The sequence below is a fragment of the Cynocephalus volans genome, chromosome 9 (genome assembly GCF_027409185.1).
Source record: "Cynocephalus volans isolate mCynVol1 chromosome 9, mCynVol1.pri, whole genome shotgun sequence".
In the NCBI taxonomy this organism is placed as follows: domain Eukaryota; kingdom Metazoa; phylum Chordata; class Mammalia; order Dermoptera; family Cynocephalidae; genus Cynocephalus; species Cynocephalus volans.
In genome coordinates, this window is record NC_084468.1 from 134,981,632 (window position 1) to 135,269,989 (window position 288,358).

Sequence of the window (288,358 nt, forward strand, 5' to 3'; positions counted from 1 at the left end):
TGTACACTTCTAAAATACAAAAGCTCTGAAAACTTTTTTGTAACTCATTTAGTGATATAGCTGACTAACACGAACTTATTTGGCAACAAAACCTATGAAGCTATTAAGCTATTTCTAACCTTTACATATCTGACTCTATGTGAATATTTATTTATATGTTTCACTGCAAACTTATTAATGTTTAGTTGTAGAATTCTGTCCTAGTACCCCCTGAGGATATAATATAATATAGAGTATATGCAAATGTTATTTTTTTCAAATATGAGAAATTCTGAATTCTGAAACACATATGCTCCCAGGGTTTTAAATATGGGACTATGGAACTGTATATACTGCAACAGATATCTTTCAACATTTTGCTGTTAGGATAAATTTATATCATGTATACATAGTAAGTCAGATTTTCTGGGTTTAAACTCCAGTTCTGTAATTTATTAGCTATAGCTCTACTTAAATTTTCTCATCAGTAAAATGGGGATGATAAGAGTTGGAGTTATTCTGAGGATTAAATGAGGTAATATATGCAGAACACTTAGAACAATGTCTGGCAATCAGTAAGCATTTAATACCTGTCAATTATATTTATAATAACAGAAGAGTTTGCCAATTTATAACCAATTTTTCTAACAACAGTGCACTCATTTCCCTATGCTCTTGTCTACATCTGGTATTATCATTCTTGTCTAATGTGACAGGCCAAAAAAAGAAAAAGAAAGAAAAGAAAAAGGAAAGGAAAAGAAATCCCTTTGTTTTGCTTGTATTTCTTTCATATCTAGTGATGTTGAAAATATTTTCATACTTTCATTAACCATTAGTATTTCCATACTTAACTCTTTTTCTTGAGTGTAATGCTTTTTAAAAGATATTCCCTATTATAAGATTATTAAAATATTTACATTTACTTATATTTTTTCCTAATATTTGCAAGTTTGTTTGTTCAGTTCTTTCCTTCCTTCCTTTCTTCCTTTTAAGTTTAGTCCTAGGACTTCTGGTCAAGATGGCAGAATAGACAGTCCCCAGTGTCACTCTCTCCCACAAATCAACAAATTTACAACTATAAAAAAGCAATAACAGCCAAGCTGGGCCACTAGAGCTCAGGGGATGAGGAGGAGAGACCTACAGAATGTGTGAAGGTGGGAGAAGCCACAGTGAGAGAAAGAAAAAACCACTCTGACCATTTTGAATCCCAGCCATTTCCAGGCTGGAGCTGCTGAGCACTCAGAGCAGGAGCTGGAAAAAAGGTGCATGCAGCTGAACTTTCAGATGGAGTTGCTTGGAGGCAGCAGGAGAGAAGAGGGCCTTGGTAGCCCCCAGGCTAGCAAGACCATTAATAGGGTTCTCATGGACCCACATAGGAGTGAGGAGCCAGAACAATTGAAAAAAAGGAGCCACTCAGAGGCCGGTGAGTCATCACAAAGGACCAGAGCACAGCCTGTCCCATGGGAAGTGTTTGGAGCACTGGCAGTGGGGAAGATGGGTCCATTGTGAGAACACTGGGACACAGCAAGGACAGCTGATCTGCCCCTGAATCAGCACAGGACTACTCAGAGGAGACTGGTCAGAAATATAGAATTGCATGGGGTGCGGTATGATGTAAAGACCCAGGCCCAGACCAGAGTTTCTATGCAACCCAGGTGCACTGGGTCTCATGAGAGCCAGAAGTACATATAAAGTCAACCATTAAAACCTGAGCTGCACAAAAAGCCTTCCCCAGGGAATCAGCAGCAAAGTAGCAATTTAGCTCAACCACAGAGCCCTATTTTAGAAGTAAGCAAAGGACAACAAATTAGTTCCAGTGCAGAGTTTAAGTGGTGGGAACAGCAAATAATCCAACACAGAACTGAAAGAATAAACAAAGTACCCATAACCAGAGACAAAGTTTGATATTAACTAGTAAAGATCTCATTTCACTGAAGAACACCTATAACACCTAGAAGGACTGGAAGTCCCCTGGGCTACCAAGACAGAAAGGGGGGATGGCCAGGGGCCTCAGCCATGCCCCCCGACACCTGCAACCAGTCCTGAGGGTGGGGGCCTTGGGCCTTGGACACACCACCCTGACACATGCAACCACCCTAGCGATGACCACCCGGCCACTGCAGGAAGTGCCCCAGGCTCTCCCTAGCTGGAGTGGGGGGGCCAAAGGCCTCAGTCATGCCCCTGGACACGTGCAACCAGCCCTGCAATGACCAGGAGCTGCCATAGGAAGTACCCCGGGCTCTCACAAGCTGGTGTGGTGGGGGACCTAGGGCTCAGCCACACCCTTCTAACATGTGCAACCAGCCCAGGAACAATCACCAAGCCGTAGCAAGAAGGGCCCTGGGTTCCCGGGCTGGGGTTGTGGGGGGGGCGAGGGCTTTTGCCACAACCCCCTGACATCTGCACCCACCCCAGCAATGACCAAGACACTGCTGGAAGCCTCCCAGTCTCCCCTGTGGGAATGAGGGGGGTGCCACAGGCCTCAGTCCTGCCCCTCCTCCTTCCTCCTTCTTCCATCCCATTTCCTTCTCCTTTCCCCTCTCCCCCTCCCTCCCAACTGCTCTGCCACAACATCATAGAATGTAAAAAATTAATATATATTTTTTAAAAAAGAGTTTAGTCCTTTCATGATTCATTTTGGCATATGACTTAAAAAAAAAAAATCCTCCATAATTAGCCCGTTGCCCCAATACCAGTTACTGAATAATCCATCTTTTCATCACTGAGAAAAACCCTATTTTTATCATAAATTCTTGGTCTTTTTCTAGATATGTTATTCTTTTGATTGATCTATTAGTTCTTTTGCCCATACCACATTGTTTTGACTTCTGGTAGATCAAATACTCTCTCATTATTTTTCTTTTTAAATTTTTCCTTAGATATTGATACACATTTAGTCTTCCAGATGAAATTCAGAGTTATTTTGCAGTTTTTAACAAAACTGCATTGAGATTTTGGTTGGGATTAACTTGGGGGAAACTGATATATTTTAATATTGAGACTTCCTATTCATTCAAGGACATAAAATATGTCCCCATTTCTTCAAGGTATGTTTCATAAACTTTAAAGTCCTTTCTAACAGCTACAGCTGATTAACAAGTTCTGAAATATGCATGCCCTTTTAGCTTTTAACAAATGGGAAACTAAATTGATGAATATATGAATACCTTTGTTCATATTAGGTAGTTGTTATGGATTGAATGTTTTGTTCCCCCCAAATTCTTATGTTGAAGCCCTAGCCCCCAATCTGATGGTATTTGGAGATGGAGAGGAAATTCAGGTTAGTTGGGGTCCTCATGATGGGATTAGTGCTTTTATAAAAAGCAATGCCAGAGAGCTTGCTCTCTTTCTCTATGCCCACACAAAGAAGTCATGTAAGCACACAGTAAGAGGTGGCAGTCTGTAACCCAAGGGGAGAAACCTGATCTCAAACTTCCAGCCTCCAGAACTGTGAAAAAATTAATTTCTGTAGTTTAAGCCACACAGTCTATGGTATTTTGTTATGGCAGCCTGAGTAGACTAATACAGTAGTATATTCATTATGTAGTATGCCCCCCAACTCTGGGTCACCCTAGATTTCACGTTAATTACAGCTCAAGAAAATAGGACAACTGAATCAGCTAATGTGGCAACAGAAAGGGCTACATTGTGATCAGCAATTATTTTATAGTGTTGGGCCGGCCTGTGGCTCACTCGGGAGAGTGCGGTGTTGATAACACCAAGGTCACGGGTTCGGATCCTATATAGGGATGGCCGGTTTGCTCAGCTGCTGAGCATGGTGCTGACAACACCAAGCCAAGGGCTAAAATCCCCTTGCTGGTCATCTTTTTAAAAAAAAGAAAAAAAGAAAAAAAAGCAATTATTTTATAGTGTTGCTTTGCATAAGGATCAATTCAGGAAAAATAAAGGTTTCTCAGTCACCTTTTTCCCTCATCCAAAATATAGTTTTTAAGCTCTATAGATAAATTGCACATTTCTAGAAATGTTGGCTTCCCTATTGTACTGCACAGAAGAATGCCAATGAGAAAATGGTCACTGATGTTTAGAGACCACAATGTTAATATTTGGACATATTTGGAAGTAGTAACATGGAAGCACCTTTCTAGTCACTATAGTTTGGAACACTTTAGAGTTTGCTAAAAAGCATTCAAATCCAAAATTTTCTTTCATCCTCAAAGTAAATTCAAATGAAGTATAATCAGTCTCATTTTATGAATGGAGGAAACAGATTCAGAGAAAATAATATACTTCACAAGGTAGCATAGAACTAGGACTAGATTTAATTTATTCCACCAAATGTAACTTATTGTATGCACACTATGGCCCCCAATGTAGGCATTTGTGTCTGTGGTGGTAGGATCTTCTTTCAGCAACTCGTATAGCTTCCTGGCTGACTTATGCCATCCTGTACTTAGCTCAGGTAGCTCTTGGTATGTCAAATATCTGGCGCATCACTGAACTCTGAACCTGCAGGCAGATGTGTGGTGCTGCATCTCCTAAAATACAAACCTCTCTCTGCCAGTCCCTACTGAGGCAGAGCCCCTGTCAGATCTGCAAGTGAAAGGAGCTTTTCAACATCTGAGATATTTGCTTGGAAAACTCTCCTTCAACTCTCCCTCCCCACCTCTCCTCCTCCTTCCTATTCACCTGCTTTGCATACAGTAAAAGGAAGGTTTGAGATTTGATCTCAGGTCCAAATGAGAAGCCAGGCAGGCAACATGAAATTCACAGCCTTGATTTACTCATTGACCTACTTCATCCTGAACCAAACCTTTCACTAGCAGTTTACTAGCCATTGGTAGTAAAACAATGTCCCAAATTCAATATTTGTTCTCCATGAAGTAGAAAGAAACAAAAACATTGTTGAAACAATAGGAATTTGTAAGACAAAAACAATGAAAATAATGTCACATTTAATTGAAAAACAGGCAAATTATAATAAATCAAGTTGTTTTTTGAAAAGACAAGTGACATTTAGTTTTGTTCTGAAAATTATTTAAATTTATACATCTTATAAACCACACAGAAGAGTATATAAAATTAACAACTAACTTAAAGTTTATCTTTAAATTTAAATCTGTAGGCATTTTTTTCTTATTCTTATTTTACAGTAGCATTGTCTTAAATTTATCATCTTTAGATTTATTATACCTCAGAAGTATTTAGAGTAAGAAATGGATCCCTTCTTATGAGGGGGGAGAAAAGCGGTGCCTTCAGCATTCTGAAAATATAAAAATTATTTTAAGTATTTTCAAAAGAAGTGTACAGGAACTTCTAAGATAAAGTGGTACAGAACTGCCAAAACTGTTGGTACCTCAGTATTTCATTAGTAACAGTGTTCTGAGGAGAGATTTTATGAATAGTGCTATCAGGATGAATCCTGTATATTCTTGAAATATTTTGCTCTCAGTCCCCTAAACTCAAGGAAAAGAAATAACAGAATTTTCTTTTATAGAGTATAGATAAGAAGCATTGTGGTATATAGTTAGAGAAATGCAGGACTAGGAGACAGGGAACTACTGCATTTCAGTTTTGGCTCTGAAATTTTAACCAAATCATTTAATCTTTCCAGGTTTTAATTTCCTCATCTGTAAAAATGGAGATAATAATTCTTATATCATAGAATATCTCAAATGATTAAGTAAAATAGATAGCAAAATGGCATCAAGTGGAAAAAGAAAAAAAAAATTATTGCGGTTTCAGTATATGTCAGGTACAATAGTTAAGGGTGCGGCTTTTAAGAGTTCCTTTAGGTCAATGATTCTACCAAATTAGAATTTTAAATCAAACCATCAATAAAATGCTTTCAATTTAAATAATCTACATTTAACTCTAAAAGAAACTTTCTTAATTTTAATACAATTTTTAGGCTTACTATTATAAATCAGAATAAATTCTATTCTAAAGCAAAGTAAATCAACAGCAGAAAATAAAAATGTTTTCTATAAAAATTCTCCTAAATGTGTCATCTGTTGACAAATAATAATTCATAATAAAAATAATCTGTATTTTAAATTTTTACAAAATACTTTTCAAATGGAACCTTAAATTAGGTATATGTTAAATAAACATGAATTTTAAATTTAACAATGGAAAAGTCTGACACATTGTTATAATTTTCTGTTTAAATATTATTTTATAGATGGAGATTAAATAATTTCATACAATATTTTAAAACACTCTGTAGATAAAACTTCCTCAAAGAGAATTTTAATCTAAAATGTTACCCATTAAATTTGGGGGAAAAAAGGATTAAATATATCAAATATGCTGAAAGGACATTTAGATTTCCTGAAAATAAAATGCAATAAAATCAAGAAAATAATTAAATATTATGAGGGAACCTCAAAAAGTTCATGGAAAAATAGAATTAAAAGATAATGTGAATCTTTCCATGAACTTTTTCAAGTACCCTAGTATAGATTAAAAACTTGAGCTGTTAAAATTAGAAAAATATCTAAGCACCACGTTTTCTTTTTTAGTAACTGTGTATGTGTCTTCACATTTATTTTTTAAGAGTAATCTTATTAAAATATAAGAGTTTAATAAATGTCTCAGTAATGTATTTTTCTATTAAATACACACATATACATATAAACATTTAGAAAGAATTCACATCATCTGGTTATAGATGACCCCAAAACACCTGACAGTGTCATAGCCTTTCATTTGACATTATATATAAATAATTTGAAAATAGTAAGAAATATATTTTTAATCATTTTGGTGTATAGTTAGGTCAGATTTTATTTTCAGTAGTTTTTCATAATTTCTTATTAGGAAGGTTAGCTAGTTATGAGAAAAATTAAGTAATTTTAAATTATTTTAATATTTGATACTTAAAAGTTTGGTTAGAATACATATGGCATATATATGTCCTTATAAAAATAAATATCTAAGCTATTGGTAGATATTTTGTTTCTTAGACTAAGTAGATCAATTAAAGTAATCTAGAACATGACCTAAACTTAAAAAAGAAAATAGCAATCATCAATCCAGTGTATACAAATCAGACAGCTGGAGAGTTCTTTTCATGTTTGACATGTATACCATATGTGTCAAGTACAACGCCCCTGAAATATATTTTCTACTCCCCAAAACCTTTCTAAATAGAAACTTGTAATTTTCCTTTACTTAATTATTATTTACCAGGGAGATTTGCTATTCAGGAAAAAGACGTTTGCAATTAAACCAAAGATTACTAGTACTTCATATTTTATGTTTAAGTGGTATTTCTCCTTTACATACCTTATATATTAAAACACATCAGGAAAAACTATTACTCTTCAGATGTTGCACAATAAATAATTATTTAGGTGATAAATGGTTAATAAAATTTTCAAGGTCTGCTAAAGCATTATGAAGTCCATCATTCATATCTTGACTTCTAAGAAAATTTTTAAGAGTAACTAAAGCAGTTATTGCTTCATTTTTTGATGGCAACGGGAGTTCAGTTCCTAGAGATCCCCCATCATCCTCTTCATCAGAAGTATAAAATATGGTTTCATCTGATTTATTTTCTTTGGTCAATATTGAATCATCAGTTGGTGCTGCTTCACATGTCTCCAAATCATCATCCAGGGCAGCATACTCCTCTATAGATAAACCTTCAGGAAATTCCACTCCTGCTCCCACAGCATGGGCAAGAAAATCAAGAACAGTTTCACTCTCTGCATGTGTTGTGTCACTTTCTTCCTTTTGAGATGTGAATCCTGCTTCTTCATAGCTTTTAACAATAGTCTCTTGTGTTACAGCCCTCCAACAGAGATGCAACGTATCAACTGCATCTAGTAGCGAAAACGTAAATTCTTTGCTGTCTTCAACAGAGCTTAAAAATTTATTGATAAGACTAAATCGATATTTGACTTTAAGGCTTTTAATAACACCTTGTTTCATAGCTATACATTTGGAAGAAAAACATGATGGAAAGAATGCTAACTCAATGGACTTTAGATTCTTTACCTCTGGATGTGCAGGAAGAGATTCAACAAAAATTACCACTCTTCGTTGTTGGGCTTGAAATTTCTCATCAAGTTTCTGCATCCATTGTTCAAATACATCTGAGGTCATCCATGCCATTCTGTTAGCTTCATAATACACAGGCAATGATTTTATACCTTTGAAACAATGTGGATTTCTGTTTTTTCCAATGATAAGCAAAGGAAGTTTCTCTGAGCCATCCATGTTTGTGCCAACCACCAGAGTTATTCTGTCTTTGCATAACTTTCCAATTGAGCATGTTTCTCCTTTAAATGCAAATGTATTTGTAGGTAACATTCGGTAAAGCAGCCCAGTTTCTTTTATATTAAAAACATTTTTAGCATGATAATCATTTAAATAATAAGGTAATACATTTTGGTACCAGACAATTGAAGGGTCTACTGCTTCACCTGTAGCTTCTACAGGTTGAGCTCTAAATGCCAAACCATACCTGGATTTAAAACGATCCAGCCAACCATTACTGCACTTAAAATCATTATGTCCCAGTTTCTGGGCAAAATCATTAGCTTTTAGACGCAGCATTGGACCATTAACTGGAACATTTAGACACTGAGCAATTCGATACCACCTCATTAATGCCTCTTCCAGATCTGTGTAAAAAGCAGTTCTCAGTCTTTTTCTCTTTGGATCAAATCTCAGAGATTCAAAGGCTTCTAGAACTTTGTCTTTATTCTTCATAATAGAAGACAATGAATTTTTCTTTATTCCATATTCAGCTGCAATTTCTGCTTTTTTCTTGCCACTTTCCACTGCATTTATGATGTCGATCTTTTCCTCAATGGATAGGCTTTTCTTTTTCTTCACTGTTATGGGTTGAGTCGAGGCATCTACAGAAGCTTCTGCCATCTCAATCAGTGCTTATGTAGAGATTTTTCCTCTTCTTTGTCTATTTCTTTAATTCAGTTTGTTTTCCAGTATGGTATTGATTGCTGCTTTCTATCCCACTTCATATATTAAAAGTTGGTAAGTGTCTAATAGTCATATACCTTAGAAAACTGATGACTAAATATACTTTTTCAAAGGATCTGAAGAACAAAAATGTTATATGTGACTAGAATAGTTTAGAAGAGAAACTTCCTTCTTAGGACCTTGTGTAGCTCAGTTTATAGTTTATTCAGAGTTCTAGAAGTCAAGCTAAAATAGAAATCTCATTATGTCAAACCTGTCCAGTCCTGCTGATATATTTTTGGAACTTCAATCCTTTAAGATGATCTATTTTATCCATGCGTGCATTCAACCTATTAATTCTCCACAAAAGGCCTCAAAGATATGAAGAAAAAACATTTAGAAATTTTCATGAAATGTGTTACCCATTAATTTCCAAGTGTCTTCAGGGTAAACAAGAAAATGGTAGAATCCTTCTAGAACTTGCGAGTCTATCTGTATCTTCTTCTGTCTCTTGAAAATGTGAAAAAAAAAAGGTGGTAATTTTAGTGATATGTCAATTGACTATCAAAATAAATATTTATACCAATTATTATGCTCTTAATAATAATGAAAAGAATGGGAATATATTTCTGAAAATACAATAAGCAAAGGTTCCAAGAGAAATGCTTACCTCCTGAAGGACCTCTTGGTAAAGTTCTCTAGTTCTGCTCTGTGCATTTGAATTCTCACTCGTCTTTGAATGCTTTGTAATATATACTTCTGAAATAAATCAGACAAATTTAATCTGTTTTGAAAATGTGGGCTTACCAAAATTAAAGAACTAAAAATGATGCTGGACAGATCCTTGGTGGCTATTTTATACATGAGGTCACAGACTGTACCCTCTTGACTTCTCTAAAAGAAAAACATAGTCAGACAGTAGTCACAAGGTTCAACTTTTAATAGCACATGGAGACAGTGCCTCCTTTATAGGAGTCTGACAGAAAATGCTTCACTAAAAACTCAAATCGGGTGATTGATAATTCCATTTTTAAAAATCTAAATCTCATTCTACCTAAAAGCTTAAAAACTGAGTAACTTTTGTATCAATTTGACACATTAGCTGAATGTACAGAGTCCAGAAATATTTGATAAAATACATAGTAATAAACAAATTATTAAGAGGATATCATGCAGAAAAAGACCTAGACTAAGTATACGAAGGAGAGTGACCATGGGTCTTAACCTCTCAGGTCCTCTACTTCCTGTCTGTAAAAAAAAAAAAAAAAAAAAAAAATGGCTTATAGTGTAAGGATATGGGCTTTGGTAGCAGACAGATCTGAACTGAGAAGCAACTCTGCCATTTAGCATTTATGTGATCCTGGGTCATTTACCTAACTATATGCCACCTCAACTTCCTTATCTGTAAAATGGGGGTAATTACAGTACCTACCTCATAGGATTATTGTGCATTCAGTGAGATTCAATGAGAGAGTGTAAAGCACTCAGCACAGTATTTAGCACCCTAACAATGTGCTCAACAAATGTATGGTTATGATCTCGTCATTACATTCTCACTTCTGTCTTTTGGCTGTGTGAATCTACAATTCAGGGATTTTATGAAATCTCACTTGCAAATGGAAGCAAGAATCCCACCTTAAGTATATACTGAAATTAGAGCTCTTAAGCCAAACAGTACTGTCAGAACAGTCAAAGGGTCCCAGATGGGCTCACCTCTGTCTTCCCAGTCAGCATCTCTGTTGCCAAGCTTTGGGCTTACTGAAGCCAAGATGACAACCAATTAATCTGATGAGAGGGTGTTGCTGTGTGAGAGTATGGGCACTACCTTCTTTTCAGTTTCCCAGATGACATGTGCATCTTTTTGGACAACTTTTCTGACAAAATTTTTAGTCTACTTGTATTTTCAAAAGTGTATTTAAAAATCTCATTAAAATACTACTATCAAGCATGGTGAGGTGAAGGAAAGAGAAGTGGTTGGGAGTAATGTTAAGTGAGCTAAATCCTCAATTTTTACAGCAGGGAGTCAACAGATAAGGTCCAAAATGGATAAATCAAGAAATAAGAGTAGAGGCATATTATTTAGAGATACACAAGAAACCAGCAGATGAACTGGAAACAGAATCTGTTAAAAATCATTGCCTCTGAGGAGTGGGACTGGGGGTGGGGGGTAGGGCAGAGAACTGTTGTTTTTTATTGCAAGTTCTTCTGTATTATTTGATATTTTTAAACTATGCTCATGTATTACTTTGATTTAAAAATAAATGTAGTAGAAAATGCGAAAAAATTCTTCTGCCTTTGTTGTTCAAAGGAATAATTTTTATCACAGGAATTATAACCAGTAAAGGAGATGTTTTTTATTGTTGTTACAAAAAAGTTCTTAAAAATAATAATATTGATAGCACAGGGCTTTAGTTTCCATATTGCTTTCTATCTGCATTCCAAATAACTAAGGAGGAAGGTAAAACTGGATTTCAATGGTCACATATTTATAATGTGGTTGAGTGCAGTCTGAAATCTAGGCTTTCAAACATGAAGTCTACATTCTTTTCACTATATTACAGTAGCCTCAAATCACACTGGTGGGGCCTCCTCTAGCCACAGTTACACATTCTATGCTCCCAGTACCAAGCAAAGTCAGCATTTCCAATGCCTATCTAAACCTTAAAAAAACAAACAAAAAAGCAAAATCAGGCCACCATGGAAGAACAGGCCATTATAAATTCAGTGAACACAAATAGCAACCTTATCAAACTGTTAGGGAGGGCTAATCTTTCTTTTTTGTTTTTTTTTTTTTAAAGATGACTGGTAAGGGGATCTTAACCCTTGACTTGGTGTTGTCAGCACCACGCTCTCCCAAGTGAGCTAACCGGCCATCCCTATATGGGATCTGAACCCATGGCCTCGGTCACCGCACTCTCCCAAGTGAGCCACAGGCCGGCCCGAGGGCTAATCTTTCTAAGTAAATAATATTTGACCATCCAACTAAAAAAAAAATCTTGCTAGTATATGGGATCTCCCTGTAAATTTTCCTGCAATCTCCCAAAAATCTGCAATTATTTCAAAATAAAAATTAAAAAATATCTTGCTTTTATTAGGAAGATACCAGCCTTCAGAAATTGAGGTAACATGTTAAGACTGGTAACTGTGAAGGTACCCTGACAGTAGCGCTGATGCCCTAAGTTTTGGTCATACTTTCACCTAGGTGAGAACGTGACCAAAAGGGGGGAATTATAAAACAAAATTACAGGAGGCCATTGTTTTGGACTGAGTTCCTGCACTAGTCTACAACAGATCAGATAAAAGCAAAATGGAGTCACTCATCCTGAGTACCATATAATCAAACTAAAACTTTAAAAAAGCAGATAGATCCCAAAACAGATAAGGGTTTTTTTCCCCCCTGGAGATTCCAGCATAATAAAGTCCCCTCTCCTCCAAACCCTTATGAAAAAGTAAACTAATGTTTATCAGTTTTTTTTTCTATTGTTCTTTTTCCTTGATCTCACCTTATAAAAGCTAGTGTTCTACTATTTCTCAGTGGAATTTGAGAACACACAAGACCATTTACCTGGTGACAGAGAGTGATGTCAGTGCCTAAGTTTTGTTAGATCTACCAAAATTGAGAGATTGACCAAAGGGGGGGGGGGGATTTTTACTTTAAGTTTTGCCTAAAGGTTTCTTCAGACATAGTGATCTATTACCTAACTTAATGTATAAACAGACTGTAACCTACTCTTGTAACAAGTAGCCTTGTCTTAGCCAATTACAGGCAGCCAACTGTTCAAAGCATGGTTAAATAAGGCAAATGTCCAGCTGTAACCAATGCAGCTGTTTTTGTACCTCACTTTCCTTTTCCTATCTCTAAATCGTAGCCAACCTCGCAGTAGCCCCAGAGTCGCTCTGAACCTATTCTGATTCTGGCGGCTGCCCAATTTATGAATCATTCTTTGCTCAATTAAAATCAGTTAAATTAAAAAGAAAGAAAGAAATTGAAGTAGTAAGAACCAAATTTTCAAGAAAAGACAAAACCAACCAAAACTACTTCTAAGAGAAAAAGGGAATCTCCCAACTTCTCCCTCCCTTCTTCCCTTCCTTCCTTCTGCCTTTTTTCATTTGTTGGAAGTAAACCCAATCATCTCAAATAATAAGGATTACAGAAAAACTTGAATTTCCTCTCTTAACCCATCCTAGTTAAAGCAGTATAATACACATAATCAGAGACTACAGATTACCTTGATCAAATTGAAAATAGTGATATCTTTATTAAGAAAGATATTAGTTTTTTTTTTCTGAGTTAATAGTACAAACACAACAGTTACAATTTCCCATGGTAAGATACAATATATCTCTATTCTTAAAACAATAATAACATTTCTAATGCCAAACCAGAGAAGCTAGACCTTTTCCCTAGAAAAGAATAAGGCACCAATACTGCTTTTGGGGTGAGCAAGACTGAAGCCATGTTGGGACCTAAAACAGCCAGGGCTGCGGTGGGGGGGTTGGGAAGGGATTTCAAAAAGGACAGTTTTTTTCTCTCCATTCTTTCTTCCCATCCCCTGATTTTCTTATGTTGCTTGCTAAATAGGAAAACAATGCCAAGAAGCTAATTAGTTCTTTGCAAAGCTAAGAGTTCTTTCTTTGAGACTTGTAGAGTTTTGAGAAATGATCAATGCCAAATGACTGAAGCTGACCTTGGGCACCAGCCGAGTACACTGAAGCAAATCAAAAGCTTGCAGAGTCCTGAGATAACAGCGAAGATGAGTACAGAAACCAGACAAGGCCTTGGCGAGATCTTGTACCTTACCCATAGACATGGACCCCTCGCAGCTCATGTCTCCTTCTCTCCTGCTTTTCACCTCCCACATCCATTCCTTCAACCCCTCCTTTAAAAACCCCTCAGTAAATCTAAATCATTGAGATGGGATAGCCTACCGTCTACTTCAGCTGAATACATCTGCTTTTCTAACACTAACCATTGACTTCTGAGTCCTTTTTTTCTGTCCTTCGCAAGGAGGCAGGAAGCCGGACCTGAGTTCAGTAACACTGCCTAATGAATGAAAGTAACTGCCTAATCTCCCACAGTATAACATCTGGGATATTTTTTTTGCAGAGAGTAATGGCAGCAGCTAATAGTTCTCAGAAATACTCATCCTCTCAATTAAGCTCATGAATCATTCTCCCCTTGAAAGTATCACAGCAGAGAAATGCTGTATTACCTGTTAGAGAGTATTTTCTCTATGTCAACAGTAAAGCTAACCAAAGAATAAGAATAGGCAATTCACCAAAAAAGACTTACCAGCTGAACTTCAAATAAAGAAAACAATGGTCTATCCTTCTAGTAATAAGAGAAATATAAATCTTTTTTAAAAGGAAATACCTTTTGGTTTTTTTGTTTGTTTTTGCCTATCAGAATAGCAGTATCTAGTGTTTGCCAGGGTGCAGTAACATAGGTTGTTATGCACATAAATTTACACAAATAAATTGGTATAAAGTTTGTGAAGGGCAAATTAGCAATATGATACACAAATGTTAAAAATATGCATAACTTTTTTATTCAGGAAGTCTATACTTTATCCTAAAAGAATAATTACAGATAAAAAATAGTTTTTTATAAATGTATTAATTTTCTATTGCTACGTAACAAACTAGCATACACTTAGTGGCTTAAAACAACACCCTTTTATTATCTCACAGTTCTGTAGTTCAGAAGTCTAGGTGGACTTAACTGAATTCTCTGCTTACTTAGGGTCTCAAAAGGCAGAAATCTAAGATGTCAGTCAGAGGCTGGGCTCTTATCTGCAGGCTCTAGGAAGAATTTGCTTTCAAGCTCTTTCAGATTTTTTTGCAGATTTCAGTTGCTGGTGTAGGATTGGGGTCCCTGGTTATTTTGCTGGCTGTCGGCAGGGACCACTCTCAGCTCCTAGAGGCCTCCCTCTGGTCCTTGACTGGAGACCTCTTCATTTCAGCTACAGAGAACATTTCTCCTGTCTAATTTCTCTCATATTTGAAATCTCTCTGACTTCTACTGCCACCAAAAGAAGAAAACTTTCTGCTCTAAAAGGGCTCATGTGATTAGGTTAGGTCCACCCAGATTCTCTCCCTTTTGATTAACTCAAATTCAACTGATTAGTAAAAAAGAGAGGCAAGAAAGTATTAGGGATCCACTGTCAGCGAGCGAGCAGAGCAGAAAGTGATCAAGACAGCAAGTAACAAGAGCTCAGGGATGCCGGGCGGGCGGGTCTCTAGTCTCTCGGAAGGGAGTGGGCACAAGACGTGGCCGGAGGGGTCACTGGGGAAGCGAGGGTGAGGCACCCCCGTCCCATCAGCTCCCTTATTTCCGCACTCTTCACCACCCCCCTCCCCACCCCGCGGGGCTGGAATAACCTTCGTGCTCTCCGCTGGCTGAGAAACAAGCTTTGGCTCTTCTGCAGTGGAGTGGCGGTGAGCTACGTCGACCTTCATCCTCCCGGCACCGCCTCATCGTCTGTTGTGGGGGACGCCTAACGCGTGAGGCTGGAGTGTGTGAGTGAGAAAGAAGGAAAGCTGTGGGCTCCTGGAGACCTCCAACCACTCAAGACCAGGGGAGCGACCTCTCCGCAATCTCCCAACGCTGGCTGGAGCCTCGGGTCCCGAGCGCACACTCCTCTCTAATGCGGCCTCAGCCAGAAAATTACCCGGGCAACGGCGCCGGCGGAGTCCCGGATGTGGTTGCTAGGGCCGCGGCTGGAGGGGCGGGGCCGGCCTGCGGGAGAGGGGTTGAGGGAGCCTAGTGGGAGGCGCGCTGGCACCATCGAGACGTGGCTGGGCCGGACCAGTTGAGGGAGAGAGAGGCCGTCCAGGGCCAAGGATAACAGTACTTCCGGCCTCCTCACTTCCGTCTTCGGTGCTCCTGCGGTTGGTTCTGAAGGCAGGCTTGAGAGGTCGCCGGGCTGAGTGTCCTCGGCGGTTGGTCAGTGTGAGCTTGTGACAGCTGCAGTTGCTCCCCGCCCCTGAGGATTCGAGGTGAGTGGGGGGAGGGGAAGAAGGAGAAGGTCCGGGTCACATTTCCGTTCACTTCTTGCCGGGGTTGAGGCGATTCGAGAGAGCAGAGGCAGTGATAATCCTCGACTTGAGAGCTGCCGGGTTCCCAGCAGACAGGTGAGGGCGGAGCGGGCCCGCCGGGGAAGAGGCGGGGGAAAGACTGTTTGAGGTGGTTGGCGGGGCGGACACGTTGCCTCTGGGTTCGCTGTTCCGGACTTTTACAGGTCACTTCTATCCTTAGTCTGTGCCCTATCTGCCCAAGTACTGTGCCTTTGGTTTCTGCCCCTTCGTTCCTCCTGTCCCTCTGAGTGCGCCCCCGAAACAGTCGAGTGAAGGGGAAGTACTGGCCCTTCCAGGGCGGGACCCTCTCGACTTTGCTTGCATTGGGTGGGAAAAGGGGTTGCAGGATCCAGATCTTTCTTGACTAAGTGTTGGAGTGGGCCACCTTCAGGTTTGGTGTCCAGCTTTTATTTCTCTCCTCCTCTCCCTGCATCTCCCACTTCCTCTCTTCTGCAGTGAGAGGAAGGGAGATAGTGATAGTCCGTCCGAGAGTTTCATCTGGCAGCGGGGCAGGGAGGAGCCTTCCCTGTGAAATGTCCCAAATCTGACTGTGCTTGTGAGGACGTCCAAGAAATGCTGGAGTTTTGGAAGAGAGTTGTGCTGTTGTCTTCTGGTCCATTTTTCTTTGCAAGGTTACTGCTGTTTACGTGTCTAGGAAAAAGAAAGAGGTTTTTTGTTTCGTTTTGTTTTGTTTTGTTTAACAGTGTTTCCCTTTTACTTTATTATTACTTCCTTTGTTTTGTTCTTATCTTCTTCTTGAGCCCTTTGATCTCAAAAAGTTTGTACTTTATACTTCCTGCAGATCCTTTAGCTGCCCTTTTAGGATTTCTGTCCCCCGCCTCCGTTCGTTTTCTCCTAAATTTCTCTAACTCGGTTCTTATTTGGTAAGGAAAAAATGGAAGATTTGCAGGATTTTTCAAAAACTTGTGCTTTCACCGACAGGGGTGTGTTCACGTTTGCCACTTAATTAACTTCATTGGCTTTGAAATGGGGACCAAAATTGGTTACAGTAAGTCAGCCCTCTGTTTAGTTTGCAGGAATTGCCGTTTCAAAGCTGCTCTCTCTGAGCGACTGCAGCCAATTTATATTTTAGTACTGTTTTGGTTCTACTTTTCTTCCGTTTTTCCTGTGTTTTTTTGTTTTTCTTGCTCAACGTGATCAACAACCTCTCCCAACCACCAAATCTAATACAGATTATTAAAATAGAAAATGTTTCGGGGCCGGCCCGTGGCTCACTCGGGAGAGTGTGGTGCTGATAGCACCAAGGCCATAGGTTCGGATCCCATATAGGGATGGCCGGTTAGCTCACTAGGTGAGCGTGGTGCTAACAACACCAAGGCAAGGGTTAAGATCCCCTTACCGGTCATCTTTTAAAAAAGGAAAAAAGAAAAAAAAGAAAAAAAATGTTTCTAATACTTTATTGTCTGGATTAAAATCCCTGCCTCAGTTACTTTGGTTCCTTTTCAAGTTGATAAATTAGTTTTCCTTGGATTTTCATCTGCCTTAATCCTGGGTCATGACTTGGTGTCCATGGTTTAGGGGTCAGTGAGTTTCAGAGGTCTTCCTCATCCCTACCCTTGAAATTATATGCCAAGCTTTGTTTGAGTGCTTTTTACCAAATTCTGAAAGGAGAGATACAAACTGCTGATGGATTAAAAACTACTGCTTTGACAGTGTCAAACTAACTTGTTGAAGTTAGTGAAAATAGTTTATTTGCGGAGCTGTTATTTTTCCAACTTGTAAATGACTTATTTGGGGGCCAAGGAGAGTAGAATGCAGGGATTCTAGTTTGATATTGAAATCTCTAACTATTTAAAAACTTAAGGATTTCTAAATTCCTTTCCTTGACTTAGAGAGGGAAGTGAGACTGCCTACTTATTTAGTTCCTGATTTGTGGTTTTGAGGTTTCTCTTTAGGGATGGCTGTCTGTGGCTAATGCTCTGAAGATCCAATGCTCAAATGTTACTTAGCCTTGTTAGCAGTTGATTTATAAACTGATGCTACTATTATTTAATATGTATTAAATACGTACTCTGAACTGTACGGTTCAGAGTAAGAAATTTAAATTTTGGTCATACTTTGTTTTTCATTTTCTTGTTTTTCACTGGAGGCATCTGTCTTGGGCTGAGGCTTTGCTAGGAAGAGCAAATGAGATGTTTCAGTGATGTGGTCCATAAGCTTATCTCCATTCTGTATTAGATATTTTAATGATTGTTTCTTGTGAATTAGTATCCTTCCAAGCTGAATATAAATATTAGAGTGCATATTTGAGCTTACTGATTTGGTTGTGAAGTGTTTGTTGATTGATGGCTGAATTTCTAAAGATTTGATGTTCGTTTCATAGAATCTTAGAACTTGAAGAGTCCTGTGCAGCTAACTCTTCATAGCGTATTTGGAATAACCAGTGTCTTCTCACAAAATAAAATAATTTTCCCTCTGTCTAGCATCCTCACTTGGAGTAGTCAGAATAACCCTTTAGTTTCCTCCTAAGGTAATGACAGATTCAGAAGACAGATTATATCAAACACCGTAACAACAATTACATTTGTTTGCTTACTGTGTGCCAGGCATTATGCTAAATGCTTTTACATGATTATCTCATCTAATCTTTCCAGCAAATTTATTAAGTGGCTAAAATTCCCATTTTTATGGATGGTGAAACTGAAACTAAATGGCTAACTGAAGCTAAAGTAATCTGCCCAGAATTACACTGGTGGAGCCCACATTTGAACCTAGGTTGTCTAACTGTAGATTACTACTCTAGACAGATGAGTACCTGGTTGAATATCATACTGAAAAATAGACAGAAAGAAGTGAATTTGGAGGAGGCATATGGAATGATAATCGTTAGGTTTTCCCCTGGGGATGGATGTCTGTGAGGGAGGGGTGTGTGTGTGTGTGTTATGACATGAGAAGTGGAAAATGTGAGAATAAAGGTTATAAGTAATAAACTTGGCATTGTAAGAGTCTGAAAGTAATGGTAAATTTGGAATGGAGGAAGGAGTAAATTCAACAGGGAAATTAAGATAATAAGGCTGTGAATGAAAAACTAACAATATTCATATAGACTGGAAAATAAGTCGTTTCACATAATAGGAAGATGATGACTTAGGGATCGTGAAAGTCCGAAAGTCAGATACATACCAGCGTTACTTCTAGGATGCATGAAAAAGAGTATAAAACAAAATGATCTGAAAATAATCTTGTTATCCTTGGTCATTACTAGCTTTAGGCAATCATGGAAGCCACTGAACAGCACTTATAGATTCTCAGCTATTCTCTACAAAAGTATATATTTTCTTTTTCTATTCCTTTTCTCCCCCCACCCCCCACAATTTCTCATTCTTTCATTCCCCTCTCCATTTCTTCTAAACCTTTGTTGTAGAATGGGCATAGGCAGATGTTACTTAGCCTTGTTAGCATTTGACTCCTGGGAAAAGAATATAAGGTCTCGTTTCTTTGGGGGGGGTAGCTAGCGGATACAGGGATCTGAACACTTGACCTTGGTGTCACATGTCTCCTTATGAAATGCCTCCCCCCCCCTTAACAAATGTACTTATTTAAGTGAACAATGTTCTTCAGAGTAGGCAATCTGCTTTGAAATCCATTTCTGGTACTACAGTCAATTCAGATTGAGACTTCAGAAGTAAAAAATTTATGGCTGGCTTTGTCACTAGAATCAGAATAACTTTGGGTATGTGGAAAAAAATCAAGTCTTCTTTCAAAAGACAAAGATTTGCCACCAAAAGGAATTTTTAGGATATTTGGGCTCTAAAGTAGTTGTATAACTGGTAATTGCTCAAATTTTTTGTGGCAGTATCTTTGTCATATTCTTACCTAAGGTAAGAGTTTTTATTTTATTTTATTTTGTATGTCTATGATAGCATTGAATTAGCAGCTCCCGTGTTCATGCTAGATCCTCTTTGATCCTTTGGGGAATGGTGACACACTGCTTTTGGAGCAGAATCTTAAGAGCAGCAGAGTTGTTGGTGAGTTCTAAGTCATCCAGAAGAGGGAGTCTGTAAGCCAATTCCAGTTTCTGCTAGCATGAGATAGTAGTGTTCTAGAGCAAGGTTTCCAAACTTTTCGGCATTACGGCACAGATAAAAAATGATTATATTTGTATGGAAGACTATAGTCAGGACCTCCCTGACTCCCTAAAAGCGGAGGGCAGGGGGAGGTAGAGGTGGGTTAATATTTCAGTACATCTGTAATCCATTCTTGGCACATGGGTTTGGAAAGCTTTGCCTTAGAGAACAGAAATATGTACTCTTTGTTTAATACTTTATGTTTATTTACTAGGGAATAATTTATAAAGCATTTTCACATATATTCTTATTTTATTTATACTCTAGCCATGTCAAATAGGTAGAGCAGGTAACATTACCATGTTAGAAATGAACAAGTTGAGATTTAGGTGAAGTGCTTTGTAGAAGGTCACAAAACCCAAAAAGGGATGGATCAGAGGAATTCAAACCCCAGGTGGAAAGAGTCCCTGGGTGTTAAACCAGTGGCCTGTAATCTCTAGGATGGCCAGGACCCTATCTGTTTTGTTCTAGTGTCTGGGACAATGCCAGGCACATAGAACCCCATAATAGTTATCATTTATTGAGTGCTACTCTGGCTATGCATTATGCTTTATAGATATTATCTGTGTTTTAAGTAGTTTTATTTTTTATTAACAAAAAGAGAAACAGGTATGGAAACAGCAGAAATTAGTCCAAGGTCATCAAGTAGTAAAAGGAGAACCACAGGACTCCTAACCAAAGTTGCTTGACTTTAAAGCTTATGCTTTCTTCACTATAGTGATCAAATAATTCCATGACATTGTGGGTAGAGATTGGGTTCCAGTTAAAGTGTACAACATTGGTGGCAGTGGGTGGTGGTAGTGGTAAGGGAGATAAGCAAGTAGACCATTCAGTGTTTATCTTTGGCAGTTTGAAGTAGATTTGAGAGATGATAGGGTTTCCACGGTGCTTGAGGTGGGGGTGGGGTAGAAGAGAAATGTGATAAAACTCAAAGCAAGTAACTTGGGTCACTAATGTTACAGGTATTTCTAACAAAAGGTTAAAAAATATAGATCCTTTTTATATGTGGCTAAATGTTAATTATTTCTTAAAGATAGGATTATGGATGATTTTTATTTTCCTCTTTCTGCATTTCCTAATTTTTCTATACTGCATATTAATTACTTTTAAAATTAAAAATATTTTAATTATTAACATAGCATATATTCTTGAAATAAAATTCAAATAATATTAAGCAGATGGAACAAAAGTTTCTACTATTCCCCTAATCCCCTACTCCCCCCCAACTCCCTCCCAGTTGATTCAAAAAATAGTTGTTGGGGATCAGATGAAATATATGAGGAAGCTCTAAACCTGTTCTGACTGATACCACAGCCAGTAGCCACGTGTGGCTATTTAAGGTAGTTAAAATTAAATAAAATAAAAATTTAGTTCCTCATTTGCACCAGCCACATTTCAGTGCTCAGTAACGACATGTGCCAGTGGCTACTTTATTGAAGAGTGCAGATTTAGAGCATTTCCAAAATACTGGCCAGCGCTGTTAAAAATTTAACATGCTGTATGATTGGTAATATAATTACCATTTTATTGAACCAAGGTTTTTAAAATCATAGTGCCTCGCAATTTTTGTTTTAGCTGATGAAATATTATTGCCATGTTCTCTCTGAGTGTTTTATTTTAACTAAATCCAGATGGTCAATGTCTAAGTCTAATGTTTTTCTTGGATATTTGAGGATTATAGTTAGCTGCTTTTCTAGGATAAAGTGGTCACCTTTTCTAAGGGCATGAGTATTTTCTTTCTCCTTTGAGCTCTAGATCTGTAGTTGACATCCTCTCTTGAATATCCTAAACACATTTCAAATCCAGTATATCTAAAACCAGACTGATTTCTCCCTCTCTCCCCACAATACCTCCAAAACATTGGTCCTTTCTCTCTTTGTTCCTTTTTTCAGTGAATGATGCCATTATCTATCTTTTCATTTTCAGTGAATGATGCCGTTATCTATCTTTTCACTGTAATGTCCAGAAAACTGTTAGTGATCCTTAACTCCCTCTCCCTTACACGTCCAATGTGTCAACAGGTTTTATTAATCTTACCTTCTAAATGTCTTTTGAATCTTTGTTTTTCTTTCTATTTCCTTTACCACCACTTTAGTTTGTTACCATCGTCTTGCCTGAAACTTCTATAATAGCCTCCATTCTTGTCTACCCTCTTGTGTTTTGGTCCCTCTCTAATCCACTACCCATCCTGAAGGCACAATGATTTATTTTGAAACACGTAACTGATTGTCACTCTCCTCTCTTCTCCCCCAGTCCTTTTATGGCTTCCCATTGCTTCTAGGATAAAAGTAAAACTCCTTAACTAACAATGCTTAGGTCTCCAGCCTCAGCTTGTACCATGTTCTGCATAACTCTCCACTTCAACCCTGCTGGTCTTCTTTAGTTCTTTGTACCTGCCTTGCACCCTGCCATTTTTGTAGGGCTTTTGCAGATGCTTTTCCCTCTGTCTGGACCATTCTTTCTTTCTTTCTTTCTTTTTATTTTTTTCCCCTAGGTTATCCTGTCATGAAATGGACCATCTGTTCTTTCGCTTGTTAGCTATAGTCATTCTTCACACCTCAGCTGAAGTTTTGCTTCCTTAGGGAATAGTCTATCCTCGTGACTAAGGTAATAACATCATACATTTCCCACAGTTGCAATTTATATTTCTTTGTGTGATTATAAGATTGTCTTTCTCATCAGTGGCCTATAAACTCCAGGAAGGTAGGGTCCACATCTTGTTTTCTTTTTGGCTAATTATTGAATCTCTAGGACCTAGCTCAGTGCCTGACACCTAAATATTGATTTATTGAATTTCTAAGTTGATGGTATAAAAGATTTCAGTTCATGGAGTCTTGTAATCTAAGATTTTGAATATGAATTTTTAAAAAAATAGTAGTAGTTAAATTGCCATTTAGATTTTTTTTCAAGTGCATGTAAATAAGTTATTAATAGTTACGTAAAATATAGTACAATATTCTTAGATTATCTTATAATAAGCTCTTATTTTGGGATGATTTTAGATTTAGAGAATTATTGGAAAGATAATATAGAGCTTCCTTTCTACCCCATACCCAGCTTCCTCTATTATTAACATATTACATTAGTATGGTACATTTGTCACAACTAATGAACAAATGTTGGCACATAACTAAAGTCCTTTTTTTTTTTTCAGATTGTCCCAGTTTTCCCCTAGTGTACTTTTTCTGTTCCAGAATCCCACCCAGCATACCATATTGTATTTAGTAATCATTTGTCCTCTTGGTTTTGACAGTTTTTTGGATTTCCTTGTTTTTGATGACAAGTTGATAATTTTGAGGATTACTGGTCAGGTATTTTGTAGGCTGTCCCTCAGTTGGGATTTGTCTGGTGTTTTTCTCCTGATTAGACTGGGTAATATGTTTTTGGGAGGAAGACCGCAGAGGTAAATTGTCATTTCCATCATATCATGTCAAGAGTACATAATGTCAATATGACTTAGCACTGTTGATGTTAACCTTGATTACTTGACTTGATGTAGTGTTTGTCAGGTTTGTCCACTGTAAAGTTATTCTCCCCCGTCAACCCCCACCCCTGACTTTACATATTTTTAGAAGAATGTCTCTATGTGAAATCTACAATTAGGAAGTGGGTAATTATGCTCCACCTCCTTAAGGGGGAACCAGCTGTATAAATTTTTTGGAAATCTTCTGTAAGGGAGATTTGTCTCTTCTCTCCCATTTATTAATTTACTTAGTCATATATATCAGTCTTGTCTCATAGATATTTATTTTATACTTTGGGTTATGATCCAGTAGCATTTTATTTATTTTTTTGCTCAAATTGTTCCAGCTTTGGCTATTGGGAGCTCTTTTAGTTGGTTCCTATATACCTTTGACATACCCCCATCATTGTGAGATTTTGTTGTTGTTGTTTTGTTTGAGCACTTTTTAAACTTTCTGACACTACAAGATGCTCCAGGCTTAACTTGGCTATTACCTGTCCCACTCCTGTTGGATAATGGTATTAGAAACCAACATCTGGGCACTGTGTGCTCTTTTCTACTGGAGTGTCATTGCTTCTAGGCCCTGTCAGCAGACAGCAAGGAAATAAATGTGTGTACACTAAGTCATGTATATACACGTGTCTATAAATATTTCTACATATAACCATCTGTATCTATATATTAAGCTATATTCTTAGATTGTTTATGAGCTTTTTTCCATTGAAAAAAATTACCTGTGAATATTGAGGGGGTTTATTTTATATAGTTTTGGAAATTTAGTAGCAAATTTAAAGTAACTCTCCAATTATCTCTTGCTAAGGGAGAAAAGCAGTTCAGATAGTAACACCAAATAACAGGTAACCTGTTTGATCTTGGAATGAAATCAGTTACAGCCAGCTCTAAAAACAGATGACTATCCCTCTTGGTTCTTGGTTGGCCTCACTGCTAATGTTCTGGAACTCAGCTAGCCATCTATGAAGAATGAGGCCACAGTACACTGAATAATTTAGAGTTTATTTACAGCTAGTTCTCTTTTCAGAGAGTAATTTAATTTTGAGAATCTTATCATTTTACTTCTCATTAGTTTCTCTGTAACCCAGTCTGAACAGGGAAATTAAAAAGGCTTCTCCAAACAGTTAACTTTCTTAGTTGGTTAAAAATTGATTGTGGTATACGGATGGGCATAGTTGATTATCTGTTAGGTTGACTTTTAAATTCTTTCTTATTTCTACATATAACTGAGAATTAACTATATTTTGTGAAAGCTTTCTACTTTTGAATTCTCTAGACTGATGTGTTTATCTTAATGAGCAACCTAAACTTAATTTATCAGTATTTAAAAGGACATGCATGTGCCCAGCAAAATAGCTTTTACAGATACCAGATAGTTGTTGATATAAAGACAGAAGTGTAATGTAAATGATTCTTTATTATCTTATTTCTTTTTATTTGGTTTTTCTACTTAAGAGAGGAAATATTCTTTGAACATATTGCATGGTAAGCCATTTTCAGTTCAATATCATTTGCATTGGACAGTAGGGAAAAGGATTTTTTTTTTCTGTGTTAGGAAAACTGTCATTATCGAAAACAAAATTATTTTAAGTTGTTTTGACTAAAATTGAAAGCTTCTATATTTTGGATATTACTTTTAACTAAACATGATATTTAATGGAGTTGCTCTACATTTTAACTCTAAATTTTTTATTGTAAACAAGTTAGTCAACTTGGAAATGAATATTGAATTATGAAATCAAAACAAGTCTTAGCATTCTTTTCCTATTTATCCGTGAACAAAAAAAGATAGACATATTCCAGTAGACTCCACCTAGAATGAAAAAAAATAGAGCCACTTTCTTTAGTCTTTAGCATCTTTAATCTTTCATAGTCTATGGATTGTCAAAGATACAACAGTCTAAAGAAACCAAGCAAGATCAGATCAAAGCAAGCCCAAGTTTGACTACTTTTTGCTCTTAGTGTTCTGTATTTACCTCCTTAGAATTGTCCTTGACTCACTAGTCAGAAATCCTTGATCCCATATATTATTATTTATAGTACTTCTCAAACTTCTTTTTTTTTTTACTGAAGTACCCCTAGAAAGAATAACTCTGTAGACATTTCTTTGAAGACCCCATATTTTATCATAAAACTTTAGTAAATTTCTTTGAAAACTTACATGTATTTTATTCAAGTGAATTTTGCTTTAGATTCCATAATACACTTTAATAAAAAAGAATGTAAATTCATATTCCAGTATGATGTGTCATGTTTATCCTATTTATGTCTGCACTGTTTATATCTGCTTTCCTGTGTCTTGGGCATACCATTTCATACACCCTATGGTATATAAGTGCCTTAATTTGAAAAATTCAAATTATTATTTCTGCTAAACAACACTCATCTCATAGATTCTTTAGTATTAGACTTGTGAGTCTTTAAAATCAGTGGCATCATGGAGACTATTAATGTGTTTTTCTCCCCTGGTATTCATGAAGTCTTTTGTTTCTTCTTATCTTTGGGGATCCTGGCAAATCTAGTACATCCCGCCCTCTCTTCCCTGGGTCCTAAGACCTTAAATGCATTTCACAGTTGTAGGGTATAAAATTCTCCCTCATTGAAATCTGATAAAAGTTATGATATACTTTTCCTCTGTGTAGATCCAGTCTATTCAGTTTATAGAAATCAAAATGTGATTTTTTAACAATGAAATCAAAACAACTGCAAACAGTTGGATGAATTATAAACTTCAGGTGATATTATTTATGCATTTTTACAGATGTTAATTACTAATTCACTTTGTAGGTCTTTGGTCCTTACACTCATAAGTTAATGAATACCTCTGAATCATTTATAGACGTAGAACCCCAGAGATGACTTAAGATATTTCTGGCCTCCAATATAACTGGCTTGTGAGGCCTGAACATTAGTGGTCATTTTGTAGCAGTAATTTATCATTTTGTTTTAAAGACAACTGAATTCATGTAAAGATTAGAAAATGTATATCTTAAACAGCACAAATTACATTCAAGTCATTAACTTTTTAAATGTTACCACTTGCATGTATGTTAGTTATCAAGTTATGAACAAGCAAACCTTTAAAAAATAAATGTGAAGTAGATCAGAGCACTTAAAGATTATGAATAACATAGATTTAGTACCTATCTCTAATTTTCAGAAATTTGATTTTGTGTTTCCCTATCTGCTCGTGTTATTTGGTCTTTTCTAGAGCTAAATGGTAATGATATGTTTTCCTAATTGGTGCTGCTGTTTAATACAGGGGAGCAGACGGTAACTCCTATTTCACAAGAAACTAAAAGACAGCAAAAATTAACTGCCTTAACTTTCTTCCATTTTCTGTTCTACTCTTCACTATGTCTACAGATTCGTTCCTGCTTTCATTCTTGCCTCAGTTGAAGAGATTTCCTCTTTTTAAGGATAATTCTTCTATCTTTGTTCAGAATTTTTGTTTTTAAAAAACTTTATTTTGATTTCATTTTAGACTTGTAGAACAGTTGCAAAAAGAGTACAGAGAGTTCCCTTATATTCCTCATCCTACTTTCCCTAATACTAAATCTTACATAACTAATATAATTATCAAGGGTAGGATATTAACATTGGTATAATAGTATTAATTAACTACATACCTTATTAGAAATAAACCAAATTTTCGGCTACTGTTCTTTTTCTGTTCCAGGATCCTATCCAGGAACCCACATTGAATTTAGTTATTTCTCCGTAAGTTTCTCACACTTTCCTTGTTTCATGGCCATGACACTTTTGAAGAGTACTGATCAGTTAATTTTTAGAATGTCTCTTAGTTTGGGTTTGTCGATTGTTTTCTCATGACTGGATTGAGCTTATGCATTTTTGCAAGAGTACCACAAAAACAATGTTGTTTCCTTCTCAGTGCTTTGTATTAAGGGGTTTATGTTGTTATGTCTTACTACTTGTGATTACTTGATCCTTTGGTTAAGTTGACTGTGTTGAGTTTTTCCACTGTGAAGTTACTATCTTTCCCTTTTTAGTTGATAAGTATCTTGTGAGAGCTACCTGGAAACTATGTATTCTGTTTATCCTCAGACTTGCCCTCTAATTTAGGATCTGTGAAGTGGATCTTGTCTGTAACATTTGTGATGTTTGCCTGATGGTTGTTCTGTTTCCCTCTTTCCTTTCTACATTTATTAAATGAATTAATAAGTCAATTAATTCTTTTGCTCTATGTCTCTTTCTCCCTTTTATTTATTTATTTGATTGTTTATATCAGCATGGACTTGTTAATATTTGTTTTACTTTATGCATTTAAATCCAGTCCTATCATTTATTTTGTTGCTCAGTCTGTTCCACCATTGGCCATTAAGGACTCCTTCAGGTTGGTTCCTGTGTTCTTTTAACAAAGCCCCCCCCCCTTTTTTTTTTCTTTTTTCAAATTTTCCTTATTTTCTGACACCAGAAGACGTTCCAGGCTCATCTTGTAGTTTTCCTGCCCCAGCCTTAGAATCAACTACTTCTTCTAAGTGCCTTGATTCCTTTTCTTGGAGAATGGTGTTTAGAGACCAAGATCTGGGCACCAGGTGTACTTACTGTTGCTGTGGTATCACTGCTCTAGGCCCTCTCAGTAGACAGGGCTAGGAAAGTAAATGAATTCACACAGACGTATATATGTTAAAAACCATGAGTTTATAATGATACCTCTGATTCCAGTCCAACACCACAGGGTTCATTTTAGCATTTCTCCTTTATTTAATAACTCCTTTCTTTAACAGTGAGAAACCTGATTCTCAATGTCTCCATTCTATTTTCTTTCCTTTCTTTGGTTATTCATTTATAACACAGTTAGATTCATTTGTTGGTATTTCTATACCTTTTTTTTTTTTTTTGTCTTTTTCGTGACCGGCACTCAGCCAGTGAGTGCACTGGCCATTCCTATATAGGATCCGAACCCACGGTGGTAGCGTCGCCGCGCTCCCAGCGCCGCACTCTCCTGAGTGCACCAGGGGCTCGGCCCTTTCTATACCATTTTGAATTCCCATTACATCCTGGTTGGTTTTAATTACTTGATTTTTAAAAAAATTTTATTTTTATGAAGGGCATGTGAAAATTACTAAGACTCTAAGAGTCTGAATTATTTTAAAAAATATATGTCCAGGGCTGAGCCTGTGGCGCACTCGGGAGAGTGCGGCGCTGGGAGCACCGCGATGCTCCCGCTGCCGGTTCAGATCCTATATAGGAATGGCCGGTGCACTCACTGGCTGAGTGCAGGTCACGAAAAAGTCAAAAAAAAAAAAAAAATATATATATATATATATGTATATATATATATATATATATATGTATGTCCAGAGAAGTGTCATTCCCTCTTATCTCTGCTACCCTGTTTCTATTTCATCTATCTCCCACTTCCTCCCACCCCTTTCTAAACTGCCTCCGGAGGTAAACCAGCTCCTTAGTTTCTGGCTTATCCTTCCTGTATTTGTCTTTTTCCAATGACCAGAAATGTGTATTTTCGTATATCCCTCTTCATTCTTACTTGAAGGTATCGTACCCATACATGTTTTTTGTGGGGTTTTTTTTTTTTTTTTTGGACTTTGCTTTTTTCAATTAAAATGTGTCCTGGAAATCACTAAATCACTGCATATCGTAGAGATCTTTCTTTCTTTCTTTCTTTCTTTCTTTCTTTCTTTCTTTCTTTCTTTCTTTTTTTTTTTGTTTTACTTTCACAGTTGCATAGTTTGGATGTACCATAGTTTATTCAGTTACTGTCTTATGTAGAGACATTTAGGTTGTTTCCAATATGTTACAATTATAAAGAATGCTGCAGTGTGTATGTATATTTGTGTCATTGGAAGTATGTTCCCAGGGTAGATTCTTAGAAGTGGAATTGCTGGGTCCAAAGGTAAGTGTATATGTGGTTTTGTTAGGCATTAACAAAGTTTTCTCCAGATGAGTTGCACCAATTTGTATTCCTATCAACAATGTATGAGAGTGCCCGTTTCCTGACATCCTCACCCACAGAATGTTTTGTCATCTATTTAAATTTTTGCCAGGCTACTAGGTGAGAAATAGTATCTCACTGTTATTTTAATTTGCATTTCTCTAATTTTGGGTGAGTTTGAGCAGCTTTTGTATGTTTGAGGGCCCTTTTAATACCTTTCTTCATGAATTGACTGTTCATGTCTTTTTCCTTCTTTCTGATTTTTGGTCCTTTTTCCCTTTGCTTTTAAGAGTTCTTTATATCTTAGGGATATTAGCCTGTAGTGGTATATGTTGCAAATATTTCATTCTAGTTTTTAGTTGTCTTTTGCATTTTTTTATAGTGTTTTTGCCGTGCAATTAAAAAAAAGTTATGTAGTCAAGTTTATCAGTATTTTCTTTGATTGCCTCTGGATTCTGAGTCAGAATTAGAAAGCTTTTCCCTATACCAACTTTAAAGCAGAATTCACCCTTTCTTTTTTTTTTTTTTTAGTACTTTCTATGGTTTTATTTATTTGTTTGTTTGTTTGTTTATTTATTTATTTTTAATTTTTCTGACCAGTAAGGGGATCGCAACCCTCAGCACGGTGTGGTCCGCAGCACGCTCAGCCAGTGAGCGCACCGGCCCATCCCTATAGGATCCGAACTCGCGGTCTCGGCGCCGCACTCTCCCGAGTGAGCCATGGGTTCGGCCCCTATGGTTTTATTTTTTACATATAGATTCCTAATCCATTGTGAGTTTATTCTTCTTATGTATAGTGAGATATGAATCTAATCTTATATTTTTCCAAATGGTTACTTAGTTTTCCTAACACCATTTATTGAAAAGTTCATCTGCACTTCAGGAATTTGAGATGCCATCTTTGTTATATACTACATTCTATGCATATTTGGGTCTAACTCTAGAATTTTTATTCTTACTCCATTGGTCTCTGTCTATTCATGTGCTAGTACCACATAGCTTTACTTATAGCTGCTTTGTGTATGTTTTAATGTCTGATAAAAGAAGTCCCCCTTGTGATTTTCCTTTTTCAGTTTTTGCCTAGCTGTTCTTGCATTTTTGATTCTCCATCTCAACTTTAGTATCAACTCGCCAAACTTTATAAAACAGCTTTAGTATTTTTATTGCATTGCATTGTATTTATAAATTAACTGTGGGAGAAATGGTATCTTTGTAAAGTTGTCATCCTATCCAAGAATAGGGAATATCTTTCCATTTGCTAAGTTTTCTTTAGTGTCTTTCAGCCATGCTTAGAATTGTTTCTCATATAGGTTTAATACATTGTTTAGTTTATTGCCAAGTATTAATCTTCTTTGTTGCCATTGTAAATGGGATTTTCTTTGCCAATAGGTCCCCTGATTATTGATTTTGTATATGAAGGCTATTGATTTTTGTGTGTTAATTTTGTATCTTGCTACTTCACTGAATTTTTTTATTTTTTGAGTTAGTTTTATCATTGATTCTTTTGGGTTTTTAGGCATACTCTTATATCGTATGCAAATAGAGATAGTTTTACTTCTTTTTTTACTGATTATTCCTCTAACTGATTTCTCTTACCTAGTTGAATTGGCTAATACTTCTAGTACAATGTTGAATAGTAGTGGAAATGGTGGGCATCTTTGCCTTTTTCCTAATTTTAGTGGAAATGCCTCTATTTTTTCTTTATTAAATAAAATAATTATCGGACTAAAATGTATATATTTTATTATGTTGAGAAAGTATCTTTTAATTCCTGTTTCTTTTAGTATTGAATTTTGAATGGTTGTTGAATTTTATCAGGTACCTTCTATCTCAGTGTGTATGGAGAAAATCATATATTTTCCCCCTTAGGTTTATGAATATGGTATAATATTAATAGATTTCCTAATTGAACCAATCCTGTACTCCTGGGATAAATCTCACTTTGTTGTATTATTTTCTTAATGTGGTATTGCATTCTGTTAGCAATCAGTAAAATTGTTTTCTTCAGTGTATTTCAACAGTAAAAAATTGTTTCTTTGCATCATAGTACTTGAGATGGTGTCTTGTGCTTGTTTGTGTATTTGTCTCCTTGATTAGATTCAAAGTGCTCTTAGAACCTGAGCTAGATTTTACTCTTCTTCCTAGTGCCTAGCTCAGTTCTTCATATATACTTGGCATTCCCTAAATGTTATTGAATAAATTAGAAGGAGAAATAGCTCATTAAACTTTTATTGAATGATATCTGAGCATCATGTTTCACTTAGACAATGAGTAGTCAACATCTGTTATCAATATAAAAGAACACTGGCCATGAAGGTGGGAGAGGTCTGAGTTCTGGTCTGGAACTTTGTTTTATGTAGGCCACAAGTAACTAATATTTTGGCTTCAAAGGTCTTTGTATCACATTTTTTTCATCTGTCAAATCAAGTTGACACACTCTGATCTCTTAAAATCTGTTTCATGTGCAAATTATTTTATGAAATTATTTTTTAATCGTTGAGATATGCATTTTCGCATTCTGTGAGAATTCTTCTGGATTTTTGTTTGATTTTAGAATTGTTTACCTGTTGTAATCAATAGAAACTCATATGATTGTAGATAGTTTTGAAAAGCAAATTCTGACTACAAATAAACTATTATGTTTTGGAATGTAAGAATATCAATGAGATGATTCAGCTCTTTTAACTAAATTATTTAATTTGTGCCTAACACATTTTACTTTTAGGTATGTCTGACTGCAACAATGATACTACAACTCTTGGTGCATCTAAACCAGCCACAGAAGAAGCCAAGTCTAATTCTGAGGTGATTGGGTGGTATTTTTATTGTTTTTTTTTTATAGTCAGCCCAACTCAAGATTTTAGAGTGTCCAGATTGACTTAATTGGTCTAAACATCTGCCATTCTAAATAAACTGTTTTACATATATGGTCACAGGAAAGGGGTGGGAGGAGGAATTTCTTTGTTATATGTCAGGTGTTGCCACTTGCCTTTGGGCATCTGAAATTCTAGAGTATAGCTTACTCAGCACATAAAAATGAACATAAAAACTACAGGTTAAACTATAGTTTTTAGTTTAAATATGACATATGACAATGGCTGGAAATGTTTGTTGAAGTAAAAGTAGTAGGATGCTTGTATTTGAGCTCATCCACTCCCATTAGTTCTCTCTAGTTTGTTATGCATCAGGTTCCAGGTACACAGCTTTTAAAAAAACTAGTGAGTTCTGGACTTCACTTCAGACTCATTGAATCTGAATCTGCAGTGATAGACACTGGGTCATGTGCATGTTTTTCTTTTTGAAAATTTTACAGGTAATTCTGATATATATCACCTAAGAAACACTGTTTTAATTCATTAGAATAAAGAGAAAGAAATTAAGCAGCTAATTTTATATTGAATTCAAATCAATAGATGTTTTTCGAACGTCTAATACGAGTAATACCTCTTTTTTATAGTACTTAAATACTTAAAGAGTAGCACTTTCATATGGTCTCATCTTGATCTTTATAATAGTTCCATATAATTCAATTAGGTAAGTAGGACAATTATTTCTGTTTTTTAGTTGAACAAATTTAACTTTTAGAGAGGTGGTAACTGATTTAGAGGAACTAGTAAGGCTGGAACACAACATGGGGTCTTCTGACTCCAGTTGCAGTGTTTGCCACTGTATATGTGGCACAGTATTTCTTTTTTGTGTTTTTTTTGTTGTTGTTGGCTGGCCAGTGTGGACATCCGAACCCTTGACTTGGTATTATTAGCACCTTGCCCTCCCAAGTGAGCCACTGGTCAGCCTAGGCACAGTATTTCTTTAATTCAATTGAGATACTATGAATCTGTGAGACAAGCTTTAATGTAGGATTTAGAGCTAGATAATTTATTTTTAGTCCAAAAGTCAAAGATGAGTTCTGGTTGGCAAAATATGTAGTATTTGTAGATACAGGATTCTTTGTGATTTAAAATAGTTTGGTAAAACAGTGTTGTAGTTATTTGTAGTTCTGAGAAACTATAGAATTCGTGTACTGTATTCATCTTAGTTCATGGATTTGATTTTTTATGATCAGATCTCTGAATCTATAGTGTTGGGAGATGATCAGGAGATGTTTGATGTATGTGAGCTAGAGGAAAGACTGGCAGCCTGGCCAATGATGGGATTCATAATAATAAATCAAAGTATTCTGTTTATAGTTTACCACTGTGAGTTTTTTCTATGTGAATGTCACTCTGATAGATGCTAAACTAGAAATTTCTTGTTCAATAGAGAGTTAAGCCTGGATGACAGTAATCTGAAGGAAGGGCTGGCCAGTCAGCTCAGTTGGTTAGGGCACAGTGTTGTAACACCAAGGTTAAAGGTTCAGATCCCTTTACCAGCCAGCCACCAAGAGAAAAAAAAAGTTATAAAAGATCTGAAGGAAACTGCTGCCAAGTAATTGGTTGTTTAAATTTGTCTTTAAATTAACATTAAAATCCATGTTAGGCACTTCCTCTGTTTTTAGCCATACCCAAATGTGCAGTATCCACAGGGAATATTGTAATTAAAAAAAAAAAAAAAAGACCAGGTATGTGAGTATAGCTGAACATATGCCCCAATTTAAAAGCATTATATGAGTTTACAGTTAACCTGAGTAGGATTTAGGGATATTTTGATTTTAAAATTCCCCATTTATTAGCATTCTAATAATTTAAACCTGCTCTGTTCAAAATTTATGGGTCAGATTTGCTTACAGGACGAAACAGGAACCCAATAGGCACCATTCACTGAGAGCCTATTAGGTGCCAAACATTGTACTAGGTTTTGCATATAAAATTTTATTTAATGCTACACTAACCCTGTTGGTAGTTTGGGTTTTCTCCCTGAGAATTGGAAGGGTTAACATAGCTATTAAGGAGCAGAGCTATAGTTTGGACCCAAGTGAAAGTAGAAAAGATGAGTAGATTTAAGAAACTAAATAGAAAAAGAATATATTTAAAGGTAGAAGCAAGAAATTAGGAAAACAAGCAAATAAAGTATCCTTCTAGTAACTGTGATAACAAAAGAAAGAAAGCAGAGAAGTTGTGTTAGGTATTTATTAGATTATCCTGGGATTATAGTCTGAGTTCTTCTTTTCTGTCTGCCCCTTGTTGTAGTTAACAGTAGTACATATACCAATTTCAGATATTCAAGAAAAATGTACAATTGTTTGCATTCTTCTTTTGTGTAAGTAACTCAGAGGTCTAAAATGTGTTTGGGTATAGATTCTGTATTCAAGGTGCATGTTGATTAATAGAGGAAATTTAAAAATAAATAAAATGTAGAATACTGATGCCTTCAGAGTGGTACAGATTAAGCATTGTGGCAGTTCATAGGAGTATCAGCCAGGAATATCAGTGAAAATGCATTTATACTGAGTCTTAGAGCATAGGTAGAATTTGGACATATGAGTGATGATGGTTACTGCTTGAGCAAAGGCATAGAGAAAGGAAATTGAGAAACATGTATGGGGAAGAGTGAGTAATTAAGTTAGATTTAATAGTGTATCTGAAGAAGTGTAATTGGTGTAAAGAAGATAGTTCATGTCATGGAAGGATTTTGAGTGTCAAACTGAGGAGTTGGTTTTATGTTGTAGACATATTGGGGAAGGAGACAGACATGTTGAAGATATATATGTTATTTCATTAAATATAATGTAAAGTAGGTTTACTGCCATCAAGCATCAGAAGGGGCTGAAAAGTGATGAAGAGTGCTATTTATGTAGGTTTGTCAAGGAAGGCCCTTCTGAGGAGATGATGTTTGAGCAGAAACCTGAATGAGGTGATGGAGAGAGTCATGTGAAAATCTGGGAGTAAGAACCTTCCAGACATACACAAAAAAGACAATAATAAGTGAATAGCCTATATATTCGTCATCTGGATTCAGTAGTTATCTGTATTTTAGCATGTTTGCATTACCCACCCCATTTATAGTAGTAGGTTTGAGAGTCACCTTCCTATTAAAGACATGAAATTGCCAGGATAGGTAGAACAGTGAAAAAACAAGGCTACAGACAATAACATTTATAACCATATTTTAACTCTGTCCTGATCATGGTCTGTTTTAGAAAAGTGTAGTTAGGATACCTATAGTGACGAAGTTACAAAGAGTATCTGTCTGTGCTGGTAAGTGCTCGTGTTGTTGGTAGTACTTTAGTATTTGTTCTATTGGTCTTCAGTTGAAATCAATATGGTATAATTATAACATCTTTGTATGGTGTTTTCATATTTATAGGGTAGTTTCACATTTGATTCTCATGATAGCTATATGATATATAGGTGAGGTTAATAATCTCATTTTATAAATGAGAAAATGGGAAGTTACAGAAATGAAGTGACTTCTACAAAGTGTGAAAAGGGGCAGAGCTGGACCTTAAATCCATGTCTCTTAACACCTTGGTTAGTTCTCCTGCAACTTCATGCGGTAGGCTTATTCACCAATACTTTTGAGCCATGTTGAATGAATATTTTGTAATAAATATATTAACCATTTTTAAAAGAAGGTCCTATTTTACTAATACAGAAGGAAATTTCAGACTATTTGAATTATGAGTTTAATGGAATTGTGCTCTCTTTTTGTAGGCAAACAAAAATCTGAATAATTTTATCTGACACAGAAGGCATTTGTGCTTTTTGGTATTAGAACAAAATATGGTCTCTGTTGAGATGCATAATTAGTCCACTAAACACTGCAACCTGCATTGTCTGAAACCATAACTAGAACAGTTAGAGTTGAATATTTATGGCTTCTCTTCTTTCTTTTCTTCTTTCACTCTATTTACTTTCTTCACTGCTTTTTGTCTAGAATTGACTGAAATTACGAATTTAGTCCTTTAAATTAGAAGATATAACTACTTGATAGAACAAAATACCTACTGAATTTATGCAGTCAATAACCTGAGCATCAGAAATATTTCACAGTGCTTTTTATTGCATTTTCAAGTATTTTTTTTTTTTTTTTGTCTTTTTTCGTGACTGACACAAGTATGTTTTTTTAATGGTAAATTTAAGAAACAACTGGAAAAACTAAGATTATTATTATTATACCACCATATTTTTGCTTGCTTAGTGGTAAGCTGGAGTAAAGAACAATGTTAAATGTGTGTATTTTAGAATATATAATGCCTTATATAGTTCCACAAGTCTAATTAAAGCTAAGACAAGCTCTTTTAGGTCCTTTCTAGAAAGTTTCTATATTGTTTCTAAGAATTTTACAAATTAAGTTTTACCATGGATAAAGTAATGTATTGATAATAACAAGAAATGTCTTTCTAATGTTCCTTTCTTTTGCATTAAGAGATTTTTAGACTTTGGATGAGCCTTTGTTAATGATGCTTTTTCATATCCATATGGTATTTATAAATGCTGGACTGTGAAATGTAAAGCATTTTTTATGTTAATATCAAGGTATATTTTCAGGATTTGAAAAACATAAATAGTGCTAGTAAAATTACATCAACTTTTTTCTTTTTAACCCTAGGTCTTGGGGCAGCTATAGGAAGAGGGTATATAGACTAAGAGTTGAATTGTCAGAAAAGAGAGTTACTGAGTATCCTGAGGATGCAGATGAAGTTAGTGGACATTTTGTTGCCAAATTGGCCTGTATGAAGAGAGTAGGGGAAGAATATGATATGAGAAGCAGCTAGAGAAGTAGGTAGGGTTCAGACTGTAAGCAGTTTTATGAGCTTTGTTATCACTATTGTAGTGCTGAAAAAGTTTGCTGGAAGGCTATTTGATCCACCAAAAGAAGGCATGGGGTAGCTATTCTCCTCCAGTGCAGTTGAAATGGCATTAAAGTGAGTAAATATTAAGATCCATGGGGTCTGGTAGTCTAAGAAGCAACTTATAGCATCAGGCTATTTACAGAGTTTCTCAACCTTGACACTAATGACATATTTAGGCAGACAAATTTTTATTGTGGGGGAGTGTCCTGTGAAGCTTTGTAGAATATTTTGCAGCATCCCTGGCCTCTGTCTTTGAAATACCAGTAGCACACCATCTGCCTTGGATTGAGTGGCTCCCCAAATCTTGACCACCAAAGTGACAGTGTCAAGAGGGTGGGAAATCCTTTTCTGGTAATTGGAAGGTGGGGCCTCGAAGAAGTCATTAGATTGTGTGACAATGCTGTAATGAATGGATTAATAATGGTGGTCAGGGGCATGGTTCTGATGGCTTTAAAAGGAGAGCATATGAGAGTATCTCACTCTCTCTCTCTCTGCTCCACCATTTTCTGCCATGTGAGACCCCTGCATTGCTGTAAAGCCACCACCAAAGAAGACCCTCGCCAGATGTGTTCTCTTTTGGACTTTCCAGCCTCTGAAATTGTAAGCAACAAATTTTGTTTTCTTTTCTTTTTTTTTTTTTTTTTAAAGCTTTTATTTATTTATTTATTTATTTATTTTTGTCGTTTTTTTGTGACCGGCACTCAGCCAGTGAGTGCACTGGTCAGTCCTATATAGGATCCGAACCTGCGGCGGGAGCGTCGCCGCGCTCCCAGCGCAGCACTCTTACCAAGTGCGCCACAGGCTCGGCCCAAATTTTGTTTTCTTATAAATTACCCAGTTCCAGGTATTTTGTTATAAGCAACGGATATGGACTAATACACCATCCCCAGCTGTAACAACCAGACATTGCAAAATGATCCCTGGTGAGGGTACAAAATTACCCCCCTCCTCTGTTTGAGAACCACTGAGCTATCAGGATCATTGATAGCACACGCATATTTTCTGGCAATTCATGCCATTTTCAGCAACAAGCTTCTTGTCCTGGAACTCCTTATTTCCAGGTATCCTAGTTTAATTTTGCAACTGCCAACCTCTAGGAGTAGGAGGTTCCTGGATGCAGGAACTCTCTATGAGCGAGTGAGAAGGAAAAAATAGGGTGAGAGGTTTGTAGAAAGAAGAGATTTAAAATCATTATTGTGAATAAAGGATGCAAATTAACTAAAGAGGTACAAGGACCTGTGGGCACTGTGTTATTTCTAGGTCTCTAGGGCTCTGGTATTAGCAGAAGACAGCGCTAATGATATAATTGAAGGCTGATACTTCAGTTTTGAATTGTTGGAAGTGAAGGGTCAGAGTAAGTTAAGACAGGAGCTAATCTTTAACTATTCATGCTCATGTGGAAATCAAAGAAACAAGAGTACAAGTTGTCAGCATCAAGAAAGCAGTGGGTTTGATTCATATTAATGTGTGAATGTATATATATATATATTGGTTGGCAGGACCCACTGATGTATTTCATTCACTTTTGGAGAAGTAGTGAAATGTAGAAGTTAAAAACTCTAAGCTGCCAGATTTGAATCCCAGTTCGTCACTCACTAGCTAAAAGTCATTAAGCAAATTTCCTGATCTTTCGGGTTTTTTGACATGAGAAACAGGAATAATAATGGTACCTACCTCAGAGAGTTGTGAGGTTAAATGAGATAATGCGCATAAAGCAAGTAGAGTTAAATCAGTTAATATGAAAAACACATAGAAACAGTGCCTGACACATCGTTAAGTACACATTAAGTGTTATCTCTTATTATTCTTGTAGGGTTTCACTTACAAGAGGATGCATTATTTAAATTTTTAAAATTCCTTATCCTTTCTAGGCCTCAGTCTCCTCATCTGTAAAATTGGGAAAATCATAGAACAGTTGTGAGTATTAAATGAGTTAATTCATGTAACATGTTTTAGCACAGTGCCTGGCATGTAGTAAACACTGAATAAAGGTCAGCTTTTCAGTGATTACTCTTGGTATTAGTGTAGGGAACCATGATGCTATCTGTAAAGTAAGGTAAATAATAACTGTAGCCAAAATGTTTCATTATTTTAGTTATAATAAGTTTCCATTTGTATTGTCAGAGCTAGGGCTCAGACCCTCCAAACCCATTGTACAGACTGGGTCCCCAGACCCCTCACACGCAGGTCCGTGCTAGGTGATTGGGAGAGATTCCAGGAGCTGTTGGCAGATAACATGAGTTCAGTCCTCAGCTTCCTCAGTGGCAGCAGCTTACAGGTCCGGTAGCTTACAGGTCCAGCAGTGGCAGTGGCCTTGCAGAGGGTCCTGGGGCACTAGCAGCAGCAGCCTCCAGCAGCAGTAGTGGCCCCCCCCATGACCCCCCCCCCCCGGGAGGGGGGAGAATCCCAGGGATGGGAGGGACCATGGATCAGAGTCACTCATCCTAATACTTAAGTCCATAACGCAGGACACCTGGGTGCACATGCACAATTACACTAGATGATAACCAAGGAACACCTGAGCGTGTATGCCTATTTACATCAAATGCTTGGCAAGATTCTGAACATCTGCGGGGCCCTGATCATTTTTCCTATATTTTCCCAACACTATCAAACAAGTTTCATACCATTCTGGCATCCTGAAAAGTTGCTAGACTATTTCAGAGTTACCACCTGATACTCAAAAAGCATTCATAATGTTTATTAGAAGACCTTTTTCCATTTATCCATTTCTCAATTGTAAGTCTGATGTCAGAGTCTTATGTTGCAGGTAAATGAAACCAGTTCCAGCTCATTTACTCAGAAAAGGAATTTACTAAGAGGATATGAAGTAGTGTAGAGAATTGTCAGGAGGGCTAGAAAGCCAGAATCCAGACTGTACATCTAGGAATATTGATCCAAACTAGTGAGGGCCACACTCCTGCCATTGCTTAGAATCACATGCAGCAGCTTGCACTGCCAGTACCCCTAGCTGTGGTGACTGGATGCTGCCACTGCCGACCTAGGAATTTGATCTTGCTACTGTTATTGCTATACCCCAACCCCCACCCCCCAGTGATTTCCTTGGCATTTCTCTTTTTTCGTAACACTAATTTCTAAGTGTGGGGCAAGTGCCTTTGACTTGGCAGATCCTAGGTCATATGGCAGTGCCCTAGAGCTTGGGAAACAAATAATAATATTAGCATAACTTATATAGCACTTAATTGTATGCCAGGCACTATTATAAGTACTTTATATATTATTTTATGCTACAATAATGCTATGAGATAGGTACTATTATCATTTTACAGATGAGGAAAGAGAGATTTAGGAACTTGCCTAAGGTTCACAGCTAGTAAGTGGAAGAGCCATGAATTGAACCCTAGCAATCTGGATTAAGATATTTGCTTGATTACCTGATATTTTGATCTTTTATGAATTATGAGGCAGGCTCTGCCTTTCCCCAACATTGGGAGGGGGCTGGGGCTGGGCAGCCAAAAAGAATGAGATACAAAATACTTGGCTAAAGTCTGACTTGGCAAACCAGTTATGCCTCTATTGCTGTTTTAAAAGATCTAAGATGAGGAACAGAGGGATTTTTTCTTGTGATTGCATTTCATGCTCTGCCATTCCTTAGGTATTCTTCTAGACCCAATACTTGTGATTTTCAAAATCCGATCCAACAGGGAATATATATTTGTAAATGACACTCATGACTATGTAGTCATTTTTGTAATGAGAGAGTATTAGAGTAATTTATTTTTTGTGGGCAAGTTGTATTTTGGAAAGTGACAAACTTCTTTTGCTGCTGGGTGGCAGAGCTTCAAGTCAGTACCTCCTCATTGGTGGGCACTGTGATCAGAGTCACACACCTCCTTCCACCTGACTGGTATGGTTGCTCTGTGGTTGGTGGATTTGGGGCTTGCAGGAAAACAGAGATGATAAAATGGAATTTTACTTTTCTTCAAAATAAATCAACAGTTTATTGAGATAAAATTTACATACAGTAAAAATGCACCCATTTTAAATGTACAGTCCAACAAATATAAAAACTTGGGAAATTGTATCACAATCAAGATAAAGAATGTTTCCATCACCCTTAAATTTCTTGTGCCCCTTTGCAGTCAGTCATCCCCAAACCAGCCCTCCTACAGGCAACCACTGATCTGTAATAACAAATTAGTTCTGTATGTTCTAGAATTCTATATAAATGGAATCATATAGTATTTTTGTGTGTGTGTGCCTTTTTTGGCTCAACATAATGTCTGGAGATTAATCAATAGTTGTTGCATGCATCAGTAGTTCGTTCCTTTTTATTGCTTTTATTGCTGAGGAATATCGGTTATGTGTATATAAGACAATTTGCTTACTCATTAACCTGTTGATGGACTTTTTTTTTCTAGTTTTGGGCTGTTATGAGTAGAGCTGCTATAAATATATATGAGTCAGGACATTTGGTTTAATTTCTCTTTGGTGAATGCTTAGGTATAGAATGGCTAAGTCATGTGGTCAAGTGTATATTCACTCTCATAAGAAATAAACAATTCTCCAGTGTGAAGTACTTTTTTACGTTCCCCCCAGCAATGTATGCAAGTTCCAGTTACTCTTCATTAACATTTGGTATTATCAGTCTTTTTAACTTGAGCCATTGTAGTGGATATGTAGTGGTGTCTTACTGTGGTTTTTATTTACATTTCCTTGATGACTGGTGATGTTGAGCATCTTTTGATGTACTTATTTGTCATTAATATGTTTTCTTTTGTGAAGTGTCTGTTAAAATTTTGGCCATTTAAAAAAATTTGTGTTGTTTTCTTATTAGTGAATTGCAAGAGTTATTTATATATTTTGAATATCAGTCATTTGTTAGATATATATATATATATATATATATATATATATATTGCAACTGTTTTCTCCCAGTCTGTCACTTGCCTTTTCATTTTTTAAATGGTGTCTTTTGAAAAGAAGTTTTTAATTTTGATGAAGTCTAGTCCATCAGTTTTTTAAAATTGTTTTTGCATTTTGTGTCTATCTGAGAAACGTTTGCCTACCCCAAGGTCATGATTCAGTACTCCCCCCACCCCCAGACAACTATCATTCTGCCTATTATCATCATCACTAATTGTTTTTCTTTTCAATTGAATCCTACAGTATGTATTCTTTGGTTCTGGCTTCGTTTGCTGAACACTATATCTGAGATTTTTTTCTTCCTTGTTTCTTGTACCAATAGTTTGTTCTATTTTACTGCTGTGTGGTATTCCTTTGTATGACTATCCCACAGTTTATTTGATGAACATTTGGATTGTTTCCAGTTTTTGGCTATTATGAATAAAGCTGTTATGAATATTCTTATACATATCTTTTGATGGACCTATGCACTTATTTTTCTAGGGTATATCTCCTAGGATTCGAATTGCTGGGTTATAGGCTAGGCATATGATTAATAGTATTCCCAAATAGTTTTCCAAAATGATTTTACCAATTTTTACTTGCATCAGCAATATATAAGAAGAATCTAGTTGTTTCACATGCTTGCTAACAATTGGTTTTGTCAGTCCTAATTTTGGCCATTCTAATGGGTATATAGTGGTATCTTATATGTGGTTTTAATCTGCATGACAAGTTGAACCAAATAACTTTGTAGATCCTTCCCAGTACTAAGGTTTTCTGTTTGTTTTAGAGTGGAAAAGGTTGTGATTGAAGGTGTAGCACATAACCACCTTAAATAATATTATGGTGTTTTTGGTTTTTATATAACCACAATAGATGTTTAAGTAGCTAATTTTGCTTGTTAACCTTCCTCTCTTGTCTAGGGCTTACTTATAGTAATGGTTCCCATCTGGATGCACATTAGAATTGTTACTGGACGCCATATCCAGGTTATTGGTTCATGAAAGAAGAATCTTTCGTGGACCTGTAAAAGGAAAGGAAGAGAGAGAGAGAGAAACAGAACCTGATAGGGCTTTACTACCAAGCAGAGGTACGCACCAAAGTGCACAGAGATCTCTGCCAAAGAGAGAAGCACGCACCCCAGACCTTCTCCATCCTCTCTGTCCCACGTGCGAACTCCTAATGGCTCAGCTCTGCCCCTCCTGTCCCTCCTAGTGCATAGGCTCTGGTTGATCCAGTCTGAATATTTATGAGCAGTCTCCCTGGGGTGTGCCCCTATTTTATCCCTGCCTTAGAATCACCTGGTAAGCTTTTCAAACTATTTTAAAAGCTTCCTGGCTGTTCATATGGGGCCTTACTGGACCCCATCATTAAATCATGATCTCTGTGGAATGGTAGAAAGCTCCTCAGGTACTTCTAAGATGCAGAGGGTTGAGAATCATTGGCATATATGAATGAAACATTTTATTGCCTCTCAAGAGGTCTTGCGTGTACCCTTTAGGAATGAAATGCCAACTATAAAATCTTTAATAGGTATATGCAATGTTAACCCCAACTTTGATGCTACTGAAAGGATTCAAGAAGCTAGTTCCCAACTTTCTCTCTTTTGGTTGTGCAATATATTGACTCTCCAGGTTAGTTCCAGACTCATCTTTCTGGTTTTGCATTTCTCTTTATGTTACAAGTCTAATTCTGCTTTTAAAGTGCACTCTACCACATATGAATCAAGAAAATCACCTACTATAAAATACACTTTTTCTGTTAGCACATAAAGCAGTATTGCAGTCACATAGAGTATTTGCTCAGCTTTGATCTCCTTAAACTCGATTGTGGATTTAGAGTGTACTTGGAATTAACAGAACAAAAAAAGGGGAGAAAGGGCATGGTTTGGTTGTTGCTTTATCAAATAAAAGGTGAATAAAATGTGTTCAGCTTTTTGTTCATGAATATAATATGAATCTATATATATTATCTATCTATAATATGATATATATACACCAATCTTCTGTTGGCATGTGTAGATTTGCCACATGAGGATGCTTTTACATCATCATCAAACAAGTAACATCATAATCTGGAATGTGATATTCATAGATTGAATTTTTAAAGATTGTTTCTAAAGATTCAGCTATATAGAATGTGTGCCTTGTACTTATTTTCTAATTTGAAAGTAATTCAGTGGTGGCTGCAGCTGGATTGTACTAACCTGGAAAAGCTGATTGTTAAATTTTCAAGAATTTTGTGATCCAGCTGTTAAACACAGCCATTATTTTAAAAAGTAAATTATATAAACTTACGATTAAATACATATATTAAAAACAAAGGTAATACAAACTCAAAAACTTACTAGTTCCTAAGTATTTTACTGTTATCTGTGCTCTTGAGGTTGTGCCTATGGTGTTTCTGTGGTAGAAATATTATATATTGATGCACTTCTGCAAATCTCTTTCTGCCACTGGATTCATTGAGGTCATGTTGGAGCTTGAAATTGGCCACAGTAGGAGTACTGACACCATGGAAATGGGCAAACACTAAGATCAGGGCTCCTTTTTTTTTTTTAATTTGGAGAACGAGTTGTTAAACATTTAGTAGTACGTCACTGTAAGCATTATTCTTTACTCAATGAATTCCTACTGTGTACTAGCTATTCTTTATAAGTGCTTTGAATACATCTTTGTTTAATTTCCTCAAGTATTATCAGTGATGTGCGTTTTTTAAAAAATTTTATAGATGAGAAAATAAGATTAAGTAACAAAGATCACAAAGCAGCTGCTATATTGTGCAGCTAGAATTTTGACCCAAGTCTCTGATATTCCCAAATCTTTACCCTTCTCATTGTGGTATGCAGTCTCTCTGAGGCTTTGGAATAAGTTTTACAGAAGAGAGAATATTTGAGCTGAGTCTTAAGTTCTTGGCAGGATTTTATTAGATATTGAAGGTGGAAGAATAATTCAAACATCAGGAATAGTTTGAGCAAATGTTCACGAATATCAAAGTGCATTTCATGTTCCAGAAATAGCAAGTAATAGATTTAGTAGTAGAGGATCTATAGAAGAGTAAAGGTAAGAGAAGTAAATCCTGAAAAGTTGATTGGAACCCTGTTGTGAAGGACCTTAAATAACATGAACCTTGGAACAAAAGAGATTCTGTTTTTGTTTCTAAAGGACAGAATTATTCCACAAAGTGCTTTGTATAATTATTTTGGGTGTCTAATGTAATTTTTTTTTTTTTTTTTTGGTGGCTGGCCAGTATGGGGATAATTTTAATTTAAAACATGACTGTGGTAGATTGAATTATGCCCCCCCAAAACTCCCTGAAGCTTGAATTGTGTCCCCCAACTCTTATGTATTAGAAATTTAGCCCCCACTGTGACTGTTAAGAGGGTGGTAAATCCTATTACAGTAGTTGAAAGGTGAAGCCTTATAGAGGTGATTGGATTGTAGGATTGTGCAGTAGGGCCGAGCCCGTGGCGCACTCGATGGAGTGCTGCGCTGGGAGCGCGGTGACGCTCCCGCCACGGGTTTGGATCCTATATAGGAATGACCGGTGCACTCACTGGCTGAGTGCCGGTCACGAAAAAACGACAAAAAAAAAAAAAAAAAAAAAAAAAGGTAGTGAATGGATTAAAAATTGTGGTCAGGGGCATGACTCTGAGGGCTTTAAAAGAAGAGGAGAGTCTTTCTCTGCTGTCTCTGCTTCCACCATCTTGCAACATGAGACCCCTGGTCACTGTCGCCTCCACCAGATGGACTTTGGACTTCTCAGCCTCAGAAACAGTAAGCAATAAATTTCATTTTCTTTATATATCACCCAGTTCCATGTATTCTGTTATAAGCAACTCAAACAGACTAATACAGTGAGGTAACATGGATGTTTTTGTCCAGGGAGATGATGTGGAGCTTTTTGGTTTTGAGTTCCGTTCTGCCAGTCTGTTAATTTTCGGTACTATAATTAATGGTTAGTAAATGATGTTCCCTAAATTGGGTCATTCTTTGTGGGAACGAAAAAAGAATAGATAATAATAAGAATTTTTGTACGTCTTTTGGCAAATGAGTATTCGTATTACCTGCTTCATGGCATAAAATGGTATTGGTTTATCATTATATTTTTCATTTTCAGATCATCTGTTTTCTGTTTAAATTCACAAACTAGAACAATACATAGTTCCACTGCTGTAATTCTCTCTGCTGTGTCAGTTTCGTAAACCTATTCACTCTTTCTGCCCCTGAATCTTTTTTGCTGTGTCCTCTGTCTTTTAATGTTCCATAGGACATATCTCTTGAGTTCTCCTCTTGTCACTCTTATCAGTTCATGCCATCCACATGCCTACAGTGGAAACTCGCAGATTTATGTTTTTAGCCTGGAGCTTTAGACTTGCATTTTGAAATTCCTAATGTGCTGGTGGATTTCTATACTTCACAAATGTTCTCAAATTCAGACTGTCTGCAATTGAACTCATCACCTTTCGAAGCTAAATAAGCTCTTTTTTCCCACTTTGGTGAGTGATATGTTCCTCTTTCCAGTTTCCCAAGCCACAAATTGGGGGACAGTGGGGTGGGGGGAGGTAGGTCATCCTAGATTCCTCCTCCTTTTTTATTTCCCACAGTCCAGTCACTCCATAAGTCTCTTCTACCTCCTCAATATTTCTTGAATCTACTTTTTTCTATTTCTACAACCTTAATTAAGATCTTTCTTATTTCTTATTTGGACTGTAAGATAGCCTCCTAAATGGATTTTCTACCTCCAGACTTTCCTTCTTTCTCTTCAGTCTAACCTCCCACTAGACTTCTCTAAAATAAATTAATTAGACTCTTATAATTGCTTTCTCCCCATCCTTTTCAGTTTTTTGTTTCTTTGTTTTTGGGCTTCTCTCTTTTTCCCCCTCTCTTCCTCTTTTTCTGCCTTTTAATTTATTCTTTGATTATTTGAATATTTTTAAGAATTCTATTTTCATTTTCCACTTAGAATTAATAATGTACTGCTTCACTTAATATAGAAATCTTGCAGCCTTTTAGATCCATATTTTCTTTACTTCCGTCCCTTTCTTTGATATAGTTAATATAGTTGTTGTAAATATTACATCTAGATACATATAATCCCCAGAAGATTATAACATTTGTTTCAAATAATTATATGGTTTATAAAGAAATGGAGAGGAAAAGGCAAAAAGAAAAAAAATACTGTTTTTTTTTACCCAGGTATTTACCATTTTGGTTCCTTCTCATTCTTTTCTGAAGATCCATGTTTCTGTCTGGTTTTATTTTTCTTTAGCCTGAAGAACTTCCTTTATCATTTCTTGTAATGCAAGTTTGCTGGTGAGGAATTCTCTTAATTTTATCTGAAAATACCTTTATTTCCCCTTTATTCTTGAAGGATATTTTCACTAGATAGATATAAAGTTCTGGTTGGACAATTTTCTTCTTTCATCACTTAAAAAATATTCCATTCTCTTCTGGCTTTTGTAAATTCTAATAAGTCAGCCGTTAATTGGATTGTTGTTTCCTGATAGTAGTATTTGTTTTTCCCTTGCTGCTTTCCAGGTTAGCTCTTTATCTTTGGCTTTAAATAGTTTGACTACGATGTGCCTTGGCTTGGATTTTTTTGTATTTTTTCTGCATCATGTTCATTGAGCATCTGTGTATCTGCAGATTTTTGTCTTTCATCAAATTTGGGAAATTTTTGGCCATTAATTCTTCAAAATACTTTTTCTATATCATTTTCTCTGTCCTCTCCCTTTTCTTCAATCTTCTTGTCTCTCTGTTCTTAACCTTGGATTATTTATTTTGATTTAGTTTAGGTTCACGTACTCTTTCCAGTGTAATCTCTATTTGGCTTTTAAGTTCAAACATTTTTTTTTTTTCCAAAAAATTGTAGTTTAGTTCTAGATTTTTCCTTTTGTTGATTTTTTTTATTTATATTTCTGTACTATTTCCTGTTTTTTTCCTTAACTGAGATTTTTGTTCATTGAAAATATTTTACTTGAGACTAGTTATAGTAGCTTTTTAAAAAAATCATTGTTAGTTCCAGCATCTGGTTCATCTCAGAGTCACTATAGATTGATTTTCTTTTCTTTGGGAATATGTTTCATTTTCTTGGTTCATTATATTTTCAGTAATTTTGGCTTGTATTCTGAACATTGTAAATATGGATGTGTTATAGATTTTGTTATTTTTCTCCGATGCTATTTTTCTGTTATTTTCTCCAATATTTTCTTTATTTTAGCAGATAATTTTCTTGGTTGGGCTTGCATTTCAAACTCTGTTTCTTGTTGGTAGCTGTGGTCTCAATTCAGATCTTTTTTCTTTAGCTGAGCTTCTTTGAGTCTCTTCTGCCCAAGTGCATTCAAGGGCTAGTCAGAGAGGTGGTAGACAGAGTTTGGGATCCTCTTTCTGGATCTTTCCTTTTCAGTCTTCCCTATTCCCTTCACTTTTTCTCAGCTTTTCCACAGCTTAGAAATACTGCAGCTTTCTCTCTAGGTGCTCTGGCCACTGTTGGATGCACAGCATGGATAGCACTTAACTCTAAGCTAAAAGCCAAGGAGATGGAAACTTACTTGCATAGCTCCCTATCTTCCCTCCTGCAAGTGAGCATACACTCCCCACCAGAGTTTATGCTTTTCTTTACTTTCTAGTATCTTCGAGTGATTGCTTTTTAAATTGTGTTCAGGTTTTAATGTTCTTTCCTTTATAGGTATGAGGAGGTTTGATAGGGTCTTAGTTCATCAGCCTTGGAAGCAGAAACCTGTCTTCCCTGTCCTCAGAAGTCTCCTGTGATGGTTCTCCTCCTACCTTGTGTGCTATTCCTTTGCCAGTTCATCATTTCCCCATGTCTCAGATGTTAGGGTATCCCAGAGCTCAGTCTTCAGATACCCCTTTTTCATTTATACTGACTTTCTAGGGCAGGAGTCAGGCCAAATCCATGCTCATTCATTTATATTATTGTCTGTGGCTGCTTTGGGGCTACAACAGCAAAGTTAAGTAGTTACAATGAAACTTTATGGCCCACAGAGCCTAAGATATTTACTATTTGGCCCTTCACAGAAAATGTTTATCAACTCCTATGCTAGGTGATTTCATCTGGTCAAAGAGATTTAAATGCCATCTATACACTGATGTTTTCCAAATTTCTTATTCTCAGCTTCAGATTTTTCTCTGGAGTTCAGGCTCATGTATCCAATAGCCTACTTATCTTCTCTACTTGGATGTATGATAGGCTTGTAAACCTTAATATGTCCTAACCTACGCTCTTGATATTTCCCTTACATTGTGCTTCTCCTCCCCCAGTCTTTCCCAGGTCTATTAATGGCAATTCCATCTTTCCAGCTGCTCAGGTCAAAACCCTTAGGAGTTATCCTTGATTTCCCTTTCTTCACATCTCATCTGTCTGTAAGGAATTTTTGTTGGCTCTTCCTTCAGAATATACCTGGAAGTTGACCACTTCTCACATCCTCAGCCACTGTAATCCTGCTCCAAGTCACCATCATCTCTTGCCTAGATTATTCTAGTAAGCTCCTAATTGTTCTACTTGCTTCTGCCATTTCTCAATTATTGTTTATTCAACACAACAGCAAAAGAATGATCCTTAAGAACAATCCTTTTAAAACATAAATTACATTGTTTCACTGTACTGTTTGAAAATCCATAAAATCCAAAGTTCTTATGATGGTCTCTAAAGCCACACGTTTTCTTGCCACTGGCTGCCTCTCTGACATTTCCTACTATTCTCCTCCTTGCTCTCTCCCTTCAAGCCACATGGCCTTCTTGTTATTCCTTGAAAAGCTGAGCATGATCCCATCTGCTGGTATTTGTACTTACTATTCCCTCTGATAGGAATGCTGTATCCCCAGATATCTTTATGACTTACTCCCCCACTTTATTCAGGCCTCACAAAAATATGATACCTATTCTGGGGTTTTTCCTGGCCACCCTATCTAAAATAGCACAAGTATGAACATGTATAGTCATACACGCCTATTAACATTTATGACTGTATGACATGTATATTTGTTTGTTTGTTTTTGCCAACTAGAATGTAAGCTCTATGATGGTAGGGAGTTTTATCTGTTTTGTTTATCACTCTATCCTGCATGTCTGAAATTGTGCCTAGCACATTACAGAGCTCAAGAAATTAGTTGAACTGAGGAATGTATGAATGAACAGTCACGATTCTAGCCACGTTGCTTTACTTACAGTCTCCAGAATATACTAGACCCTTTTCCACTCTGCTGCTGTTGTTTCTTCTATTGAAGATCTCTCCTTTACTGTGTTCCTATTTGTCCTTCTACAAGATTCAGCTTAAACGTCATCTCTGATAAGTTTCGCCTCTTAGTGCTCACCACGCTGTATTATAATTATTTTTTATCTGCAAATACGCTAAGTATGTGGAAGGCTAAGAACTGATTTATATTTCTGTTTTATCCTATGCATATTGCCTAGAAGTTAGTAGGCACATAGTAAATACCTGTTGAATTGCCAGCTGTTTTTAGGAGGAAGAAAGTAAGAACATAATCTTGCAATTTGAAAGGGGATGTGTATTAGTCCATTTTTGTTGCTTATAACAGAAATGCCTGAAACTGGGTAATTTGTAAAGACAGTATTTATTGCTTACAGTTTCAGAGGCTGGGAAGTCCAAAGTCCAGGGAAAACATCCAGCAAAGGCCTTCTTTGGTGGCTTTATAGCAACAGCAGGTGTCACATGGCGAGAATGGTGAAACAGAGGGAGAGCTGGCTCCTTTCTCCTTCTCCTCTTAAAGCCCTCACAGCCATGCCCATGACCACCATTAAACCATCAATTGGATTTATCCGTTTACTTGGGCATGGTCCTCACAATCTAATCACCTCTTCAAGGCCCCACCTTTCAATTATCATAATAGGATTTCCCACCCTCAAGAGTTACAGTGGGGATTATGCTTCAGTGAGTTTGGGGGAACATTCAGTCCACTGCAGGGTGATTATTTAGATAGCTAGATTTTGGTTTTCCTAATTGGATTAGAGACCAAATGCTAGTGTTTGTGTATCTCTTTTATTTGTAAGAAACAGAAACTTAACTGCAGTAACCCTGGGTGTACTGTAAGGATGCAGTGGCAGTAAGGAAAATAGGAATCTCAAAAGAATCATTCAGTGGAGAAAGGACATTCTCTTCAACAAATGGTGCTGGAAAAACTGGATATCCACATGCAAAAGAATGAAGTGGACCTTTACCTTATACCGTATACAAAAATTAGCTCAAAATGGATCAATGACCTAAATATAGACTTAAAATTATAAAACTCTGAGAAGAAAACATAGGGGGAAAACTTTATGACATTAGATTTGGCAAGGATTTCCTGGATATGATACCAAGTGCACAGGCAACAAAAGTAAAAGTTGACAAATTGGAGTACATCAAAATTTAAAACTTATGTGAATTAAAGGACACGACAGAGTGGAAAGGCGAATCATAGAAAGGGAGAAAATATTTGCAAGTTATATATATCTGTTAAGAAGTTAATGTCCAGAATATATGAAGAACTCCTATAACTCAACAACACCCCCCTTCCCAAATAACCTGATGAAAAAATGTGCAAAGGACTTGAATAGATCTCCAAAGATGATATCACATGGCCAACAAGCATATGAGAAGAGCCCAATATCGCTAACCATTAGGGTAATAGAAATCAAAACCATAGTGAGATTATCACCTCACACCCATTAGGATGGCTACAATAAAAATAAATAAATAAATAAATAACAAGTGTTGGTGAGAATGCAAAGTAATTGGAACCCTTATGCACTGCTGGTGGGAATGTAAAATGGTGCAGCCACTATGGAAAACTATATAGTGGTTCATCAAAAAATTAAAAATAGAATTACGATATATTCTAGTAATTCCACTCCTGGGTATATATCCAAAGAATTGAAAGCAGGGTCTTAAAGAAATATCTGCACATCCATGTGTGTAGCATCACTGTTCCCAATATCCAAGAAGTTGAAGCAATCCAGATATCCATCAACAGATGAATGGATACACAAAATGTGATCTATACATACAATGAAAAATTATTTAGCCTTAAAAAGGAAGAAAATTCTGACACATGCTACAACATGTATTGAACCTTGAAGATATTATAAGTGAAATAAGCCAGTCACAAAAAGACAAACACTGTATAATTCCACTTATATATGAGGTATCTAGATGAGTTAAATTCATAGAAACTGAAAGTAGAGTGGTGGTTGCCAGGGGCTGGGGGGTGGGGAAAATGGGGAGAAGTTGTTTCATGGATATAGCATTTCAGTTTTGCAAGATGAAAAATTTCTGGAGATTGCACAACAATGTGAACATACTTAACACCACTGAATTGTAGACATAGAAGTGGTTAAGATGGTAAATTTTATGTTATATGTTTTTTTAAATAATAAAGAATCCAGGAACAGAGAGCTTTGGCAAAGCCATTATTTAGAAGCAGTGGCAGATCTAGATACATAAGTATTACTGTTAATTTTTAATTAATTAGCTTTATTTTCTAGAGCACTCTTAGTTTCACATCAAACTTGAGGGGGAAGTGGAGAGTTCCCATATACCCCCTGTTACACATGCACAACCTCCCCCACTATGGACATCATTCACTACAGTGGTGCATTTGTTACAACCTACGATGACACATCATTATCACCCGAAGTCTGTACTTTACATTAGGGTTTACTCTTGGTGTTGTACATCTATGGATTTTGACAAATGTATAATGACATTTATCCACCATTGTAGTATCATACGGAATAGTTTCTCTGTGCTAAAAATCATCCGAGGCAACCACTGATCTTTTTACTGTCTCCATAGTTTTGCCTTTTCTAGAATGTCATACAGTTGGAATCATACAATGTGTAGCCTTTTCTGATTGGCTTATTTTATTTAGTTATATGCATTTAAACTTCCTCCATGTTTTTTCATGGCTTGATAGCTCATTTATTTTTAGCACTGAATAATATTTCATTTATGGATTATCACAGTTGGTTTATCCATTCACTAACTGAAGGATATCTTGGTTGCCTCTAAATTTTGGCAATTATAAATAAAACTGCTATAAACATTTGTGTGAAGATTTTTGTGTGGATAAATGTTCAGTTCATTTGGGTAAATGTCAAAGAGCATGAATGCTGGATCATATGGTACAAGTATGTTTATTTTGTAAAAAATTGGTTGGTCTGAGTACAGTGGTGCTTATAACTGATCACAACTAGTTACAGATCTCTTTGTTCCTTCTCCACTCCCATTGCTTCACTTGACTAGCCTTACAGAAAAAAAGAGAAAGAAACTGCCAAACTGCCTTCCTGAGTGGCTGTACCATTTTCCATTCCCTCCAGCGATGAATGAGAGTTCTTCTTGCTCCACATCCTCACCAGCATTTGGTGTTGCCAGTGTTTTGGATTTGGGCATTCTAATAGGTGTGTTGTGGTATCTCATTGTTTTAATTGGCAGTTCCTTAATGATATATGATGTTGAATATCTTTTCGTAAGCTTACTTGCCACCTGTATATCATCTTTGATGAAATGTTTGTTCAGGTCTTTTGCCCATTTTTAATTGGGTTACTTGCTTTTTTATTGTTGAGTATTAAGAGTTCTTTGTATATTTTGGATAATGGTCCTTTATCAGATGTGCCCTTTCAAATATTTTCTCCCAGTCTGTGACTTGTTTTCTCATTCTCTTGACATTTTCTTTCTCAGAGCAGAAAATTTTAATTTTAATGAAGTCCAGCTTATTACTTCTTTATGGATCATGCCTTTGGTATTGTATTTAAAAAGTCGTCACCATACCCAAGGTCATCTCAGTTTTCTCTATGTTATTTTCTAGGAGTTTTATAGTTTTGCATTTTACTTTTCGGTCTACAGTCCATTTTGCATTAATTTTTGTGAAGGGTGTAAAGTCTGTGTCTATGTTCATTTTTCTGTGTCCAGTTGTGGACACCATTTGTGGAAAAGATTATCTTTGCTGCATTGTATTGTCTTTGCCTTTTGTCAAAGATCAGTTGACTACATTTATGTGGATCTATTTCTGGGCTTCCTGTTCTCTTCCATTGATCTATTTGTTCTTTCACCAATATCATCTTGTCTTGATTACTTTGGCTTTACAGTGAGTCCCGAAGTCTGTTTGTAGACACAAAATTATTTTGGTAACACTCATCAACTAAAGTTTCTGGATATTAAGCTAGTGATCTGTTATCAACATAACTCCGCTTTTTGCTCTTGCGCTTTTGTTTGCCTTCACAATACCCCTGTTGACTGATTAGCTCAGCATCTCCAATTCACACTTCAAAGAGAGCCTGATTAGTTTAGGGAATTCATCTACTGGGCAGTGCTTTTCTAATTTGGCCTTCTCTTAACTTGTAACCTGTGGGTCTTTCAGCTTTGTGTCAGGGCTTTTTCTTTAGTTCAGTTTGTGACCACCCCTTAATTGGGGACTGTGAAAAAGGCAGTTTCTCTTGGTAGAGATCAGTAAACTTTTGTAAAGTTATGCATAAAATAGCCAGATGTCCTTTAAACAAGCCATTTCAGATCCTTTTTAAGTAGGTACTGCTTTAGAGTAGTAATGAGGAGGGTATAGTGGATGCTGCTGTGAGTGGCTCAGTTACCCCCTCAGCTGCCAGGAGTGTTACCTGCTGAAGACTCATACTGAGTCTCCCTAGGAATTGCCTCTGCCAGAGAGAGCTACCTTGTCCATGGTTATATACCCCTATCCAGGGGATATCCTGCATCTAATGATCAGGAGTACAAATGTGGGGGAACAAGAGTCTGTCCCCCTTGCCTTAACTTGTAAAAACTCTCAAAAATCATCTCAGCTTCAGTGTTCCATGTAGGATTGACCAAGGGCTAACATGCAACAGCAGTTGCAGCTTTGTGCAGTCCTACTTCCCTTGTTCACTTTACTGGAGAACTCTCCAATAAATTTCCTGCATGCAAGCTTTTGTTTCAGAGACTCTTTCCCACGGAATCCTTCTAAAGCAGAGGAGTTTTTATTTTCCCTTTTTGAACTTTTGGAATCTTTTCCCTGAAACTTTTTTTTTTTTTTAACTTTCAAGGTTTACATGAGATATTAACTTCCCTAATTCTTTCACTAGTTTGAAGTCTGTGATAACAGGAACACTGAAAACAGCATTTTTCTAAACGAGTATTTTATATAAGAAATTTAGGAATGCAAGGAAATAAGTAAGATGTGCAGGAAATATTTTAAGTGATTAGAAGGATTTTGCATTATTATGAAAGTTCCTTTCTCATTGGCCTATAACCAAGTAGTTAGGGTTTCAATTTGACGTTTTAGTCTTTTATTATAACTGTCTCAAAATAATTTAAGCATACTGATTTTGAGATTTTCAATAATTCACAATTTTTGATTATTTTAGACATTTCCCCTGGTTTATTTTACTGCAGTAATACCCCTAAGAAGTAACAAATGTGTCATTACATATTCCATGGGTTGGACAAGGGAGAGTGGGTGCAGAGCACAAATGTATAGTAATCATTTCAACAGCTTTCTAATTACAGATGAGAATTTTGGTGTAGCTTTATATCCTTCCCATTTAGTAAACTCTTGCTTGCTAAAAGCTCTAGGCTAATCTCTGAGGATACAGACATGGCTAAGACTATCTCTGTCCTCAAGAACTTTACTCTAGCAAGAGAGAGATTATTCTTTTATTCACTCAGATCTTCATTCTTAACAAGTATGGTATGCTGAGCACCTACTATTGCCCTGGGAATACAAAGATGGAGTGTTAGTCTGTTCATTGTTGTGTCAGACAGAACATGTATTATGTGTAAAATTCATTGTAATAAAGAAAAAGAGGTTTGTATAAGGAGTAAAAGTGTAATATAAATGAGGAGCTATAGGAAGCAGAACATTTCTGGAGCTGCCAAGAAATAGAAATCTGGCCTAGGAAGACCCTAGGATTTATGCATCTGTGACTATTTCAGTAGGTTTGGTTTTAGAGGGTCTTAAAGAAAGTAGGACATATACTTGCGCATCTAGGTATTTGCTGAAGAGTCCAGTCGTTCTCCCAAACTAAATCAGTGGTACTTCCCCCAGAGCACTGACTACCTTGTTTTTGTATTCTTTAGAATCTAAGTGCCTTGCAGTTAATGTGCTTTCACTAAATGTTGACTGAATTTGTCTACACTGGTGTTTCTCAGAATGTTGGCCTCTACATTCCTGGGAGTTCCTGAGAATCTTTCTGGGAATCTGCAGGGTCAAAACTGTTTTCAGTAATACTAAAACATTATTTGCATTTTTTATTATTGTGTCACTTGCACTGATGGAACACCAGAATTAGTGGATAAAACTGCAGGTGTCTTAACGGAATCAAGGCATATGTACCAAGCTGTACTGGTGGTCATATTCTTTCACGATTATGAACTTGCAGTAAAGAAAAATACTGGTTAAACTTAAAAATGTCTTTGATAAAGCAGTGTATTAGTCTGTTTCTGTTGCTTATAACCAAATACTCAGAACTGGGTACTTTGTAAGAAAACAAAATTTATTGCTTACAGTTTCAGAGGCTAGGAAGTCCAAAGTCCAGGGAACACATCTGGGTTTTTTTTGTATGTGTGTGTGGTGAGAATCTTTATTGGTGGTAGCTTTACAGCAATGCAGGGGCAACACGTGGCTGAAAATGGCAGAGCACAGAGAGACTCTCATGTGCTTTCCTTTTAAAGCCCTCAGAACCACGCCCCTGACCACCATTATTAATCCATTCACTATGGCATGGTCCTTACAATCTAATCACCTCTTCAAGGCCCCACCTTTCAATTACCGTGATAGGATTTCATACCCTTAACAGTTACAGTGGGAATTAAGCTTCCAACATATGAACTTTGGAAGACACAATTCGATCAATCCACAGCAAGCAGTAGAAATTTAATTTTATTGAGTCTTTTTATTATTCTGTGTGTCAAAATGGGAAGTATGCGTAAAGCAGTCCTGCTGCATGCTAGACATTCAGTGATTGCCTTGAGGAAAAGCATGTGTATGAATGAATTGTGAGCTGAACTAGCTGGGTGTTTTTGTTTTTTAATGGAATATTATTTTTTACTTGGAAAATGATGGCCAGGCAAACTGTGGTTATATTTAGACCTGGATATTTGGGAGACGTATTTTGGAAAACCTGTTACTTCAGGTAAAATAACTGACAGTATATTTTGTTGTCAGTGATCAAATTCAAGATATCTAGCAGAAGTTAGAATTTTGGGAAAATTTGTATGGTTTCCCAGTACTTCCTGATGAGATAAGATATAACAAATAGGAAGTTTTGATATTGTATAAGGAAATGTATCAATATTTGGAAGATCTGTGTAACTCATTGAACCAGTATTTTCTAGATGACTGATGCATGATGTTACCAAATCATGCATATGTAAAAGATTCATTCAGAGTACAAAGTATACCAATGAATTTTAATATAATAGAATGTGAAAAGTTTCTTGATATGGTTTTATATTCCACATTGTAGTTAACTTTTAAGAAACTACTACTTATCAAGTTTTGGTATAGTATCAGAGAAGAATATCCACAATTATTTGAAAAGTCAATAGCCATATAAGCTGGATTTTCTTCATATACTTTTACCAAACAGTATATTACAACAGACTGAATGCAGAAATAGATATGAGAATCTAGCTGTCATCTATAATAGCAGACATTAAAGAAATTTGGAAAAATGTAAAACAGTGCTGCTGCTCTCACTAAGGTTTTGTTGTTTTGGAATATAATTATTTTTCGTAAAAAGATTTTATGTTAGCATGTGGTAGGTTTATAATTGTTACTTTTAAGTGGATCAATAATTTTTTTAAGGTTTTCAGCGTTAATTGCAAATACAGTAAATACTGATAGGTATAACCCAGACAAACAAAAGCCGTTTGGGGTTTTTAATGATTTTTAAGAATGTAAAGGGGTCCTGAGGCCATAAAGTTTGAGAATTGCTGGTCTATGTAGTGGTGAGTAATATTTTCTGTCTCATATACTTAATGTGCTGCATGTTACATGAAAAATGTTGTTGGATGTCATTTAGTACATGCATATTACATTTAAATAAGCCTTTTTAATGTTTTATAGAAGTAGAGACTAGACCACAAACTTATTTGCATTAATACTTGCTTTCAGTAATATGATGTAGCCTGTAATAATCCCCTGAATTATGAAAGTGTAGTGCAAATTTTTTTGGAAAAAAATTTCCTGACCTTGCACCCTTTTCTTAACCCCTTAAAAATAAATAAAAAGAGTAATGCTTGAGCTAGATATGACAACTGTATAATTATTTTAATCTCTTTTTAATAAATTCTTACAGGGCTAGACAGTTAGCTCAGTTGGTTAGAGAGCAGCCTTATAACACCAAGGTCACAGGTTTGGATCCCTGGACCCACCAGCCATCCAAAATAAAAGAAAAAATTCTTCCAGAGAAAAATTAGAACCTCTAAATAATGTTCTTGGCAGTAGACTCATGTCTGTAGGTTAAATATACATATACACACACACACACATTTTAGTTGTTGTCTTGATTTGGTAATTCTGTGCAGTTCAGTATCAGGGGCAGCAGCTAGATTCACCTGAGCATTAAAATAAACATACGTTGATAGTTATTGATTCTGTTCCTAACACATATTTCTATCCAGGCCTTTATTCTGGTGGGCACCATTGTTAAAATTTGGTGTGTGTGTATATAATGCTTTTAAAACCATTACTGATTAAAAACAAGGGTGGTAGAGAAAAGCAGCACTGTTTCTCTGTGAGAAATGGAGTAAATTGTTTAGCATATTTATTCTGAAGTTTTTAAAGTAAGAGAAGTAGATTTGTATTAGGGTTCTCCAGAGAGATAGAATTGATAGGTTATGTTATAAATATATCAGAGGGGATTTATTAGAGGAATTAGCTCATGTGATTGTGAAGAGAAGTCTCACAATAGGCCGTCTGCAAACTGGATGCCAGTAGCTTGGCTCAATCCAACTCCAAAGGCCTCAAAACCAGGGAAGCCGATGGTGTCTTTGGTGTAAGTCCTGGAACCCAAAAGCTGAAGAGTTTTGAGCTCTGATGTCCACAGACAGGAGAGAATAGTGTATCTCAGCTCCAGCAGATATATTCTACTTTTTTCTTCATTTTTTGTTCTCTCTGGGTTCCCAGCGGATTAGATGGTTCCCACCCACGTTGAGGGGGCAGATCTTTTCCCCCCAGCCCACTCAGACTCTCATGCTAATCTTTTCTGGAAACACCTTCATAGACACACCTAAAAAGATAACTTTACCAGGTTTCTCGGCATTCCTTAATCTAGTCAAGTTCACACATAGAATTAACCTTCACAGGATTATTTTTAAGATCCCTTAAATATATGAAATTCTCATTTTAACTTGTAGCCACACGTTTTTAAAAAAATTACACAGTTGCAGCAAAAAATTTTTTACCAGCAATAGTTCATTAACCATATTAAGTATCTGAAAGAAATTCACATTTCCTGTGGTTATAAAATTAAGAAATGTGTTTTTAAACATTTTACTTTTAGAACTGTAAAGCCAGAATATAAAACTTAATTCTTCTAGTACAGAGATTTAAAAAAAAATTTTGTTGTATCAGGGAAACTCTTTAGACAAAAGCTGACTTAGAAACCCATTATGCAAAACAGGAAAAGTAGAGTTGTAGTTGACTTAACAATGAAGCTTGGCTTTCTGTAATAGTTTTCCAGTTGCTGAAGTGGTGGTCTATCATAACACTGTTTAAGAGGCAAGGATAGCACCCACTGATATCTATAACAAGTAACCAAGAAATTTAGGTTGAGTGCAGTTAAAAAAGCCAGATGCTTTTCAAAATTATCTTAGTATCATGTTTGTTATGTAAGTATTACATGGATTACAATAAAAAAAAATATTAAAATGGTGGCTAGTAAGTGCTATAGACATGAATATAGTCTTTAGAATATTTGCCTTTTATGATTTATTATTAGTAATGGCTTTTTTTTCCTCCTTCCTTTCTTTTAGGAGTCTACCATGGCTCAAGAATCTCCCAAAAATTCAGCAGCAGAAATTCCAGTGACTAGTAATGGAGAAGTGGATGACTCTCATGAACATGGCTTTAATCGGGTACGAACACTTTTCTTTGTTTTAATGCAAAGAATAAGCCTTAAAATGTTGAGATGAAGTAATAGACAAAATTTAATATAGGAATATTTTCTTACATTGGCTTAGCCAAGAATTTAATGTTATTACGTAGGGATGACTAGGTAGGCCATGTTAGTGATTTGTCAAGCTTAAGTTCCAGGCCAGTAAGCTATTAGGCTTTGATGTTATTTTAAGTAATTGTTCAGAATGAGAGTGTGTCTGATGATTTTGGCATATTACTTTAAAAAACTGCTTAATTGTATTTGTGATAAGAAAAAATTTTAACTATGTCATTTAAAAAATCGACACCGTCTAATCTCTTTTCTACATGTCAATCAGTACATAATTCCTAAGTAGCTGCTCCTGATTTTACTGTTAACTTTCTGAAGTAGCATACTTGACTCAGTGGGAAATGAAACTTGGGTTGCTTTTAATTGTCATCTGCTTCTCAGTTGAAATTTAAATTTGATGCATTTTCATGAGAACACCATGGGTTTGGAGATAATCTAGGTTCAGATTTCAGCTATGCTAGTTTAGCAGTGTAACCTTGAGCAAGAATGTATTTAATCTCTTCTAGTTTTTATTTTCTGATCTTTATAATGAAAATCTTATTTACTTTCATGAGGATATTAATATTAAATAAGTGATAATGCCTATTGTTGTCCTAGAAATGATAGAGATGGTTATTATTTCTGGAGATATTTACATTAATCATTCCTTTATATGACATTTGATACAAGTGTACAACTTTAAATAACTTTAAAAATACCATTTTCATATTCTTGAAAAAGTAATTGTTGAAAGTTATTTGAATTATTTTATGGTTTAAGTAGAACTGTTTAGTTCATGTGTAGAATAAAATCCTTAAGTTTAATAGAGGGTGATACTTTTAGATCAGGATTTCTCAATCTCAGCACTACTGACATTTTGAGCCAGATAATTCTTTGTTGTGAGGGGTTGACCTGTGCATTGTAGAATGGTTAGCACTTTCCTGGCCTCTTCCTACTAGATGCCAGTAGTACCCTCAAGTTGTGACAAGCAAAAATGTCTCCGAATAATGCTATATGGCCCCGGGGGTGGGGAGAAACTAGCCCCTGGTTGAGAACCACTGTTGTAGATAGATCCATTTAATTGATATTAGGAAATTTCATTCAAGGCTGGCCAGTTAGCTCAGATTGTTAGAGCCTGGTGCTGATAACACCAACATCTAGTTCAGTCCCTCTACCAGCCAGCAAAACAAAAAAAGGAAAGAAAAAAAGAAAATATTGTTGAATTTCATTTATTTTTGCCTCAGCAGTCTTTTGAAAGAAACTAATATGTATTCAAGCATGAGGTTTATTTTAACTGCAAGTGCTTTAACTTGGTTTCTTAGTACCTTTGGCCCAACATAGAGTGACTCATAGAAATAAAGACTCTTAAATTCTTAGCACACAAAGGAACTTTTTACTTCAAGTTTTAATCTTTCTAAGACATAATTGCATCAAAAGGAAACTCTTATCAAGACTCTACTAATTACGTTATAAACTTCTAGTAGTTCAAGTACTCATAATATCAGGATTTTAGTTAATTTCTTCATCTCTTTTTGGGGAACATCTCCTTTTACAAATTTATTCTGCAAATATTATTGAGTATCCTCTATGTACCAAGTGCTGGAAAGATACCAGTGAACAGAAATATCTGCCATCAGGGAGCTGACATTCTAGAAGACAATCTGATGACAGTTGCATTGAGTATTGGGGAAGTTACCTACCACATTAAGCCTATTCTTTTTCTTCTTCTTTGTTTTTATTGAGGTATAGCTTATGCACAATAAAAAGCACAAATGTTAAGTGTACAGCTCAATGGAATTACCACCCAGGTCAAGATGTAGAACATTTCCAGGACCTCAGAAGGCTCACTCATGCCTTTTTCTAGGCGATACCCTCCTTACCCCCTCCCCAGGTTAACCATCTCTAACTCTATCATCATAGATTGCTTTTGACTGTTCCCGATGGGTATATCAATGTAATCATACAGTATGTACTCTTTTTTGACTGGCTTTCACTCAACATTGTGTCTGTGAGATTCATTCATATTGTTGCTTATGGCAATATTTCATTCTTTTTATTTGTAGTAGTTTTCCATTGTGTTAATATATAACAATTTGTATATCCATTCTTCACTTGATGGATATCGAGGTTGTTTCCAGTCCACAGAATAAAGCTGCCATGACCATTCTTGTACAGGCATTTTGGTGTACATAATCACCTGTGTGTGCCAAGTATATACCCAAGAGTGAAATTGCCAGATCATGAGTATATAAATATTTGGCAAGTGGTGGAACCAGTTAACAATTCTACCATTAATGAATGAGAGTTCTGGTTGTTTCATATCCATAAAGCTGTTGGTATTTCACTTTCTACTGGGAGATTGAGGAAAAAAGATGTTGTCTTCTTCAGTGATCTCCCCTTATTGGATGTGAACTTTTATCAGTGGGCAAGCTTCTATAACCCACTACAGCCAGAACACTCCATTTCATCTCCCTGAAGAAGTTCAGCATCATAAAGCTTAATTGTTTCTGTTGTATCTGCTTATATTTGTCCATTTCTTTCTTTTTTTTTTTTTTGAGTTTGCAACTCGTTTTTATTTTTATTTTGGGGGGATAGTATTTTAATTATTTCATATACTTAATTTTTTAAATTTTTAAATAATTTTTTTTTTTTTTTTGTCAATATACATTGTGGCTGATTATAGTTCCCCATCACCAAAACCCCCTCCCTCCCCCTTACCCCCTCCCCCCCAACAATGTCCTTTCTGTTTGCTTGTCGTATCAACTTCAAGTAATTGTGGTTGTTATATCTTCTTCCCCCCCCCTTTTTTTTTTTTTTTTTTTTGTGTGTGTGTGTGTGTGTGTGTGTGTGTGTGAGAATTATATATTAATTTTTAGCTCCCACCAATAAGTGAGAACGTGTGGTATTTCTCTTTCTGTGCCTGACTTGTTTCACTTAGTATAATTCTCTCAAGGTCCATTCATGTTGTTGCAAATGGCAGTATTTCATTCGTTTTTATAGCTAAGTAGTATTCCATTGTGTAGATGTACCACATTTTCCGTATCCACTCATCTGATGATGGACATTTGGGCTGGTTCCAACTCTTGGCTATTGTAAAGAGTGCTGCGATGAACATTGGGGAACAGGTATCCCTTCGACTTGATGATTTCCATTCCTCTGGGTATATTCCCAACAGTGGGATAGCTGGGTCGTATGGTAGATCTATCTGCAGTTGTTTGAGGAACTTCCATACCATTTTCCATAGAGGCTGCACCATTTTGCAGTACCACCAACAATGTATGAGAGTTCCTTTTTCTCCACAACCTCGCCAGCATTTATTGTTCAGAGTCTTTTGGATTTTAGCCATCCTAACTGGGGTTAGATGGTATCTCAGTGTGGTTTTGATTTGCATTTCCCATATTTGTCCATTTCTATTGCTTATAACAAAATACCTGGAACTGGGTAATTTAAAAGAAAACAAAATTTATTGCTTGCAGTTTCAGAGGCTGAGAAGTCCAAAGTCCAGAAAACACATCTGGTGAAGGTCTCCTTTGGTGGTGGCTTTACAGGGACTCAGGGGTCTCACATGGAAGAAAATGGCAGAGCAGAAAGAGAGAGACTCTCACGTGCTCTCCTTTTAAAGCCATCAGAACCTTGCCCCTGACCACCATTTTTAATCCAATTAAAAAGAATGAAATATTGCCATAAGCAACAATATGAATGAATCTCACAGGCACAATGTTGAGTGAAAGCCAGTCAAAAAAGAGTACATACTGTATGATTCCTTTGCTATACCCATCAGGAACAGTCAAAAGTGATCTATGATGGTAGAGTTAGGTTAGAGATGGTTAACTTGGGGAGGGGGTAAGGAGGGTATCGCCTAGAAGAAGGCACGAGGGAGCCTTCTGAGGTCGTGGAAATGTTCAAGAGAATCTCTGAGATATTTAATATCCCTTAACTAAGATAAAATTTAGCTATGTGCTCCCTTTCCCCATGTGTAAAAATAATATTCCAAAAACTTTTTGACTGTTTGAATAAATCATACTCAAGATCTCTTAGGCATATGTTTACCTAAGTTTTGGCTCACTTTTCGTTCTTTATTTTCCTGAGCAATATATGGTTTGCATTTAATTTCAAATCTGTTTTTCTATTTTAGTAGAGATAAAATTTCATAGAGAAAAGTTAAATGTATAGCTTAGCAGTAGACTGTATTTTATAGACTAATAAAGAGATCTCGTGTAAGAATGGATCATAACCAGTTTTCTGAGGTATTTTACTTATATACATCTTACTTTTATACTTATTTGTTGTTTAAAATATTGTAATGGCTTTTATTTAATGCATACTACATAATACACTTTAAAAAATATGAAGTCAACATAAAATCAAGGTGATACCGTATTAAGTTGTTGTAACTTGGCTTGCCAGCTGGTGTCGCTATCGCACAGGCAATGATGTTATAATGAAGTTGTAATAAAGTTTTTTTTTTTTTCTTTCTCTTTGCTGTTTGATTTTTCATTTGACTTCCTTTCTCAGTCTGTCCTGAGAGAGATCCTGGTTAGATTCATACTCAGCATTCATATATAGAGAGAGATTATAATGGAAACACCCTACCTAGAAATCCCCTTGTCAACAGTTTAGTCATTGTCTCATACGTTAATATTTCTTGGTTTGTTACGTTTTTTATTAAGATAGGGGGTAACACCTAGATGAGGAGAGGATAGGATAATCTTACTATTATCTCAGTTTTTATACAGCAAAAATATTTCTGCTTCTAAATAAAAAATAGTTCTTGTTTTTTAAGGATTAGTAGAGTTTAATTTCTAAAGAATTCGAATTACTCTGACTTGTAAACTGCATATTATTTATAATGGATGCAATTATAGTGCTGGTGAAAATATTAGATTAGAAATTTACAACTTGCATCATGAGTTAAAGAGAGGAAACAAATATTAGCTTAACATGGTTGAATCTTCTTTTAAATTAAGTTATAGTTGGCAGATTTAGAAAAATTACGTCATTGGACATAGCTGAAATGGAACTTTTCCTGTGGAAGGCCTAAAACAAAAATCCATAATTTAGAGTTTTTCTACCTGTGAACCCTTTCTCTAGAAAAATGTATATATACACAAAACTACCAAATTTTCTTTTCAAATTTAGGGAGCTTAGATTCCCTGAGTCATACCTATGGGTTCTTAGGTTCCCTGGGTCTTAAGAACCCCTGATCTGTAAGTTTTGTTAAGTCACAGGATTTTATTTAGTAGGAATACCTTAGAGATCTCTGAGTCTATTTTATTTTACAATGGAGGAAAATAGCCCTTGAGATTGTGATGGAATTACCCAGTATTAAATAACTGTACCAAAAGTTCATGTGATTTGTCTATAAGTGCAGTCAGGGCAAGAACTCTCTTTCATTACCTTATACCCGGGGACTGGCAATAGTGCTTGGCACATAAGAAATAGTAGAGGCTTTCAATAAATGGTAAATCAGTGTTCACTCCTGCTAGAGCCAGGACTGGAAACGATGTTTCTGTACTTCTGTGGAAAAACAGGGAAGAGTTATTGTAATCTTAAATTTGATGTCTTGTGTCCTTAATTTGCATGCCATGTGTTATTTGAGTTTGCACGTGTGTAGTCTTTGTTGTTGTTTTAATTTGTAATGCTTTTATTGAACTAAGTAATTTCTCCATTCCCCTGTTCTTAGTAGTCTGGGATAATATACTCCACCAGTCTGGAGAAAACTTGGGAAGGAATAGAATATAAAAAATAGAACACTGTTTTGGACATACTTCCACCTCTTTATCCCCCACCAATCTAGTGTCGTAACTTATTAATTTATCTGCTTGTTATTTATCATTCATTCATTCATTTATCATGTATTTATCTGCTTTTCCCAGGAGATTGGAATCACTGTTAGAGCAGAGACAGTGTGCATGCAGCATGGTTTATGGTTCACAGTCATTGCTCAATAAAAGAGTGAATTCCATTATAAGAACGTAAAGTTTGGCATCTTTTCTACTTCAGCCATCTTACCCTAGAATTTTAATAGCATGCAATGACAATTTGTCGTCATACTGTATAGTAAAACAATATAATGATTCCACATTACTCACATCTAAAATATTTAGTAGCTCAGACAGTGGCAACATTGAATTTGATGGAGCTTTTTCAGAAAGCCACTTTTTATGATATGTGTATCTTAAACCCTTTTAGAGGTATGGTGAATGTTTTTCAAGGATTGTTTAACCCCTGCAAATGTGATTCATTTTAATATTTACTTTAAAGCTATAGAATATATTCTTAGTATTGTTATCACAAGTCAAAATTTTGCATATATGTGTTTACTATATACACATACATTAAGTGAATTCTGGATTGACTTTCCTGTTGAAAATTATGAATAAATATAATTCATAATGAAAAGCTGAAGCCTTGTCTATGTTAATTATAACCTGTAGATTGTGTCCGTATTTATAAAAGCTATCATGAATAAATGTTTTCATCTCTAGGAGGAATTATTTTGAATGTAGATACATACAAATGTCTCTCCACAGTGACAGTCTTAGAATGAATTCAGCATTTCATGGTACATGATTTCCTCTTATCAAACTTCTGTACTACTTAGAATCTAGACTAGGAGTGAGAGCTGAGGCCAACAGGGTAAGCAGTTAACCTATAAAAGGTGGTGGTACTATAAGTTCTTGCTAAATGTTTGTTGAATGAATGAATGAGATAGGGAAAGAGAGAGATTGAAATTGTGTTATCTATGTGTTGTATATGGTAGTAAAATGTAGAAAATAGAGAAGTCAGGTGATTTACTGTCTTGATCAGGTGGAATAACATATAGGAGGAGACTGTGGTCATAAAGTGAATTATTAGACTTACATAAAGTGAGATTCTGGAAGTGTTGCTTCCCAAGTGATGACAAGATCTAAAGAGGACATTCAAGTTTGGTTGCTTAAGTGGAATGGTGTATGAGAGGTGAAGGGCATTAGAAATGAAGAGGTTAATCAAATCTGAGACTAAGGTATAGGTTGGATTGCACTATACTTAGTCTACTATATATTTTATCTGCCCTCACACTTTTATGGTACTTTGCCAACAGCAAATTCCCAAGCCTGATTCAAATTATCAATTTTAGGCATTCCTACAAGTATACTGGGGGAAAAAATTATACACCTTTATATATTATTTCTATATTCCATCTTTCTGCATCAACATAGATAGGCATGTTCATACAATAGATTTTATTTCATTTTAAGTTATTTACAATTTGTATTAAAAAATATAGCAACATACTACATACCATGCCATTAATGGACTATAGTTTTGATGATCTATGAAAACTCTCAGCTTAGAAAGCTTATATATCAGCTTGGAAGGATTTGCTAATGAACATATAATCATTCCCTGAAAGTGTGCCCAATGGCATACAGAAGGTTCGGAATACCAGGATAATGGTAAGAGTACAGCAGAAGACCTAGATATGCCAAAGTTCTCAATAAATATTTGGGATTGACTGAAAGATGTATGACAGTGTTGAGGTGGGAAAGAGGACAATGAGGTAGTGTGGCACACAGGAAACGGGGGTGAGGGTGGGAGTCAGTGTTGCACAAGGATGGAAAACCAGTTCTCTACAACAGAGTTCCTCAAAGTAGACCAAAGAGCACCTGCATCAGAATTACCTGACTGACTTGTTTGAAATTCTGACTCCTGGGCTCTGCACTCCAGTTTACTGAGAATCACAGCTGGTAGCTAAGAGGAATCTCCATTTTTAATAGGATCCTCAGGTGATTCTTACTGAAACTAAAGTTTGAGAACTGGTAGTTTAAAAGTACCTAAGGAGAGCTGAGAAAATACTGACCCTGCCTTCTAGCAGTAGAATGTTGATAAGTAGAATGTTGGAGGATAATCAGCTTTGGCTAATTATTGTAGAGAGGCAGAGGGGCCACTATGAGGAAATTAATGATATTGCAATGTATTTACAGTAGAACTTGGATAATGAGCCTTGTAAGAATAATAGCTTTGCTTCTGGCAGATATTCCTTATAGACAGTTAAATGTTAAAACAACAAAAGGAGATTTTAAATTGCCATGACTCATAGGACATTTAACATTAATTTTTCAGTCTGTTTCTTTAAATTATATTATGTACATCCTTTGGACGTTTTTGTCTTTTTTTTTAAAGGATATGCACATTTGTTCAAATAACAAATATATAAACTGAATAACAGATGAATAATAAAATACTCTATAGAACATAGGGCTTCAATTTTTCACAAAAACTGGAGATGTAAAACATTAAAATTTTAATACCATGTGAAAAATAATTTTCGAGGGCAAGTATAGCATAGTCTGAGAACTGGTAGGAAGAACATGGAATGATTTCCTGAGGAATTGCTATCTAAGCTGAGACCTGAAGGATGAGCTAGCCACGTGAAGAAGGTGAGGAATATTTCCATGAGAGGCAACTGTAAAGATGTGAAGGAGGTGTGAGACCAGAGAATTGAAAATTCATATTGTTGGAGTGGAGAATGTGGGAGCAGGTGTGTGAGAAATAAGGCTAGAGAGAGCTGTAGGGACTAGATTCTGCAAAACCTTAAACCCGTGTTGAAGATATCAGACTTTACCTAAAGGACAGTGGAGAACCATTAACTGGTATAAAAATGGAAATATCTCAACCAGGTTTACATTTTAGAAAGTTGTCTCTGGCTACAGTTTAAAGAATGAATTGCAGGTTGACAGGACTAGAGACAGGGGAAACACATTAGATCACCAAGGGAAAAAGAGAAAACTTAGGACTTTCTCTGATAGAGAAATTAGAACCAGTAAAGAACATGAAGCTGTTTTTAAAGGTGTAGATAGGAGAAAAACTGGGAGCATATAGTGTAAGGAAGAAGAGTTTGTGTAATTTATAGTATCCTTGGAGAATCCTTATAAACTGTTGGTTGTTACAGTACATACATGCTTTAAGAATCACTCCTTTATTCAAGATTTCTCCTCCTAGTCCTATTAGTAAAAGGGGAGGATTAATTAATTGTGTTAGTCAGTTTTTGTTGCTTATAACAGAAACTGGGTAATGTAGAAAGAAATGAAATTTATTTCTTAAAGTTTAGGGGTATGGGAAGTCCAAGGTCCAGAGGGCACATCTGGTGAGGGTCTCCTTCTGGGTGGGAACTCTCTACATAGTCCCATGGCAACACATGGTATTACATGGCAAAAATGGCAGGAGTAAGAGTAACATTCTCACTTGCTCTCCTTATAAAGCTGTCAGAACCATGCCCATGACAACCCCTTAAACCCTCAGCCAATTACTCTGTGAATGGATTAATCCATTCATGATTGTGCAGTCTTCACAATTCAGTCACTTCTCAAAGGGGCCCCACCTTTCAAATACCATAATTGAATTTCCTACCATCCTAACACTGTTACAAGGAGGATCAAGTTTCCAGTACATGAACTTCGGGGGTACACATTTGACTCGTAGTGTTAATAAATCTCTAATTCTGCTTATATAGTCCAGTTTTGTGCATCTAATTAAGGATGTATACTTTAAAGCAAAATTGCTGGACATTTTGTGTTCTTTATGTATTGGTTTCACCCTAACTTTAGTTCAGAAGTAAATTAACATGCTAAATTTTAGGTTATAAATTTATATTTTTAACCTTATTCTTGTTCTAACCTCTATTAAATTATGCAAAATGGAGGCAAGTTATTTTGGTTCAAAATGAGCAACCCTTCACAGCTTTATGAAAGTTTTTTTTTGTTTGTTTGTTTGTTTGTTTTAATTTTTAGTGAATCAAAATTGATTATACATATTTTGGGGGTTCAACATTGCGATATGTTGATCAGATCAATATTACTAGCATATATATTGTTACAAATTGTAATCATTCTTTATGCCCCTTGTATAATCCTGCTCCATCCCCCTTCCTCTCCCCCTCCCCCCTCTAATCACCCTAGAATTTCTTCTCTCCCTCTGAAAGAATAATGGTTACTCTGTTGATTTGCAGCCCAAATGATCTGTCCAATGCTGAGAGGCGTGATCAGGTCCCCCGATATAATCATAGAGCAGATGTCTCTTCCATCACTGTGAAATGGGCTCTGTGGAGACAGACGTCCTCCTCCTTTCTTTATCTCTGCTGGTGACTCTCCTTGTGTCAACTCACTCCAGTGGCTGGTGGACCATCTGCGTGGTGGTTGTGGCATCTAGCCATCCATGGTTATCGTGGTGGCTGTGGTGGGCCACCCACATGGAGGAGTTGTTTTGGGCCTGTTCCATGGTGCTGGCAGTGTGCTTGGTTATGGAGAGTGTCTGATCCCCAGTTCTATGCCCTGGGTCCCCGAGTGGGTCCTGAGGTGCTGGTGCAGTGTGCCTGGTTGTGAGAGGGGGTTCTGGTCTCCTTCTCCATACCCTAGGTCCCAGTGTGGGCCCCGAGGTGCTGGCACGGTGTGCCTGGTTGTGGGAGGGGGGTCTGGTCCCCTTCTCCATGCCCCAGGTCCCTGGGCGGGCCCTGAGGTGCTAGCATGGTGTGCCTGATTGTGGGAGGGCAGTCTGGTCCCATTCTCCATGCCTTGGGTCCCTGGGCAGTCCCCAAGGCACTGACACATGGTGCCTGGTTGTGGGAGGGGGATCCAGTCCCATTCTCCATGCCTTGGGTCCCTGGGTGGGCCTCAAGGCACTGGTGCTGTGTGCCTGGTTGTGAGAGGGGGTTCTGGTCCTCTTCTCCATGCCTTGGGTCCCCAGGTGAGCCCCGAGGTGCTGGCATGGTGTGCCTGGTTGTGGGAAGGGGGTCCGGTCCCTGGCTGCTATGAAAGTTATTACTACAAATATTTCTTTGTATCCTTTGAAAAGGACTTAAAATACATATGAAATTTATTTGGAACTTTTGCCAAAAGCATTATATTTTGTTTTAGCTTAGTTTTTTGAAAAAAACATTTTTAAAAACTGCTGAATACTCTAGCATCACCCTAGTAACTTGAATAGAAGGTTAACTTCAGGTTTTTTATTCTATTTTATTGTACAGTTGTTGAGATTGGCCTGGAAAAGTCTTAAACTTTGAGTTGAATGTCAGCAAATTAGGGATTTTACGTTGTTAGTCCTAAATAAGCTCGTTGTCTCTGACATATATTCTGGAAACTATACGAGTAAATGCAGTAGCAAATATTTTTTTAGTTACTAGGCTAATTACAGCCTTAAAATTGAGACACTTTTTAAAAATTTAAGGGTTATGTAAAGAAGGCACATTTAAAATTTTTGTGAACTAAGAGGCTATATTGTATTTCTTAGAGACTGAGTATTTTACAAAAAATAGTCAACAATCTCATTAAAATCCTAGGTGTTTTGTCACAAGCCATTCATTCCTCTCACATAGACTTTACTATTTTGTGTCGCTCTGTGCTGCCAGACCACTATCAAAATGACAGTTCTCTTCAGAATCGGAATGGACCCATTTGCACCTCTTTTGGTTATGCTCTTTCTGTTAGTACAGCTTAGGCATAGAAAGGCCTTAGGTTTTTTCTGGAAGAACTTTTGTTTGTTGGGTCAAGGAACCCCTGCAGACCACTGAGAGTGTTTTGAGTGAAGTGTAAAATCCTCAACACTAAAGCAGTAAAGTTGTCTCTTCCAGAGGCCATGCATGACAAGATGGAAGGTGGATAATCAGAGATATCTGTCTATCATATCTACTGTTTAATTCATTATTGGCTACTCTCCTCCCAAATACTATTTCTGTAATACCTCTTTCCAGGAATTTATACAACATTCTGTGACAGGAGAATGATTCAAATGAGTAATATTCTCTTAGATAATTTCCAAGAATACAGCAAATACAACTATCCTGGGCCTGTGTGCCTTTTGTATGTTGTCTGAGTGTGTTCAGATGACAGGTTGTTTTTTTAGCCCTCATATTTTGAGGGATATCTTTGATACCTTTTTTCTTAAGGAGAGCTGTTGTCTTTACTGAAGTATAAGCTCAAAACTTAAGGCATCATCCAAAGAAACTGTTCTCAAAAGAGTTGACCTTAATGATTAAACTTGCAAAGTTAAAAACATATTTTAGTGGCTTGAAGTATTTTATGTCATAAATGATATGTTTGTCTTTCAGAGAGAGAAGATTGTCTGGTTTTAATGTAAATGTGAATAAAAGGAATATTAATATTTAAAACTAGAAACTATTGCTTTAGGAATTAAAAATAAACTGAGAAAGTTAAAGGTTACTTATTTAGTGAAATGAACAGACTCAGTGACTTAGTTTAAAAATAGGAAGTAAATATAAAAACTAAATGTAAAGAATGTTTTCTTTTGGATTCTAAGTCCTCTTCAGAACAATATATAGTTGAAAAGGATGTTGTCCTGTGACAAGAGGTTTTAAGTAACATTAGGAAATGAGTGAAGTGGAACAAGGCTGTTCATCTGTTTTGTACCAGTAGGAAATTATGAGTTTCCATTAGTGTGTTTAAACTTAAGCAGATTCTGAAGTAATGATTTTTTAAAGGTATTTCTTTAAACAAATCTTTTAGAAAACAGACTAGCTAAAATGAATTCTAAGTCTCTAATAAATTGTTAATGGTGTATTTACATTCACTTTACATTACAGTTAATATTGTTTCTTCAAGCTTTGTCCTAACCATATTGCTAGTTAGTATCAAAATGACATACTTGTGTCCCAGTTTTCTTATCTGTGAAATGGGAGTGATAGTAACACTTACAGTATTATTGTCAAGATTAAATGAGATAATATACACACGGTTCTTGCTTTGTATAGTGCTAACATACATTAACTTCAGTTACCATAGTTTAAGTAACACCAGTCACCCAACCGCACAGTTCACTCCCTTACTTTGTTCTGGACTCTGCTCACATTTTACTTCCTCAGAGAGGCCTTCCCTGAATTATAACCTCTAAAGTAGCAACCTTTACCTGTTACTCTCTATCCCTCTTATCCTGCCTTAAAAAAAAAAAAAAAAAGAAAACTTATTTGCTTGTTTATTACTTATTTACAGCACTTATTACCACCTGACATATGTTTGTTTACTATCAGTCTCCTCCTTTCCTACCTCCTACCCCCTAGAATGTGAATCTGTATGGGCAAGGACTTTATCTGTGCCTTTCACTGCTGTATATGTAGTATCTAGAGCAGTGGCTTTCATGAAGTTTGTGCTCATTAGATATTGACTCAGTAGATAAGAACGGAAAGAAAGAATGAATTTGTGCTCCAGAGCTCAGGCAGTGCTTTCTCCTTTCCTATTTGGTTTTTATTGACTTAGTTCATTCTGAATTCCTCTGATACTTAGTCACTACTTTGGCAACAAGTTCAACTTTTATGTTAATGTATATCTTGTTTCTCTAACAAGATGGCAAAGAATGTACCTTATCTTTTTCTTTGCCCAGGAAGTCTAACATATGGTAAGAGTAAGCAAATACTCATTAAATTAAACTTAAAAATAAACCAGTTTCTATTGCAACTTCTTAATCTATATGGTATTGAGTTATAAGTCCTTTAGTTTATTCAGCAAATTCATTTATTCATTTATTCAACAAATATTTATTGAATACCTACTATATTTCAGGTACTATTTTAGGTGCTGGGCATATAGCAGTAAACAAAATGGGCAACAACCCTGCTCTCATGAAGCTTACAGTATATGGAGGGGAGACAAAAATAAACGAATACACACATAGTATATCATTCATTGGTAATTGCTATGAGAAAAATAAAACAGGATAGGGGGAATAGGGAGTTCCAGTGTGGGGGTTAGCGGGGACTGCTATGATATGTATGGTTAGGAGAAAGCCTCTATTGATGAAGGACCAAGCCCTGTGAATTTGTGGTGAAAGAGCATTGCAGGTAGAAGAAACAGCAAGTGCGAAGGCCCTGAAACAGAGGTAGGTTTAGTGTTTTCAAAGAAGCAGTATGGCTGAAGCAGAGTCAGCAAGGCTGGGGATAGTAGGAGATGAAGTCAAATCATGTAATCCCTTGAGAACATTTAATAGTTCAGGTTTTATTCCAAGTGAGATTGGGGGCTATTAGAGAGATTTGAATAGAGGATGACATGATCTGATGTTTGTATAGGGGATAACTTTAATTGATGTGTGGAGTTAGGAGTTTGTTTCATGTACAGGATAAGGGAGACTAGTTAGTTAGAGGCTCTTGGAATTATTCAAGTGAAATATGACGCTAGTTTAGACTAGGATGGTAGCAGTGGAAATGGTGAGAATTGGTTTGATCCTGGATATATTTTGAGGGTAGTAGGATTTGCTGATGGCTTAGATGTGAGTATTTGGGAAAAAGAAGAGTCAAAGATAATTCCCAAGATTTTTGGCTTGAGTAATTAATTGGTATTAACTGAAAGGGGTAAGAATAATGGGTATTATTATTTTGGTTTGTTAAGGGGAGGGCGTTTCTGTGGAATTAATCAGTTTGGGGCATGTTCAGTTTGGGATGCCTATTTGATCTCCATGTGGAGATGACAAATGTGTGGTTAGATATACTGGAGTTAAAATGGGAAGCCGGGGTAAGATACATAAATTTGGGAGCTGTCAATATGTAGATCACTTTTAAAGTTGGAAGACTTGAGGATAAGATCACCCAAGAAGTGAATATAGGAGAAAGAGTCCTCTGACTGAATCCTGGGGTACCTCAGGATTTGGAGGTTGAGAGATGAAGAGGAATCAGCATAGAACACATCAGATGACATAAGAGGACAATCAAGACAGTGTTCTTCACGAAGCCAGGATTGAAAGAGTAACAATGAGGACTAACAATCGCCTGTGTCAAATGCTGTTTGATAATTCAAATAAGATGAGAATTGACTACTGGATATGGCACTGATGAGGTCCTTGGTGGTGTTAAATAAGACCTCATTAGTTATTAATATTAATTCAGGATCCATCATACATATTGAGTAATTGCCTGGGCAAAATTAGTGAGCTCAAAAAAAAAAAAAGTTTGTATTTTAATTACTCTTAATTATTCCTAAATTTCATTCTTTCTCTCCATTCTTTTTGACTCTTCTCTGGTCCTAGGCTGTCATTATTGAATACCTGACATACAAGTATAGGAGTATCTTATGATTAATCTTGCCCCCATTTTTAACTCTTCCAAGCGGTTCTTACATGTCTGCCAAATTAATATTCTTAAAGCAGTCCTGGGCCGAGCCCGTGGCGCACTCGGCAGAGTGCTCCTGCCGCGGGTTCGGATCCTATATAGGAATGGCCGGTGCACTCACTGGCTGAGTGCCGGTCACGAAAAAGACAAAAAAAAAAAAAAGCAGTCCTTTAACCAAATCAAGCAAGTCTGCTATTCAAAACTTATAGCTTTTTACTTCAGTCAAGGCCAAATTTCCTACCTTAGTATTTTGTTATCTGGCTTCCTCCTAATTCATTTTCCTCTATCTCTCAACATAGATCTTTAGCTACATTGGCCATGGGAGCCTAGTTGCTGGCCTCCATGCTATGCCAGTAAAATGATACTGACCACTCCAGGCTTTCTACCTCTTCCCTTGCAATTTTTGCTGTTGATGAGAATGCATCCTTCCTCATCCCCCACCTCCACCCCCGTTCCATCTCTCCAAAGTTGCATGTCCTCCATGCTGGTAATTGATGCAGCTAAGGATCCATCTCTTCCTTTAAGACTTTTCTTCTGTCTAATGATCATTCCCTCTTTTGAATTCTTAACTACATTATAAATTGTTACATACATGTACTTTTCTGTTTTACATATTGCCTTCACCTACTGATTAAGAAGTGCATGTCTTGTCCTACTTAAAAAAGTATAATTCCCCATTTAGCGAAATATCCTGGACCCCTGCTATAAACTCCTACCATTACATTAAAAGATGTGTGATGGATTAGTAAAAAATATATAACACTAGTTATATATCTTTATAATCTGAGATCTGATATCTTAAACTATGACCAGTTTTAAGCTTAACTATTAGCTGTATTTACTTATAACTTGTCATAGCCCTGAAATTCCCATGCAAATTTAATAAAGGTAAATAGAAAAGTGATTTTATTTTAGATTTAATCTGTACTTTATTTTAGTTTGATTTCTTTGAAACTCCAGTCATGTGGATAGGCCACTTTTAAGTCTGAATTGTTAATTTAGTGGCATCCCATAGAGCCAGCAAACTGTAGCATCAGCTTTGGTTCTTGGTGATTTTAGATAGTTTTACTTGGCCTGTTTGCTTAATCATTACTAAGCCCTGAGACTTAATTTACAAGGTTCTGGACAAAACTTTTTAGAATATACTTAACTGTGTTTGCGTCTTTAAGAACACTGTGCTTCTTGGCTTTCTATTCTTTTTAAACTATAAGACTTAATGTTGAATATTATTTTTATTACACTTAAGTTCAACTGTAAGCTTACTTGCAGTTAGGTCAGATAATATCAGTGTTTAATATAAATCTAAATAGAAGGAAATTTCTTTACCCAACCCAGATGAAGTCAGAGAAGCCCAATTTACCTAGCTAACCTTGAAATCAAAGGGAAATTAGCATCACAAGTATTCAGTTTGTTTATACTGACCATTAATCAGGCTCATTATGATTATATTAGACATTAGTCAATTTTACATATTAGATATGGCATTTCAGTGGCCTTAGTTTCATTTCTTAAAACAATTTTCCTGATGTATTAGTAGCTTAAAATTTTTTTTTTTTTTTTTTTTTTTTTTTTGTCTTTTTCGTGACCAGCACTCAGCCAGTGAGCGCACTGGTCATTCCTATATGGGATCCGAACCCGCGGCGGGAGAGTCGCCGCGCTCCCAGCGCAGCACTCTACCAAGTGCGCCACGGGCTCGGCCCAAGCTTAAAATTTTTAAATTGAATTTTAATATCTGCCTGTTGCTTAGTTCCAGAATAATGAAAGTGTATTGTATGAGGTTACTTCAAAAAGTTAATGGAAAAAGTGAATTACAAGATAATATAAATCTTTCCATAAGCTTTTTGAAAACCCCTCTTATTTGATATACACTGTACCAGTCAATAACAAATCTTGCTGTATTTGCTGCTGATTATACATCATTATAGAATGCCATGACAGTATAATGTAATACTACATAGTAGAGAGGAAAAATAGTTTAAGATGTGATTGAAAGGACACAATTATTCTGAACTGTTATGGGATTTTTTTTTACAAAGATTTTTTTCTTTTATTTAAATGTTGTTAAGGATTTGAAGCGTTCATTACCGTCTGGACTTGGTCTCTCAGAAACCCAAATTACATCTCATGGCTTTGACAGTACCAAAGAGGGGGTTATTGAAGCAGGCGCATTTCAAGGTAAGAGCCTATATATTTGTAAAGATGGCTGGGATGGAGGATGGGAGTTCACCAACTAGTACTTTTATTAATAAAACACAAGGGTCGAGCCCTATAATTTCGTGATAAAACATTGATTATAAACATAATCCTTTTCTCTTCGATTTAAGTAATTTAGGAATTATTTTAATAGTCTTCTTTATATAAATAGATCAATGTGCATAATATCACTGATTATTATTTAAGAATTGGCTTTAAAATACTGAAATAAAAATTCAGATATTATATCAAAATGTAAATTTAGAGTGTTTTAGCTTGTAATCACAAAATTTATAACTATAAATCAATATTGATTTGTATAAATACATATTTCCTATTTCAAAACAAATAGGAAAATAACTTTTATTTTTCCTACTATACATGCTGCATAGGAGGACTCCAAGACCATCATCACGTTCAGTAATTTGCTAGGAGGACTCACAGGATTCAATGTGTAGTCACACTTGTGGCTATGATTTATTACAGTGAAAGAATACCAAGCACAATCAGTAAAGGCAAAAGATGCATGAGGTAAAGTCTGGGGAGAACTAGGCACAAGCTTCCAAGGGTCTTCTCCCAGTGCAGTCACACATGAATTGCTTAATTCCCCCAGTGATGAGTTCTGACAACATATGTGAAATGTTGCCAATGAAGGGGAGGCTCATTTAGAGATTCAGTACCCAGAGTTTTTATCGGGGCTGCTCACAGAAGCATCCTCTGCCTAGCACATACCAAGATTCTTATAAGCAGGCATTTTTAAGGGTAGGCTAAGGTTAGGCCTGCTATGTTAACTCTTTCCTGCACACATCCTATAGATATATATATAGATATACATATATATACACATATATATGTATATATATGTTTTTAATAGAAAGGAAAAAACTGCTTCCTTTTTCTAATGCTCTTACCTGTAATAACTTTTTTCAGGTGGTTTTTTATTTTTACATGAGTGAAAGGAAGTAAACTCATGTGCACATCTGGATGTAGAAAATAGATTGTTTTCTTGACAGAGCTGTAGTTAAAGTGGGTTGATGTTCAGTGGAGTATATTAATTTTAATACTTCATTATGATTTCACAATATGAAAAAAAGATCTTCATGCCTTTGCAGTCCTTAGCTCTCTTGCAGATAATAGTATTCTATATATATATATATATATATATATATATATATATATATATATATATATATATATATATATATATTTTTTTTTTTTGTCTTTTTGTGACCGGCCGCACCGCGCTCAGCCGGTGAGCGCACCGGCCATCCTTATATAAGATCCGAATCCGCGGCAGGAGCACTGCTGCGCTCCCAGCGCCGCACTCTCCCGAGTGTGCCACGGGGTCGGCCCTGTATTCTATATTTTTATTGTACTATTGGTCAGTATATTATTCAAGAATGATTTAGATTTTGAACTCTGTTTTTTTGCTCCATGGATTCTGGAAATAGGCATTTAAAGTAATCCAGTATAATAGCCTCTACTTTTGCTGTGAAATGAATGGGCTATGTAGTGACATCATTTTTCTCCCTTTTCATTTTTATGCCCAGAAAAATAAAGCTTTAAAAGGGCTCGGGCATGTCAATGTCTTGGTAGTCATTCTGAAGCATTGTGGCATTCTTATGTTGGGGATAACTTTGAAAGGGTTGACTGATAACCTAAAATTATGAGTGCTTATCAATATGTCTTACTTTGTGTAATTCGATGCCAGTTTTGGACCAGTCACCAATTTCGAAATTTAAATATCAACACGGAATTAAGAACTAATTTACTAGAAAATATTTTAAGTATTTTTAATGACATCATTTAGCTGACATTTGTTTTACTCTTTTTCCCCTTAAAGTGAAACAGTATTATACAATAATTGAAATCAACTGGCATTTATAAACTGCTATAACATGATTATTAAAATGCCAGTTAGTTTCACTTGCTTATAGATACATCCCAATTCTTCAAATTGGAATAAAAAATGTTTCATAATAACGGCAGTAGTTTATGTCTCTTTGAACTGAGTTTATAAAACATTTTTTAACCCAAATTGCATTGTTATTAATGTATTAAAAAGATCATTAATCTGCCATACTCGGATTAGTTAAGCATTTATTGGAAAATGTAGTTGTTTTAAGTGCCCTTTTTAAAAGATATATGTAGATATATTGGAGTGAACGTGAGAAACAGCAACATGATTAAAATTTAGGAAATAGGTTTTTTGAAAAAATATTAAAGGAATTAGGACTATATTAACTCTCTGGAAAAATGACTGAATGATAACTTAATAATGGCCTTTTATCACTTGAACAGTTACTGCAAGAAGAATATTAACCATCTACTTTTCTGTCTAGATCAAATTTAGAAGAAATTATCTTTAAATTCAGCCTAAAAACAATAACAAATATTGAAATCTGCCTAACAACAAATATGCTGCAGAGTCAGTAATAGTGGGAGTCATGAATAAATCAAAGCTCATACGTAGGTTTTATTTTAATGGGGGGCTTCAATCATTGCATACATTTATTCATATTCCTAGATTTCTGTTGTTGAGATGAAACAGAGCTTGTTCCCCTAATTCCATCAATATGCAAGATCCTGGATTTTTAAGAACTTTTAAAAATTGGGTATTAGTGAATAATTCTGGTAATTAAATTAGTAGCTTAAAGGGTTAGAATATTGAAGATACAAAGAAGTGATAATTACCTTTGAAGGTAAAACAAAAAAGCTGAAGTCCCAGTTACCGCAGCACCATATCATTTGCAACTTTAGTTTGTAAAAAAGTTATGTATCATTTGTTATATATATTATACGCAGCTCATGTTGTGCCATGGTATTATTTCTCATGCAAGATTAATGAACTGTAATACCTAGAAGAAACAGAGCTCTGTTCCTGGGGTCAAGACATGGAACTACAGTATTCTTCTTTTATTTAACACTTTCTAATAATAAAAGTCCTTGTTCCTTGGATAGTAGAAATATATTCTTTGTTTAAAATGATGATTGGACTAGATTACCTATAAAAATGTTTTCCAACTCAGCAAATAACTTACAGATTATTGTTTTCTGTATTGAATTTAATAATGGAGAAATTATGGTATAGATTTAGAAAATCTGAATCTCTAATAAGAAACTTTCATCCTCTCTGGGCCTCATTTTTTTTATAGTTTAATGTGAAAGTTCAGACTAGTTGATTTCTGTCATTTCTTCCAGTTTTAAATTTTATAATTCAATAGATTTAAAGAGACAAGTATCTCTTACTTTGAAAAGGTAGTGTCAGTCTATGTAGGTCTATGGCGTGTTTGAATTTTAATGTGAGATCCAGTCCAAATTAAGGTTTTCACACTGTTAGAACTGGTGACTGTTTCCACATCAGAACTTAGTATATCTACAGTATGACAAATTATTACTAATTGTAAGTTAAAAAAAAAAAAAAAGTGGATGTTGATTCTTTCCTATTAGAAAATTTATGAATTTGGTACATTATATGTTTTCCAGAGAAATGGGGAAGAGTGTAATTGAAATAAAAGTACATTACAGACATTAAAATATTCTCAGCTAAATGTGGAAGGATTTCCATATTTTTTTCAACTTCTTTTTAATTATTCTCCCTTTTCTTTGGTTTGATGCTGGGCATTAACAACAATACAGGGTAGTCCATATTTCTTACTATGTAGATAACTCATAGTAACATGGTGAACTAAAGCTCAGAGATGTTAGGTAATTTGCCAGGCTGTTTCTGATACTATGTGATAGATAGAGCCAGAATTTCAAACCCAGAGTTAGAATTTAAAATTCATTTGTGTTTCATTTAAAAATTGTGTTCTTTATGCTGGTTCTCTAACTTGGCTGTGCTTGAGAATCATGAGTGGCTTTTAAAAAACTATAGATTACTGTTGCACTGAAAATCAGTAGATCTTGTGGAGTGTCCCAAGTATAAAAGCTCCAGGAGTGATACTTATGATCAGTCAGAAAACACTCAACATCAGCACTTCTCAAACTTGAAAGTACATATAGATCACCTGGAGATCTTGTGAAAATGCACGTTCTGGATCAGTGGGTCTGGGGCAGGACCTGAGATTTTGCATGTATAACAAGTTTCGAAGTGACTTAATTGATATAGGTCTCCTGCATTTACACTATGATTAGCAATGATCTACGGTACTTAAGATTTGAAATTTGTAATTCCTGTGAAGGCTATAATTCATTAACATTTCCTTAATGCCTTTGGATTTTTACTTGAAGAGCTTTTCCTTTGTACAGAAGAATAGCAAGTTATGAAATCTTTAATCACATTCTATTAATTGATTTTGGAAATAGCAGAGTCCAGGTAAAGTCCTCTTTAGATGTGATCTTGCCAAATTTCTTCATATACATTTATGTTTTATTTGGTTTTGTCAGTTTCGTGAAAAATTCATATAAGAACTCAGCCTGGTAGTGTTCATTTATTATTAGTCCTTTCCTGCAAGAAAGGAAATGTATGAATTCCAGTTTTTAATCCTAGTCTAGTGTTTGAATATTTTAAAGGAACTGTCAGTAAACCTATATTCAAAATGTATAGTGTGTGGAGGAGGAAAAGGATTTTCACAGTTAAATGTCTACCCTTTTCAGGTTCCCCAGCACCACCATTGCCATCTGTTATGTCTCCTAGCAGGGTTGCAGCTAGTCGACTGGCTCAACAAGGAAGTGATTTAATAGTTCCTGCAGGTATTCACTGCGCTGATTGGATAAAGCCCTTCTTGCTACTGCTGAAGCTAAACTAATTCACTCAGTTTCATAATCACTTGCTTTATATTCTTAGGTGTGTGTTATTCTGGCTATTTTGGTGGCTGCTCCTCTTTTTTTTTTTTAACAATAGGGGAAATGATCTTTTTAGCCATTGCCTGTCTTTCTGGCTTTTCAAAGTAGTTAGGTCGTATCACAAATCTGAAATTTAATCCATTTTTAAGATTAAAGACATGGTAAAATTTGATTTGTTTTAAATCATTCTTTCTTTGGTCTGGAAAATATATGTTCACTTATCTGATCCTCAACTCCCAGCTTTGCAGCTCTGCCCTTTGTTTTCAATTAAACAAAAAAGGAACTTTCAACAACTGGGCTGTTTGTTATTGGGAATAGATCAAGTGGAAAAGGTTGAGTCTTCTTATTTTCAGCTAACTTACAAATAGTATGCAGATTGTAACAAAAGACTGTAACTTATGAGTTATACCCAGTGAAAAATATTTTGGAAAAATCAATATCTTTGCATTGAATTTGCTCTGCACTTTAATGTTACTGGTCTGTAAAAATGGGGAGAAAATGAGCTCCACATTTCTTTTTATATGAAATGTTAACATTTCTATTTTGTGCCTATGAAAATTTTGTAAATTCTTATATGTAGTTCACAATCTTAGACTGTGGTAAATCTGTCGTAAAAGCTGGTCCAGCTCTAGGAATAACTGAGAGAAATTGTTTTTGCTGACCTTAAATTTTTAAAACCATTTTTACAACTTTTTCTCTTTTCCTTATTTCATTGTTCTTTTTGAATTATATAAAGTTTTTATTCCAAGTCATTAGTATAATAAACGTTTAGGAAACATTTTCTGCTATGAAAAATATTTTACTATTAGGAACTTTATGGTTATAGAGTTGCTTTTATGTCATGAATTTTTAATTTGGAACAATACATTGTCAGGACTTTACACTGCCTTTATTAATTATGGCTGGGTTTTTTTAGCCTTTTTTTTCTTGGTCTCTTGAGAAAAAAGAGGTACAATGTAGCTCTTGTTTCAACCCAGCCAGTCATACTGGTGTTAAGATAATTTTAATGAATACGTGAAATTTCAGCTACTTTTTCAAATCCTCCAAAATGATAGCAATGTTTTGTTGTTCTGGTCTACGTAGTACAGTGAAAGGAGGTCGCTATGGGGATTATGTGGACTTTTAGATTTTTATTGATGAAGGTAGTTCTTTTTTAGGGTCATTAGATTATAAGATTAGTTGTGGAAATTTTATTTTCTTGGAGTAAACTGTAGCTTATATAGAAAAGAAGGCTGATTGCGGCAGAATTTTTTTTTTTTAAAGGAAGACAGACATACCACATGGCATTTGTGTTTAATGAACAGAAACGTTTTTTAAGTAATTAGGAAATTATCTTCAGTGATTCTAGAAAAGCCCTTCACTTTGTGGAAACCTTTTTATTTTTTAAATGCATAAGTGGTTTAATTTCAACAGCATCAACGTTTTGTTTTCTTTCCCTACTTGGCTTTATCTGGATTGTGTTTTTATCTTTTGCTATGATCATGCAGGTGGCCAGAGAACACAGACAAAAAGTGGACCAGTTATTCTAGCAGATGAAATTAAAAATCCTGCAATGGAAAAGTTAGAACTTGTTAGAAAGTGGAGTCTAAACACCTATAAGGTTTGTAATTTTTTAATATTTCTACCCTACATGGTCCTAAGAATTTTCATTTGTATGTTATTCATAATATACTGTAATTATATGAATATATGAGAAAATAATGCCATCTAAACATGGAAATATAATTAGAAAATGAAGTATTTGTTTTATTATTGATCTCTGCATGTTATTTAAAAAGTCAATACAAAAGAGTAAAAAAGTTATTAAAATGCTTATTAACTGACATAATTTACATGATTGAAGAAATGTACTACCTTGGAATACATTTAACTGTAGAGCTGCTACAGATATACTTGCCCTCCCCCCACTTTGATACTTTATAGCAATCGAAGGTCAAGAGAGGTATATTAGTTCTCCAAAGTTTGAAATTCTCTTATCTTATTCTAGTAACTAAGCATTAACTGTACAGGCAGCACCAGATTGCAAATGAATTGGGTCTCAAAAGTTTGTTAACATTGTTAGTTGCATTGCTTCAGAGTAATTGGTGGTTATTTTTCTTATGCTCTTTGTAAAACAAATAAGCAAATTATTTAGTCTGTACTGTATTTGATGTATTACAAATAGCGTAAGCTTCAAATCGACTTAGTACCCTTGAATCTTAATGGGAACAAGACAGTAGACTTGTTAAGTGTTAATAATTAAATGGATGAAAGTCCTAGCAGCTCATGTTAGAGCATTAGCCACAGCTCTCTCTATGTTCACCAATCATTTGTGGGTCTGGTGGTTGGTAAATCAGGAATTTTCTGTATTTTTGTACAGAGCAGTTCTCTCTTATGTGTCTTCTCAAGAGTAATACAGAAGTGAATTTATTTTTTCTGTTAATACTTTAAAATATGATCTGAAATCCTTTGCAGAAGTACACGTTTTCTTAAGATGGTAAAAGTGCCCTGAAACGTGCTACATGAATCTGTCCAAAAATTATTTAGCTCATGTCAGTGTAGAATCTGAGAAATGCCAACGGTAGTCTTCAAAAAGTGATGACTGCTTAATCCTTTTTTCTCATTCAGGACATTCTATTAAGTCATTGTCCTTTCTATTCTCAACGATGTAGATTCTCTCATACCATGTATTGTTTTGCCTTTGTATTCCCTTGTACTATAGTGGTTCACCCAAATATTCACAAATTTCTACTCCATCTTTTTGCTGATCTCACGTGTCCAGTCAGTCATTAAATCCTATGGACTCCTTAATATTCTCTCTCACATTACTGTAATAGCTTCTTAACAAATTCTCTTAGATTATATACTCTACTCCACCTAATGTGGTTCACTCTTGCTTAAAATCCTCCAGTTGATCCCCATGTCTTTAGAATGGTGTGAATCTGACCCCTATCTGCTTTTCTATCTTTGTCTTCTACTACTTCTCTCTTCTATCTGAAGATTCAGTGATACATACAAAATTATTCAGAGATTTCCTAAATGTATGCTTTCTCACACTTCTATAACTTTGAAACATGAGGCTATGTTTGCCTACTACTTGGAATTTGTCTTCATTTCACTTCTCTATTCATTTATTTATTAAACTTATTTATTCAGCCATTCCTTTATTTATTTGTGAAATTTGCTTCTATTACTATTCTATGTCCACACATTTTGAACCTAAAGAATACAGGCCTTGTTTCTAAATCAAACCCTAGTAATCACAAATTACGTATTTCTTAAAGTTTAAGCTTTTGTTTATTTGAGCCTTCCTCTCATGTCATTTAGTTGGTGTTTTCCTTGTTACTTATTTATTTTTTCCCATATATGTATGTGTCATTATCTGTTCCTTTTCTTCCATCTCTTACTTCTACAATAATCTGAGTTGAATCACTATTAAGGTTTCCGCATTCAGCCTTTCTTAAAATTTGTGTTAATGAAAATGACCATTCTTTAAAATGTTGTACACATGGTGTAAATTATGCGAAGGAGGCATCATTTTCCTCAAAGTGATCACATAATTTTTAAATGAAAAATTTTTTTATCAGAACTTAATTTGAATATTTTTATCTAGGTCAAAAGAGAAAAAGTTTTGACTTATGAGATTTTATGGAGCTTGTAGCCCAGTGTGTCTAGGCTGACATACACCTCTCAACCAAAAAAAGCTGAGTGTAGTGACCTTATTGGGTCTACATGACTCTTTGTTCTCATGGTTTTTGACCTTTTCAGTCCTAATTGTAGCTAATGTTGGGCATTCATTGTCATTGTTTCAAGTACTTACTCTGATTTGGCTGTTTTAGGACTATGCTTGTTATCCAGATTATTCTTGAGTAATTTGATTTTGGCTATGACTTTGATCCTCTACCCTTTGTGATTTCTACCTTTAATTTCTTCTGTTTCTATTCTATAGCAAACATTTTAAGGTTTTTTTCCTCAAAGAGCATATTTAGCACTGCATTATTAGTTTTTAGTTTTGGCCCCAAGACCAGTCTGGTGATTAAAACCAAGTATATAATTGGAGTAATTTTAAGCTTAGGCCTTGAATCCATCTTCATAAATATTATTTTAATCTACCTGATTTTATTCACAAAATTTGAATCCAAAATTTATCTATTTCCTTATTTATTCTCATCTGCAGAAATAGTTGTGAATAATTAATTCTGGTTTTATCTTTTCATTTGTTTTTGTTTTTTCCTAGTCTAGAATAGAGTGTTTTTGAGGTCTTTTTGTTGTTTAAGAGTAATCTTGGTTTTAGCATTCAGAGCTGTTTGCCATCTTTCTCAAAAATTAAACACTTTTTAAAAAATGTTTAAGAATGTGCCATTAGCATTTACACCCTTATCAAATTAAGTTTTCTTGTCTTTAAACCATTGTATTTTAAACTCTCATCCCTGTTTTTCTTGTCATATTGCCTCATTCATTTATTGGTCGACCTATTTCCCCTGTTTGTTTTCCTTTTATGCTCCCTTCTCTATATTTCATCTTAATAACCCTTTTATATCTGTCAGTTGTTGCCATGAATTTACTCTTTTGCTTGTTCTTAAATGTCTTTATTCATTTTTTTGCATTACAGAAAGGCTCTTGCTGTTATTTAAATACTCAGAGTACACAGTGATTATCTTGTAAATTCATTAGCGAGTATGCTGGTGATTCATGGTATTTTGTACACTATCTGTCACTTTATTTCATCCACCCTCCCCTAAGTAGGAGATCAATAATTTACTTCAGCTTCCTTTTGCCACTTTAACTTAGCTTCTTTTGTCTTCTTATCTTCAAAATGAATTCTTAATTTACATGGAAAATTAAATAGAACCACCAGCTCATTATAAGTGGTCTCCATTTTCAAGGACTTTGAGGAAGGTTAGAGATCTTAGATTCTTAATTTTCTTCTGTTTTAAACTTGCTCTATAATATGTACTGATCTTTAATTTTGTATTTTAATTTCAGTATACACTAGACATCAATTTAAATAAAAATTTGCTCTTCCAAGGTCATGTGGGAAACTTACTCTGGAACCCTGATGAGTGGAGAAATGGATAGCAACTTTATATCTTCACTACAGCTTTCTTTACAAAGCTCCATGTAGGCAATCTGTAGTATTCTTATTTCCAGATTATTTAGATTTCCTTTAAGAATGTATAATTACCTGTGTTGAAATACAAGCTCTGTAAATTCAGTTTCAAAACTTGTTTTAGGTGTCCAGATTTATCTTAATTTGCTATATAATCAGTATCACCTTACTCTTCCCACTACCTTAACTTCCTGGAAACAAAAAGTACTTCCTCATTTAAACTTCACCCCTACTGCATGCTTGTAACCATTATTTCTGTGAAAGAATGGCAGCTCAAACAACAGTAGACATTTCTTTCATTTTGCCTAGTCTGCAAAGCTCCTTCAGTGAATTCTGGCTTTTTGACTTTTAGCAGATTATTATATGTTGGTTGCTAAAAGGTACCACATACTTTGGTTTCTAGATAGAGTAAATGTGTCTGATAATATTGCATAGGGAAAATCCTGGTGTGGAAGAAAAGTGTGGGAATGACTGACATATTGCCTTTATCTTGTTACCATTTCAAACATTATTTATTGCTGAGGTTTTTCCTCATTAAAATCACAGTGCCTTCAGTTAAACTTTTTTCTTGATGTGAATTTCATCTCCCAGGACTGTTTGTATGTTTTCCATAGTAATAGTTTTATCCCCCTTCTGTGGTTTTGGCCTCTCACATGTCTTGTCATTTTCTATGTAGTTAAGAATTTCTCTACTTTTTAACAAAGAACTCTTGTAAAAAAAAAAAAAAAAATTGTTCATAAACGTCCTTAGTTGATGAGAATAAAGAAGGTGTCAGGAAGTTTGTCTTGATTAACTTCTAAGGGAGCTAACAATTTTGTTTGTTAGGCTAACTCTCTTGAAGCCAAAAAATAGTATATGCCATAAGCTCTAGAATTTGTATTTTGGATTGCTATATTATTTTTTCTTTTGTTCTTTTTTTTCCTTCCTAAACAAATGATATCTTTCCACTTTTAGTGTACTCGACAAATTATCTCTGAGAAGCTAGGCCGTGGCTCAAGAACTGTGGACCTTGAACTTGAAGCTCAGATTGATATATTAAGAGATAACAAGAAAAAATATGAAAATATTCTAAGACTGGCTCAGACATTGTCAACCCAGCTTTTCCAGATGGTGCATACCCAAAGGCAACTTGGAGATGCATTTGCTGACCTGAGTTTAAAGTCACTAGAACTCCATGTAAGATTATTTTGAATAACAATTAGGGACAGGGGGTAATTGGTAATAGAAGTATTCTAAGAGGTAATTTGTTACATTTATGACTTGCTGAACTATTAATCAAATTGGAATTTTGAGGTGTACTTTTAAGATATTTCGTATAATCTTTTAGAAGGTCCAGCTGACTTCTGTCAACATAGTAATTCAGTTGTATCCTAGAAAAGATAGCTGGAGGTTTCAGCAGAAGGGAACCAGGTTAGAGAGAAGCAAAAAGAAGAGTATTCAGCTTGTCTGAGCCTAGAATTATAGCTATGTATGATTCTTTGGTGTGGGTAAAAAGTAAATTAGGCACTTATTGAAAATCTCCAAGTGTGTTGAACAAACAGTAACTAACTTGATTGGATTCATGATAGACTTTTACTGAAATCATTATAAATTATGAATTTTAGAATGAAATTCTTTTCTGCATATATCTGTATAAGTATTCAGCAAAGTATTCTTAAGAATTTCTTTTAATAACTTAAATGACTACTTTTATGTCCATTTTGGGGAGTATTTTTGTTCGGTTTGGTTTTTTGTTTTTGTTTTTTTTTTCTTTTCTTTTCCTTGCCTGGAGCAAAAAAGTACAGGTATCCCTTGCCTACAGATTTACAACTTGAAGAATTAGATAATTTAGAGCATTAAATCACTTTGTCCTAGACCCTTGGTGAAAACTATTGAAATTCAATTCTAACTGAGCCATTAGACAGACAAAAAGAAAAACTAATCTAATATTTGGGAAGCTGAATCATAATAGCTACAGTTATTGAGTGCTCACAAATTTAAATGCACTGGGCTGGGTGCTTTACATTTATTATGTAATATAATTTAGCTACACAATATTGCAGGAAATATCATCCTCATTTTATAAAGAAACTGAGGCTAAGAGAGGTTAGGTAATTTTTGTAAGATCACAAAACAAATAAATGGTAGAACTTGAATTTATATCCAGGCCTGTCTGTTTTTTCATGATCTCTTTTTTGCCTCTTTAAGTGTATTCTTTAGAGTCTGTGGCCCAGAGAAAAATCCCCAAGATGTGGAAAGAGAAGTAGCCAGGGTATGGAAGTGTTACAGCAATGTTATCAGAGATACTACACCAGTAGGCTCTATTAATTATAACAGTTAACATAGATTGGGGGCTTACTCTGTGCCAGATATGTTCTAAGTGGTTTTTATGTGTATTGGCTCGTTTAATGCTCAAACAATCTTAGCTAGTAGGTACTTTTATTGTCTTTCTTTTTAAGATGTGCAAATCCTTCTTTTACAGAACTGAAAGATTAATCCTCAGTATTCAAGCCCATTGGAACCAGTTTTAATTTTCAAGTTTCTTGTTTGAGCATTTCTAATTCTTTATAAGGATTGATATTGTTGTGACTCTTATTCTTTTTTAGAGGTCTTCCAATGAGAAAATTTATAATTTTTTTTTAGTAGAATAAAACTCTTATCTTGCAAATACCATATGGTTCCATTGGACCTTTTTATAAATCAAAAATTGTATGAGATTTTAATGATCTTATTTTCCTGTATCTTAAAATATGTTGCTATTTCATTATTTTAGGAATTATTTTATCATTATTCATCAGTTATTTCCAACCATGTTAAAAATTACTACAGTAGTAAGAAAACAAAAGAATGATGGAATTGCCTAGAGTAATGAGGCAGTAGTGAAATTGTTTGTTTGTTTGTTTGCATTGCCAAAAAGAAGCCTGTGGGTTTTTTTAATGTTCATGCAATACAGTTGCAAATTTAGAATTTTTATTTTCTGCCTATAATGGCAAAGAGAAGACAATACCAGAGGAAGACATGAGACAAATGAGATGACTGCAGAGACACAGCACTAATAACTCTAATGATGATGGCAATATTGATAACATAAGTGAACTCTCAAGGTGCAAGTCTTCAGATGGTTGTATGCTAAATAATTTTTCTCAAATTCAAGAATCAGTAAGTTAAACGATATATTTTTAAGGACAAAAAGGAAATAAGATTGTATTAGTTAGGATTCTCCAGAGAAACAAGACCAACAGGATGTAAGATATAGAGAGAGATTTATTTGAAGAAATTGGCCCATGTGATTGTGGAGGATTGGTAAGTCCAAGATCTGCAGGGTAAGCAAGCAGACTGGAGACGGAGGGAAGAGTTGCAGTTTGAAGCCAAAGGCAGTCTGCTGTCAGAACTCCTTTCTCAGGGGAGGTCAGTCTTTGTTCTCTAACAGCCTTCACCAGATTGGATGAGGCCCACCCATTTTATGGAGAGTAATCTGCATTACTCCAAGTCCACCAGTTTAAGTTAATCTTATCCAAAAACATGTTCACAGAAACATCGAGAATGTTTTACCAAATATCTGGGCACTGTGGCCCAGCCCAATTGACACATAAAACTTACCATCACTGGTATTTTTATCTATTTAGTCATTTGATAGGAATGAATTCACCATGCAACATTTTTCTACAAGAATCTGGATCATCCTATTTTGCTAAAAAGACATGATCTTTATTTTTTAATGATGTTTGTGTACGAAAATGTACTTGATATGGTTTGTTAGTAAACAAATGCTAAAAGCAGGTGTGTGTACAAAGGTGATTTGAAGGAAATAGGTAATTGTAGAAATAAAATTTATTGGATTAAACATTCTAATTGGTGTTTATAAATAAAAAAATGAAAATTATGGACCAAAGAATGTGGCCATCTTCTTTTCAACAAAATTATGAGGTGTTAGCGTTTGGAAAAGTTTTGCATTTTGATGATATGAGTTCAAGATCTAGAAGTAATGATAAATAAGAAATGTATTTGAAATGTAGAATCAATAGTATTTCCTTTTAACAGTACAAATGCAAGAGTAACCAGAAGTAATGATAAGCTAAAATATATTAGCAATATATTTGAAATGTGGAATCAGTATTACAGGATGGGTGGTGTTTTATCAGTCAGGATTCTCCAAAGACACAGAACAAATAGGAAATATATATGTGCTATGTACATATCTATATACTCGTATGTATGTACATAGGTATACATATGTTTGTGTGTGTGCATGCATGTGTGTGGAGAGTGAGAGATTTATTTTAAGGAATTGGCCCACACGATTGTGGATTGGCCAAACTCAGGCAGGATTTCTTTCTTTTTTGTTTTTTAAATAGCTTATTGAGGTGTAATTATCATATCATTTAGTTCACCCATATAAAGTATGCAATCCAACAATTTTTAGTTTGTTCATAAGAATCATGCAGCCATCACCACAATTTTAGAACACTTTCATCACCCAAAAAAGAAACTCTGTAACTATTAGTAGTCATTCTCCATTTCTCTTCCCCACTCCCACCTGTCCTTTCTCCCCACTCTCCAGCTCCAGGCGATCACTTATCTGTTCTGTTTCTATATATTTGCCTATTCTGAGCATTTTTTTTTTTTTTATAGGATTTCTGTCTTATAATCAAGGCAGAATTCCTTCTCCAAGAAACCTCAGTCTTTTGCTCTTAAGGTCTTCAACTGGTTGGATGAAGCCCATTCACATTATGGGGGATAAGTCAACTGATTGTAAATATTAATCACATTTACAAAATCTGTTCGTTTACAGCAACATCTAGAGTAGGGTTTGACCAAACAGCTGGGCCAACTTGACACATAAAATTAACTGTTATAGTCCACACTTGGTCAACATGGTACTATACTCATACTTCTCCTTAAAGCATACTTAATTTCCAAATAAAGACAATAACAACTTATATTCCCACCTAACATGATACTACTAGCCTCCATACAAAGACACACTAACCCTTTCCCTAGAAGAGAATACAGATTCCTTGGGTGATGTTCACTTTTTTCCTTAATATTCTGTAACTTAAATACTATGCTGTAAAAATTTAACAATACATAAATACTATGATATAAAGTTAATATGTCTTATAACAAGGGGATGTGAGAGGGAAGAAAACAAAGACGTTTGCCTTATATACACACACATTCATAACAGAATATGAAGGAAATATAACAATTCTCATTTCTGTAAATGCTTAAAACATCATAGCTGGTATTTATAGCTACCTTTTTTTTTTTTTTTTTTACCACCCATTCCATATTTCATTTCCCCTTAGTAAACACCTCAGCCTGTCATGGCTCTTTGCTTGGAATGGTGACCCAAACCTTTATTACTGAATGTTCTGGGCCATTAGTAGTCCTGCCTGAAATGGGTTGTTGTAGTTTTCCATTGACATTAATCACAGGGCATATAGTGCTAAACGACCTCTTAATATCTTCTGCAGTTCAGACATACTTTTCCTTTTTTCCATTGTAGAGTAGCAGTCCAGTTCCCCTTGATAATGAGGATCGATCATGTCAGCCAGCAAAGTAACTCCCTTTGTTGCTTGTTGATTCAGAGGCATGAGGACCCCAAAGTAGCTGGGTGGCAATCTTAACTTCCAGTTCAATGGAATCACTGTGTATCTCTGGTAGAAACATTCCTCCCTTTGGAACGAAGATCTCTAGACCAACAGAGCACAGGGTTGCAGGAATGGGAAACAAAAAATTTTGGTAGTAGCTGTGAATCCTGGCTTTGAAAGCAACAGCACCACAGAAAGCCATTCTCCTGTTTTATCAAGCCAGCTGCTTCAAGATGATGGGAACATGGTAAGACCAGTGAATTCCTTGAGCATGGGCCCATTCTTGTACTTGATTTGTTCTGAAGTGTGTTCCTTGATCAGAAACAGTGCTGTGTAGAATATCGTGATGGTGGGTAAGACATTCTAAGTCCATGGATGGTAATTTTGGCAGAGGCATTGCCTGCAGGGAAGGCAAATTCATATGCAGAGTGTCCATTCCACAAATGTATTCCAGGTTTGTTTGTATTAAATAGCATTTTTATTAAGATATAATTTACATACCATGAAGTTCACCCTTGTAAAGTGTACAATCCTTATTACTGTCAATTGTCATCTATTAACACTTGTGATTTAAATTTTTTACTGCTCTGTATTATTGTTTAAAATAACTGATCTGTTATTAATTAGGTAATAATTTCTGTTAATAAAACTAGCTATTTTAGGTCCAATCAAATCCTTCTATTTGTTCCTAAGTTATAAATTTAACAGAAAATGGTAGTCATTTGCATCTGGTAAATGTAAATGATGTAGGAGCTGCTAAAGAAAAATTCAAATGTTTTGAAACTTTGCTTTCTTTCTATATAAAGCAACCAAATTTTTAGATCAGGGGATTGTATTGACATTCCATCTTCAGTGGCAGATTAGAACTTCAACCCTTTTCTTGATGTGTATACCCTTTGGTTATTTTATATTCAGTTTATTTGTAATTGCTAAGGAAATTTATAATAATGTATAAAACACCCCTATCCAATTGAGAATACTAAAATTATTAACTTGTTATCAACTAAATAAGGCTTAAAAGTCATATTTTATCTTATTTTCAGTGCCAAAAAGGTATATTTATAATGTATATAAATATGTATATTCATTTGTTTCTTATTAGTGCTCTATTTTATATCTTTTATTACCTTATACTATAAAAAAGCTTTTTATTCTGGGCAGTTGAGTTTTCAGATTATACATTAAATCTTAAGTTTTATACTCATTTTCCTCCCAGAATTATAGCTGAGATTTACATTCATGAAACAGAACAAGGTCAGTTTACTTTTGTGTCTGCTTTGAATTTAAGCCTGTTCTCATCTGTAAGTAAATACAGGATTCCAAATTCTCCTGTATAACTTTTCAATTTGTTCCTATTTCATTTTGCTGGACTCTAGTTTTGTTTGTTTTTTTGTGAAAGAGCAGCCTTCTAGGTTGTATAGATCTCCCTGTGGTTAAATTAGGAGTTTTGGCATTTTCTAAGTTCATGATGTGGATTTGTGGGTATTGAGAAGAACTTTTAGAAATGAACACAATGTTACCAGAGGTATGGTGTAATGATACATACTTAGTTATACAGTGAGTAGAAAAGGTTCCCTTACTTTTTATGAACTTTTGTATTTATATAAATCTAATGTTCATGTTTTCTTCCTTTTGTTGATTTCTTCATTTTGCCTTTTACCTTTTAATATTAAAGGTAATAAATACAATTGTAATGTGTTCTGTTTATTTTTTCTAAAAGATACAAATATGTTTTCTCCTGTACTATTCTATTTCCAGTAATGTTTATTTAGACTTCAGTGTGTAACTTACCTTATAGAAACTTGGTGTGAAAAAATCTGCAGATGTCCTGCCTTTCATTTTAGTTTTTACATACATTGATTGATATTCATTTTATATAATCCTGTATCTGTCAATATTTGCAAATCAAGATCTATAAAATTTTGAAGACTGCATCAAGAGTAAAGAGTTATGTGGGCCTCTCTGAAATGGAAAATACTTTTACTTTTCTGCTGTTTACTGAATTATTGAATATCACCTAGGAATTTAATTATAGTTATAGCACTAGCATTAAATTTGCATCTTCTAAGGTCCTAGTTAATATCACGTGTTTTTTTTTTTTCCCAGCTGCAATTGAAAAGTGTCGTATAACAAACTGGAAAATTCTCAAATTGAATAATACATCTTACAATAAAATATGATCAACTTTTTTTTTGGTCAGATGTGTTTCTGATTAATCTGTTAATTAATAAAACTTGGACTTCCTGGAAGGCTTTCTGCTGAACATTTAGGGGTAGTTCTTGCCATATCTGAAGAAGTCTTGTGTAATGTTTACTTAGCCAAGACTCAGTTTAATCAGAGAGAACGAACTAAATCTGGTGTTGAGTGATCCTTCCTCAGTTTCGTGCCTAGATAGACCTGAGCTTGGGAGTCAACTGGTCACTAAGTTTACAAAGAAATGTATATTGTTAATATTTATACTTTGAGGAGGTTCAGTCAAAACACAAAAAATTGCAATCTGTTTTATGTCTGAAAGTTTTAATCAGTTGTTACCTAATTTGGTTGGGAAAGTTATAGTTTCTCTGATTAATAATCTGCTATAGTTTTCTTCCTAACAGCTGTGCTTATACTATAGTAGAAACAAAACGTAGAAATAAAAATATTCTTTCTAGTACAAAGTAGTTTAACTTTTTAAAATTATTTAGATATTAGCTATGTATCTGAGCCAATGACAATTTTGGTTTACTAGACTTTTTTGGTAATTATATAGCTAACTGATTTAGATTCCTATTTACTTAAAGATTGAAAGAAAAAGTAAAACTTGTATAAGTAGATTTCTCAATCATATATTTTCCCATTAGTGATATGTTTGAGATTTTCTTAGTCACATTTATTAATTTACTACTGGATAAGTTAAGGTGACTTCTTTGTTTTAGGAAGAATTTGGCTATAACGCAGATACCCAGAAGCTACTGGCTAAAAACGGAGAGACTCTTCTTGGGGCCATTAATTTTTTCATTGCCAGTGTGAACACTTTGGTGAATAAAACAATTGAAGATACGTTGATAACTGTGAAACAATATGAAAGTGCCAGGTAGGTATACATTTTTACTATATTGTTCATTTTGCACATGGCATGTAATTGAGTTAAGGTTTTTGGTTACAAACAACAGAAACCAACTCTGGCCAATATAGGCAGAAAAAGAATGTACTGGAAGGGTATAGGATAGCCCACAGAACTAACAAAGGGACAAGAACAGGATTCTGGAAACGGGTAAGAACCAAAGCCAAGTAATACCTCAGAAGAATCTAATTAGGACCCTGATGCTTGGTGCCTCTGGTAATTGAAGGTGCACAGCTACTGTATATAATTTCCTGAATACTCGCATAATTGCCTGAGAGTATCTAATTGAGTTTTGGTTATGTGCCCTAACGCTGCCTTCTAGGGAATAGGGAAATAAAGGATTTCCCAGATCCAGCCTCTTTAGAAGAGGACAGGGCCCTGTGTTCTATGAGGTAGATACTAGATGGTTCTTTGTAATCTGGCCTAAATTTACCTTTCATCCTTATTACCACTGTTTCCCAATGTAAGCAGTTACACTGCTTCTACAATAGCCAGACTGGTACCTCTTGAATGTGCAAGCTCATTTTGACACCATGATTTTATGTTGTGTATACCAACTCCCTGATCTTCCAGTTATCCAGATTATGACCAGCCTTCAAACCCTTTCAAATTTTCCTTTTATATAAGTTTTAAATATTTACTTTACATATACTGTTTATAATGCAGTGTTTTTATATGTTCTATTTCATATACATATAGAAAACACATATTAATAAATACTTGTAAATGTCTGGAAAATAGCAGACCCATTATAGCATTTTTCACTTTTTGATTCCAGGCTCAATTTTTTTCCCTATATGCTCTGCTACTTTTATTTTTTAAGTATCATTCTAGTCCCCTTTGAGTTCTTTTCCTCTGAATACTTCAAATTCTTATTTTCTGTTATACTTTATATAGCATAGTTAGAAACTTTCCCTTTTAGAAGCGTAACTTTACTTTTTGGCCTCTTGCCCTAGTTTAATGCCCATGAAAACTCCAAACTTATCTAGTCTTTTTGCAATTGAGTGCTTATTCCTAATTTCAGTAGTCCCACCTTATCCTCTGGAGATACTTTCCAAGATGCCCAGTGGATGCCTGAAACCTCAGATAGTACCACACCCTATATATACTATGTTTTTTCTTGTACATACCTGTGATAGTTTAATTAGTAAATTACGCACAATAAGAAGTTAACAATAATACTAATAATAAAATAGAGCAATTATAACTAATAAAAGTTATATGAATGTGGCCTCTCTTTTTCAAAATATCTTATTGTACTGTACTATACTAACCTGTTTTGGACTGCAGATAACTGATACCACAGATAAGAGGGCACTACTGTATATATTTCCTTATGCCTTAAATAAGTAAGAGCCTAAATGACTTGGAAAAGTAAATTTGATGTTTTCACAGGAAAAGATACTTCTGTCCCATGATGTGTTTGTAATTTTTAGTTTAGTATTAATATGTGAGATTCTGATGAACTTGGAAATGAAGGTCAAAACAAACAGCTTTGGATGTCTGGTGGGAGAAGAGCAGGGATAGGGCTGTGTGGTTTATTTAGGTTTAGATCTTTTTTTTTTTTTTTACTTTTCTTAATTGTTTTGATTATTCAATGGGAATCCCTTCAATAACATTCCAAGCAGTTGGTTTTCCAGTCTCTATTTAAATCCTTTTATGGACATTGTCTATATTTTTCAAAGGATTCAGTAGGTATATGAATGAAAAATTTTATGTATATGTTATAAGTGGTTCTTTTCAAAATTTGTTTGTTCCTTATTCATAATGTCCTAATTTGTTTATAATGAATACTCTTCTTTTATCTCTTTAATCACCTTAAGCATTCTTGTTTTCTAGTCTTTCTGATTGTTTTGATGTTTATGGGTTTTGAAAATGAAAATTCCTTTGTTTTGTTCCCAAAATACCCCCACCACCTCCCAGTTAAGAACTACATCAATCTAGTTTGTTTCTCTACTTAGTAATTTTCTACCTATCCTGAAATATATTTTAGTTACTTAGGATGTAGTATCTTTCTCTTCAGCCTTTATTTCCACCATGCTTTTTAAACTATTAACCCAAATTAAAGAAAGCCAAATTTATCAGATAAGTCACTGTTCATATACAAAATATTTTATATTTAATTTGCAGAGGAGAAAAACAAGGCTCTAGAGGTTAAATGTTTTACTCACTTGTAGTCAGTTTCAAAGCCAAGATGAGGAAGCAAAGCTCCCTATCTTTTATTCTTGGTCATTAGGCCTTACACTTGAACTGGATTAATCTAAAACTTACATATCTTAGTATGAAAAATAATTTTCATATCTTATAATGAGAAATCTAACTTGAAGTACAATGTCGTATAAGATCTTAATTTACTTGTATAGGTTTGTTTGGAACTTTTGAACAAGATTATAAATCAAGTTATATGTACTTGGTAGCTGGTTACTTAAAGGAAACTTTTAAACAACCTCTGTGTGAACTTTAAAAACAAGCAACAACAATGACCCCCATCCCCATAATTTATCTTTTCTTATTCAAATTACAATATATGATTTTATTCATTACGTTTAGCTTGGGGTTTGACTTTTTTTGTTGTTTATGAAGTAGCTGAGGAACTGGCTAGTTGTAACAGTGCAACATTGCCTACTGAGGGATAATATTCAAAAAGAATTAAAGTATTCAAGTCAAACAAATTTCTCAGTAGCTGAATTTTTTCCTCTGTTATAACCAGAATTTACTGACTTTTAGGGCAAGGGTCATCTATTTGATCAGCACAAAAAGTAGTAATTTAAGCAAATGCCCGGGTGGCCTTTTAATACTCCCTGTTATGCATTGTGTGCAAGTATTTCCTAGCCCTCTGGTGCTTTGTGTATAGAGAGTCTTATAACAACCCATTCAGCACTTCACAGCAGCACCAACAGGGGAGCCAGTTGTAGTCAAGACTTTTCAGATGTGGACACCTATTCTCTAGAAGTTTACATAAGTTTTAAAGTAACCATACTAACTTTGTTGATATGGACTCAGTTAAGACTGGCAACCTTGAAGTGAAAAGTTGCATTTTGAAAATGTAGTGTGTTTCTCTTCTTGGTGGTAAGGAGCACTGTTAGAGAAGCTCTTATGGAAAGTTTTACTTTGATAGCATCTAGTAACTCTGAATGTAAAAATTAAGAAATATAAGGTCAGTATTTTAACTGTGATTATGTATAAATTAATCACAACTTTTTAGAAATGTGCTCCAAGGCTATTGGAGCTTGTTTGTCTACACATTTAATCATCACACATTACTACTTACTTAGTTCTACTCTTTTCTCTTTTATTTCTTCTTGTTTTTAGTACGTTTGCTTTTAGCTAACCCTCTTCTAATTTGGCCATAATAATAAGCATTCTAAAGGTATTAGTTATTACCAGGTGTCCTACATGCTTTATATATAGGAAGTTTTTGTGGAGATTATTATTCCCATTTATAAAAGAAAAACTAGAGCACAGAGAGATGAAATAACTAGGTCAAGACATTAGAGGCGGTAAAGGTCAGAGTGGTCATTCAGTTTGGCTACTGAACCCATGGATTATTATTACCAAGTCAGTTTTGCCTCCTAAATATTTTGTGTCTCTTTCTTAGTTCCATTGCCTTTGTCCTCATTCAGTGACTCATTTCTCATATGTCCATGGTCTTCTAGTCGGTTTCCTTTTGATTTCTTAATCTACTCCAGTCCATCCTCCATTCCTTACACTACCACTAGAGTCATCTTTCTGTCCTGAACAAATAGAATCATGTCACTTTCATGCCAGATCAAGGTTCTTCGATGGCTTCCCATTACTTGTCCTACTGGATTAAATCTAAACCCTTTAACATGGGCTGTAGGGCTGTTTAATCTCAATTATGCCTACCGTCTGACGTTAATTCCTTCCATTGTTGTGTTCCAACTTCAGGTACTAACATACTGAATTAATTCCCACATGTATCATAGTATCTTACAAGTCTATGTCTTTGTCCATGCTATTTTCTTCCTGGCATGTTCTACCAATATCTCCACCCAGTAAGCTTTTACCGTTGTTTTTACATTGTTGTAATCATTTACATGCTCCTCTTCCTCTAGACTATAAGCTTCTTGAGGATAAGCTTATCTGTTCATCTTTATAGCTGTACTTTCTAGCATGGTGCCTGGAACATGGAAAGTGAATCAGGATACCAGTGAATGAATGAATGATCCTCTTTTGGTCCTGAAAGATCAAATTTTTTAAATTCAGTGTGAGTTAAGAATAAATTAGGCTCAATGTGAGGGACTGATGTATTCTTTCTGAAGTCATATTTACAATATGGTTCGTGTTATTTAAAGTATTCTTAGTTCCCAGAATAGGAAATGTGAATCATACTATAGATATCTGAATAAAGAGCTTTAGTTTTAGAGCATAAGCTTTGTGATTCTGATTTTGACTAAATTAGAGGTCACTTTGCTTCTTCTAGGCTGAGTACTGAATAGTTAAGGCTGCTGGATAAGTCACTGGTTAAGCAAAGTAGTACTATACCTACACAGGTGCCATGGTAGGGGTGTATTATAAGGTGCTGTGGTATCCTAGAGTGATGGTGGTAGGGTAACTATTTCAATTAGTGGTGGGAGAATATTAGGGTGAGGCATCTCAGGGGACACAAAGTGGTAAGTGCTCTGTAATAGAAGCCATTGTCATATTCTAAATACTGATGTTACAGAAATCTGTCTAGAGTTGTGCTATCACATACAGTAGCCATGTGTCTTTTGAACACTTGAGATGTGGCTCGTCTGAATTGAGTGTACTGGATGTGTAAAGTACACAACGTATTTCAAAGACTTAGTATCCACCCCCCAAATGTAAAGTTTTATTAACAATTTTTACATTTATTATATGTTGCAATACTATTTTAGATATGTTGGGTAAAATAAAATATATTGTTTCAAAAACAGGTGAAATTGCTTTGTACTACTTTAATGTAACTGCTAGAAAACTTTAAATTACATGTGTTTCTGTTGTGCATTGCTGACCTAGACTATAATTTAAGGATCTCAATGTAACTTAGTTTTACCTGTTAGTTTTAGTAGGCCATTTTAAAGTCTGTTATCCTCACTTGCTTTGCCTCGTCAATGTTAACCAATTCGCATGGGGGATTAATCTCTACCCTTAATCTTGTTTTGACATCTGTTAGATTTTACCATCTATTTTTTTAAACTGGTTTCTTAATTTTGGAAATTTTACTTGTCAGTTAATACTGTACTTTGGAAGGAATAGTTAATGAGATTAAGAAGTAGCTTTTCCCATATTCTTACATGAATAGCTTTTTGTTTTTAAAGAAGTAATGATTTCAAAAGCATAAGGTATAGAATATGAGAATTTTATATATTACATAATGTGAGACTGAATGTTATATATTTCCAACCCATCTCTTGAACATATTTCACTGTGTTTTTGTGGTGTGTTTCACTTATTTTCTTCTTTCCAGGATTGAATATGATGCATATCGCACTGATTTGGAAGAACTGAATCTTGGACCACGTGATGCAAACACTCTGCCAAAGATTGAGCAGTCACAGCATCTGTTCCAAGCACATAAGGAAAAATATGATAAAATGCGCAGTGATGTTTCTATCAAATTGAAATTTTTAGAAGAAAATAAGGTAAATTTATTCTTTACCTTCTGAGATCTTTCTGTGGACTTTAAAATAAAGTCACCCTAAAAAGAGACAAATAGAAAGTTTTTTGTTTCTTTTCTCTTTCATGACAATTCCAAAAGGGAGTTTGACTTTTTAGAAGTGCACAAAATATATTTACCATTCTGTAGTAAAAGTCATCAACCCTACTGTCCCAGTCTTTTATATATAACAGTTGACAAAAAATACTTGATGTTCAACCATTAATCTTCAGATTGGTGTTAGTAGCCAATACTTTGAAAAGTTAAATAATGATAGATTCTGCTCTGAATATTTTGAAACCTTTATTAACAGTAGGTGCTGATTTCAGGAAGAGAACTACAGTAACTGATTAATGAGGAATAACTAAAAAGTCTAGCTTAGAGCTGCAGTTAGCATAACCTAGAAGAAGTAAGCTAAGACTTCAATTTTCCACGTTGTTTTCATGTAATGTGAACACATCTAAGGACTAGAACCATGAGGGCTGAGTTTGACCTGCTGTAGGCTTCACCTGGAGATGGATTCATATAAGAACAGGATCCTGAGTTTTTGCTTAAGTGAAGAACAGGTTCCCATGTTTGGTATGTCTTCCATTACATGCATACTCAGTTTTTGCTGGGGATTGCAGTTCTAGAAATTGGAGAGTTACCAAATGGATTAAAGACCTAGGTATAAGACCCAAAACCGTAAAATTACTAAGGGAAAATATAGGTGAAACACTTCAGAAGTTAGGTCAGGGCACAGTCTTTATGAACATGAGCCTAAAGCACAAGCAGCAAAAGTAGAAATAAACAAATGGGACTATATCAAACTAAAAAGTTTCTGCACAACAAAATAAACAATCAACAGAGTGAAAAGACAACCTACAGAGTGGGAGAAAATTTTTGCCAACTATGCATCTGACAAGGGACTAATATCCAGAATATACATAGAACTCAAGCAATTATACAGTAAAAAAAAAAAATAAATGACCCAATTAGAAAATGGGCAAAGGAGCTGAATAGACATTTTTTAAAGGAAGACATACAAGTGGCCGACAGATACATGAAAAAAGGCTCAACATCACTAGTCATCAGGGAAATGCAAATTAAAACCACGTTGAGATTATCACCTCACTCCAGTTAGACTGGCTACAATCAAAAAGATGGTGAATAACAAATGCTGGCTAGGATGTGGAGAGAAGGAAACACTACTGCACTGTTGGTAGGACTGTAAATTAGTACAACCACTTTGGAAAACAATTTGGAGGTTTCTCAAACAACTACAGATAGATCTTCCATATGATCCAGCAATCCCTCTTCGGGGTATATATCCAGAGGAATGGAAATCATCATGTCAAAGGGATACCTGCACTCCCATGTTTATTGCAGCTCTGTTTGCAATGGCCAAGATATGGAACCAACCTAAATGTCCATTAATAGATGAGTGGATAAGGAAACTGTGGTGTGTACACACACACACACACACGCACGCACGCACGCACGCACGCACGCACACTATGGAATACTACTCTGCCATAAAAAAGAATGAAATACTCCCACTTGCAACAACATGGATGAACCTGAACCTGTAGAAACTTATGTTGAGTGAAACAAGCAAAGCACAGAGAGATAAATACCACATGTGCTCACTCATTTGTGGGAGCTAAGAGAGAAAGGAAGGCAGGAAAGAAAGACCACAGTAGTGTCATGATCCAACAGAGGGAAGGAACATTCCTAGGGCTACAAATTGAAGTTGAGGGGAGAGGGGGAAGGGGAGCGAGGTTGGGGGATAACTGGAAGGGGACAAAGGGTACAAAAGCAATTTCTGGTAATGGGTGTGTCCCCAATATGAATCTAGCCCCCACATCATGGGCAGCAGTGGGGACAATCAGCTTTGTATCTCATGAATATTTGAAACAAATGAATAAACAAACAAAAACAAAAAAAAGAAATGGGAGAGTTAGTATTGAGCACAATACAGAATAGGTGTAGCTTAGTTCTGTGGAGATAGGTCTTACAATTAGCACATTGGTAGTCCCTCTTCCTGTGCTCTTCCTGTGCTTTTTACATCCTCTGAAGTCATGACAGGCCTTCAACCATACTTTCTTTCATGGTTGAAGTACACAAACAGGTACCCCTGTTCTAGATACAACTCTTTTTTTTTTTTTCCTGACTGGTAAGGGGATCACAAGCGCCGCACTCTCCCGAGTGAGCCACGGGGCCAGCCCTCTAGGTACTCCTCTTATAGTTAGTTTTCAGTTCTCCCAGGAAATGGTAATGTTTATATCCTCCTCCATAATATCAGAGAGCTTTATTAAATTAATGTTTGTTGATACCTTCTTAGTTTCCTTAACATTCCCTTAGAAACTCTTATAGCTGCCATAAATCCTGCACAATAATACATTTCCTTGGGATCTACCAAATCCAGCACTATCACTCACTTTTTTTTTAGCTCGTGTGGGTGACAGTTACTCACCAGAAAACATTACAATGATAATAAAGGAAACCTGAGCAGCGTTATCATACATATTGCCCAGCATCATTCAAATGAGAGCACAGTGCAGCCTTTTAGCATTCAATTAACTGAGCAACATAAGATTACACTCATTTTAGTCATATATGTGTGTGATATCAATTACACTGTTCAGTATTTTGATAGACATTCTGTACTTTAAATATAAAAATATTTTTTACATTCTGCGTTATCATCACTGTACAGTGTAGTGCAAAAAGAGGTTGGCTAGAGGAGTATACATGTTTAGCAGACCAGCATAAGAGAACATAAGATTCATGTGTTTTAAAGGAAGAGAGAATGAACAGGTAAATGGAAGCCAAGTTTGATTGAGCATTACCACATAAAGACTTTGAATTGTGGCTTCACAAGGATTGCAGACGGAGCAGTTGGGGGGAGAAGGAGACACCTTCGTAGCCCTCCAGGTCATCTCTATAAATTTTAAATATCAGTCTCACTTCCAACTTTATCTTGCAGGCATTGAAAATTTTTTAAATTTGTGAGTGACAGAAGAAAATTGGTATTTAGGAAGACTCTTCAGTTACCATTGTTTAAAGGATAAAAGTAGAAGCACATAAACCAGTGAGGAATCTTTTACAACCAAATGAAATTATTAAGAGCCTGAACCAAGGTCATTACAATAGCGATAGAATAGACAGAAGAATATGGTGATTTTAAGGCTGCATGACTAGGGTTGGAAAATCAAAATAGGAAGCTGATTTGGCTTGCAGGGGTTGAGGGGGAGAGATGGGAATTTTCTCAATGTGACCCGGTGTTTGAGATGATGACAAAATTTTCAAGCAGAAACAATTGGTAGGAAGTTAGTGTGTTTAGAATTTGGACGAACAGGGTCAGGGCTTCAGAGATAAAGGTTTAGAAGTCATTGCTGTAAGAATAATGCCGTCATTGTCACCTCTTTTTTACTGTAAAACAAAAATAGAAAATTGTTTCCGTTCTCAAGAATGTTCTTAGATGATGTCTCATCCCCTTTGGGCTGCTGTAACAAAATATTGTGAACCGAGTAGCTTGTAAACAAAAGAATTTTAATTACAATTAAATTAAAATTTAATTTTTATAATTAAGTTTAATTCTTATTTTTTTTAATCTTAAATTTTAATTTTTATAATTCTTATAAAATTCTTCTAATTCTGGAGACTGGGAAGTAGTACTTGTGTCTGGTGAGGGCCTGTTTCCTAGCTCTCGGATGGCTCCTTTTTGCTGGTGTAAAGGGGAGGGGTCTCTCTCCAGCCTCTTTTACAAGGGCACTAATTCCATTCATGAGGACTCTACTCCCATGACCCAATCACTATCCAAAGGCGCCACCTGCTTGAGGATGAGGATTTTAACATATGAATTTGGGGGATGGGGAGACACAGACATTCAGATTATAGCAGATGGCCTAGAGATATCCTGTTTTTTGCTTTCCACAGTTGTCATCAAGCTAAATTTCAATCTGAACTCAGTAATCAGCTGTGACTTAAAAAAATCTTTATCTTTTTTATTTACTTATGAAAACTATAAAGAGGTATTGTTGGTCTGTTATTTTAAGCAGTAATTATAATTTGGATGAAGTCTTAGATCCATGAGAAAACTATTGTTTTTTGTTATTGTTGTTGAGCAACTTTTACCCTTTGCTTTTATTTTTAATAGCTCTAAAAAAGGAGGAAAACCAAGCCTTTTGGCCTAGGAGCTATTATCATCTCTGCATTTTTGGCAGTTTGAAATGCCTCAAATCTGTTTTGTTTTGTTTTTTGTTAAACTACAGCTAAATTTGTACCTTAACATCTCTTTTGTGCTCAGTTGTCAGGTAATCTACTTAGCACTTGAATTTTAACAAAATATAGTATACTCTTCCTATTTCTTAAATAAAGTATACTGAGTCTTTCTCAAAAACATAAACTGAAACATCAATTAGTGTATTGTTTTGTAATTCGATCTTGTCATAAAGACTATTGCAGTATATAGATCTGTTTTTGCAGCTTTTTCTTTTTGGTTTTCTGTTGGTTCTCACATCATGACTTTTAGAGTACTATAACACTTCTCTTCTAAAATGAGAGGCCAGATAACTAAACAACTAGAGTAGTGCATGCAGTAAAAGCTAACAGTTCTTGAGTACAGGACTAAGAGCCAGTCCTGTGACTATAGTAATACATTTTAGTGTTTAGTGTTTTTGCTTGTTCCTTCTTAGTTTTTTTTTTTTTTTTTAATTTTGAGGGAGATCAGGTGTTAGGTTCTTAGCTATATTTTAGATATTTAGATGCTTATATGTACTTAGTCTAGATTTCCTTCCCTCCAGCAAAACAAAGAGGAATAAGTGTATAAAATACACATATTTCTGTGTACGTGCACACATTAATAGAGCGATAGCCTTTTACTTTTAATGAAAAACCAGAGTTTTTCTACTATTTAGAATCTATATCTTCTCTCTCTCCACTCAGTGATGTAGTTGTGTTTGCCTCTTACCTAAACAATCCTTATTAATCTCTGATATTCCCTTTTTTGTTTAGACTCTTCTAATGTTTCTCCTTTCATCCAACTTTCTCCTTTTCGAGACCTTTAAATAGTGCAACTTGAACTATTTTGTGACTTAAGGCAGTTTGTTTACTTGTTATTTTTCCTTTAAAGGTTCAAAACAAAACATAGTCTATTTTAATAAAGAGAAAGAAAAACGTCATTTCTGGTTCTTTGTTAGACTTTGTGAGAATAGATGCCATGCCTTCCTTTACAGTCCTCATGATGTCTAGCAATGGTGCTAAGTATATATAGTAGTCATTCAGCAAATGTGTGTTTGCGTTCTTTCCAGAATCAAAGCTACCCTGCAGGGACATGAAGGAGATGGAAATGAGAGTCAACTAGGAGGGGACAGAAGGGTGAATCCTGATTACCTCACTCTGCTTTAGTGAGGGCAAAGCATATTCTCTCAGAAATGCTTCTGTTGTCTACAGTGTTTACTGTTTGCATGGAAAAAGGAAGCAAAAAGTTAGAGAAAAATAGGCAGATCAATGTAAGCAGCTCTTATTTTTTTAAAATAACTTTTTATATGGCTTGGAACTACATAGAATGTGAAAAAAATAATTTAAGATTAATTAAATTCTTTTCAGGGCTATGAATATATGGGGGGGCTGAATGTATCAAAATATTCAACAAAGCAGTTTCTGGTATAAATATAAACAGTAAGGATTTTGGTATATTCTTATTTTTGAAAGGATAAAATAATGTCAGTTAATTAGCTGTAACCATTAAATGCAGATTTATTTCATTATTATTTTATATTGTAGTGACTGAAAGGATAACAAAGGGGGCAGGTGGAGATAAACCAGATTTGGGACCTATTCTGGACACATATTTGATCAGTATAGTTACTTAATTAAAAAATTTTTTTCTTAAAAATTAGTCATTCTGAATCTCAGATTGATATAAAAACTGTTGAATATAATCATAATACAGTAACATTTCTTTATTTAGGATTTCTTTTCTAATATATTATTTAACATTTTTCTTTTCTAATGCATTACAAACTTATTTCATATGTATCTTATTATGAATTTAACTTTTCAGAAAAAAAAATTCAGTGAACTGAAGTGGTGGGGCAGGAGAAAGAGGGGAATGCACAGAGAATAAAAAACCTAGAATGGATAAACATACTTATGTAATACGAGACAGCTATATATAGTTGTGATGACTCTGACTTTATGCAAATACATACTGTAATAAAAAGTGCTCAAAGCCTATTACTGTTTTGTAAAGATACACTGTAAAGGTTTGGAAAAGCTTTAAGGGCAAAGATTTTCTTTACTAAAATTTCTCTTTGAGAGGAAAAAATATAAACCTTTGAATTTAAAAAATGGATAATTGTTGTCAAAGCTTAAGGAGCATGATGATCATTACTTAATATGTACAAGCAGATACATTCTTGAAATCTTTTTGCCCATTGTCAAAAGAAAAAAAACACCAACTTCTTACTTCTTGAGTACTTTCAAAATATTCATGCCAATGACTTACTGTCATTTTTATTTCTACAACTGGAGGCATAAACAGTAGTACTTCTTGGTATATGCTTATAGGTCAAATGAAATTAAGTTATATAGTAAAAGAACCCTACCTGGTTCTAAATAAAAAAATAAGCATTTATGGATTGAAATGTGTAAGTGCAATAAGTAACCAGGGAATTAGTGATGCTGGGCACAGGTGAAACTGTCTTTTAACACTGTGCCAGATATGATTACCTACATTTGGACCTTGTGAATCATTCCCTTATTCATGCAGCATTACTTCCAGACTTCATTTGTAAGTGTATTTTATCATGTAATTTAATATAATTTTATGTTGTTATTGTTCTTTCTTTTCATTCATTTAGCAAACACTTATCAAGTATACACAGTGCCAGGAAGTATTCTGGATATTGATACCCAGTGAACAAAAGTAAAACAAATTCTGCCCTCAAAGAGTTATAGCCTAGTAAGAGAAACAGCATCAATCAAATCACACCAAAAATATACATATAAAATTTTGGCTATGACTGGCGCTGTCAAGGAGAGGTACATATTTAGCTAAGATTGGTCAAGGGAGGGCTTCCATGAAGAAGTGATGTTGAGCATTTACTAGGAAAAGTGGGAAGCAAAGAGTTTTCCAGGTAGAAAGAATGGCATGTGTAACAGCTCTGTGGCAGGAGGGGATGTGGTATGTTCAAAGAGTGAATGTGACTAGAGCCAGCATGACCAGACCATGGAGAGAAGGCTGGAGAGGTAACTGGGGGCTAGACCACGCAGACCTTATAGACCATGTTAAGGAAAAGTTTATTTTAATATTACTGGGAAGACCTTGAAGGAAGTCTTAGCAAACGATAGGTCTAAAATATGGAGTATATTTAGTAGGACATAAGAGGATAATAGTTTCCACAGGAGATGATAGGAATTTGGATTAGGGTGGTGAGAGTGAAAATGGAGTGAACTGAAGGCTTGACAAGATACATAAAGGTAAAACAAATACAGCCAAATAGTGAGATTGTTTGTGTGATTGGCAGCTTTGACATCTTATTCCTCTATTCAGCATATACTCATGGATATGCCAATTACTGAGTTAAGTGATAGAGGTGTAATGGCCTGGCCCTCATAGTGCCAAGTCAAATAGGGGAAACAGTCATTAACCAAACAATTACATAAATACAAGCTTTGGTAAGTGTTGTAAAGGGACCTGGCCTGGTGTAGGGGATCGTGGAAAGCTTCCCTGAGGAAGTGACATTGGGGCTGCGATCCAGAGGGATGGAAAGGAGTTAACTAAAGGTGTGTGAAGGAAGGGGATTCTAAATAGAAGGAACAGCATATATGAAAGCCAGTCAAAGGGCAGTGAAGCCAGAGCATAATGGGGACAGGGGAGAATAGCTCAAGATGAAGCTTGAGAGGTAGGTAGGGGCCTACACAAGGCCGAAATGACATATATACAAAGTTATTCATTGCAGCATTACTTGTTATATCAAAAGACGAGAAACAGCCTGGCTGGTTAGCTGAGTTAGTTAGAGCACAGCATTATAACACCAAGGTCATGGGTTTGAATCCCCATACTGGCCAGCCACCAAAAAAAAAAGAGAAACAACCCAGAGGTTCAGTAGCAAAGGACTAGTTGAATAAACTGGTTCCTTTATACAGTGGAATACTTTGTAGCTATACAAGTATATATAACAAGGATGCTACTTATAGAAAGATCTTCAGGGCATACTATTAAATGAAAAGAGCAAGGTAGAAGGCAGTGTATATGGTACAGTGCCTTTTGTGTAAGAAAGGAAGGAAATAAGAATATATAATTATATTTTCTCATGTTTGCATAAAGAAAAACTGGAAGGATTAATTAATGAAATCAGTTACCTATAATGGAAACTTCTCAATATATACTTTTTATGTCCTTTCGATTTTGAACCATGTAGGTGTCCTACCTATTCAAAAAATAAGATTTACGTTTAAAAAGAAAGGAAAATAAGTATAGCAAGAAAACATTTTTTTAAATAGTATGCCTTATCTTTTTTCCAAAATGAGGCTCAAAGTCAATTTCAGTTTTTCAAACACAGAGCCTGTAATATTCCTCTTAGCTTAAAATCAAATAATCAATTCTGTGTTGGAGAGAATAGAAAAACAGTTAACTTGCTAGAACATGAGTTCCCTACAGCATTCTTAACTGACAGATTAGAAATAGTGTGATATACTACCGTTCAGTTATATAAGAAAACATTTTCACATATGGTACAATGTTTGCTGCTGTTAATGGTTTGTCTTTCAGATCCCATTAAAAATTTTTCTAAACCCATATGGAGAGGGAAAAATTTGTGGTTTGCATTGCCTCCTTTCTCTTTAGAGATGAGGCAGAAATGAACTCTATATAAACCATACAACCAAAAAGAATTGTGAGTTGTGGGTTGATTTTGAAATTAGACTCATCCAAGCCATACCTATCCAGAAGCAGTCAGGGTAATTTTAATCCTCTAAGGGTGGGTAGGTATGAGAGTCTGAGTGGGTGCCTGAGAGAAGCATGCCTAGCTAATCAGTTCATATAGTTTCTTTGTCAGTTGTGCTAAGATTTCCAGCATGTCGATTTTTGTGAAGGAGAGGTATTTTGTACAGAAGATGTAAAAGCCTTCTAGGAAGGATAGCTTTATAATCATGAATTACTGCCTTTATAGACTTGACTGGGTTCTTTTTTGGCAATCATAAGGTACTTACATGTTTTCTGACCCTTTTTAGTCAGTAGTTATCAACTTATTTGTAGTATACAGTTGGAGTTTCGTTTTTCTGTTGTATATGTTAGAGAGGAAAACATTGTTCCTTTCACGCTGAGTGCAAAGGATTCACTTATAAAAATTTTCTTCTTAATCATTATTGTTGTGATATCATCTGTTCTATAAAATGGTTAATACCTGTGTACTCCCCAAATTCACCTTTGACTTATTTTGCTAGCCTTGGGGATTACCAAGTTGGTTTGCCAGGTTTTATGATAAAGGTGAGCTTTTAAGTGATGAGTGTGAGGCTTAAACAGATCACTGATAATTTGCATTGCTTTTGATGTTGGTGGTGGTGCTGGTGCTTATGGCTATGCCATTGATGCACATTTTTAGTTCTTAGTAGTTACAAGCTCTCTGGTTTGCTTACAAGTAAATCCTTTAATTAGTATTTCTGCATAAAATCTCAGAAGACACTGGCAGTATTTAACAATTTGACTTTGCAATATTCCTTTTAACCTTATCTTGGAGTTTTCACAGTAATGACTAAGCACTTTTATTTGACCATTCCTGCCATGACTCATCTATACTTTGCTTTGTTAGATTTTTAAAAATCATTTAAATAGATGTTTTTCTTTATTTCTCTTAAACTTAACATCCTGATTTTCTATCTTTATTCCTTCAAGTTTTCAAAACATGCTTTTCTTTTCTTAATTCATTAAGTTTTTAAAGTCCTTGTTTTGGGCTGTTGTGCCTATGACAAACTCCCTGCTGATAAGCAACTTACAGTCTAATGGAGGACATGTAAATAAAATCTGTTATATATAAAATGCTAAGTTAAGCATGAGAAAGAAAAAATATAGAATTTGATGATGAAAAATGTTAGCATAGGCTCAGAGTACCTGCAAAGTTAGGTGGCATTTTGACTTGAGCAAGACCATGCAAGAATGGGTAACATGCATGGTGGAAAAGGATCAGAAAAGAATTCTTGAAAAAAACCCAGATCATATGTTTAAATGATTTATAAACTGGTTAATTATTCTGTTCTCTTCTTAAAGCAGAGCATAATATTACTGCTTACAGATTTTTTTTAAAGAAAAATAGTGATTTTCACCACCAGCACCTCAGGGCCCCCCCCAGAGACCTGAGTCATGGAGCCGGGGACTGGACCCAACTCCCACAATCAAGCACACCGCCAGCGCTTTGGGTCCCACCTGGAGACCTGAGCCATGGATCCAGGGACTGGACCCCCTGCACACACAACCAGGCACACCACCAGTGCCAGGGAGCATGCTAAAAACATCACCTCCATGTGGGTGGCCCACCACAGCCTCCACAATAACCACGGCTGACGTGAAAGTGGCTAGATGCCACAACCACCATGCAGATGGTCTGCCAGCCACTGAGTGTGTTGACACAAGAAGTCACCAGCAGAGACCAAAGAAGAGGATGTCTGTCTCTCTCCACATAGCCCATTCCAGAGTGACAGAAGAAGTATCTGCTCTATGATAATATTGGGGGATCTGAACACACCTCTCAGCATTGGACAGATCATCTAGGCAACAAATCAGCAGAGTAACCATTACTCTTTCAGAAGGAGAGAAGACATCTAGGGTAATTGGGGGGTGGGGAGTGGACAAGGGGCATAAAGAATAAGTACGATTTGTAACAATATATATGCTAGTAATGTTGATTTAATCAACATAGGTCAACATTGAACCCCAAAAATATGTATTAATCGGTTATGACTCAAAAAAAAGAAAAGTGGTGATTCTATCATAAATTTTGTTAAAGATTTTCTATTAAGTTTAGAAATAGTTAAGTGCAAGGATACAAATTTTGTAAGTTGTATAAGAGATTGGGTTCTTAAATTTTTTTTAAAGTTAGTTTTCTCAGACATAATTCATTGCCATACTTAAGGAAAACTATTTTATGAGGTAAAGATGAGTGTGAATGGGCCACTGGTTTAACTACAAGTTTCTATTGCCCAGCGTCCAGAGACCAGTGAGCACAGGGTCTGCTGATCCCTATGGTGACTTCACCATCCACTCTTAGACTCATTTTGCCACTTAGCAGATAACTCCATCATATCTGGATGCTTGAGCTTTCTGTTTCTTGTATCTAAATATGGAATTTAGTGGCCCACAACCCCCCTAACACCTGCCCACATATTTCTCTCTTTTTTTCTGGATTTCATTGGGATTGTGAGTACCTGAAGGGACAGGGTATAATTCTGACTTGAGATTAGGGATGGGGTAAGAATGCAAAAGAAATTGTAGGATGGGTAAAGGAAGGAAAGCATTGGTGGCATTTCCTCTTTTTTCTGCTCCCTATGGCCTCCTATGCCATTTCTGGATCTTTCTACCTCTGTTTGTACCTGGTTTTGTAAAGGTGTATCCTGTGCTTTCGAGCCCACGATGATCAAGCTACTCTGTTAGGTTAATGACAATCTCTTGATTCCTTTTAAAAATAATTTTATATTTCTCACCTAAATGATGAAAGGAAATACTCCTTAACTACTCTTTTGCACCTAAATTAATTTTGGACTAGGAACTCAGGTGGTAATTTGAATAATTTATGCTACTTTGTCGTTCCTGTAGCAACTTGAAACTTTCTCTCTCTCTCTCTCTCTCTCTCTCTCTCTCTCTCTCTCTCTCTCTCTCTCTTCTCTTTGCATATAACCCATGCACCTTCTTCCACATACTGTAGATCATTTCTAGATTACTTATAGTAATCTAGAAATTCTTAAATACTGCTAGTGTCTTCTGAGATTTTATGCAGAAATACTAATTAAAGGATTTACTTGTAAGCAAACCAGAGAGCTTGCAACTACTAAAAACTAAGCACCTAATACAACATAAACGCTATGTAAATACCTGTTATACTGTATTTTTTTTTTGTTTGTATTATTTTTTATTGTTGCATTGTTTTTTTGGTGGGCCGATTAAAATCTATAAATGGAGGAAGATTGCTATAAGGATTTTGTATATGTAATATCAATATCTATGCAATCTGTGACTTAGATGATAGTATACCAGTGTATAGATGATAATGCTGGGGTTCAGAGAGGTTAAGTAACTTGCCTAAAGTCTTATGACCAGATCAGGATTCAAATCTTGATCTCTCTGACTCCAGAGTCTTGCATTTAGTTAAGTACAATGCTATAATGCTGCCCAAGGTAAGGTTCTTAAGATAGAAGAGAGAGAAGGTAGGAAGAGAACCTTGGAAAGCAGAAGTCATTGGCCACATCTAAACCTGGAGCTCTGGGAAGGGGGGAGGGAGGAAGGATAGAGGGCAGGAAGAATTGGTGTAAGGGAGCTAACACTGTAAAATTGTAGAACAAAAGAGGTGATACCAGCTAAGGGTGAGAAAATCTGTGCGTTCCGAATTTTAATGTGCCGTTGGATAAAGAATTATAAGACATTACAGCCATTCTGTGACCAGCTGTTACTGGAGTTTACAGATATGTTTCATCATTTATCTTCTTTTCAGAACAGAGAACTGCCTCTTTTTTTCCCTTCCATAGGACCTTTTTTTTTTTTTAACCACCTGCTTGTCAGTGATTTGTTGAAACCTATCCCAATGAGTCAGATAAATAAAATCTATTCATCCACCCCCACATGTAGTTCATATTTGTCTTTCCTTCTCTCACTCCCTTCCCGATGTCCACACCCATATTTTTGATAGTGTTTCTTTTTCTCAACTGGTAGTTGGTTTGACGTGACAGGCATTTCCAAAGCTATTACAAACTAATAAAATGATACTCCACAAACCTAATAAAAGGCAAAGACACATATACTTTCCTGCTTGTTATTCTTCTTGTCTTTTACTGAGAAAGGATCAATGGTGCACAGGGAAAGTATATAATGGTACATTTTTGAATAGTTGAGGATTAAGAAAGGAGTTAATACTTTACATATTAGTGGTTGGGGACTTCTTACTAAGGAATGATCTTGTTCCACCTTTTTCTCACATGTTTTAGCTAAGCTACTGCCCTAATATTTTTGTACACTTAATATAAACCCCTAATTTATAGAATTATTGGGAGAGCCAGTAATTACTTTGAAGAACTTAATAATTTGTAAATATATTAAGACCAATAGCTTTTAACTGAGGGCTGTCCAGTTAGCTCATTTGGTAGAGCATGGTGCTGCTAATGCCAGAGTCAAGAGTTTGGATCCCCATACCGGGCAGTTGCCAAAAAAAAAGAAAAGAAAAAGTTTTAACTGCAAATTGTTTGTTTGGGTTTGGTTTTTTTGTTAACTCGGTGCCTATGAATAAGAAGATATGTAATCTAAATTTCCTTTGGAAAAAAGTTTATTTAATAGAAATAACATCCCTTTTTTATGGTTTTGATGTCTACAGAGTAATGCTTATTTTTAGTTTTTCAGTCAGTAACTTCGTAGATGCTATTTATCTTCTACTGATACATGCTGTGTAGGCAGGAGAAAGTTTTTAGTATAATCCACTTGGCATCACCTATCAGTCCTGCTCTTAAATTTCTTACCCAGTTTCTATTTAAAAACCCCAGCTTGTCTCTCTGCCCTAGTAGTCAGTGTTGGAGTTTGTTTTGCCCTTTAACAATTAAAGTATTGTATGTTCTGTTTATGTCACTCAGCAAATGTTGCTATGGTGGTTTTGCGTATATCTGACCGGGGTTGCTCATTGTTTGGCAGATCTTTATGAAAGTTCTTTGTAATTGAGTTTACAATGATTTAGTACCCATGTATTTCTAAATTACTGTAATTGTTTCTCCAGTAAGGTTTTGAAAATTTGTCAAATTTGTCATCATCCCATTTCTGCCTGGAATTGTTACTTCTATCTTCTTGTGCTCCTATTTCAAATCTCTGCTTTTCTGGTGTATTTCATATTTTAAATCTTTTCTAAGTTAGGACATAAAGAGTTCAATAAAGATTTTTTCTATCTCATTAGAAAGTGAAAGCTGTTTATTAATTCATCAACATTCCTTCAGGTCCATTGTTTATGGCATAAGCATCATGTAATGAGTTAGTTCTCCAAGCTTTAGCTTTCTGAAGCTCAAAAGCTTAGGCTTGTGCAACTCCAAGTAAACTTTTGAAACTTAAAATGTAAGACTTAAAAAATGTATTCCCATAACAACCTTTCCCCAGGGCAGTGATGATGGAATGCCCTTACAACCTGATTTGGAGAAAGGACGAGGATACACATGAATATTCAAATGAAAGATATTGGCTAACACTTCAAAATTACCCATATATATGTGAAATGGAAACAGTAAATGATATTTACTTTACATGGTTATTGTGATGATTAAATGGGCCAATAAAAAAAAATTTTTTTCCTCCTCTGTAAATATGGAAAGATATATGAAAGTTTAATATTGTATTATACTTCATAATTTTAGAGAAAATTAACTTATTTTTCTTTTTTTTTTTCGTGACCGGCACTCAGCCAGTGAGTGCACCGGTCAGTCCTATATAGGATCCGAACCCGCGGCGGGAGCGTCGCCGCGCTGCCAGCGCAGCACTCTACCAAGTGCGCCACGGGCTCGGCCCTAACTTATTTTTCTTACCTGCTCCAACCTTAGTGTTAGATCCTTTTCCCAAGGATATTTAAATGCAACTTAAGGGACAGAGACAAGATTAGGAATGAGGTTGCAGTATATCTTTTCTACACTGCTAACCTTCCTTTAAGTGCTCTGCCACCCTTTTTTGTTTGTTTCAAACTTTGCGTAAAAGCTTTCTAAAATGTTTATTGCCTTATGAATAGAGGCAGGTTAGAATAGGAGAAAGAACCTGGACTAGTCCTGGAATAAAACATTCCTGAGTTTCCCAAGTCCTAGCCCATCTACCACCTAGCTGTCTAACCTTAGGCAAGTTATTTAAATTCCTGAGTCTGGCTTTGTCTTGTTTTTTTTTTTTTTAAACTGTATCATGGAAATGATAAAGACTACAGAGTGGATATAAGAGTAACATATTATGTGTCATAAAGAAGGTCCTTCCCAAAAGTTAGTGTCACCTCACCATATCAAAGTATTAGTTTACCAAAAATACTTGGCTCTTCGTTTGATTCTGTATGCTCATCAGTTCTTATGGTCTGATAGCTTAAATGTAGAAATAAATTGAAAAAGTATAAGGACCCCGAAATATTTCCTGGGACCTTTTTTTGGCTTTTGTCTTTTCTCCTGAAAGTAGTATTTGACCTTTCCCCCACATCGCTTTCTTAGTCTCTCTCGTTAAGCCAACTCTTTTTGAGAAACCAGAATCTTTCCCAGAGTGACCTTAACAAGGTCAACTAGCCTAGTAAAGTGAACCTGATAAAAAACAAAATAAAGTAAAATAACACTTTTATGTCCTGTTGAAACTGCCTATATAGTGACAGCACAATCATCAAGATTGCAAAAACTAGTTATTTTTAAAATTGTATTGCAACTACTTTTCTAATACTAATTGATTATTCCCTTTAATTGGTAATGATTTGTATTTCTTTTTTTTTTTTTTTTTTTTTTTGTCATTTTTTCGTGACCGGCACTCAGCCAGTGAGTGCGCTGGTCATTCCTATATAGGATCCGAACCCGCGGCGGAGCGTCGCCGCGCTCCCAGAGCAGCACTCTACCAAGTGCGCCACGGGCTCGGCCCATGATTTGTATTTCTTTAGTAACCAAAATATCTTGAGGATTCTCTGTAGCTTATCAGGCAAAATGGCATTGAGGACATTATAAGAATGCATATCATGGTGCAAATTAGTTCATTCAAAATATGCAGAAAAGTAAAATATTCTAAGTTTTTAATTCATTTAGTTTAAAAAGTATATTCATATTGAGGATTGGTTTATTAGTTTATATTTTCATTGGATAAAGGTGTCAACTTACTGTTCTTAAATCTGTATTTGATTTTGAAGACATAACTACCCAAATTAAATTTGTACTGTAGGGCTGGCCCCGTGGCGCACTCGGGAGACTGCAGCGCTTGGGAGCGCAGCGGTGCTCCCGCCGCGGGTTCGGATCCTATATAGGAATGGCCGGTGCCAAGGGTTGCAATCCCCTTACCGGTCACAAAAAGACAACAACAACAAAATAAATAAATAAATAAATAAAAATAAAAAAAAGAAAACTCAACCTTTAAAAAAATAAATTATTAAAAAAAAATTTGTACTGTACTAGGTTACAATAATCAGTGCTAATAGAAAAATAAGGTAAGTTGCCTGTTTTGGTATATGACAAAGTGAGAGCAATTGGCTTGTTAAGAAAAAAAAATAGTTAATAATATTAAAATGAAGATGAAATTTTAGTATTTTATTTCCATTTTGAGTTTTTTTTTTTTTATCTTTTGTTTTGGTTTTACATTATAATTGCAAAGCTGTGAATCCCAGAAAGTTTTCTCTGTACCAAGGAAGTGCTCTGAAGTGTGTGTATACTTTAAAAGGCTTTGCACATCAACCCTCTCACAATTACTAGGAGAATGTTTTTGTGAATATGGGTATTGTGTCACTTTGTTGTGAAAACTAGAACTCAGTCCTAAAAAGTACCCTCTTTCGTTGATTTCCCATGGATTAAGTTTCACTGTGAGGTGGGGGACTATTTTAAATACAGCTAATGTATCCAGTTTGAGACTTTGTTAATGCGCTACCAAGTCTTTGTCAGCTACAAGAGGAGCTGTCTTCCTCTGTTCATCCTCTGTTCAGTTTGTCAACTACCTCAGGGGATGGGGAAAAACACTGACTTGTGTTGACATTTGCAGGGTTAGCTAAAAATTTTCTGATGCCCTGTCCACTTTCTTTCTGACTCTGTAACTTTCTACACTATTGTAATAGCACTCTACAGGTCCAAAACATGAATTAAATCCCATTCTCTGCTTTTACTCTCTTTTCTAATTCTAAAACATTGGGAATTCAAATAAAAAAATTTTCATGACTCAAAGAGCATTAAAGTAACTGATCAGAATCTATCTGTGAAAATTATACTTTCACGCTAAAAATACAAAAGCCTCTTAAGTTGCTTTTTAATTCCAGGAGCCAAAGATCATCCAAAATAGGAAAACAAGAAAATAGGCCAAATAATACTAGTAGAACAAGATGGAAAATTACTTTGTGACCCAGGTAGGTTCTAGTGTGAAAGCCTTAAAATAGGGAAACGTTTGCATCCTCTAAATTCTGTATAAATGGATTCACACAGTTTGTACTCTTTTTTTTTTTTTTTTTTAGTTTCCTTACGAACACAATGTTTTTGTGATTCATCCATGTTGCATGTATCAGTTATTCATTTCTTTTCATTACTGAGTAGTATTCCATTGTGTGGAAATACCACAATTTATCTATTTACCTATTGATAGACATTTGGGTTGTTTCCAGGTTTAAGCTATAATAAGTAAAGCTTATGAACATTCACGTACAAGTCTTTGTGTGGACATATGCGTCCATTCCACCTTGGAGTGTAGTAGTTGGGTTATAGGTAGGTACATGTCTAACTTTTTAGGAAACTGACAAACTTTTCCAAGATGTTTGTACCATTTGACATTCCCAATAACTGTGTATGAGAGTTGCAGTTGCTCCATATCCTCGCCAGTAAGGTGTGATCAATCTTTTTATTTTTAGCCATTCTAGTAGATGTGTAGTAGCATCTCAGTGTGGTTCTAATTTGGGTTTCCCTAATAATTAAAGATGTTGAGGATCTTTCCATGTGCTTATTTGCCATCTGTATATTTTCCTTGGTGAAATGTCTGTTCAAGTCTTTTGTCCTTTTTTGTTGTTGTTGTTTGTCATTTTATTTAATTGTGAGAATTCTTTATATATTCTAGAATTAAGTTCTTTGATACATGTTTTATAAATATTTTCTCCCAATGTATGGCTTACCTTTTCATTTTTATAAGTGTCTTTTGAAGAGAAAAATTTTATTTTTGAAGTCAAATTTACTGATTTTTTAAATAATTTATACTTTGTGTGTGTTTTTTTTTTTTTTTTCCTTTTTTGGTGACTGGTAAGAGTATCGCAACCCTTGGCTTGGTGTCGCCCGCACCACGCTCAGCCAGTGAGCGCACCAGCCATCCCTATGTAGGATCCGAACCCGCGGCAGGAGCGCCACTGCGCTCCCAGCGCTGCACTCTCCCGAGTGAGCCACGGTCGGCCCCTTTGTGTGCACTATTTAAAACTCTTTGCCAAACTCAAGATCATTAAGATTTTCTTCTATTTTTTCTTCTGTAAGTTTTATAGCTTTAGCTCTGACATTTAGGTCTATGATCCACTTCTAGTTAAATTTTGTATATGTTTGAGGTATAAGTGTCAAGGTTCATTCTTCATGACTTAATCCTTGGATCACTTTTTTGTCTACCCACTCGCTTGATAAGTTTCCTAGTCATGTGGCTTTAAATATCATCTGTATATTGATGACTCCTAAATTATAACTCCAGCCCAGACTGCTGTTAAGAAAGGTATCTCCAACTTAACTTTTCTAAAACTGAGCTCTTGATACCCACCTTTTACCCTCCTCCATACCTGCCCCTCTCACAGTTTTTGCCACCTTGATATATGGCAACTTCATTCTTTCAGTTGCTTGGAGCAAGAGTCTTGGCATCATTTTTGACTATTTTCTTTCACTCCCACATCTTGGTCTGTCATCAAATTTCATTGGCTCAGGCCGAGCCCGTGGCGCACTCGGTAGAGTGCAGCGCTGGGAGCGCAGTGACGCTCCTGCCGCGGGTTCGGATCCTATATAGGAATGACCGGTGCACTCACTGTCTGAGTGCCGGTCACGAAAACGGCAAAAAAATAAAATAAAAAATAAGTAAATAAAGTGTCCCATCAAAAAAAATAATAATAATACAAATTTCATTGGCTCCACCTTTACGTTATATTCAGAATCTCACTTCTAACCATCTCCTCTGTTACCACCGTAGTCCAAATCTGGGTTATTGCTGTAGCATTCTAGCAGGTCTCCCTACTTCCATCCTGGCATGTTTATTAAGTCAGATATTGTTATTTTTCTGCTCAGAACCTTCCAGTGACTTTTCATCTCACTCAAAAGGAGCCAGAGTCTTTATACTGACACCTAAGGCCCTTCACCATCTAGCACCCCATTACCTATCTGACCACATCTCCTACCAGACCCTTACTCTGCTCTGGCCTCATTGCTGCCTCTTAAACACACCAAGTACACTGCTTACCTCAGGACCTTTGTACTTGCCATTTCCTCTGTCTGGATTGTTCTTCCTTCAGATATCTGAAAGCTTATTTCGTCACTTCCGTAGGTCTTTATTCAACTGTCACCTCAGTGAGGGCTCTTTTAGCCTTCTTATTTAAATTGCATCACTCTCACCCACACAGGCATCTTATATTCCCCATTTCTGTTTTATTTTTCTCTGTACCAGGTATCACCATCTGACATACTGTATATTTTACTTATCTTGTTTCTCTTTCTTCCCTCAATAGAATATAGATTTCTTGAGAGCAGAGATGTTTGTCTTTTTTTGTTGGTTGCTTGCATTCCCAATCCCTAGGTTAGTGCCAGACCCTTGGTAATATTTAATAAATGAATGAATGTAAGTAACATTTTAGGTGAGTTTTTTTTCTCTGTATGTAAAATGGGGATGTCTGTAGTTTATTAGAACATTGTGAAAAATGCTGGTCCTCAGCAAAGTTATGATATACACAGACTTTATCTTTTATAACCTTTCCCTATTGTTAATAATTTTGAAATGTTAAATATAGTCAAAAGAATGTTTGACATACAGGCAAAATACAGAGTAACAAAAACAACAAAAAATAGCAGCCATGTTCCCACTGCCCAAGTTAAGAAACAAAACATTATCAATACTTTTAAAGCCTCCGTTGAGCTTCCCCTTTATCTCATCCTCCCTTTTTTCCTCCCTCTGCACCCCTGTTCTGAATTTGTGTTTAGCAATCCTATTGGTTTCCTTTATAGTTTTACCACATATGAATATATCATTCAGTTATGCGTGTTTTTGAACTTTACGTAAATGAAATCCTACTATGGGTTTTCTTCTGCAGCTTGCTTTGTTTTGCTCTACCTGATGTTCCTGAGATTCATCCATGTTGATACATGGAGCTGCAGTTCGTTTATTTTCACTCCTAAATAGTATCCCCATTGCATGAAGAGACTGCAGTTTATTTGTCCATTTTCCTGAAAATACAAATTTGGGTTTACTTGGTCGTTTGCTAAAAATAGGGCTGCTATAAATATAATTGTACATGTTCTCATGGAACACACATGCAAGTTTGTCTAGAGCAGATTCTTAGGAGTTAAATTGCTGTTCCATCGGGACATTTTACTAGTTAGTGCCAAATTATTTTCAAAAGTAGTTGTACATATTAATACACCAATCAACAGTATATATGAGTTTTTATTGTTTTAATTTTCCTAATATGAAGAGTATAAAATGGTATTCCATATTAGTTTTAATTTTCATTTCCCTGGATATCTTTTCAGATGTAATTGGCCATTCCTGTTTCCTCCTCTGTGAAATGTTTGTGCTCGTTATTTGCTCTCTGTTAATTGGGATGATTTTGGATTGTGGGAGTTCTTAATACCGTTTAAGCCTTAAATCACAGATTTGTGCCTTTTCAGATAACAGTAATTCTTGTTCAACCAATGTACATAATCCATAAAGAAACCCCTTTCAGATAATGTTTGATGTGTCTGTTTCTTCCTTGGAAAGGAACACTGTGTATAAATGTTGAGTTTCCTCATACTCTTTAAACCACTTTCTGGATACATGTTGTTAGATGTTTCTGGATACATGTTAGTTACATAATACAGATACCATTTCCCAGTTTGAAGCTTGTCTTTTCACTATCTTTTGGTGAATTCTAAATGTTGTTTATCAGTCTTTTCCTTCATGATTTATTATTTTTTATTCTTGTTTAAGAAATTTTTTTATATTTAAGGTCATCTAGAGGCTTTTCTTCCCTCTATCAAAGCATATTGCCCTTGGAGCTCTCTTTTGACCTGTCTTTGACAGCCTGTTCTGCAGAAGAGATCTGAAACTCAGTCACAATGGCAGAAGCGACTGAGAGCAGCTCAGTTTTAGAAAACATTTTCAGAAATGGCTAGAGAGAGTGTTTAATATAGTGAATACAGATGTAGCACATATAAAATTTTATGTCCTGTTTTTTCACTTAACATCATATTTCATGTAGTTTTACATCATTAAAATTATTAAAGCTAAGTTTTAATGACTATTGCATTGGATGGGTGTAAATCGGAATGTATTTTATACTTTCTTGTTGAACATTTTGCAGTTATTAATGACTTTAGAGAACTTAATTCATAAATCTTTGTGATGCTTTGCTTATTTCTTTAAGAAAGTTTCATAGAGGTAGTGTTACTTGGCTAACATGTACTCTTGATATTAGTCATAGGAGACAAAGTAAATTGACTTTCTGGGCAACACTTGCTGCCACTTGCTTGATACTTTACAAAGAAATGCAGTATTTAAAAGTATCCAGCCCACTCAGTTTTACATAAAGCTTAGCTTTAATGATGTCCTTACTTGGTATATTGCATATATTGTATAGTAATTATATATAATTTTCCCATTTCAGTCAGCATCTCACATGATTTTGAATACTTAGAGGAAGAATTTAATGATATTTTTAATTAATGCCCTCAGTAATGTCTGAAAGAGTATGTATTTGGCATCTTAAGCTGATCTGTTGCCTTTGGGGTAATTTAAAAGTCATCCAAGGCTCAGTGACCCTTTAAGGCAGTGTATACTTGGTATGTGTGAAATATTATGTCATTATTAAATCATTTTTTCTTGAGGAAAGATACACTATTTAATTAATGGTTATAATAAATTATTGTAATAAGTTACCTGTTTCATTGTCATTGGTGTTAATGCTTGATCTTGTAACTTTGCCCTGTCCACAGGTTAAAGTATTGCACAATCAGCTGGTCCTTTTCCACAATGCCATTGCCTCTTACTTTGCTGGGAATCAGAAGCAGCTTGAACAGACACTTAAACAGTTCCATATCAAATTGAAAACCCCTGGAGTGGATGCCCCATCTTGGCTTGAAGAACAGTAAAATCACACCTGGAATAAAAAGAAAGTCATACTGTTATATTTCTAAACAAACCTAATAAGAATGAAGCACGGTTGAGGGAAGTAGGAGGGGCAACAACCATTGTAGTGATTCTTGCACAAATACCTTTAATTTTTCCCTTTTTCATACTTTAACAATTGAACTGTTAAATTTGATGGGAAGGTGGGTGATTTTAATGTAAACATAATTTCTATAACCCAAACACAATAATTTTCCTTTTTGAGAAATCTTTTTGTATTGTGAGGGTTGATGGCTACTTCCATAGTTTGAAAACATCTAATATAGATTTGCACTGACAAGATAAAAATTCAAGGTTTTTGGTCCTGGAAATGAGGGCCATTGTAATTTTTCCAAAGGGAGGTTTACATGATTTGTATCAACATCAGATATTTTATATGTGAATATATATTAAACATCTTTAAGAGATTCATTTTCATGTATTATCTTAAAGAAAAAAGAAACTATTTTGCAGAGAAAATTATATGGTGTTCTTGCAGCATCCACACAGAGATAGCAGCAGCTCTAATGAATGACTGAGTGGCTTGTGGAGTTGTGGCAAATACCTTTTTAAAAATGAATCTGTACCGCTTTCATTTTGTTCAGACTTTTTTTTTAAAGATGCAGGAATCACGCTGTCATTTCTGTGAGGATTTTAAGCTTATGAATTTGCATTACCCAAGTCATTGGGTGGTTATGTTTTAGAAGTTTCTTTTGATTCGTAATGAAACCTGCTTAAAAGAATTTTTTTTTTTTTTTGACAGGTGGGACTTGGGAATGGAAATTCTTGATGGTTTCTAGAGTAGAAATCTGTATTTAGAAAGCTAGTTTGGGGGTATTTTCCATTTTGATAGAAGTGAATTCAGCTTTTATTGACTTCCATATGTAACAATACCGTTTAAGCCTTAAATCACAGATTTGTGCCTTTTCTGATAACAGTAATTCTTGTTCAACCAATGTACATAATCCATAAAGAAACCCCTTTCAGATAATGTTTGATGTGTCTGTTTCTTCCTTGGAAAGGAACACTGTGTATAAATGTTGAGTTTCCTCATACTCTTTAAACCACATTTGAGGTTGAGGGTGAAATCAACTTTTGAGTTTGCTGTTTGGTTTTTCTCGATTCCTTTTGAGGAGTGGAAAAACGGAGGATTTTTTTCATTTGGGTAATGAAAAGGTAATGTGGGACAGTGTGGTAGTAAAAGGAAGAAAGGCCAGTACTGTGTGAGTTGCTCAGCACTATTGGTTTTGTGTTATGTGGTGCCCTGTCTGCTGTGTGGTTCTGTCAGTAACGTAATCCTTTGCAAATGTAAAGTTCTTTTGAGTTTTGTCATAGACATAAATTAAAATTTTGACAGATATCTCTTCACCTGTTCATTTCTTCCGTGTTTAAATGAAACACTTAAAATTACTGTTATACATGAACTTTGTGGACTGTAAGATTTGTTATATATGTTCAAATGCCTTTTAGCTGGCTTTTTAATTAATATGCCTGTTTCGAGTGCTTAATACAATGTAATATGATTGTAAATCATAAATCTATTTTAAATCATTCCCTCCTGTATATTTGTACTCCAAGAGAGCCTTATTTTATTCTTCCAGCAGAATTACTACTTGTGATAGTTCATTTACATTCCCCAGAATGTGCCTCTGGTGTGAATTTTGTATTATTAAAAGTGTTTGCTGCAGTATCTTGTTTCTCTGGCCCTTCATAGTTTAAGAAGTAACTATTTGGAAATTCTGAGGTCACTTGATTTGTCTTTTCTGAACTTTAAAAACAACAACAAAAATGGTATGTCTGTCACTTATAATTGTTTTATTTAGCTCATTACATTATTTTTTCACAATCTGAATCTCTTTTGAGAACTGAACATGTCCAGTCTTACTATATTTCTATAACAATTGTAGTAGCTAATGAGCTAAATAGTTTTCATAGTTAATGATTTTCCAGAATAAACTAAAAATGTCAGTGACTCTGAGTGGGTACATGTGCAAAAGACATAAGTAAATTAACATATTTAGCCAGTGATATGTTTATTTTGTTAGGAAACTAATCATGTTCATTGTAGAAAAGAATTAGAAGAAAATTGCAGAAAATGGAAGATAATAAGTACCATCTCAAGAGAATAAGTACCTAAGCACTGAACTCCCCTGAAGTTGGGTATTTTAGTTACCATTTGTATTATAAGCTATAGTTTGAATATTCTTTAACATTCATGCATTCATCTTTGCACTTTTATCTGGCTATTTCCTAGAAGTGAAAATGAGCCCTCCAAGTATATATATGCTTTCAAGTCTGCTGTATATTGCCTGTTTGCTTTCAAGAGTATATCAGTTTACACCTCCAAGAGCATACACATGTGCCTGTTTAGCATATTTTTAAAGCCAGTATACATAAAATGAAATAATGTGTAGAATCTGCAGAACATCACTTTATAAATATTTTAGGTGGAAAGGGAAAAATTTCAGGAAGATAAGGCCAAACAATCAGGATTTGGGGAGTTTGGGGATGTGGGGTGTAGGGGCAGGGGATGGATGGAAATGACTGATTTTTCTCCCATTAAAATAGAAATTATTTTTTTAAAATGCACTGAAGAACTGGTCTGTGAAATTGAACTCTTCGTCTCAAAGCTTCCAAATCTTAGGGTCCTGGAAAGGCCTGGGCTTGCAGAAACAAATTAGCCGAAATCTAGACTTTAAGAAGAATCTTTTCCATATTCAAAACGCACCAATGTTACTGAAGCTTATCCCATAGTGTGAAACTAGAAGTTTCCTTAGAGATTATCCAACACTCTTTTTTTACAGATGAAGATACAAAGGCCCCAAAACATATTAAACTGACTTAACCAAACCTTCCATCTCCGAATGTAATTCCAGATGAGTATTTGCAACTAAATACATGAATTCTCCTTTAAATCCTGCCATTTCAACTGCATAGTTAAATCAATGTGTCAAAAGTGTCAAGTTTCTTCTAAATTTAAGTACAATGTGTATTAAATGTCTTCTCAGATGAAAAAAAAATAATCCGTCTACCCCCAAATGAGTTCACATTAGGTACATCGCAAAGTATACAAGATGTTTATCCTTTCTATCCAGTGATCTTTAACTTAAAGTAGCCTGCAAAAGAAATCAGGTGAGCCTGAAAGGTGTTATGTAAAGTAAAATTAGTATATTAAAAACAAACTACAGATAAATTTCTTTATCTTTAGTTTTGGGGACGGTTAATTAGAAGAATAATTTATCTACCTGAAAATGTGCCTAGTCTCCTTTAGTTTTCACTGGAGTTGACCTTAGGTGTGAAAATAAAAGCAAATTTTCTAAGTTGCTAGTTCAGTGCAACATCTGTGTATAATTTGTGCTAGTTTTTGTGAAGTACTACTTAACTACCCATAGTTTGTAGTAATCCTGAATATCTTGCCAGTAGTTCTTTCTTTGAAACTTTTGGTTGCCTGAGAGAATTAAGGCCACGTGAGATCCTTCATCCGGATCTAACCAAATTTAGGCATTAAAAAGAATCTGATTTCCCTTTAAGATTACAAAGTTTTATGTTGGCTAAGACTATCCAGTTGTGAGTAGGCTATTTCCTGATCAAAAGGCCAGTTATATTTTGTTAGTTTAAAGCATTTCCAAGGCCACAATTCCTTTACTATTTTTACAATATAGCAAGACCTACTAAAATAGAATGACAATGCAAACAGCTTTCCTCTTTTGAGGACTTTCATTAAATTCTGCCCTGTGTTCCCACTTGAAGATTTCCTGCTCAACAGGTTTCCTGGCATAAATGGGCCTTTATAATAAACTGCCAAGTGGTCCTCCTAATGTGCAGGAAACTATGAAGTTCAGCATTGTTTTTGTGAAATAAAAGTTGACTCTTAGTAGTTCATGTATGTTAAGTGAGAACTATTTTAGTTTTCTGGTGTTAACTTTGATATGGAAAAAAGAAACATATCAAATATGAGGATGGGAAATTAGACCTAGTCTGAGACCACAACTCTATTCTGTTCAGTGAATTGATTAATATGCTATCAGAGCTAGAAATTTCAATGACTTTTTTTTTTTAATGAAATTTCCACAAAAACCAAAACCGCTGTTTGTTTCTTGGGGTGAGAGTGGGGGGCAAACTAAGCCTTGCCATCAGCACACTCTGTCAAAGATTGTGAGCTTGCTGCAACTGTAGTTCACCGTGAATTGCTGATTTATAAGGAACATGTAAGAGGGACAAGATACCATTTTGTTGATCTTAAAAGTAACTTCCCATGACATAGACTTTATACATTTTATTGCTTTGCTTTTGGAACAGGTGTATGTGTTGATGTAAATAACGGGTGAAGTATACTACACCTAGCTGGCATGGGGCACAAAGGAAGAAAAATGCAAACCATATAAGTCTTCCCTGTATCTTGGAGCTTTGATTACTGAAGTTCTACTAAAGAAAACAAACTCACTGTAAAAAACATTTTATTTTCAAATTGATGGAGGGCATTACGGAGTAGGGAGAGGGAAGGTAATTTATTCCTATTGGCCTTCCTGAAAAGTTTTCAAATTATGAAGTATTTAGAAAAAAGAAAGTACTCAACACAAATTATTTATATATGCTACTTTTTTTCTCCCCCTAAATGACTTCTGATTCTACATTAGGAAGCTTTTTATGAAAAACTACCTAAAGTTTGAGGCAAATAATTGTAAATCTTTCCTTTGAGGAATGTATGTTTATTATGGATAGATGCTAAGCTCTTTAGAAAGGCACAGTGTATGCTGTTTTATTCACCCTGTATCCCCTACTCCTCTCATAGTTCTTAGTTCAAAGGAGCCATATATAAAACGTGTTCAGTTTTTGATCCAAAATTCAAATACAGAAACGTATTCAGTGGTTGCAGTGCTATTTCTTTTGCTTGAGTTACAAAAGAGGCAGTACATATACAACTTATTTTAAATTAATGTCAGGGTGTTACCTAAGATACTAGGATGTTTACAGAAGAATGGCCATTTTTAAAATGTAGAAAGAATGGCAGAATTAGAAAAATCACCATTTTGCAGCCCCCACTAAAATAATTGATTCACACAGAGATTACCAATAGATGCTAAAATCATTAGGTGAAAGACTGAAGGAAAACAGGATATTTCCATAATACCAAAGTTTTGCTCTATATATTGCTCAATTTCAAAAACTATCATGAGAGATTTGTGCTCACCATCTAACTCAGGTGGTCAAATTCAGCATCACTACTAGTAACCTGGTGATTATGTGCCTCAGATCTAAAGCAATATTGATCGTACATCACTTATGAGATATGCCTACTGGAATTATCTAACCTGAATCTAACCAGGCCTTTGCCTTAAATCCCAGTGCACCGAAGATACCATGGATTAAGGAACAAGTTAAATGACACCATGAGGAATCAACTGTAAAAATCCAGAATCTGAGGCATTCTACAAGATAGTTGGCTTGGTCTCTTCAAAATATCAATAGCAAAAGAAAGAAAAAAAATTTTAGAAATACTGTTATAAAATTAAACACTTTAAGTCATAGATCAAAAAATCAGCTATATAAACATTTGGGAAACAACTGAATAATTTGAGTGTATATTTGATGCTATTAAGGACTTTTTGTTGATTTTTTCAGGTATGATATTATATTGTAGTTAATGTATGGGAATAGCTTTATTAGGAGATGCATGCCTAAAGTATTTAAAGGCAAAGTGACATGACGTCTGCAATTTTAAATGGCTCAGAAATAATACATTTATACATACATATGTGGAGAGAAAGCTGAAAGGGAGAGAGAAAAAGGAAAATGTCAAAGTAAGTGTGGCAAAATGTTAGCGATTATTGAAATAGGTAGGTGGATAGGTGGGGTTTCATAGTACTAGTCTTTAAGCTTTTTAAAAATTTTCATAACAGAAATTTAATTTTTAAAAAAGGCTATTTGGTCCAGAAAGGTGGTAAGATCCTGTGAAATCTTCCCTTTTGCCCCAGGATGGCAATCAGGAGCTTTTTTTGGTATTGCCAATTAAAGCACTTGCTCTACTCCTGTAGATACCAGAATCCTTCCTCTAGCATGTGAAAGAAATTGATTTGTATTTGGAGACACAAATTCAAGTAAGTGTAAAGTTGGGTTTTCTGTTTGTCAGTAAAGATTACAGACACAGCACAAGTGAAGAAGCAGAAATAGTTTAGGATATGAGACCAGTTGGAGAAAAGATCCCATGTAGGAAAACGTGCATTCACTAAAGTAGGTTTTTTTCTCTCATTTTTCTTCTCAGCTCACTTCTAAGTTGATGCTTTCTAAATAGCTACTTAAAAGTACAAGGGAAGTTAAGTCCCAAAATAAAACATTAATATTATTTTAGCTTAATAAGGATAGTCTCTTCTGTCTTAATGTTTTGCCCTCTTCTCATAAATAAGCATTATTACTACTATTCTGTATTATTTTAGATTTCTTAAAATTTAGCTGCTTGTAGCTTCATTTACTATAACAACGGAAGACTGCTTAAGATAGATTGTACATTGGTAATTTTTAATAGTGGTTATTTCCCATCCAAGAAGATATTTTATGAATTGTCCAAGTTTTTCCTAATTCAAACTTCATGAATAAATAAAATAAGTGATGGCCAGTTAACTCAGTTGTTTAGAGCACAGCTCTTATAACACCAAGGTCATGGGTTTGGATCCCTGTACTGGCCAGCTGCCAAAAAATAAAATAGCTTAACTCTTTACTTCCCCGCCCCCCCCCCTCAATTAATAATTGTTCTCAAATTCTCTCTCCTATTCCACCACTCTTGTCTCAGATGAGACCAAGGATAATACCATGGATGAAAATTTTATGAATAGTTTATACCAATAATAAAAGCAGCAGCAAAAAGCCTAGACAATGTTTTGAGACTTGAGTTTTAACCATGGCAATGGTTACTATGTAATCGCTGGTACTATCAAGTGAGTTTTTTTTTTTTTTTTTTTAATGTGTTAGTTTAAATGGTCGTGAGTATTTGCTGAATGACTGGTCAGCTTACCTGTGTTGACTTTCATCTCCTGATTCCACTCATACCCTGAAGAGGTGCAAATGATTTCCAAAGTGAGTACCAACAATTTCTTCTTGAACTAGAATTGGCCACCTAAGGACAGACCTTTAATTCATCACTTAGCCATCCTGGGTTATAGTCTTTTAAAAAATAATCTGTCTTTATTTTCTCAAAATTTTCTCTAAAGAGGCTCATCATATTTTCTTTGTGAAGCTTAGTTAGCATTTTCCTCAAATTAAACCAGCCATAAGAGAAACTAGTTAGAAATTGCAAATTAAGTTATAATACCAAAAAAAAATTTTTTTTTTTAATATAGGAGACTCTGCTGTGGATTTTATGTCCCCCCAAACTCCTTGAAGCTTAAATTGTGTCCCCCAAAGTTCCAGGTATTAGAAACTTGGCTTCCACCGTGACAGTGTTAAGAGGGTGGGAAATCCTATTATGGTAATTGGAAGGTGGGGCCTTGAAAAGGTGGTTAGATTGTAGGACCATGTTTGTAGTGAATGGATTAATAATGGTGGTCAGGGGTGTGTTTCTGAGGGCATCAAAAGGAGAGCATGTGAGTGTCTCTCTCTCTCTCTCTCTCTCTCTCTCTCTTCTCTTCTCCTCCATTTTCTGCCACGTGAAACCCCTGCATTGCTATAAAGCCACCACCAAAAATGACCTCAACCAGATGCGCTCCCTGGATTTTGGATTTCCTGGCCTCTGAAACCGTAAGCAATAAATTCGTTTTCTTACAAATTACCCAGTTCCAGATATTTTGTTATAAGCAACAGAAATGGACTAATACAGAGACCTTGCCTAAACTCACAAGGGAAAGGAAAGGAAAGTATTAAAGCTTTATAGCAGGCTCTGGTCCTAACTTTCCCCTTTGTCCTTTAAAAAAAAAAATGCAGTGACATAATAAGAGGTTGTTGTGCTGTCTTCAAGTTTTCAGGCTTTTGGAGTCACTATTTGTGCTCATGACTAGAGCAGTGAAAACAAGTCTTTTTTCCCCAGAACACAAGTAGCTTCAGTCCAAGCCACTCCAGACTTCCTTGCCCATGATCTCAACACTAACCTTGATTTATTCTAGAAAGAACTGTGCCTGTTTAGTCTTTTTTGGCTCATTTTTATGTGAATTCCTGTTCACTAGTAGTGAGCTGGGACCACCCAATTAAGGAAAATTTCATGGTTAATTTAATTTCTAGTCTGTTGACTTTTTATTATTATATCATTTTTCCTTACAGCAGCCACTTTAGAATCTTGATTACCTAGCGTAGTGGATTGAATGTCTCCCCCAAACTCATCGACACTTGAATTGTGTCCCCCAAGTTCTATGTATTAGAAACTTGGCTCCCACTGGGACTGCTGGGAGATTGGGAAATCCTATTATGATAATTGAAAAGTGATGCCTTGGGGAGGTGATTTGATTGTAGGACCATGCCATAGTGAATGGATTAAAAATGGTGGCAATTGACGTGGTTCTGAGGGCTTTAAGAGGCGAGCACATGAGGAGGTTAGTCTCTCTCTGCTCTGCCATTCTCTGCCATGTGAGACGTCTGGGTCACTGTCAACAGTGACAAGGCCTTCATCAAATGTGCTCCCTGGACTTTGGACTTCCCAGTCTCTGAAACTGTAAGCAATAAATTTTGTTTTCTTTATAAGTCACCCAGTTTTGGGTATTTATGTTATAAGCAACAGAAACAGACTAATATGCCTAGTTTATGGAAACAGTTTAGCCCAAGCAGTGACAGAGCCAGGCAATTGTCTTACCAAGGCCGTACTTAGTCTCTCCTCATTTAAAATCAGGAATCCCCATCTCTTCAGTGTAGCCCAAAAAGAAATGGAAGATCTGAGCTGCAAGCTTCGATTCTCAATCCTCTTTGCCCGATCCCACTTTATCAAATTTCAGAAGAAAAGACTCAGTTCCCATCACTGTTCTTCAAAAACCATGTCATAGCTGGAGTTGTTTTTCATTCCAACTCTGGACTGAATTGCCGTGGGTTGAGCACCAGCACGTGTCTTCTGAAATACTTTACTTGACTGGCTTATACAAGTCTAAATGTCTTAGGTTCGCCATAAAATGTTATGATAGCTGGCTGTTCTCTTCAGATACTCTTTTATCTTAACTCACTGGTACTATCAGGTGAGTTTTAAAAAACACATAAGTTTAAACAGTCATGAGTATTTGCTGAGTGACTGGTCAGCTTACCTGTGTTGACTTTCATCACATGATTCTACTATCACTTTTAAGAGGTTCAGGCTTCAAAGAGCTTAAATTTGGTGGATTCCCTTCCCGACCATAGAAGCCAAGAGCCATTTTGAACATTTTCGTAGCCCTCTCTCTGCCTTGTGTATAAAAGGCGCTCAGTATTTTCAGTAACCATGATGATCAGCATGACTGGGGCTTCTCTCCTTTAGTGACTGGAGGCCCATTGGAGGATCGCAAGTTTAGATGGCAGACACATCGGCTACCAACCACTGTTAGAGCCTTGGAGGTGAATATTACTGAGATATGAAGATGAATAAGGCAGCCTTGCCCTCCAACTTTTTAGTTTAATGGGGAGAGAGTCTACACAAATCATAGGAATGAACAGTGTGGGGAAAGGAGGGACCAGTACGGAGAACATACTCTTAGTGGTTGAGTACGGAAGCAGCCAGCCTTTGGCTCCAGATTGGAATGTCTTGATTCTGTGCGTGTGTGTGGGTTGGGGAAGGTGCATTTTACCATGTTACCACAGCAGTTTGGTCAGTGAGGATGGTCCTATCCATGTTGTCCAACTAAACCTCACATAAATGAAATCTTAAATTTAGTACAATATTATTTCTTGGCAGGCTTTGAATCTTAGCAGTTTTTTGTTGGTTTTTTTTTTCCCCCTACCAGTCAGTTTAACACAGAATGCTTAATTCCTTTTTTACCTAGTGGCACTAAAACATATTTGGGCAGTTGAAGTAGCAGTATTCGTCTGAAGCTTCTAGTCATCAGGGGAGAGTTGTTGCTTAGGAGATTTCGCAGTTTAATATATGACGTTAGTTTTGATTTGGAGGTCAGCCCAAGTGCTACCATTTTTGACAAGGAAAAGAAATAACTAGTTACCTAGCTGCTGAGGGGTGTAAATTAAAACTACAGGCACACAAGGACCGGGTGCATGGGTGTTTCCAAATCACCCAGGGGAGCCTTAGAATCTACAAAAATGGCTTTCTGGAATTTGAAAACAATTCTGGTAGGTAAGTCCTTTGTTGCAGTACCAATTTTTGTAGCCTAATGAGGAAAAAATTGGCTTATTGTAACACAGAAGACAGAAACATGCAAAATATGTCTTCATTGGTTATCTCAGAGCTTTGCTTAAGGTAGAATGGCATGTGGCTTTAAAAAAAAAATCTGGATGCTGGTGAAAATTTGGGAATGAGTCATAAATTCTATGGCCCCCTCTCTCCCTCTATTCCCCTGTCCCCGCTCCAGCCTTCCGAATTAGCCCCTCTGATTTCTTTACGATGCCTCTACCCAACCTGCCACTCAGGACAAAGGGCTTTTTGAACCATCAAGTGAATTCTGTAGACTCTGTACCATGGGAACAGGGATCTCAAGGGCCACCCCCAACCCTTTTCTATGAGCTCCCGTGCAGTGAAATTGCTGGGGTAGAATTCATTTCTCTGCCTTCCCCTCTAGTAGACAAGGTTTAACCTGATTATGCCCAGCAGGCAAGTAGCCACCCTTGGAAATTAGTCTTCTTATTGAGTGAGATAAATTATGGAGAAGGTTTGCTTGCAAAGAATGCATAGCTAAAAAATGTGTTCAGATCTTCGTAATAGGGAGCGTGGGGTGACGAATGAAGATGTGTGAACATCCAGTGTTTTCTCTGCTTTCCCTTATTTATAAGTCTTTTTAAAATTACAAATGTAATGTGTCTTTTTAACCCCAAATTTGGGGAAAATAAGAATCCACAGTGAGAGGGTTTTCAATTCTCCTGGGAAGACAAATTGCATCTTTGTGTGTGTGTGTGTTTCTAGCATAAAAATGATTCCATTTTACAGTGTAAATTAAATGTCCTGGGTTTACTTATGTGGTAGTCCTGCATCTCCTCCTTCACCCCCTGCCGTGTGAAACAGACACCTGCAGTGACCCTGCCCATCAATCACCCCGCAGGAAGCAGGGCACAATTCAAAACCCCAAAATTCAGAAATTTGTTTACCTGTGCCTTCAACAAAGGAGTGGGGTGGGTGGGAAGGATAGGGTTTTACTTAGAAAACCAACAACATTTCAAGAAAACCAATAACATTTCAAGAAAAATTAAATGCAAAATTATTTGCTCTTTTCTCTAGCCTGGTCCTGAGAAATCTCCACCAATAAAATACATTGTATAGATAAACACTATTTTATTATTTATCAGCACCGCACTCTCCCGAGTGAGCCACGGGCCGGCCCCTATTTTATTATTTAATACACAATTTAATGTCTGACATAAAATGTTGATCGTATGAACAAAAGCACTAGATAAAAAGGGATCTAGAAATGTAAGGGAAATTTTTTCATCCACCTTAAAATACGAATGGTTGAACATTTAATACGTACTTCTCTGAGTTAGATTAAATACAGGACCATCTTTTTTCAGTAGGTGGCCAGTAAGTTATAAGTGAAGATGAAACAAGTCCTAGGCTTTACCCTAACAGACCGCCTCCAATTTCAGCTTGGTCAGGCCCACAAAGGGATGTAAATGGGAGCTAATTGTGATGCTGAGTGTTTGATAGGGAACCTTTGTGTCCAACGCTTGTCAAAACTTGAATAATAGCATTTACAATAAAAAGCTTACCCCCTTTACTTTCTCTGAAAATGATCCATTTTAATTATTTCTATGAATCTGCTTGAGAAATATTAGGATTCTGATTGCTATGGGCCAGTTTGTTATTAGCTATCATACCCAAAGTGTTTACATTCTCATTAAAAATAGAAGCTCAGTGCAAAGGGATTGTCTATGGCTGGTCCACTAAACTAAGTACACAGTCAATTTCCAAAGAGAACAAAAAAGGCTTTACAAATTGCTAAGTCACCAACATGTCCTTTCACTCCCCCATTATATGTCCTACAAAGTCTTGCACGGAATGTGCACATAGTATTTCCCCAGGGAAACACACACACATCAATACTGTTGATCCATTGGGTTTGTTTGGGGACTGCTTATACTGTGTGTGTTATAGTCTCAAATTACTGTTTGCTCTTCTAACTTCTTAGAAGGATAAACAATTTGAAAACAGTTAAACAGTAGCAAAAGAAGCTGGCATCTGACATACTCTTCAACTTAGTTCTTCTTATTGAGACTAACACACTTGCTTTTGATGATAGGTAATGAAAAGAAGTGATATGCTTTCATGTTATACTTTAAAGCTATTTTCCCCTCAAAGTTTGAATGTTATCATAGCCAGACCTTACATTTGTAGCTAACACCAACCAGTTTTCTAAGCACTAAATCAATTGTTAGCTAAAATGAGGCCTAACTGAAGGTTTTCTGGGTAAAAATTCAGTGATATGTACAGTATTTCTCTTTCCTTAGTCTCATCTTCCACCACCAGCTTCCAACACACACACACACACACACACACACACACACACACACACACACACACACTCTCTCTCTCTCTCTCTCTCTCTTAAAAGGGAGAAAATAGACAATTTGCTCGAAGGAAATGTAGACAGGTGGGGACAACGGTCATCAGGTATCTTATTACCTCATTCCTATACGTTGGGTAAGGGTCATCTTTAATCTCTCCCACCCTCAAACAAAGTTTGAGGTATTGACAAAGTTTGTTATTGACAAAGTACCTGTATTTACTTCAGGGAGGGAAATGCCATTGACGCTACCATGGATATTAAAAACACGTGTGAAAGCATTTTCTATTTAAAACTGTCAGAAATTACTAGTTAGCATCCAGAAAAAAAAAGTTTCTCCCTCTTAATGATCAGAGCCTAGTCATTACTTACTATATTTAAAGGTGGCTTACCATTTAAATTTCTTAGCCTGCAAAAATAAAATAACATTTCGTCAGTTCAAAAGTTGTTCGGAAAATACGGTAATACAATGTTTTCATTTTGCCAATAAGGTATTTGATACAAATTTGCATTCATAGTGACAGTATCAATTCTCATGATTTTATTATTTTACACTTTCCACCATTTGAAGAAAACAAGGTCTAGCAGCTTCTCTTAGAAATGGCTGTTACTAGGATGGTTGGTGAGTTTTTGCATTTGTTTGCCAGTCTGTTTAACTATAGAGTTGGCAGAGTTTGTTTTTTTCTGCAGTTTCCAATTTTAAGAGGGAAAGACACAGCCTATAATCTAATTACTGAACAACTGATCTCATCAGATATATGTTTTAAGAAAAATAAAGATGAAAGATTAAGTAAAGTAAATCTCAGTCTGTACAACAGAATGAGAGAAAGGGAGGGAGGGGAGAGAGAGAGATTTAAAATCCGTTTGTTGCTCAGTCCTATGCCAGAGGAGACTCATTTCAGTGTGTCCAGTGCGGTTCCCTAGAGGGCCAATGAAGTCAGCTCACAGATTAGATTTATTCCTTAAGCAGCTAAGTCTGTTTTAGAACTGCAGGATATTCTTTAGAATGGATCCCAAAATGTTATTCATTTTGGTTTGAAGGCTTTGTTTAGTGGTTCCTAATGACAGATTCAAATATTCGATGTAGGAGAAACTGAAAGCCTCTCGGGGCTGAGAATTTGGAAGCAAGAAGAAAGAAAATGAATTGGGAAAAGGGAAGAGCAAGCTGCACATGGAGTCAGGAAGACAGACAAGTTGTTCTGTAGGACTTGGTGAGGGCCTATGGCCTGGGTCACACTTAGTTGCTGACACACTCTCTGAGCAGTTTGGCTTAGTTGGAAGGGTGAGGGTTGGCCACAGTGCTCACTGCTCCAGAGCCCAGCAGTAGCAGCAGCAGCCACCCCCATTCCAGTGGCTGGGCTGACTCTGGGCACACTTGCTTCAGGAGTCTTTCCAGCCTTTCTTGAAGGCTGGTTGGCACATTTTGGGGATATAGATGGATGGAAGATCTTACCTTGCTAGTGAACTTAGTGAGATGAGGGGGTGTTTCACAATCAGCATGTTAATAGATGAAGAATATATTGTCTTCTAGGTTTGCAGCCTTCTATCCAACCCATCAAAATACAAACTATTTTTAGAGTCGTGCTCTGCTTCATTTAAGAGAGAAAGATGAGTTGACTTTTGGATACTGAATTTGGACTTGAGATATTACAAGGACCATATGGATTCAAGAGTCCCTGACATAGAGATGAAACCAGGAATGGATTTACCTCGAAGCTCAAGTTTCCACTGAACACTTTCATCTTTCTCGAACCCTTCCAAAGATACATACCTAGTGTTGTGTTTGTAAGTTTTTATGGTTTTTCTTTAAAAATCTCCCTTGCAAGTTATACAAGCTTCAGGCCCCATAAAATCTGGACGTGTCCAGGTTGAAGTTAGAAGGCAATACCCATGGGATAACGGGAGATCAAGAGTTGTAAGAACTTTGTGACTGTCCTCAAAGGAAAGGAAGGGTCAGCAGAGAAGGCCAGAGAAGCAGAGAGAAGGCCTGCAGGCCAGGGGGTGAGATCAAAGGGGGTGAGAGGCTAAGGGACGGGTCGCCAGACTTGACCCCTCAGAAAGTGACTGACTTTAAAGTGCATGCTCAGTACAGTTGTGGGGGAAGCCCACAGGCATCAGACTTGAGGGGTGGCAAGTATGCAAGGGTGTGGACTCTCCATGTCACAAGGTTGACAGTAAAAGAAAAGGAGAGGATGGATGCCTTTCTGCTCCTTACTTTTGATAGGCTGTGATTTACCTTTTGCCTGTGTCGTCAATATTGCTTTGAGATTAATATTAATTAGCTCCCTGAGCATAGGACTTTCTCTTTTACTACATTTTCTTACTCCTTGAAATTTCCTGTGGTCTTAGTTGGATCTATTCCTCTTCATGGTGAGTGAAAACCTGATCAATGGCCAAGAGCTGGGCTGTTAGTAGGTACAGTTTTTGGTTTTGGTTTGTTGGTTGTTTTGTTTACATTAAGTTTCTCTTTTTCTATCCAAGACTCGCAGATGGAGTTCAGGAATTCTGTCCTGGGAGTTCAGAGACAGAGGCCCGGGGTGGAGGAGAGGGAAGTCATCAGGCCCCAGAGGCTGGAAAAGCCCTGGTCGCTTATCTGGGATCACCCAGTCGGCGGTAGCGATGACTTCACCCCCGCAGAGGGCGCCTCCCCGCTCCTGCAGCTGACTTTCGATCGGCGGGTTTGCCCGGGATAAGTTTTCCTGGACTATCGACTGGCTTCTCACTGCCTGACGTCACGAGGCAATTTGAAAAAAAATGCGATTAAACTGACTGCCGTGTTTCCTTCCGTGCGGAGTGTGCCTTTCCCTTTTTTTTCGCTTTAATACAACTGAAAGGTTCCTGTTATCATCATCATTGAGATTTAAAAAAAAAAAAAAAAAGGTAATAAACTTAGAGGTCGGCAGGCCCCAGGGAGGAGCCAAGCTTTGGTAAGCTCCGGCTCGGCCACGTTTCGGCCACAGGGGCTGCGACAGTTCTCCGAACGCTGCCTAGTGCTCTCGGGAGAAACAGGCGTGGGGCAGAGGGTGTGTGTGCAGAGTGCGTGCTCTCCGGAGAAACAGGCGTGGGGCAGGGGATGTGTGCAGAGTGCGTGCTCTCCGGAGAAACAGGCGTGGGGCAGGGGATGTGTGCAGAGTGCGTGGTCTCGGGAGAAACAGGCGTGGGGCAGGGGATGTGTGCAGAGTGCGTGCTCTCGGGAGAAACAGCCGTGGGGCAGGAGGTGTGTGTGCAGAGTGCGTGCTCTCGGGAGAAACAGCCGTGGGGCAGGAGGTGTGTGTGCAGAGTGCGTGCTCTCCGGAGAAACAGGCGTGGGGCAGGGGGATGTGTGCAGAGTGCGTGCTCTCGGGAGAAACAGGCGTGGGGCAGGGGATGTGTGCAGAGTGCGTGCTCTCGGGAGAAACAGGCGTGGGGCAGGGGGATGTGTGCAGAGTGCGTGCTCTCCGGAGAAACAGGCGTGGGGCAGGGGGATGTGTGCAGAGTGCGTGCTCTCCGGAGAAACAGGCGTGAGGCAGGGGGATGTGTGCAGAGTGCGTGCTCTCGGGAGAAACAGGCGTGAGGCAGGGTGTGTGTGTGCAGAGTGCGTGCTCTCCGGAGAAACAGGCGTGGGGCAGGGGGATGTGTGCAGAGTGCGTGGTCTCGGGAGAAACAGGCGTGGGGCAGGGGATGTGTGCAGAGTGCGTGCTCTCGGGAGAAACAGGCGTGGGGCAGGGGGATGTGTGCAGAGTGCGTGCTCTCCGGAGAAACAGGCGTGGGGCAGGGGGATGTGTGCAGAGTGCGTGCTCTCCGGAGAAACAGGCGTGAGGCAGGGGGATGTGTGCAGAGTGCGTGCTCTCGGGAGAAACAGGCGTGAGGCAGGGTGTGTGTGTGCAGAGTGCGTGCTCTCCGGAGAAACAGGCGTGGGGCAGGGGGATGTGTGCAGAGTGCGTGCTCTCGGGAGAAACAGGCGTGAGGCAGGGGGATGTGTGCAGAGTGCGTGCTCTCCGGAGAAACAGGCGTGGGGCAGGGGGATGTGTGCAGAGTGCGTGCTCTCCGGAGAAACAGGCGTGAGGCAGGGTGTGTGTGTGCAGAGTGCGTGCTCTCCGGAGAAACAGGCGTGGGGCAGGGGGATGTGTGCAGAGTGCGTGCTCTCGGGAGAAACAGGCGTGAGGCAGGGGGATGTGTGCAGAGTGCGTGCTCTCCGGAGAAACAGGCGTGGGGCAGGGGGATGTGTGCAGAGTGCGTGCTCTCGGGAGAAACAGGCGTGAGGCAGGGGGTGTGTGTGCAGAGCGCGTGCTCTCGGGAGAAGCAGGCGTGGGGCAGGGGGTGTGTGTGCAGAGTGCGTACTCTCGGGAGAAACAGCCGTGGGGCAGGAGGTGTGTGTGCAGAGTGCGTGCGCGCACGAGTGTGTGCGGGCCGTGCGCGCTGTGCGCACGGGCGGAGGGTGTCCGGGGGGCTGCCGCAGAGGCTCCTTTGTGGAAGACACTTGTCGGTCCCGAAGCCAGCTTGGCGCCTCCCCTGGCTCATTCCCGGGGACACCTGGCTCTTCTTCTCGGCGCAGCTCTCTTCGTCTCCCGCCGCCCCTACTCTCCTGGCTCCACGCCAGCCTTCGGGTGCGGGGAGCAGAGCGCCCCGCGTTGGCGTCCGGGCCCTCCGGGACCCGCGCAGGTGAGAGCGAGCGCGGCGGAGGCGGCGACGGTGGCGCTCGGAGGGTGGGAGGGGGCGGAGCAGGAAAGGGCGTGCTGCCCTTTGCTGCAGGCGCGGGGAGCAGCCTCGTCCGCAGCATTGTTACCTGAGGCGGCCGCTGCGCCCCGCCCCGCGCCGCCCTGCCCCCTCGCGGTCCCGGCGGCCTAGCCTGCATTGGCCGGGAAGAGGCGGCCGCGCAGGGAGACAGCGGCGGGAGGCTGCGGCGTCTGCGCGGCGCGGCGGGAGCCGGGAGCGCCGGCCACGGGCGAAGGTGAGGGGCACCGGGCGCCGGAGTCCCCGCGCTCGGGAGGGTCGGGGTGCGGGGTGTCCACCAGTCCGGACTGCGGCGCCGGGAAGAGCGGCCGATGGGTGCCTGGTCTCGGCTGCCTTCGAAGCTCACTGGGAAGGCTGGGGAGGAGATTCGAGCTCCCTCCACACCCACCCGGGTAACTTTGGCGGCCGCCCCTACCCGGCTGCAGAGGGCAGTGATCGGTCCCTCGAGGCGAAGACGCGCCGGTCTGGACCCGCGTCCGGAGAACGTGCTCCGCCGCGGGCTTCCTGCGGGTTGGACTTGGGTCGGCTGATTTCGCCTTAGCTGAGACGGTTAGATCAACTGCCCCGGTTGACCCCGGCCCGTCGCGGGGCTCGGGGGTCCAGCACAGAACGCACGGCTGGGGCGCCGCGCCCGGCTCCCCCGCCAGCCGGGAGCCAGGACGTGCCCCTGTGACAGTGGGTGCGGGGCTAGGGGGACCAGGCGGCTGTGCTGGGGCACACTTGCTCTGGCCGTGCGAATTTCACTTGGCAGTTGCGCCCCGCGCTCACAGGAGTGTGGGGAAGAGGCGGGTGGGCTGGCGGGTCACCCTTCAGACACCGCAGTAGCCCCAGCTCTTGGACAGGGGCTCCCCGTGTAACCCTCCGACCCCCGTTTCAAACGCCAGGATCCCCTCGGTCTTTCTCGCCGGCTCCTCCCTGCTCTCTGGCCAAGCCGCAGTGCGGCCGTGAGGCTTTCCACCCTGCGCCCGCGCCCCCGGCTGGGGACGTGGGGAGGTGTCGCCGCGGGGGTTCGAGGAGGGAGCGGAGCCCCGGCGGCCGCAGCAGACCGGTGTCGCGAGCCGGAGGATCCCCCTTCGGCTTCAAGCACACAGACACCTCTCCTGGTCTGTCCTCCTCCCACCGCCCAACTTCTGGGACCTTTGTGCAGCGGCCCCCGCAGCAGGGCGGGCACCGGGATCTGCGGGTCGCCGACTCTCAATCCGCGGCCGCTCGGGGCGAGGGGGCGGGGCCGAGCAACCCCCTGGCCCGCCCCGACCGGAGGGGCTCGGGGAGGGGCTCGGCGGCCGCTCCGGTCGCTTCTGCAGGAGGAGGGGGGACGCTCGCGGCCCCGGGAGGCGGCAGACCGAGCCCTTCCCCGGCGGCGGCGGCTCCCTGGCCCGGCTCCCTCGCCCCGCGCGGCGCGTGTGGGCGTCTGTCTGGGCCGGGCCCCCACCCTGCCGCCGCCACGCGCTCCCGCTCGGCCCCGATAAGGACGCGGCTGGGGCTCGCGCGCGCTCGCGGACCGCCCCCCGGCGTCCCTCCTGCTGCCCCGAACGCGGCTCCCTCGGGATCCGGACGAGCGCGGCTGGGTGGCCGCAGCCCGCGGGGACTCGCGGCGGGAGGCGGCCGAGCCGGCGGCGTTTCGGTGAGTGGCTCGGGCGGGGTGCGGGGTTGGGGACGGAAGGAGGCGGTGGACCACCCTCCCTCCAACGCAAAAATCTGGGAGACTGCTGTGTGTCCGAACCAACTGGACAGATGTGTGCCCCGGGTGCCCCCCACGCCGAATTTCTTTAGGGCCCAGTGGCTTCCAACATCTGTTTGCACAGAGACGACCGCTAACGTTCGGCGTCTGTGGCCCCCTCTACTGACCCGCAGTTGTCCCCCTGGCATGAGTCGCCAGCGCTTCCTTCCCTCTCTCTAGAGCATCCTTTGGCACTTGCGTGCTGTTTTTGTCTTGGTTTTGGAACAGGGAGAGAAACTGAAAATGTACGTTCAAAACCAGGCGTTCTTCGTCTGCTCTCGGGCTGGGGTGTTCTCGGCATCTGAGAATGTTTGTGTCGTGCGTGCGACAGATTAAACACGTTGACTGGAAACGCGTTGTCTTGGAATCTTTCACTGCTGGCTGGAGTGCCAAGGTGAAGAGTTGGATGCCTCAGCTCTGGCTGGACTGCGGGGTTGTCCTGATAGATATTCTGTGTTTGATAATCAAGGAAGGTTTTGAAAGGCAGGTGGTGGTGGAGGAGCCTATTCCCAACGAGTGAGTGGAGTGAAAGCAAAATTCCGTCTTTTAGAATTGCCTGTACTTTCCCCACCCTTTCTTCTCCCCAGAATAAAATAGGGCTGTGTGTTCCTCTGCCTCTTCTCTCCATACCTGGCTTACTCTGCCCCCGTTCCTCATAAGTGTGTGGGCCAGCACTCAGAGCCCTCACCTCTCTGTGACACATGTCAGGAGTCAAGGGAAAAGGTTTTCTGGTGCATTTTCCTTCATATTACTTTTGATTATCTTTGACCAAGGGGGTGAGTGACCAACTGAGCAACAAGTTCCCAGTGACCCTCTTTCAGGAAAGCCCTGAACTGTAAACTGACTTCCAGGGGACTTGAAGAGAAGTTCTCATCTTCAGAGCCCAACCACGACAGCTCAACATTTCACTCAGGGCTGGGCATTTGTCATCTTAGCAGCTGTCCTCCCTGCTGCTGGGGTGCCCAGCTTGTAGGTGAGATGTTAAATACAGGCCTGTGTCTGTCTGCCCTAGGGAGATTGATGGGACACTTAACATCTTCCAGACAAAGCAGGGGCTAATCCCATTGTCCCTGCTGGCAGTTGCCTGCTACGAGAAACAGGCAGCAAGTGTCATCTGTTAGGGCTGCGACATCACCTGCATTCTCCTAGCATACCTGGAGAGTGTGCGTTTGCATCTTTCCTGTGGACAGTACTATAGTAAATTGAATGTTCTTTGTGTATCCTCTATTTTAATATCTCATGTGACTGTGGAAAGGGTTAGAATTCTGTCTGCACTCTCCTTTTCCTACCATCTCCTTGACAGTGGAAATCCTGGCCCAGGGGGAAGCCCTATTGAAGTAAAGGTAGTAAAAGCATTAGCATCTTAGCTAATCATTGCTGGTGAACTGATTCATTAGAAGCTCTTGGGGGGAAAAATTAACCAGACAACATACCAGGGATAATGTTGAACACTGTCTTTTGTTTCTTTAACTTTTTAAAATAACATTCTTTCTCAAAATGGAGCAGTGGTTAAAATCATGCTAATAAGTAGCTAATGTGTCACTTTTTACTTTGACAAGCTTTTATATGGTACTTCCCTCAGTGCAAAGCACAATATGCAAAAAGACTAGCATCCTTTTGGGCCTTGGTGTTAAAAAACAGTGATGTTGCACAACCTTTGAGTGTATAGTCTTTCTCACTCTTTATTAGTATCTCTACATTTGCTTTGTGAGGCCTAATGGCACATCTGTACATATACTTAGGAGCACTGAATGAATTATTGCTTTCTAGGTTGGAGACTTTTTTAGCTAATCACCATTCTTAAGAGGAATAGTCTATACACAAGTCAGCATATCTGGAATTGAGGTGAACTGGAGGATTAGCAGCTCTTCTAAACATGAGATATTTTATGTACAGAAGTATTTAAAAATATGTAAGGATAAACTGCCAAAATTACCTGTACAGTCTTGAAAAAAGAAGAGTTCAAATATAACTATAAACTGTAATTGACAATGAGTCATTTGCTTTAGGGGTGCCAACTATGAAACAGCCTAGTTATGCCCCTAATGATAATTATGAAAACTCCTTCTAAAAGCCAGTTGCATCTCAAGTGAACTGTAAGTAGGCTTGGATAAATATTTTCAGTTTTACTTATTTAAAAATTACCCAGTGATGATAACTACACAACATTGTGTATGTACTTAATGCCACTAAATTGTACCGTTTATTTTTTATTTATTTATTTATGTCTTTTTCGTGACCGGCACTCAGCCTGTGAGTGCACCGGCCATTCCCATATAGGATCCGAACCCATGGCGGGAACGTTGCCGCGCTCCCAGCGCCGCACTCTCCCGAGTGTGCCACGGGCTCGGCCCTAAATTGTACAGTTTAAAAGTGGTTAAAATGGTAGGAAAAATTATACAATTAATAGTTGGAAATGCCGTTTTCTACCCATATATACATAATTCTCAGAACTTAAATGTTTAAATATTTCATAAAAATATTTGTTCTTGTAGAGACAATTTAACATATAATCACTGAGCAGTGAAAACAGACAAATCTCACAAACCACAAAATTTAATAGCAGAGAATAGAAATATTAAAAGTATGTTTCTAGCAGCCAGGGAAAACTTGGCATTTTATCTGTAAACCCAATACATATTTTAAAGCAAATGTAATGCCTGTGAAAATAAAGGGAAATCATATGCACATATGATACCAGTATGTTATTGTTATTAATAATAACTAACTCTGTACCAGGCATCTTGGTAAGGACTGTACATGTATTAACTCATTTATTGTTATACAAATCAATGAAACAGGTATTCCTCATACTGTAGATGAAGATTCTGAAAAGTAGGTTAAATAAATAACCTACCTCTGCTCAGGTTGCGCATCTAGGAAGTAGCAGAACTGGGTTCTAAGAAACATCAGTTTATTTCTAGAATCTCTATTATTCCCAAGGCAATCCTACCGTTTATATGTGGTTCTGTGTAAAACATTTCACAGTATTTGAATTAGTGATATCAGATAGTTTACTCCTGTAATCCAGTAGTGTTTGGCCAACTTGTAAGTATGGGCTTTGACAAGATGCTGTAGAAGGATAATTACACCCAGAAGTCCAGTGTAAAAAGCCCCTACGTATGGCCCTTTGTGATTTGGAGGAAACAGTCACCTTTTCACATTCCCACCTAGTCTGGGTGCTCACTGGATAGGCTGCATGGGGTCCCTTCCTCCACACCCCCACTTCCCTGTAAGAAATATAATTGTTTTGACCTGTTTTTACATCAGGTCAGTAACGACCCAACACCCAAAACAAGCTTTTACAGTTCCATAAAAATACAAGCTACCAAAATAAGTTAGTGACTCTGTTGATAAGGAATGGACATGTGGCACATGAGATATGGGCAGCATGTCCTTGTGTGTATCTCTTTTTTGCTCATAGCATCACCGAAGGAGTAGAAGAGGTAGGTGAGAAGTTCTAATGGTTTCCAAAGAGTGACTTAACTAGAATCCAAGATGATAGCTTCAGAAGGGATGACAGAGGTCATTTAATGTATCCTCTTAATTTTGCAAACGGGAAAACTGAAGCCTCGTGAGGCAAAATGTCTTGTCTAAAATTGTAAGCAGTAAAGCTTGATTTAGAGCTGGAACCTTTAACCTTCACATCTGCCATTCTTTTCTCTATTTTGGGGGAAGCCACATCTCCAAGTAGAGCAGGAACCTGATGGCCCTAACTCCAGGGAAGTGAACTAGGCCATTATTTTGTCATCTTCAAATGCCCTGCCTATTCCAGACAAGGTGGAAGATGCCTTTTGACCCACTGATTGGTAGGGACATGTCCCGACTGGAAAAAGGCAGGGTCACTAATGCCTAATGCTTCAGCAATTTGGGCAGTCTCCCTAGGGGTTGGGTATCCATTGTCCAGAGAAAATGAACCAGTTAGTGAACAATTAGTTTATTCATAAAGTGAGCAATACTTGCTGCACCTATAGTGGGCTCTCAATAAATATGTGCTTTATTGATTAATGGAAGGTTTCCAAATTGGATTTATTGCTGCTGCTTTGGTAGCATTTCTAGGTAGTAAAATTTGATTCACATTTAGACAAGTATTCGTTCCTTTTAATGCACTTTGGGAGGTGTTGTCCCTCATTGATTTTAATATCCCACTAATATGGAAGGCTTGACACTAGCCTCTGGAGGGAAAAGCTTGTATGAAAATGTTGGCCTGTACTGATTTTAAACTTGTTTTATCTTGGTAGGTTTGGAAGATGACATGCAGCACAGTTGCGTTTTTCTCTGGCGGCAGACTAGCGGGTGGAAAAGTATGACACAAGTGTGATGTTTGTGTCTGCTTCCCCAAGGTCAAGAAACTATCTCCTTGGAAGGCAACAGTACTATGCATGTGATGAATTGTGTCTCCTTGGTCAGTGATAAAGAAAATGGGCATATCGCCACAGCAGCTGGATTCATGATCGGGCAAACACCGCCCGCAGCATCGCCTGCACCTCCTCCTCCACCCCCTCCACCTCCACCATGTCCATATTCAGGGGAAGGGTTTCCTCCTTGTCCTCCTCCTCCCCTACCACCTCCACTTCCTGGGGGGCCTCCTGTGCCACCTCCCCCTCCAGGACTACCCCCAACTTCTCACATGAATGGCTATAGCCACCTTGGCAAGAAAAAGCGGATGAGAAGCTTTTTTTGGAAAACCATTCCAGAGGAACAAGTTCGTGGCAAAACCAACATCTGGACCTTGGCAGCCAGGCAGCAGCATCACTACCAAATCGATACAAAGACCATCGAGGAGCTCTTTGGGCAGCAAGAAGACACCACCAAGTCTTCCCTTCCTAGGAGAGGAGGAACTTTAAATTCATCCTTTAGGGATGCTCGGGAAGAGGTAAGAATGGGAACATGGTGGGATAACCCTCCATTGTTTTATGTTTGGGGTGTGTGTGTTCATTTCAAACAATTGCTAGACATCACTAAGAAATAGAATAATCCAAGTGAATGTGCTCTGGAAATGATAGAAAGGGTCTTATACGATGATTTCGAGCTGAGGAGTGAAAAAGTGTAAGTGTGCATGCCGTATCCTCCCAGACATCCCGGTGGATTATGACCTCATGCGGAGAACATGCTGTTTGGGGGCCATTGGTCTTTGGCCTCTCAGCACTGCCCTGTCTCTAGCACATCTGCTGTGGTTTCCGTGGTGGGGTAGTTCTGCTAAAGTCCAGTATTGTTAGTCTTGGTTGAAACAAAGAACTGAGTTTTTGAACTTGTTTAAGTGGGATGAACTGAAGCTGTCTGGGACAAAATGGTTTTTGTTAAATAACACCATCAACTAATACCCATCCTTAGGATTTTACCTTTATTTTCTCCTCCAATTTTCTTTCACATGTTTTGAAATGGCCTTCATTCCTCAGATCTCTGAATTAAATTATGGCCATTGTGGAACAGAAATTTTCAGAGAGTCTATTTTTAGATAGACTTTATAGGAAGCATATTTCCAGTTAACACTAACTGTGTGGCTTTGAGAAAAAAAAAATAAAGCTATTAAGGTATAAGGCGTTAACTGAAAGCATGACTCCAGAGCTGGAGATCACCATATATTACAGAAACAGAATCAAAAATTGCATTTATAATTAGTCTGTTTAGAAACATGAAAGTGAATTAAGAAACCTCTACTTGCTAGAAGAAATAATTAGGAAATCAGGAATTAAAAGGAAAGAATGCAGCCCACAAAAAAAAAAAAAAAAAGAGAGGGAGAAAAAGAAAGAAAGAAAAAAAGACAACATAAATCCATCAGTTGTGAAGAGAAAATAGGTCAGAGATGGAGCTGGCTAGATAAGCGAGTGGGCAGGGCCCTGGGATGAAGTAGCAGCTCTATGCATTATTGAATTCTTGAGCCAACAATATTGACCTCTTTTATCTTCCTGGCTTAGGAACATGTTAACTCCTTCTCTCCACTAATTCACTTGGGGGCCTTTAAAGTGGATTGTATGATCCCCTGTTGAAACAGCCAAGAGTCTATTTATTATGAAATGCAGAGAGCACTGGGATTAGAATTGTTTAAGTGTAAACCCTGAAATAAACTTGAGAAGGAAATCTTCAGTGCCTTCTCAGTGCCTTAGCGCCTTCAGTGTTGAACACAGGCTTTCCTGTCTCTTCCTTTTATGCAGTTCTTTCATTTGTTAAAGTATCCTTTCAATATTGGAAGGAGCAGTAAGTCATTTCCTTAGTACCCTGGCCTTTGCCCCAGCTTCCAACAGAGGTTCTTTATTGTACAGTAGGTCATTTCTCACCATTGTCTCCCAGCTCTCCTTACTGAAATTCAGGAATCCTGGAGTCATGATTGGATGGGCGCATGTGGAAATGCAGTGCATGTCTCAGGGAAGCACCTGTAACACAAGGGGGTTAGCTCACCATGTCCCTGGGGAGGCAGCCATCAGGTTAGAGTAGATGACATCCTTTGTGAATGGGGAAAATTTCAGGGGGCTGTGGGGAACTTGCTGCTTTATGTTTGTGAGTTAGAGAGAGGTTAAGAACCACTCAGAGAGGAAAGTGGCAGGGGTATTGGATCTTTTCCCAGCTATGGCAGAAGCAGAAATGTCCATTTTTAGGCCAAATCTAAAATTGAGGGAAAAAACCTTTCTCCTCACCTCCATCCACCCCTGCACCCTAGGTAGATTTTTACTTTTTTTTTTCTTTATTTTTTTAATAAACTAGTTTTTTTCTTAAAAAACTAGTTTTTTTTTTTTTTTTTAAATAGTTTTAAAATGATTTTCAATTGTGGTAAAGTACACATAATGTAAAATTTGTCATCTTAACCATTTTTAACAGTTCACTGGCAGTAAGCACTTCTCACTGCCGTGTATCCATCACGTGCAGCCATTCATCTACAGAACTCTTTTAATCATGCAAAACCAAAACAATGTGCCCCTTAAACAGTCACCGCCCACTCCCTCCTTCCTCCAGTCTCTGGCAGCCACCATTTACTTTCTGTCTCTATGAGTTTGACGACACTAGGTGCCTCTTATAAGTGGAATTATGCAGAATTTATCTTTTTGTGACTGGCTTATTTCACGTAGCACAGTGTCCTCAAGGTTCATCCATGTTGTAGCCTGTGTCAGGGTTTTAAGGCTGAATAATATCCTGTCATATGTACGCACCATGTTTTGTTTATCCATTCATCCACTGATGGACAGTTGGGTTGCTTGCAACTTTTGGCTATTGTGAAGAGTGCTGCTGTGAACACGGGTGTACAAAGATCTTTACTTTCAACACTTGTAGGTCCTACTCTGAGAGACAGCATATTAGAAAGAAAAAGTAAATCATCATGTCTGTGTATCATAAGATAATTTAACTCTTCAACTCTTCAGTATTCAGGTATGATAAGTAGTTTAGATCGATCCATTTAAGTGCATGTTGGGTAAATATTGTCACATAACAGAGGTTATCCAGAATTATTTTGAGTTTTTCATGTTATCTCCAATATCACTGGAAGTATTATACATTTTTCAGTAAAAGAATATGGTACGTGCTAGTTTCTTCCCTCCTTAGATTTTCTTCTGAAGAAGTTGTAACTCAGCAGAATTGTAGTCTGACAAAGATCAGTAATAAACCTTCTATCTCATTCTGAAGTGACTAGAGTCCAGGGTCTAAGGTAATAGTCCTCACCATCTGTCCTTGTGTACTGGAGAATACCCTAAACGGCATATTCAGCAGAGGGACCAGTCCCGAGCTTGGAAACATGGCATCAACACTTTACAACACAGGCCGTAATTCTGGAGGGTGAAACGTGCCAAGGATCAGATTACGTCCCCTTGAAATATAATAACCTCCTACAGAAATGGCCTGACATAATGTGATAGATGTATGCTTTAAAGGGCTTATAAAGCATCACAAATAAGTTTTATTTTACTCCAAAGGAAGAATTTGCTGGAAGATAGTAAAGATTTGGGTTTGGGAACAGCTGAACTTAGAAAGAACAACACTTAAAAAAGTAAATTAGAACATTTGGTGGGGGGGGGGGTAGGGGCAGGTTATGCAATATTACTATCCTTGTTATCTTTATTACCTAAAAACAGATGTGATGGTACAATAACAATTAAACTATACTAAAGTAATTAGGAATAACAAAAATATATTATTGGGGATAATAGTAAAAGTGTTCAGCTCAAACACACCTTCTTTTCAGAGTTTTCAGATCTCATCTCCTGAGAAGCTCTGTCGTTCCCTGTCCATCTATTACGGATGTTCCTCAGTCCCCCTCCGAGCCTCACACTAGTGTCAGCTGGGCCTGCGTGTGTCTCCCTCTACAATTTGACCAGCTCTTAAGGTCAGGGATATGTCTTAGCTGTTTGGTATCTTCCAAAGGAAATCAAGGGTTACCGAACTGGACAGAACCGAACCGAGGGAGCACAGGGACTAGCTTACAAGGTATCAACAGGTCAAAATGGGGAGTCACAAAGAAAACACAGTTGTTGAAATACCGAGGTCGTTCACTGTAATGTCTGCAGCAATATTACATTGACCATGAAGGAAATGACTAAAATAACTAATTAGAAAAAAAAGAAGGGAGAGAAAGATGGAAGGAAAATTGGTTTTTCTTTTTTCTTTTGTCTTTTTCTAAATTTATGAGAAGTAATGTTTTATTTTCCCACACTGTAATTCAGGTATCAGTCATTCTTTCTCAACTTTTGTCATGATCCCAGTACGTTCTAGGATTCTGGGATATGCTCATAATCTAGAACTGCAGAACTAGATAAAATATTTGAAAAAAAAAAAAAAAAAAGTGCTTCATCTGGTTTTTTGTTTTAATTTTTCTTAAAATCGGGGGGAGGAACAGTTTCTGATTAACAGCCATCCAAAAAAAAAAAGAAAAGAAAATGAAAAACCATCAAAAACCAAATGCTAAGTCCATATTGAAGGATGGAGGAAGATTTTTTAAATTTTGCTTTTCAAAATTTGAGGTGGGACTGAAATAGCCGCTATTTAGAGTTACTTAAGTAGGTAAGAAAGTCCCCCACCCCTTGACATTGAGAAAAAAGTGCTTCTAAAAGTTTCTTCTTCCCCCTTGAGGACATTATGCTAAGTCAAATAAGCCATTCACAAAAGGACAGATACTGTATAATTCCACTTAAATGAGGTACCTAGAGTAGCCAAATTCGTAGAGACGGAAAGTAGGAGGGTGGTTGCCAGGGGCTGGGGAGAGGGGATTGGGGAGTTATTGTTTAATGGGTACAGAGTTTCAGTTTTGCAAGATGAAGAGTTCTGGAGATGGGTGGTGGTGACGGTTGCACAACATTTCAGATGTACTTAATGCCACTGGACTGCACACTTCAAAATGGTTTCCATGATTAATGTTATTTGTATTTTACCACAAGCAAAAAAAGTTTTTTCTTTCTTTAAGGGATATTGGAGGAAGATTTTGTAGTGGATTGATGCTAAGTAAAACTGCAAGAATTGTAGTAGAAGAAACTAGGAGAGCTTATTTTAGCAAGAGGGGTGGCATAAGCAATTCACACCCCATACTGAGTAGCTAGTACCGCTCACTCAGTGTTTCAGAACAACCCTGGCAATCTGTGGGGTGACTGCTGTTATAGCCAGGTACCCCTCACATCCCAGTAGGAAATCCTGGAAATGAGTTGAATGTGTTCCCTTCTGTAACCTTACCCTTCTAGCTCCTTTGTTTGCCGTTCTTTGGTGAGACTTTTATTGGAAGAGCTAATCAACTCTGTCCTACGTTGTCTGTACTTGCTGTTGCAGGCACTGACCTCAGTGACCATCCTGCCTGCGTGTCCTGGTGTGACCAGAAGAGTAGATTACAGATTTATTGGAGCTGGTGGGAGGGAGGGGCTGATGCAGCTCATTCGCCGGCTGGGTTGGTTCATCTATTCTTCGGGCAATTTGTTGCTCCGAGTTAGCTTGTGCAGTCTGTGAGTGTCACTGGGATCCCATGTGCAGATTTCGCGGTGCTGAATGATTCCAAAACACCACCCTGTCCCACAGGGATTCATTTCTGAATGGCCCCGCTTTGAGAAGCAAGCACTTGGGAAGTGAGATAAAGCTAATTTACATGTGTAGTGATAACCCTCTTTAAAGGTCCTGAACAAACACTTTTTCAATACAGCTTTAGAAGGATTAAGTGTGATAACGTTCAAGAAAGTGACTACTCATGCACTAGGCAAATCTGAGGTGCCACAAGAGAGCGGGACTGTCCCTGGAATGTTATCAGTTGTCTCATTTTCATGTTGTTTGGATGAAGTGCTGGGCTATATTTTCCTTGTAAAACATGGCCAGCCCAGGTTTTTCCTAGGAATATCACTGGATTCTCTTAAATGGTGGCCGGTTTCTGAAACACAGCTCGAGCTATAGAAACAACTGCTCCTACAGGCTGTGGCTGCCCCTCTGTTGAGCATAATGGGCTGCTCTTGCAAGGCCAGGGCTTAGGCTCCTGGAATCTGTCTTACCTGGTGAGAACCTGATTTCTATCCATCAGTTCACAGATACACCCCTGGGGTCACCAGGGGACTTGGCCAGGCAGTGTGGATGGCTTTCTACAGATCTGCCCCCATTCCTGGAGGAACCTCCCGATGTGAATACCAGGCTGGTGGGGAAACATTTGCTACGTCTCTATAGGAAGCTCACCCATATTAAAACTCACAGGAACTAGAGTGAAAATGAATCAGAGAGACCATAAAATGACACCTCTGAGGCTCAGTTTCCTTATCTGTCCAATAGGGGTAATAAGAGTAATTTTCTCCATCGCTCTTCCGGCAACAACAGCTATAGTTCTAAGCGAATTGTACAGAGTCCCAGAGGGTTGAGGGGTGACTGGCATAAAGATGGGCTTGGAGCGTGGTGGGGGAGGGGCAGATGCTGCAGTCAGGGTCGAATGTAGCAGGAGGTGGCAATTTAATGAGAGACACAAGTTATTTCCCCATTCTAGGTAGAAGTGAATGCAGAGGGAGGTCTTTGGATATGTATATATATCAGTATACATGCTCTTACTGTGGCCTTTTAATTTATGAATTATAATAAACACGTAGTTTTCTATCTTAATAAATTGAGATTCCTCTTTCTGGTATGAACTTTTAAAGGGTGTTAAGTTTGACAGATTTTCTGCTCACCCTTTTGCTCTCTCCTCCTCTCCCCTCCTTTCGCAGTGAACTTGAACTACAGTCCCCGGGTAGGATTCCAATAAGGAGTCTGTCCTTTTAGCTGGGGAGTTTATTTTATGGCTGGCAGGTGATTGTGTTAACATGAAATAAACCCCTAGGTTAGTAAATAATGTGATTGTTTAAGATTAGTCTTCAAAAGAAGGCCACCGGTACTCTTGTAAAAATTTAACCTTGTAGCCAGGAAGTGGCATTAACGTTGGTTAACAGTTTTGCTGCTTCTTATACACTTAGAAGCAGACCCAGAGATCAGGAATTTAGTCTGAAACCTGACTCTCTTTTGTTTGCAGTGAATCACATACATTTGGAAAGGAAGAGCATTGTAACAACATTCCTATTTTAGCTAGTCTCCCTTTACTAAAAAACAAGTGGAAAAAATTACAGCAGTTTTAAGGTTGTCTTTCCTCCATGCATCCTAGATATTTACTTCCAGGGACAGAAATGACTTCCATGTTTAACAACCCCCTCAAAAAGTTCTAATTTCAAGTCTGATAAAACCCTCCCAAATTCCTAATTTTAAGCAGTTAAAACCCTACTGTAGACAAAATCTGAGTTTTAACAGTATGTTAGAACAGCTATACCATATTTGATTAAATCAAAAGATGCCGTATATTTGTAAGACACATCTTGATTCCAAAGATGTTAAAATGAAAGAAGAAGAAAAAAAATCTTAGACTTGAAATACATACAGCATTAGAATTTTCTTTTTAAAATTCTGAATAAATAAAATGTGGGACACTTCCTTACCTCCTCCTAAAAGGTCTATGGGAGATGGAAGGAGTCTTCAAAAAGCTCATGGAAAGATTTATATTATCTTTTAAGTCTACTTTTTCATGAACTTTTTGAAGTACTCTCACATACAGTCTTTTTCAATAAAATTTTTCTTTTGGAAAAAAATTGAGAATTGTATGATGTTTCTGAAAATAACCTTATTGGCCCTTTCACATCTGTATATCAGTGTTGGGGTTCAATCTGCAATATCTTTAGAATTTTAACTTTCTTAGTTCAAGGCTCATCTGATTCTTGCTATGCTAAGACATCTATTTCTAAATTGATGCTTTCAGGGCCGAGCCCTTGGCGCACTCGGGAGAGTGCGGTGCTGGGAGCGCGGTTACGCTCCCGCCGCGGGTTCGGATCCTATATAGGAATGGCCGGTGCACTCACTGGCTGAGTGCCAGTCACGAAAAAGACAAAAAAAAAATAATAATAAATTGATGCTTTTAAATGTGGGCTATGTTTTTGAAGAGGAAATTGCTAAATTAAAAAAATTTTTAATATATATCAATCATTGTATAGTATTAAAGTAGATATGTATCATTATTACAGTAAGGGAAATGAAATATTGCAAAACATTTGGGGAGATGATAATACTTTAATATTCATAAAACTGTATTAGATATATCTATTAATCACCACATTTACATATTGGGAATTATTCCCTTAAAAATTAGTGCTATACTTTGATAGGTTTTAATTCTCTTCTTTCCTCCAACTCTTTTTATTTGTACTTTAGTAATCTTACGTGTTGTTGTTTTTTTCCAGATTACTATCTTGGATGCAAAACGGAGCATGAACATTGGGATATTTCTTAAGCAATTTAAGAAGTAAGATTTTTACACACTTTTGATACTTTAGTCATATCCATGTTGTCAGCATCAGTCTGTGGGTGTGACCACGCCGAAGTTCAAATTCTAATACAAGTGAAAGTCATCCTTCCTACCTTTCAATCCATCTTAGACACATGGCCTAATGAGTACACAAGTGTCTGTCATTTTCCCCTGTTTTCCTTCATAAAAACATACTCCAGTGGATTGAAGTGCATGGGGAATTACCCTGGGACATCTATTCAAGCCTGTCACATTGGGGAATTTATAGATTCATCTGTAGTGCTGCCCTTTCAGTGGAGGCTGGACTGATGAGTCAAGTAGCGGTTGAATTCCCGAGTTCTAAAGTACAAAGGAGAGGGCTCTGCAGGAGTTCCAGTGAGACCAAAGGGGAGCATTTTTTTACCCCCCAAACGACTCCCAGTTGTGGTTGCTGCTTTCCACCTTTCTGGGATGCCCGAGGATGGTTTTCTGGGTGAAGGGGCTTCTGAGTGGTGAGTCAGGGTCCCATTTCCCCAGCAGTGGGGCTGTGGTGAGCAGTGACACAAAACTGCCCACCACCGCAGGAAGAAGGTGGAATGGAAAGGAGGGTGGAGCAGATTTGTTTTGATTTCCACTGGCTTGTGCCTCTTTTGGCACTCCAGCAAACATGAAATGGAATCTGACGCATTATCTTTTCAAGGTCTCCTCAGTCCATTGTAGAAGATATTCATCAAGGAAAGAGTGAGCATTATGGATCAGAGACATTGCGAGAATTTCTTAAGCTTTTGCCAGAGTCAGAAGAGGTAAGGAATTTGGTGCACAAGTTTTAGATGTTAGGAGTGATGATAAAAGATTAATATTTTTAGGAGTGTCAAAACTCACATGGGAAGGACACTCTCTACCCAGAACCAGAGATCTCTCACATGAAAATAAAAAGTGACCCAGTAGAAAGAGTGTGAGTTAAGAAGTCAGAGATTCTAGGTCCAAATTTGAGCTGTACCTTAATCTGAGAATTGGGCAAGTTCTTAAATCCTGTGAACTCTAGTTTCTTCGCCTGTAAAGTGAGGATAATGATACTTACCTCATTGGATTGTCAAGATGATTAAGCCCTAGTTGTGCATCTAACATGGTACTTGGCACAGAGGAGCTCCATACATTTTAATTTCCTTTTCCATCATTTAAAGATGACCTTGGCCTAGGGTTATTTTAAACCTGGGTTATTTTTGTACTTATACTTTAAAAAAAAAAAAGACAGCAATCATTTTTGGATAAAGATGCTCTAAGAATTTAAAGAGGTCTATAAACTGTTAATAAATGTTGCCTACATAATTGGCTAAAATGTGGAAATTGCTGTGATAGCAATATAGTATCATAATATAAAGTTATTTATTTTGTTTGGACCAAATTAACTGAATTGTAGAATGGTTAGGAGCTTGATAGAAAAAACCCAGAAGAACAGTTTCATAAAACCTTCCGAATTTGTGGTACTGTCCTTTATTTCTGAGGAAAAGTTTCTTGAAAAAAATTTAATAAGAAATTATATGAATACATGTACTTGTAAACATTTAAATAATGTAGACTCAGAAAGTTTTTTACTTTATAGGTAAAAAGTAAGGAGGACTTTTTATACAAGTTGCCCTTTCCACAGGTCCTGCTGGCTCCTTTCTCCCCCGTCCCACTCTTCTTCCCAGACATAATTTATAGAACTTGATTTTAGTGCCATTAATAACAGGATAGATATATTTGTACTTTTTCTTTCACATTGACTAGTGTTAAACTCAACAATGCCAAATTTAGGATCATAGTGGGTAATGAGAGACTCCAGTTATATCTAATAACCTGAGATTCTCTCTCTATGTCAGGTTTTCTGTTTGCAAATTAAGTGTCATTTATCTAAGCCAAGATTAATTAATGTCAATTATTAATGTTAGTAAAGGGACTTAAAGTCTTAAAGGGAAGTTACATTAAATCATAATTAACCCTGGATCTTACATACTGAACAGTCTTTAATCTTTTTTTTTAATGTAAAAAATGGAAGTTCCAAAATCATTAAACCCTATCGGGGTTTAATGAATTTGAGTTTTAAAAAGATTTAGTTGCTCCTGAAATCTTATTCCTGCTTGGGCTTTTTCCTGTCTCCTCCTTAGGCCTGTGTCCCTACTCCCAACTAACCTCATCACTTTTTTAAGTGAGGATCAAATTTGATAGTGCAAGTGAAAGTGCTCTGAAAAGCTCTAAATTTCTAATTAACTGAAAACTAGGTGTGAGGGAAGCTGCCAGCTTCATGCCGTGCAGAGAGGTGGAACATTAAATATCCTTTACTTAATATCTTCATTTCTCCTTCAAAATTCAAAGGTGATTAGAAAATGCCAAGGGATTTTTCAGAGAAGCAAATTAGCTGTCAAACCTCTCACATTTCAAAGAACTGTTTTTTTTTGAGTTGTATGTGGGATATAATTCAAAAGGAAGAATGTTAAGAGCAAGATGACGAACCCACCCAAGCGCTGTCCCGAGTCCCCAAGGCTCTCTCACCCCAGACAATTAGCTAGCCCTGGAGACTGGGCCCTGCTGAGGTGGAACACTGGCAGGGATCTGGAGCCGCCCTCCCCGCCACTGAACCAGGCCACCCGGTCGCAGTGGTTTCTCCCCTCACCCTCCTGCTGCACGGTCATCCTTAGGCTGAACATCTGACAAGCTTGGTCACACTTCTTGTTTACATTGCTGACTCTGGGCCTCAGCTCACCACACCCTCCAAACTCAGCTGGGAGCTTCCTTCAGCAGGAACACCCTGACAGTCCCAGGGCTGCTTGGCGCCCCTCCCTAAGCACTCGGGCACCTCTGTGCTGTCAGAGGGAGTCTCAGGGAAAGCTGAAGCCACCTCGTGACTGATGGTGCTGCAAGGACAGATTGGCTTCGTTATGGATGCTTTGCAGCCTCTGGCATCACCCGGACTCAGCTGATCCTGGAGTCTTTGGGTCTCCCAATGGAGGAGGCAGGGCCGAGTAAGAGAGGTTTAGGAACGCGGCAGAAGGATGCTAATAAATACTAAGTGTATGCGAAACCACATGTCACGAAGTCTGTGGTGTAACGTTCTGTGCTCATTTTTAGCACAAGAAATGACTACGTGTTTATTGAGTGCCTGCATGTGCCGGGCACTGGACAGGGCAAAATGAAATGAAATGAGGTAATGTATTTAAGGTGCTTAGCCCAGTGCCTGGCACATAGAGACTCAGTAAATCATAGCTATGATTCATTTGTGTATTTTTTCATTTAATCCTTACAGGATTAAAGAAAGGATTTCATTTAATTCTTCCAGCGACATTATAAGATATTCTTCATTTTACATATGAGAAACTGAGGCTCACACAGGTTAGAGATAACTTGTCTGGTGTCATAGGATTGCTAGGTGGGGGTGGGGTGGGGTGGACTTGAACCCTGATTTCTCTGACCCGACAGCAGTACACTACCTCCCTTGAAGGAAGGAAGGGCAAAGGTTGTCAGAACTCGGCCTCGCACTGCGCGGGCCTCCCAGCCTTTTCATCACCTCTGCTATCGCCAAGCACTGGTGCGGGTCGGTGTCCCCCCAGTAACACGTCATCTTATCAGCATGCTGAGAAATATGAGCGGAAACAGCCCTTTTCTCTCCTGCCTTGTCAGCTGACAAGCCAACCGAAGCCAGGGGTAACTTGTCAGGACTTTCTCTGCCCTCCACTGCAAATCTTTCATCAGGCTTGTTTGTCCATCTTTCCTCAAATGTATGGTAACACTTGCAGAGGAAGAAGGTGGACCCAGAAATGGAACACTGGGAGTGCGCTCTTGTGCAGCAAAGTGTTCCCGTGCCCGGAGGTGGGGGCACGGAGGAACCGGGCAGCCCCACCCAGCCTGGCGAGCCCTCGCTCTGCCGTGGGTGGGTGTCCTGGGTACAGGGCTGGAGGTGGTAGGAACTTTCTGTTCTCTCTGGAAGCAGGTGAAGTTGCTTCTTCTGGACATCTTGATTACCTTCTCCATTTACTCTGCCACCAGGAGGGGAATGTCAGGGAGGAAGCCTGAGGGTCTTCTGTTGGGTGGGTAGGTTTGTGGGAAATCCTGCCATTTCAAAGCCATGTGAGTGGAATTAGATAGGGTGAAGGAGGCTTGCCCTTTAGAATGTGTGGGACTTCAGGAGCATGCGGTTGCTGTTATGGCAGAAACCGGGTACAGCAAGGGTCATAATGAGTGTCTCTGGGCTCAGCCAACAAAATTATGCCTAACAATGTTTAATAAATGCTTTTTGATAATGATGATGAGAATGCATAATAATTATAGGGTTTGCTCACCTCTCTTTTTTACTTCCCTACCACTGTGAAGGTACAGTAATCCCTCTTAATGAACATAAATCGCATTTTGAAATAGAATGAAGAACTGGATACATGACATTTAAATTAAATACTGTCTTTCATCACCATTCTCTTGAAATCCATAAACATTTTTAGCCTTTTACATAAGAGAAAGAGATTAATCATTGCTCAGTTACAGTTTAGCACATGTTTAATAGAAATAATTACCAAGTTTACTTAGTATGACCCGTTCTTATGCTTTAGACTCAAAACTGTGCTGTTATTTTCAGAAGCTTTGCACATGATACATATATGGTCTTAGAAAAGGTACAGTCTCACTCTGCCCCTGCCCATATATAGTGAATCGTTCTACTCCAGTTCAGCAGGGATCAGAATTTGTCCTATGGATTTCTCAGTTCAGAAACCAGGCACTGATTTGCGTTTAGCTAAACCAGAAGTGCCATGTGCCCTTAAATTTAGTAAGGCTAAAAGTGATAAATTCGCTCTTGGGCTCTAAAAGTAAGAGAAATGCAATTCTGTAAATGGCTATTTTCTGCCTTAAAAAAAAAAAGTAGTCTTAAGAATTACACTTAATACTGGTTAATACTAGGGTGTGAATTTGTACTGTTTCATTTTATATTTTATATTTTCCAATAATTGATGTACATATTTCAGTGTGTGGATCTTTGCAAATACTCCTTTATGTTTTGAACTTTCTTTATGTTTATGTCATTTCCTATTTTAAAAGGGACTTAAAATTATGTTATTAATCATAATCGGGAGCAGGAGAGAGTAAGCTTTATAAAGAATAATAAAAAATGGTAAATACTGGCAACAGTTAGCTGCAAAGATAGGCTGTATACTTCACTAATAGTATTAAGGTACTACTTACCATAAAGAATTTTGTTGGATGACTCTCTATTGAGTGGTTTTGCCATTGGATGGGTGCAGTTTTCTGTGTGGGGAAGGCGTGATTTACTATCTGATGCTGTTTGAGAACTTTCTCTTCACCCCTGCCCCCACCTGCTAGCTATTTGGCTGTATACCTACATCAGAAAACTTCTTTTTTTTTTTTTTTCTTTACTACAGTTGCAGGAATATTTGTTTGTGCATTTAAAAACTTAATTTAGTTTTTTATGAGTAATACATGTTCACTGCAGATATTTCCAAAAACAAAAAATGAGCAGCAGAAGAAAATAGTAGTCACCTGTAATCCTATTGCCCAGTGTATGTGGGGCCTGTTAGTCTTTTTCTTGTGTGTCTGGGTGTGTGTGTGGGAGGGTTGGGGGGAGTAGACACCTTTTGTTTTTTAATTTATAGGAGTGAGATCCTTCTGTACATTCCATTTTATTACCTGGTCTTCACATAGGGGGAATTCTTAACATTGGTCTTTTAGTTGTTTGAGTAATTTTTCTCTTTATCTTTCTGGAGAGCCAGTATGTACTCACCTCAAGATATGATAGTCTCTTTTTATAAAGCTAGTACATGTGAAGTGGAATTTGACCACAGAAAGAATATTTGTGTTAGACCTTACCCAATCTAGTTATTTTATATCTAAAATAATTTTTAAAAATTAATATTTTTTCACTTATGACTTAAAGGACTGTGTTATAATGACTGTCCAGTCTTTTCTTTCTTCTCCCAAACAATGATCTCACTTCCGGATAATTAATTACAGAAAACTTTCATCCTTATAACTGATCCTTTTTCGGTCCCTCCCTTTAGTAACCGTCCTGAGGACTCTGGTGGCTCCAGCACCGTAGTTTGTACAGGACTGTATATCTGTATTTACAAAAGTGATACCAACTCTTCTCCTTTAAATTTATGAGTTTTTTTTTCTTTAAATAAACAAAGTAGCAGATATGATGATTTCCTTTTCTGTCTTTTCTTAGGTCTACATTTTTATTAATTTGAATTTAGCATTGAAATCCTATTAGAAGAATTCTAAGATGAAATTTAAAATAATCTTAAATTTTAATCATAAGTGATTTTTTTTTTCCCTCTATCCTCTTTTCCATTTGTCTTTTAGGAAAAGAAGTTAAAAACATTTAGTGGTGATGTGTCCAAGCTGTCCCTGGCAGACTCCTTTCTGTACTACTTAATTCAGGTGCCAAAGTAAGGATTTAGTCACTGATCATTATTCTTTGCAGAGTAAGATTTTTAAACTAATGACATTAAATTCTACAGTTTTCCTTTTTATTTTTCAGCTATTCCCTTCGGATTGAAGCCATGGTGCTAAAGAAGGAATTTTTACCTTCTTGCTCTTCTTTATACACAGATATAACAATCTTAAGATCTGCTACAAAAGGTAAGCAAATACATGATCCTTCATACAATTTGTTTTTATTTATTTTGGCAGCAATTTATTATTTTTTAAAAATTCAATTGAAATTAGAAATGGAAAGTCCCATTTCAGATATACTCTAAAAAGGGAAATGAGATGTTACCAAGAATTCATTCAAGGTTTATTTGTATTTTACTATTTTCTCCCTAATGAATATTAATTTGCATACTATTGTCCCATGAAAGAAAGTTTCTTTCATCTCAGGCTTCTTAGCAAACCTTGCTGTTTGTAGCTTACTCTTGTTCCTCTCCTAGGTTAGCTTTCTGTGTGTGTGGTGTGTGTGTGTGTGGCATGTAGTGTGTGTGTATGTATGTGGTGTTTAGTATGTCTATGTGTTTGTGTGGTGTGTGTGTGTGTGTGTGTGTGTGTATGTGTGTGGTATGTAGAGTGTGTATGTGTGGTGTGTAGTATCTGTGTGTTTGTGTGATGTATGAGTGTGGGGTGAGTGGTGTGCACACAAAGCCTGGGCCCCTGCATCTCCTCCCTGCTCTGGCCTCTGCTGGTGGCTAGGACCCTGCTTTTCCAGAAGCAGACCTCCCTTCCAAGCACTGACAGTGTGACTCTTCTGCCAGGGTTCTGTGGTGTCTTCTCCCACCCATTTCTCCTCCAGACTCCAGTATCGGGTGGGCTGTTTAAGTTTGAGAGGGGCAAGTTGGTCATTTTTATTTCTTTGAACAACTCTTTAAATTATTGCCTGCCAAGCCTAGACAGATGCCTCCCAGAGCTGCTCTAACATCTCATTCTGTAGGGATGGGAGCTGTGGTCCTGGCATGTGTGGCACTGAGAATGCAGGCCCAGCAGAGTCGCAGCTGCCTCCTTCTCATCCCCCAGGCAGATTCCATGGTCCGCCCTGATGCTCAGGTTTTCCAGCATTCATCAGTGCCATCCTGATCTCCTCTTGGTCATTTTCTGGATTTCTAGTTATTGTGGTAGAACTGTTTATTCCTATTTGGTTTTCCTTCTTAGTTGCTCTGGCCTGTGTTGAGATAAAATTTTTCTCTTGGGCCCATCATGTTTTCTTCATTTTAGAGAGTGGACTAAGAATGAAAAAGAATTTTTTTTCTGTCTTTTAAAATTTCTTCCCATACCAAGGTTATTGCAGCAGCTTTGGAAGGATTGTTTTTCCTGTTCAAACAGAGATGGAAGATGTTTTCATATTGAGCAATGCAAGTTTGTGGGTTTGGTGGAAACGTTTCTTATCCGTTTACCCTTCCAAAACTGGCCTTGTTAGATAACATAATACAGGCAGTGATCCAAATGTAATTTTTTGAAAGTAATACCAGACTTAGTGGAGAATATTAACTTAAAAATATCATAGGTGACATTTTATTATCTATATATACTGTAATTTTAATGATCAGATTTTCTTTTTAGCTTTTCAAATATATTAAACATATTTAATTTTTTTTTCTTTTGCATAGATGTACAAAAGATTTGGTGTTAATAAAGAATTAACTTACCAATGTATTAAAATGCCAAGTTCCTTTTCAAAGCCTTCAGCCAATCCAAATGAAATGTGTAGCTTTGAATAAAATGGAAAGATTCTCTGGGTGCCTGGGCCCCTAGGGTTGGTACTTTGCAATTTATTTACATGTCATCCCAGACTGTTTATTTTTTATCTCTTCATAACTCACTAGCTAAGCAAAATATTGCTTGCTATTAGTTTTTATATTCTATAAATACAGTCTCAAAGGCTAGTGGATATAAAGGAAAAAATTAAAGAAATAACTGCTGAGAAAAAAGTTAATTCCTATAACACAGTACTTCTTTTCATTAGGCTTTTGTATTTTCCACTGCTTGAAAATTTTCATTATTGAACTCTGGTGATATTTAACTGTTACACATACTTGTCTTTCATTCCCAATTAAACACTTTGACATGGACTGCTAGTAGCAAGTGAGGACGCATTAGGTATATTGTAGAGAGTGCTGCTTTATTTGTTGTTTCAGTCTTTGCGTACAGTTTAGGGTCATGGCTTGCTTTGTACACACTTGAGCTTTGATGTGGTAGCTGTCTTTTGCATTTTAAGCTGAAGGCTTCTCTAAGGTACTGTGATGTGTTCGTTTTGATAGAGCTGATGTCATGTGAAGAGCTACATTCGATATTACACTTGGTGCTCCAGGCTGGGAATATCATGAATGCAGTAAGTAAAATTCAAAACAATTGCAATTGAAATATGTGTTTTCAACTTTGTTTCTCTGTCTAATGGTGTGTGTGTGTGTATATATATATATTTCCTTTCTCTTGATTCTTTAGGGAGGCTATGCTGGCAATGCAGTAGGATTTAAACTGTCTTCTTTGCTCAAATTGGCCGACACAAAAGCAAACAAACCTGGTATGAATCTTCTGCACTTTGTTGCACAGGTATGTGAGCATGATTAATACAGAGAGAGAGTATGTATGAATCCCTCTTGGAAGCAGTGAAGTTTTTTTCCCAGATGTGAGGTGGCATCAGAGTTAGGAGAGGGCATGGAGGCTTCCAAGAAGGTTCTGTTTGCAGAAGCACTATTTGCAAATTCCTGAGTCAAGCTGCATCTGGGGTATATAGGGCTGGAGGAAAGTGGCGGGAATAAGGCAGAGAGGCTGGTGAAGCTGGTTATGAAGGAGTCAGATGCCAAAAGTGCGGAATTTGGATGTCATGCTCTAGCAATGAGGAGCCAGTGGAAGTTTGTGCACAGTGTAACGGCATAACCAGGTTTTGTTCTTAGGAAAGACAGGCAGTGTAGAGGCTAGGTTGGAGAAAACTAGAAATAGGGATATATCTGGGTGGAAGTTGGCTCTAATTGTCTGATGAGAGTTGAGGAGAGGAATGGCCATGGGGGTAGAGAGTGGAGGACTGGGTATGGAAACGTTTCTGATGTTGAACCGACTGGATTTGTGAGGCGAGGGAGTTATGTGTAGGCGAGGGAGTCGGAGCAACCCAAAAGATCACTTTCTCTTTCTTTTTCTTTGTGAAATGTGTGTTAGAGTGTCTTGCTGCCAGTACACGATTTGGGGTCTGACACTATCCGTTGCTTCTTTTTTTGACTGGGTCTGTGTAACACCAAAATAGCTAGGTACAAGTGGAAAATCAGCCAAGGCCCGTCATCACTTTGTTGTTAAATGATCTCAACCAATTGTACTGATTTGCTTTTCTTTCATTGAATCACGTGTAGTTTTGGCACCAGTGACGTAGACATAACTTTAACCTGGGCAGGAAGCCGTGTTGCATGCTTGTTTTGAATGTAGGCTTCAGAATAGGACAGAATTGAGAGATTTTGACTTGTCTTCTGTTAGCTGTACTTCCAGAAAAGTTACAGAAGAACCTCAATTTCTTCATCAAATGGGAGGGGTAGTGATAATTTACCTAAAAACCAGGTAGCTGAGAGAGCTAAAGGAGATAATTCCATAAAGTGCTTAGCTCAATGTTTGGCATGTAGAAAATTCTCCATAAATAATAGACACTATTATTACCATATTCTTCAGAAGACAAAGAGCCACGTTTAACTCAGTACTTGATTGAAAAGTTCATTTTCAGTGCGTTAAAAGAAGAAAATGTGTTCCTTTTCCAGCATGGATTGCAGATCGTGTTCTGGCAGAGCTCTTATAGATCTGTGTGTGCAGTTGCTCTGTGTAGCTTGGTCCCAGCCCATGTGGGGAGGTCTCCTGAGTTAGTATTGCTCCCTTCCTACCTGCCTCCCTCTCATCCTCTGAGGAGGTGAAGAATCCAAATGCCTCCATGGCTTGTGTACCTTCTTATTAAACTCAGTTTGCAAACTGGTTTAACAGCTGAAGGTATCTCAGTCATTTAAAGGCATACTCATAGGTATGGGTGGTATTTAAGCAGGATATATTGGATTCTCTTAGGAACAATGGTCCCTGTAAGTAAGCTGCCACCTCCTTCCCTTGAGTTTTAATGCACATGAATTGTATTTCATGTCAAGACCAATTGCTCTGGGAAGTTAAATGTGTCTTGAGAGTAAGGGAGTTCTGATAAATCTTACTAAGAATATCAGCAGTTCATGTCTCAATGAATTGCTTTGAATGTATCAAATTTAAAAACAGGAGCAGTGGTTTCAAGGTTCCTTTAAGTCCTAAAGGACTTTCATCCAGTTTTATCTGTAATGTGAGAAAAAATTCTATTTTTGTTCCAGGAAGCCCAAAAGAAAGATGCCATTCTTCTAAACTTTTCAGAAAAATTGCATCATGTTCAGGAGGCTGATAGGTAAGCAAGGATGACCAAAAGTGAATTGTGAGAATTCAGGGTTTTTTTAAACTTCCTTCTTATGAAAACTGATGAATAGTTACAACTTTTGGATTCAAGTTTGAACTTAAAAAAGTTTTGTTTTGTTGAACTTTCAGATCTTCTTTTCATTTGCTAAGAGGGGTATGTGTGTTCACCTTTGGAATTTGGGGGGGTTGAAAAACTAATCTTTATTTTTATACTACAGAAAATTATTTCAAGCTACTCTAATGAGTATCATTAGTATAAGAAAGATATGGATTAAGAACTTCAATCCCTCCACACCCAAAAAATAGAGCTCAAACAAAACAGCTGGGAGTTGGTATATATCAATCAAACTTTCAGGGCCATACATCACTGTTTCCTTGTAGAATCTAACATGGTACATTTACTTTCTATTGCATTAAAAGGGGTTGGAACCATACCAAGAGCTGTGAAAGGATTTTATTTTAAATTAGTCACTCAACTTTACAGCAAAAGTTTCTACCAAACATAATGCTCTATTTACATCACTCTTACGTGCTTCTGATCCCAAGAGAGATGTCTGTTTCACTGTAGCTATAATCTGTGTGTATGTGCCGTTCTGAATACAACATATATCCATGCATTCCGTGGTAAATGTTCAATAACCAGCTCTTCAAGAAAAAGTGCTGATTTTTAGCACTTCCTGATTTCCATGCTGTAAATGCTGCTGCTGTGGCTGATTTCAAGGTACCAGTGTGGCATTACTGAATGCAGAGGTGAGAAGAGATACCACAGTCAGCTCTCATGACGACCTCATGTATCAATCCAGTTCGTATTATATACTTACCATTCGAGTGACTATGACAGTGTGAACCATATGCATATACACAAATGAACCATAGCTCATGGCCCTGTCATTGGTCTGTATCTCAATGTTATTGACTCTGTGAACATCTAAGCACAGACAACATGTCTTTCCCAAAGTGGGTTATGAGTTCAGCACATTATTCTTCAAAAAGAACAGGCATTTTATAAGATATGAACTGTTTGGTTTTTTAATTAACTAAAAAAAAATTGTGTGGGAATATTTTTACTCTGACTAGTATAGAAATATCACTAAAGAGATATATAGAGAGAAATTACCACGACATCTTTGAATTGGCATTTCTGGTCAGAGTTGGATTGGATGTTTAACTAGATATTGTCTTAGAAAAAACCCTATTCAGTAAAGTTTGTTTATTTGAAATGGAAGGTGAAACACACTTGTGAAGTACAAACATCTGAGATGGGTGCCAGTGACCAACGAAAGCGGAAACTTTATTGCACAGAGAAAAATTAGAACCGACAATGGAGGCATGAAGGCATCCTAATTTAAGAATTTCACCTAGATTTTAGGTTTTACCTGCTCATTTTACCGGGTGACAAAACCGTCATTCATGTTCTAATTTTGATTTGATGTATATAACAAAAGCATTGCAATGAATGCAACCATTTCTCTACAGAATTATTAGCTGTGTTTTTGTTCTCTGTAAAATATAGAGAGAGCTTGCTCTGGCTGTCTGTGGTGAACAACATGAAGTCTGCTTAGTGTCTCCATGTTACCCTCAGTGTCAGGATTATCAACGTATATTACTTTACTTCTTGTCAGTCAGAGCTTTCCTATGTGTGTTTAGTTGCCCCAAGGAAAGCATGCACCTTTCCTCAGAGCATACGTCTTCCCAGAGTCCTGCAAGGTTTTAGTTTTTAATGCTTATTGTGTAAAGGTATTTAGACCTAATTTATGAAAAGCTTTACAAGTCCTAAGGTTTTGGTTATCTCACCAGCAAGAACAAAGTTACAGCCTGCTCTCTTTAAACCAGTATATGTCTCTAGGAAGGAACCACCTCTTAAAAAAATAGGAGGAAACTGACGAGATCTAAATGCAGGGGTAGGCAAATGTCATCTCAGTAGCTCTTGCCTTCCGTTTCCAAGGTTGATCAACGATTGGTCTTGTTTGATGCACCCATATGACACATGGCTTTCTTGTGCCAACTCCCACTCTCCCCTTTCTTCTTTTAGATTATCTCTCGATAACACGGAGGCAGAACTACACTCGCTGTTTGTCAGGACGAGATCGCTAAAGGAAAACATCCAGCGGGATGGTGAACTTTGCCAGCAGATGGAAGATTTCCTTCAGGTTTGTGGGTGATTCAAGTCAGTCCCTCTAATCTCACATTCCAGCAGCACCACCAAGGCTGTTAAATTTGCATGGGTGTATTTGTAGAAGCAGCAGGTACCCATTCATATTTTTTCCCTCCAAGTTAGTAAAAGGATCTTTCTATTTCAATGCTCATTCTTTGTAGAAGACATTGAATATGGTCTAAATCTAAGTTATGTGTTTAGGGAGTAGGCTTTTTCAGTTTGCCTGATTGCACTTTACTGTAGTGAGCTGGTGTCAGCTTATGGTGCTTACACTTGGACTGTGCCTGGAAACACAATATTTGGTTCTCAACCAGTCAAACTTTGGACCAAGAAGTTCCATAGAAATCAAGACACCTTGGAACTTGGGCTGTGGCTCCTTCACTTGTTTATGTTGAAGAAACAAGCTGCGTTTTGGCATGTTTTCTAACGAGCGCAGTAGAACACACCGTAGCTGTGCCTCTCAGCACCGGAATATACATCAGCCCCACAGGGTGTGTCAGGAGCTGCTCCAAATAACATCAACAAAAAACAGCAGAGTGGACATGTTTGTGACAGCTCATTGTGACTCACTAATCACATAGTCTGACATACTTCTTTTATGTTCCTTATTTAAAAAAAGAGTGGCACCATCTCACACTTTTAGTCTTTTGTGAGATGGTGTGCTACCTTAAGTGCCGCTAGTGCTCTGAGACCTGCAAGGAGGACTCTTTGTGTCAGGGCTGCCCTGGTGCCGGGGAGGAACAGTGAGCTCGGGGTCGTTCCAGCTGAAGCCCTCAGTCCTCTGCTCAGCTACTTCAAGATATCACGAGCTTTAGCTCGCATGGGCAAACACTTGATTTTGTTTGGTTCTGCTGTGAGTTTATTTTTATTATTAAACATGTGCTCTGTGTTTTCTTGCAAGTATAACCAAACTCTTTTTCACTTTTTTGGGGGCAGCTGGCCACTATGGGGATCTGAACCTGTGACCTTAGTGTTATAAGGCTGCACTGTAACCAACCGAGCTAACTGGCCAGCTCCTCATTTTCCCTTTAAAATGCACAGATTTTTCTCAAAGTGTAACAACAAATCAACACCCCCCCTTCCCGCCACCACAGAAACATAAACAGTAAGCACAGTCAGATGCATGAAATGAACTCGGAAATTCAGGTATGAGAAACATCACTCATCAAGATTAAAATTCTGGATGTTTCATTCCCTCGAGTTCTTATATTAAATATTACTACCTATGCTAAATATTAATACAGAAAGGTTTAGGATGAAAAACGGCCCTGCCTTATACTCATCTCTAGACTATTCTTCAAAGGCAGACTTGTTTTTACTCTTTAAACTCTTCTTTCTGGCAGTCATTTTTATCTCCATAAATGAAATGTTCCACACAGCTGTGTACTTTTCTTTCTTAAATTCAACTTCCTTTTGATTAGGTAAGATAAAAAAATTTAAGGTAGGTTAGGATCAGGCTGTGCAGGGCTCTGAATGCCAGTCTGACAACTTTGGACTTTATGCTGTAAGCAGCAGAGAACCATTTGAGGTTTTTGAGCAGAAAGATAGGAACACATCTTTGCAGATCTACTTCAGTATTTTGGGAGAGAAATGCTGACTAGATTGGTTTGGAACTTTGGTCCCATAGCATCAGGTTGAATTTGATGCTACAGTTGTTAATCTGTTGCCATTCTCGCTTTGCTAGTGGAGCTTTGGACTTTTCTATTTGTGGCCCTCGTCATTTAGAACTCGTGGCAAATAACTTAAATAACTTCCAGCATGGTTATTTTTCAGATCCATATTCCAAATGTTCCATTTTCCCAAGTCCTAAGGGTGACTTCAGTGCATTTAAGTTTTTCCTTCCTGGTATTCTATTCTGTCAATCCTTGTGGGATCTGGAGATGAGACATATGAGGTGGAGCTAAGCTCCTGTGCAGATTCTTGTCAAGGGGCCTATTTTCCTGCAGTTGAGTTGTTCTTGGCTGGAATCCATCTTTCCCCCTGTGGAAGAATGACAGGCAAAGATTTATCCTTTCATTAATACCCTTCTCTCCATAAAGAAAAATACAGCATGAATGCACACACCGCCGTGGGCTACTGACTCAGATGGTTACTTTCTCTGGTATTTGGTTTCCTAAATAGTTTTGGTTTCCTACTACCTCTCAAATGTGTTTGCTTTTTAAAAAGGGGGGGGCTTTAAGGGGGAACGTGGGTTGGAGTGAGTGGGAGATGGCACGTCATAACAGAATTTCTTTAGGTTTTGTAGTCTCCAAGCATGTCCAAGCAGCACCTGAAGGTGGGCAGCTTCTAACTTTATCATTTCCTAGGCCCATCTCCACTTCACTCAAAAAGAAGTTTCTCAGATATAAGCCTTTTGTTTTTAAAACATGATCCATGTGATTTCATAAAGTAACATACTTCATACACTTCTTCTTCATAAAAGCCTTATTACCCAGTAAACAAGAAAGCAGCATAAGACTTCAGTGTGGTTCCAGATCCTCAGTCTCCCATGGGGCTGGGGCTGGGGCTGCTGTGGGGTCCTCCCCCCCTCTCAGCACACTGCTTCCTTGTTACAGCTCCACATGCCAGTTGTCGCTGAGCTGCCCTCAGGGAAGTGTGCTTGTGAGCCTTGAACATGGCAGATCCCATCCTAAAAGGCTTGGGGACTTGCTGGAGGAAAGCAAGCTTCTTCCATTCCCACCACTTTGTGGAGGTAGTACCAGCATCTGCAGGGGCCTCGGAGACTCCTTATTTGTCCTAGAAGAATTAGGAGAAAATAAAGAAGTAGACAAGGTAGATTTGTATAGGACAGTAGTTCCTAACCATGGGGACCCATTAGAATCTCCTGGGGAGTTTTAGTAAAATTTTAATGCTGGGTTCCTCCTAAGCCTACTAAGTTGCATGGGTGAGGTACAAGCATGGACTGTTGATAGCCCTCAGCTGACTTGGATAAGCACCCCTGGTTTAGGCACAAGGGCTTCAGCCCTGTGGTGGTGACACTGGCCTTAATAGAGCTCATTTGGTATTAAGTTTAAACTCCCTTTCAACAGGGCAAAATAGATAACCTGTCCATATAACAAGTAACTTCAGGGACCCTAAAGTAAACTCTTGGCCAGTATCAGTCTCAGTTTTAAGAGAAGGAGGAACAGATGCAGAATGGGTCTTTCCTGATAAAACCAATTGTACGCCTGTGTAATTTTTTCAGTGACATTAAAGGTGGCAGTTTTGTTAGTGGCATTCTACAGGTTAAAGCTCCGAAATATATTTTGTTGCTTCTAGGTCTCACATGGGAGTTAACCTTGCTTTCCCTGAGATTTTGTTTGGGTCGGATTATTTTCCTTTTGGCTCTGAGTGCACTGGCCTTGCAGTAAGCCTTGCCTTTTCTGAGACCCCATATGGAACCCTGAGAGCACGTCTTCCCCAGGCACCGCATGCCGTCGGCGCCCCTGTGTGCTGCATCACGCGCTTGTTTGTTTTTCTGCAGTTTGCTGGAGAAAAGCTGACAGAACTGGAGCGCTGGAAGCAGGAGCTCCTGGACGAGGCCCACAGCCTTATAGACTTTTTCTGCGAAGACAAAGAAACCATGAAACTGGACGAATGCTTTCAGATATTTAGAGACTTCTGTACCAAATTCAACAAAGCAGTTAAGGTACGGCTGGTGGCATCTCTGTGCTTTCAGAGTTGTTTGGATTTTAATTTTCCTCCTACTTGACCCAGTTTCGTGCCCATGGCAGGAAGATGGTTCAGTGTTGCCAGGCTCTTGGCTGGGGTTCCTGGGAAGTGGCTCTGCCATGTACCCCAAGGCTCCCATGTCATCAGGACTCTGGCATTTGCCTGCCTCTATTCCTTCCCTGCTCCTACCGACATGCACATTTAAACCCTAACTGCATTGTTAGTAAAGTTTCTTTATGATGATAGTGACAATATTTAAAAGTCCCTCGAAGATCCTGAATGTCTTCTCACCCACTCCCTGGAAGAGAATTGCCACTTTTGGGGAGACTTCTGTTGCAGAGGGATGATTGGAAGGCTCTCCCCTTCCATGGCCGTGGTGTTGGCACCATGGGAACCATGTTGTCCTCGGCCAGAGCAGCCTTCAGAATTCTCAGCTCTCTAGGGAGCCTGCTGCTGTCCTGAGCATGGCAGCTGCGCTTTTTACCCTTCATCCAAAGACTCCAGTCATCTCTGAGTTTAATTCGGAAGCCAGGAAACTCCCTGGGTTGCTTGACTTTGCCAATGAAACCTTCATCTGTCAATTAGAAACTAAACAACCCCTCGCACCCCTTTATTTCAGGTGGTGATAAGGAACCCAATGCTTGTGAGTCATCTCTTCCTCTGTATTTTAGGTTTTTTTTCTTTTGGTGGCTTGCCAGTACAGGGGTAGGACCCTGGACCTGGGTGTTAGCAGCACCATGCTCTAACCAATTGAGCTAACTGGCCAGCCCTTCTTCCTCTATATGTTAAAGGCAGATTTGTCCATAGCTGGATTTCTTCGAGGGACTGGTTACATTTCTCACAAACCCACAATTACTTTGAGTTCTCAATCCCTCCTTTCTCTATCCAGCTAAGAAAAGGAGGCTCAGCCTGTGGCCACGTTTACGTGCCTCTGTCCAAGCAGTGAGCTCAGCTGAGGAGGCAGTGGTGGGTGGTAGAAGCCAAATTGGCTCTTCCTGAGCCCCTCACTCCCATTCAGAATTCTGCAGGCCCTCCAGGACACCTGGGTGGTGCTCTCACCCAGCTGTCCAGAGAGCCAGGAACTGTCCCCACCCTCACCACAGGCAGCTTTGAAAGGGGAAGGCCTGAGAGACTTAGGGACGATGGGGGAGCTGAGGCCAGAGCTGCAGGAGGAGCCAAGAGTCCCTAGCCAGAGCCTCACAGAAACTTGGAAGGGATAATCCATCCTTGGACGAAGTTGATTTTCAAGCAAAAATTGCTAATGATAACATTTGGGTGGTGAGAAACACATATTTATTTACATGACACGGCATATATAAAGTGCCCGTCTAGGTGGTAAAGTGTTCTTTGGTGTGTGCATTTGTTCCAGTTTGGTTTTGTTGGGGAGGGCTGGGTACTTTGGAGCTGGGTGAAGGGTCCAGGGATTTGTAAAGCATACCTGCTCCTCTTCCCCTTCTCTGATTGTAGGAACTGGCTGGGACATGAGGGCAGAGCCCTGTGCTGCAGGCTGCAGCTGGCAGAGCCACCATGGCATTTGTGGTGTTTTTTTTTTTTTTCCTCTTCTTTTTACCAGGGGGCAAGCAGAGGACAGAGTCTAAAAGCATCTCTTAATATTCTTATGTATCCAAATCATTGTTAAGTAGAATGTGCTGCACATAAGTGTGTGTGCACATGCACACACATGCAGATATATGTATGCAACACAGAAGTACAACTTGAGGCTCACTCTTTAAACACCCATGGTATTTTTCCTTGTAATTGCCTAAATAGCACTTTCCTTGAAGTCCTCTCTGTTTGGCCCTGCTTAGAAACTAAGTTGGCTTCCCCTAGAATTGAGGGCGTATGCATATGTGGAATTGCAGCCCACACTGAGTGGACAGTGCCTTGGCTGGAAAGCTGGAAGTTGGGACCAGGGATCAGATGAGAACTGTAGACAGATTGTTGGGGCCAGGCCTGGCGTGCTCCTGCAGTCAGATCTCTGAGTAGCTATGGAAGAGCCTCCCCCTCCTACACACACATATATATGCAAACACACACGCCTCTTAGTGCAGGATGTGACCTGGACCTCTCCTCCGTGCAGTCTCTCTCACTGAGTCTTAGGGTAGGTGGCTCTGGAATTGCAGGTGGGTCCTGTGGGTCTCATGCATCTGTGGGCTTCTCTCCACCCCTCGCTCAGGACAACCATGATCGGGAGGTGAAGGAGCAGAAGCAGCTGCAGCGGCTGAAGGAGCTGGAGCAGAAGCGGCGCTCATGGGCTGCTGGGGAGCTTGGGGGCTTTGGCCGGAGCAGCAGTGAGAATGACGTGGAGTTGCTGAGCAAGAAGGGTGCAGAGGACCTGCCCCCATTCCTGCACCCCAGGCCTATCAGCCCCTCCTATCGGCCCCCCAACACCCGCCGCTCCCGCCTCTCCCTGGGCACCTCTGCAGACCGGGAGCTGCTGACTTTCCTGGAGAGCTCCACCTGCAGTCCCGAGGACCCCAGCAAGTTCAACAGCTTGCCCTGGAGTGGCCCCCGGCAGGCCCGGCCCACAGTAGCCTGGATGGGGTCTGGAGAACCAAGGGACCACAACTGCAAACCTCAGCCCTCAGAGGGCCAGGAAAAAGCCCTCGACCCACCCTCAGCTCGGCGGGGCCAGCTTTCAGCCCCGCTGCCTGAGGAACCGGCCTCTGCCTTCCCCCGAGTTCAGCGCAGTGGGGTCAGTGTCCTCCGAAAAAGGAACAGTGAACCTGTGGGCTTGGTTCTGGCAAGGCCCCCCCAACTCTCGCCATTGGCTCTGGGCATTCAGGAGCATGAGCTGGTGACAGGGCTGGCCCAGTTCGATCTCCAGAGTCCCAAGGGCCTGGAGGAGATGTCCCAGCTGACCCTAAATGACTTCAGCCCTGTGCAGCTGGAGTCTCTGGGCGATGGGAGCTCACAGTCCCTCAGTTCCAGCAATGTCAGCCTGACGCCCGTGAACAGAGATGCCCAAGGGAGTCTCAGCCCCGTCCTGGAGGCTGACAGGGCAGGCCCTGGCGAGCCCAGCAGCGCGGCTCTGGTGTCTGTGGGGAGCAGCGATCCTGAGCACAAAGATCCGGGGTCACTGTTCTGCATCTCCGACACCACCGACTGCTCACTGACCCTGGACTGCTCTGAGGGAACCGACTCCAGACCTGGGGCGGGGGAGCCCGAGGCGGGGGGAGAAGGGGATGGCTCTGTGTCCTCCGGGGTTGGCGGGGGAGCGGGCAGCCAGGTCTCCTCTAACCCTGCTTCCAGCCCCCCTGGGGAGGCTCCTGCTCCCGTCTCCGTGAAGAGTGAGCCCAGCTGCAAGGGTGGCCTTCCCAGGGACAGAACCGCCAAAGGTCAGGATGTGATGGCACCAAAGAGGAGCTCCCTCAAAGAGGCGTCTCCGGGAGCCTCCAGGGCCGGGAGCATGCGGCGGAGCCAGGGGCCTGCGCCCAAGCCGGTGCGGACCTTGCACGCGTCCGAGAGCGAGAGCATGCGCAAGGTCGTGCCTATCTCCAAGGCCAGCAGGGGCGCCGCGGGCTGGAAGCGGCCGGAGCCGCCGTCGCGGGGCCCCCCGCGGGAGACCCCCGGCGGTGCAGACACGTCGTTGTCACGCCGGAGCTCCGTGAGGGGGACCTCGGACACCTCGCCCCGCAGGCCCTCCACGGGGGCTGGGGCGGCGGCCACCGTGGCCGAGGAGCAGAGGCTGCCGCGGGTGGGTAGTAGCACCCGCCCGGGGAAGGAGTCCCCCCTGCAGCACCGGGGCTCTCTCAAGAAGCCCAGCGCCAAACCCCTCAGGAGCGTCCCCAGACAGAAGCCTGACGAAAATAAGATCTGCCGCTCCAACTCCCAGGGCCCCGAGAGTCCTGAGGAAGAGCCCAGGTCCCCGCCGGCCCCCACTGTCCCCCGTGTCCCGCCCCCCATCCCAAGCTTTGCCCGAAACACGGTGGCCTCCTCATCGCGGTGCACGAGAACAGATTTCCCTCCTGGGGCCAAAGTCCCCGGCATCACTCGGACAGTGTCCCAGCGGCAGCTGAGGCTGAAGGGTGGCCCTGAGGATGCTGCTGCCAAGGACAGCGGCACCCTGCGGCGGGCCAGCAGCGCCCGGGCCCCCAAGAAGTGCCCAGAGTCTGCTGAGGGTTCCGGTGCCAACGTGGAGGCCCCCCTGAGGGGCAGAGGGGCTGGGGAAAGGGCCTCCCTCAGACTGAAAGACTCAAGTCGGACCGCGCTGGGGAAAATTCTCAACCCGCTGTGGAAGTGAAGGCTGCCTGTCCTCTCTTGCCTCCTGGGACTCATGGTGAGGGCTGACCTCTGGGACGAGGGTGCGGGAGAGGCCAACCCCGAATGTCTCTGTTACACATAAAGCAATCCACTTGTGCCACCTGCTAACGATCTGTCACCAGAGGTGCAGTCTGGGAGGCTGGTGGACTGCAGCCCGGTGCGCTGACTCCTGCTGTGACATCCAGAGTCTGGAGGAACACTCACTACTGTGGGGGGCTCAGCCTCCCTCGCACACCCGACCCTGCCCTAAGTCCCTCCCCACCGACAGAGATCCCGTGAAAGACTCGGACGTGTAAGATGACATTCTTATGTAACAAGTAAGAGAACCTTTTTCTGGCCAGTTTTTATATATCAAAGACTTATTTTTTAATATTATAAAAATTAAATATTGTTTTAGTTGATTTATTTTGAAGACTGAAATGCCTCCTGGGGGAAGAAAAGGTATCCTTACTATGAAGATGTTTTTATCTCCCTGTGTTCCCTGGCCTCAGGGTTCCACCTGCCCACATGCCATCCATTGCTGGCAACTGGACTCCCCCACCAGGTCTCGCGTGTCCTGTGATTGGCTCTGTCTCCTTGAGGACTTTCTGGCTTGCTCATTTCTCTGTGTGTGACGCTGGGAGAGGGTTTGTATGTGAACAGGAGGGTCAGACTTGGATGGACAGAAATTGGATGCTCCTGTGAATTAGGGTGGGCATCGTGGGTAGTGGGGCATGAGCCTGGGGGGCGGGCAGCCTCTGGGAAAATGCTGCATTTCTGGGTATTTAGAAGTACCATGTTGTAATGGAAAGGCATCAGGGGTTGTTCAGCTGAGCCCATCTTTCCCATTCTGTGTTTCTCAATTTGTGTATCTGTTATAAAACTGAGTGAAGGCTGCTATGACCTGTGTTTGCTCTGGTTGCGGGAAGGAATAAACCCTTCTGTTTCCCTGTCTTTCTTCTCCCAATCTTTCTTTGAAGGCTCCCAGCCCTTCCCTCTTTTCTAATGTGGCCTGGAGCCTGGAGTTTCTCTCTCTGAATGATACTTTTGAATGCTGACATCTCTTTCTTGGTACAGTGGTTTTTAAATCCTGAGAAAAAGCAAATCAAATTTTTAATGCAGAACAAAAAATGAAATTGTTTTCAGAAGAATGTATATCACCGGGAAAGTTTTGGGGGAAAAAATCAGGCTTTATTCAAAAGAAAGGGGAAAATGTACTTAATTCCACCCAATTCCCATTTCACTACTTCTCTCTGAGACTTGTTGGGAAATGGAGACATTCTTAAAACTTTTACATTTTTTTAAAGTTGCCTTCCCCCGTGCTTTTCACTTCGGGTCACTTATTAGTGAAACCTTGTTTTAGAGCCAACGTTGGTTGGTAGATGGATTTAGGCGAATGTGCTGCATTTGTGGTGAATCCGCGGTTGATGTTACAGTCTCCCTTCTGTAGAATGTTGCCCTCCATCCACATTAATTGGAAACTCTGAGCTTCCTAAGTCAGTTAAGTTGAAACGGTAAATGTTATGGTTGAAGAAGTAAGGCACCTGACCACAAAGCCTCTGGTAAAAATAGCCCTGAGCAGGTGTTTCCAGGGCTCCACCAAGATGCTTATGGGAATCCTGAGCTACTTTTCACCAACCCAAAAAGCCTAAGTCACCTATTCAACCAGGTAGACAAAAACGTTCAAAACAGAGGGTCCGTGGGTGAGTGGGAAATGGATGAAAGACGTCATAAGTTTGTGGGTACTGAAGGGGTTGGGACCCCATGGAGGAACCCTCAGTCCCTGCTCCGTCATTGATGCTGTGTGACTTTGGCAAGTCACTTCCTCCCTCCTAAGCCTCCGTTTCCCAGCCCACAGCCAAGGGGGCATGGCCTCAATGGTCTCCAAGGATCCTTTCACCTCTAAGAGTCCAGATCATACAAACAACCAAGGACCCATCTCTGCCCTGGGATAAGCCTCTCAGAGCCACCTCCTTGTATTTCTAAAGCAAAGTCCTCACTTCAGGGCTGCTCAGAAGAGAGCACTTCAGAATGAGTGGTTGCTGTAAAATCTAATAAGCTGGGTTTCCCGAGAAGTGGTGTTTTACTTAGGCCTGTGGACAGCATCTGTGTATGCATCTGTGTGAGCAGGTGATCATTCTATTACCTTTTATTGGTATTAAGCTTGGAAAAATAATTTAAGTATACTATGGAGAAATGTAAATAAGTTTCTATGTAAATTTGTTTAAGATGAACTGAATGTATTTAAAGGTCCATTTATATGTTCTTTTACATAACATGTAGTTTAATAAAGTTCTTGTTTATGGTAGTTGTGTTTTATCTCAGCTTCTTTTACTGAGGTGTCTGCATTGTCCTGCTGGGAGAGAATTTAATTTCCTGCCCAGAGAGAAAGCAGATATAAGAGGTGAGGGAGGGTTGAGATACAGCAGTCTGGACCTCCAAAGGCTCCACAGTCGAAATGGGGCTGTCGGCTGTGTGTTTGGTTGGTAGCACAGAACCTGCACATAATTGAGGGGTTGGGGATCAGGCCTTATAGACCTGTGGGGATGCAAGCACGCGTCTGACAGGCAGGCCATCAGTGGAACGTTCCGTGCCTTGGACAGGCTCACATCATTCCATGTTGGGCTAGGCTTGTGTATTCTCCATGGGGCGGGCAAGTCTGGATCTGTTCCTGTGTGTCCTCCTGCATTTTGGCTCAGGACACCATTGGGAAACCACAGCTCACCTCTGCAGCTGGCTCAGGAATGAGCAGAGAAGGGAGGAGGTGTTGATTTATTTGAAATGCAGTGCTGGTGCATATTTGAAAAGAAAGGGGGATTGTGCATAAGATGCGTGTCATACCTCGGGGTTTAGATCACGTTTTAGTCCTAGCTTCTCTCCTGCTTTATCCAAAAGTGGGTCAGAGGAAAGTCCCTGGGTCAGACATCAACAGATGAGAGAGGAGATTATGCTCTTGTGAGTCTCTGCTTGCTCCCTGAACAGTTAGAGCCAGATTTTGCCTGTGTTACAAGCAACTGGGCCACCAGACACTTTCAACTCTGCTGTACCAGGGGTTATTGACATAAGACAAACAAACAAACAAAAATGCTTTTTATTTTTCTAGTGGGTCTCGAGGAATTTTCTTTTTACCCTTTTATTTTATAGCTTTCACGAGGAACCTGTGTTCCAGTTCTCCACCCAAAGATACACATTGAATTAAAGGGGCCATAGTTTCCTAATTGTTCATTCAAGGTTCTGTATACTTGACATGTTATGGTGTGAGGCCCCAGAAAACTTTGGTTAATATCAATACACTCTCTGAGGTGTACAAATTCATGAACTTCTGCCTCTAAACGTACAGTATCCTTCCCCTAACTCTTCTCATCTGTCAATGATGACAATTTGCAGTTTTACAGAATTTTCCATTGAAATTTAAATTTTATTCTTAGTTCTTCATTATACTTTTGCTTCATGCTCCAGCCCTGCCAGAGAAATAGAAGAGATATTTTGTTTGTTTGTTTTTGCTATGTGTCCCCCAAGACATAAAATCATAATATATAAACCAAATTTGAATAAGGGACATTGCATCTGGTCACTTAGTAAGTGCTTAAAATTATTTGGGCCCTGAACAGAAATAAAACAGGCACAGAGGGTCTGTAAGATCACTTATTCAGCATCTAATAGCGGGTAACCACATAGCTCAGACTGAATCGGTGGCAGGATTGAAAACAACCCAGAGCAACCTCTCCCTGGGGCCTTTTTCATCAGCAAATACCTTTCAGCCATAATGTCCTGTGGCTCACTGGATCACCAAGTGAAGACAAGAGTGACATTCTTGCAGTTGAAGAAAATGGCTTTTCTGTTTTCTGGACCAGAGCTCTGCAGTGGGGCTTCTGGCTTTCTGGTTAGTAGGTAGGACAATTGGGCTCTACTGCAAGAGGGGTCATAGCACCAACCAAGCAGCATTCACAGTCTGCTTATTCCTGGACCCTTTTACCAGGGCTCACCAGGAGCCTGGCATACCCTGACCGCCAGCCCATGGTGTGAAGGCGCCTGAGCCTTTCAATGAGGATGCCGGCATGAAGTCCTCATTGATGGATTCATGCCAGGCTCTTAGAATCAGGTCCTGGGCTTTGCCCTGGCCTCCTCAGAATCATTCAAGGGCTGAGTCATATAGGCAGTCCCTAACTCGCAAGCAGATGATGTTCTTCAAGTATGCTTGCAATTAGATTTGAGGAGTTCAAAATGTACTTTTGTGGAGCTACCATGTCATGCAGTATAGGTAGGTTTTCAGGAGAGCCCATTAAAAACCTATTTAACCCATCTGTCATGGTCTGAATGTTTGTCATCCACTCGCCCCCCCCCACCCCCCACCAAATTCATATGTTGAAATCTTGACCCCCAAGGTGGTGATATTAGGAGGTGGGGTCTCTGGGAAGTGATTAGGTCATGAGGGTGGAGCCCTCATGAATGGGATGCCCTTATAAAAGAGGCCCCAGGGAAGCCTTCCTCCCTTCCGCACAGCGAGAAGGCACCATCCGTGAACCAGCACTCAGCCCTCACCAGACACCAAATCTGCCGCACCTTGATCATGGACTTTCCAGCCTCCAGAACCGTGAGAAGTAAATTTCTGTTGTTTGTAAGACACCCAGTCTGTGGTACTGCTACAGCAGCCTGAACAGACTAACACCATCTTTGCGTGGATTGTGTCACTGATATTTCCATAGAAGAGAACCTCACTTATAGCCCTGTTTCTGGGGGAAAATGCCAAGGGTGTGAGGACCATTTTTCCTCCTTCATGACATTAAGTCGAGGTCAAGGCAATGCAGCTTCAGGGCACTAGTAACTCGTGAACTAATGTTTACTCTCCACTGCTGCATAAGAAAAGGTCTCTCCACTTCTGAGGTCAGTCCCTCCAGCTGAACGCAGAGGTGGACACAGGGGTTCCCTTCTCATAGGCCAACTCCAGGAAATGTGGGCCATTTCTATATGTGTAACTACCTTTTGTCTGGTCTTCCTGATAGTGCACCGGCCTGACAGAAGGTGTATGCCCTCTGCTTTCAGTTTTCCAGGAGGAAGACCGGGTTCAGCCCCTTGTCTCCTGGGCAACCAGTGAGGAGGTGGTTAGGTTGTGGGGAGGTTGCCTGTGTGGCCAGGGCCATGGCCTCATAATCCCAGGCCAGCTGGGAGCTGGGCAAGTGGGCCACCTCAGTGAGAGCCAGATGCTCACCACGGGTGGAGAGCTCTCCTTGGGGCCTCCCGTCCTGGCAGTATCAAAGCACCTAGTGGCACCTGCAGAGTGGGGTGCTCTCAGGTACAAAAGAATCACCTGGCCTGGTGGTTCTTGGTTCCACCCAGACCCCCCAAGTTGGAATTTTTCTGATAGGCCCCCAAACTGACATTTTAAACAACTTCCCAGTAATTCATTTTTCATCCTGTTGTTGGGAACAAGTTGGCTAGAGAGAGGGTGGTAAGAATTCTAGCTGCTTGGTAAGAATTCAAGGACTCAGATGTGGGGCTAATGAGCTGTTCACTGGACTGAACCCCTTTTGGAGCCTCTGTCAGGGCAATGTAGGTGTCTTTCCCCCTTAGCAGGCAAGGTAGAGGCATTTACCCTGAGCTTAGTGCCCGATTAGGAGAAGAGCCACCTCATAGGAGCCTGAGGGGTTGGTCTAATTTGGATCTTAAAACAGAAGCACCTCCAGTCATATTCTTGGCTATGCCTTTGAGTCTGGAGCTCTCAGTAATGCAGCCTTAGACTTCCATGACAACAGCTCCAGGAGAACACAGGAAGGGACACTTTACTTGAGTCTTGCAGTGGCTGCCCTTTAAAAAGACTATAATTCAGTGTATGTGAAGCAATTTGCTGATAAGTGCTGAGTAATGCCACATACCCATCTTAGTGCCCACGGTAAGATTTTATCATCAAAACTGCTCTGTGGAACCCTCTTCCCTGGGCCTCTTGGGTCCTGGAGATTTCCACAGCCTTCGTGAGAATGACTTCAACTCCATTCTTGGGAGCTTTGGCCAGTGGCTGCGGTTCCTCCCCTCCGACTGTGTACCAGGGCCAGGGAGGCCAGCATCTGTGCTGACCTCACTGGGTAGGAAGGGGTGGGGTGCAGCTCTCCAGGGTGCTGACTCGGTGAGCATGGGAGCTGCTTACATGCTCACAGCGGGCATTCAGAATGAGGGCAGAAGGATGGGTGTGAGAAAACAGCCCCACCTCATGTTAGGGTTGGAAGCCCTCCCTGGAAGGAGGACTGGGCCTGGTTCTTTCCAAAGATGTCAGCATAGAATACTTTACATTTTTCTCATTCCATGATGTCAGTGGCTCATCAGTCTGAGGAGGTTGCCGAAAGAATTCTGGACAGTGTTGCTACTTTCAGGGACAATCATTTTGCCAACTGGGCAAATGCAGAAGAGGAGTTTGAACTATATTTGGATGAAAATGATGGTTCAGCTTTGGGAGGTGCCACAGCAGAAAGAACAGTTTCTCCATTCAGCTATAGCTGAATAGACGTCAGCTTCACTGGTCAGCTGCATTTCCTTCTTTCCCAAGGCACCAGAGGTTCCCACCAACTGATTCATCCCCAGAGAGGAGAGGGAAGAGGTGGCTGCCTGCAGGGCAGGCTTCTTTATCACTGGTGAGAGGCAGAGACAGCAGAACAGCCTCCCCACCCCCGCAGGGCCTCCTACTCCCAAGTTCAAGATTGACTCCAGTACAATAGAAGTTAAGAGTCACTGGATAAGCAGTTGGATGAGGTGCCTAATTGCTCTCAGTCCTTTCCCAAGCCCCTGTTTTTCTCAACCAGCTCATAATGTGTTGAACTCTGGCTAGAGCTTCTCTCCCAAGAAGTTCATGCTTAGCAAACAGTTACTCACCACACTCCCACTGGCCCAGCGACCAGGCGGGGAGGAGAAACGTCATTCCCACTTGTCGGTGGAGGAACTCGTTCTGGGAGAACACATGAACCAGTGTTCTCAGGTGGCGACCAGAAGCACCATCTCTGGTCATGTACCAGAATGAGGCCAGCTGGTTGGCCCACATCTGAGCAGTGTTCATAGCTCTGGACCCACTGTTCAGGAGGACCCTCGATGGGCTAGAGCAAGACAGAGGAGAGTGACTGGGACGGCCAAGGGTCTGGGCACCATGCTTGAGAATGAGCTTCTGAGACCACCATGACTGCTCAGACTGAAAAAGGGCTATAAGAACCTGGTGGTGGAATTCATCTCATTCTCTGTTGTTCCAAAGCACAATGGAGATAAATTTTCACCTACAGGATGAGCTCACACCAAAGCTGCACGTCCACCTCCATGGGTGGAGGCCTCTTAGTCCCTTCCACTGGAGGACTCTGGACCTGTGAAATGACTGCCCCAGACTCAGGTGCTGAGTACTGAGTTGATCAAGTAGCCCCTGCAGGCCACTTTTCCCTTGCAGGGGCGGTGTCCAGGGAAGGCCAAGTGCACCTTTTTATGTCATGAGAGGCAGCCTCATGACCTTCATCACCGTCACCACACCAAAAAGCATTTCTGAGGTGGCTCCTGTGTGCAGAGCTCATGGTTGCTTTGGACAGCACCTGCTTATTCCTCTTGGATTCATCCAAGAGGGCAGGACTCTGGAGCACAAGGACTGTCCCTATGACAGATTCTCAGGGGGAGTTAAGAAATGTGCGATTCTGGGAATCTCTGACTCCTGCAGGGATTCTAAAATGGGGCACTCGGGCCTGTGTTATTCAATGGCTCCTCAGAATCCCAAACATCCTCTGAGCCTAGCTCAGATACTTCTTTCCCTCCACCAACTCCCCACTGACCCCTAGCTTTGGAATGGATCTTTTCCTCCCCTGAGCTCTTGGAGCACGAGGTGTTATCACACTGATTCCCACCTGCCTTGTCCAACAGTTGTTCCTGTTTGACTCCTGAACTGGGCTGTGACCTTCTCAAGGCATGTGTGTGTTTGATAGGGGTGGGGTGTTTCTTTATCTGTGGAGCCCTCCAGGACCCAGCAAGGGCTCAGTGGGTGCTCAGCACATGTGGGCTGATGGAACTGAACAGAGGAAGCAAGATTCAGGACCTCCCTCGCCCTAGGGGAATGCACAATCAAAGACCCCCTGCCCAAGACGCCTCCCTCCCTGCCAGGTCTCTGCCTCTGCCTGGCTTGGGCCAGGCAGGTGAAGGTGGCAACACCCAGTCCTCCCAGCTGAAGGCCCCTGGAAGGAGCAAAGGCTTCTGGGAGGGTAGGACCTTAGAGGTAAGATATAGACAGCACTGAGTGCCCCAGGCACGCAGCCCACACTTTACTTTGAGAAGAGTCGGAACTTCAAACCACCCCCAAACCCTCAGACTTGTTGGGAGGCAGCTACAGGTGGCCACAGCTCCAGTGCAGGGCTGCTTTCACCCGTCCTGGACAGCCCTAAGCCACTGCTTCAGGCACTGAGAGCAGGATGAAGCAGCCACTAGGCATTTCAAACATGATTTGCATGGGGTCTCAACACATTCCAGGAGATATTGGGGAGCTAGGTGGGCTGGGTGCCCGTCCTCCCCCAGCAGCTAGGTACTGCGGGCTTGGCCACTTAGCTGTGTGACCTTGGGCAAGTTGCTGAACATCTCTCCTTGGAAACCATAGCTATATGTAACTGCAGAGCAGCTGAGAGGGTTCAATGACTAAATATGTTGAAACAGGGTAAATGTTTGCCATTATCACTATTCTAGGTCAGAGCCCAGACATGGCAACTTCTCAGTTGGAATACACCCCTGCAGGGGTGCTGGCTCTCAGAGCTCCTCCTAGCAGAGGGGGAAGGCCTTAGAGACCTGAGTGCGGCAGGCAGGGGCCCAGCAGGCTCCACAACCGCCCGATGGCTCAACTCTGTGGGTCCTCACCTCGACGCCTCACTATCTAGCTAGTGACTTTGGGCAGGTCACTGAACCCAGTTATGCCTCTGTTTCTGCTTCCTCCTACAACAGAAAAAGCAAGGCGGGTTTCATGACACCTGACAGCCAGCACATAAACAGCCAGGTTGTTTCGATTTATTGGATCTATAAAATGCATCTGCTTCCAAAACCCATGATCTCATCCTGGAGGCCAAAGTCTTCAGGGGATTCCCTCCCCCCTGGGACTCCTAGCATACCTCCCTCCCGGGAGGGCAGGTACTCTCTTCACTGCAGCAAGCGCTGTATTCATTCAGGGACAGCTGAGGGAATGCACTGTGCCCAGAGCACTCCCTCAAGGTCAACAAAGCCCAGCAGAAGCACGAGGAAGGCCGAGGCTCTATCTCCAGGGCCCAGCACACGCCTTCTTGACTCCACCTTGGGATCACCTGCTTCCCTGTGGCCACCTGCACTGGTGTGTCTTCTGCACACATCAGACCTGCCACCACAGCTGCAAGGCAGGCAAGACAGAAAGGGAAGAGACACACAGTGCCCCAACATCTGCAGAACACAGCAAAGGGGAGGCCACAAGATGCTGGGGAAATAGCAGAGCCCTGGAGTTTATGAGCCCTCCTGCTCTTGTCCTGGGTGACCTGGACCATTTGCACATCCTCTCTACACATCTGTTTTTCGTTCCTCCAAGGGAGGTGGGGCCTGGTGACCTCCATATCCCCATTAGGGCTGAAGTTCCTTGATTCTAATGGTACAGTTCTTGGTACGAGTGCGGAGGATGTCAGGCCCACACCGTAGCCCACCCCTTCTGCTCCATGTGCTCACATCTTACACCAGTAGCCTCTGTCATTTCCTAGAAGGGGCTCAAAGAGCCCTTCCATCACTAGTCTTTGTGATCACCCCCACAGGGCCTTTCTGGGGACCTGTGAAGACTAATGGCTGACAGCATGGGCTTTGGAACCAGCTGTGCCATTTACTAACTGGTCACCTTAAAGAGTCTCAGTTTCTCATCTGTAAAATGGAGAAAACCATGCCTACTTTGGGGGTGGTTGTTAGAATGGAAAATATATCCTGGAGAATCGAAGTTATTCAATAAATGATCATTTGGGTTACTAGGGAAGTCTGCTCTGTGAATATTTCCTGTGTGCTTGTGACAATTGGCTGGGGCCCTGTTCTCCAATGGGGACACAAGATAAAAATGGTGGGTAGGTAAACAGGCTTCTATCCCTCCTTCATCACAAACGAGATACAACTATAAGTTAAAGAACTATGGCTTATTATCTGTCTCCAAAGGAATTTCCAAAGGAGAAGTTCTAAGAATGATTTGAGTAGACTAGACCATTGCTTCTCACGTGTGGCTACAATGTTTGGCTGTTTCCTACAATCCAACACTCCTTGAAGGCTCTGAGGTTTGTCTCCATTGAGGCCTCTTGGAGGAAAGTGCCAGGCCCCTACATCACATCACAAACCCGTGTCCCTCCCAGCATGGCCCACGTGGCTCAGCAAGGAGCTGCAGCCTGTTGGATGATGTCCGTCGGTGTCAGATGGTGCAGGATGAGCTGGGAGCCAGCTGGGGTTCTTGGCCGATCCTCTGGGTTTCTGCTGACTCACTGTGGACTTAGTGACTGAGCAAGTCACTTGGTTCTTCTTGTGCCTTAGCAACCCCCAGGGTGGGAATACAGCTCGTCACCTGCCTCTCCCACTAGACTCCAGTAGGGTAAAGGGAGCTGATGTTAAAAGGGCTTTAACCTTGAGTGGTGTATTAGAACTGAGTAGTGTTTTTGAACCACGTAATATTCTTTCCGGGAGCTAACTCTGAACGGTATTTTGCTGTAGATGTAATCTGAATGCAAACACAGCCATCAGAAAAAATGTCACCCACTTCTTTTCTTCTTCACTCTGCCAGTCGCTCAATTAGCCTCCCTGAGAGATTTTCCAGACATTCAATTGCTTATCAATCTAGTAACAGATCGAACTGGTGGCACAACCCATCCATGCCAAGAAGGGATTTGTAAAAGCTTCACACTCCGAGTCACTTGGAACCCTGAACACCTGGAGCTGAGTCAACTAGCACAGGTTTTTCGTCTGCTGACATCTACTGCCCCTGACTCTAATAATGGAGTTAAAACTGGGGGTGCAAAACTCATCTACACTGGTAGAAGTCAGGATAGTGGCTGCCCTTTGGAGAGTGGGTGGTGACCTGAAAGGGACACAGGGTGGAGGGCAGGGATTCTGTGGGCTGGGAATGTTTTGTGTCACAATCACAGTGCTGCTTACATGGGCATGTACAATTTGTGAAAATTCATCCTCATGATATATGCAGTTTTCCCTGTGTACAAATACTGTGCTTTATAATAAGAACAACTGGGCTATGTGGGATTTAGGGGCATTCTTAATAGAAACCCATATTGAAGGCTGCTTCTTTGAGAGGCCCTCTGACACTTATTGTTCAAACTCCTTTTTTAAGAAAAGTTACTGTCAAAAACCTTGACCAATCGCCCACTTTACTGCCCTGTTCTGTTTTCTTGTCAGCAGTTTTGCAGATCTGTGGGTTCCAGCAGAACTGTTGGCATCAATATGTCATGCCCACACTGTGTAGGGTTTATGGACATGTCATGCTCAGAGCGAACACTGTGCAGGCTGTGGGAAAGATAGGTCCTTTAAAGACTCGCTCCTCCTGCTCTCAGCACCATGGTGACATCATTTCCTCCAACTACTATTCACTCCTATTAAAGCCCTGTCCAGGTTCTGCACTTACCTGCCCAAATGAGTCAATGAGCTCATCAGAGCTCTGAGTTGGTTGTCCTGGAAAGAGAAAAAACACTGAACAACAAAGATAAAGTAGTACCTGAGCCTCCCTGCTACCTATAGGTCTTCACCTTGAACTCCACACGGGAAAGGCCAGTTAATGCCAGGGCTTTGCTTCAGACTGGGTGCCCATGTGCTAAGATAAACATGGCCAAGCCCTTTAAACAAACACTGTGGAAATGTTGAGTTGAGCAGTTGGATATTATTTTATTTTCTCCCCTTCATCTCTAATCTCCATTCCTGTTCTCCTCTCCTCAGTAGGCACCCACCATAATGTATTTGATATTTTTTCTTAGTTATATGTGCATGTATGTATATATATATATGGGTGTGTGTGTGTGTGTGTGTGTGTATGTCTCTTTATATCTCTATATAGATACATCCTTGTACGATATGTAGCACAGTTTGGGGTGTGTGTTTTTAATTTACATAAATGATAGTGTGCTGTGATTCTCATTCTGTTCCTTCACTCCGCACTCTGTTTTTATGATCCTCTGTGTTTCCAGGTGTACATCTAGCTTGTCAATTCTTACTGATGTGTATAGAATTCCTGAGTATGTGGCCACAGTTGTGCTTATCCATCCCCCTATTGCTGGGCCCCTATGTTACTTATTCACCACGTTAGCACACACAGCACCACATACTCATCCCCTTAAAGACCTCTAAGAGTTTCTTGGGAGCTACTACCTCGTAATGTGGATGTGTCTTCACTGTCACTGGGTGCTACCAGATGGCTCTGGGGAGGGGCAGAGGAAACAGCTGCACAGTGCTGGCAAGAGGCCAGAGAGGGGCCTACTGAACAAGAACCACTGTTTGGCTGGGTTCTTTGCTACTAGCTCTAGATTCTCTTTTCTGGGGAAGGCACATTTTTTCCTTGATTGGCTCCTATTTTAAAAGCCACGTATCCCCTTCCTTTATGGCCTGCATAATGGTTTGTAATTAAATGTGATTTGATTTACTATTTGATTGTCTGTATCTCCTCCTAAACCACAAGTTCTACGAGGGCAGGCACAGTGTTTTTCTCATCCACAGCTGTGTTACGCCCAGTGCATAAGACAGAGCTGACTTAGTGGATACCCAGCAAACAGCCACTGAAGTGATGAATCAGTGAGTGAGCTTGGGCAGGGCTGGGACTAGTACGAGGGAGGAAAGGTGCTGTGCCTAAGGTGCAAAATTTAAGGAGGCCTCGTCCTCAGGTGCTGACCTGAGAATGGGGGTCTCCCTTGCCTTATCCTAGACCCAGCTCTGAACCTCAGATATAACTTTTGCCTTAGCAAAGCTTCTGACCTCAAGTTTAGCCTCTGACCTAGTACCTTCCTCTCCCTTCTCTTCCTTTCTCTTTCACTGAGCATCAACAATGTGCCAAACCTGTGCCAGGACCTGGGCTAGAGCAACTCTCTAAGGTTCACTGTCATGTAGGAGGATGGGAATGTGAAAATAAATAACTATAATGCATAGAGAAGAGTTAAAAAGAAAAGAAAGAAAACGTCATCACCTGGGACCCTGGAGGCAGAGGAGAGGGGTTGGTTAACTGGCTGCCTCGAGGAGGTGATGCTGGGGTTGAGTTTTGCCAAGAAGGCAGTGGCTGAAGGGCATCCCGAGCAGCGGCAGCCTGTGCAAAGGCCGAGTGAGGACGGTGCAGTGTGCTCAGGGGTGGCGAGTGTTCTCTGTTTCTGGGGCGTGAGGTTCAAGGTGGGGAGGCACAGGCTGGGGAGCAGGGGGTTGAGGCTGCAGAGAGGAGGGGGGACGGGACAGAAGGAAGGGGCAAGAGGGGTCATCTCCTGGGGAAGTAGTTCATCAGTGAACAGAAGCAAGGCAGTGGCAGGAACAAATCTGCGCTTTAGAAGCTTCTCTGGAGGTCTTCGGTGAGGGAAGAGACTGAGGCAGATAAAGAGCTGGGAGGCTAGGAGCTTGGTGGAGGTGAGAGCAGGTGAGGCTTCGTGGTGAAGAGAGACAGGGATGCAGGAGGACGAGCAGAGGGAGGGCGGTGACCTTGGGGCCACGTTCAGGTTTGGGCAGGTGGGGTGCCTGTGGACCAGCTGCGGGGAGAGTGGGAGTGGGCACTGGACCCTCAGAGTAAGCACTATACACACATGGAAATGTGTAGCCTCGGGTGCTCAGAGAAGACCTGAGGCATCGGAGGTGCTGGTGGTGGGGAGCTCACTGGGGGAAGTAGTGAGAGCCCTTTGGAGCCACACGGGTGCCTCCCCTGAACAAGAGGGCTCCCCAGCCTCGTAAAGCAATCAAGGCAAAGTGCTTTTCCAGAAATGAGGAAAGGCCGCTGGGAAAATTGTCAGCTTTGCCTGGAAGATGGAGGACATGTCCTCACCCCACCTACACCCTGGGGAAGGCTACCCAGGCCTCTGGCTGTCATCCTCAGGACAGAGGGGCCATGCTAGGGAACCTTTTCTTCCCCCTCTCCTGAACTAAAACGCAGCCTTGGGGAGCAGCAGGACCCTCTTGACTAGGCCAGTGAGGAGGCCTCATTACCCACAGGAGAAATAATTATCTTTCTGCATAATTATCTTTCTGTTTACTTCAACATTCACTTTGCTGAAGAGAAATGTTCTTTTTCTCTCCACCCATTCGCTAAACTGGACTTTCAGGCTCTGCTGCTCAGGGAAAGTTTTGGGGGGTTACCAGAACCTTCAGGTCTTCACCCTCCTCCTCCCACTGCCCCCCCCCCACCGGACAGACAGCTTGCTCGGTTGGTTTGCTTTGAATCTCTCCTTTGTCTCCTGACCTCAGATCCACTGCCAGGTGGCCAAGCCGAAAACCAGTGCAGCTCTGCTGTCCTCCCTCTGCTCGGCCCTCCCAGCAGCGGCAGCAGGCTATGCCCTGCCAGGCTCCCTCTCAGCGCCATGAAATCTGTTGTCAGCATGGCCCTGTGCGACCAGGAAAACCCCAGGCTACAGCCAGATTCCTGGCAGAAGCGAACTCCCGACGCTCAGAAATGATGCCAAAAATTGGCCTCTAATGTCATTTCAGGGCTGGCAGTATTCCCTTCACCTCCCAGCCCCCTCTGGCACCTCCATGCCCTTCCTGAAGGAGGTCCAAGTGTTCTAACCTCCTGTGGGAAAAGGAGTTGGGGAAATTTTTCAGTCCAGCCTGGTTAGAGTGACATGTAGCTGTGGATCTCTGCTTAGGGAGATGTCAAAAATCATTGAAGGGCTTATGTTTTGAAATAAAAATATAAGAAATTCAGTTTTTTTCTCCCCAAAGGGAGCTCATCCTGAGACACCTCCTCGGCTCCCCCTTTTGTTCTCTCACTTCCTACCCTACCTGGGCTGTGGGTGGGCCCCAGGAGTCTCAGTGGGGTGCAAATCTCAGCAAAAGCTCCCTGGGGGATTCAGGTGCGGCCCAAAGTTGGGGAAAGCTGGTGCATCACGAGCTGGTGTAGCGCGCTGTTGCTGCTAGGAGAGGACCCTGTCGTTTAGATGCTAAATCTAGACGTGTGTCTCAGGAGTGAAGGCCTGGGAAAGGGGCAAGGGAAACAAAGGAGGTGGTTGGCTGGGGTCGAGGGGGCAATTTGTGTCCATGGAACCCAGAGAGCTATTTGGCCCATTGGTCAATGAAACCTTTGACTTCATTCCTCAGTGGGCTAAACATTTGAAGCCTAGATCTTCTTCTGTATCTTTGAATTCAACCATTCTGCTCTGATTGAACCCAGAGTTTTGAGTTCCTGGGTCTAGCTACAGCCCAGGTAGAATAGGAAGAAAGGAGCTGGTGGAGGAAGGAAGAAAAGAAGTGGGGACAACACAGCTATTTTACATTCCCAAGGAGAATTTATTTTTAAAAAGTATTCATAGAAGTTTTTATTTCAAACACTTATGCTATAAAAATGTACACTGTGCAACGAGTCTCCCTCCCTGAATACCACACCCCAAAACCAACCCTTCTCGTGGGGGTGCCCACCGTTACTGGTGCTCACTGGAATATGTGTATCTCTCAGGTCCTTTTCTCTGCACACACACACACAGACTACATGTGTGTACCATGGTATGTGACAGGATCAAGCTTCACATGCCGCCTGTGGTTTCTCAGCACAGTCTCATGGCCGCTCAGGCAGCGCTTGCAGCCGGGTTCCAAACTCTCCAGCAGGTGAGTAAGCCAGCAGTTCTTCCTGCCTTGAGGTGGGTGAGGTAACCTCTCTGGGTGCCAAAGGCAAGAGAGAAGAGAGTGACTCATACTGATGCATAATTCACACAGAGTGATTTGTCTAATTCGTGACTAGCCTGGTCCATTTAAGTAAGACTCTAGTAAGGATAAGCCATTTTATTTACCTGAGTGAGTCCCTGGGTTAGTGTTTCTTCTTAAATACTTGGTTCACAGAACTACTAAAGGCAGATCAGAGTCATGGGAAGGGCACTGGACGAAGTCTTTCAGGCAGTGAACAAATATTAATTGAGGTCCTACTATGCGTCGGGCACAGGTCAGGTATAGGGTTGCAGTAGAGATAAGAGAGACTGAGTCCCAAGGAACTCACATGCTGGTGGATGTGTGGGCGGTGGAAAGACAGAGAAGAATCACGTAAATACATAGGCAATTTTAGATACTGGTCATGGCTATACAGAAGATACAGTTAGGGGAGCTGATGTTGTCTTGAAGGGGTGACTAAGAACCCCTTCAGGGGCCCAGTTCTGGTCCAGCCAGAAACTAACTGTGTGACATGGAACAAGATATTCCCCTTGTTTAGAATTCACTTTCCTTAGCTACATAATAAAGATGTTGGAGCAGGTCACCTCATGTCTCCTTCTATTTATAGAAAGAGCACACAGGAGGTTCAAACACAATGTTCTGTGACTGTTTCTCCCCAGAGGCTCTTTTCTGTGGTTGCAACCTCTGGGAGGGGAGATCTCTGTTAAAATCTCTCATCAAGCAATGGCAAAAGCTGCAGAGAACACAGAACAGCAAGAAGAGGAACTGGCCTCAAAATCAATACATTCTGTGCATGGTCAAAGTGGCTTGGTGCCCTCTGGGCACTTGCTAGAAGCCCAGGTGGGAGGAAGGGCAGGTGGTTCTCTTGAAGTGAGAGTGCTGGGCAGTGGGCTCATGCAGCCATAAACTGCGGGGGCAGGGAAGAGCCTAGAGACCTGGGGAGAAAGGCAGAGGAAGTGGCCCTGGAGCCGAGGAAGGCAGGAGCTGTTCGGCCCTTGGGAGCCACAGTCCTCAGCTGTGGCACCACTGGTTTAAGAGGTCAACTAGTCACATCCCAGCTCCACCAAGTTAATCCCCCTTGGCACGGCTCCACCACAAACAGTGCACGCTGATCTAGTTTGCTGAATGCTCTCAGGACCAGCCCGAAAGGGGACCCGAGTTCAGGCACCACCAAGAAAATCCTGCTTTGCAGAGAGGACCAGTTTAGCCCTTGAGAACCAGAGGTGGGAGGAAGGAGTGGAGAGTCTCCACCTTCCCCTCCCTCAAAGTGTCATGACTCATATGATTTCTTTTTTCTGATATTCACAGGTTTACATGTCACTTAGAAAGTGGGCACAGTGCCCAGAGATCTGGGACCCCAACAGGTATAGGATTGCAAAGTTCAATCGATGCTGAGGTTTTCCCACCTCAGCCCAACAGAAATGACACAAACATGAGAAGATGGCAGATGTCCTGCTTTTACATTAGGGAAAAAAACAGGACTCCCTGTAAACCTTCTCTCCTATCTGATTCATGCTCATTCATAATGCAGCAGGCTCAGGAATAGTAGATAATGTATTAGTGCAAGAAAGCCAGCCAGGCAGGCACACTCACATGTCTCCGCTCCCATGACACAATGATCTGTGCTGCTGAGGCCCGTGACTCTTCTGGGATGGCAAGAAACAGAGGCATCTTGGGGGAGACTCCCACTGCAGGGCTCTGAGCAAAGGTAAGTGAAATAAGGCTAAGTACAGTAATAAAACACACAGTGACGAGTCCCAACCATGTGATAGGCATTGTGACCAGCTGAGAGTCAAATATCAAATCAAATAAGAGACTGGCGTGGATGGACCTCAAGAACTCATGTATGGAAGGCTCCTGGCAGGCACTCAGCACAGAGGCCAGTGTTGAGTAATCAAGTTAAAGGCCTGGCCCAAGACTAAAGCTGACCTAGGAGTCCAATAGGAACTAAGAGCTGATGAGGACTGGTGGCAGGAAGTCCAACAGCAAGCCAGCAAGAGATGCCTCCTTTTTCTCCTTCCAATAGCCCCAGGAAATGCTTCCTTGGAATTATAGAAAGGCCTAGAGATTTCTCCATTTTACAACCGAAAGAAATTGAGCAATATTAAAGAAATACTTCCCTGGACTTATAGAAAGGACTAGAGATGTGTTCATTTTGCGGCTAAAAGAGATGAAGAGAGACTCTCGGGGAATTTTGGCCTGAGGCACTGAAGCACCTGGCAATGCCCTTCACCCCTGCTGGTGGCAAATATGTTCCAAGCTGCCCTAACAATTTCTAAGTCAGTCAGGCATTGATACGTTCACAAGGAGAGTAAGAAAAAAATGTATTTAGTTGGAGGACTAAGGCCATACTCTGATATTTAATGGCTCACTGGGATTTCTCTTGTGCCTTGGGGCTTGCTGTTTTTTCAAGGGTGATCACTTCAAGCCGCAGCCAGAGAAAAACTGCAGCTGCACAGCATCATGCTTCTGAGAAGGCTACAGACAGCTGCCCTTGAAATGTACCACCTTCCAGGCCTCATCCATCCTAGGGATGAGGTGTATGAAGTGAGGAACTGAGACCCTAAGGGGGCTGGAGAATGTTCCTGAGAGATTTATAGATCTAGATGTTTAAATACATTTGCAGAAGCTCGAGGCCTCTTTTCCATTCTTGTGTTTTGAAGAGCCAGGCCCCTCCCTGTGGTCCTCAGCGGGGTGGTGGGGGTGGGCGATGTGTCAGACCACCTGGAGAGCTTTTTAAAAATATATTTGCCACCTCCACTACTCACTCCTGTTCTCTGGGGGAAGAGAGGTGGAAAAGAGCTGACCTCTTGAAAAGAGTCCTGGAGAGGCCTTATTGACAGGCCGAGGATCAGGCTTACTCCCAACTGGCATTAACTTGCCACCAGCCTCAACCCCCTACAATTCCTTTTGTATTTTTTATTTTTCAGAGAATGGGCTCTGGGACTGGCCAGACCTGGATTCTGATCCCAGATCTGCCACTTGCTTGTTGCTCATTTTCCATATCTCCTCGCCTTCCCAGGACGGGAGGATCATGGGAGATATGCTATGTGTCCGGTATGTAATAGCTCCCAGTAAAAGCACAGGGGCCAGGATGACAAAGGGAACTGTCTGGATGGGAAAGGGAGCCTGGCAGGGCCGTGCTTGGATGGCCTCCCCTAGCTCTCTGCACATGATGGAGCGATGGAGCGGGAGCGCCAGGGCGAGGTCCTCAAAGGGGAGTCCGTGTGAGAGCGTAGGACCCCGTGGGTACCCAGGGAGCCCTCAGAAGAGGGTGAAAGCTGGCGTGGCCCTAAGGAAGCTTTGGAGGTCACCTGCAACTGAGTGGGTTTCTGGGACACAGGGCTTTCAGTGCTCAAAATGGGGCGGTCCTGGGCAAACCGGACAAGTTGGTCACTCTAGCAGTTTTCATCTTGCTGGGGGAGCTGGGGATGCAGCTCAGCGAAGGTCACTCTCCTAGAATGAAGAAACATGGTTCACAAGGACATTTAAAATAGCAAACCTGATTCCACTGTTACCAGGGCCATGGAGTCCCAGACAGGTGACGGGCAGGCTGACAGCCCGCCCAGCAGGAGTCAGGCCCGCTCTGGGGGACTTCTAGTCTTTCTATTTTCCCTCTTTTTCATTCAAATCTCCATCTTGGAGGGAGGGTGCCTTGGACAGCTGTGTCCTCATGAAAGTAAAGAGTAGAATCTCCACCAGGAAGCAGAGGATTAGGCGACCCCACACTGCTTCCTGTGGGGGCTGCTGAGCACACGTGGGTGGGGACAGGCAGTGCTCCTCCTGGGCTGTCCTGCCCTTTGCTGCCTGAAACATGATTTGCCTGCAGCCGGCTGTGTAGCCTGCAGAACTGGTGTTGAGCAAGCCAGGGACGAGGACTCTGCCCTTCACGAGCACTGCTGTCTGCCCATCTGTCTTCTCAGTGCATTCTCCTCTCCCTTGTCTCTCCAAACCCTGACAAATAACCCCCTTTCTCCTCCACTTGTTACCCATTGTCACTTCTTTCTCTTTCAACTTCCCATGTCCCTCTATCACTGTGTCCTGAAGAATAAAGGAAGGCCTTGGCACGTGCCTTGCCCCAGGCCTTCCCCCTGCCCCGGAGGTTCTTAAATGGTTAAAGGAAAGACAGCATTTCCCATAGAAATTTTAACTCTCATTCTTTCTTCACTGGACTGAGTCCCACGAGGTCAGAGACTGGGTCTTCTTTGTCCCCCACGGTCTCCTGGTTCTGGGCATGTAAATATGTGTTCAAAGAATATACAAATAAAAAAGAAGACTGCTTTTAGTAGGGTGGCATGTGATAGCTAATTTCTACTTAATTCTACTCTAGAATCCTGAGGAGGAGGTGGGAAGGGAGCTAATTTTATTGAGCATCTACTGTGTGCCAAGCACTTTACCTAACCTATCCCACTAATTCATAAGAATATAGTTTGATTACTATCCTTACAGAACAGATGAAGTTCAGTAATTCACCCAAAGTCACACCCATGAGAGGTAAAACCAGGATCTGACCTTCCTATTCTCAAGCCTGTGACCCTCTTTCCAGTATGTTATGTATGCTACCTGTGGTTACTAGAATAAAGAAGAAAAAAAGTTGTCAGGGTGGAAGAGGGTGAGGGGAAAGCATCCTTTAAATATTGTAAATATCGTGGATTGGCATTGGGCTTTGGGCTCAAAGCCAGCTTGTAAAATTTCAGAGCAGATCCCACTGAACAATTTCAACCCCAGCTGTTCCTCACATAGCTAAATTTATATTCCCTGATTGAGTCATGAATTGTCTATTGATTTAAACTCCTCAAACTTATTTATGATATCACCAGCCTGTATTATATCCTGAGCTGATGAATTCTTTTTTTACTACCTGCTCAAAAAGCAGTACTTTTTTTTTTCTTTTTGCTTTTATTTGTCCTACAGCTGCTTTTACCAGCTTTCAAGGAATTACTTTTTAGTTCAAGTATTCCAAAATGCTCTTCTTGTCTGAGATGTCTGCATGATCTCTTACATTTCAAGTGTATTTTCATCTTTGATCTGAGGTTCCCTCCTTGTCTGACCTAGCTGATTTTCTGGGCTCCTCTAAATGCCACCCCTCAAGTCCCCTTCAATGTGACTCTTTGTGCCAATAATATCTCAGGACAGTCTCCCCACTGTGCTACTTGAGTGAGCCTCTGGTTAATAAGATGCTCACGTCAAAGTCAGTGATTTGTTGAGGCCAGCCGGGCATACAGTTTTAATAAAAAGCCTTCTATTCCCCTCTGTTCCTTGGGATAATCAGAAGAGAGAGCTCCGACTGGGCCATTCTTTCCCAAGAAAGCCTTGACCACTTCCCCCCAGAGTGCAGGGAAGTGGTGGGGGGAAGGCCACACCCAGACACATGTGCAGGTGGGCGGGCGGCTGGGCACTCAGCGAGGCAGTTCACTGCTCAGTGACTTCCATACTCCAACCCACCAGATGGTGTCACGTGACAAATTCCTACCTGTCCCAGAGCTCCAGTTCCTCTTGAATACTGGAAACTGGAGGCTTTGGGGCTGCTCAATATGAAGATTGAACGGATCTTTGGCTCAATCTTGCAGCAGGTCCTGTGACACCGAGTCTTCTTGTGATTTCACGTGCTGGGTGAAGGACAAGCAAGTGCTGAAGAATTCTGTTTCTTCTGCACAGGGGCTCGGGCTGCCCCTCAGTGAGCCCTTGGAGCCCCCTCATCTGCACTGACCCGAAGTCTGCCCCTGTCAGGGGCTGAGGCCTGATGCTTCGAATAAATGTCCCTAGGGGGTGGCAGATTCTCCAGGGACACCTGAGTTTGGGGAAGGAAGGTTTAAAGGGAGGGGCTCGTCTTCCTGGGCTGGGAGTGTGTGTCTGGTTCTCCTGAGCTATATCATCAACCTCTTTCAGATCCCAACAAGTCTAAATTAAAGGAAGTCCTAGTGTTACAGGTTGAATTGTGCCCCTCCCCCCAATTCATATGTTGAAGTCCTTACCCCAGTACCTCAGAACGTGACCTTATTTGGAAACAGGGTCATTGTAGATGCAATTAGTAAGGATGATGCCTTTACAAGCCAAGGAATGCCAAAGACTGCCAGCAAACCACCAGCAGCTAGGAAGAGGCCTGGAACAGACTCTCCCTCACAGGCCTCGGAAAGAACCAAACCTGCTGACACCTTGACCTTGGACTTCTCGCCTGCAGAACTGGGAGACAATACATTTCTGTTGCTTAAACCCCCCAGTTTACAGTACTTTGTTACAGAAGCCCTAACAAACTAATGCACCTGGGTTAAACCATTTTCTTGACTTCAGAACTTCTCAGAGACTTTACTATATATTAGATTTGTGGGCAATGATTTCCGAATTTGACTTTAGGACACTTTTTCCATTGGGCATCTGGCAGGGACAGTATTACAGGAACACACTGGAAAACTCTGTTCTAGGTTTGTCAAACCTACCTATTAGAAGAAGACTGCTTCAAAACCACAGACTGGGACTTATGTCATGGGTCCTGATACCCAGACCACTTAACTTCTCTGTGCCTCAGTTTCCACATCTGTGCGGCCAGGGTAGGTGGTCTACTCTGAGGCTGGCCTGGAGAGTGATGCATTACAGGTGCTCTGCAGGTGTCTGGGAAACACCTTGTAGTGTAAATGATGCCTGGGTGAGGGGTGTGGTGGAGCAGAGGTCTCCTTTCAATTCTGCAGGGAACCTGGAACACACGCAGCAGGGACCATGGCATGGGGAGAAGCAGCCCTTGCCAGTGTGGCTTGAATCCAATAACAGCACATGAGCATCTGTGAGAGGCCTCGGGCAGCCTGACACAGGAGCTCCCCTAGAGCGGATTTCCCCTTTAGTGAGGCCCAGGCGGCAGAGGCCAGCCTCCACCCCAGCCCCTCCACTCTGCAGCAGCCAAACAGCTCACTCTCCACGATCTGCACTGTCCACACTTCCAGACAGAACCCGGCCAGTGTGAACTCTAGGAGGGGCCGGGCAGGCAGCATGGAAAAGGGTGGCTGAGAGCTGAAAATAAAACACACGCCAAGCCAGGGAGTGTCACTTCCTGATTCCCACCTCAGGATGGCTCTGGCAGATAAGTGGGAGGAGTAGGAGATGAGGGCAGAGGGGTGAGGGACATGAATTGTTCTGCTGCAGAGACCCCGCCTCCAAAAGCACCCGACTGCCCTTGGGCCCCACATTCACTTCACAATTGTGGGGAAACCGATTATAGCAGCTCACACCCAGTGGAGGAGAGCTGGAGGGTGGCAGGGTCTGGCAGCTCCTGTACCCATGACATAAGTGCAGTGACCTCAGATGAATAACCCCTTACCCGCTAAGCCCTCTCTGAAGGGACTCAGGGCAGCAAAGGAAGCAGCCGCAGTTCTGTGTGGCTGGGGCGGGGTGGGCGAGGAGGCTGAGAGGACAAGCCGGGAAGGGAAGGCGGGTGAGGGCCAGGCTGCAGGGGTCTTGAGAGCCAGCGGCAGACTTCAGGTCTCATTCTGAACCTGTGGGGAAGTGAAGGCTTTTGCATAAGCGAGTGACATATCAGAGCAGAGCTTCTGATGACTCAGAGGGGCTGAGATTGGACATGGGGACCCAGTAAGTGACTAAGACAGAAAGCTCTGAGGCGTCTCCCTGAGAAGTGAGTGAGGTGGCACAGAAATTACTACAAAAGCCCATGCCTAAGAGGCCAGCAAGTGGGGGAAATTGTGCTTGTCCTTCCAGTAAAAGTACTGGCAACAATACCAAGTGTCGTCGAGAGTATGGGGCAATCAGAGCTGCTACACATTGCTGGTGGGAGGCCCTTTACTGAGAGAGGACACAGGGAAGGGGTGATCCATCTCCCACTTGCTTCTAGAAGGTGCACACTCAAAGCTCTGATCAAGATCTTTCTAAGAAACTGCCTAACAGATTTCCAAAGTGGGTTTATCACTTTGGAAAGTGGCTGTAAAACCATTGCGGGAAACTACTGGACAGTTTCTTACAATATTGAACACATACCTACCTGATCAAGCAGCAATCCTGCTTCCAGGTATTTACTAGAAAAAATAAAAGCATATGTCTCAAAAAGACTTATCTGAAAATGTTCATAGTAGCTTTATGCACAATGACCAAAAACTGGACACAACTCAAAATCTCCATCACCAGGAGAACAGATAAACAAATTGGGTATATTCATACAGTGGAATACTACTTGGCAATGAAAAGGAACGAGCTACTGACATGTGCACATGAGGCTGGATCTCACAGACATGTGCACGAGGCTGGACATGGTGAATACTTACTGTATGATCCTATTCACTTGAAGTTCAAGAACAGGCAGAACTAATCTAATGTGATAGAGATCAGAACGATGGTTGCCTCTACGAGTGGGGCTTGATCAGAAAAGGGTAAGAGGAACCTCACTGAGATAATGGAATTCTTCCATATTTTATCTTAGTGATAGTTATACCATAGAATCATAGAACAATTTATTTTTTTCATTCAGCATCTGGCAAGAGTAGTGTTTGTAGGAACATAAGCTGGGAAACTGTTCAGATTCTTTCCTACATGTCTGGTCTAGGTTTGTCAAAACCTACCTATCAGAAAGAAAAGAGGATGCTGTTTCCAAATCACAGCCTGAGCCTTATGTTATGGGTGCTGGGACCCAAATCATTTAACTGCTCCATGCCTCAGCTTCCACACCTGTGCAGTCAGAATAGTCCATCCACTCAGGGTCAGCACAGGGCACGATGCACTACAGAACTTTTCTCGATAAAGAAAAGTTGGCCAAAAATTTAAGCAACATTATCAGTGGTTCCTTAGAGCTATTAGCTTCAGCCTCATCCTCCATCTGATCTTGATCAGAGCTTCAAGTGTGCATCTTTTAGATGGTGGTGGGAGATAGGTTCTCCTTCCCTTTCTTCTCTTCCAGTGAAGGGCCTCACCACCTCTTACTTGCTTCCAAGAGCCAAATGAGCAACTTAAGAGAAAGGATGTGGAAAGAAAACAACACCGAGTCTCTGAGCCTACAGGAACTTCTACCTGGTCTGTCTCATTTAATCATCAAGACAGACCCATGTGGTTGTGGGACCCTCTCCTACAGATGGGTGAATTATCCGGCTGAAGCGTCAGAATCTGGGTTTGAACCCAGCTCTCCCAGCCCCACCCCTTCCAGCAGCGGGAGTGGTTCCTCTCAGCTCCTGAAAACAGAGATGCCAGGACCTTCTCAGAGGAAGGGGGTTATTTGCATGCAAACAAATAAATGGTAGTTGAGTCCCTAAGAAAGACAGCTTCCCTGGGCAGGCTTGAATTGCAGAAGGAGGGGCTGCTGGTTGTATCCCATTCACCCCAGGTCTCAAAGTGACTTTTCTCTCTTTCACCCTGTTCCCAGGGGGATCCTTAGGGTGGAGGCCAGCACGTTCTAGAAGATGCATTAACTTGGAGTTGTCTGGAGGCACAAGCTGAGAGGATTCTGGGGAAAGGGCTTGGTCAGAATCAACCCTGTTGCCAGACGACCAGGTTAGTCGTCTGTCTCCTCCTAGGCTGGCGCGCTGCCTGGCACAAACTCCAGTGGGCCAGAACATTTGTGGGAACATCCACGTTCTTGCCTTCCTTCCTCCAGAACTCACATCAGGAGGATTGTGGTTTTTTTCTCCTTCATTGCTCATTTGGGGACTGAGGTCTGACAAAAGATCAGAACCTTATGATTATCACTGGTTTAGAAGACAGACTAAACCCAAGGATTGAAAGTGTGTTTGTGAAGAAAACGGATGCATCCAGCTAGTAGAATGCTGCATGGAGCGCTTGAAGTGGTAATATTGGAAATAGTTTACAACTCACAGGGCACAGGCCCTGACCAACCCTAACAGGGCGCAGGATCTCGGGGAGCTCAGCAGCACCAGACATTAACCCTTTAGTTGCCATATCTTGGGAAGACAGTTGAGGAAGGGGCACGGGGGAAGGGCCAGGGCTGATGGGGAACCCCTGGGGGCTCAAGGCAAAAGTTATTCACCAAGTGGTACAGAAGTATTTAATTATTAACAACCAGCTTGCCTTCACCTGTGGGGATGATTAAATACTAGCCCTGCAGCTAGTATTACATTTTACAGATGGAGAAACTAAAGCTAAGGGAGGTAGAAAGATCCAGCCAAGGTCACTATCAACGTCCCAGCTCAGGCTATAACCCTCGTCTTAGATCCTAGTACCAGGAAAAACGTCTTTCCAAATTTCAGAATTTAGTGTTTAGTCCATCTACCCATAGGCCTTATCAATACCGTAATACAAGTGGTCTTCAAAGAGTTCATGGAAAGATTAGTATTATCTTTAAATTCTATTTTTCCATGAACTTTTTGACTTACCCTTGTATTTTGAGTTATTTATAATTATATAAAAAACAGGCTAAGATCATGTCAATATATGAAATGTTATCTAAACCGGAGCTGGCAAGTATTTCCTGTAAAAGGCCACTCGTAAATATTTTGGGGTTTGTGGGCCATGTCATCTCTGTCATCCTGTCATTGTATCACCCATAGAAATATATAAGTAAATGGATGTGTCTGTGATCCAATAAAATTCTGTCCCGACCCGCGGGATATTCAACGCAGACCCTGGAGGGGGGAGTGGGAATTGGATGGGACAAGAGACGCGAGAAATGGAGACAAGACAGTATTCTGATCAAGTCTCATTTATTAGCCAGAAGGTCACAGCTTATATAGACAGCAGGAGGGAATCAGCAGATAAGGAAGTATGCAGATGTTTTCTGGGAGAAATCACAGGGCAAATCTTTCCAGGAAATGGAACATTTCTCAGCTATCTAAAGCAAAGCAGCGGTGATCTACGCCTAGGGCTATGCAAGCAGTAAGAAGGAGAAAAAAGGAGGAAAGGTCACAGCATTTATATCTTTAGTGTCAGAGGGCTATTGGCAGGGCTTCATGACCCTGGGCAGGCTATGACCGGGCTCTTTGGCTCCGGACAAAATTCTATTTATGGACACTAAGATTTGAATTTCATGTAATTTTCATGTGTCAAAAAATAGTGTTTAAACACTTTTTTTTTAACCATTAGAAAATGTGAAAAACATTCTTAGCCCACAGGTACTACAAAAACAGGTGGCAGGCGAGATTTAGCTCCAGGGATACACTTTACCAACACCTGGACTAGATGCTTCAGGCCTGTCAAGATTCACCATTTCTTCAGTAAAGTGTTTGCATAAAATGGAAGCCAGCATGAGGTATGGATTATCTAACATCCTCTCTTTCCTGTCTACATGGGCAAGCCCGTGGGAAACCCTGAATTCTAGGAATCTGTGTGCAGGTGTACAGGAGGCTGCAAGTGCACAGGGGCCCAGCCTGCTCAGGAGGCTTTGTGTGCAGAATCACCCTGTGGAATCAGGCCCAGGTTCCCCATGCCAGAAATATCCCTCACAATGCCCAGCCACAGGCCCTGGGCTGATAATTACCCTGTCCTGGTTCTTTCTATACTTACTCAGGAAGGGCCTGTCAAGAGCCAGCACTTAGACTCCTTCTTAATCTTCATCATGTTGTTTAAGACAACACAATTGCTGTGTGCATGGGCTTCTGAGTGTCTGGACTTGAACCCACCTCTGTCACTATGCTTGACCTGGGATGAGGTAGTTATCTTCTCTGTGCCACATTTCTTCAACAGAGTTGTGATGCAAATTTGCTGAGTTAATATATGGAAAGGAGTTATAATGTGCTCAATAAAATTTAGCTATTATTATACTTGTTCTGCCTCTTTCCTCTCTCTCACCTGAATCCATACTTATTTAGAAAGTGCCAGGCTGTGGTGGGGAGCAGATGCAAAGCCAGGGAGACTCAGCCCTGGTCCTAGAGTCCTTGAGCCTATTCGAGATGGAGTTGTTTCAGTTAGCTGTTGCTATATAACAAAACACCTCAAAACTTAGTGACTTAAAGCAGCAACAAGCATTCATTTGCTTACAGTTCCGCAATTGCAGCAAGGTTCAGTGTAGATGGCTCATCTCTGCTCCACATAGTCTTGGCTGGAGTGGCTCCACCAGAGCTGGGGGATCAAAGACAGCTTCACTCACATGCCTGGCACCTTAGCTGGGTGGTCAGAGCAGCCAGGGGCTGGCTGAGGGGAACCCTCTCCCCTCCAGCTCTTCTCCCTCCAGGTGGCCTCTCTCTCTAGGACAGGTGGATCTGTTTACATGGCAAATGGGTTCCATGAAGGCAAAAATGGAAGGAGGAAGCCTCTTAAGGCCTAGGGCCAGAAGTCATACAGTGTCACCTCCTCCGTGTACGATTGCCAAAGCAAGTTACAGGGCCAGTCCAGATTTAAGGCGAGGGGAAACAGCTACCATCTCCTGGTGGGAGGTGCATGCAGAATGGGAGGAATTGTGGGTGGCTGTCTTTACAGACACAGGGACAGAGACCGAGACAAACACGAGAGCAAGCCCCATGTCTGGCTTCTTCACCCTTTATTGCCAGAACATAGAGCAATGTTTTGGAAGACACTCAAGAGATACTTATTTCCATGCTAGTTTTGATGAGTTCTCTTAATTTTGAAATGTATTATCTTTTTTAAAGCTTTGTCCATCTTACTGAAAAAGCGCTAAAATAATGCTAATGGAAAATTAAAGTTTCCACCACTTATCCCGCCATGACCACGTTTTATTTGTATACATTCCATTTTTATAATAATAAAAGGTGTATAACATTAGAGAAGATTTGAGAAATAGAGAAACCTTTTACAGTCTGTTCACATATAATTCTGTATTCAGCTATTTTTACTTATCACAATAGCCAACATTTTTTCCATGTCTCTACATGGTCTTCATAATTACCCTTTTTAAAATAGCTACTATTTTTCCATTGTGTTGATTTACCACAATTCATTGAATCTTCCCCCGCATGGTCATCTAGGCTGTTTCTGCTGTGAAACATTTTTTTACGTTTCACCATAGCCCTTCTGATGATCTTTTTTTTTTAATGGCTGAGTGTTATTTTATTGTATTTGTCCACCATAAGCTATTAAGACAGGTTCACTTCATGTTGCCCATCTTTGTGTGTCCAGACTGGGCCAGAAATGAAGCTAGTCACAGAGACACAGGCTGGAACCAGGACAGGCTAAATCTGTGACTCAGAGGCAGAGGCAGAGGCAGTGGGCAGGTCCAGGGAATCCAGGGCTTCGAGGGATTCGGCCACAGAATTGCTTGACCAGTCCTGTTTGTCAATCAGTCACACTCACGCAAGCTTTGGTCCCAGGATGTCTCCAAATGCCTCTAGCCTCTTCTCGGCTTCCTGTTGTTATTTTTCAAATGCTACAACAAACATATAGTGTCATAGTTCTTTTACTTCTTTTGAATTGTTTTATTAAGATGAATTTCCAGGAGTAAGTTACTAAGTCAAAGGGCGCACATATCTTTTTGGCTTCTGCTATGAATCAAAGAATTGCTTTCCAAAGCTGGCACCACAGCCTGGCGCTACGGTTGGACGGTAGTATTGAAAACAAGCCCAAATGCGAATGGGCATCTCCACCAGGTGCTGCTTTGGTTTTCCTCTTGTTTTCTGATCACAAACTCATTACTACTGTCTTTGACAGCTCACTTGTCCCCCCGTTCCCTTAGTTTCCAGGTCTCCAAGGAAATGAGAGGCATCCTGTCCGTCTTTATATCCATTTCTACAGAGTAGAAGTAAAATAAATACTAATTTAATAAATGAAAAAATGATTACCTGGAATGATAATTATTTTCTCACACTTAGGTTCAAATTCCAGCTCCCTAAGCTTTGTCCATACTCCTGGGCCTCAGTTTACTCACTTATAAAATGGGGATAATAATACCTGCCTTGCAGGATTTGTAGAGGGATTTGAGGTGGTATTTCTGAAGAGTCTAACATAGAGCCTGATGCAATGAAAAGCAGCTATTTTTATTATAATGGCATGTACTTATTTACTGAATTTCACATTGTGAGAACTGTTCATATTCTTCCTCTGTTTATATGTCAAGGTCTAGCTGTTTTTTCCATAAATTTGAACAAATTCTTCATATATTTTAGTTTTACAGTCTTTTGTCACATAAGTTTTAAATATTTTAGTTTTGTCATTTTTAATAGAGGTTTGGAATTTTAGATGACTAAGATTATAGATTATTTTCTTTGAGATTTATTTCTTAAACCGAGAACATCATTACACTCTTGCAAATCTGATATATATTCCATTTTCTGTGGTTTTTCAGTGATTTAATTTTTTTAAAATTTGATTCTTTAATACATTAGTGTAGAGTATAACATGTGCCTGTAACTTGATATTTTCCCCCAGGCTGGTATACTACTGTGTTGGTTTACTAGGGTTGTTGCAACGAAGTACCACAAACTGGGTGGCTTAAGACAACAGAAATTTATTCTCTCAGTTCTGGAAATCAGAAGTCTGAAATCAAGGTGTTGGCAGGGCCATCTTCCTGAGAAAGCTCTAGGGGAAAATCTGTTTCTTGCCTCTTCCAGCTTCTGGTGATTCCAGGTGTTCCTAGGCTTGTGGCCGTATCACTCCAATCTCTGCCTCCTCACGTTATCTCCTTCTCTCTTGTGTCTCTCAAAACTCCCTTTGCTTCTCTCTTATAAGGACACTCGATGGCATTAATCCAAGGTAATCTCATCTCAGAATCCTTAATTTAATCATATTTGCAAAGATCCTTTTTTCAAGTAAGGTAACATTTACAAGTTCTAGGGATAAGGACTTGATATCTCTGGGTGGCCACTATTAAGCCTACTACAAGTATTTTAAAATAAAAAGACCCAAACAACTCATTCCTTATTCTTCAGAGAAGAGAACTGCATGTGTCCAAATGACGTTAACACAAGGAGGCAAAGTGAGGGCGAGTTGAGGGTGGGCTCTGTAGGGTGGGGGAGCAGCCAGCCTCTGAGTTCTGATTTAGATGCTTAGTGCCACCGGTGGGGAAGCGGCCCTATTTTCAATTCTGTCTCATCAGCATTGTCAACAGAAACTCATGCTCTCGGGGTCTGGAGTGGAAGTATCTTTTGGTCTCTGGTGACACAGACAACTGGGTTATCTACCCAATACCTTAGTGACAGAGTCCTCAGCTAGAAGACTACATCTTTCTGCCTCCTTATATTTGGTGAGATTAAGTTCTTGTTAAAGGTATGTAAATAAGAATTCAGTGGGTGGAGTTTCCAGGAAAGTTCTTTCAAAGGGAGACAGATAACTGGACAGTGCCCCCATTGCCCCTTCCCTTTCTCTTCTTCCTGCCTAGAATACAGATGTAATGGCTGGAGCTCTAGCAGCCCCCTTGATCCATGATGTCACCATAAAGCTAGAAGTTGTATACTAGAAATGGTGGAACAGAGGATAGGAAGAGCTAGACTGCTGATTTGCTACTGTACTAGCTCAGGGCTGCCTCCTTTTGTGCTTATTTGATGTGAGAGAAATAAACCTCTAACTTAGTTAGGGCACTTTGATTAGTTTTTGTTAATAGAGTTAATCTCACTTTCTCATTGATACAATTTCAAAACTTTATTCCCTATTCTTTCTTTATTGACTTTTGGTATGAGTTTACTTTACCTGTAGTTGCAGCTCAAACATCACTTCTTCAGAGCTACCACCATATCTAAAGTTGCCACACCCCACCTTGTCACAGTCTCTCTCATTTTGCCCTGGTTGATGTTCCTTAGTGTGCCTTTCACACCAGCTGTTATCTTCTTTCTCTCTTTCTTTCTTTCTTTCGTGGAGAACGGAAGCTCTGTGAAAGCAGGGACCATGCTGCCTGCTCTCTGCTGTTGCTAGCAGATTTCTCGGCACATGATGTGTGCTCAATAAGTCTGTGTGGAGTGGATGAACCTGCGTGGGAATCAAGATGGGGCCCTGGGAATAGGTGGTGCTGTTGAAAATCTTCCTTAGGGGAAATCCAAGAAGCTTGAATGGAAAACATGTCAGTGCAAGTGGTTAGGAGTCCAGGGTACAAAGTGGGAGGAAGATGTTGACTCTTCCTAATCCTTCTCCTTCAGAGTGTAAAACACACCCACTCAGGGCCCCATTGCTTGGGGAGAACACGAGTTCACATTCATTGCCTGTACCCACTATTGTGTGGCCTCTACCTGCTGGCCTGTGCTGTGCAATCTCAAATCCCTAAAACTTCCATGTCAGGATTTAGCTTGGTCCCTTGGGGAAGTAATCACCTTGAGCTTCCAGGATGGTGGTTGTTATTGAGTGAGCCCCCAGCACCGCTTACAGCACCAGGCCTTTTTCTCCCTAGAAGATCTTTGACAGGAATGGCTCTGGTTTCTCCCTTTCATTACTTGGTTAAATCCCACTCAGCCTTGGCCACCCAGCCCAGGCCTCACTCCTTCATAGAGGCTTGCCTGATTGCTTTGGTTCTCCTGGGTCCCTTCTGTTCAGATTGCTATGCCTCTCATTTTGGTATGTCATTTATTTATTTACTCACTTGTTCATTCCACTAAAAACTCCTATTAAGGCCTCCTCTGTGCTGGACTATGCTAGTCACTGGGTTACAACAAGAGCAAAAATAGACACGGTTCCTATTGATCACACATTAATTATTTAACAGATGTTTACAGTCTGCAGTGCTTTAGTGATAATCAAATAGGATATATGAAAGTCCCAAAGTTAGGTGACATACAGAAAACACACACAAGCAACTTTCACACAAGCACTCATTTCTCGACCAGTATGGTGACAGCTGCAAAAAAAGATTTCCCATGGGGCACAACCTTCTTAACCCTTTGAAGGCAGCAGATGTGTGCATACACATGTGGCCTGCTGTTGTGGGTCCTCTCCGGGGGCTAGAGCTGACAGTGGAACTGTCAGGGGGTTGCTGTGGGCAGTAGAGTCTGAAGGGCAGCTCTGCTTTCTGATAGACTGCTGCTGAACCTGAATACAAGAGAAGGAGAAACTGTCACCCCACAGAAAGAATCTGGGTGACTAAGCCCATGAGCCCACAACAGGGTGGTACAAAGGCCAGTCAAAGAGTCACAGAAGGATCTTAAATGGCACCATCCAAGGGGCAGAGGGGCTGAGGGGCTGTCCTCCTCCTGCGTGTGGGTGTGGGGCTGGGTCACGCAGAGCCTGCCTTGCCTTGCTCAGCAAGCTTAAACATGCTCTTAACGCAACTATCAACCAGCGAACTGTGTTTCGTGCCCTTAAATACAAAGATAATCAAATCTCCAAGTTGATGTTGCTTCTTAATCTAGAATCTAAACAACCAACAAGCTCATATAACCAGAATCTGTTCCTATCCTTGACTTGTGTGAGGAGGCAGCTTCTGCATTACGTCACAGGGCCAGCAAGATGCAGCCAGTCCCCAACAGCACTCACAAGCACAGCACTAAGTCCATGGGCAATTCACACCCTAGGCGATGTCCCTGGGGCACTGCTGGGCTCTGGGGAGTCCACTGAATAGGCATGAATGAACCATGTTGGGTAGCATGTTAACGCTGGGTGTGTATTTCACTGGAATAAGACTTTTTGAAAATGGCATGGCATCTGTGGCATTCAGTTAATTAGATTGTTGGAGCAACCAGGCCAGCCCATGGTTGACCTTGGCTGGCAGGCCCGGGTTTACTGAATGTATGTGGAGCGCCCATTTTGTGAGATCTGTCCATTTTCAATCCCAGTCTGGCTTCTCCCTGCCACCTGGAACGCTTTGGGCTGATCCTACCCCTCGTGTTGCAGTGTGCTCACGGAATGTAAATTTATTTAGGAGATTAAGCAAAACATAATTAAGAGGGTAAATCTCTTAGAGGAAAGAAAACTGTAAACGGTGATGCAGTTCACCCTGAATTACCTGCTGCCGACCCACGTGCGCATCTGTGCTTTCACTCAGCATTAGCACGTGGGAGGGAACCTGGGTGGTTCTGTGGCTCTGGATGCATCGGCATGTTTTTCTGTGGGCAGAACTTCATTCGATGTGTTTCACCAGGCTGTGAACGCTCAGGCACTGGGGCCCAGAGCTTCACAACACTGTGTCCTGTGGGTCTTTCTCCAGCACAGGCTCCACCTGCGTCCACGGGCCCACATCATGGGATGGCGTCATGGTTCTAGGAGGAAACAGCCAAGGTTCTTTGGGACCAGCTACTCCATGCTGCTAGTCTGTGGGAGTGAAGACACCAACAGTCAAGGTGAAGCAGTGGCCTTGGGAGACACCAGCAGGGTGTCTGGGGAGACTTTTTTGGGGGTGGCCTGGGGGAGGGGTTGGAATATGTTCTCTTCCAGAGAGCCCAGTGGAGAGGCATTGGGGGCCCCCCACCCCTAAGGTTCCAAAATGGCTCCAGCTGCCCCTACCACTGCCACTACTGCTCTCTGCTGCCCCCGTTATGGGTTGAATTGTGACCCCCCCCCAAAAAAGATGTTGAAGTCCTTACCCTAGTATCTCCAAATGTGACCTCATTTGGAAATAGGATCGTTAGGGATGTAATTAGTTAAGAAGAGGTCATACTGGAGTAGGATGGGTCCCTAATCCAATATGACTGGTGTCCTTCTAAGAAGATGACCATGTGAAGACATGGAGACACACAGGGAGAAGCCCATGTGACAACAAAGACAGAGAGCAGAGCGATGCAGTTGCAAGCCAAGAAACCCCAGAGGTTGCCAGCCAGCCAGCAGAAGCTAGAAGAGACGAGGAAGGCGTCCCCTACAGGTTTCAGAGGCAGCGTGGCCCTGGCTGCCGACACCCTGGGCTAGGACTTCTAGCCTCCAGACCATGAGAGAATAAGTTCTCTGTTGTGTGAAGCCACCCAGTTTGTGGTACTTTGTTATAGGAGTGACAGGAAATGAATACACACCCCCTCCTGCTTCTTCTTCTTCTTCTTTTTTTTTTTTTTCCTTTTCTGTGACCGGTAAGGGGATCGCAACCTTTGGCTTGGTGTCGTCCGCACTGTGCTCAGCCAGTGAGTGCACCGGCCATTCCTACATAGGATCCGAACCCGTGGCGGGAGCCAAGCACCACTCTCCCAAGTGCGCCACGGGGCCGGCCCCTCCTGCTTCTTTTTAAGTTGCAGTAAAGTTTATTTTATTCTGAGGCTCGTGAAGTGTAAGATTCAGACCCCCTCCTTGTGCGGGTTCCTTCCAAAGCCCTGTACCTCATTTTGTGTTTGCAATTTTGTGTTCGCAATTTTGTGTTCTTTCTCTTAAAGAGGCCCCAAATCACATAACATTTTGACTCCACAAAACTTAGATGTGCAGCTCGTCCACAGTCACCTTCCTGATGTGCTCCAGCCCAGGTCCACCTCTGCCAGGACAGGATGCAAATCCCTGTTGGGTTTCTTTGGCATTCCTGGTTCTGTGTGCAGCATCACTAGTCCGGGAGGCTTTGGAAAGAGAGGCCAATGCTAGATTGTTTTGTGGGTTTGTAAGGGCAGAGGCTGAATTAGAGGCCTTCTTGGGGTCTCTTCTGGTCAAGTGCCTCATGGGGGATAACTGCACAGAATCCCTTTCCTTCAGAGCCTCAGTGAGTGGAAGCTAAATTTCTGACAGGTAGCCTCAATTTGCAGAGCCAAAGAGCCTGATGTGGTGAGAGCTAGGGACCTGGGAGAGGACTGTCCCAGTTCCGGTCCAGCCCCCTTACTCCAGGCTGCTCTGCCTCACGGCTTCCCCACCTCTATGCAAACCTGTCTTCATTCTTGACATTCAGATCTGCAGTGATGGCAGGAATGCTTGTGCACCGCTGCCACGTGCACATCCACAGGCCACGTGCACATCCACAGGCCACGTGCACATCCACAGGTCACGTGCACATCCACACGCCACGCACGCATCCACACACCCGGGGCACACAGTCTCTCCTCTCCACGGGACTTCTTTCTCATCCTGTCTCCCGACCTCCAGCCTATCCCTAATTCAAACTAATATCACAAACACTTATGTGGCTCTTCTGGGGACCCGGGGAAGCGCTCACGGTATAAGCGGGGAGACAGACCTGAATACAAATAAGCACACTACACAGATACAACACCAAAAAATATGGTGAATGCCCAAGGTGTAGGCAATGTGCTGTCTGACTTCTTAAGAGGGGCAATTCATTCCGACTGGGGGCCGGGTGGGAAGGTTTTATGAAGGAAGCACAACTGAAAATAACAGAGTTGACAGCCCTTACCCATCGGGGAAGAGCAAGTGCCTGGAGGGCCTGCTACGAGTCCTCAGTAGCTGGGCTGAGGGGAAGTCCAGAGACCTCCAAAAGTAAGCCCAGGTGGCTGGGGACATGGCAGGGCCCCAGAGAGCCGCGACTGTCCCCTCTCAGAACCGAAGCGTTTGCTGTGTAGCACACGCTGGGCCCGTCCGCAGCTCCCGATCGGCTCCTTCCCTCTGGAAATGCATTTCCTTCCATTTCCAGAACAGCCTCTCACGGTTTGGCCTGCCTCTTCTCGCTGTGTCGCAACCGAACCACCTGCCTCCCGTGAAAGACGGCATTGTCTGTCCACCTGCGCCGCCCACACTGGGCGTGTGGAACAGCGGGTCCCAGTGCAGGGCGCCCTCCCACCCGCCTGGAGCCGCTGGGATGTCGCCCTGTGTGGAGGCAGGCGGGTGCCTCCTGGACACCAGAATCGCGGGTGCAGGGGAGAACGAGACCTGGGTGTGGTGCTCATAAAATCAACAACTCCTGGGCACTGCAAATCCAGACACAGTGCTGCCGTTTTCTTAGAGACGTAATTATCCTTGGGAAAAAGACACTCTTTAGCTCTCACCACCCCCTGAGGGACAGAGTGTTTACAAGAGGAAAACATGTAAGAGAGGTTGTTCTGTTTTGTTCGTTAGGCTGTGGAGTCACCCCCCATCACCGTTATGGAAATCAAATGCTGACGACGAGCGTCCACCGGCGCGCGCAGAGGTGAGGCTCCCGCGCAGGCCGCCCGCGGCGCCGGCCGGGGATGGCTGGGGCGTGGCCTTGCCTTGGAAAGGTCCGAGACCCAGGTCACCTCGGCGGCGCCCGAGGTGAGTTTCCCAATTTAGCTGCGTCTAACCTGAGACCTTCCCGCAGGAGCGGAGCCCAGGGGACAGGGGACAGGCATGGCGCTGTGTGTGCGTGCGAGGCAGAGAGAGAGGTGCAGGGAGCGCCCCCCGGCCCCTCAGAACGGGCCCCGCCGGCCTGTCAGCCACCCTGCCTCGGCCCTGCCGCAGAACACGTGTGCTCTCCCGTCCCCTTCAACGTTTCAGTCCGACAGCAACGCAGGGCTGGTAAGTTTTACGCTTGGGCTGTTCTCCTGCCTGGAGTCCCAGGAAGGCACACGCGTGGGGGCCGGGCCGGGCCGCCCGCCAGCCCCCGGCCGCGTCTCTCCGGCGCCTCGGCGGGCCCCGGGCTCCCCTGCGCCGACTGACGCCGGCGGGCGGCCTGGGATCCTCTCTCCGCTTCCTTCTCTCACAGTCTCCTCTTCCCGCTTTCTCCTTCCTCTCGCTGCCTTTTAATCCTTCCTTCTAATCCTCCCGCTTCCCTCTCCACCTTCTCACGGTGTCTTTCTCAAGAGAGAAGCAGACGGCAGGTAAAGTGCATCACCCGCCACCAGCAGGTGACTTCCGAATCCCAAGTCTGGTGCGAATGATTTTCCCCCAAAGCCCCTTAAAAGAGCAGCCCCTGGGGCGGAGCAGGAAGAGCCCCCCGTACTCGTCTGGGGCGGGCAGGGAGGAAGCCGTCCCCCCGCCGCCATCTTGCCAGCTGCGGCTGTGGTCGCTGTTGCCTCAGGCCGCCCGGCCTCCGACATGAGGCACGTCTCATCTACATCAGGGACATCCCACACCAAGTCTGCCGCCCTACACTGAGAAGATGTCGTGCCATGCTTTCTGAGGATGATGGTGCTGTCCCGGGAGGGCCACTTGAGGAACATGTGGTGGCAGCAGGTGGAGCGTCAAAGCTGTGCAGCGGGCCTGCCTATCCTCTCAGCCACTTGCCAACCCAGACATGCTCAGAGCGAAGAGTGTCACTGAGAAGCCTCCTTTTCCATTAACTCATCACAGTTGGTGTCATTCTTTTTAATTTTTTTATAATACATGAGAAATTGTATGGGGAGTGAACACACACAAATCATGTAACTGTCAAATGAAAACCATCCTATAAATGTTCAAGGGCACCGGAGTAATAGATTTGGAGTCATACAGATCTTGTTGCACAAGTGTGTACATGTGCATGAAACTTTATGTGAGTGGAAAGCCAGTGGGAGAAAGGAGAGAGCAGAACCCTAAAACCTATAAAAACTAGTGGCCACTGGGCAGGTTATCAAACGCAGAGCACAGGCCATGGGGACGGGAAGATGCACCAACACATTGTGCATCTTATTATGTGCATTTCATTGCCAGATGATGTGGGATTTTAAGACATGGTCCTTCTCAAGGAGCATGTGATCTTTGGAGGGAAAAATAAAACTTACATATATGATTCAGTATAGGGCCCCCTCCCTCTGCCCCGAAAAAAAAGCTGATGTGTATAGTGTTCAGTGAAGTGTTCTGAAGGGAAGTTTAGCAGGGAAGAGTGGCATGTGCTGAGGATCCAGGAGAAGGTTTCGTGGGTGGGCATTCTAGGTCATTTGGGGGAACAGCAGGTGATAAGGCAGAGGCAGGAGAAATGAACAGGGCGGACAGGGAGGCCTCAGAGAGCCCTGCTGCCCATACCATCCAACTTTGTCTCAGGAAAGATCAGGGTCTTTGGTTCCTGAAAACCCTAATTGAAGACCATGAGAAGGTCACTTATTTTTGAAGCTTCCATCTCTCATGAGTAGATGACTAAGAGGTGATAGTCAAAACATTTGACCAGCAGTAGCGGCACAGGCACCACCCAATCAGATCTGATTCTGGCCAAGGTCCTTGTTTTAGCTGCAGTATCTTTAGAAGGTTGGAGGACAGGGTGGCAGGAGGGTACTTGGGGGCTCAGGGCAGCAGCTTTCACAGAAGTATTTTGTTATTTTAGCAGCCAGTACTGGTGTATGCCAGCTACATGTTGGCCCTGGTAATAATAATAATATGAGTTCTGCCAATCTTATATGGCTGTTGTGAAGATCAAATGTCATCACGTACATGACAGCAATTTGTAAATGGTCACGGGCTCTGCAAATACAAATTGTTGCTGTCCCTGGCATTACAATGTAGTGTGTGTAGTGTGAGATGCTGGGGTGGAGAATGGAAAAGGAAGCCTCTAAAATAATGATATGACCAGAAAGAAAAATTTTTGAACACTTATAATTGGAATAGCTTATTTTACTAAAAAAATATAGCATAACATAAAAAACTAAATGTTAAAAACTACTGATGTGTCACATTCACAGCAAGATTATAAAACTGAGAGCAACGATGACTTAGCACATTTTGTATCCTCTAGAGCAGAGGTTCTCAAATTCAGGACTCTTCACACTCTTAACAAATTATCGAGGAGTCTTCTCTTCTGGAAGATGGATTAGATAGACTTTTCCGTATTCCTCCCACTAAGAACAGCTAACAACTCTCTCTAGATATTACATATAAAACAAACATAAGAAAGCTCTAAAAGGTGGATAGAAGATGGCAGACTGGCTACCTCAGGACCCAAGGGATGACACAGTGGTAGGTTCCTGGGTTTACTTTTTTCCTCATATTTCAGATTTGTAGCAGAAGCTGGCAACCTGGAAACATCAATGGGCATGGACAAGAAAAGCTCCAACCAAAGCCTCCTCTCTCTAGCCAAAGGACCAGGAAAGGGGTAGCATAACAAGACAGAAAACTTTTAGACAATAACCATGCTACTCTGGCCAAAACCCGTGACACCACCCAAACCCATGCCAGTGACAGCCAAGTGGGGAGCCTTAACTTTTACCATCACGAGGCTGTAATGAGTCACCTCAACACCCTCACCAGGAAGTTGTCAGAAAGGGCCAGTGAGGGAGTCAGATCTTTTATTCCTACCAGCCTAAGCTCACGCGCGCGCGTGCACACACACACACGCACACGCACACACACACACACACACAGGATGTCAGTGGAGACCATGTTGGGCACCTGGACGTCAACCCCCACCCAGCAGTAATGAGTTAGGGACCCCTCCCCCTCCCTGATGGGGTGGTGTCAGAGAAAGCTTACTGGAGCATCACAGCATTCACCTTTGCCCCAGAGGTGATGAGGCCACCCTCACCACATGTCAGGGGAGGCCCATGGGTAGCTAGAACTCCCCCTGCCCAGCAGTAATAGGATACCCACCTTGGCTGTCACTGGAGCTGAGGAGGGAACCTGGGCTTCTACCTCCACCTGTCAGTAACAAGGTGATACTCTGCCTTGTTCCCTATGGAATGGTGTCAGAGAAAGAAAGTTCAAAGAGATGCTTTAAATAAGATCCAGAGTCTCACAACATAATACAAAAATGCCCAGGTTCAATAAAAAATCACTTGTACTACCAAGAACTAGGAAGATCTTAAACTGAATGAAAAAAGACCATCAATAGGTGCCAATGCTAAGACATCAGAGAAGGCAGAATTATCTGACAAAGATGTTAAGGCAGGCTTGATAAAAATGCTTCAAAAAGCAATTACAAACATGCCTAAAACAAATGAAACAAATAGAAAGTCTTGGCGCAGAAATGGAAGATATAAAGAATAACTAAATAGAAACCTTAGAACTGGAAAATACAATGACAGAAATAAAGAGCTCAGTGGATAGGCTCAACCGCAGAAGGGAGGGGACAGAGAAAAAAAATTCAGTGAACCATAAGATAGAAGAATAGGAATCATCCAATCTGAATAACAGAGAGAAAACAGACTGGAGAAAAGTGAACAGAGCCTCAGGGACCCATGAGAATACATTTTTGACTGTATTTGAAAAGTGATCACTGTAAACCATCATATTAACAAGCAAAGAAGAAAAATCACATGTATCAATCAATGCAGCAAAAGCATTTGACAAAATTAATTCTCATGATGAAAAACAAACTCTCAGAAAAATAGGAATAGAAGGGAATTTCCTCAGCTTGATAAAGACCATGTACCAAAAAACCTATAGTTAACATTATATTTAATAGTGAAAGACTGAATGTGCCCTGTCACCACTCTTACTCAATGTAGTGATGGAATTTCTAGTCAATGTGAAAAGGCAAGGCAAGGAAATAAACAGCATACAGACTGGAAAGGAAGAAATAAAACTGTCCCTATCTGCAGATGTGACAATTGTCTACATGGAAATCCCCATGAAATCTACATAAAAAACTCCTAGAATTAATCCTGCAAGGCTGTAGGATACAAGATCAACATACAAAAATCAATTGTATTTCTAATACTGTTAGTAAACACATGAACATCAAAATTTAAAATACCATTTACACTAGCTTAAAAAATGAAATGCTTAGGTTTAAATCTATCAAAACATCTATAATACTTGTGTGCTGACAACTACACAATGCTGATGAAAGAAACCAAAGAGACATGCTATGTTCATGGTTTGAAATATTCAATATAGTAAAGATGTAAACTCTTCCTAAATTTATATACAAGTTTAACATAATTTCTGTCAAAACACCAGCAAAGGGCTGGCCCGGCCCCATGGCTCACTCAGGAGAGTGCGGCACTGGTAGTGCCGAGGCCGCAGGTTCGGATCCTATATAGGGATGGCCCCTGTGTTCACTGGCTGAGCGTGGTGTAGACCACAGCGTGCTGAGGGGTGCGATCCCCTTACCGGTCAAAAAAAAAAAAAAAAAAAAAAAAACCAGCAAGACTTTTCGTATATATAGACAAGATCATTGTAAAATTTATTTGGAAAGGAAAAGGAAATAGGTAAGACAGTTTTGTAAAAAAAGAATAAAATGATAAGAATGCATTTTTGCAATTTCAAGATTTACTGCATAGCTATAGTAATCAAGACTGCATCTTATTAGTGGAGGAATAAACATGTACATCAATGGAACAGAGAAGAGGACCCAGAAGTAGAGCCACATAAATGTCCAACTGATTTTTCACAAAGGTACGAAATAAATTCAATGGAAGAATGACAGCCTTTTCAACAAATGCTGCTGGAGCAATTGGACTTTCAAAGGCAAGAAATAAACCTCAACCTACGCCTCACACCTTATATAAAAATTAGCTCAAAATGAATCATGGTCATAAATGCAAAATGTAAAATGTAAAATCATAAAACTTTTGGAAAAATAAAATATCTTCAGGATCTAGGGAGAAAAAGGAGTTCTTAGACTTAACACCAAAGGCACAATTCATAAAAGGAAAAATCAATAAATTGGACTTCATCCAAATTAAAAATTCTTGCTCTAAGATAGGCCCTGTGAAGAGGATGAAAAGACCAGCTACAGAATAGGAGAAAGTATTTGCAAACCAGGTACCTGACAAAGGACTATTATCTGTAATATATAAAGAACTCTTAAAACTCAACATTAGAAGAGCAAACAGCCCAATTAGAGCACGGGCTAAAGACGTGAAGAGACATTTCACCAAAGAAGATACACAGATAACAACTAAGCACATCAAAAGATGTTGAACATGATTAGCCACCAGAGAAATGCAAAGTAAAACCACAACGAGACATCACTACAAACATACCAGAATAACTAAATAAAAAGTCTTAACAACAAATGCTGGTGGGGAAGTATTACAGAGAAACTGGATCACCCATATGTTGCTGGTGGGAATGTAAAATGGTACAGCTGCTCTGGTAAACAGTTTGGCAGATTCCTTAAAAACTAAACATGCAACTACCATATGATGCAGCGATTGCACTCCTGTGCATTTATCTTAGAGAAATGAAGACTTATGTTTACACAAAAACCTGTACAAGAATGTGTATGGCAGCTTTATGTGTAATAGCTAAGAACCGGAAACAACCTAGATGCTGTTTAGTGAGCAAATGGCTACACAAACTATGGTATATCGATACCATGGAATACTGCTTTTTTATACTGCCTATAAAAATAATGAACTATTGATACATGCAGAAACTTGGATGAATCTCCAGAGACTTATGCTGAGTGGGAAAAAAAAGCCAATTCTGAAAGGTTACATATTGTATGATCCCATTTATATAATATTCTTGGAATGATAAAATTATAGAAATGGAGAAGAGACTAGTGATTGGCACAGGTTAAGGAAGGAGTGTGGGTGGGAGGAAAGTGGGTGTGACTATACAAGGGCGACATGAGGTTTACTTATGCTGATGAAAATACTCTGTATCTTAACTGTATTAATGTCAATATTCTGCTTGTGATATTATACTATAGTTTTGTTACTGTTGTTAAGAAACTGGGTAAAAGGTACCCAATATTTCTCCACACTATTTCTTACAACTGCACATGAATCTACAATTATCTCAAAATAAGTTTAATTTAAAAAATTTTTAAAGCAACAAAGAGCTCACTTATGTTGATTATATCTAATGATATTTAGTGCATTAAAAACTAAAAGAGACATTAAAAATATTTACTTAATTCATTTAAAAATAACAACATACCCAATATATACTAACACAAATAGCATATCTTTATGAAAACAACTATATTTTCCAAAACAATAGAAAATTAGTTAGAGAAGTAGCATCAGTTTTCATTTTTTAGATCTCTGTAATGTGTGGCTTGATAGAAAACAGCTAGATTCTCATATCTGCTTCTACATTCTCCCTTACAATATGTTGTTTTAGTTGAAGTATATGAAGACAATTCAGACTCACTTGGATGTGTAGCTGGAAAAGAGAAGAGTATATTAACCTTTTAAAATACTTGTGGATATTCTTTTTTGATGCTTCACAGAAACTTGAAAAATGATAGTTTTTTGAAGATTAGTTGCAATGTAGAAATGATTTTTTTTAAAGATTAATTGCAAGTTGCAATCTGCAGCTATAGCAATGAACTTTTCACATTCTGTTACAGTGAAACCCACTTATCCATTGACTTTTGACCACATGCAGCCCCTGAAAGAGTCCAGGACCACCAGGGGTTCCTAGACCACTCTTTGAGAACCATTGCCCTAGACTTCTTAGTCTGAGACCTGATATAGATGCCCAATAAATGCATTGACTTGATAATGAACCCAGAGACTGGGCAAATGAAATGATTAGAGGTAGGCGAAAGACTTCCTTAGGTGAATACTACAGCAAATATACAGGGTAGAATACATGGCCTTTGTCGCTATGCTGCCTCCCCAAGGTGGTCCCATGTTGATCTATGTGCCATCATGCTATAGTGTATCCACAAAGAGGAGAAAACTGTCCTGCCAATATACCAGCCTAATGGGTAGCATTTCAAGCACTTAAAAGAAGTTTTATTCTCTTTTTAAAGATGAAGATGTTGAACGATTGAAATGGCTTGTATAGGGAAGCAGAATGGGGACCAGGTGCCAGAGCGCCTGAACCTCTTACCCATCTATACCCCCAGCAGAGCAATGAATGGCCTCTTTCAGCTGCTGTTAACCAGCTTATACTTAGCTTTTCTTTTCACGGGAGCATAATGGTTCCTCGTGAGTCTAAACCAATGAAACAAAGAGTTCTTTCCCTTTTACAGTGAATAGTCACACAGGAGAACTCACTGCCACAAGTTATTATTATAGTAAATAACTAAGCAGGGATAAAAACAAGATCAGACACTGTCTGAAGAGGGAAAACCATAGCAAGCTTTTAAATCCGTGTGCTTTGAAGCAGTAAATTTCAGTAACTCAAATCTGGGGTGACATCTCAGTAAGAGATGATTAGGTGTGATTTTTTGTTTTATTCTGGTTTTTTAGGGAAATGTTTGCATCTTATTCTGAAACACTCTGGACAAATCTGAGCAGCGATTTGTGCGAAACTCTTGTGAAGGCCCTGATAGGTTTTCATTTATTACTATAGACTACAAGGGCAACTTTATCTAGTCTTTCCCTAAGGGAGCATGAGTACAGTGCATTACAATGGTCTGTTTACCTGCTGTTTCCCCCTCAGAGAACTCCTTGTAGGTAGGGGCTGTGCCTTAATCACTGAGGCATCCCTACTGCTAGCACAATAAATCACACAGAATTGGTGCTTAGTTACTTGTTGACTTAACGATTCACATTTAGTCAATTAGATGATGAGGCATTGTTAAGCAATGGGTAGGAGTATTCCAGGCTGTTCTAGAATTCTTAGAAAATGTTCTGAGTTTCCACAGAGGGAAAAATTTAGTTGTGCATGATGTTGCTTTTTCTGAATTTCCTAAAAAATTATTTTTATTAAGATTAATTTGTCAAACAAAAGGATGCTGGGATAAAAATCATGTTTTAAAATACCTCTCTGCTCTCTTCACTTAGAACCTTATTTCAGGCACAAGTGGCTGGTATACCATTGAATCAGAAATAATTTGAAAGAACACTTTTTAAAACCAGACAGTTTTTCTTTTGTTGCTTGTGCTTTTGGGGTCTTATTCATAGTCTTTTCCCAGTCGTACTTCCTGAAATGTTTCCTCTATGTTTTCTTTTAGTACTTTTATGGTTTCAGGTCTTATTAAGCCTTTAATCCATTTTGAGTTGGTTTTGCTATATGGTGAGAGGTACAGGTCTTGTTTCATTCTTCTGCATGTGGATGTTCAATTTTCCCAGCACCATGTATCAAAGAGGCAGTCTTTTCCCCAATGAATGTTCTTGGTGCCTTTGTCAAAGATCAGTTGGCTGAAAGTATGTGGGTTGATTACTAGGTTCTCTGTTCTGTTCTATTGGTCCAAGTGTCGGTTTTTATGCCAGTACCATGCTGTTTTGGTTGCTATAGCTTTGTAGTATAATTTGAAGTCAGGTAGTGTCATGCCTTGGACTTTATTTATTTTTTTGTTCAGGATTGCTTTGGCTATTCGTGGTCTTTTGTTGTTCCTTATGAATGTTAGGATGTTTTTTCTACTTCTGTGTAGAATGTCATCGGTATTTTGATGGGGGTTACATTAAATCTGTAGATAGGGGGGTAGTATGGACATTTTCACAATGTTAATTCTTCCAATCCAAGAGCATGGAATGTCTTTCCACCTTTTTGTGTCTTTTTAAATTTCTTTCTGTAGTGTTTGTAGTTCCTGTTGTAGAGATCTTTCAACTCCTTGGCTAAATTGATTACTAGGAATTTTATGTTTTTGGTGACTATTGTAAATAGGATTGCTTTCTTGATTTCTTTTTCTGCTAGCTTGTTATTAGAGTGTAAAAATGCTACTGATTTTTGCATGTTGATGTTGTATCTGCAACATAACTGAAATTGTTAACCTGATCTAAGAGTTTTTTGGCAGAGTCTTTAGGTTTTCCTATATATAAGATCATGTCATCTGCAAACGGGGACAATTTGACTTTGTCTTTTCCAATCTGGATGCCCTTTATTTATTTCTCTTGCCTGATTGCTCTGGCTAGTTCTTCCAATACTATGTTAAATAAGAGTGGTAAGAGTGGGCATCCTGGGCCAAGCCCGTGGCACACTCGGGAGAGTGTGGCGCTGGGAGCGCAGCGACGCTCCCACCGTGGGTTCAGATCCTATATAGGAATGGCCGGTGCACTCACTGGCTGAGTGCCAGTCACGAAAAAGGCAAAAAAAAAAAAAAAAAAAAAGAAAAAGAAAAAAAGAGTGGGCATCCTATTTTGTTCTTGTTCTTAAGGGAAAAGCTGAAAACTTTGTCCTTGATTTTGTTGATTTGGTGTATCACATTTATTGTCTTGCATATGTGGAACCATCTTTGCACTTGATCTTAGCCAAAAGGCCGAGAAGCGATATGTGGAACCATCTTTGCATCCCTGGGAAGAATCCCATGTGACCATGGTGTGGGATAATGTAAAACTAAAAAGCTTCTGCACAGCAAAGGAAACAACCAACAAAGTGGAACAACACCTACAGAATGGGAGAGAAAATATTTGCAAACTATACATCCAATAAGGGATCAATAACCAGAATAGATAAAGAACACAAACAACTTCATAGTGAAAAACCAAATAATCCAATTTAAAAATGGGCAAAGGAGCTGAATAGACATTGTTCAAAGGAAGATACAAATGGCCAACAGGTACATGAAAAAATGCTCATCATCACTTATCATCAGGGAAATGCAAATCAAAACCATATTGAGATATCATCTCACCCCAGTTGGACTGGCCATTATTAAAGACTGAGAATAACAAATGCTAGCAAGGATGTGGGGAAAGGGGAACTCTTCTACACTGTTGATAGGACTGCAAGTTAGTACAGCCATTATGGAAAACAGTATGGAGGTTTCTTAAACAACTACAGATAGAACTACCATGTGATCCAGCAATCCCACTACTGGGTACATACCCAAAGGAATGGAAATCATCATGTCAAAGGGATACCTGCACTCCCATGTTCACTGCTGCTCTATTTACCGTAGCAAAGATATAGAACCAACCTGAATGTCCATCAACAGACACTGGATAAGGAAAATGTGGCATATACACACAATGGAATACCATTCAGCTATAAAAGAGAATGAAATTCCACCATTCACAGCATTCACATGGCCATACTTGGAGAAAATTATGTTAAGTGAAATAAGCCAGACACAGAAAGAGAAATACATGTCCTCACTCATAAGCAGGAGCTAAGAAAGAAGGAAAGAACAAAAGAAAAGTAGGAAGGAAGGAAGGAAGGAAGGAAGGAAGGAAGGAAGGAAGGAAGGAAGGAAGGAAGGAAGGAAGGAAGGAAAAGGCCACAATAATACACTGAATTTTCAAGAGAGAACAAATCTGTGGTTACTAGAGGTGGGGAAGCAGGAGAGAGAAATTGGGTAAAGGGCACAAAGAATAATTACAACTGGTAATAATGAATATGCTGATAATATTGATTTGATCATCACATACTGTTCACAAATACTGACAATCAACACTGTACCCCCAAAATATGTATAACCAATTATGTATCAATCAAAAAAAATTGTTTTAAAAAGGGGAGGAAGAGAACAAAAAGAAGAGAAAGAGAAGGAGAAAGGAGAAGAGGAAGAAGAAGAGGGAGAGAAAGGGGAGAGGGAAGGGAGGAGAAAAAGAAGCCACAAATTTATAGTGTGAAAAGAACAACTTTACAAGCTCAAAAATTGCTATTTGGTTATGTTGTAAACACTAAATCCAAACTATAGTAAGTCACCTCTGAGAGTTTTTTTGTCAATGTTTGGTTGACAGTCTTTGAATAATCCATTGAAAACACCAGTTGAATTTCAAAATGATTCAGCATTGCATGAAGAAAACCTGTAAGGTGAACTTACAATTTTATTTATTTATTTATTTTATTTTATTTTGTCAATATACAGTGTGGTTGATTATTGTACTCATCACCAAAAACTCCCTCCCTCCTCCCTCTCCCCGCTCCCTCCGAACAATGTCCTTTCTGTTTGCTTGTCGTTATCAACTTCAAGGAATTGTAATTGTTGTGTCTTCTTCCCTCTGCACCCCAGGTTGTTTGTGCATTTATTTATTTATTTTTTAGCTCCCACAAATAAGTGAGAACATGTGCTATTTCTCTTCCTGTGCCTGACTAGTTTCGCTTAATATAATTCTCTTTAGGTCCGTCCATGTGGTTGCAAATGGCAGTATTTCATTCTTTTTTATAGCTGAGTAGTATTCCATTGTGTAGATATACCACATTTTCCGTATCCACTCATCTGATGATGAACATTTGGGCTGGTTCCTACTCGTAGCTGTTGTAAAGAGTGCTGCAGTGAATATTGGGGAACAGGCATACCTCCGACTTGATGATTTCCATTCCTCCTGGCATATTCCCAGCAGTGGGATAGCTGGGTCATATGGTAGATCTATCTGCAATTGCTTGAGGAACCTCCATACCATTTTCCATAGAGGCGGCACCATTTTGCAGTCCCACCAACAGTGTACAAGAGTTCCTTTTTCTCCTCAACCTCGCCAGCATTTATCATTCACAGTCTTTTGGATATTAGCCATCCTAACTGGGGTAAGATGGTATCTCAGTGTGGTTTAGATTTGCATTTCCCAAATGCTGGGTGATGTTGAGCATTTTTTCATATGTCTGTTGGCCATTCATATATCTTCCTTTGAGAAATGCCTATTTAGCTCATTTGCCCATTTTTTAATTGGGTTATCTGTCTTTTTCTTGTAAAGTTGTATGATTCCTTGTATATTCTGGGTATTAATCCTTTGTCAGATGTATATTTTGCAAATATTTTCTCCCACTCTGTTGGTTGTCTTTTAACTCTGTTAATTGTTTCTTTTGCTTGATTTTGTTATATAGTGAGAAGTATGGGTCTAGTTTCATTTTCCTGCATATTGATATCCAGTTATCCCAGCACCATTTGCTGAAGAGGCAGTCTCTTCCCCAGTGAATAGGCTTGGTGCCTTTGTCAAAGATCAGATGGAAGTAAGTGTGTGGGTTGATTTCCGGATTCTCTATTCTATTCTATTGATCACTGTGTCTGTTTTTATGCCAGTACCATGCTGTTTTGGTTATTATAGCTTTGTAGTATAGTTTATAGTCAGGTAGTGTTATGCCTCCAGCTTTATTTTTTTGTGTGTGCTCAGAATTGCTTTGGCTATGTGTTGTCTTTTGTTATTCCATATAAATATCTGGATAGTTTTTTTCCATTTCTGAGAAAAATGTCATTGGAATCTTGATGGGGAATGCATTGAATTTGTATATCACTTTGGGTAGTATGGACATTTTCACAGCGTTGATTCTTCCAATCCAAGAGCATGGGATATCTTTCCATCTTCTTGTTTCCTCTTTAATTTCTCTCAGCAGGGGTTTGTAGTTCTCATTACAGAGATTTTTCACATCCTTGGTTAACTCAATTCCTAAGTATTTTATTTTTTTGGTGGCTATTGTAAATGGGCAAGCTTTCTTGATTTCTCTTTCTGCGTGTTCACTATTGGAAAATAGAAATGGTACTGATTTTTGCGTGTTGATTTTGTATCCTGCTACTGTGCTGAAATCATTTATCAACTCCAAGAGGTTTTTTTTATAGAGACTTTAGGCTGTTTGATATATAGGATCATGTCATCTGCAAAGAGGGACAGTTTGATTTCCTCTTTCCAATCTGGATGCCCTTCATTTCCTTGTCTTCTCTGATTGCTCTGGCTAGTACTTCCCACACTATGTTGAATAGGAGTGGTGACAGTGGACATCCTTGTCTAGTTCCTGTTCTTAAAGGAAAAGCTTTCAGCTTTTCCCCATTCAAGATGATATTGGCAGTGGGTTTATCATATATGGCTCTAATTATGTTGAGATACTTTCCATCTATACCTAACTTTTAGAGAGTCTTTATCATGAATGAGTGTTGAATTTTATCAAATGCTTTTTCAGCATCTGTAGAGATAATCATATGGTCCTTGTATTTGATTTTATTGATATGGTGTATCACATTTATTGATTTGCATATGTCGAACCTACCTTGCATCCCTGGGATGAATCCCACTTGATCGTGGTGTATAATTTTGCATATGTGTTGCTGTATTCTGTTAGCTATTATTTTATTGGGGATTTTTGCATCTATATTCATCAAGGATATTGGCCTGTAGTTTTCTTTTTTAGTTGTATCTTTACCTGGTTTTGGTATCTGGGTGATGTTTGCTTCATGGAATGAGATTGGGAGAATTTCCTCTGTTTCAATCTTTTGGAATAGTTTGTAGAGAATTGGTATCTATTCCTCTTTGAATATTTGATAAAATTCTGCTGTGAATCCATCTGGTCCTGGGCTTTTCTTTGTTGGGACCCTTCTGATAACAGCTTCAATATCTTTTATTGTTATTGGTCTGTTCAGATTTTCTACATCTTCTTGGCTCAGTTTTGGTAGTTTGTGTGTGTCTGGAAATTTATCCATTTTCTCCAGATTTTCAAATTTGTTGGCGTATAGTTGTTTATAGTAGTCTCGAATGATTCTTTGTATTTCAGATGTATCAGTTGTAATATCACCTTTTTCATTTCTAATTTTTGTTATTTGGATCTTCTCTCTTCTTTTTTTAGTTAGCCGTGCTAATGGTTGTCAATTTTATTTATCTTTTCAAAAAACCAACTTTTTGATTCATTGATCTTTTGTATTGTTTTTTGGGTTTCAATTTCATTAAGTTCTGCTTTGATCTTAATGATTTCTTTCCATCTGCTAACTTTGGGTTTGGGTTGTTCTTGCTTTTCTAGTTCTTTAAGGTGAAGTGTTAGGTTGTTCACATGCCATCTTTCCATTCTTCTGAAGTGAGCATTTAATGCAATAAATTTCCCCCTTAATACTGCTTTTGCAGTATCCCACAGGTTCTGGTATGATGTATCATTGTTTTCATTAGTTTCAATAAATTTTTTGATTTCCTGCTTGATTTCTTCTTGGACCCATATGTCATTAAGTAGAATGCTGTTTAATTTCCATGTGTTTGTATAGTTTCCAGAATTTCATTTGTTATTGATTTCTAACTTTAATCCATTGCAGTCTAAAAAAATACATGGGATAATTCCAATTTTTTGAATTTGTTGAGACTTGATTTGTGACCTAACCTGTGATCTATCCTGGAGAATGAGCCATGTGCTGATGAGAAGAATGAATGTTCTGAGGTTGTTGAATGGAATGTTCTGTAGATATCTGCCAATTCCAATTGGTCTAGAGTGTTGTTTAGATCTTGTGTTTCTCTGCTGGTTCTTTGCCTAGATGATCTGTCCAATATTGATAGTGGGTTGTTCAGGTCCCCTATTATGGTATTATTGTCTATTTCCTTCTTTAGGTCTAATAGAGTTTGCTTTATAAATCTGGCTGCTCCGACATTGAGTGCATATATATTTATGATCGTTATATCTTCTTGATGGATCAATCCTTTTATCATTATGCAGTGGCCCTCATTATCTCTTTTTATGGTTTTTAGTTTAAAGTCTATTTTATCAGATATAAGAATAGCTACTCCAGCTCATTTTTCATTTCTGTTTGCATGATAAATCTTTTTCCCTCCTTTCACTCCTTAGTCTATGTGAGTCTTTATAGGTGATGTGGGTCTCTTGAAGTCAGCATATAATTGGGTCCTCCTTTTTAATCCAGTCAACCAGTCTGTGTCTTTTGATTCAGGACTTTAATCCTTTTACATTAAGAGTTGTTATTGAAAGGTGTTGATTTATTGCTAGCATTTTATTGATTTTTGTTTGGATGTCTTAAGTGTCTTTTGTTCCTTTCTTTCTGATTTACTCTTTGTCTTCTGTATTTGTTGGTTCCTTGAGTTGTAGATAACTTTTTTTCCCTCTTCATTGTTGCCATTTTTATTTTACTAGTGGGTTTTGATTTTTCTTGAGTTTTTATGGCAGTGGTAGTTATTTTTCAGGTACCAAATCCACTATTCCCTTGAGAATTTCCTGTAAGGGTGGTCATGTGGTAGTGAACTCCTGCAGTTTTTGTTTGTCTGAGAAATATACTATTTGCCCTTCATTTTAGAAGGGTAGCCTTGCAGGGTAGAGTATTCTTGGCTGGCAATCTCTGTCTTTTAGTATTTTGAATATATAATCACATTCCTTTCTGGCTTTTAGGGTTTGTGATGAAAAGTCTGATGTTAGCCTGATTGGAGCTCCCTTATAGGTGATTTGATGCTTCTCTCTTGCCGCTTTTAAGATTCTCTCTTTGTCTTTGAGTTTTGCAAATTTGACTATAACATGTCTTGGAGAAGACCTTTTTGGGTTGAATACATTTGGTGATCTATGAGCTTCTTGAATCTGAAGATATGTGTCTTTTCCTATACCTGGGATGTTTTCTGCCACTATTTTGTTGTATATGTTTTCAATGCAATGTCCTTTTTCCTCCCCTTCTCGAATACCCATGACTTGGATATTTGAGTGCTTAAGGTTGTCTGATATCTCTCTTAGATTTTCTTCAATGTTTTTAATTCTTTTTTCCTTTTTTTTTTTTCGTCTGCCTGTGTTATTTCAAACAGCCCATCTTCAAGGTCAGAAGTTCTCTCTTCTGCTTCTGCAAGCCTGCTGGTTAAACTCTCTGTTGTGTTTTTTATTCAGTTTGATGAATTCTTCAGCTCAGCAAGCTCTGCTACATTCTTTTTCAGGGCATTGATTTCCTTGTACATTTCTTCTTTCAGGCCCTTTATACTTTTCCTCATTTCATCGTGTTGTCTAGCTGAGTTTTCTTGTATCTCATTTAGTTTCCTTAGAATTATCACTTGAAATTCCTTGTGAGACATTTCAAGGGCTTCTTGTTCTATAGGATCTAGATCTTGAGAGTTATTACCCTTTGGTGGTGTACTTTTTTGATTTTTCATATTCTGGTATCTTTCCTTTGATGTTTAGTCATTGTGGCAGGGGATTTCACGGTCCACTGGTTTGACACTATTGTCTGGCTAGGATGCTGCTGGGACTGCCAATTTGGTGTGGCTGCGTCAGTGTCTGCTCAGTTGCCCACTAGTGCCTCAGGTGCATTGTCACCTCGGATCTTGGGCCTCTCAGGGGAGGCACCTCTCTGGTCAGCATGCACTCGACCAGACTGGGGATGGAGTCAGGTGGTGGTGGCAAGGCCTACCTGCTGGGTCATGCGCCGTCACCACAGGGCATGTGGTCTCTGCAGATCTTGGGCTTCTCCCACTGGGCACCTCTCTGATCGGCACACACTCAGCAGGACTGGGGATGGAGTCGGGTGGCAGTGGCGAGGCCTACCTGCTGGGTCACGTGCAGGCTCCACAGGGCACGTGGTCTCCGCAAATCTTGGGCTTCTCCAGCTGGGCACCTCTCTCTGGACTTACCACTTTAAATTATATGATATGTTACTATTAAAAAACAAAAAACAAAAACAAAAAAACCCAGAAATTGTTTTCTGGGTGTTGTGCCAAGTCTGAAGGGAAAGGTTCCAGTCCCTTGAGACATCTTGGAAATTGCTGCATGGCTTGTAGTCCTGTCAATATAAAAGTATGGATAGAGGTTATTGTCCTATATTTTTCTTTTCATTCTCATGGTTTTGTGAGCGTATGCATGCTTTAGAAGAGTTCTTAGTTAAATCTAATTACAACACATACTCAACAGCAATGACGATAAAAACCGTATGCAATAAAGCATTTCCAAGCCCCAGTTGGTAGCCTACTTACAATAGCAATTACACAGTCCCCAGGTTTGTTATAATGATATTTGATTTGTGTTTGGGAATGCCTGAGAAATATATGAATAGATTTTATTATGGTTTGTGGCTGTTTCCAGGAGGTACAAATTTAGAAATATATTGAACACAGTATAAATATCATAGCAACTAGATTTCTAGCTCAAGTTGACTTCATTCATTATTTTTTTTCAATCATTTAGTCATTACAACTATTATAAAATAGACATTATGCTAGGCTACAAAAAATAAATTTTTAAGCAAGCACTTGTACATTCCCTATTACATGCCAGGCAGTGTTCTAGATACTTTACTATATTACATCATTTAATCTCCTAACAACCCTGTAGGTATGTTATTAGTCCCTGCCAAGAGTTTATAGTCTTTTGAAGGAGGAAAACACCTAAACAGATGGATATAAAATGATATGGTGGATGTAGTGGGGGAGTTGTTCCAAGGGAATTATGGGGGCACAAGAGAGAAGTGTGTGACTCAACTTCCCCATAACACCAAAGTTGACAGGAAGATGAGAGACGCTTGAGCTAAGTCATTATTTCTTCTTTCATGTACAATTACTTAAACTTTCATGGTTTAAAAACATTCTTTAATATTTTATAACAGAGGATCCAATATATATCACTGTGTTATATGGACTAAGTCTGGCTAGTATTGTTTTGAGCGATATGTAGGTTAAATCTGTGTGGAGAGCCATGTGCTTTACTCTTGGAGAAATAAGAATATGTGGTAATTAGTTGAATTATTAAAAAGCAAATCTGGATAAGTCAGTGTGGAACACCTTGACCAAATTTGCAAACAGTGACTCAGTCTGAATTCAGACTCCAGATGTGTTTTTTTGACTCTCCACAATGTTTCCCCCATACTTGAGGCAATGTTGAAACATTGAGAAATTTCACATAAAAACCAGTAGATTTTCCATTAAAGTTGAGATTTCTTATTTCTCTTAGAAAAAAAATGGCATATCTGGCAACTTTGGGCCAATATTTTGACTTGGGCAACAATTGGCTGGCTCTAAGAAGTAGCTGCCTCCTCGGGAAATGAAGATTTGATTTTGAGCGGATGAGCAACTGGGGTTGAGTTGGGACAGCATTAAAGACAATGCGGACAGTATAACAAAAAAGAAGGATTTGTATGTGTGTGGCGAACTACAAGTGAATTCATGTGGTAGGAGTGCAAGATTTGAGTTCAGAGGAGTAAAGATGAAGTTGGAGAGATCAAAATGGGGCAGATTTTGGCAGGCTTGTCACATGATGGTAAGGAGCTTAAATTGTTCCTGTAGGTGGTGAGCAGCCATTCTGGTTTTAAACAGGTGAGTCGCATGGTCAGATTTCTATTCTAGCCAGATCATTCTGGTGACAGGTGGAGGGAGAAATTGAGGGCACCCTGTCTAAAAGCTGGGAGTGTAGTTAAGAAGCTGTTATAGTTATCTAAGAAAGACAAAGAGAGGCTTGAACTCGGGTAGTGACAGTGTGGATGGAAAGAAATGCACAAAGGACTTGAGAGGTATAAAGGAGCATTGAAAAAGTTCACGTTGAGCAAGAGCATGAGGAAAGGAGACAAGGATAACTCTATGACTCTAATCACTGGGTAGGTGGTAGTGCCATTTATGGTGGGAGGAGATCACAGAAGAAAGCAATGTAGAAAGGAAGATAATGCTCATTTCCAGGCCTGTTGCATTTGGGTGTCTGTGTGGAGGGCCAAGTGGAGATGTCTAATAAGTGGTTAGATAGAGGAACGAAGGCTCAATGAAAACGACTTATTTAGAGGTAAAACTTTGGTCATCACCAGCATATTAGTGGTTACCAAAACCATGAGGATGCTTCATCACCAAAGGAGAGCATATAGCTAGGAAGATCAGAGGGACAAGGATGGAACTCCAGGGAACACCAGCTTCTGATGGCACGGCACACGGTAACAACTACTGAAATAGTGTTTGCAGCCCACACCAGTTTGACTCTTGCCTTTTCGGCAGAATGGCTTTCTTTCCCTCATGTCCTTTCTCATACATTCTTCCTTCTTCTGTTCCTTCCTTGTTTTTCTTGCTATTTTATAATCTTCATTTGTTAGGATTTTTTAAAATATTTTTTTTCTTTTTTTTAATTCAAAATATTTTAACATTTACCTGTACATATTTGTAGGGCACAATTTGTTATTTCAATACATTCATATACTGCACAATGATTCATTTAGGGTAGATAGCATAGTTTTGTATATTATCATAAAATGTGTCATATAAAGAGAGGATATATCATACATGTGTATGATTTAAAGAAGAATAAAATAAACATGCTGTAGAGAATTTAAGAAATAGAATATTCCAGATTGTAATCCTCTCCCCACCCAAATTACTTCTCTCTTTCTCCATCCTCACAGAGACAATAACCACTATTCTGAATTTTGTGGTGTTTTTTAATAGTTTTTTTTTTAATTACATATATCACTAAACAATATTTTGCCTTATGGGGGTCTTTGTATAAATGGTAAAAAAACTGTATGTATTCTTTTGTGACAGTCTTTTGTTTCTGATATTGTTTTTCAGTACTGTACTTATGAGATTCATTTTTGCTGATACACGCAACTGTTGTTTATTCTTTCGCTGCTGTTGAGCTCTCTGAGTACCACGTTTTATCGGTTCTCCTATCAGTGGACATTTGGGGTGTTTCTGGGTTTTGGCTGTAATAAACAGTATCTTTATGGTATTTGGCGACCATCTACACCTAGGGACATACCTAAAACTGGAATTGCTGAATAAGCAATCCACTTATTTCCACCACAGCCCACTGTTTTATCAAAGTGGTTGTACCAATTTATAATCTCACCTGCAGTCATCATCTTTTTTAAAATTAAAAATGTTTATTTTGTTTTAAAGAAATCTATATTCATTAAATAATTTTTAAGTACAGAAAAATTTGCCCATGATTTTGGTATTCAATGACAAAAAAAATAATTTTCAGCATCCTTTCTTCACTTTCATTTTGATCTTCCCGTTCTACCTTATTTCCCTCTTTCAATTAATTTGTTTTCCATTTTGCTTTTCCCAGATTTGTTCTTAAAGCCAAAATGCTCTTCCCATTATTTTTTTCAGCCCTGTTCTCTTTTTCTACTCTTCTTCCTCATTTTTCCCCTCCCTATTTTCTGCAACAGGCACTTGAGGAAGGGCCACCCAAAGTCCATATCCAGAAATTCCCTGTGGATTCATGGGTTGGAGCAAAATTCCCAGCATCAAGAGAGGGCAGGGTGTCAATGGTCACTGGAAAATCCCACCCTTGGGCTCCCTGTTGAATTGAGTGCAGTCTGGGTTATTTATTATTTTTTTTTCAATATGTGTCATCTGTATAATCAGCCTTTGGGGACCAGCGGATATTGGGTCTGTTGAACTCCCTGTCTGTTTCCTGAGCAGAAAAGTAAATAGCACTGGGACCAACTCAGTATTTCCCAGAGGTTATTTGTGAATGCAACATTATGATCTGAAAATAGAAACAATGGCACAGCAAGGTGTCCCGAGGTGAGGAGGCCCAGCCTGCTTGCTCACTGCTAGAAACAAAAACTGTGGCCTTAGCAAAAAAAGCAGACCAGAGCTCCCAAGCTCCCTGCCAGGGAAGAGGGAAAAGCCGCTTCCATTTGTCCACAGAGAGTGTCAGGGAGGGATACACAGGCCACATGGCCCCCAGGCAGGGCTGGGTCCCCTTTGCAGCTTCTCAACTCCTTAGCTGCCTGGCATTTGGCCATCTTGACTCTGGGCCAAATGTGGCATCTCTTGAGGGCCTCTGTAATTAGCCTCCAGAGATTTCTGGATGCCAAAGAGGGAGGGGGGACTTCTGTCTTAGAATCTGTGCTGTCACAAATGGAGAATGTGCCCTGGACAGGTTTACCACTCAGCTTCATTTCCAGTGCTTCTTTACTTTGCCCATATACTGGAATCACCTGGAGAGTTTTAAAAAAGACTGATACCCACCCCAGAGATTCTGATGTAATGTGGCAGGGGTGAGGCCTGGGCATCAGGATTTTTCAAAGCTCTCCAGATGATTCTGATGTGCAGCCATAGTGGAGAAAATGCTGCCTAAACTCCACCCAGAGCCATTCAGGGTTATCAAGAGACCATCCATTGCCTTTTATTTCACTTTAATAACTACCATTCATTGAAGCCCATTATGTGCCAGACAAGGTGTTAAGCTCTGAGCACACATTAGGTCACAGTGATTAGACTTGTGTTAATGGTAAGGAAACAAAGGCTCAGACAGGTTAAGGGACTTATTCAAGTTTACAGAGCAAAGTTCAGATTTAAATTATATTTCTGACTCCCCTATCTGTGCTCTAATCACTTTACAACACTGCCCAAGGGGACCTCTTGTTTAGAGGAGTATCAAGGAGGGTTTGGAGAATGAGAGCCCTTTCATTCAATGTAGCAGGTTACTATGATTTAAAACATGAATGAGGGAGAGACAGAAGAATGCAAGGGAGTGAGGAAAGAGGAAGGAGTTGGCCAGTTTGAGTTTGGGATCAAAATCCCTTCTACAATGAAGCCTTTCTTTATGGATTTCAGAGTAGCCACAGTCATCGTCTCAGAACTGGGGCCCATCTTACTGTGGTGAGAGGCAGGCCTGTGCAGGACTCTGAATCAGCTTTGATGACAGAGACAAGGAGCTCTCTAGCTAAGCCTGCAATGTCCACCAGACCACAGCCCACTCTACAGAGCACCCAAGATACTGGCACAACTCTGCAGGACATAGGCAGGTTGGCCAAGGAGGAGGTAGAGATGAAACAGCTAAGGATATGGCAGTGTGGTTATAATTTTTCTTATTATTCATTTTCTCATGTATTAGTTTTATGATGAGAAAAATAAATACTGAAAATATTGTGTGAGCACTTATTCTACAATCTTTTTGCTCTTGAATTTATAATCTCTCCAAAGGCACTTAGTATAGACTGAGAATCTATTTTAGAAATCGAAACTGTAGAGCCTAAGGTTATTTATTAGCATGTAGATCATTTGATCATCCAATTTACATTTGATTTTTGGATGTAATTTGGGGCATATAAACAGTAGGAATACTGATTTTGTTCTTTTTGAGCCTAGACTCTCTACTCCTTTAACCACTTCTGAAATTGTAGCATTTTTCTTCCTACTTCCCATCACTAGAATTTAAAATAGAGTTGGAAGCATCATGCTCGGTGGGTCCTCTCTACAGCGGTGCCATGTGGCCAAGTTGTTCTCCCACACTGCAGTTTCCTTCCTACGGCTTTGTCCTGCCACCCTTTTAGCTCGAGCCAGAGATTCCCACTTCCTGATCTCTGAGGCAGAGATCTAGCTGGATCACTCTTTCCCTAGGTTGGTCTGGGACACTACATGAAGGCCCCTGCCTGGAACTGCTCCAACGCTGCCAAGGAGCTGGGTTCTTATCGTGCCCTCATCTCACTGGCTCTGAAACTGCTGCCCCAGATACCAGGGCCAGACACAGTTCTCCACACTCATGTACCAGTGTGTTTGTACATTTATATTGGAGGACCAGGAAATCCCAAGGAGATGACTTACTCTTTCTCATTAAGTATGCTGAATGCCTACAACACCTTTTATGGAGAACCTACCCAAGTCTTTCTAACTACAACACAGAGGATTAAAGACTTCTAGTTAATAGCACCCAAAACACTATTTAGCTCTACTGTATGATTCTCTCAAGTACCTCAATCATCTAGGTCATTGAAAAAGGATTTTGGAAGAGTGTTTTTGTCTTTTTTCATCTTATGAAGTCTGACTTGGAAAGTCCATGCATGAGTGAGTGTGTGTGTGTGTGTGTGTGTGTGTGTGTGTGTGCAGTTGCACAGAAGAGTGATGGTGGGTGTATCGACACTGATGGAATAGGTAGCCATGGTTACAGGGTCTGACTGAGGCTTTTGTGGAGTCATGATTTTGTTGACCAGCAAACACATTTCTCAAGAGAGCACTTTTCTTCCCTCTCCAACAATGGAATGTACTGACAGGTGAATTCTTGGAAGTATTCACTCTTGGCTGTATGGGGTGAAGGGCTGGTTCTCCCTGGTCTCTTACCAGGCCTCCAGTTCTGTGATCCCACCGCTGGGAGGGCAGTAAAAGCTAGATGCTAAATATGGTACCTGGACATAGAAACCTGCATATATATTGGGAGAAATGTGTTTCCTTTTGTTGGTTTTTCCTTAGAGATGCATCAAATTGCTGAGTAATGCCATACCTTGGAGGAGATAAAATTGCTTTTATTACTACAATTAAGACTCTCAAGTTTGAAGGTGAGACAAATGTGCCTTTAATCAGATCCACCTAATAAGAGGGCATTGGCTTGTTTTTACTTGCTTGTGTGGAATCAGATGGGAGAGTTTGGGTTCTAGTTTGAGTGCTGCGGGAATTGTAGAAAGGGGAAGGGATAAGGAAAAGGGCCTGTGAGATAGAGATGTCACCACAGGAAGATATTTGACCCTGTTAAGAACCAAATGAAAAGGACTGCAGGGACACCCAGAGACACTGCACTACACAGCTCCTGGGCCAGCAGTCACATCATCTATCTATACATGATAGCTCCCGAAGCACTGTTTAATTCTACTATAATCCCTAATCCTAATGGGATTTTAAAAACATGATCCAGGGCAGTGTTTTTGAAATTGTAGGCCATAGCCACCTAGAAATCTGCAAATATATATTTGGGGTTCCATAAATTCTAGGAGGATATTGAAAGTTCTAGATCAGCTGATAGCCATTTAGAAGAGAAATCCTATGGAATTGTAGTAGCTGTATTTGCTTTTGTGTTTACAATCGCAAGGTCACCGAGGGATCAGTTAATGTGGTAATAGTTCACTTTTTAATTTTTTTATTTAAATTGAAGTAATGTTCATACAGCAAAGTGCACCTTTTCCTAAATCCAGATGCCTTCCATTCAAGCTGCTCTCCCGTCTTTCATTTCCATGGCCTAACTACAGAAGCAATAACGTTGAATTTCCATCCCTGGGGAATGCCCGGCTAAGAAGGTGGGATGGAACTGGGCCTTGAGGAATGGGTGGGACTTAGATAGGGAGGGAGAAAGGGTGGGCTAAAGGCAGCAACGTGAAGCCTTTCAGAGTCTGTTCACTTCCTATCCAGGCTGTCCCTAATCCCTGCGGTAGAAGCTGTGAATGGGAGTAGTTTGAAGGTTTGATAATGTATGAAGTACCACAGTTAATAGGTTGCTATGTAATTTTAAAGAATAAATTATGTCAGTAACAGTCACAACTTCTTATCTTCACCTTCACACAAAGTTGGGAATAAATTTTGCTGTAAGATACATACATTAAAAAATTAAACTTCGAGAGAATGAAAAGACAAGCCACAGACTGGGAGAAAATGTTTGCAAAAGACATATCTAATTGTTGACCTAAAAAAGAAACTGAGGCCAAATACACATAGCAAGGAGTTTATTTGAGTGTATATAAGGAACTGCAGCCCTGGAAGGCACACGACCAACTTGCCTTGGAATGGGCTTCAAAGGAGGTCAGCACAATTCAGCATTTCATCATCACACAAAGGGGAAGAATCAAAGGAGAGAGCAAGAGAACAGACCCTCTCTAATCACTACACCAGTTTTTCTATTAGTTGTACATGATGTATAGATTTGGGATTGTTACTAGGTTACATCCTACTGCAGGAATCTAGGGTAAGGGTTACAAGAAGCATTCTAGATTATTTTATGACTTTCTGGTGCCGTCATGTCTGTTTCGAAGAAAAAAATGGTCTTATGACAACATTTTCTGGGACATGCAAACATCACTACTGACTTATCCCAGATCTCCCAAGGCACTAAAATTTAGCTGGTCAGATCAGAGCAGATATTTTTGTTATCATGATAAAGAACTGGTATCCAAAATATACAAAGAATTCTAAAACTCAACAATTAAAAAAAAAAAAATTAAAACCTTACTAAAGTAGATACGCAGATGACAAATACTCATGTGAACAGACCCTCTATGTCACATGTCATTGGGAAAATACAAATTAACACAACAATGAGATACCACCACACACCTGGTGGTAAAATCTGGAATGTTGACTCCATGCTCGTGAGAGTATGGTGCAATAGGAAGTCTCATTCGTTGCTGGTGGGAAGGCAAAATGGTACGGCCACTTTAAAAGACGGTTTAGCAGTTTCTTACAAAACTAAACATACTCTTACCGTATGATCCAGCAATCATGCTCCTTAATATTTAGCCAAAGGAGGTGAAAACCTATGTCAACACAAAACCTTGTACTTGAATGTTTACGGAAGCTGTATTTTTTTTCTTCATAAATATCTATAATCGAAATCAGCTTTATAAAACAGAACAAATCCAAGTAAATTATATGCACTTGATTAATTACAAAATTTTTGTCTCATTAACAAAAGCTTATGTAAATCTGAATTAGAAATGTAAAGAGCATTCTTGAACTTTAAGTTTGGAACCAACCAAGATGTCCTTCAATAGGTGAATGGATATATAAACTATGGTACATTCAAACAGTGGAATATTATTCAGCATGAAAAAGAAAAAGAGCTGTAAAGCCATGAAAAGCCATGGAGGAAACTTAAATGTGTGTTACTAAGAGAAAGAAGCCTATCAAAAAAGGCTACATACTGTGTGATTTCAACTCTAAGACAGTCTGGAAAAGGCAAAATTAGGAAGACAGTGAAAAGATCAGTAGTTGCCAGGGGTTGAGGGAGGGAGGGATGACTAGGCAGAGCACAGAGGGTTGTTAGGACAGTAAAAATACTCTGTGTGATACTATAATGGTGGATACATGTCATCATACATGTCCAAATCCATAAAATGCACAGCACCAACAGTGAATGAACCCTCATGTAAACTGTGAATTCTGGGTTGTAATGATGTGTCGGTGTAGGTTTACCAATTGTAATAAATGCACCAGTTTAGAGAGGAGTGGTGATAATTGGGTAGTCCATGGGAAATCTCTATACCTTCCTCTCAATTTTGCTGTGAACCTAAAACTGCTCTAAAAAATAGCCTATCAAAAAAAGTTAACCTATTTCTGTATTGAAATCTGGCTTTCCATTCCCAACATGGAAGACAAAGATAGTTCTGCTTTGGAGTCACCCAGGAACTGAGTGATTGATAGGCAACTGGCAAATGGTCAGGAAAACAGTTTTGGTTGACTTGCTAACCACCATAAATCCATATTTTGGTTTTCTTCACATCACTTCTAAGCTGAGTTCCATACGGGCACATCTAGAGTGTGCAGATAGGGTTTGGGGAATCCTGCAGAGCCACTAGGCGGGGGCTGTGTGGTTTCTTGGGCTAAAGGCAGAGATGCACAGTTTGTCCATTTACTTTGAGGAAGCTGCCTTGCCCTCTCTCTCCTCAGCCTTTCTCTCAAATAACGATGCATTTTTTTTTTCTGGAACTATAGTGTTTGATTTAGAGCCATTTCTTCCTTTTATCATGAGTGTAAATACATCTCACTAGGCCTGTTTGATGTTTTATGTGTAACCAGCTAACTTGAGGCAGCATCTGCTCGGAAATTTGCCCTCCTTGTCACTTCCCTGTCCTTGGTTCCTTCTTCCCTCACCACCCCCCCAGCACCCACCCTTCACCCAGGCCTCTCCTTTTATACCCACTGCAGGGGCAATCAATTTGAAATCCATCCTTAAGAGGCCAAACTTCCACTTGTTTTCATTCTGTCATCAAAGCCCAGGCCACAGCCATAGCAGTTCTAGTCCATTTCTGCCACTTAGCAGCTGGGTGACCTTGCATAGCTGGGATTGTAGACACCTAAAGTACAAGACAGGAACTTGCCCTCACCCTTGGCCCCTGTTTCCTTCCTTCCTGCCTCAGTCCCAGGATTCTGACCTGGCAACGGCCCTGTGTTCACACCTTCACTGGGCTGGCCAGCTCCTGCAAGTGGGTTGCAACGACAGATCAGACAAGTATAAACAGGAGGTTGTCCTGGTGTTAACTAGCTGTGTTGACCCTGAGCAAGTTACTTCACTTTTCTAAGCCTCAGTTTCCCCACATGTAAAATAGGGATAATTATAGTACTATTTCATATGTGTAGAACTATTGCAGATTAAATGAGAAATGTATGTTAAACTCTTAGTACAGTTAGCTATTGATGATAATGATGGTGGGGGGTGGGGTGGGGATAACTCCCAATCACACTCCAGGAGGATATTTTGAGGACTTCAGCCAATGGTGGCCAGGGGACAGCCCTGTGTTGGCTCTAGACTGGATCCCCTTCTTCTTGACTCTCTTGGGATCTTTATCCACACTGGTATATATTCTGTGACCATATTCTGGCATCCTTGCTGATGTACCAATTGCAGAGAGCACTTGGGCTCTCCAGCTGATTCACAGAATCCAACCCCATTACTTTTATCTTCTTGCCATTTTTTTTTTTATTTCTATAATTCAAAAGTATCTATTACTGCAAGATGAGAGGTTCCTCCTGGCCCTCTTGGAATGCTTGTCAATGCCTGCGGCCACCATCCTAGCTCCAGCAGTGGGCGGAGGACAGCTCAGATTTTAGAGAGGAAGCTCACCATGTACCCCCCACCCCAATTAAAAACTCTCTTGGTGTCTGACCATTTCCTTTGTTTCCCTACAATTTTCGCTCTGAAGGCTCATTTTCCTTTGGAACCAAGTTTACCCTCACTGAGCTGGGGCTTCACTCTTTGCACCCACCAGTGGGTAGATACAAGAGTTCTCTGCAAATTCTGGAGTTGTGCTTGTGTGGAAGTCTGCCAGAGACAAGTTACATGAATGAAGTTAAGAAAATAAACTTCTTGCAGTTCCTGACTCCACTACATTTTTCCCAGAAAATGTTTCCATTTTTCCTTCCCATTTATCTAGATCTAGAATAGAATTACACTTTCCTTCTGTGTGTCAGCTGAGGTGAGACAGATTCCTGTCTCAAAGAATTTTTAAATTTTTTATTGAGACATAGCGTACATACAATGAGGAGCACACATTTCAAGTGTATAAGTCAGTGAATTTTTGCACAGCATACACACTAGTACACACAGATAGGTACGGAGTAGTCCCCACTTATTTGCAGTTTAGCTTTCTGTGGTTTCAGTTATCCATGCTCAACCACAGTCCAAAAATATTAAATGGATAATTCCAGGAATAAACCATTCATCAGTTTTAAACTGCATTACATTCTGAGTAGCATGATGAAATCTGGTGTCTCAAGCTCTGTCCCTCCCAGGATGTGAATCATCCCTTTGTCCAGTGGATCCACCTGTATACACCTGGTACATATAGGTATGCATGTATAGGATAAAACATGGCATATGTAGGGTTGGGTATATATGCAGTTTCAGGTATCCACTAGGGGTCTTGGAACATATGCCCTGCTGAGAGGGAAACTACTACATATCTGACCTCCCAGATGAAGATATAAAATATTTCTACCATCCCAGAAGCTCCCTAGCACTCCCTAATGCTTCTTTCCTATTAAAATCAACTGTTGCCCTTGACAAAATGATTTTAATGACTTCTGTCACCATGGATTAGTTTTGTCTGTTCCTGAAATTCGTATGAATGGAATAGTACAATATGTACTCTTTAGTGTTGGGCTGCTTTTGCTTTTCTCAAATGTCTGTGATATTCTTTCATTTTGTGTGCAGCAGTAGTATTTTTTATTGTTATTGTTACTGTATTTTTCTATTGTATGAATAGCCCTTCTTTTTTCTTTTTTTCCCCATCCATTCTACCATTGATGAGTTTCTGATTTTTGTCTATTTTGAATTAAGCTGTTATGAACATTCTTGTACTTGCCTTTTGGGGGCAAGCTCATTTCTCTTGGCTGTATACCTAGTAATAGGGTCATTAGGTCCCAGGGTAGAATCATTTAGCTATAGTAGACATTGCTTAACAGTTTTCCAAGTGGTTGTACTAATTTACATTCCCCTTTTGTCATGAAAGTGTTTTCCTATGTTTTCTTCTAGGAGCTTTCTGTTTTACCTTTCACATTAAGGTCTATACTCCATTTTGAATTAATTTTTGTGTGTAGTGTTAAGTAAGTGTCAAAGCTCATTTTTCCCATATATAAACAATTGATCCAGGACTATTTATTGAAAGGACCATTCTTTCCCTGTCTGAATTATGACTTTGTCATAAATTGTCATAAATCAGGTAATTGTACATGGGTAGGTTTGTTTCTGGCTCTCAATTTTATTCTATGGCTCTATTTGAATATTCTTGTTCCAGTGCCATGCTGTCTTGATTGCTGTAGCTTTGTAATAAATCTTGATGTCTGCTAGTATACATCTTCCAGTGTAGTTCTTCAAGATTATTCTGGCTATTCTAGGTCTTTTTTATTGCTATATAAATTTTAGAATCAACTTGCCAATTCTCTCTTTCTCTCCCTCTCTCTCTTACTCTCACACACACTCTCTCAGACACACACACACACACACAACCCTTACTGACAGTTAATCGGGATTGCATTAAATCCACTGATTATTTGGGGAAAAAATTGACATACTGACAATATTAAGACTTAGTATACATCTTTATTGTTTAGGTCTTCTGTTTATCTCAGCAATGTTTTGTCATTTTCAGTGTAGTAAAAAAAAATTTTAATAAAAATTAACTTTTTATTTGGCATAATTCTTTCCTTTCTTATTAGACAGCAGTAGCAATATAAAAGCTATTGAAAATAAAATTCGATTTCTAGTCTATTGATAATAGACCTCAAAGCAGTCTAGAGGCACCACAGTGGCTTTGGTCTGGCTACCACAAACCTCCTCAAAGTTTCCATAGATTTAATCAGGCCTCCCCTTCATCTCTCTGCTCTAACTATCCTACACTGACTGTGCCATCATGTTCTCATCCCTCAGTACTGATTTTATTTTGTTATTTACCTGCAGTAGTGTTTTAGACTGGGTGTTTGTTTGCAAGCTAGCTTAAATATGAAGATGTTTGAACAGAAGGATATAGGGAACCTCACAGAATCAATGGGAGGCTGGAGGACTAGGTGTCAAAATGGGCAGGAACCAATTGCCTTGGAAAGCTAGGTCATAAGAAGCCCAGCAGTGGTCTCTCAGTAGGCCTCTTGATCCAAGAGCTGTTATTGCTACACTGATGAATAACCACCAACTGTGCCTCTGTCCTTGTGACACTTGCTCAAGAATGAAAGTTCCTAAAGAGAGGGTCTTCTGGGCCAAGTCCAAATTATGTGAGGATCTCCCAGTGGTTTTTGCAATATGGAATTGGGGTGGGAAAAGGCAAGAATTATCTGTCATTCCAACAGTACAGAATGAGATCTCACCAGAAGGGTGGACAGGTTGCTGTCATGCAGGGGGAGGTAGGGACGGCTGAATGCTGGAGGGCCAGCAAATGGCACTGTGTCATCCTAGCAAACGGTGAGCTGCCTGAGGGCAGGGGCTAGATCTTGCTTTCCATGTCCTCACCCTAAATATAAATTGTGACCAATAATACCCATGATTGTAGTCTATGGTTACTATTAAGGAGAGCAAAAAAGCACAAGGAATGAGGACTAGATGTGACCATAGGGTGGCAGTGAGTGACTCCCGAGGGGGCTATTTCATCAGGTTGCAGTCACAGGGGAGAGGGAACGAGGTGGGGAAATGGAAACAGTGGAGCCTATAACTCCTGGTTGAAAAGCTTGATAGTGACCTGAAGGAGAGAGTTAGTCTGATCACTTAAAGGAACATTCAGCGGAGCTCACAGTTTACCTTTCCATCTGCTGTCCTATTCTTCTAGTTTCCATCACTCCTATTCTGCTAATCATCCAAGTTTTGTTTGCTTCCTCTATTAAAAAGTAACATTTCTTTTTTATTTAATAAGTTCTTCCAGCCCAGGTGGCTTTCACAAAACCCTCCTTTCTAGGGTCTCCTTGGGCCTCTCGGTTTGAATTTGGCCTCATGAACCTGAGAGCTATAATTTTGAACCTGGTCTTCTTGGTGGAATAGATAAGGATATGATTGATGTGGTAATGGCAAATTAAATCATGTCTAAGCCAAGCAAGTGTCACAGTCAAATGAGACCCGTGAAGAATAGGAGCAGGGATGGGGAGCAAGGGACGCTGTAGTAGAGTAATAGAGAGAAGTAAAAAAACGGGGAGGAAGAGGAAAAAGACAGAAGTGGAGGGAGGGCAAGAGTATGGCTATGTTGATTGATTAATTGAAGAAGGCAATTGCAGAGCTCATTACACTCGAACCTCTGCGAGGCTGCTGATACTGTCATCCCCTCATCCCCACCAGCAGATACACTCAGTCTAAAGATATCCTCTGCCCACTCCAAGTAGTATTAGTCATCCTCCCTAACCTTTGATGTATCTCCTGTTGTGTCTCTCAATCAAATCTCCTCGGACTAAATGTATCTGGTATGGTCTGGAACAGTATAATGCCTGCAGGGTCCCCTCATCCAGAAGGGATCTTTAGGCCCCAAATGTAGAAAATGTCCCTAATTTTCTTTTCCTTAGACCGAGAACCTCTGGGTTCATATCTCTGCCTGACATGGATTCCTGGCATGTTCATTCATGAGATTTTATTGTATAAACTTCCCACAAGGATCTTATAATTGAATCAATATCAGATATTTTAGTTGGATTGTAATGCTCTCCAAGTGTGAATTGAGTTGGGTGAGCAGAATGTTGACATGGCTGTCTGGGGTAGCAACTATGGAAATGGGGTGGGACAAGGTCTCTTTGAACTGAGAACAGCCTTTATGACCAAGTCCTTGAGCGGTAGTGGTGAAAACCCAGCTGGTGGTTAAAATCCTTAGTTATAGCTGAGCTGCACAAAATGGAAACCAGCAAACAACTGAGCAGCCCTCCTAAGCTGCTAGCCTCAAAGACAGCCTATTCAGTGTTAAAACAAGAAAGAATACATTTGAACGCTCTGGGGAACAATCTCAGTGAAGCTGTTCATTAATTGAAGTTTGGATGGAATATTTAGAATCACTGTGAGAGTCTCCCAAAATTAATTAATTGCTTGGCTGAAATAAATAAATAGAAAACTTGGAAAAGGGGATTCCACCTCTCTGTCTACTCTTGCTGATAGACTCTTTGAGGAAGACTCAAAGAAACTGTGGGGGCAAAATAGTTGGGGTAGATAGAACTGAGCCAGAGTCCCTGCTGCCCGATGTTAGCCTTCATTTGGGTTGGGCTTCTACTGTACAGCCCTCACTGCCAAAGAAGGGATGCCTTTGTTTAAATTGCCACTTGCTCTTTCAAACCTTGCTAAGAATCACCTACTCCGGGAAGGCTTCTTTGACTCCTGCCCCACCCTTCTCCTCAGTCCCACCATGAGCAGATTGGTGGGTTATGGCAGTCCTCTGGGTTCTCATGAATCCTGTGCCTGCCTCTAGCATGTTCAAACCACTCTGTGTTGTGATTGGTGGGTCCATGTCAATCTTTGCCCATCGACCATAAGCATCTCCATAAGGAGTATGTCTTAGTTGTCCTCATATTCCAGCTTCTGTCACGTGGGCCATGTCGTGGTGCCAGCATGTGGTGGTGCTCAATATGTTTTGAACTGAATTGATATTTGAAACCTATTGAGATGTTTACATGGTTTATTTTGGTTTATAATTGGTTACCAGAAAAGTTCCTTAAGGTGGGATTTGGTTGTGCCTGTGTAGGTCACTGTGTGTAGTTTAATAGTACCTAATTCATTGTCCACCACTGCCTTGACAGGCTTCCGAGTGTGCTAGAGCCCCACAGCTGGGCGGGTATTTTCCAAAGCTAACTGGGACTCCTGGCCCAGCAATGAGGTGCAAGCTCTCTTTGGCCCTGCCACCAAGTTAAAATGGAACTCTGCACTCTCTAAAGTTTCTCATTTGGGGCTTTCTTTTTCTGAACAGTACCACTCTGGGAGTCTGGTATTGTAAAAATAGAACACCAAGGGGGATTTGAATTTACCATTAAACAAGGAGTTCTTGGGAAGTTTCTTGTCAAAAACCTCCTCTCAGAAGATCTGCAAGGTGAGGGGCCTGGGCAGAGGTGAGCAGTCATGGGTATTGTGGGTTCCGTGGCCCCAGCTGCTGGGCAGGCTCACCCCACACAAGCAGCAGCTGCCACTTTGTTGTCACCACCCTTCTTTCTTGACCCTTTAAGTCTATTGGGACAACAAGTAAGTACGGCTGAGAGGAGGTCACATTTTAAGCTGATCAGCCCTTATTTATACCTATTATTTTGTGCTCAGCTGTGATGAGTTAGTGACCTGGCAGGGAGTTATCCGGAGAGAGGCAGGATGACAAGTGGACACTATAAGAGATGGGAAGTGCCAAAGATGCACTGTCCCTGCTTTATGATTTTGTTCAGTGTCTTGATGGATTAAAATCACCTCACGAGCTTGTAACATACGTGCTCCAGGCTGCCAACCCCTTACCTAGGAGGTCGGGGAGCAGCACAGCCTCAGTTCCCTGAGAATTCTTTCTCTTTGCAGAGAGAAGGAACCAGTAACACAAACTGGCAAATAAAAGAAATAAGCCCAGGCAAATGGCATAGGGTTGCCAGATAAATCACAGAGCACCCAGTTATATTTGAATTTCAGATAAACAGTGAATTATCTTTTAGTGCAATTATGCCTCAAATATTGACCAGGACATACTCATATTTAAAAAATTATATGTTAAATAAATGTACTTAATACTACTGAACCATACACTTTAAAATGGTCAAGATGCAAAAGAAATTTTAAAATATTTGTTGTTATCTGAGTCTCATTCAACTAGGAGTCCTGTCTTTTTATTTGCTAAATCTGGCAGCGCTAAAACAGAGGCCAAGAACTTCCCTTCCCATTCGAACTTCCCTTCCCATTCCCTCTCACTCTAAGCCAGGGTCGTAGATGTAGTCGTCAGGATTCCTCTGGGCTCAGAAATTCAGCTCCTCAGGTTGGCTTCCCCTGATGTAGGTTGAGGCACAGACAATCTGGGATGAAGGACGAGGCTCCAGATTCAGAGCCTCGCTCCCTCCTGAAGTCCACACACTCTGGGGAGGGGACCGATTGGGATGCTTCACGGTAACCCTGGGTTTCATGGGCCCCCTGTGACTGCCCTCCAGGGAAGGAAGAGACTGAATCCCAGGTACCAAAAGATCCTGCAAGACAGGCCCTGACAGAAGTCAGAACTCAGCGGCCTGAATATGCCTGTCATCACTTCATCTCGCACTGACAGTCACACCCAGGTCTTTAAGCTGCGAAGCCGTGCCCTCCTACTTTAATCAAACCCAATGCCACATATAACAGTCCATGTTTTCCAGAATACCATAGGGAGTGATTACTTTATCCTGTTGACAACTGGACAGTCTATAGGCTTTCTCTAATTACTAAACTCCTCTCATCCATTTAGAATAGGATTCCATCTGGAAAAGAAAAAAAAAAAAAAAAAAAGATTGGCTGGGGATTGCAAAAGCAAGTTATTCCCGTACGAGGGATGGGCCACTGGCAGATGCCTCCAGGTAGCCAGGACAACAGGTGTGCGTGTGGCAGGTTTAGTGGGTGTGTGAAGAGGGACTGCTCAGTGACAAGACACCTTCCTGAGAGGTTGGCAGAGCCAGTCTTGTCATTTTCTAGGCACGCTGCAAGGGTGTGAGGTCAGGCTGCTGTTTGCTTCCATGTGCTGTCCCTTCCCATCCTGGATGTGGGTGGGCAGAAGTGGGAGAGATGGTGAAGACGTGGCGGGGAGGGGCGAGAGGAGAGGAGCCCTCTGTGATGGAAGTGTTGGTAGACAGGAGTCATATGCTCTGGTCGAGGGTGCACTGGGCAGACAGATGGGAGCAGACAGATTGGGAGCAGCCAACAGAGCACTGTACAGGGACTGCCTTATGAAACTGCCATTTAGCCAGCATTTGGCGATGGTCTGCTTTATTCATAGTGCTAAGTTGGTGGGCAGTAGAAAAAGAATGAAAAGAGTAATTAAAACAACAAACAAGATCCTATCCTCCACGTTATGAGTTGCATTGTGTTCCCCAAAAAAGATCTGTTGAAGTCCTGAGTCCCAGAACCTCAGACTGTGACCTTATTTGGAAATAAGGTTAGTTGCAGATGGAATTAGTTAAGATGAGGCCATACAGGAGTGGGGAAGGGGCTCGGAGCCCCAGTCCAATATGCCTGCTGTCCTTACAAGAAGGACAATGGCCACATGAAGACAGAGACACAGGGAGAGCAGCCTGTGGCCACAAAGGCGGAGATCGGAATGATGCAGCTGCCAGCCACAGCGCACCAAAGGTTGGCAGTAGCCGAAGAAGCCAGGAGAGAGGCCTGAAACACACTCTGCCTCCCAGGTCTCAGAAGGAGCCCACGCTACCAACACCTTGATACGCAACCGCAAGCTTCAACTATGAGACAATAATACATTTCTGTAGTTTAAGCCACCCAGTGTGTGGCACTTTGTTATGGCAGCCCTAGCAAACTCATACACACCATAATGACAAAAACCACCCGTTGAATTATCACTATGTGGCAGATGCTGTACTAAGCGATTTATACAAATTATGCCACTTATTCCTCACCATAGCCCAGTGAGAAAGGAACTATAATTATCCCCATGTCACACTTGAGGAAAGACAAGCTTGGAGAGGCCTGAGGTTGCACAGCCTAGGCGCAACCCAGAGATGTCTAAGCTCGAAGCCTGGGTTCCCAGTCACCCTGCCACATGACCCACACTAGCACTGAGCAAGACACAGAGACAGCAATACGAGGCAGAGTAAATATGGGCTGCAGGGGTATCAACAAGAGCCATGGAAAAGGCAATAAAGCCTTAAGAGGTTTTAACTCTTTTGTTTTGTTTTTTTTTTCGTGGTTGGCCGGTATGGGGATCTAAATAAACCCTTGACCTTGGTGTTAATCAGCCCCACGCTCTAACCAAGTGAGCTAACCAGCCAGTCCCAGAAGGTTTTAACTCTTAAAAGAGGGCTAGAAGTGGGCTGGCTGGTTAGCTCACTTGATTAGAGCACAGCCTTATCACCCCAAGATCACAGGTTTGGATCCCCATACTGACCAGCAGCCAAAAAATAGAAGACTAAAGGGAGAAGGCAACACATATTTTTTAAAAGGGTCAAATCACTTTAGGTAGAAATTTAAACAAAGAAATACTTTGGGGGCTATAACCTACTTCATCCAGGTGTAGTAGGTTAGCCCTACTCAGCAATCAAAGGGAAAAAAATTTGAACCGGAGCGACATTGTATGAGTCAGCGTAGGCTAGGTTAGGTTGCAGTAGCAAAGGAGCCCTGACTTCCAGGCTCTGCAAGTCTCCACCTCACCCATGTGGCAGGTGAAGTAAGTGAGGTGACAAATCTAGACAGCAGCTAAAAGGGCAATGGCAGCAGCTGCGTGTCCCCAAACTAATCCGGGGATGATTTAGATTTGTGACTTTTTTACAACAGTGTTGCTAAAGGAAAAAACAAAAGTATGTTAGTGGCTTAACTCTGGTTGAGTTTATCACAAATTAGATGTGTCAGGAATAAATATGATACTCCTTTAATACTTTTGCTGTATGTTGTTCATTTTTGAAATATTCAAAATATTTTATCCCTAGTCTTTATCCAACACATAGTAGATGCTTATGTAGTGTCTGTTGAATGACTAAACAAAATGAACATTAGGAGGTAATAGCGTGTTAATAAGATACAGTTAGAATAATTACAGAAGAAACAGGCCAGAAAACATTCCTTGGGATGCATTTCTCCTCTGAAGTTTGGGATTTCATGGGCCAGTAAAACTGAAGGAAAAAAACAGACTAGTTGGCCAGTAAGGACGTTAAAAAGAACAGCAGTGGCAACAATGATCACATACTAGCATTATCAATAAAAGGGATCAAAACATTGAGCTGAGCCTGGAATTAGACTGAGCAATCACTAAATTGAATACATTTGGCTCTTTCAAAATATCATTATATTGTCCTTATTTTCCTCATCTTGTCAAGGAAAATGTACTAATCAGCACTGAGTTAAACCACCTGCGTCTTCCTCTGGACGTCTGAGTAGAACAGCAGGGCAGTGGGGCCTGGAATCAGCAATGCCAACGGGACTGAGGAGAGTTGCTGCCCAGTTTGGGGGAAAGGGGTGCTCCCAGGGACAGCACCGCTCCTGGTTCCTGGCTGTCTCCCGACCTGCCCACGACCCTCTCCCACTGAGCAGGGCAGTGGCATTAGCTCTCTCCTGGGGCTCCTGGACTCCTGCCCTCACTCTCCCTGTGGGAACATTTCTCACAGGGATTAGCTGGAGGCCCAGGCTCCCTTCCTCCCAGTGCCAAGAGTGCATTTCCTTCCCTGCTCTCTGCACCCACCTGGAAAAGCTGTCCAGTTGCTGCCACCTGTCTGCCTCCCGGCCCACCCCGACTGCAGCTCTCTGTGGTGGAGCTTTCTGGAGCAAAGAGGCTGGGGCAAACAAAAACTCAAGGCCCAAGGATGGCTTCTGGGGGCTGGGCCATGTTGCCGCTCCTGTTGAGCCTTCGGAAGATGGCGCTTGCTGCCAACCAGCACGATCTCAGGGCCTTTGACCCTCGCAGACAAACAGGCTCCGGGGAAGGAGCTCCCCCAGGCTGGGGGATGTACCCCTTGGTACTGGTCATAAGAAAGAAATGCAAAGATGAGTACAACGGGCACTTATAAGAGTCTTCATTTTTATTGCACACAGGGGATGACATTTGAAGGGCCCTGGGAGGCAGCAGGCACTTTTTAATTAGTTTGATGACATGGCCATTTGGACAGCCAGAAGACAGGTAGATGCAAATAATTAATACATCTTATTGCTTTACAGGGCAATAAAGTAGGGAAACGGGATCCAGTGCAGTGATTTTGTCCTTTTAACTAGGCTCTTGTTTGCATATGTGTGTGTTTTCCCAAGTTTAAACTTTCAGAGTTATATAACCGTTCCCCTTGGCTTGTAATCAAACTTCCAGATTAGCCGGAGGTGCCCTGCACTAGCTGGGAGTTGGCATGGGGGTGAGGACGTGATCGTGTCCGGCTTCCTGGTTGGGCTGCTCTCTAAGTAAAGGCGTTTGCTTGCGGATCAGGAGGAGAGCTTGCAGATAGATCCTGCTACCCATTTTTGAGGCTTTCGGGCCAATGCTCTGAGCGTTTCCAGTTCTCAAAACTGTAACAATTTAAAGTTAGGAATTCTATCGCACTTTGTCTCTTGTAAAGAATGTCCAGTGCTTTGAGATGTCTATATGGTAGGAGCCACTTGAAAGAAAGTTAAAATTTCCAGTTATTCAAGTTCTTATTTAAGTGGTATGTTCAACTGTCTTTGGATCGAAACAATGCGATTCTTGGAAACAGTATCTTGTGGGGCTCATCCTAAATGTTTCCTTTCTTCCCTTGCTTGCCTCCTTCTTTCAACCAAGTTACTATCTGCTAGCTGCTGATTAAAATGAAAATTGTGGATATTTCTGTAGGATTTGCAAATGTGGCAGAAGGGAGATTATGGATAGGGCTGAAAATTTCAAACTTCTTTTGGTAGAACGCTACATGATTGATGTGATGATTAATTTTATGTGTTGATTTGGCTGAGCCACAGTGCCCAGATATTTGGTCAGATCTTATTAGGGATGTTTCTGTGTAGGTGATTTTGTGTGATACTAACATTTAAATGGGTGGACTTGGAGTAAGAGTAAAGCAGATTACTCTCCATAAAATGGATGGGCCTCATCCAATCAGGTGAAGGCCTTAGGAGAACAAAGACTGACTTCCCCTGAGAAAGAAGTTCTGACAGCAGACTGCCTTTGGCTTCAAACTGCAACTCTTCCAGCATTTCTAGCCTGCCAGCCTATCCTGCAGATTTTGGACTTGCACCTCCACAATCAGTGAACCAATTCCTTAAAATCTCTCTCTCTCTATGTATATACACATATACACACATATCCTGTTGGTGCAATTTCTCCAGAGAAGCCTGACTAATACAAACACTATATTTGCCATTGGTAGAACATTATATCTCCCCTAAAATTCACATCAATTAGTCCCTTCCTGCCTCCCGTGGACCTCCAGAGTTGGCGATGAGGATTAATGGCTTCAAGCCTTTAGATCCCTAGTGAAAGACCTATAGAAATGCAAAGTGCCAGCCAGGGCCTGAACTCCTCCAAATACAGAAATAATAAGGTAGAGCCTTGAGGACCCCCAGGCATTGATTTCCTTCTCACCTGCTCTCCGGAGGGGACGAGAGGGGGAGACACAGCCCCCAGTGGCTGGGGGAAGGCTAAGGAAAGCATCTCAGTCTTTTGCAATGTTCATGGTGCAGAGAAGGCCTTCTAGTCACTATGGTGGTCCTTTTGAGTGTGCCTCTCACTGGAAATTCAGCAAAAGAGGAGTCACTTTGAACCCAAAGCCCCCTGCTGTCCTTTAGTTCTCAGCCTGATTTGCTCTTTCAGTGGGAGGTCAGGAGGACAAGCTGGGGAGATGGAGAATGCCATAGGAGTGTGAGGGTGTTGCCTGTGACGCAGACAGACTGGATTATTATCCCTTGATCTCTTGTTTAAAGACTAACATTGTTTTTTCTTATCATAAAAATAATGTATTACTCTTTGAAAAAATCCAAACATTAGGAAAAGAATTAAAAAGAAAACTGAACTCTATCACCCCAAGGTAACCTCTGTTAAAGTTAGGTGAATATTTTTTGAAACATCTACGTATGTGTGTGTATTAGTTTGCTAGGGCACAAAGTAACATAAACTGAGTGGCTTACACTACAAAAATTTACTTTCTCACAGTTCTGGAGGGTAGAAGTCTGAGTTCGAGGTGTTGGCAGGGTTGGTTTCTTCTGAGGCCTCTCTCCTTGGTTCGCAAATGGCCATTGTCTTGCTGTCTTCACATGGTCTTCTCTCTGTACCATGTCTGTGTCCAAATTTCCTCTTCTTATAAGGACACCAGTTGTATTAGACAAGGGCCCATTCTAATGACCTTATTTTAACTTAATTACCTCTTTAAAGACTGTATTTCCAAATTCAGTCACATTCTGAGGTACTGGGGGTTAGGACTTCAACAAAAGAATTTGGTTGTCACAATTCAGCCTATAACAGTGTGTATGTGTGTACCTATCAATACATTTACATCAGGGGGATGACGGTACCCTTGTTTTTTTGTAACTGCCTTTTTTTTGCTCATTAACATATCTTTCCAGGACAATAAATACATATAACCACTTCTCATGACTACTTGGTATTCCATTGTATGTATCACAATTCATTTGCCAACTCTGATTTGATATAAATTTAGGTTTCTTTCTTTCTTTTTTTTTTTGGCAACTGGCTGGTACAGGGATCCAAACCCATGACCTTGGTGTTATAAGGCTGCCTCTAACCAACTGAGCTAACCAGCCAGCCCCTAGCTTTTTTTCTAATATTTCAGTATTATAAACTACATTGCAATGGACATCTTTTAGATATTTGGCTAGTTATTTACTTAAAGGTAAGCTTCTGGAAATGTAGTTGCTGGATCAAAAGGAAAGTTTGTATTAAATTTTGATGCAGATTATTATTCTGCCCTGCAGTGCATAATCTCCAGACCAGAGTATGAGAGCATCCATTTCCTCTTAAGGTCATCAACACTGGGCTCTGAGATTTTTTTTAAACTTTGCTGATCTGATGGACCCATATATATAATAGCATTATTTGCATTTTCTAATTACTTGTGATGTTGAACACATTTTTGTGTGTTTATCGGCCACTTGCTTTTCTTTTTATGAATTAGCTCTTCATGTCGTTTGTTCATTTTTCTGAAAGATCGTTACTACTTTTTTCACTTGAAAAAGCTCTTCTGTATTAGAAAGATCAGCCCATTCCTGTCATATATTTTCAGAATATATATTTTGTCTTTCTGTTTTGGTAGTATAGAAGCTATTATTCTTAGTGAGGTCAAATTTATTAGTATTGTGGGGATGTGAGGAAAACTATTTTAACCATGATACGATTATTAATATAATAAATTTATAGTTCCTTTTAAGACTTTACGTCTTTGCTCTACCAGAATATCTTTTTGTGTGTAAGGTATATGGTAGGGATTTAGCTCCTTGTCACCCACATGATTCACCAGTTGCCACAGTATCATTTATCTTAATTCATCTTTTCCCCCTTTGATTCGAAATGCCTTCTTGATCACATTTAAATTCTCGTTTATTACATGGGTCAGTTTTTTAGACTCTATTTTCTTCCATTTATTTGATTGTCTATGTCTGTGCAGTGACCAACTCTTTTAATAGTTTTATAATATATTTTCATATCAGGTAAAATAATTACCCACTCATTCCAAAAAATCCCTGGCTATTCTTACTCGTATATGTTTTACTTTGACTTATTATGAAAGTAATTTTTATTGTTGATTTGATTGAGACATATAGAAAAGAACATAAGTCAGAGTATATGGCTTGATCGATTTTCAAAAGTAAAAACATTCATGTTCCTACTGCCCAGATCAGGAAATAATAGCACATCCTCAGATCCTCTAAAACTCTCTCGCCTGCCCCGCCAGTTGCTAGCCCCTCACCAAAGGTAAGCACCGTACTGACATCAATAACTACATCCATTTTGCCTTTGTTTATATATATACATATATATATATAAATTTTAATTGTGGTGAAATGCATATAACATAAAATTTAGCATCCTACCCCTTTTTAAGTGTACGGTTCAGTAGTGTTGAATACATTCACACTGTTGTGCAACCAACCTCCAGAATTCTTACAAAACTAAAACTACATACCCATTCAATAATAACTCCGCATCCCCTCTTGCCCCAGCCCCTGTCAACCAGCATTTGACTTTCCAGCTCTGAATTAGACTACTCAGATAAGTGGAATCATACGGTATTTATATTTTTTGTATATTTCACTTAGCATAATGTCCTCAAGTTTCATCCATGTTACAGCTTGTGTCAGAATTTCCTCGCTCTTTAAGACTGAATAATATTCCATTGTACAAATATACCTCATTTTGTATATTCATTCATCTGTTGATATAGACTCTTGGGTTGCTTCCACCTTTTGACTATTGTGAATAATGCTGCTATGAACATGGGTATACAAATGTACAAATATCTCTTCAAGACCCTGTGTCAGGGGGCTTGCCGGTTAGCTCAATTGGTTAGAGCGCAGTGTTCATAACACCAAGGTCAAGGGTTCACACCTTTCTACCAGCCAGCTGCCAAAAAAAAAGACACTGCTTTCAGTTATTTGGGGTATATGTGGAATTGCTGGATTATATAGTAGTTCCATTTAAACTTTTTGAGGGTCCATCTTGCTGTTTTCCACAGTGGCTGCACCTTTTTCATTACCACAACAATTGCACAAGTATTCCAATGTCTCCACATCCTTGCCAACACTTGTTCTTTTCTTTTTTGTTGTTGCTTTTGTTTTCAGTAGTAGCCACCTAATGAGTGTAAGGTGGTCCCCTTTGCTTTTGAACTTTGTATAAATTGAACCATTCAATATGTCTCATTTTATGTCTGGACTCTTGCTTAATATTATGTTTGTGGGAATCATCTATGTTATTGCATAGAGCAATATTTAATTAATTTTTTAATGCTTTATAGTATTCCATTAGGCAAATTTAGTATAAGTTGTTTATAAACTATAAATGTTGAGGGGCATTTAGGTTATTTCTAGTTTTATATTACACTGAATAGTACACCTATATGTGTACACATGTATGCATTTCTGTTGCATTTATAGCTAGGGGTAGAATTGCTGAGTTAAAGGTATGAATGTATTCTGCTTTAGTAGCTACTGCCAACAGTTTTTCAAAGTTCTTGTACCAATTTGTGTACCCATCAACAGTACGTGAGACTTCTAATTGCTCCACATCCTCACCAACACTTAGTTTTTTCACCTGCCATTCTGGTGGGTTAAAAACTGGTATTTAACCAGCCAGCCACCAAAAAACAAACAACAAAAAAAAACCCCTGGTATTTAATTGTGGTTGAAATTTGCATTTTCCTGATGAATAATGAGGTTCATCAGGAGTGTGTATTGGCCATTTGGATATTCTGGAGATATGCATGCTATGTCTCTTGCCCACTTTTTTGTAGGATTTTTTTCTTGTTTTTTTTTTTCTTTTCTTAGTCACTTAAAGGACTTCTTTATTCATGCTGAATGAGTTATTTGTTAGAAATATACTGTATATTGCCTATCTCTTCTTTCAGTTTGTGACTTGCCTTTTTACTGTCTTAAAATGGTATCTTGTGCTGAACAAAAATTCTTTATTTTAATGTAGCCTAATTTATAAACATTTTATGTTTAGTTTAGTGATTTTCAGATCCTGTTTAAGAAATGTTTGATTACCTTACTATCATAAAGATATTCTTCTGTGCTATCTTTTAAAAGTTTAATTGTTTTACTGTTTACATTTTAGACCTACAATCCAAGTGGATTTTTTTTTTTTTACGATGTGAGGTAGAGATTAAGATAAGGTTTTCCCCATATGGATATCCAGTGGCCCAGAACCACTCATTAAGGAAACTGTCCTTTCCCCTCTGTGCTACAATATCGTCTTTGTTATAAATCAAGTGTTGGTCTAGTTCCTGTGCTCCCATTCATTCCATTGATCTATTTGTCTCTTCTTGTGCCAATACCACACTGACTTAATTACTTAGCATTATAATAACTCATCATATCTAGTGTATGTTTTTCAGCACTGTTCTTCAAGATTTTCCTGGCTATCCTTGGCCCTTTGTATTTCCACACATAACTTAAATTCACCTTCAGCTAGTCAATTTCCATATGCAAACAAGACAAAACAAAACAAAGCCAAACTGCCAGGATATTTTTGAGGTTTACATTGAATCTATGGATCAGTTTTGAGGGAAATTGATATTTTTACAATATTATGTGCTCTGATCCACAAACATAGTATATCCCTAGATTTATAAAGATTTTTAAAAATTTCTCTAAATAATGTTTACAGTTTCTGTGTAGAGATTTTGTATGTTTCATTAGATTTATTTCTAAATATTTGATTTTTAATGCAATTGTAAATGCTGTCAAATTTTGAATGTAATTTTCTATTTATTTTTGTTGTGGATATTTAGAAATATAATTGATTTTTATGTATTGATCTAATAGTCAGAGAGTTTGCTGAATTTATATATTAATTCTAATAGTTTATCTGTAGATTCTATTTGATTTTCAAAAATAAAAATGCAAGCTTTATTTCTTCATTCTCAATCCTTAATAATAATCTTTTTTCTTGCCTTCTTGCATTGGCTAAGGCCTCCAGTATGATGTTGAATAGAAGTGATAATGGGGCATCCTTGTCTCATTACCAGTCTCGGGGAGGATTTCAGTATTGGATAATTAAATATAATGTTTACTATAGATTTTTTTGTAGATACCCTTTATCAAATTAAGAAAGTTCCCTACTAGTTTATCATCAATCAATTTATCAAATGCTTTTTCTGCATCTATTGAGATGATTGTAAGATATTTCTCTTTTATTTTATTAATATGGAGATTTATATTTATTGATTTTTGAGTATTAAGCAAAACTTGATTTCCTGGGATAAAATAAATTTAACTATAATATAGTTCCCACTTTACATATCATTGAATTTAATTTGCTGATGTTTTGTTTAGGGCTTTTGTACCTGTGTTCATAAGATAAATCAGCTTATAATTTTACTTTCTTTTACTATCTTGTCAGATTTTGTTATCAGGTTATACTACCCTCATGAAATGGGTTGGGAAGTATTCCCTCTTTTTCTATTCTCTAGAAAAGTTTGTGTGTTACAATAGGAGTTATTTTCCCTAAAACGTTTGGAAGAATTTAGTAACAAAACCAAGTAGGACAGAAATTTTCCTTGTAGGAAGGCTTTTAATAGAGTTGGTCTTTTAAATAGAAAATCAACTATTCAGATTTTTTACTTCTTTTATTGGTTTTGTTAAGTTGTATTTTTCTAGGAGTTTATCAGCTATTTTAAGAAGTAGTGATATGAAGATGGTCATAATATTTCATTATTAGCTTTTCAATGTCTGTAAAATATGTAATGATATCCTTTTGATTCCTGATATGGTAATATGCATCTTTTTTCTTTTTTTTCTCTATAAGCTTTGGCTTTGTTGGCTTTTTCTATTGTTTAGATATTTTCTAATTCCTTAATTCCTGCTCTTTATTTATTTATTTTTTTCTTGTACTTTCTTTGGGTTTAACAAATTTTTCAATTATTAAGCTGGATGGGTCACTAATTTTCAGTCTTCTTTTTTTTTTTTTCAGTCTTCTTTTCTAAACTATTCATTTTAGGGCCATACATTTTTCTCTAGCTATGGCTTTAGGTGCATTCCACATCTTTGACCCATGGATTATTTAGCAGTGCATTTCTTAATATTCTGATGTTGGGGAATTATCTTCTTATTTTTTTTTTATTGATTTCATGCCTTATTCCATTGTGGTCATAAACATAATTTGTATGATTTCAATACTTAGAAGTTTTTAAATTTGTTTTATGGCCCAGAATAAGGCCAGTTTTGAAAAAATATCCAACTGAACATTTTTTTAAAAAGTCTATTCTGTAGTTGTTTGCAGTATTTAGAAAATTTCAGTTATGTCCAGTTTGTGAATTTTATGTTTCATGTCATCCCTGTTCTTACTGGGTATTTAGTTTGTATTTATTTACTTTTTTCATCAATTCCTGAAAAAAGTGGGTTAAAATCTATTTCTTCTTTTGGATATGCCAATTTTGCATTATATATTTTGAGATGTATATTATTAGGAATATAAAAATGAGATATCTGCCTGGTGGATTGACCTAATTATTATTATAAAATGTCCCTCTTTCCCTCTATCAATACTTCTTACATAAAGTCCTACTTTTTGTGATATTAGTACTACTTCACCAGCTATTTAAATGTGTGCATGTATATTTTTCCAACTCCTTACTGTTTTATCTCTTGTAAAATCAAATAGTTAGATTTTTGTTTTTTGCAGTCTGTCAATCTTTGTTTTTTAATTGAAATATTTAACCCATTTACATTTAGTTTAATTTCAGATATATTTTGGTTTAAATCTACCATCTTGCCAATTTTTACTCTTACCTATTCTATGTTCCTTTTTCTTTTCTTATCCTATTTTGGATTAATTAATTATTTTTTAAATTATTTTTTATTCCATCCACTCCCCACTCCCACTCCCCATCAGCTTGTTAGTAATACATTCTTTTACTAATCATTTAGTGGTTATGCTAGTGATTAGAACATGAAATATTGTTTTATTAAAGTTTATTTAATAAAGTGGTAAAGTAGTACTGTCCACTTCCTAGACAATGCAAAGACCTTACAATACTTTCATTTCATTTCTTCCTTCTAGTCCTTTGTGCTATTGTGCAATATTTTTATTTCTACATATAACTTCAACCTACAAGACTTTATTATTGTTTTAAATATTCAATATCCATTTAATTTCACCTGTTTCATTGCTTTCTATTTTCTTGGATTACCATGCTTTCATCAGAAATCATTTTCCTTCTCTCTCAAACACTCCCTCTAGTACTTCTTTTAGAGCAGTTCTGTTGGCGATACATCCTCTCATTTTCCTTCTTTTTCTATTTTCTCATTTTTTGTGTGTCTAATAATGTCTTTGTTTTCTGTAAAATTTTGAAGGATAATTATGCTGGGTATAAAATTCTAGAAAGGCACTTCTTTATTTTTTCAGCATATTAAAGATATAATTGAATTGTTTCCTGGCTTCTATTTTGTCACTGTGTTTGTATCTTGTTTGAGGATAATATGTAGCTTTTAAGATTATTTTCTCTATGTTTTGTTTTCAGCAGTTTTACTATATTGTGCCTATGCGTAGCCTCTTTAAATTTATTCTGCTTGGGGTTTACAGGGCTTGAAGCTGTAGATTGATGCCTTTCATCAATTTTAGAAATTTCACAGATGTTATCATTAAATATTGCTTCTGCTCCATGCTTTCTCTTCTCCCCTTTTGGGACTCCAATTTCACACTCTTGAGGTCACTGTGTGTTCCACATATCTCTTACATTCTTCCCTATATTTTTCAATCTTTTGATCTCCTTCCTTTAGTTTTGATATTTTCTTCTGAACTCTCTTCTGATCACTAATATTCTCCTCAGCTATATCTAACTTACTGTTAAACTCATCAACTAGGTTCTTTTTTTTTTTTTTTTTTGTCTTTTTCGTGACCGGCACTCAGCCACTGAGTGCACCGGTCATTCCTATATAGGATCCAAACCCACGGCGGAGCGTCGCCGTGCTCCCAGCGCTGCACTCTCCCGAGTGCGCCACGGGCTCAGCCCTCAACTAGGTTCTTGATTTCAGTTATCCTATTTCTCAGTTCTACCATTTCCATTTTTTTTATAGTTTTGAATTCTCTAGTAAAATTCTTCATTTTGTCATCTATTTACTTAATCATATTGATTGTAGTTATGTTAAAGTCCTTTCTGATAATGACTATGTTTGGATCACCTTTGGATCTGTTTTTATTGTCCTTCCCCCCCCCACCCATAGTTCTGTCTCTTGATATACCTGTTAATGTTTGGCTGAATGTCAGCCATTGTGTATGAAAAATGATAGATGCTCTGGGTGATGTTATCTTCCTCCAAAGATGATCTCTTTACCTTCCTTTAGGCAGTTTGAGTAAGAGCAGATCACCTTAGTCCAATCAGGGATTGATCATATGTAAAGCTGGATATCATTCTTTGTAAGGTCTGATCTATTTCTGATTTGTCCTAAATCCAAAATATACTCCTTTAGGGGTCCTAGTCAAAAAACTAGGGTGTTTACCTTGGCCCTCCTCCTCAGCAGATCCTGACATTCAAGTATGCTCTTCTCAAGCTCATTGAGACTCTCAGTAGTTCTTCTTATATTGCAAGTCTCTTAGCAGCTACTTTCTGCTTGGTTTCTCCACCTTTAAGATCTGTGCTGTTTAAGAATTGACAAATGACTTTAGGGGAAAAGCTTCATAGACTGTTGGGCTGGATTCTCTCACTTATTTTCTATTCTGATATGGCCTCAAGTTCTGGCTACCTTGGAAGCCTTGAAATCCAATTTCTGGGGTTTTCAAGATGGCGGTGCCTGCGGCGGTTGGCGCGGAGTAGCTGAGGTGGAAAAGGCGGCCACTGGGCCTCAGGCAGCCAGGAAACTTGTGGACCTTCCACTTGCCATCTCTTAAGGGAGGACCACTGCTGCTGGCCGGTCGTGGGGGCTGACCACCACTTTGCCCCCGGCAGGAGAGGCTGCCTCATTTACAGGCAACAGCTTTGAAGTATGGAGCAGGAAAAGAACTGTTTCTTAGCTGCAAAAGCGAGTCTCTAACCAGGGAACACGGCGCCAGGGCTGCTGTGGATGCAGACAGGATCCCGGAGGCCGGGGCCGCGCTGAAGGTGGCCAGCGGCCCTATTCAGGATTTGAGGTTTCAGGCCAGCATTAAAGAAGATTCCTGGGAGCACCCAAGCCACGCCGCGACTGAACAGCCTGAGGCAGCAGCGGCCGAGAACAGAGAACAGGGAAGGCGACAAACCAGAGGCAGAGAGTGAGCACCCGACCTGGCACAGCCCTGTGAGTGACCCCTGGCCCAGCCCTGTTAGGGGGGCTGACGCCCACCCAGCTCCCGCCTGCATCACCGGTTCACTCACCGCCCCGGGGCTGCCTCCATTTTCCCAGGTGCTGGCAGCTCCGCCCGGCTCGGCTGTCACTGAGCCTTCCCACTTGCTTGGCCCGGTGCGGGGCTTTCCGGAGCCTGCGGGCCGGCCTCCCCTCCCACTCCCTCCGCGGTTCTCTGGCGGGGCTGGTGGCGTGGGGCTTCCCCGGCCAGTGTCGGGAGGGCAAGGAAGTATGGGCGGGCCGACTGTCACTCCACCACACCGTGGACTCCGGCCCCCGGTAAACTACCTGTTACTGGGAGGCAGATACCATCTCTGCGGCCACTGGATCGTAAAAAAGCCTAACCAATTTCTAGTTGGGAATAGTGTGGTAGGAGAGTTCCCAGGTCCGCTTGAACCTGCCGGAGAGCTGGTTGCAGGTGGGCGCTAGATTCAGTCTATGCCGGGGGGATACAAAGGTGAACAAGTCCCGAGAAAGATCTACACAGTGCTACAAAGGCACCCAGAGCGACCGGTCGTCTGTGCCTAGCAGAAACCTGGTAGACTTCCTGGGCGAGGCGGTGCCGAGCAGGGTCTTGAAGGCCCAGCTGATAGACGAGGGTTGCAGAAGACACGCCCCAGCCCAGCACAGTGCGCACAGAGTGGGGAGACGTGCGGCCAGGGAGGCGGAGACTCGACAGAAACCACACACCCTGTGGGGTCGCCACTGCACGATCCAACAGCCTGGGCCAGAGCACACGGAACAGGGAAAAGTCCTGCACAGGAAGTGAAAGCTCAACAGAGATCACACACCCTGTGGTACGTGATCCACCAGCCCAGCAGAGTCCAAGCTGACCAGAAAGGTGGCTCCCCGGAGAAGCCCAAGACTCGAGGCAACCACACACACAAGGCACTAGAGGCCAACTGAGCAGTCACGGCGGGAGCCATACGAAATTGGCAACCACAGCAACATCCTAGTTAGTCATTAGTCTCAAACCGGTGGACTGTGAAACCCCCTGCCACAATGAATAAACATCAAAAAAAAGATACCAGAAATACAAAAAATCAAGAAAGTACACCACCAAAAGTTAATAAATCTCAAACTCTAGATCCTATAGAACAAGAAGCCCTTGAAATGACTGACAAGGAATTTCGAGTGATAAATCTAAGGAAACTGAATGAGATACAAGAAAACACAGCTAGACATCATGATGAAATGAGGAAAAGTATACAGGATCTGAAAGAGGAAATATACAAGGAAATCAATGTCCTGAAAAAAAATGTAGCAGAACTTGCTGAACTGAAGAAGTTATTCAGCAAAATAAAAAACACAACGGAGAGTTTAACCAGCAGGCTTGTCGAAGTTGAAGAGAGAACCTCTGAACTTGAAGGTGGGCTGTTTGAAATAATACAAGCAGAAAAAAAGAAAGAAAAAAGAATCAAGGACATTGAAGAAAACCTGAGAGAGATATCAGACAACTTTAAGCGCTCAAATATCCGAGTCATGGGTATTCCAGAAGGGGAGGAAAATGGAGATTCCATTGAAAACATATTCAACAAAATAGTGGCAGAAAACTTCCCAGGTATAGGAAAAATCACAAATCTTCAGATCCAGGAAGCTCAACGATCTCCAAACGTATTCAACCCAAAAAGGCCTTCTCTAAGACATGTCATAGTCAAATTGGCAAAACTCAGAGATAAAGAGAGGATCTTAAAAGCTTCAAGAGAGAAGCGTCAAATCACCTCTAAGGGAGCCCCAATCAGGCTAACATCAGACTTTTCATCACAAACCCTAAAAGCTAGAAAGGAATGGGATGATATTTTCAAAATACTAAAAGACAAAGATTGCTAGCCAAGAATACTCTACCCTGCAAGGCTATCCTTCCGAAATAAAGGGCAAATAGTATATTTCTCAGACAAACAAAAACTGCGGGAGTTCACTACCACACAACCACCCTTACAAGAAATCCTCAAGGGAGTACTGGGTTTGGTTCCTGAAAAATAACTACCACTACCATAAAAACCCAAGAAAAATCAATACCCACTAGTATAATAAAAATGGCATTCATGAAGAGAAAACAAGCAAACAAAAATGCTATCTACAACCTAAGGAACCAACAAACACAGAAACCAAACAGTAAATCAGAAAGCAAGGAACAAAAGACACCTAAGACAACCAAACAACCAATAAAATGCTAGGAATAAATCAACACCTTTCAATAACAACTCTTAATGTAAAAGGCTTAAATTCCCCAATTAAAAGACACAGACTGGCTGACTGGATCAAAAAACAGGACCCAACTATATGCTGCCTACAAGAGACCCACCTCACCCATAAAGATTCACACAGACTAAGAGTGAAAGGATGGAAAAAGATTTACCATGCAAACAGAAAAGAAAAACGAGCTGGAGTAGCTATTCTTATATCTGACAAAATAGACTTTAAACTAAAAACCATAAAAAGAGACAATGAGGGACACTACTTAATGATAAAAGGACTGATCCATCAAGAAGACATAACAATCATAAATATGTATGCACCCAATGTTGGAGCAGCCAGATTTATAAAACAAACTCTATTAGACCTAAAGAAGGAAATAGACTCTAATACCATAATAACAGGGGACCTGAACACCCCACTGTCAATATTAGACAGATCATCTAGGCAAAGAATCAGTAGAGAAACACAAGATCTAAACAAGACTCTAGACCAATTGGATTTGGCAGATATCTACAGAACATTCCACCCAACAACCTCAGAATATTCATTCTTCTCATCAGCACATGGATCATTCTCCAGGATAGATCACATATTAGGTCACAAACCAAGTCTCAATAAATTCAAAAAAATTGGAATTATCCCATGTATCTTCTCAGACCACAATGGATTAAAACTAGAAATTAATAACAAACGAAACTCTGGAAACTATACAAACACATGGAAATTAAACAGCATTCTACTTAATGACATATGGGTCCAAGAAGAAATCAAGCAGGAAATCAAAAAATTTATTGAAACTAAGGAAAACAATGATACATCATACCAAAACCTGTGGGATACTGCAAAAGCAGTATTGAGGGGGAAATTTATTGCATTAAACACTCACTTCAGAAGAATGGAAAGATGGCAACTGAACAACCTAACACTTCACCTTAAAGAATTAGAAAAACAAGAACAATCCAAACCTAAAGTTAGCAGGCAGAAAGAAATCATTAAGATCAGAGCAGAACTTAATGAAATTGAAAACCAAAAAACAATTCAAAAGATCAACGAATCAAAAAGTTGGTTTTTTGAAAAGATAAATAAAATTGACAAACCACTAGCATGCCTAACAAAAAAAAGAAGAGAGAAGACTCAAATAACAAAAATTAGAAATGAAAAAGGCGATATTACAACTGATTCATCTGAAATACAAGGAATCATTCAAGACTACTATAAACAACTATACGCCAACAAATTTGAAAATCTGCAGGAAATGGATAAATTTCTGGACACACACAAGCTCCCAAAACTGAACTGTGAAGACATAGAAAATTTGAACAGACCAATAACAATAAAGGAGATTGAAGCTGTTATCAGAAGGCTCCCAACAAAGAAAAGCCCAGGACCAGATGGATTCACAGCAGAATTTTACCAAACATTCAAAGAGGAATTGACACCGATTCTTTACAAACTATTCCAAAAGATTGAAATGGATGCAAATCTCCCAAACTCATTCTATGAAGCAAACATCATCCTGATACCAAAACCAGGTAAAGATATAACCAAAAAAGAAAACTACAGGCCGATATCCTTGATGAATATAGATGCAAAAATCCTCACTAAAATACTAGGAAACAGAATACAGCAACACATACGTAAAATTATTCATCACGATCAAGTGGGATTCATCCCAGGGATGCAAGGTTGGTTCAACATACGCAAATCAATAAATGTGATACACCATATTAATAAACTCAAACACAAGAACCATATGATCATCTCTACAGATGCTGAAAAAGCATTTGATAAAGTTCAGCACTCATTCATGACAAAGACCCTCTATAAGTTAGGTATAGAGGGAAAGTATCTCAACATAATTAAAGCCATATATGCCAAACCCACTGCCAATATCATCCTGAATGGGGAAAAGCTGAAAGCTTTTCCTTTAAGAATAGGAACTAGACAAGGATGCCCACTCTCACCACTCCTATTCAACATAGTGTGGGAAGTACTAGCCAGAGCAATCAGAGAAGAGAAGGAAATAAAGGGCATCCAGATTGGAAAAGATGAAGTCAAACTGTCCCTGTTTGCAGATGACATGATCCTATATATCGAACAGCCTAAAACCTCTACAAAAAAACTGTTGGAATTGATAAATGATTTCAGTACAGTAGCAGGATACAAAATCAACACACAAAAATCAGTAGCATTTCTTTTCTCCAATAGTGAACATGCAGAATGAGAAATCAAGAAAGCCTGCCCATTTACAATAGCCACCAAAAAAATAAAATACTTAGGAATTGAGTTCACCAAGGAGGTGAAAAATCTCTATCATGAGAACTACAAACCACTGCTGAGAGAAATTAGAGAGGATACAAGAAGATGGAAAGATATGCCATGCTTTTAGATTGGAATAATCAACATAGTGAAAATGTCCATACTACCCAAAGTGATATACAAATTCAATGCAATCCCCATCAAAATTCCAAAGACATTTTTCTCAGAAATGGAAAAAACTATCCAGACATTTATATGGAACAATAAAAGACCACACATAGCCAAAGCAATGCTGAGCAAAAAAAATAAAGCTGGAGGCATAACACTACCTGACTTTAAGCTATACTACAAAGCTATAAAAACCAAAACAGTATGGTACTGGCATAAAAACAGACACACTGACCAATGGAATAGAATAGAGAATCCAGAAATCAACCCACACACTTACTGCCATCTGATCTTTGACAAAGGCACCAAGCCTATTCACTGGGGAAGGGATTGCCTCTTCAGCAGATGGTGCAGGGATAACTGGATATCCATATGCAGGAGAATGAAACTAGATCCATACCTCTCACCGTATACTAAAATCAACTCAAAATGGATTAAGGATTTAAATATACACCCCGAAACAATAAAACTTCTTAAAGAAAACGTAGGAGAAACACTTCAGGAAATAGGACTGGACACAGACTTCATGAATACGACCCCAAAAGCACAGGCAACCAAAGGAAAAATAAACAAATGGGATTATATCAAACTAAAAAGCTTCTGCACAGCAAAAGAAATAATTAACAGAGTTAAAAGACAACCAACAGAGTGGGAGAAAATATTTGCAAAGTATACATCTGAAAAAGGATTAATATCCAGAATATATAAGGAACTCAAACAACTTTACAAGTAGAAAACAAGCAACCCAATTAAAAAATGGGCAAAAGAGCTAAGTAGGCATTTCTCTAAGGAAGATATACAAATGGCCAACAGACATATGAAAAAATGCTCAACATCACTCAGCATCTGGGAAATGCAAATCAAAACCACATTGAGATACCATCTAACCCCAGTTAGGATGGCTAAAATCCAAAAAACTCTGAACGATAAATGCTGGCGAGGTTGCGGAGAAAAAGGAACTCTCATACACTGTTGGTGGGACTGCGAAATGGTGCAGCCTCTATGGAAAATGGTATGGAGGTTCCTCAAACAATTGCAGATAGATCTACCATACGACCCAGCTATCCCACTGTTGGGAATATACCCAGAGGAATGGAAATCATCAAGTCGAAGGTATACCTGTTCCCCAATGTTCATTGCAGCACTCTTTACAATAGCCAAGAGTTGGAACCAGCCCAAATGTCCATCATCAGATGAGTGGATACGGAAAATGTGGTACATCTACACAATGGAATACTACTCAGCTATAAAAACGAATGAAATACTGCCATTTGCAACAACATGGATGGACCTTGAGAGAATTATATTAAGTGAAACAAGTCAGGCACAGAAAGAGAAATACCACATGTTCTCACTTATTGGTGGGAGATAAAAATTAATATATAAATTCACACACACACACACACACACAAAACCGGGGGGGGGGGAGACGATATAACAACCACAATTACTTGAAGTTGATACGACAAGCAAACAGAAAGGACATTGTTTGGGGGGGGAGGGAGAAGGGAGGGAGGTTTTGGTGATGGGGAGCAATAATCAGCCACAATGTATATCGACAAAATAAAATTAAAAATAAAATAAAATAAAATAAAATAAAAAATAAAAATAAATAAATAAATACTAATATTATCATAAAAAAAAAAAAAAAAAAAAGAAATCCAATTTCTGTATCCCTGGTCCCCTGAGACTTATGAAAACTCTCTTCAGCTTTTCTGTCTTTCTGCTTGTGCTACTTATGATAGGCATATTCCTTGAGAGGGAGAAATGGGAGAGTGTCAAGCTCACTGCATCTCTTGATCTTAGTTTTTCATTTTCTGGCTTTCTTTATAGCTTTCTGATGCCTTCAAGTGGATTTGCATGTGTGTGTCTTTTTCCATCATTTTAATTGTGCTCAGTGGGAGAATTGATTGGCTACTGGCTGCTTTGTCATGGCCAAGAGAAGAAATTCATCTTCAACTTTTAAACTTTGTTGTTTTTTTTTTTTTGCTTATGGCCCCACTTACCTCTCACTGCAGTAGCCCCCAGTTTCAATCATGCCATTAATTACACAATATCGGGTTGCCAATTCCTAACCTGAGTAATTCCAACTTCTCTTTCTCCTCATATTTACATTCTTTGCTTCTGAGTACTACTGACGAAGGTCACCAAATCATGTTAATTGGGTCAGCTACCAGTCCATGTAGCAAATTTTAGGCCTCTTTCTAGACTGGGTGATCCTTTAGCCATCTCTTTTTAATGTTTCTGTATTCTTCACAACTGTTAACTATTTCCCACGCTCTCAAATGTTCAATCCCATTCCTGCCTCTCTCACTGTCAGCTGATGCCCTAGATATCTGAGTTTATTAGAGTCTAAATTTATTGAGGTCTCCACCTCAAGATTTCTCTATTTTCTTATCTATCTTCTTCTTCGCTACTGACTCAGAGAAAGACATATCTCTCATCTTTCATCAAAGAATCTCTGTCCTTGATCTCATCTCACTTGATTAAGTCTTGCCCTGCCAATTATTACTCCTCTTTCTTGAATCTCTTAGTATTCTCTGTTTCCTTATCTTTTGTCTGTAAACATGCTCAAATCTCCTCATCCCCAATCAAACAATTATTGCTCCAATCCTGTTGTCTTTTCTTGCTACCTTCTTTTAAGCAGCGATGACCAACTTTTTAAAAAAGTTATCTATTTATTATAAAAAAGTAAAGTTTTTTAAAGTAATCTATTTATTGTGAAAAAGTAAAGTTTTTTAAAAAGTAATCTGTTTATTCTAAAAGTATTTATTGCCTCAACTTCCTCACCATCCATTCACTCCATGCAATCTACTTTCTATTCCTGTCCCTCTATGAAAACTCTTCTTCAAGGGCCTCCTTTGACCTAAATCCTAAACCCAATGGCCTCTTCCCAGTATTCATTTTCTTTCTATGGCCAATTGCTTTTTGACACTCCCTCCCTCTTTGGCTTCTCTGATAGTTTTTCCTCAGATTTTCTACTTCTCTAACAGGTTCTTCTGTCTCCCTTGCTACATCATCTTTCTTGTTCTTTCTACTCTTAATGTAGATGTTCTCCAAGTGTCTGTTCTGAGCCTTCCTCTTTCCTTCTCTCCTTACTCTTTCCCATTTTGAATGCCACAATCACATTCACAATTTATATTATTATCTTAAGGAAGATAATGCCCCCAAATTTATTTCCAGTTCTATTTTCACTCCTGACTCATAATCCCAGCTACCTCCTGATATCTGTCCTTGGATGTCTTACCGACATCTCAAACTCAGCATGTTCAAAATGAGTTAATTTCTCCCCAAACCTGCTTACTGTTCTGACTCTTCTCTCTCTTAAAGGTACCAAGAAGCTCCCGGTACCTTGGGCCTAAAAATTTATAGTCATCATTGATTCCTCTTCTTATTCCACCCTCCAATAAATCAGACATTATGTTTTGTTGATCTCTAAAATATTTTTTTCCATGTGCTTTTTCCTTCTGTCATTACTATTCTTATTACTTTTGCAATAACAAGATGCTTTGGTTCCTATTTCTACATCTTCTAATCTATTGGGCTTGCTGCCACTAGACTAATGTTGCTTAATATATGTTGAATGAATAACTGAGGCACAGTTTTAATTATGTTACCTGCTGGTTGCCACCCTATTTTTGACTAAAGGAAATTCAGACTTCTTAGCTTAGTTCCAAGCCTTTGAATCTGATTATAGAATCTATCCGTACTTTTCCAGCTTTAAATCTTTTTATACCCTGTGTTTCAGTCAAGCACACCATCATATTCAAAGCTATGTTCTGCAATACAATAGTTCTCTTCAGGAAGTTAATACTGTTTCTTGATTAAAAAATGTTCTGTGGTAACCAAATTTAACCAAAGTCAGACAGCCTTCTTGCACAATCTCTCAAAGCCTTTACTATTCTAATATACATTGTGAACTTCCAATTGAGGGGAAAAGTATGTGATATTTCTCAATGCTATTTGACCATGAATCCTGTTTAAGGGACTGTCACTCATCTCACAAGACACTAATGTTCCAAGAAACACATATTCAAACAGGCTGATACAGATGCCTCTTTATTTCTTAAACAAACTCTCTTTCTCACATCATTCTCCTAGATTAGAACAGTGGTTCTTGACTAAGGTTGCCCTCCAGGGGAAATTTAGCAATGTCTGAAGACATTTTTGGTTGTCACAACTGGGAGCAGTATCTGGAAGGAAGAGGCCAGAGATGCTGCTACACATTCTATAATGCATGGGAGAGCTGCCCACAGCAAAGAATCTTTGCCCAGCCAAAAATGTCTGTACTGCCTGGTTGAGAAACCCTGGACTAGACTATCCTTCTCTCACTTCTTCCTGCTGCCATTCAAAGTTATATCCATTTCTTAAAGTTCAGATCAAATACTTTCTCTTCAGTGAATGCTTTGTTTTACCACTTAGATTTTCTCCCCTCTAATCTTTTCCAGCACTGTATATACTGCTTTTATGGCATTTATTTAATTCTTTCCCATATTAGACATATTTATGTACATTTATACCATCTCATACTAGACTGTAATGTTATTGAGTGTAGAGACAATATCGTGATCATTTTTTCTCTCTCCAAAGAGCTAGCACAGTAGTAACAGTAAGTTCTTGCTTGAAGGACAAAATGAAGCTTTATTTAACTCTTTTTTAGTCACCTCCAAGCTTAATTGTTCACCCAATCTTGTCAGTTTTTTCCTTGTCAGGTGTTTTCCACACATCCTTTTTTTTCTTTCCACATCCATGACAACTCCACCCTGACATCTGACAGGCCTCATTTTGACCTTTGGCTCTGTCCCTTCTTATATCCCTGGCCCCAGGCAAATGACTAGTCTTTCCTTGGATCTGTAGTTCTTGATGCCAAAGTGGAGGTGATTATATCTGCCTCTAGGTGTTTTTGTAAAGATTAAAGCAAATATATGAAGTCCCTGAATCATAATGGGTGCTCAATAATGGGCTCTAACAGTCAACCTGTGAAAGATTCTTCCTTCCCCGGCCTCTGCTCCAAAGCCTCTTCTTTGGTCCTCCATCACCACAAGGCCCAAGCTGCTGGAATTCTGGGCAATGGACCACTTGTTACCAACTTATGCAAAGAAACTTACCTCGAATTCTTCCCCAAGCCCTCAACTCTTAACAAGCTGGTCCATTCTCTGTACTTCACACAGGCTGAGCACTCTCGTCTCCATATTCTGGTTCACGGGGTTCTCCCCTCTTGGAAGCCCTCTTCCCCTACCTGCAGTCCTACCCATGGTTCAGTCCCGGCCTTACTTTTTGTTCAGTAAAGTCTTCTCAGTCTGCTCTGCCTACAGGGATCCTTTCTTCTTCTGAACATTTGGAATCCTTATGATAATCTCTTAATCAATGATGATATTTCTCACATAGTGAACTATGAAAATATACTTTCTTTGATTATCTAACTTTTTATGTATTTCTTGCTTTCTCATTTTAGATGATCAGCTCCTTGAAGACAATGGCCATATCTTGCTCTTCTTTACCAGAGTTACCCTGCATATGCTAGAGGCTCCAGAAATATCTAGTACAGAATATTTAGTCTCCTCTTAATTTGGAGCATGTCTTGCAATGCCTCTCTTTTAAGCCTCATGCCCACCTTTGGAGGGCTCCTCAGGCATAGGCAGAAATGGAGGTGATATCAAGGCCCTGGATTTCACCTGGGTTAGATAGAGGAGCAGGGACAGGGAGGTCCCACACACTGGGCTCTGAGAGAATTCTTATAAACAGAGAATAATGGCAATCAGACACTAACATTTTAATTAACAATTTTAATGGCTTATCTAAAATAATCCTCCTGATTTGGGAGGATTAAATTCCACTTGACAAAACTACCAATCCATGTGGAAAAGAGTTTCACGTGCTGCTCTTGTAGTTACTTCAGGGCCTGGTGGGGCAGGAGGGTTGTCCAGCAGAGTGCCCAGTGGGTGGGAGCCGCTATCCCTAGGCAAGTGAAAATAGGCCCTGTGCCAGGCGCCAGCATCTCAAAACTAACAACAACAAGTGGAAATAATTTCGAGCCTACAAGGAGCTATAAGAATAGGAGTAGTACATAGTTTACTCCACACACACTTCTACCAGACTTACCTTTTTGCCCCATTTTATTATTTGTGCTCATTGTCTCCCTCTTCATCTCTGATCCTCTCCCTCTTCCTTTGTCCTTCTCCCTCTGCATGTGTGTCTCTCTCTCCCATGCACTTGCTCTTGCTTTCTATTTTTTTCCTGAACCATTTGAGAGTAAGTGACATATATCAAAGCCCTTTACCCCTAAATGTATATTTTTAAAGAATATGCTATTCCCTTGCATAACCACAGTAGAGTTATCTCCTTCAGTAAATTAAGCAGTGATGCTATTCTTTTACCTAATATGCCATCTGTTCTCCAATTTTGTTAATAGCATTTGCCATGCACAACTTGCTTTTTTCAAAAAGAATAATACACTTAGGAATAAACTTAACCAAAGAGATGAAAGACATGTACATTGAAAACTACAAAATATTGCTGAAAGAAATTAAAGAAAACAAATAAAATGGAAGCACATCCCATGTTCATGGATTGGGATAACTAATATGGTTAAAATGTTCACACTACCCAAAGTGATTTATAGAGTCAATGTAATTGCTATCAAAATCTTTACTATGATGGCTTTAAAGTGCTGATTTTTTTCTTTCTTTCTTTTTTTCTTTTGGTGGCTCACCAGTATGGAGATCCAAACACTTGACTTTGGTGTTATAGCACCATGATCTAACCAGCTAAGCTAACGGGCCAGCCCTTGACATGTTTTTCAACATGAAAAAATTTAAACATTCTCAACATTGATTTCCTCCACATTTACTGGTTCGTGCTCAACATTCTGTTGCAAGTAAAAGAACTTCCTTCTCCTCTATTTATTTATTTGTCTGTTAGTTGCTTTGTCAGTTTATTCATTCATCCATCTACATATTTATCTATTTATTATTGGTATGGACCCATAGATTTCTATTTTTTAAAGGTGTACAATCATTACCACCCCCCATTATTTTTGTGCTCAAATTGTTGCAAAATTGACCAGTAGGAGCCTCTTTCAGCTGCTCCTGTGTCCTTGGGCCCCATCATTTTTTTAAGTACTTGCTTTTTTTCTGGCAAAACAAAATGTTTAGCATCTTTTAAAATCCTACATAAAATTAAGAGAGAGGAAGGAGAAAAAGAAACAAGAGGATGAAAATAGAAAACCAGAAAAAAGAAGGAAGATAGAAAGAGAGAAATGAGGAGGGCATTGTGGGGAGATTGCCGGCACAGATTCTGATCCATCAGCCTCCTGCCAGGGGTGTCCTGTCTCCTGACCTAGAGAGCAGAGCAGTGCCCATGAGAGACTGGTGGGCTCTGCACGCTGGGCCTTTGGAGCTGAGGGGCTCTGTGTATTGGTCATGAATCTGCCAGTTGCAAATGATGAAAGCCCAACCCAAAATGGGAAGAGAGAGAGTGAGAGCAAGAGAGAGAATGTATTGGTTTATGTGACTGAAAATTATGGGATCAATTTCAAACAAAACTGGGTCTGGGTGCTTGAAGGGATGTGAAAAATTAATCTCTCTCTCTCTCTCTCAGCTCTGCTTGGCTTTATTCTGTGTTGGCTTTATTCTTGGTCAGCCTCTTCAACTGCGTTGGCAGAGGTGCCCCCTGGCCACTTTAGCTTAGTCCTACAAGTTCACCGTCTCCAGCAGAAATAAAGCACTTCTTCCCAGTGCCTGTGATAAAAGCCTCAGGAGGTCCCTGACTGACGCATGCCAGAGCCAGCCACTGTGCCTGGGAAGGGCAGTGCTCTCATCCACCAGGCCTGGGCTATGAGCTCCCCTCTAGGGCCAGATGTGTCAGTGAAGACCCCAAAACACATGAGATGGGGATGGAGGGAGAGGTGGTTCCTCAAAGAGAACTTAGAAGTGTTCCTACCAAAAGACGGGGAGGGTGGAGAGATGTTGGGAAGATTAACACAAAACTTCACTGTGTGTGAAGGGCCCTCGATGGTATAGGAATTCGACTCTGAGATGCACAAATAAACCACAGCCCAGCCTTTTTGTCCTGATGACCTCTCTCCCCTCCACTCAAGGCAAGAAAGAAAATCTTGCAAGAAAGAAAACCTTGAATCCGCCTCTCTCAAGACTGAGTTCTCTGTCCCTCTGACTTTGCTTCTGGCATGGGGAGAGTTGGTGGGTGCCTGTTGCCCACCGACAGGGAAGAGAGGAGGGAATAGCCCCAGGTCACACAGGAAGTGAACAACCTGAGCCCTTCCTGGGGTGGCCCTCCCTCCATCCAGACAGGCTCTTGTTTCATCAGCTCTCCCACAGCCCAGCAGGCCCAACAGGGACTTGCCAGTCAGGGTGGTGTGTTACGTCATGTCAGATGGCAATCGAATGCGCTGTTAACATAAGCTGACAGGAAAGCTCTAGCAATCTGCTTATCTGGATGCCACCCTTGCTGAGTAAAGGGTCATTATCAGAATTATTCACACAGAATTATAGCCGTTGGAAGTCTGCAGATTATTCATTACATCACCCTCATTTTAGTCACTCAGCACAGGCTGAACCTCAAAGAGGCCTGCCCTTACTCCTGACCCTTCCCCGCCTGCCTTCCCTCCCCTTTTCTGCCACTTTAGAGTCTCCCGTCCCCCATCCACGAGTGAAAAGTTACATTAGGTCAGCCTCAGGTGTGGCCTTTTCTGTGCCCAGGATCTCTTTTCTGAATTCATTCATCGGCCTGAGCAGTTACACACCAGGAGGCCTCTGGAGGAGGAGGGTTTGGGATGCTTCCCAATTAGACCCATTCCTGGAATGGTCCTGCTGACATTAGTATCAAAATGTCAAAACAAACTATTTAATTGATTGTTAAATTTCTGGTCTGATTTCCACAGCTGCTGCCTCATAACATGTCTTGCAAAGGAAGATACAATCGTTCACAGAAGAAGGCACCTTCGAGAATCCATAGCCCCTCCAAAATGTTCCCGGCTTGCTCACATGAGCCAGACTTGGCCTCCACCCTCGCCACACCCCTCCTGCTCCTCCTCATCCAACAAGCCTCCACCTGCAATCCAAACACACTCAGAGTTCACCAAACATATCTACATTCCCATGCAAAACCCAGCAAAATTGATGGTAGAAGCTGTGGGAAAGAGGTGGGAATAGAGAACGTGGTTAACAAGGTGGGTTCAAAGGCGTGGGCTTCTTCATTACTACACAGTGATAATAATACTGAAGAACAATGTGCCCTGAACCTGAAGGCAAGTGTGGCTGGGGGATGATCAAGGCTTATGAGGGAGGGAGAAATGCTCTTTAACCTATTTACTGATTTATTTTTGAACTGTGACTCAAGTTCTAGCTATATACTATTTTAAACAACTCTCAGAACCAGGCAGCAATTCCCACCCTTCTGGGTGCTCCAGGAAATGGTGTCTTCGGAATGTGGTGATCTGTGATGTGTCGCACAAGGACAGGCTCTCAGCCCATCAACTTTCTTAAGGTTGTGAGTGTGCCGGACGTTCCTCTGGTTCTTATAGGCCCAGAGGCCAGAAAGTCAGAGTGTTGGGATTCTGGAGTGTGTCTGGCTGAACTAATTCCCCAGATCGGTGGAAAGATCTAAACAAGGCACAGACCCTATGTATTAGTTTCCCATGGCTGCTGTAACAAAATATCACAGATGGGGTGGCTTAAGCAACAGAAATGTATTGTCTCCCGGTTCTGGAGGCTAGAAGCCCAAAATCAAGGTGTTGGCAAGGTTGGTTCTTTCTGAGGGCTGCGAGGGAATGCCTCTTCTTGGCTTGTGGGTGGACATCACGTTCACATGGCATTTTCCCTGTGTATGTCCTGTGTCCAAATTCCCAGTTTTTACAAGGACATCAGTCATATCTTATTAGGGCCCACCCTAATGACTTCATTTTAACTTGATTACCTCTGTGAAGACCCTGTGCCCAAATAAAGTCTCATTCTGAGTTACTGAGGTACTGAGAAGCCAACATATGTATTTGGGGAGATACAATTCAACCCATAACATGCTGGTTCTCCTGACCTCTCATCCAGTTGTTTCCACCCACAAGGTAGTGCCTTGGTACCAACACTTACAATTTTTCTGTCAACCCTTTTCAGTGGCTGAGTGCATGTGACAGATTCTCACATCCATGACTTATGGGAAATTCTTCAAATTTGAGAAGTCATGAGATCAAGGACCTGGGCTTTCTTTCCCCCAAGATCTTAGGGCCATCGGCCTGAAGGCAGGAAGGAGTCCTGAACTGCCCCCAGGTAACAGGATACTCCAGACTGGGGTGGAGGGGGTCGTCTTCCTGTTCTGGCCCAACTCTGAGCCGGTCTGTGGCTGTGGCCTCCATGTTCCCAGAGGGGGCCACAGAATAGCAAGCAGCCATGAGGATGAGTATACTTGGGTGCTAGTTAAAAAGAGCAAAATAATTCTGTGGTAGCCTGTCTGTTACTCTTCTCCTCTCCCCAGTGAACTGGAGTCCAGGTGCATTTGGCCTCTTGAATTGATGGGCTGTCCCCACCTTTGGCCTCGGCAGACAGGGATGCACTGGCGACTCCTCTAGCTTTAACTGTAGTGTCCAGGCAAGTGAGTGACAGGGAGTCACCCTCCTTTCCCCTTTCTCTACTCCCAAACAAGGAAAAACAAACCAGCCTGTGCTGAGAAAACTTTGACCTGCTCAGTTGCGCCCCATTCCTTCCTCCACCCCTCCCCCAACTTGTTACTCCTGACCCAAGAGGTGAACGCTCCTTCTGAGCTGGGTTCCTGTTTCATCTTCTTCCTGTTAATTAACGTGAAGTACCCGTTTCTGAGAAGTGCCCAACCATTTATTTCAGAACAGGCAAGTCTAAACACAGCTCTACCCACCACAGTAGGAGAAAGACATGGTGAAGGTGCTTGGCTCACGCGGGTGAGAGCCGTGGGCACCGGCTCAGCACCAGGAGGAGGGTGTTAATTTACAGGACACAAAGCTCAGGTCTCGGAGGGCTTCTCTGCAGGGCCAGCCTTACCAGCATGCGAAGGAGGGGCTCTCTACAGGTGGAGGGGCTTCGAGCAGGGTTGACTGCCCGTAGCCACTTTTCACAACTTGTCACCCCCTCCCCAAATTACACCAAATTCTATCCTTTGGCTCTTGCTAGTTTTACAGAGCCCCTGTGCAACTCTCAGAGAGTATTTTATCTTAGCAAACAAAACTTTTCAAAATTGAAATGCAAACATTACACCTTGGTCAGGACAGGCCACTGTGGAGCTAGAGAGAGAAGTGGTCAGAGGGGAAGGGTCCTTTCAGCTGGAGTTGGGGACAAAGGATGCCGGGGAAGAATTTCATTTGATTGGTAATTTTGCTCAGTAATAGCCTTGCTTTGTGACTACTGATCAAAAATGTCAAGTTGAGGTCACTGTAGTCATTGCCATCTGCCAAAGAGGACAAAGGCCAGTTTGTGGCCAGGGAGCCCGAGGCGAGAGGTTGGACTTGGGGAACATTAAGTCTGTAATGCATTAGGCTTGTAAAAATGGCCTTTAGTCAGTAAAGCAAGTTTTAAATGAGAGGGGGAACCTGATAGACAGGCTCTTTAAATTTTTTCTATTTTACTGCAGAACATTCACAGGAAAAAAAAAAAATCAGGATTTCTTGGGCATTTTCTCCTTTCAAAATACCCCACAACCAAAGGTAAAAAATTATAGTCCAAATGACTCTTACTTTGTCTTATGCTGTGAAAGACATCAGAGGGGAGCTGCTTCTCTGGGTTTCATGGTTAGGATGTTGTTATAAAACTTGGGGCTGAATACTTTAAATTGGAACAAAAATTAAAAAGAGGTCTACCGTGCTGCGGAACTTTGGATATTCCCAGGCTTTCCCAACTCATAAAGACTGGTTCCCTGCAGCCTACAAATCAAAAGGCCCAGCTCCTTTGTACAAGGAATTTGCATCTGAGGCAAAGATTTATAGTAAATGGCCACCAGATGGTGTCTTAGTTCTCCGCCAGCTAATATGCTGGCTTCCTTTGTTCTCTTTGCTGATGAGAGCTGACATTTATGGGAATAACAGTCAATCCCAGGGAAGATGGTGGGACTAAAGGAGCCACAAGTATTATTTTATTTGTTCAGCTTGACAAGACTCCAAGCTCATCAACGTGGGGGAGCCCCAGTCATGGACATAGAGCTAATGTAAGTGCGTATTTCTTCACACAGTGGGCTGCAACAATCAAAGTCGTATCAACTCCCAACATGTATGTGGACCTGGCCCGGTGCTAATTGCTCCCAACAAGCATGTTGATGCTGGAATCAAAACCGATCTCTAGCTCTCAGAGTGTCTGGGTGACCTAGCTGTAGGGGGAGATCAGCTCTTCGTTCCTGTGGAACCATCTTTACAAACCACACTGGCTTTCTAAAGAAATCATTTCAGTTAATTTTTTAAAATTATCTTTCAGTAACCAAAATAATTTTTTTCCCTTTCACTGTGAAAACAAGATGGAAAACTCAGTTATAAATGAGTGTGGTGACCTTCACAATGTTCTCTTCCACAGACATTTTTAATGCTTTCCCCTAACGCCGATGTTAGCCAGATTACAGGTCTAACTTCTCATTTCATGGGTGTTTGATGAAGGAGAACTGAGTGACAGGATTTCCTCACAGACGTTTCCAGAATCTGAAGAGTGGGTGTGAGCTGACAGTAGGGGCAGAGGTGGCAATAGTGGCTTTGGAATTGGGGATCCTTGTACTTTCATGAAATAATCTGGTTTACCTCCCTGTACTTCACTCTCTCTCCTTGGAAATATTTGATGTCTGGCTGTCACTGCCAGTTTTATCATTTACCACGCGAGCATGTGAGCACATGCGAGAGCACACACACACACACACTCTCTCTCTCTCTCTCTCTTTCTCTCTTCGGCAGAGCATTAAGATGGAAGAATCCTTGTCTCCGCCTTTTCCCTTTCACTTCCTAAATCCCCAGGCATCAATGCCCTGTTTCTTTTCCACACACCAGGATTTATCTCATAGTGTGGGGATGAGGCAGGCCCTGGTTGGGGTGGCCAGGATGTTCCTTACTCCACTGGCAGGGAACAGTCAACACACTGAGGATAAATTCTGCACCTTCTATCTGCCGAAGTTGTCAGAGCATGCATGTGGTCAGACCATATGCTTCCATGATTTATTCTCCCTGCAGATGCCATCTGAGAACTCGATAGCTGTATCCGTGGGAAGCCAGCCCTGGCTGTGCTTCTCTCACAAACCATGTCTCTATCTTAGCAAGCCAAGTTCAGTTTATTTTATTTTCACATTACAAATGGGCACTATTGGTCAGAGGTCTCACAGGGGTTTCAGAGAGTAGGTTTGGGTGTGCTATTGACAGCAGTTCTCTCATTGATTAAGAACATCCTCCTTGAGTAGCTGGCTGGCTAGCTCATTCGGTGAGAGCAGCAGTGCTGATAACACCAAGGTCAAAGGTTTGATCCCCATACTGGCCAGATGCCAAAAAAGAAAGGAAAAAACTCAGAAAGAACATCCACTTTGGTGTTGCATGCATCTACTTCTTTACCTGTATTTATTTTGGATGTTGGTTCTAACATACCAGTTGCAGGAAAAGAGCTAAGAAACTGGTGACATGAGACCCCAGGTCTCCTGTCTTACCTGTCAAGTAAGTAGCAGCAGCTGCTGCTGATGAAAATATCATGTCTGTAGGAGTCAGATTAACTGGTTAAACTCTTGGCTCTGCCATGTGGAAGCTGTGTGTCTTTGCAACAATTACTACTGGGAACAATTTTCCACTCCATTCCCACACCAGTCAGAGAGGGTTGAGGGAATAATAGGTCTTCACCCTGAAGCCCCAGCAACCTGATTGCATGTCTGGCTACACGCCACCTGGTGGTAGATTCAGGTAAAGCAGCCTCCAGAGGAGAACAGGGTTGGAACGAAAGGGAATTTTTAAAAGATTTAATCTTGCCTCTTTATTTTCAGTGGAGGAAAGTCAGGCTTAGAGAGGACGACTTGCTTGTCTGAGTTCTCACAGTGGTAGAGTCTGGTGGTTAAGAACAAACATTCTGGCGTCCTTGTGTCTTGGCAGTGAGGAGCTACTGTAACCTTGGGCAAATTTCATAACTTCTCAGTAATCAGTTTTCTTATCTATGAAATAAGGGAAATAATGCTCACTACCTCAAGAGGTTTTTAAGAAGACTAAATTAAGCAATGCATGTGGAAGTGCTTAGCACCATACCTGACCCCAGTAAGGCATACATCTCTAGCACTGTTATCATCCTACGGCCATTTGTCTGTATTTGTAGTTTTCCCTACAGTGGATAGCACTCTTCACATTTCTCATTTAGATCTGAAAGTAGGGGAGTGAAGAATCACAAAGAAAGCACTAAATTACTGAAGAAAGCAGTGACAGATATTTGGCTTTCAAATAGAACGTTTGACTTTGGTCATTGAGTAAAGGAAGAGTGGAAATGAACTGTGGGTGCCATCCTGGTTCATTGCCACAGATTAAATGTCTTGAGCTGTGAGCAGGAGTGGCCCCTGTCTCAGAGGAGAGGGGGTCGGAAGGGGAACTCAGAGAAAAGTCTCATTTTACACTATCCACCTGTGGCCCAGAAGACCTGCTGGGAATGACTGCAGCAGAAATTCCTCAGCTTCCTCTGTTTTTATAACCATGACATTTAGAAAGACCACTCAATTCTATAGAGACCATGTTCTTATATATGTGTGGACGCCTTCATTCTGTCTGTGACTGCTTTGGCAATTCTGTTGAAATAGAACAGGTGAACCTTGCCAGATGCCAGGGGGAGAAGGAGGGAAAAAAAGAAATGAATACCCAGACTTTCTCCTCCTTCTCTGTAATGGACGAATGGTGCCTTTCATAGGCCTGACCCAGTCAGAGCCAGGGAGGAGGAGCTGAGCAATGCAACCCAAGGATGTCAGCCTCCCAGGGCACAGAGCCAGGCAGAGAACGGATCCAAAGGGGAAGATGGAGAGGAATATGCACAGCCAATGGTTTATGCCTATGTACAGCAAAATCCAACACTTTTTGACTGCTGACATGATGCTCAAAGGAAATGCTCATTGGAGCATTTCAGATTTCAGATTTTTGCTTTAGGTATATTCACTGGTATGCAATCTCCAAATATTCCAAAATCCAAAAAATAAACCCAGAATCCAAAACACTTCTGATCCCAAGCAGTTTGGATAAGGGATACTGAAACTATATTTGGATAATTTATTATTCAGTGGTACTTCTCTCAATTTGGAGAGGTTTTTTTATAACCTCATTTGTGATACTTGTATTTCCACTATACTACAAGAAAAAATGCATTGTTTTTTTCTTCTCCTTTCCCACCCCCCTTCTCTACTCTTCTTCCCAGTCTTATTGTGGCTCTCACCCAATATCCAATATGATTGGGGATATCAGCAACTTAGATGGAAGTGGACAGGAAAACAGACAAGTGTACCTTTCTAGAACATTCCCCGTCCTACCTCATTCCCCAACCCCAGTATGTTCCCAGGGGCAAGCCTGCAATACTGGTGTCTATGTAGAGTTGACGAGGAAAGGAGGAAACACAGGGTAAAATGTGAGACTCACAGTGAGGGGGAGAAAAAGATGGCATGATGATGTCTGGACCTGCAGCAGGCATTGTAGGTATGACCATGGATCCACTCATTTAATAAATTAATATTTATTGGGCTTATAATTTGTGCTAGACGCTGGTGAATAATGCACCGACCTGCCTACAGTGATCTTACAGTCTATATTACACTGGTTCTTAAGATGTACAACGGTTCACATTTACCACACAGTGAGATAAACTCCCTGGCAGAGGCAGGCCCAAGGCACAGAGAGAGCCCACAGGAGGGTCCTGAAAAGCTAGGGAAGACTTCCTGAGTGACTGCCTCTTAGGAACAGAGTTTGAGTACAAAGATTAACAGATCAAGGGACAGGAGGGAGATCTTGGCAAAGGCATAAAACAGCATGATGAGTTTGGGGCTGGTTCTGGACAACCGAGGCAAGGTATCAAAGAGTTTCCATGAGGGAGTGACACCATTTTTTAGAACAATCATGATGGCAGTAGTGTGGGGGCTGAACAAGTGCTGAGAAATGGGAGATGTTTCTTACAGTAAACCGTGCAATCAGTGACAAGTAAACCTGACCTTGGCTAGTGGCAGTAAGAGATGAGGAATAGCGATGTCATCGTCTATAAAGAGAGGATGGGAAGAGATGGTGCCCAGGAACATCACCTTCAGTTTCTCCCTGAAATAATTTGTTTTTTTCTGTTTGTACTACTGTACTCTGTTAATTTTGCTGTTTCAGTTAAATTCAACAGGGAGAGGGGCCTCTACTGTCTACTTTGTACACCAATGTCTGCTTGATATCAGAGGGACAACAGTCTTTGAGGGCTTGTTCTCAGCATCACTGTGTCCTACAGAAACTTGCTGGAATGAAATGTAGAAGCAGCACTGAGAGGGGCCAGTGCTCCCACAATCTCAGGTCAAGGGTGTTGCATGCACCCTATACATACCCAGAGGCCATTTGGTGTGGTCACCAATGCAGACCATTGCCTTTAGTGAGGTCAAAGTTCCATTTTGTTTTTACCAGTTTTCACCTTTAATTAGACAATTTTCTTTTTAAATTTTTCCTGTGAGTTGATTAACAGCTAAAATTAAAACATGTTCCACAAACCAACTCAACAAGCTCACCTGTGTATCACTGACTGGCTGTTTGTCAGTCCCCTAGGCTTATACCCTGGAGACTGGACATGGTCCCCATTTATAGAAAAGAGCTGTTTGGAATGAGGGCTGCAGCTGCTGATATTTTCTTCGAGAGCTTCTTCCCAAATATTTTGAGAAGTCTCAGGTGGACAGTTTTGGAGCTCTTTACAGTCTGTATTCAGGAGGGCTTAACGACATCTGTAAACTGTGAAACTGAGTTAAGATTGGCTGACCTTTGAAACAAAGGTTTGTTTTGGAAGCACTGACTTAATTTCTGTTTCAGTTATAAATAGTAAGATTAGAGCATATAGCTGAGAATCCTGACAGTACATGTTTTTAAAAACCTAAATGACAATGAAATAGCTTAATGCAGTAGTAAATTTCTTTGCAGAAAGTATGAAACATGTAAAATCATTGAAGAAAAACTATAAGGTAGCATATAAGTACAGTATTTATTTGTTAAAGTGTTCAACTATGCCAGTAGATTGTTATTTTAAAGTAATTCCAATGACAGTTGTATGGGATAATCATAATAAAGGCAATTATAATATTGGTGTTTTTGGAATGAGAATTTTTGCATTTTTAAAGAATGTGGTTATTTTCCTGAAGTAGTCTCTACCTAGAGAAAGACAAAGGAACATAGGGGCCTGTGCTAAAACATTCAGCTGCTGAGTTAGAATTTGCAAGTCAAAACTTATTTGCATCTAATTCTTAGAACAGAGAAAAAAAAGCCATGAAAGATTACTTTAAGGAGAAATTCTAAAGATGATTAGAAATTTCCTGAGTAAACCAGGAGAAGGAAACAAAGCAGAGAAACGAAGTGAGATTTGAAATCTTGTCTACCTTATAACCTCAAGGTCACAGGTTTGGATCCCCGAACAGGCCAGCCGCTAAAAAGAAAAAAAAGAAAAGAAATCCTGTCTACCATATGTAAATGTGCAGATGGTTGACATATCTGAAATAATTCTGTAAAGATCTTGCGTGCATAGTCCCTGTAGGCACATTTGGAACAGGCGGCCGATGGACCCCGCTCCACACAGGAAACAAAACATGTAATAGACTTGGCTGGCTTCAGACCTGATCCCTGGCATCAGATTAATTCATTGTGTAGTGGGGAATCTAAGGCACTGTGACACAAGCCAAGTACACACACAAGTGCAGACATATAATTAACGCCAGAGAGCAACAGAGCAGCCATTGCACGTGACCTGAATACATGCGTCCTTTTCCACTTTTGAAACTGGAACCGCATGAGGCACTTCGGGTAACACAGCGAATGGGCGACAGAAGCATAACAGGCGTGGCTTTCAGTTGTTTTAAAATAGCTTTTGTATTTCTGCTTCATTTTTCATTTAAGGCAGAACCAGAACATTTTCTCCTACACATATCTTCTCTTTTCTTCACATGTGGGGATAACAAGGCTGGATGACTTGGGTGGGTTTGGAGACAAATAATCTCTAGTCAAACAAGGTCACTGTGGTGAGTCAGGTACAAATGAATGATTACAATTGAGGAAAGAGGAGTGTATCAGTTTAGGCCAAAATCCAAAATAGCAGTGGTCTTGTGTGAAAGAAGACTAAAAGTAGGCATTCTGTGCCTCGTAGGATGCTTCAGGGACTCAGGCTTCTTTCCTCTTCAGCCTTACCACCCTCAACGTGAAGCTTCTACCTCATTGCTTTAAGACAGCTGCATGGGCTCCAGCCATTATGTCTGGATTTCCAGAACTTAGTTGCATGGCACCACTTAGTTGCAAGAGAGGATAGGAAATGTCTTCTTTATTCTGGCCAGCCATGTGCCCAGCTACACCCCAGGAGCTCTATTGTGAAGCAACAAGGGGAAAGCAGATATTGGGGGTCTCTGCCATAAGCAATTAGACAAAGGTACAAATGCGTAGAGGAGCTTGGGCTTTGTTCTTCTTGGAGTGGCATAATTTTCCCTGCTTGCCCAGAAGAGGAAGTTGAGCCTGTGTTAGCAGGGGGCAAAGACCTCTAACCCTCACCAGGCGCCAAACAGTACAGGAAGCTAGCTCCATCTTCAGCCTCCTATCTGTTTCTGATAGGTTTGTATTCATGTCTTTATTAAGGAAGAGCCAAATTCTGATGTCTATTGTCACTTTTTCGTCCTGGGATCGACTGTAAATCTGATTCTTGATGATGTCAGCCCCAACCAGAACCCACCAGAAAACTCCAGGTGCTGCAACTAGGAGCTGTAACTATTCTCCTCATGGCACTGGCACTTGCTGCATAGTTCCAGTCTGTAGGGGATGTAGACCATCAAGAGAATCACCAGTAGCCAGAGGGAACCTGCAGCTCACTAGGCCTGCGGGGACTGAAATGCCAGCAGACCTGCAGTTTCGGGATGGTAGCTAAACTGCCAGCAGACATGGGGTCAAGGTGGACACTAGATGACTCTCTTCTGCCTCTCACATGATTCACAACTGCAGTTCTGGCATCCTCTGGGTCATCAGGTCCTCTCTCAGCCGGCAGAAGCATTCAGAGTCCAGACCCCGGAGACACCCTCATCTGGTTTAAATCTGGCTGTGCTACCCACAGTTGGGTCACCCAGGTAGGTTACATAATCTCTTCATGCCTCGGTTTCCTCATCTATAGAAGAGGAGTATACCAGTTTCCTGTGGCTGCTGTAACAAATTTACAATTTGTATAACAAATTATCACAAACTTAAATTTATTCTCTCAGAAATCTGAAATCAGTATCACTGGACTGAACTAAAAGTGTCTACAGGGCAGTGTTCCCTCCAGAGGCTGTAGGGGAGAATCCTTTCCTTGCCTCATCTATTTTCTGGTGTCTGCCAGCATTCCTTGGCTTGTGGCTACATCCCTCCCCCAATCTTCCTTGCTTCCATGGTCACATTGCATTCTCCTCTTGTATGTGTCTGTCTCCCTCTGCCTTTTTCTCATTTGGACATTTGTGATAGCGTTTAGGGCCCACCTGTCTAATTCAGGATAATCTCCCCACCTCAAGATCCTTAACTTAATTACATCTGCAAAAACTCTTTTGCTATATAAGGTAACATTTACAGGTTCTAGAAATTAGGATCTGGTATCTTTGGAGGCTGTTACTTAATCTACTACAAGGGGAAATAATAGCACCAACCTTGAAGCGTCGTGGGCAGGATCAAATGGGTCAATGTACATAAAATGCTTAGAACAGGTCAGGCACATTGAAATCATGATGAAAATGTTGGATTTTATCTCTCTTAACAAGTAAATGGTAAAGAAAGGCTAGCCAGGAGAACTTGGGTCTCCAGATGGCTGGGTCAGACATATTCCTGCTAACTACCCCAAACCCTCTACAAAGACTACTTCGGAGCCCCAGGTTTCACTGAAAAGACCACAGAATCATCAACACTGTAGACACTTGCAAGTCAGTACTCCCAGAATGCTCAGACACCCTTTCAATGCCTGGGCTTCTGCTGTGTTCTTTTCATGTCTAGTTGACTCCCTCTCCACACTTTTGCCTTGGTCTGCATTGATATTTCTTTTTTCCCCCAAAAAAGAACTAGGTCTATTCATTGCAAGTAAAGACAGCACTGTGAGAAATTGATGAAAGGACTGGAAAGATCCCTGTGTATAAGATTTCTTAAGCTTCAGAAATATGGTATGTATGTATGTGTTGTACACAAGCATATATATTTATTGATAAATAAAACTTTCTATATTAATCCAAGTAGGCCAGGTTATGCCTTGGTTAAATTACTTACCCAAGGTCATACAGTTTCAAATTGACCCCCAAATTTCAGTGGCTTATTACAGTAGTTTTTTTTGTTTTGTCTTTTTCTCATTCGTGTCCCTACCAATGTAGATCGTGGGAAGGCTTCTGCTCCATATGGTCACTCATGAACCCAGGCTGACGGAACATTATTGGTCACTGTGGCAGAGGAAGAATGTGCTTTGCCCAAAAGTCACACATGTTACTGTGCTCACAGCACATTGTCCACACCTAACTGCAAGGGGGCTAAGAAATGGGGGAGAGCACATGGTTATTCAGTGAGCAGTAGATATCCCTGCAACAGTTACAAAGAGAATAAAATGTACTCCTTTTCTGTTCTAGAATGGACACACGGTCTGGGCCATAGGAATTCAGAACTACAGAAACTTGAATGGATTGCTTCCATTAATATTTGTGTCCATTCAGTAAGTATAATGGATATTACTAGATTTACATTGCTTTTCATGTTTCTTCCTTGAATACTTCCACCTATATTCCGATAGATTTTTAAAAATCAAGAAAACATTTTTTTCTCTTTAATTTTTCCTGAAATGAGTCAGTGACCTGTGCTGCAGACTTTATTCTTATCGGGGCAAACATGTGAAAATGAAAAGTGCCCTCTCATTCCCAATCTCTGAGAAGGGGATGGGGATCGGCCAACACTTACTCCCTTGTGTGTCTACCCACACCCTCCCCTGCTTACCTCAGTCTGCCCACCCCCCACCCCCCAGCTCCCCTGGCAGCCTGTTATTGTGTATTCAGTCCTGGCAGAAATCTGATAACTGGGTTTGCAGTTCTTTCTCTGAAAGGAAGGTACAAAAAGCGCTAAACCCGAAACTTAGAAGTAAAAGACACAGTATGTACGCCACTTCAAGCTGCTTGAAATTACGTCCCCATATCCTCCTTTCCCTCCAATGTACAACGTCCCAGTTAAAGCAATTCTCATCTGAGTGTTGAGGACCTGGTAAAATTACTCCCAGAGGCAGTGGAGAAAGTTCTGGTTTGCATCTAATTTGGGCCAAAGGAGAAAAGTGTGTGTGACCCTGGCAGGGTGAGGGTGGGGCAAGAACTTATTTCCCAGGGCTCTTGGTTCCATATAAACCCTAAGCATAGCCCTTAACTGAATAAATGACAGCACAACTCTCACGTGGTCCCTGCAAGATGTTTCAACATTTGGGTTGGAAATTGCTGACTTTAGAATAGTGGATTTCTAGATCTACAATTCTAAAATAGACAAGAAAAACAGGAGCTTCTCAAAAATAAAATTCCAAGCAGAGAAATATGAATGAGCTTACATTGGAGAAAGAGATGGCACCTTTAGAAGCCTGCGAGTGTCCTGCTGGTTCTGCCCTGTGGTCTTGTGGACCACTCTGGGCACCAGGCCTGCTTGCTCCTGGTGTCCTGGAGGCCTGGCAATAGGTCAGCTTTCCTTCCGTGGCAGACCTGCAC

The 288,358-nt window shown here is 39.9% G+C and overlaps 3 protein-coding genes and 1 long non-coding RNA gene across 10 annotated transcripts; 2 read left to right on the plus strand and 2 right to left on the minus strand.

Moving 5' to 3' along the window:
• Window positions 1-7,287: 7,287 nt before the first annotated feature.
• TIGD4 (tigger transposable element derived 4) lies at window positions 7,288-8,826 on the minus strand. The gene has a single exon (XM_063107526.1). The coding sequence runs from the start codon at window positions 8,824-8,826 to the stop codon at window positions 7,288-7,290; it is 1,539 nt and encodes a 512-aa protein (XP_062963596.1).
• Window positions 8,827-15,779: 6,953 nt separating this feature from the next.
• On the plus strand, window positions 15,780-125,519 carry ARFIP1 (ADP ribosylation factor interacting protein 1). Of its 7 annotated transcripts, none has more exons than XM_063107826.1 (10): window positions 15,780-15,867; window positions 32,151-32,230; window positions 60,012-60,113; window positions 77,336-77,444; window positions 82,062-82,157; window positions 83,738-83,850; window positions 88,294-88,515; window positions 95,828-95,985; window positions 101,468-101,642; window positions 123,716-125,519. In XM_063107826.1, exons 2-10 carry the CDS (start codon window positions 32,153-32,155, stop codon window positions 123,869-123,871), a joined length of 1,209 nt encoding a protein of 402 aa, XP_062963896.1. In that variant the 5' UTR covers window positions 15,780-15,867; window positions 32,151-32,152; the 3' UTR covers window positions 123,872-125,519. The 7 variants fall into 7 exon arrangements, with proteins under 7 accessions (XP_062963896.1, XP_062963900.1, XP_062963895.1 ...); XM_063107825.1 differs by lacking the exon at window positions 15,780-15,867 and adding an exon at window positions 15,907-16,002; XM_063107827.1 differs by lacking the exon at window positions 15,780-15,867 and adding an exon at window positions 22,571-22,640.
• Window positions 125,520-147,303: 21,784 nt separating this feature from the next.
• Window positions 147,304-176,926, plus strand: FHDC1 (FH2 domain containing 1). Its single transcript, XM_063108679.1, has 11 exons — window positions 147,304-147,801; window positions 155,624-155,685; window positions 156,368-156,470; window positions 162,013-162,098; window positions 162,191-162,291; window positions 164,400-164,470; window positions 164,584-164,691; window positions 166,461-166,531; window positions 168,572-168,689; window positions 172,158-172,322; window positions 174,522-176,926. Exons 1-11 carry the CDS (start codon window positions 147,304-147,306, stop codon window positions 176,586-176,588), a joined length of 3,450 nt encoding a protein of 1,149 aa, XP_062964749.1. The 3' UTR covers window positions 176,589-176,926.
• Window positions 176,927-192,016: 15,090 nt separating this feature from the next.
• On the minus strand, window positions 192,017-194,177 carry LOC134385550 (uncharacterized). Its single transcript, XR_010024409.1, has 2 exons — window positions 194,003-194,177; window positions 192,017-192,402 (listed from the first exon to the last, which is right to left on the minus strand). It is a non-coding gene; the product is annotated as an uncharacterized LOC134385550 (long non-coding RNA).
• Window positions 194,178-288,358: the final 94,181 nt, after the last annotated feature.

Coding starts and splice junctions, on each gene's coding strand:
- TIGD4 (XM_063107526.1), bottom strand. CDS start 8,826: ATGGCAGAAGCTTCTGTAGATGCCTCGACTCAACCCATAACAGTGAAG.
- ARFIP1 (XM_063107826.1), top strand. CDS start 32,153: ATGTCTGACTGCAACAATGATACTACAACTCTTGGTGCATCTAAACCA. Junction 77,445..82,061: donor TGAAGCAGGCGCATTTCAAG/GTAAGAGCCTAT, acceptor TACCCTTTTCAG/GTTCCCCAGCACCACCATTG. Junction 82,158..83,737: donor TGATTTAATAGTTCCTGCAG/GTATTCACTGCG, acceptor ATGATCATGCAG/GTGGCCAGAGAACACAGACA.
- FHDC1 (XM_063108679.1), top strand. CDS start 147,304: ATGCATGTGATGAATTGTGTCTCCTTGGTCAGTGATAAAGAAAATGGG. Junction 155,686..156,367: donor TTTCTTAAGCAATTTAAGAA/GTAAGATTTTTA, acceptor TATCTTTTCAAG/GTCTCCTCAGTCCATTGTAG. Junction 164,692..166,460: donor TTCTGCACTTTGTTGCACAG/GTATGTGAGCAT, acceptor TTTTTGTTCCAG/GAAGCCCAAAAGAAAGATGC.